Below are 288,358 nucleotides of genomic sequence, written 5' to 3'. Positions count from 1 at the left end.
AGTAGGCTAGTTCTAAAAATGTTATACATGGCTTTCATTCACATCTCATTGATTCACACTATGGCATGTGGCTGCACTTGACTTCAAAGGAGAGTTAGGAATCATGGTTTAGATGTCGCTCAAAGAAGAGATCAAAGATGCCGATGAATACTGGAAGCTCCAGTGCAATGAGTACATATAGACTAGGACTTTTGATAAAGGGTTTTAAGCTCATTCTTTTAATACAGGATTTATTAACTTTCACAGTTTTGATATTAGGGGCTAAAAATTGTTTGTTCAGGGCAATCTGCTGTGCTGTAGAATCTTCACGAGTATTTCTGACTTCTGCCTTCCTATGCCTTTAGCATTACCCATTCCTCCAGGCGTTTTAACCCAAAATAGCTTCCAAATAGTTCCATACTTGATGGTGGAGAAAATATTTCTGGTTTGATTTAATATTTCTTTATTGAGTATTTTATGACTTTCATAAAAATATCTTTTTATTGCAATGGTGTAATTACAGAATTATAAAGATGAAGACATCAGAAGTTTTGTTTTCCTTCATTATTTTTCCAGGTTTTTAATATGGTAATATTTTAAATAACACATCAGGGGAAACAAAATGCAGATAACAGATCTTATCTCAATTTTCAGAGGTTTATAATGTTTTCATAGGATCCACTCCTGGCAATGATCAAATACAGGGTTGTACACTCATTGCTTGTGCTCCATTACTTTTAAGTATCTCTCCTGTGCCCTGAATATATTTTTATCTCTACCTTCATGCTCCATCTTCTTTTTTCAAAGTCTATCCTTCACCAATGTGCCATCTTGTTAGCTCTTCTATCTGTGATTGCTATTTTGTCACCTTGTTTTAGAATACTGAATCCACCATCCCATCTCTCTAGAATATCTGTGCTAAATTCAAGGTATGAATTTTTTCTTCATTCCAAACAGGGATTAGAATTCACACCAAGATTAAAAGTGTCATATACTGAGAATGCCAAAAATGGTTTCTAGTACTCTCAGGCTCCTATTTTGTACCCTTGGTAGACATCACTCATTAATAATTTTTTTCTCCCAAATTTTGGTGTTCAGATTAGAATTCAGATAGTTCTGAAGAAACTAACTTGATTTACAAAATTATAACAAGAAATTAATAGATCAATGCCCTTTGATTCAATGCCCTCATTTTGTAGATAGGAAATTTGAGATTCAGATGATGAGATGGATTGTCTCGGCCACACCATATTCTGATTTTCTGACTTTATTTTATTTTATTTTATTTTGCTCAATAGAATGACTGAATGAAACAGGCTGACCGAAATCTATGAGATTTATTTAGTAGTAGAGTTTCAGAAACAATTGCTACAGACAGGAATATTGATGGAAATTATGGCTGATTTGAAATAAACCATATTTAGTAAAAAACTTGAAGTGAAAATTTACCCTTGCAATCATGATTTTGACAAGTCCAAAGAAAAGAGATTTGGAATACTACCTAAATGCAAAGTTTTAAAATTCAAGTTAAATAAGTAGCAAAAATACGAGTAACTGCAACAGAATGCAACCCAGTAGATACAGCATGTATATTTTAAAGATATGATTTGAGATTCAGTGTTAGCCATAGCCCTTTTAGAAATAAAATCATCAGAGTCTAAAGGGAAATCAGAGGCTGTTTATATTTTATCGTTTGTATATAATAAAATACATTGGGAAGGGAAATTGATCTGGGCTTATTTTATCATCTGCATTTTATCTCTGGACCATCAGATTTTCTGGCTGAGGCTCATAGAGTCCACATTTATGTGAACTGGACTGATGTCCTCATCTTGCTTTTCGATAATTATAGGTCTCCCCAGGAAAATGACTTTACAGAGAAATTTTATAAAGGTATTAAAGATTTTATTATGAAGGATTCAGCCTTTCCACAATTATTAGTTTTAAAAGTGCTTTGTAGCCATTGCTAGTAGAATAGTTATTGATCCTTTTACAAAGCGAAGACTGACCCGTGTGAGGGCTGTGCCTTGGCATCTTTTAAACTGATATAATAATGTGATAAAAATAAAATGATCATTTTTTTTTGTCTGAGGACCTCTCATCTCCTCTATTGGGTACAGAATAGCTGTTAGGCTGATGGGCAATAGTAACCACAAATTTCACTTTGCTTTTAACAGTTATATTGGAAGGAGCAATGAACTTCCCGTGGTTGCATGAAGTTAGCTCAAGAAACAACTGTCAAACATTAAATATACAGCTATCTAAATATGTCCTGACTCAATCACTATTTCTCCATCATTTCTGCTTGGCCACCATCTGGTGATGAAATCATTTTCCAATCAGCATCAAACGTGTGACCTGTCTCTTTATTATCTATTGGAGCAAGTCCAAGTGATAGCATCTGCATACAGATGACCTAATGACCTTGTTCCTAAATTCTTTGTCTTTTAACTTTCCCCTACGTGAGCCTCGTAATAAAGTCTCTAAATTTAATCATGAAAATATTGTTTTTTAATTTTTGAGAAGCATCTTATTTTTTCATAAAGACTACAAAATATAATAAATTTCACAAAAAGTTAATGATAGACCCCTTTTTACCATATAGCCATGAACAATGGTTGTTTAGTTTTTTATATATGCCATTCTTACTGGTGGGAGTTAATATTTCATTGCCTTTTTTACTTGAGTTTTACTGATAACAAGTAATAAAGAACACTCTTTCATATGTCCATTTCCCCATTTGTATATCTTTTTTGGGGGCAGTGACAATCTCCCCTTGATGTAGTCATGTTTGTTGTGGTTGTTGGGTTTTGTGAAAATTGAAAATAGAACCCAATGATTCCATTCTTCAGAACCTACACTAAGAACTCAAAAACAAGAACTTAAAGAACTCTATGCACAATCCTATCATTGCAGTATTATGCATAATCATGGAGAATATAGAATCAAGCTAATTTAAAAAATGTAAGATCTGGGGCCGGGCGGTGGCGCTAGAGGTAAGGTGCCTGCCTTACCTACGCTAGCCTTGCACGAACCGCGGTTCGATCCCCCGGCATCCCATATGGTCCCCCAAGCCAGGAGCGATTTCTGAGCACATAGCCAGGAGTAACCCCTGAGCGTCACCGGGTGTGGCCCAAAAACCAAAAAAAAAAAAAAAAAGTAAGATCTGTCTTTATCATTTTAATCACACCTGTAAACTATATAACTACCTTGAAATACATGCCATACCTATTTAGTCTACAAAATAAGGACATAATATGACAAATTTATTATATTTTTTATTTTATTTTATTGAAATAATTGTGATCTACAGAGTCCTTCATAGTTGAATTTTAGATATACAGTGAGTCAGGGCCATTCCCACTACCAAAATAAACCTCCCTCTACCAATGAACCTAGAGTGCATCCTACACTACTAACTTTGACCCCTGGCCTGCCATAACAGGCCCATTTAAGTTCAGATTGTTAAACTTTAGGTTTCTTGATTTTATTGTCATTGAATTTGGCTAGGATATTTAGTTCTGTTCTTATTTTTCCCCACCAATGCGTCTAAAACCACTTGGCCCCTGGCCCCCAGATTTTCTTTATTCCTTTCTTTTAGTTTTATAGAAAAATGCAGAAATATGTGCTAAAACAAAGCAATCTATGTCCCAAGTTTCTATGCAAAAGGCAGCCCCTATTTAGAAGATAATAAATAAAAAATAAAATTAAATTTAAAAAGATTGTGTGGCATGTTTTTGTTGTTCTTGTTTTGCATAGGTACAGCAAAATATGTTGAAAATAGAAAGGAAAAAATGTTGGCCTAACAACAGTGAGTCCCTGCCCATGAAGCATCCTGCTATAAGACCAACTACAGTCTAACCCCTATGTTTATGTTTGTGGTCCCAGTAAAATTTCTTTTCAGTCACGATTATTATAGTCAGGTTTCTGTAGTTAAATATCCTGGTTTTTTGTATAGATCATATGTTGAAGTCAGGGTGACATGGAGCATCTTCTGGTTTCATCTCAGTGTTAGGTAGCAATGCAGAGAAACCTGCCCTGAAAGCAAGTGTTTGCTGCTACCAAGTCATTAAGTGTCACATGAATCCACTCTGGAGCAAGTTGTGCCAGGGCAGCATCAGAGCCTTCCCTGGTAGAAGTTCAGTTCCTAGTGCTGGTGCAGAAAACCATGTTGGTTCAATAGATGAAATCCAAAGTTCAGAGGTGAACAACCAATGTCTGATCTTCTGGAGCCTAAGCCAAGTCAAATGTTCTTAAACCAAATAAATGTTCAGGGTGTAAGGTCTCACTGCAATATAAAATATGTGTTTTCCTTCCCCCTATTAGATAAGAACTCGTTTGCACATACATATAAGATTTCCCCATTTTAATGAGCCTATGCAGTAAGGAATAATGCCACGTGATACTACTAGTGCATATGGGGGTAAAAATAACTAGCTAAATAACCCCAAAAACATGAACTAAGAACCAAAGAGAAACTTATCTACTAGAATTTTCTACTAAATAAATCCATAAAAAGGAATGTGGAAAACTGCCTCTACATAAGGAAATAGACAATAAAAATTACACCTATGAAGGAAATGTATTTAAAGAAATACACAAAGGAGATATACATAGCCCCTTTAAGTCTTTTAAAATAGTCTAGGGGCAATAATATCTGGAGCACAGCTTCAGCCTGTGTCATGAGCTTGTGGAGTCTGAAAACTGGCTCCTACTAGGCACATATCAGACCCCTCATATTAAACCCCTCAAACTGGGGGTTTCTCAAAAACCAAATCTGGTAGCAAGCAACAGTCCACAGTGAGAGGAGGTGGAGGAATGACGGCCTCTAAGAGCAAATTAGCAAGAGCAATGGTGGCAGCTTATTGTTGGGTTGAGGCAAGGAGGGCTGAAAAATCACTTTTCATTTTGGGAGCTGGTTGGCAGCTGGTTGGAGTGAGGGGAACGTTCTGTTTTTTGAGGGTAAAATGTGTTAAATAAGGAGAAATAACAGATCAGGAGTGATAGAGTGAAGGGCAATAAAAGGATTTTTTTAATGGTAAGCAGGAGGAATGGGTCAGAATGTTTAAAAAAAGTAAAGCCAACAAGTCAGATGAAAAGTTTTTCCATTTTCTAGGCAAATCATCATTGGTTACTTGTTTTTAATGTAGTATTGGGGAACAGCCTATCCAGTAATGATGGAGACTGCCAGACTGTGAACAAGAGCACAAATATACGTTTCCATAAATATAAATATTGTGTTTGGATCAACCCCAGGATCTCACACAAATAAGGCATGTGTTATGCCACTCAGCATCCTCATCCACATTCTTATGATTTTTTGTGTTTATTTAATATTTTTGTAGCTGATGTAAAAAGATCACAATAGTGCTCGTGTTTATGTTTTGTTATACAAGTTACTGAATCTTTTCAGCCAAGAAAGTGCTAAAGACCCTCTACCACTATTTTCACACTACTTCTAATCATCCTCTTCCTGTTTAGCATAAAAATATAAAAACTTGAATCAAAGAAAGCTTCATACAGTATACACAAAATGAATCATTTCCAAAAGGGAATGATTAGGGTAAAGCCATGCAGGAATCAGTAGAAAGTTAATCAGTGAGACAGGGGCATGGAAGTAGGTAAATGTAAATATTATAGCTCATAGGGCACTTGCTTTACTTGTGGATTCAATCTCCAGCACCTCAACATGGTCCCTGGAGCATCACATCACCAAGAGTAACTCTAAAATGCAGAAATAGGAGTCACCATGAGTGTTGCAGGGTGTGGCTCCAAAACAAAAAAGAAACACTCCCATATAAATAAAAATGTAAATATATATATTCACAAGAAATGAGAGCTTGTAATGGGAGATCATCGAAGATTTTTGTACTGCAGAATAACATAGAAATCCATAGAAAGTTAAATCTAAAAAAGCACAGGGGAAGGGAACCAATTGAGATTTGAAAACCTGTTAGAAAGCTGTTGGAATATTTCAGGTAAGAATTTTAAAAAAGGAACTGATGTGATCATTGTGGAAATAAAAATAAAAGTCCAGATGTGAGAAAGACTACAGCTGTTCTAGGGGAAAACACATTTAGTAAATTATTACTATGTGGGGAACACTGTACTTTGTGCTAATTATTGCTGGGTTCTTTCTGGCTTTCAAAACCAATAATTAAATTGATGTTTAAACAAGAAAAGTTTGTCTCACAAAAGCAAATTTTAATCACAAATAAGGTCAAGTGAGTTTCTTCTGGCCATTCTCCAGTAGATGTTTGATGCAAGATTAGAACACAAATCTGCCTGAATCCAGTGTTTTCATATTTTTCCTCTCTATGTTTTTTATATCTATAACTACGTTCTTCTGAAAAGGCGTGTGTTTGACTGTTCTGCTCTGCTTGGAAAATTGTGGCAAGACCACAAAGATTGTGGAGAAGAGTGGTGGGAGATCAAGATGGTGTGCTAAATGAAAACTAATCATACAAATTTTTATGTGCCATGTAATGAAGTCAAACCTTGTGAGTCGAAGAATTGTGTGATGTTAAGAAACATAAACTTGGGGCTGGAGCAGTGGTGCAAGCAGTAGGGCATTTGCCTTGCATGCGCTGACCTAGGACAGACCACAGTTTGATTCCCCGGCATCCCATATGGTCCCCCAAGACAGGAGCGATTTCTGAGTGCATAGCCAGATGTAACCCCTGAGTGTCACCAAATATGGCCAAAAAAAAAAAACAAACAAAAAATGAACTTGAACCTGAGAGAAGATGCCTTTCTATTGAAGGAACACAGGCTTTTTTAGAGACACAAAATCAGCAGGAACCTTTGCTCAGTCCAAGGCTGGCAGAAGCCCTAATAAATAGAGGGGTGAGTGTTCACCCCCCAAAGGACAAATTTTACCTGAGAGGTGACATCTCTCGTCTGCTAGGGGAACATGGGCTGTTCCTGTCCAGAGACACAAAAGCATAGGAACACAGCTGCTCAAATTGCTCCATGGCTGCACTTATCCCCTAATCATTGTACACCAGCACAACACCACACTACAAATGACACTATAGGAATGCATCACAGGACACCACTCTACTTAGAGAGTGAAGAGGGTGGTCTGAAGACTCAACAAGTACCAGCCACCTACATAGCCCCTCTAAGAAAGAATTTAGAGGTTGTTCAAGGAATTCAAAGAATCCATCAAACAAACCAAATGAACCATTTCTACATGAAAATGGAAATAAGAAAATTCCAAACAAAAATATCAGGACAAAATACTTGGTAGCCAAAATAAAAATCTCACTAGAAAGCCTCACCAACGAAATAATAGATGAAGACAAAATCAGTGAGCTGGAAGATGAGATGCATAACCACTCCCTACAACAGCAGAAGCTGGAAAAGAGCCTTAAAACAAACTATCAGATGACGAAAAATGTCCTCAAAGAATGTGACCAGATAAAAATAGAGGTCTACATTAAACTTAATAGAAAGAAAATAATAATTAGTCGAATCCCAGAAGCGCTGGAAAAAAATCTCCATAAAAAATGTACAGTCAAGGACATCATTGAATAAAAAATTCCCAAAGCTAAATAGTCCATGAAACCAAATACTATATGCCCAAAGATTACCAGCTAAAAGAGATCCAAATGAAAACACCCAAGACACATTCTAATCACAATGATGATTCCTACCAATAGTGATGGAATACTGATGGCAGCAAGATAAAAGAGGACATTATGTACAAAGGAGCATGTTAATTGTTTGCAGCAGATTTGTCAAAAGCCTAAAGGCAGTGGTAAAATATAATGACAAAACTCAATGAAATGAATGCTTCACCAATTATATTTCATCCAGACAGACATATTCAGGTTTGAAGGAAAGATACATAGGTTCACAGATAGAAAACAGCTGAACTTTACAGACTCAAAACAAACCTTAAAAGAACTCACAGGTCTACTTTAAGGCAATGATGACCCAACAAACACATGAAACTCTTACAAAAAGATGACAGTAAATCTCATGACAATCCTCCTCCTCAATGTCAAGGGACTAAATTCACAAGGTAAAAGATGAAGAAAAATGTATAAAATAGAAAAATGTTTTAAAATGGATAATAATATCAAACTCAATGTTTTGCTGCCTCCAAAAACATATTTAAATAGTCTGAGCAAATATGACTCAACGTCAAAGATTGGAGAACAAACATTCAATCAAACAAATCTCTTAAAAATGGAGGAACGGGTCTTTTCACCCCCAAATGCACCGGCAATATAACGAAGCACCACTTCTTCAGGCAAAGGCACACTAAAAAGAGGAAATCCCACATATATAAACAAGCTCTTATCTAATAGGGAGAAGAACTCATACTTATTTACAACACAGGGGAATCTCCCACCTTGAAAATATGTCATGTGGATCCATCTTAGATGCCAGAAGATTATACACCGACCATCCAGACTTGAATCCTGAACCCCAGACATAGAATTGACACAGTTCTTCACAACAGCTACAGGAACCAAAGCCCACCTGGGACATCCTGAATACTACTCGATCTCCCACATGTGCCAGTTCTAATATGATATCCTGACAATGAGGAAATTGGGAACAAATGGACATAAGAACACGTTATCCTACCTTACCAACTAATGATAAAACAAAATCGGAAGACCTACCACACTATGGGCTGTGCAAAAGCCAAGAACGTGATCTACAGATGACCAGCAGATAGAACCATGACCGGGCAGTATGTATTCTGGGACCAACAAGAAAGCCCTAGTCTAGGGTTTGGTCTACGTCTTGCATAACAATCATGACCTCCAATTCCAGAATCCTGACTGAGGCAATTGCAACTGAATGGGTCTTCTGGAAACATAATTAAAGGCTCCATCCGAGCTTCAGTGCAAGGGCCAAGACTACTAACCACAGAAGACAGATTAAAATGACATCGAGGAAACAGAACTTCTAAAATCACAAAGAAAGTCTTCATCTGAGACCTCTAGATTTAGAGGTCTGTCTTTATCATCCAGATCAGAGCAGAAGTCTTCCATATGGCACAAAAACACCAAGGGGAGAGTAAATGAACGTGAACGGAGTCTATAGATAATCCCATGACAATATATTCCAAGGGTAGAGAAACCCTGTATCTCTTAGGCCAAGGGGATGCCCAATATTTACTGTGCCTATGCGGGGGGGGGGGGAGGAGACAAAAACACTAAATAATCCCTCCTTTTTATTTTATTTTTTATTTTTTATTATTTTATATCTAGTTTTTGTCGATTTCTTTGTTTTGGGGTAGATATTGAAGTAGGTGTCCATTTTTTAATTATATATTTACTTTTCCTTTTTTCTTTTCTCTTCTTCCTCTTTGTGCCTTGTCATATTTTCTATCTCAAGACCATGGCAACTGTGTGGTGCATATTTTTAGTGCTGCAATGCTCACTGGATATCTTATTTGATTTCTCTTTTTGAACTGTTGTGGTGTCTCACCTTCTTTTCCCCATCAGGATGAGAGCCTCTAGAATGATACTGCTTATAGTCGGCGTAGTTGATTTTTACCCCATTATATTACCTTTCTCTTCCTCAAACAAAACCACATAACTTGAACTTTCTAGTCCCGCCTCCCAACTGGAGGGGGCAATAATGGAGGCACCAAGACCAAACAGTTAAGTAATAAACTAAGTAATAAACTAGACACAGAAGGGACCACGCATTCTAGCAGCCCCTGGTGGGGAGAGTAGAGGATATGGAAGGCAGGATGGGAGTGGTTGTGGAAGGACAATTCGGTGGTGAAAATCCCCCTGATTCAATGTAACTATGTACCTGGAATATTACTGTGAATGATATGTAAACCACTATAACTAAAATAAAAATTATATTAAAAAATGGAGGAACAGCCACACTTATATCAGATGACAAAGACTTTAGACTTAAAACTGAAAGACATCGACACTTCTTGATAATAAAGGGGTTACTCCTGGTTATACACTCAAAAATGGCTCCTGGCTTAGGGGATCATATGGGAAACTAGAGAATTGAATTGCGGTCCATCCTGGGTGAGCTGTATGCAAAGCAAACCCCCTCCCTACCTCTGAGTCATCCTGGATACACATTTTTTTCAATGTAAATGGATCATTTTTCAAGATATACCACATACTGGGCCATAAACATAACTCCATAAAATCAAGAGAAGAGAAATTGTAAAAACTACTTTCTCAGATCATGATGAATAAAAATTAGAGGTGAAGCAAGAAATACAGAGGAAAAAACGTTAACAACTGTAAATTAAACAACTTAAACTGAACAATCAGTGGTTCATAGAGAAAATCAAAAGATTTCTAAAAACAAATGAGAACGAAGACACGAATTATCAAACTTTGTAGGATACAACAAAAGCTATACTAAGAGAAAAATATATATATTTTCAACATTCACTGGGAAGAATGAAAGGGTCTACAGAAATAATTTAATGGAACAGCTTAAAAATTTGTAGAAGTAACAAAAAAGCAGATGGAAGAAAATAATAAAGCTTAGAGAAGAAATTAATAAACTGAAAATAAAAATAGAAAAATGTAAGGTCAAAAAATGCAATGATTTTTCTTTGAAAAAACAAACAAGATTGACAAACCGTTAGACAAATTCACAAAGAAAGGGAGATAGATAAAAACTTAAACCAAATTAGAAATGAAAAGTAAAAGATTAATACAGGCACAACAGAAATTCACAGGGTAATCAGAGATTACTTTAAGAAACTATGCCACAAAACATGATTACCTGGAAGAAATTGATAAATTTTTGGACTCCTATAACTTGTTAAGGTTAAACCAAAATGATTTAACATATTTGAACAGACATAGGTCTATTGAGAAAATCAAAATGGAAATCAAAAATCTTTCCAAAATATAAAAGCTCAGGAATTCTTTCAAAACTTTTAAAAGATCCCACTGCCAATATTTTTAGGCTCTTTCTGGAAACTGAATAAACACAAATAGTCTCAAATATTTTTATGAAGCTAACATCACCCTAATACCAAAGGCAGACAGAGATGACACCAAAAGAGAACTACAGACCTATATCCTTAATGAACAGAGATTAAAAAAAAAAATCCTCAACAAAATCCTAGCAAACAGGATCCAATGTCTCATTAAGAAGGACATAGATCGTGACCAAATATGATTCATCCCAGAGATGCAAGGATAGTTTACAATAAGCAAGTCAATTAATGTAACACACCATATCAAAAATGAATAAATAAAAAACATATGATCATACTAATAGATGCAGATAAAGCATTTGATAAGGTCCAAAACTTGTTCATGGTAAAAACTCTCAACAAGATGGAAATGAAAGGAACTTTTCTCAATATCGTCAAGGCCATTTACCTCAAGCCATTGGCAAATATTATACTCAATGAGGAAAAATGTCTGAAAGCCTTTTCTCTAAAATCTGGCACAAGACAGAATGCTTACCTTTGTTCACTCCTATTCAACATAGTAATGGAAATATATGCCATATAAAAGTATATACCACAGCAATTAGGCCAGAAAAAGATATCAAAGGCATCCAGATGGGAAGGGAAGATTCAAACTCTCATTGCTTGCAGATGACATAGGACTGTATTTAGAAAACCCTAAATACTCTACCAAAAAGCTTCTAGAAACAATAAAAATTTAGAGCAAAGTGGCAGGCTACAAAATTAACACACTAAAATCATTCTTATAATAATAAAAACTCTTATAATTACATAAATATAGAAAATATAAAGATAAAAATATACCGTTCATATAGTCAAACAGAAACTAAACTTAACTAAAGAAGAAACTATACAATGATAACTACAAAACATTGCCTAAATAAATAAGAGGACATAATGAAATGGAGGCATATACTGTGCTCCTGGATTGAGGGCATCACATTATTAAAATGTCAATACTCCCCAAAGCATTGTATAGACTTAATGCAATTCCTCTAAGGATACCCATGACATGGGTGGATCAATCACTCCTAAAATACATTTGGGAGAACATCACCCACGATATTATTTTTTACCTTCTTTTTTTTTTTTGTTTGTTTGTTTGTTTTTGGGTCACATCTGGCAGCGCTCAGGGGTTCCTCCTGGCTCTATGCTCAGAAATCGCTCCTGGCAGGCTCGGGGGACCATATGGGATGCCGGGATTTGAACCACTGATCTTTTGCATGCAAGGCAAATGCCTTACCTTCATGCTATCTCTCCGGCCCTCACACACAATATTCTAAAGCAAACCTTAGAAAAAAGAAGATGAGGGAACTCACATTCCCCAACTTTAAATTGTATTACAAAGCAAGGGTAATCAAAACAGCAAGGCATTGGAATAAGACAAACCTTCAGATCAAAGGAATAGACTTTAGTATTCATAAAATGAATGCCACATATACAATCAATTAATCTTTGATAAATGCAAAAACACACAAAATATAACAGAAAAGCATCTGCAACAAGTAGTGTTGTAACAACTGGTCAACCACATGCAAAGAGGCAAACAAATTGCTATCTAACACCATGCACAAAGATCAAATCCAAATGTATTAAAGACCTTGAGTTCAGACCTGAAACTATAATATATATAGAAGAAAGCACAAGCAAAAGACTTTATGATATTGATACTAAAGGCATCTTCAAAGAGAAGTCACACTGTCCAAATGAGTGCAAGCAGAGATAAGCAAATGGGATTACATTAAATTGAGAACTTCTGTACTTCAGAATAAATAGTGACTAGGGTCCAAAGGCCAACCACGGATGGGAGAAGCTATTCACCCAAAACCCATTTGATAAGGGGCTAATATATAAGGTATACAAGACATTAATAGAATTTAACAAGAAAAAACAGTCTAACCCATGTAAGATGTGTAAGGTACGAACCAAACTTAGCTAGAAAAAAAATCTAACCCCATCAAAAATGTGGAGAAGAAATGAACAAACATTTTCTCAAAGAAAAATGCAGATGGCCAAAAGGCACATGAAAAAGTGTTTTACATCACTATCATCAGAGAAATGCAAATCAAAACAAAATGAGGCAACACCTCATGCCATGGAGACTGACACACATCACTCACACACACACACGCACACACACACACCAAGAACAACCAGTGCTGGCAGGGGTGCAAAGAGAAAGGAATTCTCATTCACTGCTTGTGGGAATAACATCTCGTTCAACCTTTTTGAAAAACAATATGTATATACCTCAAAAAGCTAGAAATTGATCTCCCATTTAATCCAGCAATAACTCTCCTAGGGATATAACCTACGAACACATGAACGAAATATAAAATGCCCTCTGCATTCCTCTTTTTATCACAGCACTATGTACAGTACCCAGAATTTGGAAACAACTCAGGTGTCCAACAACAGATAGGTTGCTAAGAAATAGTGACACAACTGAAAAACTATGCAGCTATTGGGAAAAATGAAGTCTTACAATTTGTTTAGGCATGGGTGGACATGGAGACTATTATGCTGGATAAATCAAGACAGAAGAAAATGAATAGATATAGAATAGTCTCCCTCATCTGTGGGATATAAGAGAAATAAAGAGATATAAGAGAAATAAAATAAAGTACAGCAATACTGTTGAGACAATAGAGCTGAATACCAGGAGGACCAACTCACGACATGGAGCTTGCCAAAATATTGGTGAGTGCAACTAGAGTACTGACCACAGTGACAAATATCATGTCAATGATAGTGAGGGAGAGAGGCAGAATGCCTGTCTGAGAGAAAGTCAGAGGTGAGTGGGTGGGGGAGAGAAGCGGGGGATATTGGTGTGGGAAGATCACACTGGTAAAAGTTGGTGTACAATCTATGACTGAAACCAAAGTAGGAAAACTTTTGTAAATATGGTGATTAAATTAAAAAATGACTATATCCCTAAAGCTGACTCTAAACCTCACTCTAACCCTAACTCTAACCATAATCCCTTAGCTTCACTCTAAGAAAACCCTAATGCTAAGCATAAACATAAGCCTATTCCTAGAACTAAACCTGACCCTAAGCCTAACACTAACCCTAACCCAAACGCTAACATTACCCTTACTTAACTCTATCCTATCCCTTAAACTAACCCTACTAAGCCCTAAATCTAACCCTAACCTATCCCTAACTTTTACCTATCTTTAAACATAAGAAAAATAAAAGAAACATGAACATGGAAAAGTTCAGAAGCAGGAAGAAAGGTAGAACTTAGCAGAAGCCTCATGTCCCAAACATGGGGCATTGGAGAGACATAGTCTGGAAGGAAACTTCGCTGATGCAAATAATAATGCACACATTGTTAAGGAGATAAAAACAAGTTAAAGAACTGCCACATGCAAGACTTCCACTCCTCCAAAGCAGATAGCTCAGTGGTCAAAACCCCGAAACCACAAGTATTTTTTTTTACGTGAGACCCAGGGTCTTTATTAGCAAGTGCCAAACCACACCCTGGGGGTGGAGAACCAGGTGATTTAAGACACCTATCATAAGGATGCTTTCATCCAAAGTTGCTTCCAACCAATGAGTAACAAGCATATCCTAAATAAGATGAAACCTGGTTAATCTCATAGAAACAGTTGTTGCAAAGATTCAGTAGGGAAGATATGAAGGCATAATCATTATTTTCATCTTAATATAAAACTGAGGCTCCTAGAAAGTAAGTAATATAATTAGGCCACAGCTATTTAATCAAATAAATAAATTTGATGGTGTTTATTGAGAAAGTGTGAACATGCCAACTAATGCTTTCATTTCTCTATCAAACTTTTAGCCCCATGTTACTGAAGAAATAAAATAGAGGGCAGGGTTCTTGTCTTGCACACACCATGTTCAATTCTGAGCATCACATATGGTCCCCCATATCCTGCTAGGAGTAAACCCTGAGTGCAGAGCCAGGATTAAACCCTGGCTGATTATATGCTGGGCATGACCCCAAAACTTAAATAAATGAAAAAATTTTCACAACTCTATCATTATTTTTGTAGCTCATCTATTAGTTTCTTCTATTAAGGATTAAATATTTATTGATTCAAATTGATACATACATATTATAAAACAATCTTTATAAATAATATTATCCCCTACATCTAGGTTTTTTATTGTTAGTGGTTTAGAGAAAACTGTTTAGTCTTTTTTTTTTTTTGGGCCACACCTGGGTTTGTAATCAGGGATCATTTATGGTAGTGCTCTGAGGACCATATGGGGTACTGAGATTGAATTTGCGTGGCCATTTGCAAGACAAAGCCCTACTCTCTAAACTCTTACTCTGTCTCATCCATTTTGTCTCTTTCAACACTTTTATTGTAGAAGAACATATAGTGTAGATAGAGGTTACAGGGATTGCATTGATTGCAGCAAAACCTCATTCAATCCTCTTTACTCCAAATGTGGCTAAGGAATGATTCATGAGCAAAGAACAGGAAGAAAGCCTGATCATAGCTGGGTATGTGGTCCACTTCCCCCAAAACACCACATTTATTATAAAAAAAAAAAACACAAAATGTATGTAGGGAATTTAAATTATAATATAATAAAATGAACAAATCTGTTTGAAAAGTCATCCTAACTTTCACACTCCTCTAATACTATTGTGAAATTCGCCATTATTTTGGTGAATCTTTTCAGAAATGTTGAAAGTAGACTTTATGATCTTTTTCTAAATGGTAAATAAAAACAGAAAGCAGTAATGTTGATAGGCTTGCTTTAATTATAAACCATTGGATTTCATTATAATGCATTGGTTTAAATAATTATAACTTATATAATTAAAAATCATATAATTATAATCCTTTGGTTTAATTATAAATCATTGAATCCTCTTTCTATTGTACATGATGCTGACTTTGTATGTTTGTTAATATGTCCATCTATCTACAAACTCAATTATCTGTATTTTGGTCGTATGTGATTTTTAGATCATTATATAAAAACTGATTAAATAGTTAGGTTTCAAAAATGTATTATTGACTTACAAGGTTACAGAATTTCAGAGACTTAGCTTCTTTACACAGCAATATGTATATAATATTCACCACCTCCTCACCCAAATCTCTCTACTATTTGTCCCCCTATCCTTTCACTCTGATGACCACTTTTGTTCTCACTGAGTCTAAGAATTGTGTGGAACGTTATCATTTGCTTAACTATTTATAGTCTATATATGACAAACCATAATGGTCTTTCGTGTCTTTGCTTATTTCACTTAATACCTTTACCTCAAGTTCTGTCCATTCTTCCTTTATGCTGTCCAAGAAAACCTATTTATTTAACTAGGCTTCTCTCTTATATTTGAAACTTCATAATAATAAATGTGATTCATGCACATTGAACCTATGTAGGGAACTTTTGCCATGTTTGATTAGTATATTCTGGTTATAGTAACACATAATTTTAATCACTCTATCTTTGCAATGTATTTAAATATCAGAAACTGTTGTTTTCCATGTATCTTGCTCAAAATAGCCATGTATATATGTTCATTTTCCTGTTGTATTTTAATAAATTATTTTAACATCACTGTTTACATCTTTCTCACAATATATTAGTTTCTACTATTCCATGTTCCACTCCAATCCCACCATCAGTGTAAAATTCTCTCCACAATTTTTCCCAGATTCCCACCCATCCTAAACCTGCCTGTTTGGAAGGCTAGAAATAATTTACTTTATATTACTTTTTTTTTGAAGCTTCATTTAGCTGGACTTTAGTGACATTATTTTTGTAAATTACAGCAAGAGAAAATATGTGAAAAGTATCGTATCTAGCAATAGAGTTATTAAACCATTGTCTGAAGGTTTAGGAAGCTATTGCTAGTTGATCGTTCTGTTAAGTTTGTCCTTTGGGGGGCCAGAGAGACAGCACAGCGGTAGGGTATTTGCCTTGCATCCAAAAGGATGGTGGTTTGAATCCCAGCATCCCATATGGTCCCCCGAGCCTGCGGGGGGTGATTTCTAAGCAGGAGGAACCCCTGAGCACTGCCGGGTGTGACCCCCCTCCAAAGAAAAAGAAAGAAAAAAGTTTGTCCTTTGGTTTTATTTGTTAAGCTTGGGTGACTTTTATGCTACTTTAACACCTTTATTTGCCATGCTTCATTAAGGTCACAATAGTGTAAGATTTGGGGGTGTTATGGGGCAACATATGGAGCCTCACATTTCAAGAATTCTAAAGACTGTGGTTGTGGATATGGCTACTAGGCCTTCCAGAAATATGAAAATGCACAGGAACAGTGTCTGCACTCATTCTGGCCAAGTCCTGGTGGTACCAGCCACAAATCCAGCATAACTGGAGTTTTGGTCAATTAGGATCTCTGCAGAAATCAGTGGTAAAAGTGGTGAAGTCAAGCTACTCACAAGGCAGTGGTTGTGGATTGTGAATGCAACTTCAGGATGGCGGAGACTGGGTCTTCCCCTCCCAGCCCAGAGTGGCCAGTTTTCATCTGTGAGGCCATAATTTTTTTTACCCATAATATTTTACAGCTTAATTTATAAATCTTTTCGTTGGTTTTTGTTTATTTGTTTATTTTTGGGCCACAGCCGATGACGCTCAGGGGTTACTCCTGGTTATGTGCTCAGAAATCATTCCTGGCTTGAGGGGACCATATATGATGCCCAGGATCAAACTGAGGCCCGTCCTGGGTCAGCCATGGGCAAGGCAAATGCCCTACCGTTGCACCACCTCTCCAGCCTCTGGTTTATATATCTTTTAAGAATGAAAGTTTGTCTATGAAGCTGGCCTCTGAGCAGATATGGACTCAGTTCTCTGCCATGGTTCCTGATATATTTTTGTTATATGGTGTCAGAATATTTGGGAGCACTGCATTGAATACTGAAATTTTATACTTGATTTTATTTTTATTTTATTTTATTTATTTATTTTGGGGGGTCTTTGGTCCACACCCAACAGCTCTCAGGGGTTACTTCTGAGCGTAGAGGCAGGAGTAACCGCTGAGCATCACAGAGTATGGACCAAAAAGCAAAAAAAAAAAAAAAAAAAAAAAAAAAGAAAAAAAAGAAAAAAGAAAGAAAGAAAAGAAAAGAAAAGAAAAGAAAAGAAAAGAAAAGAAAGAAAAGAAAAGAAAATAAAAGAAAAGAAAAGAAAAGAAAAGAAAAGAAAAGAAAAGAAAAGAAAAGAAAAGAAAAGAAAAGAAAAGAAAAGAAAAGAAAAGAAATTGCTCCTGGCTCGGGGGATCCTATGGAATTCAGGGGATCTAATCCAGGTCCATCCTGGGTCAGCCTCGTCGTGCAGTGCAAATGCCCTACTGCTATGCTATTGCTTTGGTCCCTATACTTGATCTTAAATCACTTAAATATAGTTTTTGGAGGTGTTGAGGGGTAACTCCTGGCCCTAGGCTCAGGAAATACTCCTGCAGTGCATCGTGGACCATATTTGGTGCCTGGGCTGAATCAAAAACTTTAGTCCCTGTATTATCTCTTTTTCCTCTGGACTTTTTATATCATTTTTATTTCACATTTACTCAAGTTAACAACAGTTTTACAATTGGGGAGGCCTTTTTAAGTATAGATCTTATACTTCATATTATGTTTATTTCTAGAAAATTAATCTTTATCATTACTTTTATAAATAAAATATATTCTTTCATTAAACATATTAATGTAATAGAGTGTAATAGAATTAATTTTAATTGTTATTGGATTTTATAATTATAGGTAATTATCTTATAAATTATTTTCCAATAATTAAAGTCATTTTTCTAAGTGCTTTCAATTATAAGTTGTTTGATGTGTTGATGTTAATTTTCCACTATTTCCTCTTTGATACATCTTGTTTTCTTCTCTTCTTAAATGCATTGTTAAATAAAAGTAAACACAGTACTTCCCTTGCCTGGTTCTTTAGAGAAATGCTTCAACTGTTGAAAATTAAGAAAAGTTTAGTTTGACAAAGGATAAAGGTAGAAATCATCCATTGTGTACCTTAGATTTTGTATTAAAATCAATTACAGGTATGTTTTATTACTTTTTGTTTTAACCATTTACTGGACAACTACATATAAATCTTTCTCCCTTCTATTTAAGTTAATGAATATTAAAATTTAGCAGTACATCTCTTCCTAAAGGAAAAAAAATTACTAATAGCATGTCAATCTATTATTTCATAGGAACACTGATTTTACATCATTAGAATTGAGGAGATTTTTGTTTAGTTTTGGGGTCACACCCTGTGGTCTTAGGGCTAACTTCTGGCTCTATGCTAGAATTAATCCTGAGGGGACTATCTATGGTGCAGTGGTTCATACCTGGGGCAACCACCTGCAGCTGAGTGGGGCAAACACCCCACTCATTTATGTCAATATCCAGAAATGAGCTCTATTAATATTTTTCTCTTTTGAACTAGTTATATACTTTTGGAACAAATAGTGTTTATTCTCCATCATTCACATCCCATCACAAATATGCACATTATTTACACTAATCTAAGTGTGCTTATGTATGTATGTATGTATGTATGTATGTATGTATGTATAATGTCAGGATTTCATACATGCAAGGCAGGACATTTATTACTATACCTCACTTTTTTTTTCTTTTTTTGGATTTTGGACCACACCCAGCTGTGCTCAGGGGTTACTCCTGGCTCTGTACTTAGAAATCTCTCCTGGTGGGCCCGGAGAGATAGCACAGCGGTGTTTGCCTTGCAAGCAGCCGATTCAGGACCAAAGGTGGTTGGTTCGAATCCCGGTGTCCCATATGGTCCCCCGTGCCTGCCAGGAGCTATTTCTGAGCAGACAGCCAGGAGTAACCCTGAGCAACGCTGGGTGTGGCCAAAAAAAAAAAAAAAGAAATCTCTCCTGGAAGGAACGGGGGACCATATGGGAAGCAGGGATAAAACCTCAGTCCATTCTGGGTTGACTGTGCAAAGCAAATGCCGTACTGCTGTTATCACTCGCCCACTATACTTTACTTTTAAAGTAAGTCATCTCATTTTCTGCCAATTTCACCATTTTCAAAGTAATTCATTTGGTTTTTCCTTATTATAAAACCCACACTTAGCCTTACTTTTTTTCTTTTTCCAAAATTTTAGTTGAATAGCAGCTAATGTACTTAGTTTCATGATCTTTAGTGTAGTGGTATGTATACAACTTTGAAGTGTTCTAGGAACATAATTAAAACAGCTATACAAGGCCCAGTAAGATATTTTTGTTATTGTTATATTTTAAATATTTACCATTTTAACTGTGCTTTTATTTTTGGTTTCTAGGGGCTGCTGAAAAGAAAGGGACAAAATATATGAGGTTTCATAAATCCCACTCTGATCATATTGTGATCAAATAATACAATCTTTCAAGTTCTACTTGAGATCAGTTACTAAAGTTTATTTGGTAAATATAAAATCCAAAATTTAAGTCAAATGTATTTAAATAAAATAAATGTAAGTAAAATTAATACAATGCTTATAGCCACAGGGTAAAAGGTCTCCCCTGCTAATTGTATTATTTAGGTAACAGTTTGTATTTTTCATTTACTTGATATGTCAACATTTAAACATTTTCTTATTCTTTCTTTTTTTGGGGGGAATAGGGAGGATTAATTTGAGCCACACCCAGCAGTACTCAGAGGTCACAACTTGCAGGCTTCTCATATAGGGTGCTGGGAATCAAACCCAAGTTGACTATAGGCAATCCTACCACTCTGGTCCCTACTTAATTTTTCTTAAGCTGAGAATTCATTTGAAAAACACATTAATGATATATCTTTGCACTAATTTAAATTTCCCTAACATCAAAACTGTGTAATCAGCACACAAAAGTACATAGCAGGGACCCAAATAACATAGCAGATAAAGTATTTGCCTTGCATGCAATAGTTTAGTCCTCAACACCCCCACCCCCACCCCCAAGCCTGCCAGGAGTGATTTTTAAGCACAGAGCCAGGAATAGCTCATGAGAGATGGCAGGTATGGTCCCAAAACAAAAACACAACAAAAAAACAAAAATAATATTGCATTGAGATCTTTACTGTTGGATCTCCAGAACATTCTTTTGTCTCATGGAATTTTTTTGGGGGGGGACCACACCCAGCAGCGCTCAGGGTTTATTCCTGGGTCTCTGCTCAGAAATCCCTCCTGGCAGGCTTGGGGAACCATATGGGATGTCGGGATTGGAACCACGGTCCTCCTGCATGCAAGGCAAATGACTTACCTCCATGCTATCTCTCCGGCCCCGTCTCATGGAATTTTTAACTTTTTTATTTTTCTTTCATGGTCGCAAGTTAATCACGTGTATATTTTCTTTAATTATATGACTAGTATTTTATCATCTTTCAAAGGCACTTGTTTTCATTGTTTCTATTTTGTTTTCTAATTCATATAATGATTTTTATAATAATTTATGGATTTTGCGTAGGTGATTAAGTCATAAGTGAGATTTTGGGGTGATTCACCCTTGCTTTGTGCTGATTTCTGACGTGTGTGCTCATTTGATTTGCTATTTTGCTTTTGGACATGTGATTCCATGAGTAGCTATAATTTACTTCTGAGAAGCTGAGAATGTTTTGACATATTTTCTGTTGTCTTCTAATTAGCAATATCGCCAATGATCCTCAAACTCTCACCAAAGTGAAAAAAGAAAAATAGAAATCAGCAAATGTGCCCCTACACACTTATATTCTTCCCTACTCCATGTTTTCTTCTTCTATTTTTCTTAGTTTCAGCTAAGAAATATATATATTTCATATATATAGGTATATATATTCATGCTTTTTAGCAGTAGTACTTTATAGAGAGACAACATTTCTCACCGTTCTTTAACTTAAGTTCTACCATAAAATAAAGTTAGTCCAGAACAACTTCACTTCTGTTTCCTCCTATTCTAGATTCTATTCTGCTTAACTTTTTATTTTATGTCTATTTTTTTTATTTCTAAGAAAATAACTCACAAGTGACATTTCCTGGTTTGTTTTTACTGTTATTATTGTTGTTTGTTTTACTACATAGAAAAGTAGCTTTAGTTACCTTTATAATTAAACACCAATTGGGCATACTATGAAGTTCTTAGGTCAAATTTCTCTCACCTTGGACCAAGGTAGTAATGGCTTGTACACTCTATTTCACTGTCTGAGAGTATCGAATATTGTGTCAAACAGAACATATTCACATTCCACTCTGTATAAGGGGATATGATCATAACAATTTCTTTAGGAGTCTTTTATGTTTAAATGTAATAATTTACATTTTAATTAAAATGTACCTATCACAGCTATCATATGCCTTTACATGACAAATTTGATGGTTTTATTTGTATGCCTATTAACTCCACTTCATGGGATTTTTGATATCCCTTCACTCTGTAATTTAGACATTTATTCACTCATTAAATTAATACTCAGTAAGCATAAGCGACATGCAGGCATTGTTCGACTTTCTGGTATATAGAAACAACTGAGTCTTTCCTACAGAGAATTTACTCTCATTTTTATAAAATGGGGCATGTTTGGGTTATCTGGCCAAGCATCCGGCATTCTGCTTTCACAATGCCTTTTTGAGGTAAATATTTCCATGCCTATTTCTCCCATCTCTAGATTTTTTTTATTATATCATTACTAATTAAAGAAAATAGAAGGTCCCCAAGAGAAACTAGGTAGCTCACTTTCAATTATGATATCAAATTAATATTTTATGTCACTAAGAGATGGAGATTTATAATCCACCAAGATGATCAAGCTTCCTAAGTTCATTAAATCCTTATTTGATCAATGATAAATATCTAACCTCATGAACCAGATAGTACTGAAAGACAAGCACTTGAAAGACAAGCACTGCCAAACAAGGTTCAATTTCTGGTACTAAATATGATCCCCCCAAATTCCTCCGGTTTTCCCCGATCATAGAACCAGGAATAAAGAGCTCCGAGTTTATAACTCTATATGAAAGTCTTTCTATTCACAAAAAGCTGGGTATGAAGTTCCATATAAACTATTTTTTTAATCTTTACTTAAGCACCATAATTGCAAACATGATTGTACTGGGGTTTCAGTCTTACACAGAATACCCCCTTCACCAGTGCAACCTATCCACCATCGATTCCCCCTTCATATAAACTATTTCTTTTTTTTCTTTTTTGAATTTTTGGGCCACACCCAGCTGTGCTCAGGGGTTACTTCTGGCTGTCTGCTCAGAAATAGCTCCTGGCAGGCACGGGGGACCATATGGGACACCAGGATTCGAACCAACCACCTTTGGTCCTGGATCGGCTGCTTACAAGGCAAATGCCACTGTGCTATCTCTCCGGGCCCCTCATATAAACTATTTCTTGAGGAAAAAAAACTGTTATATAGAAAATATTAACAATAATATAACGTTTTATTAAATTTTACTACAGATAAGGCTTTTGCTAAGAGTTTATTACAAAAATATCTTCAAATATGAGATGGAAATAGAAATTATATTTAATCTTTCCAACTATAAACATGCCAGTTCAAGATGTTCTTATTGTTTTTATGCATACACACATATATTCTATAGACACATTATACCCATAACATAATTAGCATATAAAAAGGAGAGGATTTGTTAACTATGTTTCATTGTTTTCAACGCGATGGATTAGCAAACAGGAGGGACTCTTTGCCAAAGAGAAAATTATTCTTTGAGAACAATTAGTTAGCTTTAATGAACTAATACCAAGGAAATTGTTTACATGTTAATGGCTCTTCTGAAATCCCTGAATATGTTCCCTAGAACTCTGCTTATTATTATACAGGTGAAACCTTCTCTTTTCTTGCAGTTGTATTTTCCAACATTCATTTATTTAGAAAATCTTTTTACTTCTAGATAAGACAAAGTTGCATTTATGTCCAGCCTGAATTAAAGGAGTCTGAATTAAGATGATATCCTGTATTTAATTCTGCTTCTTCAAGCATATGTTCCTCCTGATAAAATCACCTGGGGATGCAAAAACAAAACAGCAACAATTAAAATATGCAACCACAGAGCTCTGGTTCTAAAGCATACCTCTCGAAATCGATGAGAAACCATTAAGGTTTTAAATCTGGTCCCACAACTAGGAGATGAGTGGATCCTATTTCAGCTAGAATAAGCAATTCCAGGGCACAGGTTTGCTAGAGAAGACTCTAGAGTGCAATCTGGGGTTGTCAGCAAGAACCCTGCAGCCCTAGATGCTAAAACAGTGGGCTAGCCCCACCCCGGATGAGAATATGGCACTTTATTCCATACAAATGGAACATCTGAAATAAGCTTTCATTGTTGGTAAGAGCTTGACATGATGCTAGAGCAACAGGACCATAGTCAAATAATAAGTAGTTATTGGAAATAAGATAGTCAATTCCGGTGGACTTTGGGTGACTTATGGGAAGTGGGAAGGAGAGAGGCAGCAGCCTCAAGAAGGGAAGGAAATTTGCCCCTATCTCTCTCTTAATCTCTAGTCACCCAATAATGGCTGGAGAGATTGATGACTGGAAGGAAGCAAGGAAAGCAAAGTCAGTCCTAGACCTTGCCTTTCAGGTTCTTTGACTTCCCTCACTAAAAAAATGTCAAAAGGTGAGAAGCAGTGAAGTAAAAACAGGTTTTTTACTCATAAATATGGAAAGGGAGAGGATAAGAAAATAAGAGTAATATACTGGAGAGAACTTGGCTTGGTTTCTCCAAAGGCCATAGTATACAACCCAGCATCAAAGTAGGAAACAACCCAGCATCAAAGTAGGAAAGCCCGTACATATCTCAAGAGGGAAGATGCAGGAATCATGTGTGCAGCAGCAACAGATGGATCCAGGGAGCACTTGTGCACGTCTCCTTTGCTCTTCTTCTTTGCTCCAAGTGGGTTAATTTGTTTGTTGGTTGGTTGATTGGTTGGTTTGTTGGTTTTTGGCCACACCTGGCGGCGCTCAGGGGTTACTCTGGCCTCTGTGCTCAAAAATCACTCCTGGCAGACACAGGGGAACATATGGGATGCCGGGATTCGAACCAACTTCATTCCTGGGTTGGACGCTTGCAAGGCAAAGGCCCAACTGCTGTGCTATCTCTCTAGCCCCTCTACGTGGGTTTAGATAGTTTCTTCCAATAAAGCTCCACCTTTGTTAGGGTGATTTCTAAGAGGAGGGGTTGGGATCAGCTGGTCTTTGACCTTTCTTTCCTGACTTTAGTTCCTGCTACAGCTTATTTTACTAGGCATTAGTTCTAGTACCCAGTGTCTTTTCCTTGTTAACCTTAGGGCTAGTGACAAGAGTTACTTCTTCAAATTCCATCTCTTAGTTTTATTCTGTTCCAATAATTTTTATTATATTCCTAGAACTCTTTGCCATGGGGAGTCCTTCCTTAACAGCCTACTTCATAGTGGGAAAAAAAAAGTCTAGTTTGATACGATTGAGGAGCTCATAGAAATTTTGGGGTCAAAGATGATTAATTCAGAACGGAGCTCTTTGTTGTCCGCAATTTGTCTTCCTCTTGCAAATTCTTCCTTCATTGTTTCTTTGTTTTTGTTGCAGACAGGTATGTGGTGGTGGCAGGGGGCTGGTAAAGTCCTTTTGTGAAATAATAAAACACAAAAAGGACTTCATAGTTCTGAATTCATTCAAAGGCATGACGACCACATCCCTTTGACTTGCAAATGCTGAGTCTATGGGGAGGAGAAACTGAGGCACCATCTGGAAGCAGAAAATCAAGATCTCACCCAGAGAAGGGCAGACCCTTCAGGAAAAGAAAAACTACAGAAGAACCTAAAGAAAAGAAGATCAACAGTGCAAGGTTTTTCCTGTAACAATGCCTGTATTAATTTTTATGAATACAGAGAACTCCAGGAAAAACCCAGAGGAGCAACTATATATAACCTCCTAATGGGACATCTTTGTTTGTTTTTTTCCACTCTGAAGAAATCTATTTCTCTCTTGAACACAAATTTCGCCCCCATCTTTATAAACATAATAAAAACTATCTTGCTTTCCTATTTCTCCTCCTCCTGAACTTCTTTTCTGTGAGGGAAAGGCTTCAGATCCAGCATGCCTGAACTGAGGTTAGGATTGACTTTCTTTTCTTGCAAAAAAGTGATTCCTTACTGAGCCTAAGTCTAAGGCTTCCCTAAAAATTGTGTGGTGAGGGGCGGGCGTGATGGCGATAAAGATAAGGTGTCTGCCTTGCCAGCGCTAGCCTAGGACGGACAGCGGTTCGATCCCCCGGTGTCCCATATGGTTCCCCAAGCCAGGAGCGACTTCTGAGCGCATAGCCAGGAGTAACCCCTGAGCGTCAAAGGGTGTGGCCCAAAAACCAAAAAAAAACAAAAAAAAAAAATTGGGTGGTGAAATGGTTGGGATTGTCTGCTACTACAATGCAAAGCATGTGGATGGACTTCATGGATAGTTTGAGGGCTGTTTCTTGGGGATGTTGGATCATGAGCATCAGTCTTCTAAATATTCCAATAGTTGACTTTTCCCAGTCTTGATATAAGCCAGGCATCCCCCCCCCAAATGCAGAGAGATAGAAGCCTTCTTTTCTCTTATGCTTCCTACTTTAGTGAGCCATAGACAATAATTTTGGAGAAATTATTGCATTATTTTTGAGTATACCCAATTTTAAAACTAATGACAAACTCTCTGAGCTAAAAACAAAATTGCATCTGTATCTTCATAAAACATAAAAATATCTGACATATAGATAGTACTTCCTTTGAAAACATTTAATGAATAAATGAAGGAAGTGTCAGTGTCCAGAATTGAAGGACAAGATCACAAAATTTGAGTAAAATGAATATTTAAATCCATCATCCAATAACCACCAAAGTCACAGTTCAGAAGGGATGAACCCTGCCCAAGGTCATGAAGAAGATTATCTAGGGAAGGGATACAGGGAGGTTCTATATTTATGATAATCTTTAACATGATTGGCTTTTGTCAAGAGTTTCCTTCCTACAGCTCCCTTGTGTCCTTCCCTGTTAAGGATATACCTGGTATGGCCATGTAGCTTAGGGCAGTATTAATAGAAATAGGCTTGAGGAAACCTAGCATGTGGCTTACATCATGTGGCCTTTACAAAATGGTGTCCCTCCTTGTTCAGAACCCAGGACCCTACAGAAGAAACCTAAAACTCAGAATACCAGTGTCCCAGAATTGCTTTATTAATTCAGTAATGAAAGAAAGATGAAACAGAGCTAGAAAAAAGTTGACATCTTCAGGTCTAAATACCTGCTTGCATTCTGATAAAATGTGAAACAATATGAACATAATTCAAGTTCTATGCTTAAGAATTAGGTCTGGACTAAGTAGTAAGATAGGCACAGAGGGGACCACTTATTCTAGAAGCCCCTGGTGTAAGGGAAGAGGATAAGGGAAGAAGGACGGGAACGGAGGTGGAGGGAGGACAATTCGGTGATGGGAATTCCCCTGATTTTATGTTAACATGTACCTAAAACATTATTGTCAATGATATGTAAGCCACTATGATTAAAATAAAAATTATATTTAATAAAAAAAAGAATTAGGTCTGGGCTTTGGGAAATAGCTATATGCCTACGGGGAGGGGAGATGTTTTCCTTAAATAGGTGGTGTTAATTAAGTTCATGGAAGGTTACTTAGGGTTCTTTGCATTTTAAACATTTACACTACCTTCTAACATTGAGTCCCTGGGAATTGGAAATCTGCAGTAATAAGAAAATGTTTACCAATGTATAATAAGTCAGAGGGCATATTGTGGTCTTGGGTCTATTGAGAATTCGAGTTCTGGTAGCATCACTTTTGAAAATTGCATGAAAATTTTTTCTGGTTCAAATTCTAAATATAAAGACTCTCTTCAATTAAATATTCCAAACCATACCCTACATGGCCATTTGTTCCACATCCCCCCAAATGAGTATTTTAATAGTAGTGTTTAGAATAGTGAGATATTTTTGTTGTATTGATCTTTGTTGCACACAGAATAGGTAGGAGGTAAGAAGTTTTTCAGGAAGTTCTAAAACAAAATTTGTCTTCTTACTGATGTATCCCAAAATTATGAAGATTTTGAAATAAAAATACTGAGTTCCTTGAAGGTGAAAAATATGAGGCATCACTTAGAGAAGGGTGGAGCTCCTCAGAAAAGGAAATCCTTCAAGAGAATCTGAAGATCTTGATAAAAATCTAAAGGGACTATGTAGAGGACAAGACTTTCCCCTGCAACAATATACACAATAAACTTTCCATATGCTGTTAACTCTAGATCAAGGCAATTTGGAGAATTCTATGTAAAAAAAAAAAAAAACCTTGCAATTTAGTATAGAGTTCATATTTCACTTGGAGATCAGCCCACTTTCTCAACCTGAGATATCAATTCTTCTTCTTTGGAGAAACCATGTTCTTTTCCTCTCTCCATCTTATTCTCTTACTTCCTCTCTCTTTTCCTCACTCCCCCTCCTCTCTCTTACTTTTTCTCTCTTCCTCTCTATCTTTATTTTTTTCCATGTTCTCTCTTGTACAGCATCTCTTTCTCTTCTCTCACATTTCTCTTAAGTGAAATTCTTTAAATAAAACTATTTTACTTTGCTATTTTGTCTTCTCCTGAAATTCCTTTCTATGAGGGAGGACACAGTTCCTGGAAAACCTATGTAGAGTGTAGGACTGACTTTGCCTTACCTGCAAAGAGCAATTTCTCACTCCATTTTAAATTTTTCCCCTCAAGAACTTGATAGTGGTAAAGACCAGTTCCTACACCAAATAGACTAAGTGGGATTCAGAGACAGATTGACAGCTGATTCATATGTAGGTGGAATGTTATTATCCAGACAACGTGGGTGCTCATAGCAGACTTCACCACCTACTTCACCCAAGTTTAACCTGCAACATCTGGTGATGAGCGTTAGGCAACTTTAGTCATAATTTTCAAGTCATACAAGTCACTACAACTCTACTCTACGTACTCTATATACAACTCTACTCTTTCAAGGGAAAGTCACATATCCCAACTACAACGTCTTGAAAATGGTTTCAAAACAACTGTTGAGGCACATTCTGGCAAGAGACAGAGGTAGCAGGCCTTTCTCAGTTTAATTAATTTAAATTTTATCAAATGGAGGATTGATATGCAGACTGAGCACTAAAACTTATATCTTTATCCTTTTCTGTTAACAAACATGGTTCCAGAAGCAGGAAGCAGGATTATACTAGAAAAGGCTGTTCCTTTCTTATTGACTGGCTAACAGAACTCTTTCCAAGGAAACTGGTAGATTTTTGATGTACAGATATCTCTTTCTCTAAAGCACTATTTACCCTCCCTCTCTCACTGTAGTGCCTGATATTCTCGTATTGCACATTCTTTCAATTCCTGCCATGAATTCATACTAAACTTCCAAAAAAATGCCTATTTTTTTACGGTAAAGCTCTTTAACATTCATCTTGCCTCCTGCTGATATATAGTGGCACTGGAATTCAATCTTCAAGGTGACATTCTTTTCCACATACCACATATCTAGAAGAGAAAGGCTATATTCATTGGACGGTTGGGGGCTACTCTTCATCTAACCTATGATGTCTGTTATCAGGTGAGTGTATCTATAATTCAAGGAGCCTACGGAAGTTCTTCTTGGAAACAAAATTAGATCCAATTAGCAGGATAAAAACATCACAAATGTCTGCATATATAAAAAACATTCTTATGGCTATAAACTCTGTAGTAAATGAGAAAGAGTAACAGTTCATATTTTAAATGAAAGAATAAAATAGAACATACAAAAGAGTAGAGGGAGAGAAGTCTCCTGTGATACAAAGAGGTAATATATATATATAATATATACATATATATACATATATATATTGGTTTATTTGAGATATACCTGGCAGTGCTCAGATACTCCCGGCTCTATGCTAAGAAATTGCTCCTAGCAGGCTCAGGGGACCATATGGGATGCCGGGGACTGAACCCATGTTCGCCTTTGGTCAGCCATGTGCAAGGCAAATGCCCTACTGCTGTGCTACCACTCCAGCCCAAGGTAATTTATATTTTAAAAAACAGATAAATAAGCTCTCTTTCCTGCCCTAAAACAAATTTCTTTAGTAAAATGAGTTGTTCTAGAGATCATCCTGTTTGAGTGATTTAAACTTTATACTTTTTAAGAATTTATATATATACATACATATATATTAAGATAGTATGCAGTAGTATCTCAATGGGGTGCCATATGCCAAGGTGATATGTTAATAGAAAAGTCTATTTTGAGCATTTTGATAAAATCTGGCTGGGACACTTAGGGGTGGCCTACCAATGGTGCATGATTGAACCATCTCTCTCTTTTTTTGAGTATGACAGGTGATGTTTATATTTTAACCACTTAATCACTCTATATCTCAGTTGTTAAGAATGTACAAGACAGTGGATTCCTTAAAACATCAAGAGACTTGAAGAGAAGTCACTTGACCTCAGGGATCTTATAACCCTCCTCTGTACAATAAATATGACAATGTATGTACTCTAGGAAGTATGATAAACAATAGTTATTTCAGGGTTGTCCGAGCCCATCTTGAGGCTCATGATTTTTATGTTGTCCTTGAAAAAATAGGAACAATGAATATAAAAGGGACTTTATTGTCAATTTAAATACTTATGTTGGAAAGGAGATCCAGTAGCACAGGTAGAGAATAGCTTGAAGAGTAGGAATAAGAGAGAGGTCTTATTTTGTGACCTATAGAGATGAATGAAGTCATAGCTCATACATATTTGAATAGATTTTTTAGAAAATGTATACATATTCATGATGAATAACAGTGAGCTTGTGTATATACAATGAAATACATGGCATGTATAGAAAATGAATGATGGAACAACTTCACTCTGACTTTGCTGATTGTGTTTTAAGGGTGAGTTCTATAATATAGTGATATAGAGCAAGGAACCTAGACGTTGATAAAGGTTCTATTGCAGAAGAGAGCCTTACCGTTGCATTAAAGCTCCACTTTGGCCCCATCAGAGATAATAGAATACAACATATTCTCCAAGAGAGAGCTTGTCACATCACACCCTCCAAACTGCAAGTTTTAGGCCAGTCTATTTTTGCTTCTCTTACCAATATAGAGCCCTATCAAAATTTTCCGTGAGACTGGGAGCTGCAGAGGTAGGGAGGGAGGAGAAGGGCCATAGTTGAAAGAGATTTGACAATTAGAAGAATTACTACAGTACTCCACAGTTATGTTCACTGTTATAAATTATTACAGCAGAAAGACAGATTAATATTAGCAAAGGGGGAGAGGGAGATACAATGAAATCAAAGACAAAGCAAGTGAAAGCTTTCAAGTGTCTGCTCCCTATGGTTTTGCACTGACATCCTTAATTCTTCCAGTATCTGTGTGTGACAACACAAAGGTATTGTTGTCACACAGGCAGGCTCATACAGATCTTCTTTGTACCTAGTGTTTTATTGGGGACAATTATATAAACATGCGGCATTCATGTAACTAACCTTGGTTGCTTCGACTTTGGCTTCTCAGAGTAAACACAGATGCTCATCATGACTCACATCTAACATAATCAGCTGGTTAAATGGATAGAGCAAAGATCACAACCATCTATGTACAAAAAGTACTTGTTTCTTGACTCAAAAATCATTTACTAGGTGCTGGTTAAGAGTAAATGCGAAGATAGGCCATTTAGGGAAAAGTGCATGACTTAAGCAACCCAGGTACCCTCAGTTTATCTTTTCCTGAAAAAACGTTCAACATTAAATATTGATCTCGTTTATAAGTTAGGCTACTTAATGGGATCACACAGATTTTTAGAATGAGGTTGGACTTTGCAGTTAGAGAAATCACTACACTCAGAAAGATCATGACAATGGTAGTGAGTGAAAGAAGTAGAAGGCTTGTACGGAAGACAGGCAGGGGTGGTAGAGAAGGGAGTTGGGGGACATTGTTGGTGGGAAGGTTGAACTGGTGAAAGGGGGTGTTCTTTCTTTTTATAACTGAAACCCAACTACAAACATGTTTGTAACCATGGCACTTAAAGGTATTATTAAAAATGAAAAGTTAAAATGTAAGAATGAGGTTGTATTTCAACTAGAGAGCTGCTACATTGAAGAGTTTTGAGAGAACTTTCTGATAAGAAGAATTAATTTTTTTCCTTTTGAGGTATGTAAGTATAAATGGCAAGACATAGTAGATATTCAAAGTTTCTAGATGAAGAAAAGTAGCAGTTTCAATGCCTATGAAGCTTACTCTTCTGAAATCACAAACCAAAGACACTTTTTTTGAGACTTAACTTTCCTCTTCTGTATAATGAAGATGACTACATCTCTATTTGTATCGCTTTTCAATTTCAATACTTTTAATTGAGTTATCATGAAATACAGTTCCAAAGTTGTTCATGATTAAGTTTCAGTCATATAATGTTTCAACACCCGTCCCTTCACCAGGGCACATTTCCAGCCATGAGTGTCCACAAATTCTCTCATTCCCTCCTCACATCTCTCTTTATCTCTGTCTCTCTCTTCCTTTTTTTCCTTTTAGTCTCTGTGGTTTATAATATTGTTGCAGAAGGAGTATCATCCAATATCCCTTTATCTCCCTTTAGCAAACTGTTTTATTCCAGAGTGATCATTTCTTTGTTTGTTTTTTTTTGATGTTTGATCTTTTTTTTTTCTTATTTTATTTTAATCAAAGTGGATTGCAAATCTTTCACAGTAATATTTTAGGTACATAGTGATATTGAATCAGGGGCATTCCCACCACTATTGTTGTCCTCCCTCCAACCTTGTTCCCAGCATGCATCCCATGTCCCTCTCTTTTACCCCTTCGGGCTGCTCTCTGTGTCTAATATGTTATAAATTGGGTAATGATTGGCTTTGGATTTGGTGTTTAAGTCTGATCGTTTTTTATTTCTACTCAATGTTCATATGACTGTTTGGTCTTGGTGCCCTCCATTATTTCCCCCTCCATTTGAAGCGGAACAAGATGGTTCAATTTGTGTGGTTCTGTTTGAAGAAAAGAAAAATAATAATAATAATAATAAAATAAAATGGGGCAAAAATCAAACAAGCAAAAAAGTGGGAGGAGTTCTTCTAGGGGCTATATCTATCAATTTAAGAGAAGAAAACAAAGAGAAGAAAAAAACAACAATACAAAAAAAGGATAAAAAAATTAAACAAAAAACTCGAAAAGCACCACAGCAATATAGACAACAGCCACACAATAACCAGAGTGATCATTTCTAACACTCCTTTAAACTTCTTTATTTTTTTATGGATTTTTTTTTGAGGGAAGGGAGTTGAGATATAAACTGAAAGTTCTGTGCTAGGCATAGAATTAAGCATTGCATTTTATTGATGAATGAGGGCTGAGTGATAGTACAGTGGTAAGGCGTTTGCCTTGTACATGACAGACCCCGGATGGACCCAGGTTTCATCCCTAGCATTCCATATGGTCCCCTGAGCTTGCCAGGAAAGATTTCAGAGTGCCGAGCCAGGAGTAACCCCTAAGAGCCACAGGGTATGGCCCAAAACGAATAAATAAATAAATAAATAAATAAAATTTGTTGATGCATTTAAGGGAACTAGTCAATGTACCTTTAAGGGGTGATGATGACCCCCTCTTATAATGGCAGTTGAATTGGATCATGCCTCCTGTAAATGTCCGCCCCCCCCCCCCCCCGTAACTTACACACACCCTGATGTATAAAAAGGAGAGCCTGGCAGTTATTGAGGGGGCCAGGGTAAAGACAGAAACAGTCTGTCAGCTGCAGGAGGGGGGGGGGCTGAGACAAAGCAGAGGCAAGTTGCTGCTTGCCCCCCCTTCCGTGTCCCTTTCTCTGTCTCTCTTTCAAACCTTGAGCTATATAGGCCTCCTCCTCCTGGCTCTCCAGCTGGTGATCTCTCTCCCTCTCTCTGTCTCTCCCGCCCTCCCCACCCCAGCTGTTGATGCGGAAGGTCACTACAAAAATTGACCTGCTTCATAAAGGACAGGCAGAAACCAATCTAGGATTGAGTAGACTGCTTCTTACCCACAAATTTCCTCCTTGGCTACTTACCTTGTATCAAAACAAATAAAACATTTTTGAATAAAGATATCATCAGGCCATATCCTTGTTGTCTCAGCTATTATAAATGTTCCAACAACCACCTATGTGTATCTTCGACTAGAACAGGATTCCTGTTTTCTATACTCAGCATGACTCTCCCACTCGCTCTGCTTCTTATCAGATGTCTGAAAAGCACATATAAAATTTTCAAAAAACTATTTTTAATCAGCTTACCAGAAAACTACATACAATAAGTCATTACATGGCAGCAAATCCCAGATGCTGCAAAGGATTCCTTGAGACATGACACATTTAGGTCAGTGTCATTTAGGAATATCCAGATTGACGTTGCCAGCTTGGTCACAGGAGTTAGAAAATGTCCTTTTCATAGAAAAGGAAGGGAGAAGGCTTTGTTATTTTAGATCATTTTTCCCATTCATTGGCATAGCCAAAGTAGAATTCTGATTGAGATGATTTTGAGAAAGGACGATAATATCTACAAAGACTTTGAGCAGAGTCCTAGGACATAAGTCAAATGCTTTTATTTTAGTCTTGGGTTGTAGTCTAAATGTTTACAATCCCCTAAAAGTCCTCCTTAGACCATCTCTAACTCAATGTAATAGTTTTCAGATATAAGTTTTTGAAAAGCAATATTACTTCTATGTGGCCACAGGTAAAACCTCCTACATGGAATTCACACTGAAGGAGTTTCCCTAAATGGTGGTTAGGCTTTCCCAAAATTATAAAAGCCATCTACCCAAAAGATGCCACACTGACATAAGATTATTTAAAACTAATATTAACCGAGGTCCTCCAGGTTACAAGAGAAAATTTTACATTATCCTGACATCTCAGAAAATTGAAATTAGGGGAATGATCCATTTTTAGAGCTATCCCCAGAAATAACTTTTAAAGCTGAGAAGCCTGTCTTTATGGTTGGGAAAACACTGACAGAACACCCAGTGCATAGTCATAAGAATAATTTTTCTCTCTCATTGAAAGCCTAGAACCCATTCCATTCCTTAAAATAGGAAAAGTTCTAGGCTAGTTGAATTTACCCTAAACTCATAGTTATGTAGATTTTTCATATATAAAATATATATGTAATTAAATTTGTACTTTATATACTAGTACTATTTGCTTACATTTGATTTTATAACTAGAAAGAGGAGAACTAGAAGTCTTGATGATGGGACATTTGTAAACTTCTTCTACAGACTTCCAATCAGAAGAAAAGTCTGTCCTCATCAGGATCTGATCACAAGGTAATTTAAGTTCATTTGGTATTTGAACTTCTCAGATCTAGAATTGTGAAGGGAAGAAATTATTGTTACTGATAAAGGGTATTTTTTTTACAGAAGTCCAAACTGACTTAAGCACTATTCTGGCACTGACCCAAGGTTTTAGTATAACCTTGCTTTAGTATCTTGTACCACACTGGGTCTTTGTGCATGGCTTAGATAAAGAAAAAAAAATACATGGGTACTCTTGTTTTCCTCCCATTAAATAGATGAGCACATACTTGATGCCAAGCACTTTGCCAGTTCCCAAGATGCAACAGAAATCCAAACAGATATTCCTTTTTCTAATATGGTGGCTTCCTGAATAATATGCAGATAGAACTGACTAGCTAGCTACCTATACAACTATAAAATATTAGTTTTTTCATAGTAGAAAAGATATTATTTTTTTTGTTTAAATTCCATTACTTGTTTCTTGTTACTAGCCTGCTTAGCTGAATAATGGTAATAATGAAGTTTCCTCCAATGTTCTTTTTGAGACTAAATTAATCCTATACACAGACTGCATGGTTCCAGGAAAATGAAGCAAAGGCTTGGTCTTTGGACCCTCCTGACCATTGTATTACAAGTCTGATCTGATGGTGCGTTAGAGAAATTCTGTGTGCTTTTCAGCAAGTCATATTAAAGTCATCAGAAGGCTTCGAGTTCATCTGAAAGGACTTGGATTCTTCCCCTGACGGTCAGTATCACATGCCCACATTCTAAAAGCAGAGTTCAGTCACAATTTAAATTCCTACATAATCTCCCAGAGTCAATTCTGTCTTCTAACTTGAAGCCTCTGATCCTGTCCACTCAGATCTATAGGACTGCAGTCTAATTTTACCATGCCTATATTATTAGTTTACTAGAGATTTCATAATTAAATACCACACACTGGATGACAATAGCTATGGAAATAAGTTTCATGAAATATCCAAAGGCTACAAGTGCAAGACCAAGAAACCAGTGGATTAATTTTTCTCTGGAACCTCTTTTCTTTCTAACAGATGTCTAACCTTTTCCTGAATATTTCTTCTCTGTGTGCATGCCTTGTGCTGTTTAATTTTCTCCCTATATGTCCAAACTTATTTTCATATGGGCACCTCTCAGACTGGATCCTAAAACTTTCTACTTAAGGATTTCAATTTAACTTTATCATCCTCTTAGAAGTCGTAACTTCAAAGGTTGAAGTGATAGCACAGCGGTAGGGCATTTGCCTGCCATGCTTCTGACCCAAGACAGATCCAGGTTCTATCCCCAGCATCCCTTATGGTCTCCTGAACCTGCCAGGAATAATTTCTGAGCCCAGAGCCAGGAGTAAACTCTGAGTGCTGCTAGGTGTGGCCCAAAAGCAAACAAACAAACAAACAAAATAACAATTATAATTTCAAATATATTCTGAAACTTTTTCTGGGGGGGTGGGGTCACACCTGGCAGCACTCAGGGGTTCCTCCTGGCTCTACACTAAGAAATAGCTCCTGGCAGGCTTGGGGGACCATATGGGATGTTGGGATTCGAATCACCGACCTTCTGCATGAAAGGCAAATGCCTTACCTCCATGCTATCTCTCTGGCCCCACATTCTGAAACTTTAAATACACAGGTTTTAGGGCACAAAGTTCATCATATAAAACTTGTAGAATTACAGCCCTTAGCATGGGCTTGGATGGTGGTGGACACATGGAGGGACCTTTCTCTGCCATCCCAGGCCACGTGACTCTGCAACCCCCTTCAGCTGGTGGGTCTGAAGGTTCATGAGAGCGGCAGGAATCAAACTCTCAGACAGGCTTCAGGAAGTATCCGCTTTATTCATGCCCTAGCCACCACATGTGTGGTCAATCTTAACCATTTACGCATGCTATCCTTAGCTTGCCTGCGTCTTAGCTTTTCCAGTCATGTCTCCTCCTGTTACTTCTCCATGCTGGCAAAGTCCCTAATCCCTTCTGTCAAAGGCCTTATCTAACCTTCCCAAGACCCCTTCCAGGAATGGGCGGGTCTTGCAGAGTGGAGTCACAAAACTATAAACAACTGAAGTTTTTTCTGCTAATTTCTCTAGGTGGACCTTCACAGTGCAACCTCTGAGATCAAGGAGACCCTGGGTCTTTACCAAGAATTGGGAGGAAACCTTTTGAGTGTGAAATGTGTGACTATACAAAGAAGAGAGTAATGGCAGATAATTATTTCTTGTTCTTTGTGATTCAAGAATGTAAAAAGTAATCTCTCAACAAGAATGGATTCAGAGACAGAATACAATGGGTAGGACACATACATTGTATGCAACTGGTCTGGGTTCAATTCCCTGGCAGTCCATATGGTCCCCTTAGCCAGCCAAGAGTAATTCCTGAAAGCAGAGTCAGGAATATCCCTTGAGCAACACCACGGGAGGCCTAAAAATAAAAACAAAAGTGGATAGGACAGGAGCGGTGGCACAAGTGGTAAGGCATCTGCCTTGCTGGTGCTAGCCTAGGAAGGACTGCAGTTTGATCCCTGGGTATCCCATATGGTTCCCCAAGCCAGGAGCTATTTCTGAGCGCACAGCCAGGAGTAACCCTTGAATGTCACAGGGTGTGACCCAAAAACCAATGAAACAAAAACAAAAATGGATGATACCATTAATAATGATAATAACAATTTCTGTATTATAACTGGTGCTTCTAACTATAGTTTCTTCTAGTTCTTCAATTTCATGAAGTTGTTGCAAGGATTTTTTTTTTTTTTTTTTTTAGTTTTTGGGTCACACCTGGCAGTGCTCAGAGGTTATTCATGGCCCTGTGCTCAGAAATCACTCTGGGCAGGCACAGGGGACCATATGGGATGCCAAGATTTGAACCACCGTCTGTCCTGGATTGGCTGCATGCAAGACAAACACCCTACTGCTGTGCTATCCCTCTGGCCCCTAATGTAAGAATCTAAACCAGAAATTAAAGCAGATCATTTACATTCATAGGAAGATTCAATATTTAGCTTTACTCTACTATGTGAAAAGTTTACTATAATATAATTACTCCACATACTCTGTTAAACATTTATCTAGTTGTATCAAATGGGTGTTGTTATCTTTACTAAGAATCTGACCAGGACAACCAGATATATTCACTCACAAGGTTAAGTAGCTGTTAGGTTACACCTTATTTTACCGAAAACAAAGATCATCCTTGGTTCCTTTGTATGTTAGTTTATAACTTGGATTTACCCCAAGACAGAGATTGTCTTTCTTGAAAACCTGGGTGGGACTGGCTCAGGATATCCTGAGCTATCTGTCTTTACTCTGTCCTTACTGCCTCACCCAGGGGAGACCTCTGGACTCAATAAAAATGGCAGTTCTGGCAGGCAGCTGGCTCTCCATACAAGGTAGAAGACTGCCAGTCTACACATATACCACTCCCAGCCTGGTTTGGATTCTTTCTTGTGTGACCTGGATTCAGACTTGTTCACCTGGGCTTGGAGATTTGAAGCATGGGTTGGTTTTACATATAGCAAAATCTTGCTATTAAGTTAGGGTTAATCCCCAAGAAAGGGAATTTGACTTCAGAGTTTGTGGTCCTAATCAGGATTCTAAAGGCACAGGTGGTCCAGAATTCATCTTTCATTGTGACTATGTCAACTTGAAATTGAAAATAAGAATTTTGAAAAGAAGTTGAAGCTAAAGTAAGAGGATAATACTTGGTGATGGAGAAGTAACAGCATCAGTTGCTGTCCTAAAAATAAGTAGATAGTAGAATGTCTAGGTAAGGTAAATGAAGACAAGTAAAGAGCACAACTATATATATATATTAAGTGAAGGGCTGATTATCTCACAAAATAGAAGGAACATCTTAATTTGAGAAATGAGGCTAAAGACCAAGCAACTAATTAAAGAGACTAGACAGAAGACCCAATTTCTTACAGCTGTTGGCATGCAATAGCAGAATGGCTACATGCGATCATGGGTTGCTATACTAGAAATTCGGCAATGGCTGCCAGATGCTTTTAGGATAAAATCCAGAATCCTCATGAGATGAAAAACCCTTCGTTATATGATTATATATTACAATTAGGTATGTAATTATGTTATTATACACTATATTATGTAATTAATACTCATATTCTCTTCCTCCTCCTGTTTGTATGTTTAATCACTCTTTTTTCTCTTCTTCCCCTTTTCTCTCCCTTCTCTTTTCTTTCTCTGAACCTTTTTCTTCTTCTCCTTTCTTATATTTGCAGCTGAATTGGACTATCACATGAACTGTTTGCTCCTTAGGGTCCATTTTTCATTTCTCAATTTATACAACAGACTTATTATTCAAAACCTATATCAAACATTAGCTCTTCTGAAACCTTCCATGTTATTCCTCCTTCCCAATCAATCTAAGTTAAGCCTAGATCGAAACCTCCCCTAGCATCTTATATATCCCTCTCCTTAACATGTAATACACTTAAAAACTAATGTGTCTTCCTCTCTAAATTGTACCAGGTTCAAAAATCATCTGTTCCAAGAATGGATAGAGCATTGAACTCTTCACACCTTCAATTTCTATCAACAGGACATTATTTTCTCCCGATCTTACTCTGAGATTGAATTTATAGATGGTAAGTCGCTGCAGCCAATGGATGAAATAGTTTGCATGAGCTGGAAAAATGGGTGTGCCCTGCTGTCCTCAAGAGTTATTTCAAGCCTTTGACTTGGGGAGAAACCTCAGCAGATAAAATCTAGAAGTATTTGACTTTCAGCTCAATTGAACTTTCTACAGGACTCTGCTCCCAGATACTTCCAATTTGCAGGTATGCAGTGCACTGCTGGCGAGGTTTTACGCAAAAGTCTGGTCCTATTCAAAACTCTGCAGTCTCACCCCTAGTGCACCAGCATCGTGTTCTCTCTGCTCTGCCTTGCTCGGTTGCTAAGCAACCTGTCTGCTTGCCTGGAAATGAGGTGAGACTGTACCAGACTTTGACAGAGTGGACATCGGGACAACATCAATAGGAGTTTCTTCATTACTGGTCTTGCAAACTCGCCCCTTCATTCGACTCCTTCCATTTTTTATCAGCTGAAAATGCCATGGTCTCTAAATGTACCTTGACCTTATTTGGTTTTAAATGCCTGTTTTGCCACTTATGAACTTTTGGAAGGCAGGATTTGTTCAACGCCTCCACACCCTCTCTCTGCTTTAAATGATTCCCAAGGGGTCACACAGATAACCAGGAAGAGAAGGGATCTAGCAGCATGTCATGATTTCAAGTGCTTGTCTTGCTTGAGTCATGCCTGGCACAAAGGAATAAAAATAACTCACTTTTGTTGAGTACTTACTGTGTACAAGAGCCTCCTTACCCATAATAACTCAAAAGAAAGGACAAGATTGTGGCAAAAGAGACCTCTCCTAATCATGCAGGAGGGAGTATGTTTCTCATTTTGATAGATGGAAGAGCTGATGTATGTAGAGGTTAATTAACTTTTTCAGTTCACAGAGTTTGTCAAGGAAACCAGGAATTGAAACTCTTTGAGCCCTAGATCGCATCCTACTTAGCACCATTTTACAGTTAAAAGATTTGGGGGGAGGGGGATGCAATCTATGTTGCTAAGGACTTACTCCTGGCTCTGCACTCAGGATCACTTCTGGCAGACTCATGGGACCATAAGAAGTGCTTGAGGAACCCAAGCTCTACCCACTATACTATGATTCTAGCCCTATAGCTTAATTTTGTTCTCAGTCAATAAATCACAAAACTGAAACAACTTATCTGATTTCTTAGATGTCCTTGTTTCCTCACCTGTACTATGTAAATAAGAACTCAAGATTTGTGAGGACTGAATTACAGAGGAGGTAAATATCTGGTACATCAAAGGGCCTCTTTTTGTTTCTTCTTTTTCTCCATTGGAAATATGTATAGGATCCATTTCCTAAGACCTAGCTGATATTACAAGGCAGAAAGGTGAATCATGTGTCTCAGCCCCTTTTCATAGATAATAGCTTGAGAATATTATGTAAAAATAATAGCAATTTTTTTTGTTTTAGTAACTGTTTAATATACATTTTTAAAACTTTAATTTATTGATTGATTGGTTTGGGGGCCACATTCAGTGGCGCTCAGGGGTTACTCCTGGCTCTGCCTTCAGAAATCACCCTGGCAGGCTGGGGGATCATATGGAATGCTGTGAATTGAACCAGGTTGCATGCAAGGCCCTACTGCTGTGCTAGTTCTCTGGCACCTGTTTAATATATTTTAATCTCAATTTTATTCTTATGTTATGCCTTTCTGTCAATGCAATTTTCTTGCTACTTTAAAAATAATAAAATTCTTGTACCTGTTAGAGCTAAGAACTGGCGGTAGTAGGGTGGAGAACTTGCAAACCCTTAAAGAAGTAGGGTCACAAAAGAAAACTGAAGAAACAAAGAAGGGGGATCCTCACAGAATTCCCCTTATCTATAAAAGTCCCTTTCCTTCTTCTCTTCATTTCAAAGATCTTCCACTAATGAAGGTCGACTTTGAATGGGCTTGAAATGAGATTTTGGGAATCTTGGATCAGACCACACTCTCCAATTCCATCTCCTTTGTAGAAATATGAGAACCAGCCTATTGGAAGAGGAAAACCTTCCTCTTTGCATAATTACCAAAGAAACAAACTCTGATTTTCTTGCCCTGCTCACCTCTTGCTCCTTTCTTGCAGACTGCTCTTTTTGAGGCAAGAACAGTTTTCTTCAGTCGTACTTTGCCCTCGAGCAACAACAGCTCTATCTGGAGCCAGATGGAATCCTTGAAATACAGGAAGCGTAAAATACATGTCTAGGCTGTGGTCTAGACCCTCTGTCCCACATGAAAAAAAAAAAAAAAAATCTGTTCTAAGCAGCCAATTCCTCTTGGATTCCTGCAGAGGTTCTGGAATTCCAGAACATTTAATATTCTGAATTTATTTGGCTCTGATTCATAGAAGAAAATGGTGCATCTGGAACTGCAGGAATGGGACCAGATTTCCTTTATGGTCTGGGTTTTCTTAAAGCTTTAAAAGAGATTTTATTCACAGTCACTGGGGAAGCAATGTCTGTGTGTGTGGCAGAGTCCTAGACCTGCTTTTTTGGGAGACAAACAGATGAAAATTCCATTATTTTCTTGTGATCAAAGGGAGGCTAATTTATCTTCATAACTTTCAGACTCATAATTAGACCCATCTCATTTGGTTGTGGATTTTTATTTGTTTGTTTTTGGTTTTGGGTGCTCAGGGGTTACTCTACTCTGTGCTCAGAAATAGTTCCTAGCAGGTTCTGGGGACCATATGGGATGCCAAAAATCGAACCCAGGTCCATCCTGAGTCAGCCACATGCAAAGCAAACACTCTTCTGCTGTGCTTTCACTCCAGCCCCTGGTTGTGGATTCTAATGAGGAACTGTGCACCAAATTCTTACTGTAAAGGGATCTGCTGATTTTTAGCTATTCTTATGAAAATTGTTAATTTACCTATCTAAATTGTGTTTTACTTTTGTAGCTAATTTTATACTAAGCAGACTTCTTTTATGTCAGGCACTGTTCTAGACTTCTTATATGTACTGCTCAACAGCAACATTAAAGCAGAACTTTTTTTTGGTATGAAATGGAAAAACAATGTTTTCATTCTCAGGAAAACATGGGTACACAAAGAGGTTAAATTATTTCAAGCCACACCTACCTTAGAAAATTCTAAGAACCAGAATTTGAGTTTAAAATTTTGTTTCCTCAAATGACAATAAAGACACAAACTATCAGAACTTATGGGACACAGCAAAAGCAGTACTGAGAGGAAAATTTATAGCTTTGCAAGCACACATCAGGAAGGAAGAAGGAGCTTACCTGAGTAGCTTAATGACACAGCTAATAGAACTAGAAAGTGCTCAACAAAAGGACCCAAAAATAGGGAGACAGAAGGAAATAACAAAGCTGAGAGCAGAAATCAACGAAGTGGAAACCCAAAAAACAATCCGAAAGATCAACGAAAGCAGAAGTTGGTTCTTTGAAAAAATAAACAAGATTGATAGACCATTGGCAAAACTCACAAAGCAAAAGAAAGAGAGAAACTTGATAACGCGTATTAGAAATGAGAAGGGGGAGATCACTACAGATACTGCAGAGATTCAAAGGGTATTCAGAGAATACTTTGAGAAACTCTATGCCACTAAATATGAGAACCTGGAAGAAATGGATAAATTTCTGAACTCATATAACCTTCCACGGTTGAATAAAGAAGAGGTAGCATATCTAAACACCCCCATCACTATTGAGGAAATTAAAACTGTAATCAAAAATTTACCCAAAAACAAAAGCCCAGGCCCTGATGGATTCACGAATGAATTCTTTCAAACCTTTCAAGAGGAACTACTACCAATTCTGGCCAGGCTCTTTTATGAAATCGAAAAAACAGGAATACTTCCAAATAGCTTTTATGAAGCCAACATCACCTTAATACCAAAACCTGATAGAGATGCTGCCAAAAAAGAAAATTACAGACCAATATCCCTGATGAACACAGATGCAAAGATCCTCAACAAAATCCTGGCGAACAGGATCCAGTGCCTCATCAAGAAGATCATTCACTTTGATCAAGTAGGTTTCATCCCAGGAATGCAAGGATGGTTTAACATCCGTAAATCTATTAATATAATACACAACATAAACAACAACAAAAATAAAAATCACATGGTCATATCAATAGATGCAGAAAAAGCATTTGATAAGGTTCAACACCCATTCTTGATTAAAACTCTCAGCAAGATAGGAATAAAAGGAACCTTTCTCAATATAGTCAAAGCCATCTACCAGAAGCCAGTGGCAAATATTATCCTCAATGGAGAAAAACTAAAATCCTTTCCTCTAAATTCTGGTACAAGACAAGGCTGTCCTCTCTCACCACTCCTATTCAACATAGCACTGGAAGTACTTGCTATAGCGATTAGGCAAGAAAAAGATATCAAGGGAATTCAGATAGGAAAGGAAGAAGTCAAGCTCTCACTGTTTGCAGATGACATGATACTCTACTTAGAAAACCCTAAAGACTCTACCAAAAAGCTTCTAGAAATAATAGATTTGTATAGCAAAGTGGCAGGATACAAAATTAACACACAAAAATCAATGGCCTTTTTATACACGAATAATGATAGGGAAGAAATGGACATTAAGAGAACAATCCCATTCACATTAGTTCCACACAAACTCAAATATCTTGGAGTCAACCTGACTAAAGATGTGAAGGATCTATACAAAGAAAACTACAAAACACTGCTCCAAGAAATAAGAGAGGACACGCGGAAATGGAAACACATACCATGCTCATGGATTGGCAGGATCAACATCATTAAAATGGCAATACTTCCAAAAGCATTGTACAGATTTAACGCGATTCCTCTAAAGATACCCATGACATTTTTCAAAGAAGTGGATCAAATACTTCTGAAATTCATCTGGAACAACAAACAACCTCGAATAGCTAAAGCACTCCTTGGGAAAAGGAATATGGGAGGCATTACTTTCCCCAATTTTAAGTTGTATTACAAAGCAACAGTTATAAAAACAGCATGGTATTGGAATAAAAACAGACCCTCAGATCAGTGGAATAGGCTTGAGTACTCAGAGAAGGTTCCTCAGACATATAACCACCTTGTTTTTGATAAAGGAGCAAAAAATCCTAAATGGAGCAGGGAAAGCCTATTCAACAAGTGGTGTTGGCACAACTGGTTAACCACTTGCAAAAAAGCGAACTCAGACCCCCAGCTAACACCATATACAAAGGTAAAATCCAAATGGATTAAAGACCTTGATATCAGAACTGAAACTATAAGGTATATAGAACAACATGTAGGTGAAACACTCCAGGACATTGAGACTAAAGGCATCTTTAAGGAGGAGACAGCACTTTCCAAGCAAGTGGAAGCAGAGATAAACAGATGGGACTATATTAAGCTGAAAAGCTTCTGCATCTCAAAGGAAATAGCGCCCAGAATACAAAGGCCACCCACTGAGTGGGAGAAATTATTCACCCAATACACATCAGATAAAGGGCTAATATCCAAAATTTACAAGGTACTGACAGAACTATACAAGAAAAAAACAACTAACCCCATCAAAAAATGGGGAGAAGAAATGAACAGACACTTTGAAAAAGAAGAAAGGCAAATGGCCAAAAGGCACATGAAAAGATGTTCAACATCACTAATCGTCAGGGAGATGCAAATCAAAACTACTATGAGGTACCACCTCACGCCACTGAGATTGGCACACATCACAAGAAAGGAAAACAAGCAGTGCTGGCGGGGATGTGGAGAGAAAGGAACTCTTTTTTCACTGCTGGTGGGAATGCCGTCTAGTACAACCTTTATGGAAAGCGATATGGAGATTCCTTCACAAACTGGAAATTGAGCTTCCATACGATCCAGCTATACCACTCCTAGGAATATACCCAAGAAACACAAAAATACAATACAAAAAACCCTTCCTTACTCCTATATTCATTGCAGCGCTATTTACAATAGCCAGACTCTGGAAACAACCAAGATGCCCTTCAACAGATGAGTGGCTGAAGAAACTGTGGTACATATACACAATGGAATACTATGCAGCCATCAGGAGAGATGAAGTCATGAAATTTTCCAATACATGGATGTACATGGAATCTATTATGCTGAGTGAAGTAAGTCAGAGGGAGAGAGAAAGACGCAGAATGGTTTCACTCATCTATGGGCTTTAAGAAAAATGAAGGACATTTTTAACAATATCTCAGAGACAAGAGAGATGAGGGCTGGTAGGTGCAGCTCAGGACATGCAGCTCATCACATAGAGTGATGAGTGCAGTTGCAGAGATGACTACACTGAAAACTATCATAAAATGTGAATGAATGAGGGAAGTAGAAAGCCTGTCTCGAGTACAGGTGTAGGGGGGTGGGGAGGAGGGAGATCTGGGAAATTGGTGGTGGGAATGTTACACCGGTGAAGGGGGGGTGCTCTTTACATGACTGTAATCATACAACTATAATCATGTTTGTAATCACGGTGTTTAAATAAAGATAAAAAATAAAAAAAAAAAAAAAAAAAAAAAATAGTATACAGGAGCCGGAGTGGTGGCGTAGGCTGTGAGGCGTCTGCCTTGTGTGTTCTAGCCTAGGACGGACTGTGGTTCGAAACCCCAGCATCCCATATTATCCCCACCCAAGCCAGGAGCGATTTCTAAGCACATAGCCAGGAGTGGCCCTTGAGCGTCACCAGGTGTGGCCAAAAAAAAAATAGTATACAGAGGCCTTCTGCTCCCTTTATTCCATTCTCTCTAATGGTTATACCTTAATGTAACTTCATTATAGTACAATATTCAAATAAAAAATTTGACACAGTGCTCTTAAAAAAAAAAAAAAAAAAAAAAAAAATTTTGTTTCCTTTGTTTATTTCAAACCCATACCTACACTTTCTATGAATCAGGATTGAGTCTAAAAATGTTTGCTGTGCTTATTTTAAATTTTTTTAAAATACATACCTACACTTTCTAAGAACCAGGATTGATTTAAAAAAATTTTTTTTTTGCTTTGTTTATTTCTAATTTATTTCAGACCCATACCTACACTTTCTAAGAATCAGGACTGAATGTACAGATTTACCAGGCAGTTTCCCTGGAGGAGAAGCCACATCCATTAATCCACTAGGTGTAGATAAAATAAATAAATAAATAAATATCTGAGTCAAATTATGTAGGTAGTTGTAGCAGGGTTCAATCACTATCTCCTATTTATGCAGTTGTGCTTTCAGACACAATCTTTTTTTTGGGGGGGGGCACACCCAGTGATGCTCAGGGGTTACTTCTGAATATGCGCTCAGAAATTGCTCCTGGCTTGGGGGACCATAAGGGATGCTGGGCAATTGAACTGCAGTCTGTCCTAGGCTAGCGCATGCAAGGCAAATGCCCTACCGCTTGCAACACAGCTCCAGTCTCAAAGTAGCAGTATTGTTATATACTACCTAGAACTTATTTAATAAATGTCTATCATAGAGGCAGGCTCATGGATGTGAGGGGAAACTGAGAACATTGGAAGAGGGAAGTGGGCAATGGTGAAGAGATTAGTGCTGGAACACTTTATGCTTGAAATGCAGGCATGACTACCTTCAAAATTCAAGGGAAAGAAAAAAGAAAGAAAAAGAAAAAAGAAAGAAAAAGAAGAAAGAAAGAAAGAAAGAAAGAAAGAAAGAAAGAAAGAGAGAGAGAAAGAAAGAAAGAGAAAGAAAGAGAGAGAGAGAAAGAAAGAAAGAGAGAAAGCGAAAGAAAGAAAGAAAGAAAAGAAAGAGAAAAAGAAAAAAAAGAAAAAGAAAGAAAAAGAAAAAAAGAAAGAAAAGAGAGAGAAAGAAAGAAAGAGGAAGTAAGAAAGGAAGAAAAAGAAAGAAGGAAGAAAAAAAGAAAAAGAAAGAAAGAAAGGAAGAAAACGATAAAGAAAAAAGCTAAAGAAAGAAAAGAAAAAAGAAGAGATAAGAAAAAATGTTAGATCTGCATTTTGGTCACCCTTTTTTTCTCCTTATAATTAGTTCTGAGGTCTTATTCTAAAAATACATCATTGTCCTAGAGATAGCACGGGGTGTGGGGCATTAGCTTCATATGAAGAGTTGACCCAGGTTTGATCCCCTGCATCCTATAAGGTCCCCAATCTTGGAAGGATAAACTTCTGAGTACAGAGCCAGGAGTAACCCCTGAGTACCACAAACTGTGGCTCCAAACCAGCTAACCAACCAACCAAATATATAAATAAATAAGTAAAAATACAGAAACATAATTTTCTTCTTGGGTAAGACTTCATATAAAATTTTTGCTGAGGGCCGAGCGACAGCATGGAGGTAAGGCGTATGTTTGCCTTGCATGCAGAAGGATGGTGGCTTGAATCCTGGCATCCCATCTGCCCCACCCCCCCACCCCCCCAAGAGCGATTTCTGAGTGTAGAGCCAGGAATAACCCCTGAGGGCTGCTGGGTGTAACCCAAAAACCAAAAAAAAAAATTTTTTTTTTTTTTTTGCTGAAACTGTACAATTCTTTTTTTTTTAATTTGTTTTTTGTTTTCTTTTTTGAAACTGTACAATTCTAATGTAGAAAGGACCTTGTTCATTCAGGGATAAACATTGCTTTTGGTGCAGGCAAAAGTATGTATGTGTGTGTGTCTGTGTGTGGGTTGTTGACATGGATTAGTGGAAGTATACACTTAACAAATAAGGAACTTTGTATTATTTTATTGGCCTTTTTACCACACTTGACGATGTTCAGGGATTATTCCTTGATATGTACTCAGAAATCACTCATGACAGTGTTTCAGGGAACCATAGGGAATGCCAAGAATTGACCCCAGGCTGGCCATATAAAAGGTAAACACCCTACTATCTGTCTAACCCTGGAAGTTTGGCACTTATTCAAATGGAAAGCAACTCACTTTGGGATTCATGTCCACTTATTTATTTCAAGTGATTTAACAGGTTTCATTTTTACTGATGTAACTGTCATAAATTAAATTTTTGTATCTTTCCCAGATTCCTTTGTTGAAACCATATCCCTCACGATGATGACATTGGGAAGCAGGAAAATGTTTGTCAATGGTTTAAACCCTTAGAGATGATATTAACGTCCTTTGATTCTAACTGCTCATTTCTGAAATTGGAAAATTTCTATTTTGTAGAATCAAAGATTTACTCCAGATCAGAAGTTCTTAACTGAACTACTTTAACATTCTAGAATGCTAAGAGAATTCCATTAAATGATCTGTAAATATTATCCAATAATATATGTAAAGATCCATTTTCATTGTGACAATCCAGAGCTTTTACATTTCTTAGAGATGTGTGACTCCCCTCAAATTAAGGGGAGTACTTTTAAGGCAATTTCCTCATCATTTATTAGAATGTGTCTCTTTTCATTCCCTGCATTTCTCTTCATTTGTAAGTTTGTTGAGATGGAAGAAGGTTTATAAACCATCAGTGAGAAAAAAGTCCCTTATACCTTGTTTCAGGATACTTAGGATTAAATCCAAGTTGAGGAGGAATTATTCACTAATATATATATATATGACCTATAGTTTACTATAGGACCTATAGTTATGGCTGGGAGATAATAAATATCAATGAACAAGAATTCTCTCAAGGAGATCCTCCTTTGAGGGGTTTTGGGTTGACAAGTCTGAATTCACTCAGATGATTAGGTTCTCAGAGTGATCTGAGTCCAAGATAATTATAACCACCCAAAGTTTGGTCTTGATATTTAAATGGAAAAATGGCTATAGAAAAAATTTTGGTGACATAAGAAATTGAAAGGTAGAGAGGCAAGAATATGTATATATAATAAATTATCCTATATTGAATATATAAAATTAATATGTTTATAAATTATATACTTATATATTCTATATATAGAGAGCATATGTATGCTCACATAAACTAGCAGTTTAAATGTCACAGCACTGATTCTTGTCTTGGCTAATTGGCTAGATTACATTTCCCTTTTGAATTCGAAAAGTGAAATAAGATCACGGCCACTGTTCAAACCAGTAGAATGATTTTAGGCCGACTTCTCATTTATAAAGGTTAAAATGTTCTTTAATGTTCTTTTGTGCCTAAAAGTCTATGTTTATACCCCTACACTTTCCATTTTTCTTGCTGAATTGATCGTTTTTAATCTTAATGCATTTTTCTTTCAATAAAGTTGACTGCCTAATTGTAGCTAAGAAAGCTACCTCAGTTTTCCTGAATGTTTGGGTTAAGGATTCTAAACCTATCTTTCTCTTTACTTTTTAACTATACTTTATTTTTTAAAAATATCTTTATTTAAGCACCATGACTGCAACTGTTTGTAGTTGGGTTTCAGTTATAAAAATAACTATACTTTGTAATCTTAACCACATCAATCTTCTTCCTCATAGTATTATTCAGTTGTGTTTATTGGGACTATACTTGGAGTGACTTCTATTATGTCTGTTTCTATGTAAGGCTTCTTTAATCATTACTTTTCTTCTTTTCATATCTTGTAGTTTGCCAAGTTCCCCTATTAATTTTGAAGTAATCTGATTCGACTTTTCTAGGGGATATTCATTTCTCCCCTCTTTGATCTCTTCCCTTGATCATTTATCACCATCTAGTGGATTCATCTTATTCTCCTTACTTTATGCCCATCCACCAGGAGAAATGTTAACTGCTGAAATTTCATCAGCATGGACAACTATGCAACATACTCCACATTCTAAAATACACACATGAGCATGGATGGTCCCACAGCCTATTTCCTTCTGCTGAGTGCATTTGCTCTTTCTCAATCTTCCACTTTGTGACATAGGGATGTAGTACAACTAGGCATCTAATCACTGAAGAGGGCTTGCTGTGCCAGCGACCTCCTCATGCTCTCCTCTTTTGAGGGGGCCAACTATGCCAGGGTCCAGAATTTTCCAATGATTCCATCTGATAGCTAATTAATGGCCTTCTGTGGTCTCCATGGCAATACCACGCTTTGCTGCCAGGCCTTATCCAAATGGGCATTCTGTTCACTCTTTTGCCTAAGCATCAGCATATTAATCAGGCACTACAGGTCCTTGGTTGCTGCATAAGTTGGTAAGACACTAATTGAATTAAAATATCACTCGAAGGTTTCAGGTTTCTCTTCCTCCTGCTGGATGGAATCCATGTTAGCTCAAAGGGCCTCCTCCAAGTAAGAAACATTTGGAAATCCTTACAACTTTGTATTCATTTATAAAAAAGAATTACTTTTCTTTCACCATTGAATAAATATTTTGATGTCTGTTTTTTTTTCTCCTTGAACATTGCTCTATATGCTGAACTCTTTAGTTATTAGATTGGTTTGCATATTCTAGAATATGATAATATGAAATAATAGATTTAGTACTTTCAATGTGGACAAGCTTCCCTTTTTTTTGGGGGGGGGGCATACCCGGCAGCGTTCAGAGTTTATTCTTAGCTCTGTGAGGCTCAAGAGACCATATGGGATGCCAGGAAATGACCTAGGGTCTGACCCAGGTTGGCTGCATGCAAGGTAAATGTCCTATGGCTGTGCTATCGCTTCAGCACCCCAAGGAAAGCTTCTTTAGCAGCAACACAGGTGAGGTTTGAGAAAACAGGTTGAACGTCTTAACTGACTTAGAAAAATATTTGGGCATCACAGTTTATATGAAGATTGCACAGGCATCTACATAGAGTGTGGTGCTAACACAAGGATTTATTATATAATGAATCTTTGAAAGTGTTTGAGAATTAGAGATGCAAGGGAAAAAGAAGCAATTGAGAAAGGGAACCTCTTAGGTTCATTTTCTAGGCTATGATTATCCATACGTATTTCAACTTCTCTTAAGAGCCATAAGTCTTACTACCCTTGGTGGGCTTACCACTTACTTATGTACTTAGGGTAGTAATATGACTCAGAGGTAGAACACACGCCTTACTCACCTCAGATGTGACCCCATGTTCACAATAAATTGTTAAATAAGATAATAAATGTTTTTTAAATTGTTATTTGAAAATCACCCACAAATTGACAATGCAAATTTTTTTTCGGTGATCCTTTTACTCCTTGTTCAAGTCCTATTTGTCTTTGAACACTCAGAATGAATTTGCTGTTTAGACATTACACACCCTACAAATGGATTTCTTTAAATCCTTCAGGGTTTCTTTGTGTGCCTAAACTATAATAACAGGCATCACATGCACACGATGAGATGCCATTATTGTCTAATTTTGAATTGGTTTAATATGTTTTTTTTTTTTCCTTTTCATTAGCTTGTGAGTGGTAGAAATACAGGGACCATTTCTTTATAAACCTTTATTTTTCTGACTAGACCCATTCATCTAGAAGTTGGTGCAGAGAATGTTGGACAATTTACTGTCCTTCTGCAAAATTCTTGATGCTGACATGTAATTTCTAGCATAAAGAATTTCTAACTTAAATGAACACAGCAATTCATTCAACACTGAACTCCAAAAATTATGTGTGAGTCATTGTGCCACATGTTAAAATCTATATCCAAATGTTTTCTGATTCATGAAAAACTAGAAATCAAGATGGACTTTATCATTATGGAAATAATTTCCCCACCACATTTAGATTTAATTGGTGTCTTATCCCTGTCATGGTCCTTTCAGCAGACAAGTAATATTTCTCACAAGGTCAAGAGGAAGTTTGAAATAGGCAGAATTCTAGACCAGAAGAGTGTTATTTTCTCTTTTGGCCATAATATCTGTGGTCCAGTTTTCCTGCCAGTATATTAATAACTATCTGCTGACTCTGATTTACCTTCAGCAAGCACTACCTTAGGAAAAAGATAAATGCAGATATTCTGAAGACTGGGAAGAGCTATATGCCCAAATCCTCTAGAAAAGTGCATGAAAATGAGTTTTCTTTCCTGAGTCTCTCTTTTCAGTTAACCCCTAGAATCTACACAAGGCTTCCATTTTCGCAAATAACAAAGAAAATAGTTGATTGTGTGTGTGTGTGTGTGTGTGTGTGTGTGTGTGCGTGCGTGTGCACACACACGAGTTAATTAAAGAATAATTGTTTAGATATTTGGGGAATTCTCTCAGGCAGACGAATGCAATATTTAAGCCTACCATATTTCATTTTGTTTTTGTTATTGATTTTCATTCAAATGAAAATGCCACCATTGCTTTCTGGGAAAAATGGGTGAAAGGAGTTCTTTAAAAAGGAAAAAAAAAAAAGCTAAAACTGAACCCAACTTCCAGGACAAAGAACAAGAAAAAAACTTCAGTTTGGCAGTTGAAGTGGGTGGAGAATGCATACAAATGGCTAGAGGGATTTAGAAGGAGCACAGCCAATGATTTGGAAGGTGGGACCCTAGTACTTTATCAGACAGTCATTGTGTATAGCGAGGGAAATGCTTTTCGGGAAGCCATTTCCTAAACCAAATCATGGATTTTGCTGAGCTGATAGTGAAAGATCCTTATTATCTTTAATACCTTGCAATGGTATGAATGCCTCTTCCCTGCAAGTCTACCTATTATCCAGATCAAATTAACAGCAGTTGTTTTAGAATGAAAGAGGCATCTGGGTATCAAAGCTCTGTCACTGTGTGTCCCCACCATTGTGTAAAAACGAGACGGAAGAAGCACAAAGAATTAATCATAGAGGGAAGAAATCATAACCGAAGAAATATCTTCTTTATCTATGTCCATTTCCTCCCACAAGGAAAAATGGCAGTGTCAGTGGAACATTACATATATCTCTCTTTCTCTTTTAGTGTTTAATCTTAGCACCTGCACAGCAGAGATCTTTACAATTCATTGCATATGCTCTCCCCATCTCCCCCCCTCAATACAGCACCTGAGGCCTAAGAAGCAATTCCCCCCAAGCTCCTTAAGAGGCTGAGACCCTTCTTCATGACAGAGTATAGAAATAACAAACATGCCCAACAGTTGAATACAGTTGCTAGAACGTGGTCGTTCCCCACAAATGAAGATTTTTCCTTCTTTTCTTTGAATAGTAATTACATTTTACAAAGTGGCATTGGTTTTTTTTTTTTTGTGTTTGTTTCACATTGTTTTGTTCTGTTATGTTTGTACAACAAAAAAGGGAAAAGTCTATGGCAAGGGGTCCCATGTTAACAGAGTTTGGCTGTCATCTGGTCCGACTGTTTGAGGATCTCTGTGTTGTAGAGGTCCAAGGCATGATTCACCCGGATGATCTCACTGTTAGTCAGCTTCAGGCGATGTTTCAGCATACAGGAGAATAAATCCAGCTGGGGTTTCCCTGGGGCCACCGGTGGGGCCAGGCGGTTGATTCGGTCCCGAATATCCAACATGAGCAGCATGACCGATGAAGAGGAGTAGAACTGGCCACCTTGGGTGTAGGACTGGTTGACCTGCTGCACCGCGCTGCGGAGGAGGTCAGCATTGAACCTCAGGCTGTAGCCAAAGACCTGCACATCCGAGATCTTGATGTAGAACTGCCTCTTGGAGGGATCCGACAGGTCCACGGGGCCTTGGCCGGTTTCGTTACGCAGCAGGGTAGGTAGCCGAGTCCGACTACGTAGGTAGATGTGGACTGTCTCGAAAAAGGTTTTCCACCGATTGCCCAGCAGGAGAGTCCAGTTGTAGCACTGGCTGTTTTGGAGACGGACCTTCTCCCAGCGTGGGTAGCCAAATTCTCCAAAGGGCATATTCCAGCCCTCGGAGTGACTGCCACTGAAGGGGTTGACGTAGACGAAGAACATTGGGTCCAGGCTGCTGTTGCGCATCTGGCAGATGCGCATGGACATGCCGATCACCATGTGGATGAAGTCCATGCGGTTCTTGTTGCTCTTGAGAGTCAGGGACATGCGTTTGCGCCACCGCGGGTCGAAGAAGGTGTCCAGGCGGATCTCGTTGCTGATGAATGTGGTGTGGACGTAGAGACGCGAGTCCATCTTCTGCAGCAGGTACTTGAGCTCCAGGTCTTGAAAGTCGAGGTCGGTCTCGAAGCTGATGAACTGCTCACTGCGCTCCGAGTCCACATTTTGGGGTTCGCAGCGACCTCGGTAGAGCTTGTAGCCCTTGTTGCAGGAGCCGCAGAGGGAGATGTTGGCCAGGCTACACATGGCACAACTGTTGTTGCCTCCTATGATGCAGGGGATGGGGCGCTGACAGAGTGTGGTGCTTCCGTGGCACACACAGCTTCGCTGGCTCTCCAGGAAGGTGCCCCAGAAGCCATTCTCGTTGCAGTAGAGGAGGGACTGGACCCTCGCGAGCCACTGCTGAATTGTCCTGGGGACAAAAGAGAGAAGGGGGAAATGTTAAAACCAACACAGGTGATTTCTGGTTATGCAGCTAATACTGCAAATGGAAGCTGCTGAAAGAAAGGACTCTGTAGTAGACAGATGGGGTCAGGGTCATTTATAAGTATGATATTGTGGGGAAGTTGGGGAGACAGGACAGCAAGTTAGGTGTTTGCCATGCACTCTCCTTAATCGGATTCGACCTCTGACACTGTATATGGTTCCCAGAACCTTACCAGGATATATTTACTAATGATTTCTTACATGAGCCTCACAATTGTACGCAGAAAATAGTTTGAAACTCAAGGTTGTGTTTTTAAGCACAGAGCCAGGAGTACGTCCCCAGCATTGCTGAGTATGGCTCCATACCAAATAAACTAAAATATGGTGATTGCTGCAAAGTCACAAATCAGTTTTATGATCATCCGTTTTTGCACTCCAATTTTCATTGCTCTTATCTATAAATTAAAGGGAGTTTTGTTCGTTGAGACCCCATGTCCTTCGGAATCCTTCTAGATCTATGATTTTGTTCATTATGCCCAAATAGGTTTGTTCAAGGAATAAAAAATGTCTAAACCAAACTATTCATGCTGCACTATAAAATACTGTGAAAAATCAGCAATAAAAAAAAAGAAGAACACATACAAAAATTCCTTAGGTTATTTATTTCTTTTAAACTGAATCTGATATTTTAGTCCACTTCAGAGACTCTCCCATGAAGGTATAAAAATTCACAAGTTCAACAAAAACAAATTATATTTTCTATTACTCTGGAGATCATGTTATGATCTTACATGGCTCTCACTGTGGCATTTCAAAACATGAAGAAAGATGCCATTTCTTCTATTTTTCCAGTATATATGGCTTTCATGTCAGTGGAATTTCCATCACAGCACGGATTTCTGGATCCCATTCCCACTACCCCTTCACGGTTAAAGAAACGATACCCATGCCTGATCCCAGATTCCAGCTACTGAACATTCCAATGAAGATAGATATCCTATCAGATAAAGAGCAACAGAAAAATAGGTAAAAAATATATAAAGCATTCAGCTCAGAGGTCCGTCATCTTTCCTCATTTCTGTGCAAGTCACCTCTTGGCCGTCTTCCATAATACCAGTAATCACTTACACATACCTAGCACTCCCAACCTTCTCCCATTCCGCTGGACAGGAAATATTTACTAATGATTTCTTACATGAGCCTCACAATTGTACCCATAAAATAGTTTGAAACTCAAGGTTGCACAGAAATTGCTTAAAACTCCGGTTCTTCTATGTTGGGAACTGAAGGAATGCATGCCGGGCATTTCCTCTACTAGTTCCCTCTTCCAAAGAAAATTGTTGAAGATTGTAGAAACCTGTGTGCATGTTTAGGTGAAAACATAGTCCCAAACTTGGTAACTATTTTATTGAAGTCTTGATAAGATTTGGCTCTTATTATCTCAGCAAAGGAACTCAGCTCCATATTTGTAGATGTGGCATTAGGTTAGTCACAGAACCAATGAGCAGATAGATAAGTCATCTGGTTCCCAGCCACAGTACATTCCATTACATGTTAAGTGGGAGTTAAGAAGGCCTTCCTCTCTGCAGGCTTTAATGTGTGGTAGTGATGTGGAGGGCGATGCTGTTGATGGGGATGGTGGTACCCCATAATCTGCCTTTTAGGAAATCAGCCTGTTTATCTGTTCCTATACTGCCAGTAGAAGATCTTACGCCTACTAGCCCATCTAGTCTTCCATATTCACTACTGACTACACATTCCAAGCTCAGTAATGAGCTTATCCTACAAAGTACAGGATAATATCCTATAAAAATAGGATAATGATGAAAGGCTGTACATCGATGCAAGTAGAATTAGGGCCCAGGAAAAACAACAACAACAACAACAAACCTCATTTTGTCCTTTTGAAACCCAGGTTCTGTATCTAAAATATGACTAATAAGGCCCCAAGAAGGTTGGCTAGATAGTTCAAATATCTAGAAGCAAGTACATGTTGAAAGCCCATGTTAGAAGGCCTATGGTTTCCCATACACCATCTGAGGTGATCTCCCAGTACCAAGTCAGGGCTTGGTAGGTGTGATCCCCAACAAAACAAAACAAACAAATGCATAAATAAAGTTTAATATTTTTTTACTGGTGAGAGAACTGAATGAGCTAATGATTTTTAAAGCACTTATCAAAGAACTTGGCAGACTAATTATTCAAAAGGTAATACTCTTATTAAATATACTTATTAAGTACTCTTATTAAAAAGGTAATATTCTTATCCCAGAGAATATAAGCTATTCCTTTGAAGATTTTGAGACACTCTCAGGGATTTCACTATCTCTCTGGAGTTGGAGGAAAAGCAATTTTTTTTCTCTATGGGATATTTGAAAGTGGATACTGTTGAACTGGCTTCTCAGAATGTGTTTCTTATTAGCTGCTGAGAGAAAATAAAAGGAGGAATAATTAGCAAACTCCTTGAAACTGCTCTGCATTTAAGTTTGTAGTACCCTCAGCCCTTGTCAATGAAACCTTCTCACAAAATTAAAATCACTATATTGAGACCTTGGGATTCCTGATTATTATCCCTTTCAGGCTCTGAGACTTGGGAAAGTCCTTCTTCCTCCCTTTAGCATCAAGTCTGGAGCCCAGCTTTGCATATAAGTTTGCTGAATGACAGGTGGAGCAATTTTACTATTCCTTCTTATTTTTCATGAAACACACATCACATATGTGCGTGGCAAACACACACACAAACACACACACTCAAGAAGAGTCTGAAGAGCTAGCTTGCAGGGCTCAAGTGCAGGCTTTTGCATGCAGGAGGACCAGCTTTGATCTTTAGCATCAGAAGGTCAGTCCCTCAAGCACTGCCAGGAGTGATCCTTGAGTAGAGAGCTTGGAGGAGTCTTTAAGCAACATAGGGTGTGGCCTAAATCCAACACACACACACACACACACACACACACACACACACACACACACACACACACACAAAACACACACACCACCTTCTCATATTGCCTCTAGACTGCAGTATCAGTTTTTGAGACGGTCCACCCACACAGCTCCAGGCCTCCCCAAGTCTCTGCGTGGTGAGATCAATCCTATTACAGCCTGGAGAACAGCAGCAAGCCCGGCCTTCAGCAAACAGAGCAGGAATGATAATGAGCTCTGCGGCTCCCACCTTCCAAACCAGAACATTGACTGAATATTGGCTATGAGTCATCTGATATTTTTTTCCGTGGGCTGCCGGAGCCCGGCCACATGTCTCCGATTGCGTGGTTCCATCTGACGAGAGCCTCGCTGCAAAAATGCCCCTTTCAAATGGCCCACACTTGCCCCTGTCACGCCCTCTCCAAGTGACAGGACAGTACCCCCCTTTAGAGCGCCTCTGTTCTCATCTGCCAGGCATTCTATGAGCCCCGTTTCTCGTGTCTCATCTTTGGGACCCTTTGTGGAGGAACGCAGCCTCCTTCTCCTGGCATCAATGCTTCATTGTGGCCCAACTCTCAGAATCGTCAGTGGGGGGGATGAAAAGATGAAAGTTCCTGGGGGAGCAAAAGGGCTAGAGGCCGATTAGGATTCCAGCCCTGTCAGGCAGGAGGGATTGGGGACAGAGGCCCTCTGAGGAGCATCAGCGAGCTGCATGGCACCTGCAACTCCTGACCTCAGAATAATCAGGAGGTTGTGGGCTGTATCAAAGAAGGCATTAATGACACAGCAAGAAGACTTAAGACCAGGCAGTGACACAGAGGGGTGGCTGGGGGCGGGGCGACAGAGCAAGGAGCCTGAGGCCTAGGGAAAAGGGAAGAGGGAAGGAAGAGGGAAGGAATGGGGAGATTTGGAAAAGGGCTTAACCCAGAAGGACTTCAGGTGGAGTCGGAAGAGGTGAGGCGGGCTTGAAAAGCCTTACCTCAAGGACAAGATGATTGGCTGTAGGGGGAGACAATTCTGTGGGATGGCACACGATGCAAGAACTTTAGAGTGGGGAGCAGAGAAGTGAAATGCAGTCCAACTTGCATTTCTCATAACTCAGACATTTGGAGAAAGAGAATGTCGCATGAGCCAGCTAAGAGAAAATTTTCTTTTTGGAGGTGTTTGTGTAGGTGTGGTTTGGTGGAAGCCAGTACAGATTCCCAAAATGAGTGAATTTTTTTTTCTTTGTCTTTTGCTATTTCATTATGAAGAGAAGCATCGAGTTCTTTCCAGTTTGTTTCTAGATTTTATTAACACAAGCTACTTCCGGCAAAGAGGACTCCACCTCCCTGATTCCTTCTCCATCACCTTCTCTATCTCTAGCTAGTCCTGTGCAGTCCTGAGCCTCAGGTATCAGCTAAGGCCATGGATGGTTTAGAACTCTTGAGCCCTGGTAATATACAGAAAACTCTCCCTGGCACCATATCTAAACCAATTGTATTGAAGATCCATCTAGTGAAGCCTAGAGAAAGGGACAATAGGTCTGAGGTCAAAAGTAGCTCCTGAAATATCAGCTAATCTGCTTCTAATACCGTGTGACCCTCGGGTGCAGCATGACAGAACAAGCAAGAAGGATGCAGCCCCCGAGAAGAGAGATTCAGTGAACTCATGGAAAAACACTGGAAATTTGAGCATGCGAAAGGCCTATTATCACATTCCTTGCTTCCTCTGGACCTGCCAGGATCCCTTTCCTCCATTCACAGATAATTGGGGCTCACGACAAGTGCACAGGGAGAGGCTGGGGACCAAGGGTAGGAGGGACTGTGAGCTATAAATACCATTTCCCAGGCTAGCTGGTGACAGCCTGCCTCAACCCTGGCAACAGAGGAGGAACCCGATTGGCTGGCTCCAGAGGGGAGGGTCTTGGGGAGGGCTGACACAGCCCCACAGCAGGCCCTCGGTGTACAGAAGTGACGACCAAGTGCTCAGATGCTTTTCTGGGTCCCTGGGGATCCCAAGCATCTTCTGATTGCAGCTAAAGCTCAATTCCAACCTATTCGCATCAGCATCCTGAAGTTGGTTGAGGCTTCAATTGTTGTGAGTGGATTGGATGGGAAGAAGTAGGCTGACACAAGGAAAGAAAGAAGGAAGAAGAGGGCAGGGAGCTGCAGCAGTTTTATTTCTAAAGTTGGAAAACCCTGCTACCTGATGGGTTGGCTCCCAATGAGACTGTACCAGAGGTCTCCCCTCAAAGCGAAAGCCCCCTCCCAAATAAATAAAACAAAATCAAATTGGGGCTGGATAGCACAGTGGTAGGGTGCCGGCTGACGCAGGATAGAACTGGTTTGATCACCAGCATTTCATATGATTCCCTGAGCCTATCAGGAGTAATTTCTGAACGCAGAGCCAGAAGTAACTTCTGAGCACCATGGAGTGTGGCCAAAAAACAAAACAAAAGAAAAGCAGAAAACCTTCAAGAAGAACCTGGAGATGGTTGGTTGGCTCATTTCTCAGTTTTGTCTCCTGATTGAAATTATTTGAAGCTTATTAACCTTTATTTTTTTTTTACATTTAATTGAGATTCTGTGGTTGACAACATTATTAGTAACGGTTTCTCTTAACATGATTCCAACACCATACCCATCACCAGTGTACCATTTCTCTGTTTTAGACTTGAGTAAGACTTAGCTGCCTATCTATAATCTATATGTTATAACCTAGAATCTATAATCTGCAGGATGTTTTCTACATGAAAGCTGGTATCATTTTGTCTTTTGATTCACTGGCTTAGATATGGTGCCTGGATGATTTTCCTTGTGTAGACAAGACCATGGGCTGTCAGAGAGAGACATAACTTCACCCTGGCCACACAGCATGGATATAGCTAACCATCACAGTTTGGGATCTAAACCCAGTGGTCCTTTATCTGAGACACGGAGAAGCTTGACCCAAGTCCTCTGAGACAACCCTAATGCTCCCTCCTGTGGGTTCTGTCTCTGCCTCTGCTGAGAATTTCTGGTTCCTTGACAATTCTGCAGTGGCACAGCTGGAGTCACTCTTCGTGTGGAGGATGGAGGCACCGCCACCCAGGGCTTTCAAAGTCATATGCTCCCCTTTTGGCACCACCCGGGTGGGGAACCCAGGCTGGGATTCCTAATGCAAGTCAACTCCCTGCTGATTTTAATTGGAGGTTTTGCCTAAGACAGGACTGTAGTGCCAGTCCGGTGGCATTTTGGGGGAAGATCATGCACATAAGATGCCAAAGAGAGAAGGGGAGAAAAACCAGACAGAGGCTAAAATAGGAGATTACAATACATAATTCCCATTTGCCGACCAGGAGGGTTTATTTAGAAGCGGAGAGGAAATGAACCAAAATGCAACCAGGCTTTTGAATTAGTCTTGCATTTATTTATGCTTTGTGCTTCTTCCAGCATGTTTCTGTGACATTATAATAGGTATCTGAGTAATTCCCAGAGCCTCCCTCAAATGTATACGCCATGTTCCATAGGCTAGATCAGGGAGACAAACAACTGCTTTTGGGTATCTGAGGATACCCTGTTATTTGCTTGTGGGATGTCCATGATCTCTGTGTGCGAGCGAGAGTGAGAGAGATAGAGAGACAGAGCGAGAAAGAGAGAAGAGATGGCACTGATTATAAATAGGGGCATCAAGGGAGTCAAAATGTGTGGTTGTAAATGCTTTATGAATGCATTCATATGAAGTATAACTGGCCATCAGCCCCTATCTGTGTTCATAACCCCCCACCCCAGATAAATACTTAGCTTTTGATCATTCCCTTCTTTGAATTTCTGCCACTGTCTTAATAAGACATTTCCCTTTCTCCCAGTCCTTCTCATGAAGGCAAGGCATCACTGAATGGCTCTTAGCAAGAAGAAAAACATCAGGGAAGAATGTTCAACTCTTATGGTGCCATATGATGATGCTTTCTAGTTGTGAAGGTCATAGATCTAATTTGTAGAGGGCAGAGGGAAGGTACAGAAAGGTAGAAAGTAGGAAGGAGGAACTAACAGAGTAGCAAAATAAGAACCCAACAGTCTCTTTAAAATCAGTTTTCCCAGGATCTTCACTGGGGAGGCTGTGATAGTTCTATGTCTGGAGACAGGTGGCAGGCAACATCAACTGTGGATTCTTATTTTTGCATTTTCCTCTGGGCAGGAACTTGCTAGTGAAGAGTGAAGGAAAGATACAGAGCTTCTAGAGGGCTATCAAGAAAGCTCAGAACAGCAGGGAGCTCCTAGACTAGAGGGAAGTCTGTATAGTGGTTTAGTCCTCCAAGGAAGTAGAAGAGCAGGAAAAATGAGAGAACTACACCCACAGACTAATTTAAAAAAAAAGTGATAACGGGGCCTAAAGGACTAAACTCTCAAGAGTGGCCACTAAATGGATGACCTTGGTAGTGATGGCAAGGCGGCCCGAGAGTGAGATAAGCAGGTGCTGATCCCTCCTCTCCCACTATTTGACCTTGTAATTGACCTTGGATCAGGACATTGTCTCTTTAATTCTCAGTTTTCTTACCTGACAGATAATACCTACCCACACTTTTTTCTTTAGCACTGGAATCAGACACACGGAGCTGGTGGGAGGTTTTGTGTGAAAAGAAGTTATGATTGACCATTAACCATCATTGTTACTGAGGGCAAAGAATAACTGTGTTTTATAAATGTTCCAGGTAAAAATATTCCTCTCAGTTACTAGAACAGCCCAGTTGATTACAGCTTAATATTCGAGTCTCGCTGGTTACTCACCCTCCACCCTTCTAATGAATGCTGTCATCCTGATGCCTGAAGAAAGAGCTAGATATGGGGTGTTTGGAGTCAGAAAAGATTGGCTATTGAATCATAGCTCTGCTACACATTATTTAACCTTGAGCTAATTGCTTGTCCTTTTTAAGCTTCAGTTTTCGCAACTACAGAATGGAATAATAATATGTTATTTGTGGAGTTGTTTGGAGGATCGGGGAAGAGAATGCATTAAAAACTTCTGGCACGCAGTAGGTGCCAGCTATCTCTCCTTAAAACAAACTGTTCCTCTTGAGCCTATAGGCAAAATGGTACCTTTGAAACCTGTCATTCTAGATTTTTGAAAATCCAAGAAAAGAATTCCATATTGTGACTATGTCAGTTGAATATTGATATTAAAACAATAACAACAGCAACAACAACAAATCTCCTCTCAAAACACTTCCAAAATCAAGAACAGATGTACTGCAGTTCTCAATGTGAAAAGTAAAAGAATAATAACAACATCAACAAAAATAGCTTCGAAGAAAACATAGGGTACACCATTAGGATATTAGAGCAAGAAAAGGTTCCTAAGACAAAACAAAGAAAAGAGCCATTCACAGAATATGTTAAGATTAAAATATAGCCATCAATAGATATGACACAGAGTGGAAAAACAACTCTTAGTGAGATATATAATTGCAATATCTTCAGCCAATCAAACATTTTATTTATAAATTATAAACTGCTTTAAGACTGGTCAATGACATTGCATGTTGCCTGAGTTTGCTCTTCCCCCCTCGGTCTATTTATTTATATATTTGGGGGGGCTCTAGGTAGGTCTCCCTAGTAGTGTTTGGGAGCATTGGGGGCACGCCTAGTCATCCACAGACTACCAGTGTGAAATAAGGGCTGGGGTTCTATGAAACAGTGGTGCTTGGGTTCAGTGATTTAGGGGTCAACAGGGCCATGCACAGTGATGCTTGAAGGATGTCAGGACTATATCCTGTTTAAGGGGGTATCATCTGGATAGGACTGAAGGGCAAGCAAGTGCCAGGCATAGTCTAACCCCTTAAACTGCCTTCCAGCAACTTTAAGCCAGAGGGTGCAATTATCACAAGCCTTACATATTCTAAAAGGCAGTTATCACTAAACTATTCAGTAAGTGTGATTTTCCCCCTAGGGTAAACCAAAACAAACAAAACACACTCCCACAACTCAGTAAGAAAAGAAATTAGATATTTTAGGAATTACACAAATAATGCAAATATAGGCACCTCAAGAAGTATGTTTAAAGAGCCCCAAATTCCATTTAATAGCATGGCTGCTGGGACTTTTCAAACTAAAAGGGCAATGAGATGCTAGAGCAGTTAAAATAATTCAAAATGTCTGACACAGAGGCAGACAGGGGAGAAGCAAGAGGGGAGGGTGGAAGGGAAACGACATCGGAGATGCAAAATGTTCGTTGTTCAGGGATGGTGTTGGACACTCTGACACTTAAAACTCAATCATAAGCAACTTTTAAACTATGTATCTCATGGTGTTTTGATTAGAGAATTTATTTATTAAAATAATTAAAAGCAAACATTTCAAAGAAATGGGAACCCTAAATATTAGCATGCAGAAGGAATCCTTTAAATTCACTTCAACTTCTATGAAAGTTAGCCTGGAATATTTGGAAAAGTGGAAGTTTCAATCAAAGATATTTTTGTTTTTGTTTTAGGGTCACACTGGGCGACCCTCATGGGTTACTCCTGGCTATGCATTCAGAAATAACTCCTGGCTTGGGGGGCCACATGGGACGTCTGGGATTAAACCGAAGTCTGTCCTGGGTTGGCCGCGTGCAAAGCCCTATTGCTGTGCCATCACTCCGGCCCCTCAATCAAAGTTTTTTTTTTTTTTTGGTTTTTGGGCCACACCGGGCATTGCTCAGGGGTTACTCCTGGCTGTCTGCTCATAAATAGCTCCTGGCAGGCACGGGGGACCATATGGGACACCAGGATTCGAACCAACCACCTTTGGTTTTGGATCGGCTGCTTGCAAGGCAAACGCTGCTGTGCTATCTCTCCAGGACCCAATCAAAGTATTTTTAAAAATGAATGTATGGTTATTCTATGTTCCAAATTCTCTGTCTAGTATATTCCCTCCAGAAAATGTATTTGGGGGCTGAAGTGATAGCACAGCGGTACGGCCTTTGCCTTGCACACAGTCAACCTGGAATTGGCCTGCGTTTGATTCTTGGCATCCCATAGGGTACACCGAGCTTGCCAGGAGTGATTTCTTAGTGCAGAACCAGGAGTAACTCCTCAGCACCAGAAAGTGTAGCTGAAAAAAAAACAAGAAAAAACAAGCAAAAAAAAAAAAAGTTTTTGGAAGTTCACCCATACATATGCAAGAAAACAACCCCAAATTATAGAAAACACAATTAGCCAACAGTCCTAGAATACACACAACACACTACTCTTGAGAATCAGTGAATGGATGCTACATAAAACAATACAGAAAAATCAAAGTGAAGAATGAAAAGGTGAAAGAAGTCAGACACCAGAGTCCATACAGGCCAAAAAAGATGAGCTATCATGGGTTAAATAAGGAAAATCTTAATTCCCTGGGACCAGAAAAAGTTTGAGAGTGCCTAAAAAAACATTCAGGGACAGTTCTGTGGTGCTGCTAATAATGTGTTAAACCACTTTGGGCACAGTGACTTAGATGTGCTTTTTTAAGCCCACAAATTTCCATACAATATTTTCTCTCACATTTGCCTTTTAAAAAGAACCACAATGAGCCTTTCAGACAATACTAATTTACACTTTTCATACTCCAAAGCTTCTGTGTTTTGTTCTTTAACTTTGAGCATCACAACTTCATTGTGTAACAATGGGCTGAAGTCAAGAGGGTCTTAGTATATTGTCCCAAGGAAAAAAAGTCAGATGGGAGCCGGGGTATGAGTTAGTGAAAGTTTCCAGGAGGTGGCTGCAGTCCTGGAATTAGAAGTCCCATAGACATGAGGGGGCTGATGGATGCGTAGGCTGCAGGCGAAAATTGGGTAGTGGCTCTGAAGGAGGATAAGAAAAAGTTATCTGCAGAAATTTTAAGAACTTAGTTCTATTTCTGACTCAATCCTCTGAGCTTCTAGATTCTATTCTGAACAGGAAGTCACTTCTGAGCACCGAGGAAGGAAAAATAGAATCTAAAAACAACAGAAAAAAGGTCCAGAGATGCTTATTTTCTTGCCTTACATCAGCCGAGTGAGTCAATTGCCCTACTTGCTACTGATGTAAAATGACAAGCAGGGAAGGGCATGAAGTTTGCTTGGTCCTTTATGGCTTGGCTGGTCTGCACAAACCCTGGCTAATCTCAGCTGCTGGTAAGCAACTTCCTGCCTCTCACCCTGATTGTTTACCCTTGGGGTGCTGCATGGTTCAGTCTCTTGGCTTAATTTTTACCTCCACATAGAGAAAAGGCAAGTCAGTAAGAATGTAGAGGAGAAACTCACTGCCTCCAGGGGAAAGAAGACAATGTTTCTGTATCTGAAAGTTGTCCCCGGTTAACCTGAATTTATTTGTGGGCTCAAGCCTCCTATTTAATAGAACTATTTAAAACACTCAGTGTAAGTCTTTGTCACCAAATTGCTACCTTCTGCCCCAATGCACACATACCCGACAATAAAAAAATCAGGTGGCAGAGGACAAGCAAACACACAACAGGTCCAGAGAACCTGTCTATGATTTTAGCTTGGCGATTTATTCTGACTCCTAGAACTGAATCATGGTTAGACAAGGCCTAGGCCTGGAAAACTGAGCCCAAAGAGGTTATGGGTCTGAGTGAAATTACACCAGTATCTTGAAACCCAACACCAGAATTTCCTTCTTGAAGAATAAACTAAATATTAACGAAGGGTATACTGCTTACTTTTAACCCAAATGGCCAAACCTGATTTTACCTGAAGATCTATATATGGAAGAAAAGCATTACAGGATATTGTCTCTGATACTAATTTCAGGAAATAAAAATGTTATAGTGTTCTATGAATTAGAATAGGCTTTTGTGGAGGGTTGGCCAATAGCAGGGTTTTACTTCAAGACTGTCTAAATTATGGGATCAATTGTTATTTCCTATGGCTATTTCTCTGATCTTAGCCATCCTTCAATTATTTCATTATCAGAGTATTCAGCCATTGGTAGAATCCCCTTGTTTTCTATATCTGGTGCACACAGTAAAAATATACCTACCCAAATAAAAAAAATAGTGGTGATAAACATTTCCATTCTTTTAACCATTTTTGGAGGAAAAAGAAACAACAAGGGGTTACAGTTTAGTGGGAAAATATATGCCTTGCATATGTGAGGCCCTGGGTTCAACCACTGGCACTATAAAAATAAAAATTAAAAATCTAAGCGTAACTAAAATTAAGCACTTAGGGTGAAACATGTAGCAAGAATATACACCTGGATAAAACCATTCAATTCCAATCTTGAGTGACCAAGGTTCTCAAAGGCAATTTCATGTCACAAACCATTTCCTTTTCAATCCCTAAAGAGTACAGTCACCACTATACTAAAAAGAAATATACTGAAAAAATAATAAATGAAAAACCCACTCGATGTGACAGGTAGTCACAGGCTCAATGACATTCCTCCCAAAGACGGAAGGCCTGTGTTTCCTGCTGTGGATCTGGGCAGACTGCACCACTGTTTTAACCAATAGAATAAGGCAGAATTAGTATCACAATTTCTTGTTTCAGCTTTCAGGTAACGCCTCTTGTTACTTGAAAAATTCTCTCTTGGAATTCTAAGAACATTTCACAAGAAACCTAATCTCTCAGCTCTGTGATCACATGGATAGAGGTAGAGGAAGAGAAGTCGAGTTGAACTCAACCTTTTGCCCAAAGATTCCAGGCATGTAAGTGAAGTTTTCTTGAACTCTTCAACACAACTCTTTTGCCTGCTAAATACCAATGAGTCATACACATCATGGGAAACTGAAAAATTTCTCAGCTGACCCAGCACAAATTCTTAACCCAAATATCATCAGCATAATATAATGATTATTTCTGTCAGCCTCTCAGTTCAGGTCAATACAGCAGTAGTTATACTAACCATTATTCAGTATGGGTCCCAAAGAGAACCCAGGATATCTGTCTTGTCATTTGATGACTACACCAATCTATGATACTGTACTAGCTAGCCAGCATTTACTAATGTCTTCTCCTTCCCCAAGATTCTCGATGAAAAGTCACTCTTAGAGAGGAATTCTGTTACTTAAAGATAGGGAGATTGTGTTTCTAGACAAAGAACAGCTCATAGAGTGTTTGCCTTACACATAGCCAACACAGGTTTCATCCCTGGCATCCCAAAAGAACTCCTGAGCACTGCGAGGAAAAAAATCCCTGAACACATAATAAATAAATAAATAAATAAATAAATAAATAAATAAATTCATATACTGCTAAAATAAACCCTGAGCACAAACAGAAAAACAAATACACAGTGGGGAGATTTTTTTGTATGGATTAGTTTGATCAGAACTATTTATTTAAAGGAAAGGCTGTTGGCACAGAACTAAAATTTGTGAAGGACTTTATTGTCTTATATCCTTTGAAAATAGGAGGATCCTTGTTCAAATCTGCAGGGTGATGTTTAGGACTTAAGAGTGAACAGTGGCCAATGACAGCTAGGAAAATATGCCCTTAGTCCTACAATCTCACACACACACACACACACACACACACACGCACGCACGTGCGCGCGTACACACACACACACACACACACACACACACACGCACGCACGTGCGCGCGTACACACACACACACACACACACACACACAACAAAGAATCTAAGAATTTCTGTCAACTGGAAGGCTTAAAAGTAGATCAGATGTTTAGCACTTCATTTTGATATCAGCCTATAAAATGAAAACAGTGCCAGACCCAAACTCCCGACTCATGGAAACAGCAAGATAATGAATGTGCGTTGCTTTAAGTCTATAAATTTGTGGTAATTTGTTGCACAGTAATACAAAACTAATACAGTTTCCCTGGCCAAGACACTTCTGCGCTCAATTTCATTTACTCTTTAATAAAACGATGGCAATAGATTAGATGATATTTTAGGCTATCTGACAGCTATGACATTTTATGATTTCGTAATTTTAGGTCATTTAACCTTTCCAAGCCTCAGATTTCTAAGGCACAAGATGGCTGCAAACCAGTGCTTGGCCAGTTTCACTTTATCTGCTGAATTCTAAGCTCTTCTGAACAATGATATCCTTTCTTTTGTGTGTGTTATTTTGTTTTTGGGCCCACACCTGGCAGAGTTCAGGACTTTCTCCTGGGTCTATCCTCAGGAGACTGTATGGAATGCTGGGGATCTAACCTATGCTTTACATTATTATTATATTACATTACATTACATTATTATATTATCCCTCCAACTAAATCCTTCTCTTATTTATCACTCTACCCTTGCACCATGCCTGCATGTAGTAAGTATGCACCAAGTTCTTGTTGAATTCAGGAATAAGTGGATGAATAATGATTGATGTTGTATAATGTATTCATGATGTAATGCATATTTGACAAAAAACAGGGGCTATGACTGCAGAAGAAAGAGGATTGTTTTATAATACTGGGGAAAGACATGCCTCTGAACCCTGCTCATCTCACCTGAAAATGGGGAAAATAATCCTGGAACCTGCACTCACAGAACTAGAAGGATTTGATAAAGTGAAAGCCCTTTGCAAAGTACTAACCCGATATATATGATATTTGTCTTAGTAATGATTTACTTTTGAAGATCAGAAATGTCCCACAACCAAATGGGGTAGATTTATTCTCTAATTATGCCAGAACCTGAATGTCTTCCTGCTGTGTCTTTGGCGGCTGCTGGTTAGCAGACATACCACCTCTTCACAGGAGAGCTACTTGCTGAGAAACAAAGTCATTAGCATCTGTTGAAGCAGAAGGTGTTTGAAGCTCGACTCCGAGAAGTCTGGCTAAAGGATAGATGAGGATTACTATTTATAAGACAGGATCACAACTTTGCTATCACACCAAATAAACAGGATCAATGCCTTTTATTCTGGGACAAAACACTTTTTCTAAGGAACTCAATGTCCCCAAAACTTCAAGAAGGTTCTTAGAGTCAAGTAAATTTGACACTGTCAACTATCTACCATTAAGTAATCTAATAGATTTACCAAAAGCAATAAGAAATTTTTTTTTTTTTTTTTTTTTTTTTTTTTTTTTGTGGTTTTTGGGTCACACCCGGCAGTGCTCAGAGGTTATTCCTGGCTCCAGGCTCAGAAATTGCTCCTGGCAGGCACGGGGGACCATATGGGGCGCCGGGATTCAAACCGATGACCTCCTGCATGAAAGGCAAACGCCTTACCTCCATGCTATCTCTCCGGCCCCAGCAATAAGAAATTTTAAAACAACAACACACATTTCACCTAGTCTATAACATTTTACAAATAATGCAGCATTTCTAAATATTTACAATGACAGACACGACTTACTTCCTCTCTTGGCATAGAGTTCATTTATAGGAACTCTTTTTTTTATTTGGGTTCAATCAGTGTAGAGCAGTGCTTCTCAAATAGTGAGGCGCACCCCCCGGGGGGTGCGAGGCTCCATAAAGGGGGGCACATTTGACCTCGGCAAACACTGTTATAACAAGCTAAGCCCCGTGTTTATGTCTCTGGAGCTGAGAGTTGCTGTGTTTGCTTCAAACCCTGCTTCGAAAAGCTGCACATTGCAAAACATGTTCATTGTAGCTATTAACTCAGACATCACCTCTGATTAAAAAATCAGCTCGGGGCCCAGAGAGATAGCACAGCGGTGTTTGCCTTGCAAGCAGCCGATCCAGGACCAAAGGTGGTTGGTTCGAATCCCCGTGTCCCATATGGTCCCCCGTGCCTGCCAGGAGCTATTTCTGAGCAGACAGCCAGGAGTAACCCCTGAGTACCGCTGGGTGTGACCCCAAAACAAAAACAAACAAACAAAATCAGCTCAAATTATTTTATATATTTTTGTTTTGCAGGTTAAAGTATTTTTTGCATAAAGTTATTTACAGTCATGTGGGAGGGCACAAAAAATGTTTTCTTTTTCCTAGGGGGGCATGACAGAAAATAATTGAGAAGCACTGGTGTAGAGTAATGTCAGACCATATTTATGGCTGTAAAGGGCCATAATCTTCTAATCCAAGTTTAGACTCAAATTCTCCGACCTGAAACTTTAGCATCTTCTAAGACTTCAAACCCATTCCATCAACCATGGGTGATTTGGGGTTCTGTGTCTCAAAACCTTCTAAGTGATTAGGATGCTTGCTCTTTTTGAGAAAAAAAATGCTACTACCCATGCATCCATGGTGCATCTGTGGTAAAGTTCATGTCAACATACAAATCCTTTTACACCCAGGAGAGAAATTCCATTGATATTTTTTTTAGTATATCTTCCAAATGACTGTTAGAAAACACTTAAATTATAGCCTTCTGATAGCTACTCACTAGCAAAATAGTAATATATTGAACCCCTACACAGCTATATATTCAGTTTTCCCCCAATTTCATCTCACACACCGGACAAATTTTATTCAACAGCAATAAAGGCAATTAATTTGATATAAGCTAACAGTACTGTATATACATCTGAGAAAATTTTCCTAATAACTCTGAAAAATATATTATTGTAGAACTAATTTTATAGATGATCTCATATAAGAGACTTAGGGACAGGTGATACTGAGCATTCAGCTTATCTTACCGTATTTTCCGGCATATGAGACAACTGGGTGTATAAGACGACCCCCTAATTTTGCAGTTAAAACATAGGTTTAGGCCTCTATTCGCTGTATCAGACAGAACATTCCTGTGCTGCAACTGTATGTACCACAGTGAGCCAATCACAACAAGCAAAGGTCCAAAGGTTCTACTGTCATAGACTTCCTCTCTGACTCTGGCCAATCTGAGCAGGCTTTTGACAGTGTAGATTCGGGTCCAGAACACTGTATAATTTGCATGCATAAAAGCCTGCTTGGACTGGCTGAGTTAAGAGAGGCGGTCCAAGCAGCCTGGCAGTGATTGGTGCAGGATCGAGTTGGAAAATTCGTTTTGTGGCAATATTCAGACAATTTTCGTTTAGTGGCATATTGAAACGTTTTTCGGGATATACTCGGCGTATAAGACGACCTCTGATTTTCGGTTGATTTTTTTTTTGTTTGTTTCAAAAGTCGTCTTATACGCTGGAAAATACAGTATTTTAACTATCAGGTCCTAAAGTTCAAGTTCAATCTAGATTTATAAATTCTCCCAGTTTTTTTTATTTCTAATTTTTGGATGAGCTTTTTCTGTTATCTACTTCTTCATAACAGGATACTGTATTCTTGAATAAAAAAATCATCCCCTTTATCCCATGTTCAAAACACTGTCATCCTTAACTCCCATCTCAAATGTCCTCACTGCAGTTCAGCAGATGCTGTGTCATGATGTGTCTGGCACTTTGCTTGTCACTTGGTGAAATTTGTTGTAGAATAACACTTTCTGAATCCATGGAGTTTGTGGCCAAGAAGGGAAAATTGCAAATGAAACAAAAATAAATAAATAACAAGAGGAATTTGTGCCCATGCTTAAAAAAAGAGTCACACAGAAAGTAAAAGAAACAGAAAGTAAGCAAATGCAAAATTAAACTTGCTTAGAACATTCAGTCTTCCTAGCATGGGTGCATTTCTCTCTTTGCACCTTTACTGCTAGTCAAATTATATGTTTATAAATTAGGAACCTACTGAACCTGCTTTATAGGGTTGTTGTAAAGATTGAATGAGGAAGCATGTGTGAGGCATTTAGAACTTTTCCTGCTACCTAATAAATGGTCAATATATGTTGAGTACCACCATCACCATTTTTCTTTCTTACAACAGCATCTCGGACAAGTTACTATATGCAAAGCTTGTTAATAAGAATGAGAGCTGTTCAGAATCAGTTCTAAATAAATGAGTCCCACGTAGATGATATATATTTGACACTCTTCATTCTCTCGGGTCAATGTGGTGGTTGAGACTCACATCATGTTCCATGTTTGTGGCTGGTTGCCTATTTCTCTGCAAATCTCTCATGCTAGATTCTTCCAAGTTAAATTTAACTTAACGAGGGATCAATTTTGCTTATTCCTGAACTACTTATGTATGATATTATATTTGTTGATGTAAGTTTGTGATTCTTGATATTGATTTATAACATAGTCTTATAAGTATAGAATTAAAATGAACGCCAAATGTGGGTTTTCTCTTGTATGGAAACTCGTTTAATTTCTATGGAAAATTTCATTCCTATACATGGATGGACATGAAAACTATTATGCTGAGTGAAATGACTCAGAGGGAGAGAGATAGACACAGAATAGTCTCACTCATCTGTGGGATTTAAGAAAAATAAAAGATAGTATAGTAATAATACTAAGAGACACTAGAGATGAGGTTTGAAAGGACTTTCCACAAAGATTGGAATGCAGTTAGAAATAATAACTACACCAACAACTATTCTAATGGTAATGACTGAGAGAAATAGAATGCCTGTCTCAAAGATAGTTAGGAGCATGGGGGAAGAGGCAGATAGGGGGGCTCTGGTGGTGGAAAGATTGTACTGGTGAAAGGGATACACTATGTTATGACTGAAATCCAATTACAAACATGTTTGTAATTGTGGTGCTTAAAGAAATATTTTAATTATAAGAAAATTTCTAAAAAAACCCAGTAAGTTTGAAAATTGCTCTTAATGTTTGGCTGTCAAAGTAGCCTAAAGGACTGTTGTGCATATCTTGCATGCAGAGTCCCCCAGATTCTATTTTCAGTGATGTACGTGTCTTTCTACCTCACTTATTTCCCCTCACCATTCCAGCATTGTGCTGATAGCTCCCAGCACGAGAGGTCCAAGCACTGAACTATTAGGCCATCAAAAAAGGGCTGAGCAATGCCAGAGATTGTCCCTAAGGTTCTCCAAGTACTGCCTGAGAGCCTAGCTAGTCCTACAAAACACACACACACACACACACACACACACACACACACACACACACACATTAATTTTAACTCAGGAAAATCCTGTAAAGGTTGGATGGGCTCATAAAACTCTAGAAACATCTAGGTTACTTCTTATGAGTCTTTAAACTGTAGCTCCATTTTGAATAAATCAAAGGAGGACCTATAAATACCTACACCTGAAAACTCCTGAATTTAAAACAAAGACAACAACCTTAGAAAGAGTCTAGCCCTTTCCAAAAGGTCAAGGGATATATACTTTTATGTTTTATGCTAAAACTAGGTGTTTTTATATTATTGCATGACATAGGTGTTTTAAGATTCCCAACTTAAGCCTAATTTTGTCAACTAACAAATCAAAATTGGAGACTTTTGACTGAAAAGAGGCCTGGATTTTGACTTTTTATAATACATTAAAAGTGGCACATAGATACTTTTCCTGATTTTTCACTATTAGGTATCACTGTATCTCTACTGGAACAATTAGAAACTCAATGTCAGATATATGACTACTGGGGAAACTTTATATTGTTATTAAGAGAATAGTCATAGGAGTTGGTCTATCAGACTTTATTGTCAGAAACTTACATATTTTAAGTTCTGCTATTTTTCTTTAAACTACTGTTACATGTTGCTAGAATAATGATTTATTTTCTCTGATGAAAACCTCTATTGGAAGCTGGAACATTTTTAACAAACAGGTTTATGGCTCTGGGCTCTATGAATATTGTCTGTGTACATCTATACAGGTCATGGAAAGTTTTTTACTTATATCCTATCACTTTGTAGGATGTTACCTCTGCAGGATGGCTGTCCTTATTAACTTGATGATCCTCACAAGGAAAGGGATGGCTCAGGTAGGGTTAGACAATTTTGAAGGTCACACATCTAATAAATGATGGAGCAGGCCAGGACTGTCAGTCTAATAAACTGAAACCGACTACAGTTCAATAAAATGTAAGATCATGTCCCTTTGCCCCACTGCAGGAGTCTATGAAGATTAAATTTGGAGGAAAGTAAGGAGAGGGTTCAGAGATAAGAATCAAACCAATGGGGCTGGGCGGTGGCGCTGGAGGTAAGGTGCCTGCCTTGCCTGCGCTAGCCTAGGACGGACCGCGGTTCGATCCCCCGGCGTCCCATATGGTCCCCCAAGAAGCCAGGAGCAACTGAGCGCATAGCCAGGAGTAACCCCTGAGCGTCACAGGGTGTGGCCCAAAAACCAAAAAAAAAAAAAAAAAAAAGAATCAAACCAATATGGACAGGGAGGGTCATCCTATAGAGATGATGATTATCTTGGTTGCAGGAATCTTCCCATAGACACTAATTAAACACTATATAAAGTAGAAAGTATATTCAAAGCTGTCATGGGTTCAGAAGCTCCCCAAGACTGGAGCCAGAGGGGACTGTCCCTGAGAGTTTTCCATCTCAACAATGCCTAATTGTATTATGTATAACTATGGCATGAAAGGTCTGAGCATGTGAACAGAAGTAAAAATAAACCCAAAACCAAGAGTCATGGGAAATTGCCAATAATCATATTGTCTGCCATTCCATTAAAATGCCCTGAATGCTTCTCCCCTCACAATGCTATATATAACCTCTAAGAAGGGAAACCAAACGTTTTTTGGTTTGGAAGGAGGATATAAAATATTACATCACATCGACATGAACCACCTTCTCAGTGCTGCATTTTCTTAGATCTCATTTTAATAGATACTGAGAAGCGACTGGTTTTCTCTCCCTTTCCTTTTCCTCCAGATTTTAAGAGGCACATTTCTTAAAGTTTCAGGATTTGAATTCAAGTGGGAGGGTGACTATTATCTGTGATCTCTTCTTTTTCACAGTGAGTGGCTTCACAAAGTCTCTAGACCTGAGTCTGAGTCCTGATCCATTCAAAATAACTTCGGTGACTATCACCAACACACTGAACTCCCTCTGACCTTAGTTTCTTCTGAATGAGAAGGATAAACTACAAATATACAAAACATGTGAACAACCCAGTGGTTCTTTTTATGGTAACGGGACCCAGTGATAAAATAACTATGTCCACATGCCTTTGGAACCACCCCATACCAAGCAGAAAATAGTTTATTTGTGTATCAGTTGCTGCTACTGTGTGCCAATTACTATGTTGGAAAGTTAACAGGGGAAAGGGCATGGAGACAGATAAAATGGGGATCCCCTGGTCTCCTGGGGGTAGTAGGGAGATTCTTTAAGGAGAGATGAACACAGGGTTAATGGCAAACAGAGATGTACTTCCTGTGGAAAATCAGAACACTGGAAAAACACATGAAACAGGTCTTAATTCAGTTTTTGTATTGTTTTGCTTTAGATTTTACTTTTTGATGTCAGAAAAAGATTCTTGCACTGAGATCTTAAGTAAACTACTTGAGATAAACTTGAGGATAAAACTACTGTAGAGAGAAACAAATACAACAGTAATTCAAAAGAACATCTTGGGTGAATTCTAGAGCAGGAGGGAATGCTGCACATTTACTGAAGAAGAAGAGAGTTAGCATGGCCACAGTTGACAAAGCCCAAGAAGGTATGAAACCCAACAGCTGCATAAGAGACAGGCAGTGACCAAATCATGGCTGAGCTCAAAACCATCTTAAGATTGTGTTTTTTTTTCCCCCTCTGAAGAGCAGTGCTAAGGCACTAAATAGGTTTATGAAAAGCTGTGACAAGACTGAATTTGCTTGTTAAGTAGTAATTCTGAATGCCTGTGAAACATAGGTTGGAAAATCATTAAAATATATGATGGGAGACATAGTTAAAGGCCATTGTAATTTAGGGCAAAAGGAGATCTTAATTTGAATTATTGGCCACTCATTAAAATAGACTAATTAGTACCATTTGAAAGAAATACTGCTCTAAGATTTTATGATTGACCTTTTACCAATATTTTGGAGTTGAACTATTACTCTTAGATTCTGTGAGTGATGTTTTTCCTGCATTAGGACCTCAAAGTAATTGAGCCAAGATGTTTTCAAATGGTTTTAGGTAAATGAAAGTTCACAGGGTAGAGGAAAGGTGAGATATAGATCATTTAATATTTTTCCCAGATATGTTAATACAAAATTCTCATAAGGTAAGAAAATGAAGAGCTGTGCTAAAAAATGTAGTGTGATTTTTTATCACTTACCATGTTTTTGATAGTATCTTATTGTCTCTGGATATCTAATACAGACAAGTGGTAAATTTAGTCTGGCCCATGATGCTTAACTTGAACCAGGATTAAACAATATTTTTCACATGAGGCTACATAGTAATATTTTTGTTTGCATCTTTAAATGCCTCCTAGTATCTGGCAGAGGGCTGAAAGCTAAGCAAGCATCTATGGAATTCCATGTGATCAAATACATATCCGTGTTTACCTGAAAAGTGACTCAATTCAATATCACTAAAGGTAATTTTGTGCTTCTCTTCTTCCTCCCTGTCTACCATCTCTTGCTTTCGCCCTCCCTCTCTCCCTCCCTCCTATTTCCTCTCCTTTTTCTTTTCATAGGTGCTTTCCAGAACATTTATCTTGTGTCTAAGCAGATAATCTTGGATGGCCATAGACTATCTAAACACTTCAGGGACAAATAGAATATCCTAAAGATTACAGAGGACTCTGCCTGGATCTGAATTCTGCTATATTACCTCTATATTTAATATTTCCTAACATATACTCTCCAGAAAATTGTGAAAAAATCTATGTGCCTTAATGGCCATATTCATAAAATATGACATAATCAATACCTGGAGGCTTTGATTATGAAATATTCCATTGGGCCCAAATTCATCTCTATCCTATTTTATCTATATTTGGTTTCATGTTTCCTCTGATGCACATGACACCTATGCATACCATGCAGAGTTAACAAACAGTTTACAGATATACCATCTCTCAGATGATATAGACAGAAACCCTCTGAGATCAGTGTTAGAAATTATGATGCTCATTTTACAGAGGAATATGAGAAAATCTCATGGGAAAAAACAATGACCAAGTTCAAAGTCTAGCACCCAACTCTCTACAGAGTAAATATCTCTTGGTAGTTACCCATCTATAGGATCTTCTTTGAGGATACTTCCGAAAGATGATTGCAGTAGCAAAGGTCTGAATACTAGCATGAGTTCCAACATATACTAATAGAAATCCACCAGGTACCTCTGGAGACACCCCCCCCCCCCCAAAAAGAAGCCAAACATGATGGATAGGCATCAAAACAAATATTTGACAAATATTTTGTTTGGTCTTGAATTTCTCATCAACATATGTTTCTTGCAATATTATTACTGCCATCATCTCAACAAGTACGGGATGGATTTTATCTTATTGCTTTCAGAATTCAGCACAAAATCTATCACTCAGGAATTACCATATCTATCTTACCATAAGACTCAACCCCCCCAAAATTGTGTCTTATGGAGCAATCTTCAGCATGGAGCTTGAAGCCTGAGTGCAAGGGAGGTGAGCATCTAAAAAACTATGGCATCTTATGGTCAGGTGCATCTTAGTAAAAAATATGGTTCTTGCTGAGTTGACCGTCATCAAATGTGGATGCTTCTTTTTACCTATAGGAATTATATCTACTTGTGGTTTTATTTATATTTATTTATCTTGTTTATTTATTTTGTTTTGTTTTTGGGTCACACCCAGTAATGCTCAGGAGTTACTCCTGGCTATGCGCCCAGGAATCACTCCTGGCTTGGGGGACCATATGGAATGCAGGGGGATTGAACTATAGGTCGTCCTAGGTCAGCTATGTGCAAGGCAAACTCCCTACTGCTTGCACCACTGCTCTGGCCCCTGTGACTTTATGTTTATATTTCAGATTTACTCAGAGTAATAACTATGCCCTATGGCGAATCTGAACACTTTAGATAATAGACTATGCAACTCGAATCCTTCTGGGCTGTTAGATAGTATAGTAGGAGAGGGTTTTTCCTTACCCAGAGCCAACTCAGTTTTATCCCCAACATTGCATATAACCCTCAGAGCATTTTTAGAAGTGATCATTGAGCATAGCCCTGAACACTGCTGAGTGGGCTCACCTCCTCAAAATTTTTCTGTCTCATATTTTTATGTCTTTCTACAAATAGAGAAAATAAAAGCGGATGGTACCAGGGGCAAAATAATCTCTTGAGCATTGTGTGGAAATAAAAAATATCAGACCTAAATACCCAACCCAAAGTAAATGAAAATAGAATCAAGAGACCCAAACTACGACCAGCTATACTCAAAAGGGGACTGTTACACTAGCAATCCAGGGGGCTAAGGGTGGAGCTATGGGATGCATGCTGGGAAGAGTGGTTGAGGGAGGTCAACACTGGTGGTAGGAATTTCCCTAATTCACTGTCACTTATCTTAAATAAAACTACGAAAGACTTGTAATTCACATTAGTCTCAATACAAATTATAAAATATATTCTTGAATTAAATAATATTTGAACTCTGGCCTTCCATGACATCCATCAGCTTCCTTAGCTAACGCTATTTTTGACATCAGCATGTGCATAATAAGCAGAGTACCCCCATATGTACAGTGCCCTCTCCTTGTTGTTGCATATAGCCAAGAATCTCATAGGACTCTTGTCGAGCTAGTCCACCAGTGGAATCAACCATATAATTCCTTTCTGCCACCTATTTACTGGATGACCTTGAGTAAATTAATTGCTTCTCTGTCTCATCAGTTCCATTATCTAACATACAAATCCAATGGCAAGAAAGGGACAAAGTGAGCATTCGACAAACAACATTATCAAAACTCAGATCTGTTGATTTTACTATGGTCTAAATAATGTGTAAGTAAAATACCAGTTTTGGTAAAGATAACAAGAAAACACCATCAGCTATTTGTTGAATATATTTAGGATGCCAAATACCATTCTAACCACTCGAAGCATATGAAAGCACTTAATTCCCAAGGCAACATTGAGTGAGGTATGATTTAGAGATATGGACACAATTTTAAAGATGGTACCAAATTTTTCAGAATTCAAACAGATGACAAAACTAAAAATTAAACATAGGGAGTCTGACTGTAGGTTCTTTATACTACGCACTACCGTGTCTTACATATTGTACTGAGATTATTATCATTCTTATTACTAATCTATTCACCTTACATAAAGGATAATAACTGAAACTTCAATTATATTAAATGTGTCTGGTGAATCTAATCTCCAAAAAATAATTTTCTCTGTTACCCAGGGATCCCTAATATCTACTATTCTCATCCTCCAGGCTTGATTGGGCTTTGGTTAATAAAGTATAGTAGAAGTGATACATTCAAACCTCCAAAATTAGATTCACTTAGTTTCAGGAGGCTGCACTGCTATAAGAAACACAGGTCACATAAAGAGGGCACAGGTAGGCACCATAATAGGCAGTGCAAGTCAAGCTCTCAACTAACTGCCAGCATCAACTATCAGGACAGTTCAATGTTGAGGCCACTGAGGCCCCAAGGTAGCTTCAGTCTCAGTCAAGTGAAAGACCTCCAGCTATATTCAACCAACCTACACAACCTTGAGAGATAAATTCAATGATACTTTGAGCCAATAGGTCTTGGGGTAAACTCTCTCAGAACAAGACACAACTAGATTCTAATCTCCAGCCCAAAAAGGAGTGGATGCCTTGAAAAACAAACTCCTCAGATCTATAATTGACTTTTCTTTTCTAATTTATTAAAAATACTTTTATTAAAGCACTGTAGTTACAGACATATTTATAGTTGGGTTTCACTTATATAAATAAACAAAAAAACACCCCCCTTCACTAGTGCAACATTCCCACCACCAAGGCCTATCTCCCTCCTGCCCCACCCCTTGTCTACATTCAAGACAGGCATTCAATTTCTCTTGCTCACTACCATTGTCATGATAGTTGTCAGTGTAGTTATTTCCCTAATAACTTTGTAGTAAGCTTCATAGCATGGGCCAGTCCTTCCAGCCCTCATCTCTAATGTTTCTGTGTATTATTATTACCATACTGTCTTTTATTTTTCTTAAATCCCACAGATGAGTGAGATTATTCTGCATCTCTCTCTCCCTCAGACTCATTTACTCAGCATAATAGTCTCTATGTCCATCCATGTATAGGAAAATTTCATGATTTCCTTTTTTCTGAGACTGCATAGTATTCTCTATCATTATTTGTGTATAAGAAGGCCATTGATTTTTGCATGCTAATTTTGTATAGCCTGCCATGTTGCTATGTGAATCTATTGTTTCTAGCAGCTTTTGATGTTCTTTAGGGTTATCTAAATATAGTATCATGGCATCTGCAAACAGTGAGAGCTTGACTTCTTCCTTTCCTATCTGGATGCATTGGATATCTTTTTCATGCCTGATTTCTAGGGCACGTACTTTCCATTACTATGCTAAATAGGAATAGTGACAGGGGAAGTCTTGTCTTGTACCAGATTTTAGAGGAAAGGCTTTAGGCTCGTCTCCATTCAATATTTATCATGGGCTTGTGGCAAATGGTCTTTACTATATTGAGAAAAGTCCTTTCCATTCCCATCTAGTTGAGAGTTTTATTTTTTAATTATGAATGGGTGTAGGACCTTATAAAAACTTTGTTTGCATCTATTTCTATGATCATATATTTTTTATTTTGTTGATAACGTTAAAGCTTCCTTTCATCTCTGGAACGAAACCTACTTGGTCATGGTATATGACTTCTTGATGAGGCATTGTATCCTATTTGCTAGGATTTTGTTAAGATCTTTGTATTTGTGTTCATCAGAATATTGGTATGTAGTTTCTTTTTTGCAGCATCTTTGTCTGCTTTTGGTATCAGGGTACAATTAGCTTCATAAAAACTATGTGGGAGTGATTCTGTTTCTAGAAATTCCTGGAAGAGCCTGAGAAAGATTGGTAATAGGTCCTCTTGAAAGGTTTGAAAGAATTCATTATGAATCCATCTGGGCCTGTACTTTTGTTTTGGAGAAGACTTTTGATTGCCATTTTAATTTTCTAAATAGTTATTGGTCTGTTTAGATATGCTAGATCATCCTGGCTCAACAGTGGAAGATTAAAAATGTTTTAAGAATTTATCCATTCTCGTTTTGTGGAGTAGAGTTTCTCAAAGAAGTCTCTGATTATGCTTTGAATCTTTGTAATTTTTGTAATGATCTCCTTTTTATTACTAATCCAGTTTACTAAATTTCTCTTCCTTTCTTTATGAGTTTTGCTAGTGGTATATCAATCTTGTTATTTATTTAAGTATTTATGTATTTTTGCTTTTGAACCACACCTTGTTACATTCAGGGTTTGGCTCTGTGCTCAAAAATCACTCCTGGCTTGGGTAACCATCTAGGATGCTGGGGATCAAACCAAGGTCTGTCCTGGGTCAGCTGCATACAAGGCAAATACCCTACCACTGTGCTATAGCTCAAAGAACAAACTTTTTTTTCATTGATTTTTTTAATTCTTCTTTGAATTTACATTTCATTAATTTCTAATCTAAGCTTTGTTATTTCCTTCTGCCTGCCTACTTTCGGTTTATTTTGTTAATCACATTATGTCATTATGTTATTTATATAGGCCCTCTTTCTTCCTGATATGTGCTTGAAAAACTATAATTTTTCCTTAGTACTGCTTTTTTGTGTCTCACAAATTCTCATAATTTGTGTCTTTATTTGCATTTGTTTTCAGAAATCTTTTGATTTCCTCTTTGGCTTTATCTTTGACCCACTGGTTGTTCATAAGTGAGCTGTTTAATTTCCAGGTGTTAAAGTTTTTCCTCTGCATCTCCTCGTAGTTCACTTATAATTTCAGTGTATTATAATCTGAGAAGGTAGTTTGTACAATTTCTATATATATACTTTCTTCTATTTCTCCTTTCAGAGATAGTATATTCTTGTATGTTTCAGTCTTCTTGTCCTATCAAGGGGTATGTTGACACTGATATGGCAATGTTGAGGTTTCCCATTATTATTGTGTTGTTACTGATGTCTTCCTTCAAATTTGTTAATGACTGCATTAAATAGTTTGCTGGTTCTTCATTGGGTACACATATGTTTAGGATTGTGATTTCTTCCTGTTGTATTTATCCCATGATTATTATAAAATTTCCATCTTTGTCCAAAGTTTGTGTCATCTGATATTTGTATGGCCACTCCAACATTTTTGAGGGAATTGTTTGCTTGGACTGTCCTCCAATCTTCGACTTTGAGTTTATGCTTGTTCTGATTATTCAGAAGTATTTCTTGTAGGCAGCAGAATGTTAGAGTCAGCTTTTTGATCCATTTTGCCACTCTATGTCTCTTAAATGGTGCATTTAGTCCATTGACGTTGAAAGAGAAAACTGTCATGGGATTTAGTGTCATCTTTATGTAGGAGTTTGGTGTGTCTTTTGGTCTGTCTTGTCTTAACTTAGATCTTTCAGCTTGTTTTTCAAAGCTTATCTGGTTTTGAATCTGTAGACTTGTTAAGCTCTGGTTTATCTGTGAAGGTATGTATGCTTTCTTCAAACCTAAATGTGAGTTTGCTGGGTAAAGTATTCTAGGTGAAGTATTTATTTTGCTTTTTTTTTTTATCACTATATCCCACCCACTGCTTTTGGGCCTTGAGGGTTTCTTGTGACAGGTTTGCTGTAAATCTTCAGGATGCTCCTTTGAATATAATTTCCATTTTTGAACTTACTGCTTTCAATATTCTATCCCTATCTCTTGGATTTATCATTGTAACTAGGATGTGTCCTAGAGTACTTTATTTTGGATCTCTTTTAGCTGGTACTCTTCAGCCATAAAGGATTTGGTTGCAAGTACTCTTTAGTTCTGGTAGTTTATCTACAATGATACCCTTGGCTATTTATTCTTCATGGGAATTTTCTTCTTGGGTCTTTGGGACTGCAGTGATTCTTAAGTTGTTTCTGTCAAGTTTATCAAAGATTTTTATTTTCATTTATTCATTCTTTGAGGATTTTTTTCCAATGTCTGATAATTAGTTTGAAGGCTCTTTTCCAATATTTACTGTTATATGGAGTTGTTGTGCATCTTTTCTTCCTGCTCACTGATTCTGTCCTCAGCTGCTGTTACTCTGTTTGAGAGGCTTTCCAGTGAGGTTTTCATTTTGTCTAGCAAGTTTTCAGTTATGTTATTTCAGTTTGGAGTTTTCTTATTTAAATTTTCATATCATCTTGATTCTTATTTGTCATTCATTCAGTTTGTTCCATGCTTTCTTTTAGTTATGAGGATCCTTCATATTGTTTCTCTAAGCTCCTTATCTGAGAGGCTAACTATGTGGTTGGCATTTTTTGGTGCATCAGAGCTGCCATCTTCATTTTCTACACATGATGAAGGCATGTGTTTTTGTCCCTAATGTCACACTTGTTGTGTGGTGTATTCTATGTGTTGTGCTGGGGTTCATTGATTAGGAGATTTCTGTGGCTGCAAAGCAGAGTGGAGTGGCCAGGATCTTCTGACTCTGCCCTTCTTGGGCAGGGACAGCTCATCTCTGTTAACATGCAGTCAGCAAGCTCTTCTGGGTGAGGTGGTTCCTGGCAGCACCAGTAGCGGGTCAAGATTGCACCCACGTTGAAATGCGCATGGAGGGGCTATATTTTACTTTTCACTTAAGGCAACAAATACCTTTTAGAGATAACAATTAAAATATTGCCATTTATTGATCTTGGGTGCATTATTAAACTTCCATTAACTCAGTTCCTTTTTCCATTAATCAGACAGAGTAAGACAGTAAGAAAAGTTCTTAATTTATAAGGTTGCAGTGATGAGGAAATGAATTTATTTAAGAAGCTTACATTCCAGCTGTGTCTATCCTTTAGAATTAAGTGTCAACTTTCTCTCCTCCTCCCTTCATATCTCTCTGTACAAACACACACACACTTCATTTGCATCTCTCAACTGAGTCAGAAACCTTACTTTGCCTTTTAATTTTAAGATCTTAATCCTTATACTTAACCTCAAGGCTAGTGTTTATAATCCCTTGTTTCAAATGAGGTGCAGGAAATTACAAAAAGCTTTCCAACTCATACGTGCTGGAACCTGAGCTGTGTACCCTGATTCTGTCTATCTGGGGCTCCAAGTTCTTTCCTGTTCTTTTCTTCTATGTCACCTCAGCTGGGCCATCCCTTTGTGACTCTAAGTCATTGACTGTCAGTGTTCATGAGAACATCTGCTTGGAGAATTCATCCTTACAGTCTAGTACACATTAAAAATCACAGCTCCAAAATCAGTTCATTTGCAAATTCTAGCTTTCTTGGCTTAGGTGTTCCAAGAATCCCTATATTAGCATTTCTGTATGGCAGTGCCTGAGAAACACCTTGGTTGGGATGTAAGAAAGTCATTAAAGCATCAGATCAGTAGTCAGGAAACTGCCCAGAGTCACACTTAAAAAGCTCAGTTCTCTCTTGAGCATGTTTCAGAAAAAGTTGAATGGTGACAAGTTTCTGGGGCCCCATTCCTTAGTATCCAGCACATTAAATGAATGAGACTGAAAGACGTTCCATGGGGTAGCTTGAGAGATTCCTTAGGCATGAATGGAAGAAGGATCGAATGAATACATTTCTTTTCTTAGGAAGAAAAGACAATATCATGTGTCCTTATTTTGAAGGTCCTGGTGATAACAAGTCATCAGTACTTGGCTACATCTGGAAGCTCTACAGGAAGAGTCCATAGATGTGGACATTTTGTTCAGAATAGTGAAGCAATTGTCCCAAGGTCAATTTCCCTGAGGAGGGAACATGACCCCTAATCCACTTCCCTGGTATTGATGTAATTGCTGCTGCTAGATTTAGCCTGCCTCCATCTAAAGTTATCTCAAGCTTGTCCCTAGATGTAATGCATTAGACTGCTTTGTGCTCTGCACCCTGGGCAATTTTTTCTCACCTTTAATAAAGTTTTTTTTCTCTAGTGTTGTTGGATCCTTGGACCTTCTTCAACATTCTCTGGAAAATTTGACAGATTTGTGAAAATTCTGGTAAAGTTAAAATGCTACCCTTCTCCACAATGTCTAAGTGAAAAGTTTAGGGATCTTCAATTTCTTTACCTAAAGACTGGGAAAAAACTACCTCTTGTTATCTAGTTTGAAATATATCTACCACATCCTCTACCCTAGTAGAGTTCTTTATCCTTAATACTTCAAATTTTCTTATTTGTATATTTGGATTTTACTACTACTACTACTACTACTACTACCATCACCACCACAACAACAACCACTACCACAAATAACTACAACAACAAAAATACTATTTTTATTGTTATTTTGGTGGTGCTTATGGTTTACTCCTGGCTTTGCCCTTAGGCATCACTCATTTAGGGAGGCTCAGGAGACCATAAGAGGTTCCAGGAATCCAGGGGTTCAAGAGTTAGTTCTAGGCTGGCCATGTGTCAGGCAAGCACTCTACCTGCTGTGTTAGCTCCCTGACTCCATGTCTTTGTTTTTTGTTTTTTTGTTTTGTTTTTAGGCCACACCCGTTTGACACTCAGGGGTTACTCCTGGCTATGCGCTCAGAAATCGCCCCTGGCTTGGGGGGACCATATGGAATGCTGTCCGTCCTACGCTAGCACTTGCAAGGCAGACACCTTACCTCTAGCGCCACCTTCCCAGCCCCCTGACTCCATGTCTTTAAAGAGACAATTACATTAATAAGAGGACACTGATGTGAGAGATAACCCAACATGATTAGTGTTCTTATAAAAAAGTGATCAGGACCCAGGCACAGAAAAAATAAAGGACTAACCCAGGCACTTAGCATAGAGAAGAAGGCTGATTACAGAGAAGACAGAGAAGCAAATTCTGTTGATACTAATGAACTTAACTTTCCAGTTTCCAGAACTGCAAGGAAATTTCTCTTGTTTAAAAACTCTGTGACAGTCCTATATGTGGGGTGTGTTTCATAATTGTCAATAGAACATCCTGCTTCTCACTAATGGATGTATTGCAGAGCAAGTTACTGTATTCATTGCCAAATCTCCCATGATACCCAAATGCAGGTCTTGTGATAGATGTGTAGAAGAATTTAAATGGAAGCTACTTTAGAAATTTCTGACAGTAGTTTGAGCAACTGCCACAGATGACAAGGGTGTCACTGGTGATTAGATCTTTTCTCTAACCATGCCTTCTTCAGCACTGTGATATTTAAGCCACTGCCAGAAGAGATATTATTTGCTTTAAAAAAATCATCACAAACTAGGTCAAAAGGATTGAGCTCAAAGCTGGAAGAAGTGGGGAAACAAATATGAGCGTGGACCAGAGTCTCAGCAGGAATCATAAAGTTTCATCTTCGTGAAAAGGATGAAAACCTGCTGACTCAGGTAGGGATTTTGAGATGAATGAGAAAGGAAAATGAGGGGGCCTTGCACTGGCAGATACAATCAGGAAAGAAGTCATCAAAGGATTTCAGTAAAGGAGAGAAAATTGAATGTGTATGCTTCAGGAGCAGGTTGGGTTGGGGAAGGATTGCATTGACAGGGTGGTGGTTTACATTCTCAGTGCTGGTAGAATTGATGATTAAGAACCAACGTATCTAGATTTCATAGTTTCTGGGGGCATAAGGTTCCCTTGAAACAGGGTTTCTAAACCTTTGCTACTTTGACTCAGAGAGCCAGAAAATTCATTGTTGGATCCTGTGTCTTTGTGACACTCAAAAGCATCTTCAGACATTTCTAAAAGTTTTATCAGAACATAATAAGCTCCAATTGAGAATAATTTATTTCTATACTACATTCTTGATCCATCTAGACTTCTATTTTCTGATCTATGGTGTGGGGGTAGACAATTATACCCACACCACAATGGTTGACATGGAATCCAGTAAGTGAATGTGATAACCTTGGTGTGTTCTGGTTGAAGACCTTCATAAAATTTAATGGATAAATTGTCACCAATGTGATCATTATTATGATGGAGATATTAAAAATCTGCTTTTACAATTAACCTTTTTGATTCTTTTTTAGAATACCTTAGTACTGATTCTGTGTTAAGAGATCATTCCTGGTAGAGCTTAGGGAATGCTGGAAATCAAACCTAGGTTAGCTGGATGCAAGGCAAGTGTATAACCTGCTGTATTATCTCTCTAGCCATTTTGGTTATCTTAAAATTAAATAGATAATGGGTTAGAATGATAACACAGAAGTCAAGGCACATGCCTGGCATATGCCCAATCCAAGTTAGATTCTACCACGTGGTCCTACCATGTGGCTGTGACTTTAGAGGTCCCCAACACTATTGGGTAGCTTGGCTGTTTCTGGCACTGCCCAAGACCCAAGTAGCATTGCATCCTCTGACTCCTAAGCTAAACTAAAAGACATGCTGGTCAAGGATTACCAATGGGGACTCAGATATCCTAAGCACTGCTTGGAAAGCCTTCCTCAAATTTGGTATATAAGACATTTGAAGCAATTAAAAAATTGCAGTGAGGGCTACTCATAATCTGGGACTCAGAGAGAAATAGCTTGTAAATTTGGATTCCAAAAAGAAAACCAAGATGGAGCCAGAAAGAAAAAGTCAGTCAACTGTTTCAAGATCTGGATCATGGCTAGCCTACACAAGAAGTATCTAAACATGTTTAACCTTCCACTTCTTTTCCAAAGAAATAAAAGATTTAGTGCTGTCCTGAAAATATACCTGTCTTACTGGAGCCAACAGAAAAAACCCTCCACCCCCGTTTCGAATTGCACCCGAGAATACTACTGTTATCTCCATCATGCCAGCGGCCTTGGGGAATGGAGATAGTACTGCCTAATTTGGGAACCCCAAACCTAGAGTTTAAAGTTTAATTCTCAGTGCCACCCTTTTCCCCAAAGCATGATTTGGATTGCATTTCCCTGTGAATCTCATAAGTGCAATATGTCCCAGGTCTGGCACTGCAGAGTTAAAGTTTAATGCAGCACTTACCTCTCTCTGGGCAGCTGGTGGTTGGGATTATGGCGACAGCGAACACTGAGGCCAAAGAGCTTTCGGGCAGTGCGTTGAATCTTCTGCCTCTGAGCCTCAGTGGCACTCTGCAGAAGTTTGTAGCGGTTCTGTAGGTCCCAGTCATTGCCCCAGTGCTGATGGATGCTCCCAATGGTCAAGAAGTGGTTGCTGGGAAGACGCTTCATAAAGGATTTAAACTCATCTGGCAAGAGAGAAAGGCCGAGAGAAGGGCTGAGCATGATAGGATCTTGATTTAATGTTGTCACCATGACTTACTTCTATCCTTAATATAGAAAATTTGTAAATAACAGAAGCCCCTCTGAGGGCGGAAACTTTTCACTGGACTGCTCTAATCCTAGTATGTGGTGAAAGGGTCTTGATGCTTTCCACGTGGTTTCTTTTACATTGCTACTGCAGGAGTGAACCTGCAACTCGCATCCCCCGAAACTTCTGATTGGAACATCAACATGCTCATGATATTCACAAGTCACTTGGACTTGTATTTAGTCAACATTTTCTTGCAATCTATTAAGCAGACATGCTATCTAATTCTACAATGAAAATCACTATCAGGGGCTTCCAGTAGAAAGGAAGTATAAAAATAAAGCTATGGGATGAGGGCTGAAAAGACCAGCCATGATATGAAGTTTACCACAAAAATTAGTGAGTGCAGTTAAAGAAATAACTACATTGACAACTAGCATGACCGTGGTAGTGAGTTAGAGAAAAAGAATGCCTGTTTTGAAGATAGAGTGTGGGAGAAGAGGGAAATGGGAGGCATTGGTGGTGAGAAGGTTGCACAGGTGAACAGAAAACCAACTGTGACTGAAATCCAACTACAAACATGTTTGTAATCATGGTGCTTAAATAAAGATATTATTAAAAATAATGCATGATGAGGGGCTGGAGCAGTGGCATAAGTGGTAGGGGCATATGCCTTGCATGTGTATGACCTAGGACAAACTGAGGCTCGATCCCCAGGTGTCCCATATGGTCCCCAAGCCAGGAGCAATTTCTGAGCACATAGGCAGGAGTAACCCTTGAGCATCACTGGTGTGACCAAAAAACCAAAATAAATATATATGCATAATGGACACAATATTAATAATGCTAGTCACATGTTGTTGCCTGGTAAGTGCTCACCCCCTGTGCAATGCTCTCATTTTAAAATGTAGAGAAGTATCATGTGGAAGATGTGTTAGAAGCAATTTACCAGAAACAGAAATCTTCCTCTTGATGTAATCTTCAGGTCAACAGATAATTGGAATTAATCCACTTAGTTCCTGTGTGACCAGAAATATTTGATGTTGTGGAACTATATGTGTTGTTTGACCTTTTACATCTGGTCACATTTCTTTTTTGTTTGGTATTTTGAGCCATACCTGGTGACTCTCAGGGGTTACTCCTGGCTATGGGCTCATAAATCGCACCTAGCTAGGAGGACTTTATGGGACACTGGGGGATCGAACCACTGTCCGTTCTAAGCAAGCATGCAAGGCAGATGCCTTACCACTTGTGCTACTGCTCCGGTTCCAACATCTGGTCACATTTTATGAAACTTCAGCTATAAAAACAGGGATAAAATTTGGATGATGGCTTTCTTTCTTCCTTTCATTTTTCTTTGCCACACCCGGGTCTCTTAGGGCTTACTGATGGCTCTGTGCTCAGGGATCACTCTTAGTGGGCTCAGGGTATCATATGGGGTGTTCAGGATCAAAATACGGGTCTTCCATCCGTAAGGCAAATTTCCTATCCAGAGTACTATTTACTCTGGTCCTGGATGCCTTTTTCTTTCTTTTTTTAATCTCAGCTTATGCTGCTGAGTTGTAATATCAGCATGTGCAATAATTTAATGCAAACTTACATCTGACCTGGGTGAACATTTTGTACCATATATAGAAAAATATATAAAAGTCCAAAGTGGGAAATTATTTTATGAAGTTAGAATAGCCTGTGAATAACAAGAGTTGGGATAAAAACAAAATTCAGTTATTTTCTGGCCTCAACTCAACTTTGGAAAAGTCAAAGAGTTAAGGAGTTAAAATTATTTTCTCAGGAAAACACCCAAATGTTTGGATTAAATATAGAAAAGTCTAATACTTTTCACTCATTTTATAAAACCTATAAGAAATATAAAAATTCTGATTAAATTGGGCACTCACTTACATTTTTACAAATTGCTGGGTATAAGACTTAATGTTAAAGTATATTCCTTATATGCATGAGAGCTAAATTCTATTCCTAGAATCATAAACATCACATCATCATCAACAAAGATGCATATATATATTATATTTTTGAAGGGGCACACCTGGTGACACTCAGAGGATACTCCTACCTAGGCACTCAAAAATTGCTCCTGGCTTGGGGGACCATATGGGATGCTGGGAGATCAAATTTCGGTCCATCTGGGGTCAGCTATATGCAAGACACGTGTCCTACCATTGCACCATTGCTCCAGCCCCAACAACAATATTAAAAACAAAACAGAAAAGAAAACCAAAAATCCAAACAAGTTCAATAATCATCTTCCATAACTTATTTTATAAAACTTATGACAGATACTTTAACTGTCTACAATTCATAAAAATAAGGACACAGAAAAGTTAAGTAACTTGCCAAGGTCACATAGCAAATAACTAATAACATTAGATCTTCAGACTAACTTCAAATTCTTTTTTTTTTTTTTTTTTTTGGTTTTTGGGCCACACCCGCTTGACGCTCAGGGGTTACTCCTGGCTATGTGCTCAGAAATCGCCCCTGGCTTGGGGGGACCATATGGGACGCCGGGGGATCGAACCGCGGTCCTTCCTTGGCTAGCGCTTGCAAGGCAGACACCTTACCTCCAGCGCCACCTATCCGGCCCCTAACTTCAAATTCTTGGACTTACTTAGCTTATTACATTTTCTTTTGACACATAAAGAAAATAAGTGGATTGGGAGAGAAAAATAAACATAAATAGTACTAAAACTAGAGTCTCTAGAAGTCAGTACCTCGTTACAGGCAGTCATCCATACTTGTTGTGTACAAGTTGCACCTCGACTATGGAACATTTGTGTTCCCCTAACACCTAAACTTTTTCCATCTGTTAAATAGTTTTAATAATATCCAGTGTAAATATAGGAAAGTGATGTAGGATCTGTCTGCCTCGATACTCCTGGTATATAAAAATGCTCAGTGGATTTTGTGTTCTATCTCCAGCCCTGATTCCCCGCCATACTGTGACCCATATTAAGTCTGTGTTTGTGCAGAGAGAGACCCTCCAGTCCCTCTCATCGATCCTCCTCTTCCCAAATGGCATGAACACTAGTGTGGATGTGTGAAGACATTTAAATTTATATCATATTTCCAGGCAGATTGGACCTACCATTTCTTTCTCCTAATAATTACACAGAACAATACTCATTTGAACAAACCAGTGAATTAGTTAGCAATAGTTTTTACATACTTACATAACCTCGCATATTTAGGAAAATGACCTCTAAAGCTGAAATACCTCTAACCACATTTTATACAATTAGTTCAATAGATCACTTTCTTAAACACCCTAAAATCCCAATATTCCAACCCAACAAATGCAAAGGACAATGGGGGAAATTAAGGAAGACAATTTCAGTTGGGGATATTGAGAGAAATCCTGGCAATTTTCAAGTCCCCTAAAACATCTGAGCCTTAGAGATGAGGACCTAAAATCAATACTTAATGTTCTAGCAACAGAAATCAAGTCACCAACCTGTGAAACTAAGCAATATATAGATGAAAAATTCAACCAATTCAAAGAACTCTTCAGAAGATAAGACAATACATACAAATGGAAATGAAGGAACTAAAAACATGTTAGCAAGACGTAGAAGCAGAATTACACAGCTAGAGATTACATAGAAGAACTTGAAGACAAATCACAGGACAGCAGTGATAAAGAAGTCAAAAAATAAAGAAGAGACAAAACATTGGAAGAAAATGTAAGGTACTTAATAAACAAAGACAAAATAATAATAATCTCCAAATTATAGGAATACCAGAAGGGAAGAAAAAGAGAAAAAGAAAAGAACATGTAGTGAGTGAGATAATAGCAGAGCACTTTTCCACCTTCAGGAAAAATCCAAGAGGTACAAATCCAAGAGGTAAAAAAGTGCCTAACAAAACAGACCCTAACAGAACAACACCAATCATACAGTAGTCCAAATGAAAAAAACAAAAACAAAAACAAAACAAAACAAAACAGAGAGATGGACTCCTTAAAGCAGTTAGAGAGAGGTAAAGCCTCAATATATGGAAAGAACATAACAATCAAACCAGATCTTCCATTTGAAACAATCCAGGCAAGAGAAGAGTTGAATGACATATTTAAATTACTGAACCCTGAATGAGAACTTTTCCTGGGACCATGAAAAAAGACTTCAGTGTTAGACAATTTAGTATGACCAGAGCTTGTAGTTGGTCTTATGGCAGGATGCTAGAGTTGGTCATATGGCAGGTAGGGATACCCTGTTTTTAGGCCAAAGGTTTTTTCTTTTCATTTCCCCAACATTTTCTGCACCTATGCAAAAAAAAAAAAAGCTGTCACCCCTTTGTCTTTTAGACTAGGGGTCCCGCCTTTTTCATAGAACCTTGTGACACAACTACTTTGTTTTATTTCATATTTCTGCATAAAATTAAAAAGGGTGAAAGGTCACAGGTGCATTGGTGGAGATAAAAACGGACAGAACTACATATCCAAGACAAAGTCAACAACAATAGAATCGAAGGAACCAAACTATAACAAGCTAAACTTAAAAATGAGGCTGATATACTAGCAGGCCAGGTAGAAAAATGTTGTGATATAGGATGTACTCTGGAAACATTATTAGAGGATAGATTGACATTGGTGATGGAATTGGCCCTGATTCTTTCTATGTCTGAAATCCAACTTCATAAATCACAATGGTTTTAATAAAATAAAATGAAAAAAAAAAAAGCGGCGCAGTGAATGACAAGGCATGATTGGAAACACAACATAGATGTCATGGGTTGATTTATCTATAGAGCTTGCTGGAGGTAGATTCAAGTCCCATTCTTCCCCCACAAAGAAGATACATAGTTCTCTTCTGGAGGGCTTGGTTGGCCTCCAAGGAGATAGCAGTCCTTTCAATAAAGCCAAATTTGGGTCATAAAAATACAATTTAAATATTAAAATGACTTGACTGACTTACTAAAATTAGATACCCACTTGTGAGTGCTAACTAGGTCTGATTTGATCACTAACATTAGGGGTCATCAAGAAATCAATAACTTTTTTTCTTTGACCAGCCAATAATTCCTCCATCATTACAGATTAAAATTAGAGATGTAATAAAAGCAGCAAACACAAACGCACGTCACTTTTCCATGTCTGAGTGGATTTGTTTGAAGGGGTAAAATCATTTTTAGATGCCTAACCATGAAAATCTGGAGTAACTGGGACCAGAGATAGCATGAAGGTAGGGCGTTTGCCTTGCATGCAGAAGGACTGTGGTTTAAATCCCGACATCCCATATGGTCCTCTGAGCCTGCCAGGAGCAATTTCTGAGGGAAGAGCCAGGAGTAGCCCCTGAGCGCTGCCAGATGTGACCCCTCCCCCCAAAAAAAGAAAATCTAGAGTAACTGGATGCACTGTGAGGCAGAATGTGTGACTTTCTACGTGTCCTACTCAGCTTACTCTGCAGCATCTCACCTACCACCAACCAGCCCACTCAAAGTGATTTCTCTTCTATGGGGACGAGGAATATAGCTAAAGATTCCCACTTGTTTCTATACATGATCACCTTTCCATTTTACTTTTTAGCACTCTGCAAAATATCTTTGCATCAAAAGCTTTTTATGTTGGCAACCTAATACTCTCCACAATACAATACGATCTCTTACATGAATTCCTGGGATTTTAAGTGGCCTAATGGGTGCAGGATCAGAGACATCTACAGTTTCATCCAAGCTGCATGACCCTGACAGAGCAGGATTGTGGTTGTACAAGGTGCTCTCAGAGCTGAGGGGGCTTCGAGTTCATGGAAACCGGTATTTTCAAATAGCACTCAACAGAGGCTGGCTTTTATCTGTGGTAAACAGTGGCTGCAAGGTATGATTTCATTCGATCAAAGGGTTCTTTGGCTAAAGATGCAAAAACATCCTAATATTAAAATCACAAACATGTCACTTCATTTATCCCAGGAGGAAACTGAAGCTTGGGGGAGAAATAAAATTAAATGATTGAAAACTGCTTTGAGCATAAGAGTTCCAATACGGAATTTCATGACTACTGACCATTGTTTACTAACTATAATTATTAAAAAGACCCTGAATTTTGGCACCCTTTCCTCTTTATAATAAAGAAATTTCACTAATTTCACTCGAGGGTGGTAATATGTTTAAAGACTGCAAAGTCCTTTTAAGAAATAGCAATATGAGGCCAGAGCAATATAACTGGGTGGGGCATGTGCCTTGAATGCTGTTGACCTGGGTTTGATCCCCAGCATTCTATATGGCCCCTCAAGCTTGCCAGGAGTAATTTCTGAGTTCAGATCCAGGAATAACCCTCAAGGATGGCAGGAGTACCACCCCCCCAAAAAGAAATAGCAATGTTCTATATAACTATGCATTTAAGTCACAGATATCAAGCTCATAATATCACAAAGGAGCCACTTGGCATTCATTTTGGAAGGTTCCAGATTTCTCAAATCTTTAAAAAGATCCCCAAATTTGGGAAACATCCTTTTTTTCCAAGCATCCCAGGGCACTGCAGCTCAGAGAATAAAATCCACACAACTAATGGTTTAATACACATTTAACACACTAATGGTTTAATGTTTAATACTATCCCTAGATGGAATTCCTGGCTCTTACTTCAATACCCTTCTTCTGGAAAACACGTCTAGTTTAATATCAAGTCCTATCATTTCCTTCTAAATTCCTCAGCATAAAGTAAAATGATAGTACAGTGGGGAGAGAGCTTGCCTTGCATCCAGCTGACCTGGGTTCCATCCCTGGCATCATCCCATACGATACTCTGAGGTGGCCAGGAGTGATCTGAGTGCAAAGTCAGGCATAATCCCTGAGCACTGCTGGGTGTGGCTTCAGACAAACTCAAATCTTAGCATTAATTCCGTTTCCATTTGGACAACCTTCACCATGTTCCCGATCCACAAAAATGATCTCTCTTAACAATCCTTGTGATGATTTGCCATTGGTGCATCTGAATTCCCTTTCTGATCTCTGTGTTTCCCATGGAAACTCCGATGATGTGCACGCAGATGAACTTCTGACATTCTTGACCACATCAATCCTTGATACCACATCGCTTATCCCTAGGAGCTTCTATTTCATTCCATGCACAAAATTTAACACGCATGCTTCTTTTCATTATTATATAATTATACACCCTAGTCTTCTCAGAAATACATAGTTATAAGAAAGTAGAGATTCAATTTTGCTTCTGATCTACTTTATGGCTTATTGTGACCATCTTTCTCCTTGAGACCATAATCTTTTAATCATGGAAATCAAGGAGTTGCTTAATTAATTAAAAAGTGACTTATAGCTTTGATGGTATGTGAATTATTTGTCTATGTAATTTTATATCTGAGTCTATCCATTAACACGTGTGTAGACGCTTAGTTGAACACATACAAATATGGAACCCATATTGTCGACATGCTCTTTATAGATGTGATATTTTAGATAGAACATAAATATAATAATAATTAATATTAATAAATAATAAAATATATAATATATTATATTTTATATATGTGATATTCATGTACGTGATATGTCATATATATGCATATATATGATGTGGTATTGCTCTCTTCTCCGGGACTGAGAGAGATAATACATCATAAAACCACAACTTGATCATGCTATTTGTATTGCATTCCGTGGAGATTTATTGAATGCTAAATTTATGATAGCTACCAGTACCAGACCTGCCTTTGGGCTGACACCAGGGGAGAGTCACAGAATCTTCCACCAGAGCAGTCATCGTTTCATTGAGACAGTTCCCTTTTCTGGACCTGGCAGAGCGCCACGCATGCAGCAATACTCCGTAAGCTCTCTACCTGAACTCTCCAGCTCCTTGTAAGCTTCGGCCCAGGACTTGGCCATGTTGGCGAGCGTGTACTCCATGATCTGGATGTCGGTGATGGGGCAGTTGCATTGTGGGAACTCCTCGGCACATTGGCATCTACACTGGCTGTTCTGGCACACGTATTCCCCCTCACCGTTGCACATGATGTAGCTCAAGGCTGACTGGACGAACTTCTCTTGCAGATACTGAGGGAAGATGATCTGAAGGCCTGTTGGAGAATAACAAGCGGGGGAGAAATAGAAAGGTTAAAATAGGTGTTTCATTTACAGCTGCAAAAGGTGATGAATAGGATTCTAAAACTGCTAGTCCCTTTTTTTTTTTTTTTTTACTTTTTATCCCCTCTGTGTATGTAGACCAAAATATTTTTGGGGTTTGCCAAGATCCAAATAAGTTCCAACTGATGAGGCTTTAGCTGCACTGCTTTTACTTAAATTTGAAGGGCATGACCTTGACAAATTCTGAAGTGTTTTTCCACTTGGAGAGAAACTCCTTATTGAAAATACAGAATTATTATTTCATTTTCTTTACTTCCTTCATCTCTTCCTTTCTTCCAATATTTATGAACTCTGCTTATGAACACAAGTCCTGAGCTAGATTCTAGGTAATAGAATCTCTAAAATCTTGATTCTTTCCCCTGGAGCATAGAGATGACAATATGAAGTTACTTGCTAGCAGAAAACCTCTAATCACATTGCTTAAAAAGCTGGAAAAGCTTTCTAGAGGAGAATGCATTTGGACTGGTTGAAAAGTAGGCAAAAGACCATGAGATAGAGAGAAGACACATTTTAAAGAGAACATCAAAAGCAAAAACACAATGTGTTAGTAATTAAAAGAATACCAAAGATGTGGTGGTTGCAATACTATGGTTTTAACAGGATGGTGGGAGGGAGACAGATAATGAAATAAAAGGCTATCTTATATATGCTAAGAGATTTTGACTTTGTCCTGTGGACAAAGGGAGTCGTAGTCAGGTATTTCAAGGGTAAGTATGATATAAGTAGAATGATATAATTTAAATGAATCACTTTATCATTAATTCAGTGGAGAATTACATCAGAGAGAATTTTTGCCCTGAAAATTAAAGAAACAAAGGTCCACCAAACAGAAATGAGTAGCTCACAGTTTGAGACTGAAACCCTTGACCACATTACGGGATCTATTCTCTCAACTTTATCTATCAAAATCTTTATTTTATATATATATATATATATATATATATATATATATATAATCCTTATTTAAGCATGATTACTAGCATGATTGTAAATAGGTTTCAGTCATAAATAGAATACTCAATGGTGGAGAAAAATTATGTGGACATGCACATTACTCTGACATCCTAAAATTTCAGTAGAACAGGTATTGCTTGTTCTACCAGAGAGAACCTAACTTCTGAGCTAAATAAATTCATTAAATCACTTTGAATAGGGATAATGTCTTCTACAGCATTTACAACTACCAATAGCTTTCGTCTCTACTGCACCAAAAGGTGATGGATATTACTATTACTGTGTAAGTTATACCTACAGGGGTCTCAAACTCAATTTACCTGGGGGCCGCAGGAGGCAAAGTTGGGGTGAGGCAGGGCCGCATAAGGGATTTCGCTTACCGAATATTCGCAATAAAAAATCGCATTAGTAAGAAAAAAAATTGCAAAAAAAGTCGCATTAAACATTTGCATACCCCGAACGGAACTGCTCGGGGTATGCAAATGTTCAATGCGATGTTTTTCTTACTAATGAGATTTTTATTGCGATTATTCAGTAAGCGAATAATCGCGAATACAGTGATATTTGAAGGCCGGCTGCAGGCCACAAAATGTTGTATGGAGGGCTGCAAACGGCCCGCGGGTCGCGAGTTTGAGATCCCTGCTCTACTGCACCAAAAGGTGACGGATATTACTATTACTGTGTAAGTTATACCTAAGTTCTTATTTGGCAGGCACCCTTTTGTCCTCACTCTTGTTCCAGGGACACACTTAACTCAAGAAAATTCTGAGCAAGCATAGTAGATTTTTTTTTCACTCTCCTTTATAGTGAGTTTGGGATTTATTTACTTATTTTTGTTGCAGGGATAGGGGGTTTGCACATTGGGCCAGACCTAAATGTGTTCAAGGAATAGTTCTGGGTCTATGCTCAGGAGATATGTCCCCACTTTTTTTTTTTTTTAAGTTTTTGGGCCACACCCACCCAGTGGTGCTCAGTGGTTACTCCTGGCTCTGCACTCAGAAATCGCTCCTGGCAGGCTCAGGGGAACATATTAAAATGCTGGGGATCGAACCCGAGTCTGTTGCAAGTTGTGGTTGTGCAAGGAAAATGCCCTACCGCTGTGCTATTACTCCAGTCCCAGGAATTATTCTTTGAGAGTGCTCAAGGACCAATGCTTTAAGTGGCAGGAATCAAAACTGGGTCAGCTGCATGCTTTACCCCATAGAATCTCTTTGGCCCCAGAGATTTTTGTATTTCCTTTGACTTAATCAAATTAGATCATTTCATTCATTACCACCTGTCCTCATATGACAATGACAAAAAGACTATTTTTCAGGGTTGACTTGTAGGGAAAGAAGTTTATGCCCCTCATATGCCTTATAGAGTTAAGCAAGAACATACTCACTAAGATGGGCACTGCTAAAATAGTCTGCCACTCTGTTAGATGGCACCTTATTTTACAATGGTCATCCCTGGTTCCTTTCTATCTATTCGTTTACAACTTGGTTGAAAACAGAGATTGTCTTACATGTAAACCTATATAGGACTGGCTCAGGATAGCCAAAGCTGTCTCTCCTTACTCTCTTCTTTCTCCTCTACCTAGGGATGGTCTCTGTATTAAATAAAAATGAAAGTGCTGGCAGGAAGCTTGCTATCCATATGAGATAGAAGATCACTGACTACACATGTTTCACCCTCAGCTTGGTTTGGATTATTTCATGCGCAACCTTGCTTCAGACTTATTCAGCTGGGGTTGGAAATATGGTGCTTAGGGTGATTTTATATCACTTAATACCTAATAAACCAACCTACATTCTTCCCTCCCTCCCTTCTTCCCTCACATTCTTCCTTCCTTCCTTCCTTCCTTCCTTCCTTCCTTCCTTCCTTCCTTCCTTCCTTCCTTCCTTCCTTCCTTCCTTCCTTCCTTCCTTCCTTCCTTCCTTCCTTCTTCTTTCCTCCCTTTCTTCCTTCCTCCCTTCCTTTCCCTCCCTCCCTCCCTCCCTCCCTCCCTCCCTCCCTCCCTCTCTTCCTTTGTCTTTTCAGTTTCTGGATCTCACCCATCACCTATGTTTCTTGTTGGGGAGGAGGTGCTCCAAGTCAGTGGTGTGCAGGCCTCCATGTGATCCTGAATATGAGACCAGACCTTCCACATGCAATGCATGAGTTCCAGCTCTCTGATCTATATCCCCGTTGGCAGCCCTTCAGTGCCCTATATGGCTCCATTTTGTCTTTTCTCAATTGGAGCTATTTCAGTACACATGGTTTGCGAGAACATAAAGTGAGCAAATTCTTTGGCACTTTGATAACAGTTCTTGGTACACAATAAGCTAACAATTGATATTACATATGGTGTTCAACCATATGATTCCATGTTAGGGTCCAAGGAAGCAGGACCTTTCTGGCCCTGTGGGTCCCACCAAGTCACACCCAGCAGTGGTTCTATAGTGTCATAGGGTGCTGGGGACTGAAATAAGGTTTCTCACATACCAAATATATGTATTTGGTATATACATATACATATATATATATATATATATATATATATATATATATATATATATATATATCCAAAGCACAGGGACTACATCTCCAGCTGATATTGCTTCCTATCTATAAGGATGGCAGCAAACGATAACAGGGTCACCTTTCTGAAATTTTTGAAATCACAAAGGCTCAGCATATATGAAGGAACAATAGCATCAAGTGTTTAATTAAAATAAGCAAAGTACTTAGTGTTCAGCTATTAGAGCTTTCCACAAAGTCAGATTTAGCATTCTACTCATGTTTTTTTTTGCACTCACATTGGTGGGAAGATTATTCAGAGAGGTGAATCTTCTGTCATATTCAAAGAAAGTGTTCTTGCAGATACAGATGTACAGCTGCAAGACTGTATTTCCTGAAAGTCTGGGTAAGCTCCTCAAAGATGTGCCAAGGGAGAGGTTGAATGACTGCTGGGAAGGGCTACCACGCAGAATACAATACTAATATCAAAAGGCTGAGCAGAACTAATCTGGGGCACAAGTCTTCTCTAAATCCAGCCCACAATTCTTTCCCAGTATGCATTATTGAGTCATTTTATCTGCATCACCATTTTCCCTTCCAAAGCAAAATTTATTTTTAGCTGATCCCAATCCCCTGTAGACATCCGAGTCTATGGATTGGGGTTAAGTTTCTGTTGCTTAAAGGAACTCTATAGACTATCATCTCGGGCCTATTTTTCTTGCTTGCTCATCATTTTCTTTCTCCCTTTTGTAGGGGATAAAATATTCTATTCTTGGTCCCAGCCCAAGAGGAATTTGGGGAGAGCATTTTTAGAAAACTGCATCAAATCCTTCCTCTGGCAAGGATACAAAAGGCAATATTACCTACCCCACTTAATGCAAGTGAAAAAAAAAAGATGAAATTTGGGGTTGGGTGTTTCTGGGAGCAGCTGAAACTCAAAACTGACTGACTGCTCTTTTAAAAACAGAAAGTCAGAACTGTCTCTGAGGCAGAATCTCCTGGGCAATTTTGAAAGAGAATAATGAAGACATAGCAATTAAAAAGCACTTTTCTGCAAAATGACATTACTGTTTCGAGTCGCAGAACCATTTCTACGGCAGCGGAGGTTCACGTCGCAGTCACAAGTTTGTCTTCTTCTGATGACCTGCCACCAACAAAGAGGCCCATTGCTGACCTCCTACGTTGGCGCCTAAATCCTGCCTGCATCAATGGGAGTCATAAATAATTTGGAGGGGGATTTGGCCAGGGTAACCACCGTTTGAAAGATATACAGCCGCCGGCTGGGGTGGAATATTCTGTCTCCAAGGTTCCCAAAGACACATACACACAGAGCAAAAATGAGAGAATGCAAGAGAAAGAGAAAGACCAACGTTACTGCCAAGCATATAAATTTTGCTTCACAAAATCCAGGAAAGGAAGAATGGAGAGTTTCATTTGAACACCAAGTCACCCACACAGAACATATGAACTATCCCTTCACCCTCAAAAGCATTATACTCAAAGCAAAATCATGTTATATTTTACAATAAAATGTTTCACTGCCCTGTGGAGTGAGTGGTCAGGCTATATAAGAGAATACTCTGATAATCTCTTTTTCTGATTTTTGTCCTAGCTGCCACCATCTTTATTTCTTCCCCTCAAAATGGCTTCTCAATTCCCTGTCTTTGTGGGCTTAAAGAGTATTCTTTCTTTTTCTGTCACCTGGTAGGCGATAGCTCCCAGCTTGCTTCCTTCCATTTTGTGATCTCTTCATCTCTTTATTATTTCTTTTCACAACATGCCAAACACTCTGCCATTTTTTCAGTCACTCTTCTGTTCTACAAATATTTTGTGCTTCACGTTTTCTAAACCTAGAATATTCTTTCTAGGTCTCTGTATGACTCCCTTGTCATGAATTCCAGAATGTATAAGACCTACCAACTTAAAATACAACTATACATATTTAATGCGAATTGGTATTATTTCGTCAATTTGTTTTAATGTCAATTTGTGTGTTTTAATTTTAAAGTAAACTCAATGGGGTGGGTGTGCAGGTTTTTTCCCCATTCACTACAGATCCCCAAAGTGTTAAAGAACTATTTTCTGTCTCATCTCAACTGAAAAGACAGTAGTTCTAAAAATCCTGAGGTTGTGAGAATTCAAAATGAGATGACCTACCCAAACTTCTACAATGAAGAGTAACATACTTAGGACTAAATTCCATGAATTCTCACTCATATCTGAGACACTTTAGAGTTCTTTGATATTTTTTTTTCCATTTGGAAGATGTGGAAACTGAGACCTACTAGTTCTGTCTTGAATCCAGTGCAGCAACTCTGAGCAGATTTTCCCACGAGTTAAAAAACTTGAAGCACCTTGAAGGAGTGTTGTGTGAAGAAATGAGGGGAGAAAGTATTGAAAGAGCACTTAAACCTGAGTCTAGTTGATTTGGACTGAAGGTTATGTGTGTCCCTGAAGCAAATACTATGAAATTCAGTGATTATGTCATGAGGTAGGTCCTTCATGATAAGATTCATTTCTTATTAGATAGAATTAGTGCTATAGTCTTTCTCTCCCCCTTGTACCCCATATAGCTTTATGCTCTCTGTACCTTACTTTCCAGCCATCATACTTCTCTGTCTGATCCTATTTCACCTAAAACACCCATCAAAAAACCCAGTAAATGCCACAGAGCACATTGAGTAAAGACAGGACCCTCCCAAGAGAAGGCCATAAATCTTCACTAAATACATGGCCACCAGATTCTGATGGCACCATTGTCTTGGACTTCTCAACCTCTGGGAGTATAAGTAATAAATGAATCTCTTATTTCAACCACCCAGTCTGCAATATCTTGCCATAGTTGACTGCATAGGCTAAAATATGTATTGGTTCTTATAGCATCATCTTGGGTACATCCTGGTCAACAAATTCAAATTGTACAGATTATTTACACACTTATTGTTTTTGGTCTAAAACGCTTCACACTGTGAGTTTAGAGGTTGTCATGTGTTAGTCTCTCGAAAGAAGGAAACTGCAAAGAGGTTCAGTAAATGCATTCTAATGAAAAACCCTACCACTTGCCTTCGGTCCTTAGGATAAAAGACCCACTAGAAAGTGGAATAGTACATGCAAAGGCGACAGTGCTCCCTTCAGTCAAGAACCAAGCTGCTATTCCCTTCTTCTCTGGTTAAGGCGCATGCTTGCTTGTTTACTTCCAAGCCCCCAAGAAAAGTGCTTCAGAGAAGATCAAATTTTAAGTGGAAGAATTAGTCAGAGCAGAGATATCTGAGTTCATTAGAAAATTAACATTTTTTTTTTTTTTTACAAAAAGGGATCATGGATCTTTGTCCATTAGTAGCAGAGTGTTTGCCGAGAGGCTGAAAAAGAAATGAGAACTCAATGTATTGTGGAATTACAACCAGTGAGGGCACAAATATAATAGGAAACCACTTAGGGAATTCTGTATTGGGGCCACGGTGACCTTAAATGCCATGGTCAAAACTGTTATTGGGAGCAAATACCTGCTCAAATGACTGTACCCTGTGAGACAGAAAAGCATTGACTATCTGCAGTAGAATAAGCCATCTAACTAAAAGAAGATAGTATAATGGATAAGTTGCTTGTCTTGAATGGAAACAAATCAGGTTTGATCTTCAGCACCCTGTCAGAATTGATCCCGAAACATGATCAGATGTAGTCCAAAAGTCAAAAACAAAAGGAAGAAAGAAAGAAAGGGCAGAATGAAGGTTCATCTTCATTAAAACTACAGTTAAAACTGCAGTGACTTGGGGCCAGAGAGATAGCATAATGGTAGGGCATTTGCCTTGTATGCAGCCGAGCCAGGACAGATGGTGGTTCGAATCCAGGCATCCCATATGGTCCTCTGAAACTGCCAGTAGTGATTTCTGAGCACAGAGCCAGGATGACACCTGACCACCACTGGGTGTGACCCCAAAACAAACAAACAAACAAACAAAAAACTCTCCCCCCAAAACAAAAAGAAATGCAGTGTCTTTAAGAGCTAGAGACCAATATCTTCAAGTCTTTGATGTCAACTCTTAGTTTCTCTCACCATGCTTCAGTAAGTAATACATGAAGAATTGTTGGAGTAGAGAGGAGATAAAAGGGTTAATTAAAGCCATATGTCTCAGTTCTGAGGAAATACATGGACTACTTCAACATTGATAGATAAGTCATTAAAACCCAAGAGGAAAAAGCTAAGATCTTAACTGACTTTCAAAAATAGGTGCCACCATGCCTAGCACACTGTAGGTGCTGAGTATATTTCAAATATTGAATAGGTGAATCCATTGTCAAGATGAAAATAAAAGTAAGCTCAATGATTATGAAAGATTTTGCAATATATATGGGATGCAAGTTGAGTCTTGAAACATAAGCATGGTTTGAATAACGATGGTCACAGTGTTGAAAAGAGCATTCCTGGATATAGTTTGAGCAAAGATGGAACATTGCATGAATATCATAGATGGATCTAAGTGCTGCTCAAGGCAAGATACATTTACTTAGGCATGTTTTATTTTATTCTATATTTGAAATGTCTGTTGTTTGTTAAAAAATGGATTTGTTCCTTTTTCAACCTATTTCATTAGCTATTGAATCTGCTGTATCTTAGAGTGCCAAGAGGAAGAGATTCTATTTTGGTTTAGTATAGATATTCTTTTTATTCTGTTGTTGCATCAACACATGCCCCCCTGTAGATATCTCTGAGCCCTATCGTAGTCCCAGCTGTTGCCTTGTATCTGCAAAGTTCTGCTTGTCAAATTCTGTCCTCTGAAAAGCATGAGATGAGGGGAACAACAAAAAGACTCCACCTTTTGCAGAAAAGTCAATCTGATCCCCTTCCTGGTGAAAGCCCAGGGATTTCAGACTGGCAGATAAAGGACTTTATGGCTCCAAAAGCCATTCTGAACTCCAGTGTAATGAAGGCATGCAGGTCAATTACCCATCTGTTTGTGTTTCTATTGCTGTGAATTACAGTATCCATCGCTGACAGCTCATTGGAGTGGAATGAAAATAAGACGATAATTCACTGGTTGAAACTGTGCAGAAAGGGCAAAAAGGCTATGATCTCATTCAGAAGTTCAGCCCTGTCTTCGTGATGGGTCATTTGCACTCTGGGAAATGAGGGAAGGCAGATATCCAGATAAAATGGGTGGGTCCTGCCTACCTCAATATAAGAATTTGGAAATGCCCTATCCTCTGCAGATTGAATGACATTGTATATTCGCAAGTATCATCATCTATTTTTAGGACTAGCCATGGAAGTTTTGTGTGATACAGGATGATAGAATTCACCACTGAAAATTAAACGACTTTCTTTCCACCAAAAGATGTGAATTGTAAAACAGGTTGCCTTAGATAGAAGATATGTCATCATTGAAAATAAATATGCGAAACAAAAACACAATACAAAAATACCTTCTGCACACCTATATTCATTGCAGCACTAGTTACAATTGCTAGAATCTGGAAACAACCCAGATGCCCAACAACAGATGAGTGGCTAAAGAAACTGTGGTACATATATACAATGGAATACTATGCAGCTATCAGGAAAAATGGAAGTCATGAAATTTTTCTATACATGGAAACTATTATGCTGAGTGAAATAAGTCAGAGGGAGAGAGACAGACACAAAATAGTTTCACTCATCTGTGGGGTTTAAGAAAATTAAAAGACAGCATGGTAATAATACACAGAGACAATAAAGATGAAGGCTGGAAGGACCAGCACACGATATGAAGCTTATCACAATGAATAGTTGAGTTCAGTTAGAGAAGTAATTACACTGACAACTATCATGACAACATTAACAAGTGAGAAAAATAGAATGCCTGTCTCAAATATAGGCAAGGGGTGGGGGAGGAGGGAGTTGTGGGTCATTGGTGGTGAAAATGTTGCACTGGTGAAGGGGGGGGTGTTCTTTTTTTATAACTAAAATCCAAACACAAACATGTTTGTAATCATGGTACTTAAAGATATTAAAAGAATAATAAAATGAATGAAGGGAAAACAAAAAGGAAGAAAATATGTAAATTTGAAAGCAGCCATAGCATGAACACTGTAGAGAGCCCAAATTACAAAGGCAAGCGGTGTATGGGGTGATGATTATCCCATACTTAGTGACCTGTATTTTTCTCCTTTTGCGAGAATATGCATTGCTCTTTGTATCTGGATGGGTTTATATGAGGTGTTTCAGAGAATAAAGCATGAGTCTAAATGAGGCATGCAATTTGAATGTGCAGCACATGTGTGTGTCCAAAATGAAGTTATAAGAATCAATATACAGGTTCATTGATTTCTTTCTTTCCCCTCAGCAACGTAAGAATAATGCCATTATGGGCCTGGAGAGATAGCACAGCGGTGTTTGCCTTGCAAGCAGCCGATCCAGGACCAAAGGTGGTTGGTTCGAATCCCGGTGTCCCATATGGTCCCCCGTGCCTGCCAGGAGCTATTTCTGAGCAGAGAACCAGGAGTAACCCCTGAGCACCGCCGGGTGTGACCCCAAAAACCAAAAAAAAAAAAAAAAAAAGAATAATGCCATTATGCCTGGTACGCAGTAGGCACTGAACAAGTATATTTCAAGTATTGAATATATTGATGATTGTACATAGATATTCCATTGTTCTACATAGTTACTATAAGAGGCATGAGATCACAGTTGTAGGCAAAATGTCTTATCAGAACTGAGCATTCGATTTTTATCAAATCAATAGACTTAGGGATTGTTTATTTGTAGATAGAACGTAGGGATACATGAGCTGACAAACTATGTATGACTCAGGAACCACACCTCCTCTTTTTAGTTTTCAAATTTAATTTTATGAAAAGAGTTACTTAGATTTCTTGAAGTAATATTTCAAGTTGTGACACAGTATAGAGGAAAAGTTGGGTAATGCCCACAGAGATTTGGTGTCTAAACATTTACCATAGGTAGATATCCCCCCCATGCTAACAGATCTTAGACCACTAATATTCTTTGCATTTTGATTTTCTTTCTTTTTTCTTTCTTTTTTTTTTTTGGTTTTTGGGCCACACCTGGCATTGCTCAGGGTTACTCCTGGCTGTCTGCTCAGAAATAGCTCCTGGCAGGCACGGGGGACCATATGGGACATCTGGATTCGAACCAACCACCTTTGGTCCTGGATCGGCTGCTTGCGAGGCAAATGCCGCTGTGCTATCTCTCCAGGCCCGCATTTTGGTTTTCTATACAATTTCATTGGTGCTATTGTTTATTTAGTCACTAAATAAAGATCAAATAGGCATCTCTCAGGTGTTAAGCACTTTTGCAAGGCTCTGGGAAAGAGTAATGACTAGAATCAAAATATTTGATTCAAATATAGAGTCAAAATACAAATACATTCTTGGACTCATATAATCTTTCATGCTTGAACCAGGGTGACCTAGCATATCTAAACAGAAAAAACATCTTTCTCTTGTGGAACTGACTTTTCACAAGGAGGTCTGGATGGAAAAATTATTTTTTAAAAAGGCATTTATATATATTCTGTAAAAAATGTGAGCATGGAGAATATGAAAGTAAATTTTTAACTTTTTAAAACAAAATGTGGTCTAAAGTATAAAATTAGCAGATTAAGAAGACCAATTTAATTCTAAAAATTCAATGTCTAGGGCGAGGGTTATAGTATAGTGAATAGGGCTTGCATGAAGCCCCCTAAGGTTTCATTCCAAACCATGGCCCCCTAAACGTCATGAGGAGTAGTCCTTATACACAGAAAAAGGAATAAACCCTGAGCAACAATGCATGTGGCCACAAAATTAAGTAGTTATTTTCTTAACATTTCAACACAAAGATTCTTGGGATGTTTTAAGAAAGTAAACATGAGCTTCTACATAGAATTTAACATCAAAGTAAAATTTGATGCCATTAACACCTGTGTTCTCTGATACCTAGATTAGGAAATTCCCCTAATATTTCTCCCTTTCTTGTCAAATTCTGTAAGAGCACTGCCTCTTTCTTCCAAATGTGCTTGTTTCTTTCCTATCTTTGTCTTCAGTTTCTCTAACTACATGGCCTTGGTAAGTTCTAAGAATTTCTGCTTAGATTCCCAGTTTCCTCATTAAAACTCCCACTGTAGAGATGATTTGAAATTAAAGAAACAATATTACAGTGTCAGTTTTGTTATCTTAATATAGATAGAGTTGGCTGTAAGTTTACCACATTTATTGAACTATTCACCTCAAAAGAGAAGGTTTTTTTCCCACTTTCCCTAGGGGCAAATTTTTTGTCTATAATTATGCTTCAAGGAATAAGCATACAAAGACAATTTTAACACATGCAAGCCATTAATAGCTGATAATTCCTCAACTAATGTAATTTTTTCTGGTCCTCCCCTGACTTTTTCTGATTTCCCTGGAGATATCTGGTAGTCTCAAACATATGCTCTTTGGTTATTTACACACCCCGTATAATTTTCAAATTTTAAAAGAACATTTAGTCTATCATAGCTATGTGCTTACGTTCATGTCCCTCCCCCAATCTATGAGCTTCTAGACACATACAACATGTTCCTCCACCTTCTATTTCCCTATCATCCATGCACATTGGTGACTCCTGGTAAATTGTTCTCATGTTGGTGATTGCAACAAAATGTATTATAGAGTAGATGATCATGGTAATTCTTTGCTCATGCTGCCTCTTTAAGACATCATTCATAAGGTTCATGAGCAGAACCTACATCTTCTCTTCCAATATCATACCTCAAAACCTGAAACTATTTTAACACCGGTTCAGTAAAGAGACAGGAAGTCAGAAACATCTGAGCCAAGTACCATAATAGATGCTAGAGATGTGAGAGAAATTCAAGACAAAATCTCTGGACTGGGGAGATAGTTCAAAGGGCTAAAGTTCATAGCTTCCATGTGTTAGGTTCTTTCATAAAATCATAAAATTCAACTGCCCCATCCAAAATGTCTTCCTGGAAACCTGAGTAAAACTTGAATGGTCCCTGTACACTACTGGTGTGAACTGAGTGTATCTTGGGACTTCCTCCTTTAAAATATCAACAGTGACCGAATGTACTGACCAGAATGTCAGTACCACAAAAAGGATGCTTGCCTTGTATGTTGCTGAGCTAGGTTTGATCACCAACATCACTTATGGTTCCATGAGCTCTGCCAGAAGTTATTTCTGAACAAGGTGTCAGGAATATACTCTGAGCAGCAATGGTTGTGGCCCAAAACAAAAACATGTAAAATTTAAACTGAAGCAAAGTTTAAGGAGTTCCAAAAAATAGAAGAGGAAGATTCATGAACATACAATATGATAAAAGATATATGTAAACATATACAAGTATCAGTAGGAAATAAAGGTTCCCTAATTTTGTAAGAGCAGGAAACTTCAGAAAAGATATTTTACATAATGTCAAACACAAATATTTAGTTTGGCATTTTCCAGATTTATCAGACATGCTTTAAAACAAAAGCTTGTAAATATATAAGACTATATTATTGGTCATCACCAATATGACCAAGCTTGTCATAATTTATGGCTACTATCAATATTCAAAAGATAAAGGTTATCTATGTTTCTCAACTTATGAACTGATGAAAAAGTGCCATATTTATTCAGAGAATGAATATAGCATGAAAAGTATGACCTATTAATATATAGATCAACATGAACATTGAAAACAATTTTTTTAAATGCAAGAAACTAAGGCTGGAGAGATAATACAGAGGGTAAGACCTTTGCTTTGCATGTGGCTGACCTGGGTTCAAATTCCAGCATCCCAGATAATCTACTGAGTCAGCCTAGAGTGACCCTTGAGCAGAGAGCCAGGAGCAAGCCCTGAGCACCATTGGGTATGGCCCCCCAAAACAGAAAAGCAAAGAAACAAACAAAATCCCAAGAAGCTAGGCACAGAAGATGGGAAATTTTATTATCCATTTATGAAAAGGTAAGAAATAAAGTATAAAGAGTAAGCAATAATGGCATAATAGAGAAAGTAAATTGAGACTGAAAACAGATTTGTAATTGAAAGAACTGAAAGGAGAAGAAAATGAAAAACGACTATTTACAGGATATAAAATTTCTATTTGGAGTAGTGAAAATTTTGGAACTAGATAGTGCAGATGGTCAAAAGCATTATAAATAGCGTTGATAGCACTGAATTGTGTGTTTTTAAATGTTTAAATAAAACTTTATGTTGTGTATATTTTATGACAACAAAAACCTATAATCCCAAACAAATTGATGGCTCAATACATTTATATGAATAGGTATATTTTAACTATTAACCAAGAATTAACTGATGAGCAAATGTCAAAGTACATGATTTCAAGCTTCCTCTTCAAGCTCATTTTTTGCTTTGAGAACATGTATGTTGCTCGCTTGTCTCTGTGTTCTCTCTTTTGAATATATTGCCCATATTTCTTTCCCCTCACATCTTTCTGTATAAGTCTCAAAAAAACTATATTGATTTGTTAGATTACACCTTATTTTACCTAAAACAAAGATCATCCCTCATTCCTCTGTATGTTTGTTTACAATTTGAATTCACACCCAAAGACTGACTTACTTGTCAACCTGGGTGGGACTGGCTCAGGATAGCCTGAACTATCTGTCCTTACTCTGTCCTTATGCCCCACCCAGGGGTGGTCTCTGTACTCAATAAAAATGGCATGGGACAGAAAGATAGCACAGCTGTAGGGCATTTGCCTTGCACACAGCCAAGCCAAGATGAAAGGTGATTCAAATCCCGGCATTCCATATGGTTCCCTGAGCCTGTCAGGATTGATTTCTGAGTGCAAAAGCTAGGAGTAGCCCCTGAGCACCTCCAGGTGTGACCCAAAAACAAAACAAACAAAAAGGGCAGTTCTGGCAGGCGGCTGGTGTTCCATATGAGGTAGAAGACTGCCAGACTATGTGTGTTTCACCCTCAGCCTGGTTTGATTCTTTCTTTTCTTTTTCTTTTTTCTCAAAATTTATAAAAATTTATTTGTTTGGATTATTTCATGCATGAACCTGATTCAGACTCGTTTACCTAGGTTTAGAGATACAGGGCATGGGGTGATTTTACATTGTCTCATTAAAACACAAACAAACAAAACCCAAATGCCATGGTTTCAGGGTAAAAGAGATAACTCAAATGGCTGAAGCACATACCTTGCATATGATGGGCTCTGAATCTGGTCATTATATAGTATGGCTCACTGAGAACATAAACTCAACTTAGCAGGAGACATTCAAAAAATATATATATATGTGTGTGTGTGTATATATATAACTGTATAATACATGGCTTCTATTGTGTAGAATATTCACTACTATTTAGTAGCAATTATGTAAACTGCACAGAAGACAGGGAGAAACAATAAAATAAAGACATATCTTTATGGGGCCACAGGAGATCTTAATTCTGACCAATATGAATTGTGAATAAAAAAAGGGTAGACTTAATACTATAGAAATGAAGCATATACGATACTTACAATGAATCAATAAATGAATATTTATGGGCGGTTTATTTGGATTTTGGCCAACCTGATGCCAGACTACTGCATAATCATCAGATCGATAGGAAATAAATCATATAGCTCACAGTTGCAAAAGGAGCTCAAATAACCATACATTATTCACTCAGGATTTCCATGCTGTATGCTCAGCCACAATTTATTAGGAAGGTTTAACTCCACATGCCCACATACCAAGAAATAAGTTCTCTGGTAAACCCTGAATATCAGAATTTCCACTTTTTTTGTACAAATATGAGTTTTAAGTCACCAAATGATTTCAGAATTTCCCAGATCAGAAGTGGAACTATTTTGTTAACAGTCTTTACATCTGGAATGTTACAAGATTCTAGTCAATCCTTATCTGTGTTCTATCAGTATTTGAATTTTTCTATCTATGGCTTCTTGTACAGAATTTCAGAATAACTATATTGAAATGACACGCTTGTACAGATTGGCAAGTGATTTGAAGAAAATCACAGATTTAAAAAATATGAATAGCAGAACTATGTAAAAACTGTGATTCTAGGACCTGAGAGACAGTATGGGTTAAGAGGTTTGCCTTGCATATGGCTGTTTCTGATTTAGTTATTGGCTTCGTAGATGGTCTCTTGAGCGTCTCTTGAGCAAGGAGTTACCCCTGAATAAAGGGCCAAGAGTAATCCATGCTGGGGTTGCGTCCACTGAAAATAGCCCCCAAAGCAAAAAGAAATGGTTATTATTTAAGAGCACTTGCATGGAGTGAATCTGGGTTTAAATCAGGGGTATCAAACTCAATTTACCTGGGGCCTCAGGAGGCAAAGTTGGGGTGATCCTTGAGTGCAAAGTCAGTAGTAAGCCTTGAACATTGGGGGGTGTGACACAAACAACTAAAACAAAACAAAACAAAAAAAGGTTCCTCTAGGGCAGGGCCACAAAATGTTGTATGGAGGGCCGCAAATGGCCCGCAGGCTGCGAGTTTGAGACCCCTGGTTTAAATTCTGGTCTTGCTTCCTACAAGATTTTTGTGAGTCTTAATTTTAATTTAATTTTATTGTATTTTATTATGGTTTTTTTTTTTGGGGGGGGGAGCTGAATCCAGAAGTGCTCAGAGATTACTCCTTGCTCTGTGCTCAAAACTTGCTCCTGGCAGGCTGGGAGGACCATATGGGATGCCAGAAATTTAACTCATGTCTGTCCTGGGTTTGCATGCAATGCAAATGGCCCTACCTCTGTGCTATCTTTCTGGACCTGAGTCTTAATTTTTAAATCTGAAAAAATGGATGTGTACCCAGTTATAGATGAAGCATTATACAAGGAAATGGGTAGTAAACTTAATCCATAGAATTTCTCAGTAAATTGTAACAATGAACATCAACCTATACTTGTTTTTGAAGTGTTTTCCAATTAAGACAATGGCTCTGCACCTTTAAAGGTATCAAAATAGCACGGGGAAATTCATTCCCCTGTAAATATTTATTCATTCAAAACAACTCAATAAAATTCAATTGTTTTTAGATGAAAATATCTAGATAATACTTGGATAATTTCTTAGTCAAAGAAATTCTAGTCCAAGGTTTTATCACTATCCGTTATGCACTCCTGAATCTTCCTCATTCTACCTGTTTATTTAGTTTTTTTTAATTTTAGGGCCATACCTATCTCTGCACTCAGGAATTACTTCAGGTGGTGCTCAGGGGAATTTATGGGAGCAGGGAATCAAACTTGGGTTGGCCATGTACAAGGCAAACAACCTAGCTACCATAGTATCACCTGGGTTCCTACATGTTTTCTTATTAAAACTTTAATTGATATCCTTAATTCTATTTGTGATACGACTCTTACTTCTCACAGGTAGAAAACAGAGATCCTCTTGGCTCATAAAAGATAAAACAATATATAGCAGCACCATCTGGATGGAAGTCAGCAGTCCCATTTGTCACAAAAACAGGGATCATTTATTCAATATAGATTGTCTTACATATCTTATAGACTAAGCTACGAGAAAGCAGAAACATAGATTGCCACCAATGGCCCCCAATACTTTTGATAAATGGATTTTTCCTTCCTTCCTTCCTTCCTTCCTTCCTTCCTTCCTTCCTTCCTTCCTTCCTTCCTTCCTTCCTTCCTTCCTTCCTTCCTTCCTTCCTTCCTTCCTTCCTTCCTTCCTCCCTCCCTCCCTCCCTCCCTCCCTCCCTCCCTCCCTTCCTTCCTTCCTTCCTTAGGCCACACCTGGCAGCAACGCTCTTTACTCTTGACTCTGTGCTCAGAAATCGCTCCTGGAAGACTCAGGGACCATATGGGATGCAGGAAATCAAACCCAGGTCTGTCGTGATTCAGGTTGGCAGAGTGCAAGGCAAATACCTGACCACTGTGCTATCTCTCCAGCCCATCAAGGCTCATTCTTAATGAGGATTCACCCCAAGCTCCTCTCTAGAGCAGACCTTGGCAAGAATGTGTCCCCATCCACTTTGAGATCATAAAGTTCTATCAGGAGACAGGGTCAACCATGTCCTGTCCCCTCTTTCTCTATTATTAAAATTAAGCGGGGACTGATTTTTCAGTTCCAGATTGTGTTGTACACACAGAAAGCTCCCAGAGAGAACTGAAGCAACCTTGATGCTTACTTAGGTCATTAGACTTTCTGAGTCTCTCTTTCTTCATCTATGGATAAAGGAGAAGTCTTAGTTGGTGGGAGGAAATAGGCTAGAAGAGCAATGCCTCAGAAAATAGTAGCTAAGAGACAACCATTTCCACGTACTTCCATGCACTCTTTCTACTTTTGGTTGCAAGGTAATCTGAAAAATGGTCACGTTCACTTCACTTATGATGCCTATTTATTGTTAAAGCAATTTTTGGTATTTCTTCTCCATTTCCTCTTCTTGCTCTTCCTTCTCTCACCCTTTTATCTTTTAATATTTTCTGGGGGGGGTATACCTAATGGTGCTCAGGATTTACTCCTGTCTCTGTGCTCAGAGATTACTCCTGGGCTTGGTGAACAACATGGTTTTTTCAAGGATTGGATTCTGTTGGTTGATTGTAAAGGCAAGCACCTTTCCTGTCTCCAGTACCAAATTCTTTTTTCTAAAAAGTTCTCTATCTCTTATTCTCCTCTTTCCTTTAGCCTCCCCCTCCTCTAACTTTTCTCACACCTCTTTCCCACATTCTTTTTTTTTTTTTTTCCTTTTTTGGTTTTTGGGCCACACCTGGTGATGCTCAGGAGTTACTCCTGGCTATGTTCTCAGAATTCGCTCCTGGCAGGCACAGGGGACCATACAGGACATGAGGGATTGAACCAAGGTCTTCCCTAGGTCAGCCATGTGCGAGACAAAGGCCCTACCACTGGACCACTGCTCCAGCCCCTCTTTCCTGCATTTTATTCTCACTCCAATTTTACTTCTCAGATGGTCACTGTAGAAGTAATTATATAGTATATTCAATCCAGCCAAAATGTACTAAGTTCTTATCTTGGTGACAGTATGGAAGAGGTTTCTAAGAAAAGATGCTATTTGAAGAATGTGATTTTTGGCTGAAAGAGCCAATGTAGTAGGCAATGCCACCAAAGTTGAATAGGGAGTAACAGACATAGGCCTTGAGAGAATTGCTAGGGTTGAACATGATCCAGTATAAATAGAATAAAGTGTGTAAGAGTTAGAGAAAAGCAGAAATCTTGATGAGGCTGTGTGATTCACTCTTTTAGCTATTTAATTGTTAATTTATAGATTCACTTAGTCCATATCTTTGTGAGCAGAACTTGAGTTAACTCATTTTATGAATTGTGCAAAGGACAGATGAGTCATGCTAATAATTAATTAGTGACTCCAAACAATTTTATATTTATTCAAGGATGACTATATTTTTGCATGATGATTATATAATTTTGTATAATAGTTCTAGGGAAGAAGGTAGTGAGAAAACCTAATGGAGCAAGCAAGCAAGTTTTCCTGGGAGAGATAGAAATCTGGGACTCTAAATGATAATGTACAGGTACAAATTAATAGAAAACAAAAATGAAAATGTCAGCACTGAAATGAAAGTCATAGGCCTATTCATTATAAAGGGAAATGTGTGATGAAAGACTTGGATGAAAGACAAAGAAGAAAAACAAAGGTTCAACGACAGTTGAACATACTTTAAATCAAAATTTCTGCTGATACCGAGAAGGATTTTTATTATTAATTGAGATAATTTGTTTGTTTGTTTTTGGTCCACATTCGACCGCACAAAGGACATTTTCCTGGTACTGCATTCAGGTCTTGGGGATCAAACCCAGTTGGTCTGAGTGCAAGGCAATTGCCCTACCCACTGTATATCTCTCCAGCCACTATGCTTGATTTCACTTTAATAAGACTTACAACCAGCTATTATAATAAAGATGGATGGAAAAAGTAGAGAGAATCAAGAAGTTAACTGAGATAGAAATCATTTAAATTATCCACAGGAGGGAGAAATGATAAGTAGAGATACTCAACCAAGATAGAGGAGAAGACTAAAGCACTCTGCTTAGGATGCTGTGTTGGGCATTGCAGGATGGGACAATGTTCATCGAAGGGGGGAGGGATGTCAATGAAGACATGGGTCATTCTGGATACAGGCAGGTATGACAGAGTTAGCAAATGCAGTTGAGGTTTAAAGAATAAGACACAGAAAAAGCAGAGAAGAGGCAGGAGAGAAAAAAGATGGAAAAAGACATCTATCCTTTGAAATAATAAAAGGCTTTATTAAATAACTTTGAATTTTGAGTTTCTGAATGTGGAACTACAAGGTTTGCAAAACACAACCTGGGGTGGGGGTGTGTAAGACTTTTTTAAAAATGAAACAAGACCTTTTATTTAATACAAATTTATGTATAATAAATAATCTCAGAGGAGAGGAAGAGGACATACATGTTCAAGAAGGAAAATAGACTTCTCTAGAATGAGAATAAGCAAAAATGCATAGAGACAAACAAACGAACAACAACAAAAAAAAAACCACATAGATATATGTGTTCATATATCTTGAACTTTAAGAGCTGTCCAGGATGGCTCTTTTAAGCAAAGAACTCAACTTTTCCCATTTTTAGTCCCCATTCAATCACTAACTGACTTGCCTCTAATTTTTAAAATAATTTCACATTCTTCTCATCCATCTTTGTCTTTGGGGAACTGAGATTAGGATAGTGAGCTCACTCCTTTTCGGTAAGAAAATGTATCCCATACCGTTAAATCCAAGATGCCATTCGTTGCAAAACATATCATAGATTTTTGTACAACAAAAATAAACTTGTAATGTAATTGCAATAAAGGTGTAAAAAATTTTAGTACTAAGGGAAAAAAGCCACACTGCCAATTAAACTGTGACACACCATCTGTTATAAGAAAATTCTAATTTCAGAGACATTACAATTTGAAAAATCCTGCAACTTAAATCAATGAAAAGTAATTAGAAAAAGTTCAAAATAATGCCCCATTACCATCTTTGGGCCCATGTGTTTTGTTTCCCTATGCTCACTATAATGATCTGACAGCTGCTCTGATCCAAGGCTAGTAATTCTAGTCATTCTCAGGATACTTTTTACTCTGGCCTGCACAACTCTGACCCTCAGATAATGCTTCTATCTTACAAACTGATGTTTTCTTCTCTGAAGAATAATTTTCTAACAGCATATAAAATTTTTATTGCTCCTATATTAAAAACAGAAAGACCTCCCTGACTCCATATCACCTTCTGTTAGATCATTTGTAGCAATTTGGGAAAGCTTTATTCCCTGCATTCACTTTCTCTCTATTTTAATTTTTTCCTTTTCGAATTTATTCTTTTTAGGCTTTTCTTCCTATTTAAACATTTCCTGTTTAAAGAGGCCATCAAAACCTTTCACATTGCTAAATCCACTCAGATCTCAGTTCTCATTTTAATCTCTTTATCAACACTCACTGGGCAGAGTTGACTATTACCACTGTTTGGCAAAAATAATCTACTTGATTTTCATGACTTCATACTCCCTTGGTTCTTTTTCTCATTTTCCTTGTCATTTCATAAATTTCCTTTTTACTTTTCTTTCTACCTATCCTCATATCACTCCAATCCCAATTCAACATTATATTTCCTATAGTTCAACGACTGGATGTCTCCTTTTTCACTACTAATACTCTCTTTCATTACATTGGATGTCAACTTCAGACTAATATATACCTCTGGTTGTTTTCCCTCATTTTATGAATTTCCTCTCAATATAAGCATCTATGTGACTTCCCAAACATAAGTTTAAATCCAAATACTCAAGTCCACTCAGAAGGCTCTTCTTTTAATGTCTTCCCCTTATGGATGTAGTAATTCCATCTAAGAAGTTGTTTAGATGGAATCTATGTTGGAGTCTTCCTTTCTATTTTTTTCTCACACACATTTCCAATCTATTGATAAATAAGGTCATGACTCCTTAAAAATTGAAATTGTCCCCAATCATACTTATATTTTCTCTTCCTTTCTTTTCTTTCATTATGTGCTATGCCATGTTTCTCATTTCAAGACCATGGCGTGTTTTGTTTGTTTGTTTGTTTTTGTTTGGTTTTTGTTTGTTTTGCTTTTTGTTGTTTGTTTGTTTGCCTGTTTTTTTGTTTTTGTTTTTTTTTTTTTTTTGTGGTGCTTATCGATATAGCTCAAGCCCTCACTGGATATTTGACACTTCTTTTGGTACTGGTGGAGTGTTTCACCTTCTTTTTCTCCATCTCTCAAATCGATGATGAGAGCCTCTGGAAGGATTCCACCCAGTTTCGGGGTATTAGACCCTTACCCCAGTTTATTACTTTTCTCTTTTTCAAACAAAACCACGCAACTTGAACTAGCTAGTCCTGCCTCCAGTTAGAGGGGGAACTAAGGGAGGCATCAAGACCAAACAGGTGCAAGACTACTAAGTTGTGGGTTAGATACAGAGGGGACCACATATTCTAGCCGACCTGGGGTGAGGGAAGAGGAAATGGGAGGTAGGACAGAAACGGAGGTGTAGGGAGGACAATTTGGTGATGGGAATCCCCCCTGATTTTATGTAAATATGTACCTAAAATATTATTGTCAACACTATGTAAACCACTATGATCAAAATAAAAATTAAAAAAAAAATTCAATAATTCAATCATTTCTCACAACCATAATTGCTACTAGCAAGACTAAGCCACTACTTTCTTTCACCTTAATACAGTATTAATAGCCTTAATACTGGATTCCTTATATGTATTACTGCATTTTTATAGTCTTCTATTTATAGAAGGGATTCATTTAAAATGAACGTCAGATTACTTCATTCCCAAAATTTGTGATGGATTCTCACAAAATATTTCCCAGGGTCTACCAGTTCTATATTTTCTGTCCCCTTCTCATTTCTTTGATTGTATAAAAAATGTACCTTCGTTTACAAGTCTGTCTACCTCTTAACATCATACGCTAAAATGCACTCTAAAATGATTGAGAATTAAATTATTCACGCTTGCATTTCCAGATCTTTAAACATCATCGGATATACAGTTGGTGCTCAGTAAATATTGCTAAATAAATTAGTGACTGTATGAATGGATACATTTCTGGATCATTCCTAGATTTCAACAAAATGTTCTTTCTACACCCCTTTCCACATCAGTAAGTCACTGACACAGAACTCTGATCTCTACATACCTCGCCAGATGGATATTAGATGAAATTGCATGACAATGCCAGTAAAGCACTCAATGGCCTTCTTGCAGAGAGAAGGGTAAAAATAAGAAGTTATCATTATGCCATTAGCATTATTACTACTAGTTCAGCTGTTGCTGCTTTGACTACTAATAGCTCTCATTATTTCTCTGATTCGTTATTTCTCCTTTCCAGTCTCATTCTTCAATCGTATATTTTATTTTTTCCCATTTCCTTCCACTTTTGCCACATTATGTGGACATTTTATGAGAAAACAGAATGAATTTCATTAGAGTCCCATTCATAGAATGCTTCATCAAATACCAAAATAAACTCAGCAGAATCTCCCCCTTCCAGTCCAGTCAGAGGAATTAGAAAAGGAACAGGAAACAACTCTATTTTGAGAAAGAGATGCTCCCAAACCAGAGTGACTAGATGAAAATTCTAGCTCAATAAGAGACCATGCAAAAACCATCTCAGTTAGTTTCCTCACTGAGAGTTGTTCATTCGATTCTCAAAGGAATCAGGTAAGGACTAAGACGGTAATAAGGAAAACTAAATAAGAAAAAATAAGCCTAGATTTTACCATAAAGCAATGAAAACATGAAACTAAATTAACACAGTCCCTGAGACATAAGGAAGCAATAAATAAGTGGCGTTACTGACATCCGTGGTACATTCACCTGTAGTTTGTACCATTTGTATAGTCAGGCTAGGTCATGTCCTCCATTTTTGCGTATCTGCATTACGCATATGATTTCTCTATATGGCAGATGTCAAAATGGAACACTTTTATTAAGAGTTTTAATAGATGCATATGGTGTTCACTTAAGTGTTGCATAGAAATCAAGTGGTTATATAAATCCGTGAGTTTCACTAACTAAACACAACCGTGTTCTGACATTCTGAGAAGGAACAGGAATCACTTATAATCCCAGAAACCTCTGTCATCTGTCTTTGGATACTGTCCTTAGTCTTCTTGCTCAAAGTTTTACGCTCTTTGAAATGCCTTTTTTTTTTTTTTTAATTGGGACAATTGTGATCAACAGAGTCCTTCATAGTTGAATTTCAGATATGCAATGAGTCAGGGCCCTTCCCACCACCAATGGCCCCAGGGTGCATCCTATCCCACCACTCTTTGTCCCTGACCTGCCTGTGTAATAGGCCTCTTTGAGTTAAGATGGTTCAAGTTTAGGTCCCTTGCTTCTATTGTCAATGACTTTGGCTTAGATATTTAGTTCTGTCCTTATTTATTTCCCTGCCAATGCATCCAAGACCACTTGGTCCCTGGCCCCCCTGCCTTTCTTGAATCCTTTCTTCTTAGTTTTCTAGAAAAATGTGGGAATACGTGGTAAAATAAAGTAATCCATGTCCCAAGGTTCTGTGAAAAAGACGGGAGCCCTGATTTAAAAGATATGAAATTTAAAAAATCCAATTAAGGGGCCGGGAAGGTGGTGCTAGAGGTAAGGTGTCTGCCTTGCAAGCTCTAGCCAAGGAAGGACCGCGGTTCGATCCCCCCGCATCCCATATGGTCCCCCCAAGCCAGGGGCGATTTCTGAGCACATAGCCAGGAGTAACCCTTGAGCGTCAAATGGGTGTGGCCCAAAAACCAAAAAAAAAAAAAAAATTTCAAATAAAAAAGGTGTGTGTGGCAGGGTATATTTTGCTTGTTTGTTTTTGCATAAGCATGGCAAAATATAGGGGAAATAGAAAGGAAAAACCTTTGGCCTAAAGGATCTCTGAAATTCTAAAGCAATGAGTTTGATTTTTTTTCTAATTGTATAGGAAGAAAATGCAGTGACATAGAAACATTTCTGGTCAGTTCCCTTTACTCAGTGTTTAAGAGCTACTTCCATATCATTGTATGAAAGGGTCATTTATTTTTTATATTTACTTATTTTTATAGAGGTTTATTCATTTTATTTATTTATTTATTTACTTATTTTGTGGGTTCCACCTGGCTGCCCTCAGGGGTTACTCCTGGCTCTGTACTCAGAAATCACTCCTGACAGGTTTGGGGAGGGACCATATGGGATGCCGGGATTCAAACACAGTCCTTCTGCATGCAAGGCAATTGCCCTGTCTCTATGCTATCTTTCTGACCCCTATTTATTCTTTTTAATATCTGTAGTGCAGTTCAATGTGTAAATGTAAAACACTTTGTGTTTTTGTTGGTAAGTATTTGGAACTATTTTTCATCTATTTTTCATGGCTATGAGAATATGCCATGTATGGACATTAATATGTTCTAATAAATTTAAGACATTTCTGCTTAAATTCCTAGACATTGTCTTTTAACAATGACAGTATAGGGATCAATTGAGTTTTTAGTAGATATTGTGCCATAATTTCCTAGACTAGCTGTACTTAGAACTGATATCCTCGCCCCAATAAATAATGATTCTAAGTTCCCAATGCTTCCCAGCAACATTCCTTGATGCTGTCAGTCTTTTTCATGTGAATCAGGCTTGCTACTACTTGATAATATTTAACTGTGGTGGGGCCAAAGTGATAGCACAGTGGTAGGGTGTTTGCCTCGCACAAGATTGATCCAGGATAGACCACTGTTAGATCCCCTGGCACCCCATATAGTCCCCCAAGCCAGGAACGATTTCTGAGTGCATAGCAGGAGGAACCCCTGACCGTTACTGAGTGTGGCCCAACCCCCCCCCCAAAATTAACTGTGGCTTTGAATTTATATTTTTGAGTATTAAAACAGTTATTTCAAATGATGATAATTTTTGTGTTTTTACTTGTGAATCTTCTATTAATGTCTTTTACTCATTTTCATTTTTTTTACAGGAATGACCAGTATCAAAAATACTTCCGTTCTGGGCCCGGAGAGATAGCACAGCAGCATTTGCCTTGCAAGCAGCTGATCCAGGACCTAATGTGGTTGGTTTGAATCCCGGTGTCCCATATGGTCCCCCATGCCCCATATGGTCCCCCGTGCCTGCCAGGAGCTATTTCTGAGCAGACAGCCGGGAGTAGCCCCTGAGCACCACCGGGTGTGGCCCAAAAAACCTAAACAAAAAAAAAAAACAAAAAAAACCCACTTCCGTTCTGTAGCAAGCATTTCCATTCTAAGCCTATGAAGAATAGATGGCATCATTTTCTAAATCTCCAAAATAATACATATCATTTTTGCTTTCTCAAATATAGTGTCCATTATCTAGAATCATATGTTTTTGCATGTCTACTTGCATGTCTCATCCCCAGAAACCTTCATACAATTAGAAATTCTTTAGAATTTTCACTAAATCCTGGTCATGATGCTCCTGAAAGTGACTGGCTTCTCTCCATTGTAACTGCTACCTCCATGGTCTTAATCTGTGACTTCTTCAGTTTTTTAAGTCTCTAACTGGTTGCCAGCCCAAAAGTACCCCTCTCTAACTCACTGAATAAAACAGTCAGAGCAATCTTGTAAAACATCCATCTTTTCATGCTAGTTTCTTTTTAAAACCTTTCCATGGTGCCCAATTTTCTAAAATTAAATTCAGTTCATTAATGTGCTGAAGAAGCCTTCCAGGATTTGAAAGAGTTTTTGTCTTTCTCATTATTGATGCCTGCATTAAACTCTTAAGATTTCCCCAAATTACCTTCATAAACTGCTTCTATCTGTCTTCTTCATGTTTCATGTCTATATTTATTTAGTGATGAGTTTAATTTTATTATTATTATTATTATTTTATTTTGGGGGTCTCCCAACCAGTTCTCATCAGATTCAGGGACCCCTCCAGTCATTCTCAGCCAACTCATCCATCAGAGTCAACAGTTCAATCTGAGAGATGGAGGATGCAGTTTTACTTGTGTTTGGTGGTGTCAGGACTTATCTGGAACACTCTAGTGGTGCTCAGAGATCTCTTGGGTCACATTTAGAGGTACCTAGAGAGTGTCCAGGGCTATACTTGGTGGTGCTCAGGGTCCTAAAAATTGAACAGGGGTTGGCCAAATAAAAGGCAAGTGCCATATGTACTTTCTCATCAACCTTTCATTTATCATTTAATATAAAACTTCCAAGGTGCCTTAGTAATTTTGGCTTCCATACTATCTGGTAGAATGAAGTCTCAGACATTGTCTCCATTAAAATTTCTCTTATTTCTGGGATCACAGAGCCCACAGGGCTGAATGTTTTCGCTATCTCAGCACCTTCCAGTGTTCCACACATCACTAGGAGTAAGTGCTTAGTCCAGAGCAAGGAGTAGCTCTAAAGCCTTCTCAGGCATGGACCAAAAATAAACAAAGAGTATTATTCATTTTTAAGTGGATCTTTGATTGATTAGTGATCACTTGGGGTAACAAATCAAGTCTGTCTTCTTCAATACATATCCTTGGGCAGAGTTCAATGCCAACATGGGTTCTCAGAAATAGTTTAAATGGATGGGAACTGTTTTGTGCTCAAGTGCACAGAATCTAGCATTACATTTTGGGGGCTATCAATCTCATTAAATGACTTGTAATATTCAGGAAATCCTGAATCAGAATCAGGACAGTTTAGAAGAACATCCATTTTAATCATGCAATTGCTCAACTAAATTATGCTTAAATTGTGTGTGTGTGTGTGTGTGTGTGTGTGTGTGTGTGTGTGTGTGTGTGTGTGCATGCTCAGGTTACCTTATGAGTTGCTGGGAATAAAATTCAAGTAAGTCATTTGCAATGAGAGAGTCCTATTAGCTGGACCATTTCTCTGATCCTGGCTGTGAACAGTTTTCTGAGAATGTAAGTCTGTCCCTCTTTCTGCTGGCCAATTTAGGTTTGGGCATCAGTATACATTAGGAAGATGAGAAAGATTTATTTTATACCAAGCTAAGGCTGATGTCCTTACCATCCCCTTCCAAAACTAGATTTAGGTAGTTTTAGTATATTAATGAAGGTTAGTATTTTTCTGCAAGACATTTTAAGTATGTGCAGGTAAGTTATTTTTTCTCCAGCCATTGTTCTTATTTTCTTAACCATTCTATCATAAGACAACCTCCTTCAGACATACAACAGTTTCTCAGTGTCTCTCTTGAACTATGTTGTCCAAACATGGGCTGAAGCATACAGGTATATACTAGCCAATCTACAGTATGGTGAGATTAACATTTTTGAGTGTGTGTGAATGAGTTATTTCTAATAACATAAAAATCAGAAGATATGGGGCCAGAGAGATAGCATAAAGGTAGTGCGTTTGCCTTGCATGCAGAAAGACAGTGGTTCGAATCCCAGCATTCCATATGGTCCCCCAAGCCTGCCTGAAGTTTCTGAGCATAGAGCCAGGAATAACTAACCCCTGAGCGCTGCCGGGTCTGACCCAAAAACCAAAAAAAATAAATAAATAAATAAATAAATAAATAAATTAAAAATCAGAAGATACAGAGTTTTGAAGGACTGACCCTTATACTAGAGTTGTTTACTGAGAAAAGAAATTAAAATTTAGATATGAATAAATACTTAAAACAAGAAAAGTTGAGTATTAGGATCTGAGAGCCCTCTACCTAAACCTCATTTGCTTCATGGTCAATCAGCCTCTACGTATTCTTAAAATCTTAATAACTTTCTCTTAGCAACTTGCACATATTTTTCTCAATTTACTACAGTTTCAACATAAAAGTCTGCTTCTCACAAGCATGGCTGGGAAATCACAAACACATAGTGAGTTCGCATCTCCCTGGGTTCAACTTCTCCTCTTCCTTCATACTCCATAGTAATAAATATATTGCTAATCCTGCTACACTCAAAGATGTGTCTTTTAAAATTTGTGTTCTTGGGCTGGAGCGATATCACGTGGTAGGGTGTTTGCCTTGCATGAAACTAATCCAGGACACACCCAAGCTCGATGTTCAGCATCCCATATGGTTCCCTGAGACTGCCAAGAGTGATTTCTGAGTGCAGAGCCAGAAGTAACCCCAGAATGCCATCAGGTGTGCCTTCAAAACAAATAAATAAATAAAATAAAATCCTCATTCTCATCAAGCAAGCCCATCTGTTATTCCCTATTAAAGGGGCAATGTGGTTATTGTTCATGAAATGGAGGTTTTAGTTTATTGTTTTTTTTTTTTTTTAAAACTGAACCACTATGTTGGCCTGAATTTCCAGAAGAAATTTTCTCTCATTGTTCCCAGAGACAAGATGAGGCTTCTCCTGTAGCATTTCCTTTTTTCTTTTTGTTTTTGTTGTTGTTTTTGTTTTGGGGCCACATCCGGTGACGCTCAGAGGTTCCTCCTGGCTCTACACTCAGAAATTGCTCCAGGCAGGCTCGGGGACCATATGGAATGCTGGGGATTAAACCATGGTCCATCCTAAATTGGCTGCATGCAAGGCAAACAGTTAACCCTACCGCTTTGCCATCACTCTATAAGAGGACCATGATTCCAAGAGTTGCCGAGAAACAGAAATATAAAAGTCTTATTAGGCTCTGCTTAGATTTTCCTGCCAATCTCAGCTCAACTTTCCACCCGCTGGCATTCAGAATCAGTTTTATCAGATACTTTTCTAGAAGGTCACATTTTTATTCCGTTCAAAGTTAAAGCATGTCATGTATATTTTCCCTCTGACTTTATAGGTAATGCACGATCACCATAGAAATGTTAGAATTTTTTTTAGGAAGGAGGAGCCTAAAATAAATCATCTCTAACCTTATTATCCAGAAGTAACCTCCTTTAACATCTCAGAATATATCCTTGAAATATTATTTTTGCTTGTCCTCTTCCATTGCAAAGATGATGCCAGTCAATCAGAAACCATCCATTTTTTAATTAACATTATAAGAAATCATACTCACACAGCCTTGATATTGTTCACTAAGCCACATGTTAGCACCTGCCTATTAGTTTGTTGTATGCGTGCCACACAATTCACTCAGTCTTCTCATGTGGAAAATTGAGATCTCTACATGTTTCTTGCTCTTATAAATTATGCTTTTGAAAACAGCACGTTTTGCACTTCAAGCCTTGTCATTTCCCCCTGCTATCTCCCTTTCGTGATATAAGGAACTAATAAGGGTGAAATTACTATTTCATAGGTTTCATTTTACTTAAGCTCATAAGTATATAGGGAGCATAAAGCATGGGCCTACCACAGACTAGACATTAAGCAAATAGAAATATATATGTGCGTAAGAAAATGAATTCCTATCGTTGCCGTGTTCTCGCCAATAATGTCAGAGTCTATCTGTCTCTCTAGAATACAGCTAGAATTTTAAGTTCTCATTGCAAATTCTACTTGTCCTCCCATATACATATCCATAAACCCACATGTGTCTGTATACACTGAAGATCACAATATGAAACAATATGGAGAAAGATGATTATATAGAGTCAAAAATTCTATAAAACGCCTCATCATTCCTAGGTTTCTAATAACACCTGCCAAAATACATAGAAAATCAAACACAATAATGCAGGAGATTCAGATGACACCATATGAAACTTTAATCTATATGATATCTGGAACATCTATAAATAACACGGTTTGGACATTTTCATCAAAATAATCAGATAAAATTCATATTTCAATAATTCAGAGATGAGAATTAATTAATAACCATGAATTTAATGTCCTGTGGAAGAGAGAAAAATCCCATAGCTGTCTTAATTTCCATATCTGTAAGTTTCACTGGTTTCCCAACTTTTCATCTTTGTTTTCCTGATAAACCCAAGTCTCCCTTTTCTGTTCTGTTTCCCCCCCCCCATTTCTTTTTTTTTTTTTTTTTTTTTTTTGGTTTTTGGGTCACACCCGGCTGTGCTCAGGGGTTACTCCTGGCTGTCTGCTCAGAAATAGCTCCTGGCAGGCACGGGGGACCATATGGGACACCGGGATTCGAACCAACCACCTTTGGTCCTGGATCGGCTGCTTGCAAGGCAAACACCGCTGTGCTATCTCTCCGGGCCCCCATTTCTGTTTCTATACCCTCTGATCCCCCTGTCTTCTGATACACACACTGTCTTCTTATTTATTTATTTTTGGTTTCTGGGCCACACCTAGAGGCACTCAGGGGTTACTCCTAGCTCTGTACTTAGAAACCACACCTGGCAAGCTAGGAGGGATCATATGGGATACTGGTGATTAAACTTGGTCTGCCATATGCAAAGCAAATATCTTACCCACTGTTCTATCCCTCCATCCCCACACACTGTCTTCTGATAAACTCACGTCTCCCTCACCTCTTCTATTTCCCCTGTGCCCTCTGATCTCACCATGTCCAAGGGCATCCTACCTTGAAGATGAAGTTTGCTCTCAGTGCTCTGCAGAAGGACAGAACTCACAGAGTCCAGATTGTCATAGCTGTTACAGCCCAGAGGCCCAGTACGTGTCTCTGTAACCTGGAGGGGACATTAAAGGTGACAGGTGTGAGAACAGTGCCCTTGTCTAGAACAGAATCAATAGAGTTGGTCTCTGGAAAAGAAAGATGGCAGAGAAGGTCTTCTGACCTCCTGAGTCAATGGCTACTTCCTTATCTGCCAAGAATCATATTCAGCTATAGCTAAACAGATGTCAGGATAGCACATGGAGTAAAACCATTCTTTATAGATATCATTTTACTGGCTGCTTTCACTATTCTTTGAATGTATACATTGAAGGACTATTCTTTGAATATATAGGTTGTATATTATGTGTGTACATATGTGTATAGTGTAGACATGTATACATCATATATATGTAGTGTACATGCATGCATGTATATAGCGTGTATAAGACTTTAGAACCAGGAGAATCAATGACAAATCCTGGTTGGGACATTCCTTTGTTGTGTGACCAAAGCAAATCACTTCTTCAAGCTTCTGCAGTGACCTAATTCTAGTCAAGCCTTTCTGGGGAGGGAAACTACAAAGGAAGGGTAGATCCGCCAGCTCCATGGCGTATGTTCAGCACTAGGCATCTTGATCCCCAAAGTCTCTATAAATTGTTATGAGTGCATGTGCATTATTATTAGACAATAACTATGAAATGGTCTTCATTTCCCAAAAGAAGTCCCTGCAATGGATCTAATCAATCACGGCAGAACAAAGGGACCCGACCTTATGGCGATGCGTTTCCGGCATATTCTCTGAGAATTCTTGAGTGGGTGTGCAAGAGGGGGGCACATTTTCAAAAGCAGCCTTGCCATGCGAGTATATTTAGTCAAAAAGAAATGTATTTATCCTTCCAGAATTCCTTCCGCATAACTTAATAAAAAAGTACTTAGGAGGCTGCCTTGATGTTTACATCCAACTATAAAGACACAGCGTTAATTGGCACAAGAAAGGATACATTTCTAAATGTCAGTTGTTGTTTTCAGTGGTGAAAGTTTTGGATCACTAATTTCCAATGCTTCATGTTCCCCATATATCAAATTCTATTAACATTCTCATTCCACCGAAAAAGGTAGTGATGATATTTTTGATGCATTTGGTACTTAATGGACAAACTTCTTAGCATATGGCACCGGGTAAGGCAACATCTGGTTGCCCTCTATTAAATTAAGAAAAATATATTTACTCATTGGGGCAGGAGCAATAGCACGGCAGGGAGGGTGTTTTCCTTGCAAAAGGCCAACCTAGGTTCGACGCTTGGTGTCCTCTGTGGTTTCCTGAGCCTGCCAGGAGGAATTTCTGAGTGCAAAGTCAAGAGTAAGCCCTAAGCACTGTAGGGTGTAGCTCATAAACAAAATAAAACAAAACAGAATAAAAAATAGAAAAATATATTTACTTCTAGCTTACAAGCAGATTTTTGTATATATTCAAGAACAAATTAACATCTCATTCGTAGTGAACATTCTATATCTGATTAGTTATTTTTAGTTTTATAACCAAAGAGGTATTTATTGTGATCTTTACTTACTAATGCAGATTTAAGCAGTATCTATAGTATAATATTTTCTAATATCAATCCACTATTTCCTTTCTTGTGATAAAACACACTAAGTATTTTATAGCCCTATTCATATTTTTAAATTTACGTTGTCTTCATTTTCTTCATTCTTACTAAATTTTGCATTTGTAGAATTTACCTATTTCAGATAATTCTAAAATATAGTAGCAAGTATTATTTATACTATACACTTCTATACCTCGAAACAAATGATTTAGTTTTTAAGAAATAATTCTTTTGCTTTATAATTTTGTGCAATTTCAGGAAGATTAGCTCTATTAATCGATATGAAATGATCATTCATATGAGTTGTACCACCGCCACCCTTCAAAATCACCTATTGAGGAGAGGAAATAATAGAAACAGAGAGATTAGAACAAATGGCCAAACTGATTGAAATGAAAGATTTTGTTATGGAGCTATGTTCACATTGGATTGGGGGTTTGAAAGAGGATATTGGAACACTGATGGGAGAAAGTCAGCTCTTTGTTGATGGATGTGATGTTGTAATGTTGTATGCATAAAAATGTGATTAACAGTATTGTAAATTCTAATTGCTTAATAAAATGGTTTAAAAGAGCATAAAATAGAATTTTTTTTATATTTTCCCTAGTGCTTTATTCTTTTATTTTGCTACAAGATAATAACACCTTTTTAAATGAATGAAACTCAAATCTCCCAATTCATTTTGCTACATTTATTCCAGGAAAGAAAACCACAGGCAAAATCTGCCCACCTGGCTTAACTGCTTATTTGAAAGCTGGCAGCAAGAGATATTCTACTCATATAAGTCTTGGGTAGATCAAACAACAGCAAGAAAAGTCTTAGTCACCAGAAGACATTGCTACTACCAGGATGCTTTTTCAAGCAGCAATTTCTCAGAGAAATTCCACTAACAGAGGGAGTCTGCCCTTCCCGGAGGCACAAAAAGAGGATTATCTTCTGACAGACTTTCCAGTATCTCAATTCTGCATCTCTTCCAAGGAGGAGCCAACCATTGGGTGAGAATGAAAAGCCAGCCTTTGCTTCCTCTGACTCTGATGACTTCATAAAGATCTGTCTCTCTGTGCTGACTTCTCTAACAACATAATCCCTCTAAAATAGGTGACTCTTCCAGGATAAGCTGGCTTGTTTGTTGATCTGATTTATTTCCCTTTCCTGCCTCTGTTCTACCTGGCATTTCTCTCCTCTACTGGTCAATTTCTTACTCGTCGGATTGTTCCCCAGATTCCAACACACACTCTCCCCCCACTCAGAAATATCTTTGAAAGCCTAAATACAGGGCTAGATCTGCATTTTATGCAATAAAATAAAAGGAAGATGGAAAAGTACAATATAATGTAGGTTTATTCTGGTTTGAGAAAATTTGAGATGCAAAAAGCATATACTTTTGAAACTTATAAAATTCCGGAGAGATAGCACAGTGGCGTTTGCCTTGCAAGCAGCCGATCCAGGACCTAAGGTGGTTGGTTCGAATCCCGGTGTTCCATATGGTCCCCCGTGCCTGCCAGGAGCTATTTCTGAGCAGACAGCCAGGAATAACCCCTGAGCACCGCCGGGTGTGGCCCCAAAAAACAAAAAAAAATTCCTAGTTTAGGGAGGAAGAGATAGCATAGCTGTAGCCATTTGCCTTGCATGACGCCGACCTAGGGAGAGACCCAGTTCAATTCCTGGCATCCCATAGGGTCCACCAATATTTCAGAGTTGATTATTGAGCGTAGGACCAGATGCAACCCCTGAGCACCACTGGATGTGGCCCAAAAACCAATCAATCAGTCAATAAATAAAGTTTAAAAAAAAACTCCAAGTTTAGATGAAAAGATCTCCTCCCTTACTCCTCTAGGGCTCAGAGAGATAGTACAGTGGTAAGGCTCTTGCTTGACCCTGTTTCAATTTCCTCTTAGGGTCATTGCCAGGAGCAAACCCTGAGCTCAGAGCCAGAAATGAGGCCTGAGCACAGATGGGTGTGGCCCTCAAACCAAAAACAAATAAGTAAATAAATAAGAACATTCTTTAAAATTATTCATTGCACTTAAAATGGACTCTGATGCATTTTTCCCTCAGTGTCTGTGCTTTAACAGTCTATAACTTGTTTTTTCCAATATGGTTATTTGAATTTAAATTTAACTACAATTAAGTTGACTTTTGAAGTTAATTACTCAGTAGCCACATATTACATGTTCTAAACACCATTTGTGGTAGCCATTTCCTTGATCAGCATAAATAAACAAAATACATCACCTGAAGATTCTATTGGCTAAAGCTGGTGTAGATGATGATGGTATAGCACATGGCATGGTTTTATAAATAAAGTCTGCTGAGGCACAGCTATACCCATTTTTTTACTTATTGCATATGGCTCATTTTTGTGCTACTGCTGCCAAACTATATTGTAGCAAGGGAAATCATCTGGGTTACAATAGAAATATGTACTATGATTACTTCACAGAAGATACTTACTGATCTCTGGTCTGGAGAGAAGAATTATAGCCCACCTTTTGTTTTTTTGTTTGTTTGATTTTTAAACTTGACTGGTTTATTGGTTTTTGAGCAACACCCAACAGTGCTCAGGGGTTACTCTCAGCTTCTGCACTGAGATATCGCCCCTGGAAGGCTGGGGGACCATATGGGTTGCCTGGAATTGGACCGGCTCCCTCTGGCGTCAGCCATATGCAAGGCAAATGCCCTACCACTGTGCTGTCACTCTGGCCCCATCCAGCTCTTTTATGCCACGCTCTGGCAGTGGGTGGTTGGGCAAAATATTTATATCTCAGTCTACCATCTTTAAAGGTGGGTGAGGTAAAAATATAAACAAAATAGAACTCAACCAGATGTTAAAAGAATGACTGGCCTAGGCATTAGGAACTGACTCCTACTAGCTCTGTTATCTTATGAAATCATTAACCACTTAGGAAGAGAATTTGAACATCAACCATACAGGGAAACTCTGAGACTTAATGAAAGGACTGTTAATAATTCTGCCACAAGCATAGAAAGCTGTTCCCACAAATCCATAAGTATTGCCAAGCTAATAAAAATGTTCATAATAGGGGCCGGAGATATAGCGAGTGGTGTGGCATTTGCCTTGCATGCAGCTGACCCGGGAGAGACCTGGTTCAATTCCTGGCATCCATCTGGTCCCCCTGCCTGCCAGGGGAGATTTCTGAGTGAGGAGCCAGGAGTAACTCCTGAGCACTACTGGGTGTGGCCCAACAACCAAACAATCAATGTTGAAAAAAATGTTCACACTATTGACAAATCAATGTCTGACAGGAGGAATTTGAAACCTGGACTGAATATAAATTTGAATATGAAGCCTATCAGCTCTCAGGATTCTTATGGTACAGCTTAACATCTCTGGAACTACCCAATCTTTGCTCATCATACCTTGATCGCTCCAGTTGATATCTGGATTTCATGGAGCCTCCTCATGGTGCCATCGCGGTCAACAAAGTAGGACGATGCGAGCTGGTGCAAAGCTTCAACACTTTGAGTGGCATTCCCTGACTTCCGGTCGAGATGACTTTTGTCCATGTACATGGTCAAGGCCTCCTCCCCTGAGAGGAAAAAGTGAGAAACTCAGGCAATCTGTATAGATTTTTGACCAAAAACTATAGTTTCTGGAATGTGAAAGTAATCTCAAGTCACCCACTAATTTAGCCTAAATTTCCTTCTACCTTCTGCAAATCAAAAGTACAATGGAGGGTCTGGAGTGGTACCACAGTGGTAGGGTGTTTGCCTTTCACGCAGCTGACCCAAGATAGTCCTGGGTTCAATCCTCGGTGTCCCATATAGTCCCCTGAGCCAGGAGTGATTTCTGAGCACAGAACCAGGAGTAACCCTTGAGTACTGCCTGGTGTGGCCCAGTGCCCTCCTCCACCCCAGCCAAAAAAAAAGTACAATGGGTGAGAAACAGCTCAGATTTGTAAATGCCTAGTTTTATTAGATCAGGTTGAAAAAACATCTCTAACAGAGTTCACCTCCTCTCTTTGAGTCTCTTTTGTAAAATTATGGATTTTGCCTCCCACTTTTTTATTCTCCTCTTTTTAAAATCCTGGCTTTTTTTTTTTTCATTTAGTTGATTTTGTTGTTGTTTCAGTTGGAAGAATCAAACCAAATTCTTTATGCACTTAAAATATGTACTCCAGGAGCGGAGCAGTGGCGAAAGCGGTAGGGCATTTGCCTTGCACATGCTAATTTAGGACAAGCCACTAGGGTTCGATCCCCCAGCATCCCATATGGTCCCCCAAGCCAGGAATGATTTCTGAGCACATAGCCAGGGATAGTAACCCCTGAGCATCACTGGGTGTGGCCCCTCAAAAAATGTACTCTAGCATCAAGCTATCTCCAAGATCTCTCCCTTTTCCTTATCACCTAGTTGTCCTTTATATCTTTTCATTTCTGACATTTCCTTTTTCTTTTTTCCTTAATTCATTTCTATCTCCGTCTGCAAATTTTTCCTAGGCAGACAGATGAGCATATGGATGAATATATGGGCTGGATAGATGGACTTAAAAAATAGATATAGAGATAATAACAATTGAACAGGATACAAACAGACATAAGGAAAAAAAAACCTATGTACATTTATAAAAATGAAAATCTAAATATTGATCTCTGTCATGTATGAAATTGTCTGTATTAGACACTATTTTATAGCTCATACAAAGTCCAGTGTTTGATATCTAGGAGATAGCAAATATTTTAGCTATACTTTTTTCTTACTCAGTCAAGACATATTTCTTAAATATCTACATATTCCAGATGTTGGGCTTTTTTTTTTTTGAGAGTGCAGTGAAAAGGTCGTATCTGAGGCATCAAAAAAAAAAAAAAACAAGAAAAGAAAGTCAATATAAGGATGAGAAAGATAAGATGAAAATAAATATTTCGTTTCATACAAGTTTCCCTTGAAATACATTTTTAGATTATTAACAGAAGTGACTTGGATGCCTTTTATTTTGACTAACATTAAATATCAGCACTGATTTCAAAGGGAAAGCTCCAGATCTTACTGTAAATAAATATGCCCTTCTGGTTTCTTCCTTTATAGACGACTTTGAACTTGAGGATGTTTCTTAACCTCTCCGTCTAAATTAGGTTTCTAGACTATTCGTTAACAATTAGGAAAGACAGGTCAGCTAATGTACAGAGATATTGAGAATTAGTAAATGAATATTTATTTCAAGTCCTTGTCCAAGTGTCGGGTTCAAGGTAGCAGCCAAAACTCTTCTGTAGAAGTCTTCAAAAGCAGATTGTGAACCAATACTTGACTCTCTGTCGATGCCCTTGTGTTTCAGCTTCTTCTATGTAAAAGCAGGGATAAAACTGTATTTACCTCAGATTGCTGGCATAAGAGTAAACTGGCACATTACATAATGCATCTGAATCCTGTCTGTCTCTTGTAGAGCACCAAGAAAGTGTTAAGCATCACTTGATAATGGCAAGACACCAAATGCACAAAATTTATCCTCCTATCTAATCCACTCAACATGATAGGATATTCAGAGCACAAACACTGCCAGTACTTTCTGAGGACAAAAGCTTGATATCTAAGACAACTGAAGTTTCTTCAGAATGCTGATGAATTTTTAAATTGAAGATTAAAAAAATAACTCTCAGGAAGAAAATGATTATCCTCTGAAGTGGGCATAGTGCTGATGCACAAGTTCTTTCTTTGCCTCAGGTCTCTCCACGAGAGCTTCTGGAACATAATTCCACCATCATTCAGTTTTCCCCATGACACCTCCATTTTGTCTCTTACCTTTGACTCCATGGTTCTAGCCAAACCATTCCTTTTGCTGCAAGCTTCCTTATTGCCAAATTTCCTGTCAGACTTTTCTCGAACTCTATTTTTGCTTAGAATGCCATTTGTCTATTTCTCCCTAAATGCTTGACTTAAAAAATCCTATCTGGCTTTCTGATTTTCTCAATGTACACCATCTTTGTACCCTACTGGGCATACTCCATTTACCATCCAAAACTTGATCTGGAAAAGGTGCAGCAATTCTCTTGACCAATCCTCAACAATACTATTAACTCTAAAATGCAATCACCTGCCCTCTATTATTCTCTAGCTCTTAAATCACTCATTGGTTTAGTTCAGAAATATTTTATGGAGTCTTTGGATAGCACTTGGAGGAGAAATGAGTAAGACATTGTCTTCATATAAAGTCATATGAGCAACTTTATGCAAATGGTCGAATGTGGAACCAACTGGCCAACAGGGGCAGGGCACCCCGGAAAAATGACTAGTCCAAATAAAGATGCACTGTAGGCATAGAACACATAGCAGATACCCAAGTTCAAGAAGAGAATCTTCAATAAAATGTAAATTTTATTGATTACAGTTTAAATAATTTTCATATAGCATGCAAAATTAAAAAAGTTTTAACTTGAGTTCTCCTTTAGTATTTTTTCTTATTTCCTTTTTTATTTCTTGAAGCAGTACTTTGTAGTTTTCTATGTGTAGGTCCTTCACCTCTTTAGTTAAGTTGATCCAAGGTATTTGAGTTTGTGTGGCACTAATGTGAATGGGATTGTTTTTCTTAATGTCCATTTCTTCTCCATCATTATTTGTGTATAAGAAGGCCATTGATTTTTGTGTGTTAATTTTGTAGCCTGCCACTTTGCTATATGAATCTATTATTTCTTTTTTATTAAATAATACCTTTATTTAAGTGTTATCACACCCCCCACTCTTGGTGTAACCTTACCTACAAGAAAGACCCTCCCATTTCTGGGAGGGTCGTGGGGAGGTTACAAAAGGTTTAACCTCAGGGGCAAAGGGGATTTGCATGGATGGAGGATGGAGAAGGAAGCAGGAGGAGATCTCTGAGAGACAAGGTACAATGCAGGGCTGAATAGGAATCCAGTGTAAAATATTATGAGAGAAGCCACACATGATGGCTAGGGCATGAATAAAGCTGATATTTCCTGGAACCTGTCTGGATGATTTCCTTGCCTCTACCTGAAGCTGCTGACCCGCTGGCTGGAGGGGTCGCAGATACACATGGTCCTGGGCTGGAGGAGAAAGGCCTCCATCACCATCCACCACCATCCAAGCCCATCCAAAAGGCTTATTTATTATTTAATTCTACATTTAAGCACCATGATTACAAACATTTAGTTGGGTTTCAATTACAAAAATGAACATCCACATTCACTGGTGCAATCTTCCCACCACCAATGTCCCCATCTCCCTCCTTCCTCACCCCCTGCCTGTATTAGAGCCAGAAAAATAAAAATCAATATTGTAATAATACCTAGAGACAATAGAGATGAGGGCTGGAAGACCAGCCCACGATATGAAGCTTACAACAGAGAATGGTGAGTTCAGTTAGAGAAATAACTACACTGACAGCTATCACGACAATGGTAGTAAGTGAGAGATTTCCTTGGTCTTATTTAAAAAATTTAATTATATAAAATATATAAATACATACAGAATTCAAACTTGTGATTCATGGTAAATTTTTGGTTTGGAAATGCTGGTTTAGGGACACAGGCATAAGGGGAATATTTCCATAAGGCAGATGGATAGTAGGGCAAGAGTTCCACAGAGTGGAATCTGTTTATCTTCCTGGGGATACAGTGGAACATAGACACAAATGTGATCTACTCTAGTAAGTTGCATCCCTTAATATTCTCAAGTTCCTGTCTTCATCTCTTTCAAATTTGCCCTAAGTTCTCTCATTGCTAGGCCACTGTTTAACCAGGGGTCCTCAAACTTTTTTAAACAGGGGGCCAGTTCACTGTCCCTCAGACCATTGGAGGGTCTGACTATAGTAAAAACAAAACTTATGAACGAATTCTTATGCACACTGCATATATCTTATTTTGCAATGAAGAAACAAAACAGATACAAATACAATATGTGGCCCGCGGGCCATAGTTTGAGGACCACTGGAACAGTTTTTGAATTAACTTCTTCTCATTCCTCAGGTGTCATCTAACCCTCTAAGAAGACACCACTGAAAAGACTTGTCTGAATTCCTCAAACTTAAACTCAGTTAATTAAGGTCTCTCCCCAAAGGTTCTCTTATTCTTAGTCTCTTGTATATTTCCAAAAGAACACCCGGTGATCTAATTCATTGACAGGCTTCTCTCCTTCTGTCGTGATAAAGCACTGTGAGATCAGGTGGTATGTAGGTATCTTTCCTCTTTTTATTGTCAATACCCAGCATGATACGTCTGCACTATGTGCTTAGCAAATTATTAAGAGATTTGTAGGAAGCAGATACTTATGAAAGTTGGTCATCACTACTATGACAATGGTAGTGAGAGAAATAAAATACCTGTCTGTAATACAGGCAGCGGGTGGGGGAGGAGGAAGATGGAGGGCACTGGTGGTGGGAAGGTTGCACTGGTGAAGGGGGGTGTTCTTTTTTATAACTGAAACCCAACTACAAACATGTTTGTAATCATAGTGCTTAAATAAAGATATTAAAAAAAGAAAGTTGGTCATCTCTACATTATTTACTAATTGACACATCTACCTTAACAACTAGGATGAGTGGGAATGTTGCACTGGTGAAGAGGGGTGTTCATTACATGACTGAAACTCAAACATGACTGAAACCCAACTACAATAATATTTGTAATCAAGATGTTTAAATGAATATATTAATATTGAAAAAACAACTAGGATGAAATATTCCAGCAGGAAGAATCATCATCATGATTAATACCTGGGTTCAATAAGCAGAAATGGAAGTGACAAGTAAGTCTCTCATGGTGCCACTTTTTCATAAACTATTCACTGGTTATGCAGGACGATATAATACTCCAGCCTATGGAATCTATTGCAACTTAAATTAATTTGGATTAAAAATATCTTTATTAGAGCCAGAGCAATAGTACAGCAGGTAGGGCATTTGCTTTGCACTTGACCAACATAGTTTCAATCCTGGCATCCATATGTCATCTCCCAAGACCACCAAAGGTAATTCTTGAGTGCAGAACCAGGAATAACCCTAAGTACTTCTGAGTTATTGGGTGTGGCCCAAAGGTTTTAAATAAAGATCTTAATAAAAAATTAAGAGTTTGAGTCCTTGAGGAGCTGGCTGGCCTGTGGGATAAGGGCTCTTGTCTAATTTTTTTTCCCTTATAATACTCTCAATGCTTCTAACAGGTCAGACAAAGAACAGATGGTTAGTTATCGCTTGATAGATGAATGTGTGGTAGATGAATGAATGAGCAGAAAATTCGTTGAATAAATAAACAGCTGAGGAAGGTAAATTATGAAGGAAGTGAATGTGCTAAAAGTTAGAACCAGGAGGCAGAGAAAATAAATATTCTAAGTGTCAACTCAGACCCTCCAAGGACCCTGTGAAAAAGAAGGTGAAGGAAAGACCAGTTCCCTCTAGACTGAAAACTGGAAGAAGCAAACCTTAGATCAAGAGGGGTTAATGGGCTTCTTACTGCATTATTAAGACTTAATTTCTTGTTTATTAAGAGAATGTTCTGTGTAAAGTTGCTTTCCCATTTGGGCATTCCTGCAAATTGCCTCTTCACCCTACTTGGGCCTTTCTTCAATCCCTGTATTCTCCAGAGGCCTCTGCCTCTCTCTGAGCTGCACATTTCTCTGAGGGCAACAAAATGGGACTGAGACCTGCAGGAGATGAAGGTTGAGCTGGGAGCTGATTGCTTTATGTTTTCAGTCAACAGGGGATCCTACTACCAGGTGGGGAGGCAGGGACATGCGGTCTTTTAGTTTCTGGAACATTCCTTGACTATTTCTTCTGAGTCCCTCTCACTTTGTTCTCAACCTTCCTCTTACTATAAGAGAGATTAATTTACAAATAATAATAATAATAATAATAATACAAATACACGCGAACATACATACAATACCAAAGAACGTATAAGAAACATGTAAGGCATCGTGCATAAAGACATCCATGATATATGTACATATTTATATGCATTCACAAGCTCTCACAGGCACATTTCTATGTGTATTGCATCTAGATGAATCTATCTACATGCTTACACATGTATATTTCATATGCACATGCATCCCTATATACACTAAACAACATAGGTAGGCATTTGTGCTCACGGTATTATGTTGACACACATGTATTCTCATGTACACAGGCAAGTTTAATATCACATAGACACCCAGCCAGTGTTTATTGGGATTCCAAATACTATCAAAGGGAATAAAGGAAATCACTACCTGTAATTTATTGGTATCATTTCTATTTTCAGTCTTTACCTTCACCTCCCATATAAAAAAATCACTTAAACTGAGTATTTTAATATTGTTAGTGTTTTATTTTTCACATGAAGACCCTTTTGTAGGTGACTTGGTGAAACAGAGAGAGAGTGAGGTAGGCTTGAGAAAACCACGACTCACTTTAGTCACCAGAGAAAATGACTGGCATAGGTTGGGACTGGCAAGTTGCTTTGAGCATCTATGTAGCAAGCATGATGCTGCAACGACCAGCCCTACAAGGCCACTCTCAAGCTACCCCTGAAAATCATTTGTTTAGAGGTGCTGCAACAGCATCCCAATGCCCAACTTATTGGAGAGCTATGGACTCAGGCTGGGAAGAGGGGAGAAATCACTGCAGGAAAAGGAAGGTCAGTCCTTACATCCACATAGGCATTCCAGGACTGCCATCTTCTCTTGCAGAAAAGAATATCAGAAGGAGGTAAAAAAAAAAGTGAATCAAAATAGTTTAATTTTAAACATTTTAAGAAATAGGAGGGGAGACAAAGGGAGATCTGTGTTCAAGAGAGAACAGGAGCTATTTCAGAAATAAATAAGCAGAGCCTTGCTTTTGGGACAAAGTTAGAACTTCTCCAAATTGTCTTGGCCTGGAGTTCTCTGCATGCATAAAAGTTAATCTAGGTGTTGTCATGGGAAAAGCCTTGGATTCTAATTTTTTTTTTTCAGATTCTTCTTCTTTTTTTTTTTTAATTCTCAGAAGTCCCCTTGCTGATATATTAACTTTGAAATTTCAGCCAAAGAACATTAAGATAAATAAGACAGAATCCATGTACAATTACTTTGTCCCTCAAGTCCCCAGATTGTAACACATTATAATATTTCTTAACAGTACACAAGGCAATCTAAAGCCATAAAACTTATGTAACTCCTTAAACATTACAGGCATAGTATTTTCTTACATTTCCATATACATGCATATTAGCTTAAGTTAACCTCAAATTTTAAGTGAGTTCTTTTTAAGGATTAGAGTCAAAGGAGCACAGTAAGAATGGTGTTAGAGTGGCAATTGTTGTTTGCATAGGCCCACCAAAATATGAGGGACATGGAAAGAAATAACCTTGGCCTAAGTACAAAGAGACCAGACCCCTGAAGTTTCCTGGCACAAGACCAAGTCTAGGCTCCAAGCAAGCTAGATCGTCCAATCCAATACATTGTCTGTAGTGCCAACACACTTTTATTTTTCACACAGTCTCTGTTGTTGGTATCATGTTTCTGTATTAAAGATCCTGGAATCTGCATATCTTACATTGAAGTCAGGACGTGGAGCATCCTCTCCTTTCACCTCACAATCAAAGGGCAATGCAGGGAGCCCTGTCCTGTAAGCAGGTCGTTGTTGTTAAGTCTTCTCAGTGTTAAGGGAAGTCTCTTTTGAGCAGGTCGAAGTCTGAGCAGTGTAGGTCTTCCGTGGTAGAGGATTGCTTCCAGGTGATGTTATAGACCAGCCTGGATGTTTCGTGGATGGCTTTCCTGGTTCAGGGGAGAATGGAATATGCCCTTTCTTCTGAGGTCTGTGCCAGGTCGTTATGTCAATGTTCAGGGTGTAAGGTCCCTTTGCACTACAAGGTTTGTGTGTTCCAATCTCTATTAGATAGGATTTTATTTGTATTTATACTATTTTCCCATTTTAATGTGCCTATGCAAATAAGAAGCAATGCCACATGGTGTTATTGGCACATATGGGGGCCATAAGAACAATTACAATGATTCCATTGACATGATTCAATCATAAGCATTAAACTGGGGGACTCTTCCACCAAAATTCCTTGTTAAACAGCTCAAAAAGAGAAGATAAAAAGTGGTTAGAATCATCACTGTATAAGACAACATTTAGTAAGAATTATAGCTGTCAGAGAAAAAACACAAAATATTCTAAAGAAATACGTGTCCATTTTATGTATCTTGAAACAGTTTGGGGTTGTCACACACAATGCACAGCTTTGGACTGTGATTACGATTCTACACTACTGAAGTTAAAAAGAGTAAACTAGGTTAGTGATGTTTGAGAAGGGGTTAGAGAGTTAAAGAGTAAAAAAGAGCTTTGTAGGGGTGTGGGAAAGGGGAGAATACAAAATAAACATTCTGTATACGGAAAACATAACATAAGAGTAAGGAATATTCTGAATACATGAAATACATGAAGTACGCGCGGGGGCCTAAGCCCCCGCGCGGTTCTGTAGTTTTTGGATGCCTAGGGAGGAATTTCTCACCCCCTCCCCCCAAGGCCCGATTAACCAGGCGTGGCCCTGAAGACCCGCCTGGTGTGGGGGGAATCATGCTCTCCTGGACAAAGTGGTCAGCCCAGGGTCCTATGGCTAGCTGTCCTGCCCAGAGCCCCCATCATACCAGTCAAAAGCCCACGAAATCCTGGCATGTGAAGTGTTCTGGGGCCAGCTGAGCCTCTGTAGTTTTTGGCTGCCTAGGGAGGAATTTCTCACCCCCTCCCCCCAGGGCCCGATTAACTAGGCGTGGCCCTGAAGACCCGCCTGGTGTGGGGGGAATCTTGTTCCCCTGGACTAAGTGGTCAGCCCAGGGGTCCTATGGCTAGCTGTCCTGCCCAGAGCCCCCAACATACCAGGCAAACACACCAAGAAATCCTGGCATTCGGAGTGTTCTGGGCCCAGCCGAGCCTCTGTAGTTTTTGGATGCCTAGGAAGGAATTTCTCACCCCCTCCCCCCAAGGCCCGATTAACCAGGCGTGGCCCTGAAGACCCGCCTGGTGTGGGGGAAATCACGCTCTCCTGGACAAAGTGGTCAGCCCAGGGTCCTATGGCTAGCTGTCCTGCCCAGAGCCCCCATCATACCAGTCAAAAGCCCACGAAATCCTGGCATGTGGAGTGTTCTGGGCCCAGCCGAGCCTCTGTAGTTTTTGGCTGCCTCTTTTTTCAGATTCTTATCAAAACTTTTAGATTCTCTCTTTTTTTTTTTGATTCTCCTGTTCTGTGGGGGTGCATTCTTATCAGAGTAGCACCTCCATTCTTCCATATCCAAAGAATTCATGATTTATATCTCAGTATTAGTTCTTTCACTGCTAGCTCCACTTCTTTTTCATTCTCCTTTATATCCTCTTCTCTCTTGCTCAAGAGTTAAACAAAATGCACTTATTTGCCCAGAATGTGACAGTTTAGAATCATCTTTTGGTGGCTGAATATTCTCCAAGAAACCCACCTGACACCTCAGACAGCTTATCACAATATTTCTTCTAAATAAATATGGTGCACTCCTTAGGAAAAAAATCTTTTTTCCTAAATACAATTTTTACACTTTCTTATATTTAGACAGAAAAACTAATATCAAGATACTAAAAGACATTTCTTGTTTTTTTTTTTTGTTTTTTTTTTTGTTTTGTTTTTGGGCCACACCCTGTGACGCTCAGGGGTTACTCCTGGCTATGAGCTCAGAAGTTGCTCCTGGCTTCTTGGGGGACCATATGGGACGCTGGGGGATCGAACCGCGGTCCGTCCTAGGCTAGCGCAGGCAAGGCAGGCACCTTACCTCCAGCGCCACCGCCCGGCCCCTAAAAGACATTTCTTAAAGTTTCCCTTTCTTATAGAGAAAGCTTTTTTTCTTTCTTTATTTAATTCCTAGTCTTTTAGTTTCTCAGCTCCATTATATAAAAACAAGAATAAGAATAAGGTTAATGAGAAAGCTACATCACTGAGCATGGCCTCAAAATCAAAGACAAAAGCAAAAAGAGAAAAATGAAAAGAATAATTTTGACAAAAAATATTACCCAAGCACATTGTAAAGATGTAATTTATTACTTAGTTTTAACAATATAGATTAAGGAAGTATTAATATTTATCTTATGTATAAAAAGAAAAACTTTAAATATATAAACCCTTAGTTTTCTTTATATATATATAACTAAGGTTATATATGTATATATATATATATATATATATATATATATACTAACTTGCCAAGGGACAAGAAACTGGTGAACATCAAAAAGCAGTATTGGACCCAGCAATCAAGTCCCAATTTGTCTTCCACCCTCTACAAGTTACTATCTCCCATTGCGTGGTGGACTTAAGAACTTTAATAAAATGATGGTGCAAAAAAGACCTGGCATAGTTATTGTACACTGTATTGAATAAAGTTAATTTCTTTCCTTGTGGGCCCTCGTCCACTCACTCCACTCCTTCACGTGGAAGAGTAAAGGAACATTTAGGGTCTGTAGTCCAAGACTGAAACTCAATCCAGAGCTTTGCATATTTTAAAATGATGTGCTATAACAACAGTAGAGGAACAAGGCTCTGTGAATAATTCACAACCTTGTCTTAGAGAAATTAAAAATATATTTCACTGCAAAGAAGAAAACCTTTGCTATTTGGGATTTCCAGGGACTCGGACAGAACTTTCTAATGAAAGAACTGAATTGTTTTCAGTGAATTTTTTTCCAAGCAAAATAGGAGGTAGAAAAAGTTCAGACAGGAAATACAGATTAATGCTACACACAGTGTTGACATGTTTTCATTTTCATTTTACAACAGAAGACAATTTATACTTCATGTGCTAGCATTCAAAGGCCTCTTAGATATTTTGTTATTAAGAGGCAATAAAGACATACAGGTAGTTGCTTATTTAAGTAGGAGGGTTTATTAAAGAGATGACTTTAGCTTGTAGATAAGAAAAGCAAACACTGTAGACGAAGCATGCTGATTTAATAAAGATTTAGCAAGGCACTAGTTATACCTCTTAGCTAACTTGCTTTTACTATGAAATCTTATGAGACAACTTATTTTTGAGAAGTAAACAAGCTATGACCAATTCCTCTAATGGGAAGGTACTAAACAGTGTCAATTATTATTACAAGACTAAATGAATTTATTCAGTCTGTTTATTTCACTCATTGCCTCTACACAATCTATTCACTAAGGACTTTCCTTAGAAGAACGTGTGTGCTAGCCCCTAGAAAGCTTTTTGGTCTTCCTTCTACTTGGCCAATTCCTACTGATCTCAAGGACCACTTCTTTCCTTTTTTTATTAATCAGTTCAGTTCAAAGTGCCTACTCCTCTAAAGAAGGAAAATTATTATAATCATACTTTAGTCTACACACCATGCCTCCATCAATACACAGATATTTTTCGGATAGCCAGGACCATATCCAAGTGCACTTTAGAAGTTCTCTATATAGTTTGCATAACTAACAGGGGGACTTACTTAAGTTCCAGTGACCCTAAATAGATTCTGTAATTTCTTATTATGTTTGCATTAATTCTTTCTATTTGATATTCTCCAGTTGCCATTATTCCTTAAAAGACATGAATGGATTTGATAGAAAGGGATGAGGAAAGCTGAACATTTAGTCTGTTTCCGTATTAACTACTCCATCTTCATATATGATAAATGGTAACCTATTTGTAAAATGCTAATCCCCAGAGAAATCTTAAACAAAGACTATTCTTTAAACGATATCTAAAATTTAATTATTTTCCCCACATTAGACTACACTGAGGAGAATTAAACAAATAATCAGATGTAGCATTCTTAAAGAGTTGAGGTAATTGCGGATTCTTCTGAGGAAACAGGACCTGAAGGGAGCTCTGTCCTATGCTTTTCTGTCTTTCCTGAATTCTTAAAGCTCTCCTCAGAGGCCTGGGAAGCAAACCCCAAAAAACTGCATTCTGAAGCTGCCCAGCAAGCGAGTGAGCATGAGCGAGTAAGAATTGGCTGGCTGTGGGGGTTGCCAGGTGGAGTGCTGATTGCTCTACCTGTGGAGACTCCACCCTGCTGTGTGTGCTTCTTCTGAGGAAACTGAGGACCTGAAGGAAGCTCTGTCCTGTGCTTCTCTGTCTTTTCTGAATTCTTGAAGGTCTCCTCAGAGCCCTGGGAAGTGAACCCCCAAAAACTGTCACCTAGAGGCCCCAGAAGAGCGCAGCCACTCTGCTTCGCTTCATGGCTGCACACTCTTTTTAACCAATAAACCCCACTACAACACACAGGAAAAACTACACTACTAGAGTGACAATGGGGAAAACTTGCAGGCAAACACCATGCACAGAGAATGAATATGATAGCTTGGATGACCTAAAAAATTCCAACCATCTGATGAACCTCTCGAATAAAGAACTTAAAATAGAAATATGGAAGATGTTTGCAGAACTCAAACAAAGCATAGATAGATCTGAACAGAACACAAAGACAGAAATCAGAAAACTCCAAACTGAAATAGCAGATCTGAAAAACACGGTACCTCAACTGAAAACCTCAGTGGATGGCCTCGACAGCAGGGTAACAGCCACTGAGGACAAAAATGGAGAACTGGAAGATGAGATGCAGAAAAACTCAACACAGCAGAAGAAATTGGAAAAAAAAACCTTAGGACAAACTATCAGGCAATGGAAAAAGTACTCAAGGAATGCGAAAAGATGAAAATGGAAGTCTTTGATAAACTCAACAGAAACAACTTAAGAATCATTGGAGTCCTGGAGGTCCAGGTAAGCGATCTCCAAGAAGAATCAACTGTCAAAGACATCATCAAAGAGATACTCCCAGAGTTAAAGACTACATAAAATCAAATCCTGCATGCCCGAAGAGTACCAGTTAAAGGAGACCCAAAGAAAAACACCCAAGACACATCCTCATTACAATGACAAATTCCACAGATAGAGATAGAATAATGAAAGCAGCAAGATCAAAAAGGAAAATTACATTCAAAACAGCATCCCTAAGACTTAAAGCAGACATGTCACAAGAAACTCTCAAGGCCAGAAGACAGTGGTGGGATATTGTGGCAAGACTGAATGAAATGAATGTCTCACCGACAATACTGCACCCATCACGACTCATGCTCAGGTTTGAAGGAAGAATACACAGCTTCATGGACAAACAACAGCTCAGAAATTTCACAGATGATAAATCAGCCTTAATGGAAAAACTGACAGGTCTACTCTAAGACAAGAGAGACCAACAAACACAGCAAACTTATCTACAAAGATGACATTAAATCCTATGACAATCATCTCCCTCAATGTCAATGGACTAAATTCACCAATTAAAAGACAGAGAGTGGCAAAATGGGTCAAAAAGATGAATCCAACCTTCTGCTGCCTACAAGAAACACACCTGAATAGTCAGAACAAATATAGACTCAAAATCAAAGGATGGAGGAAATTCATCCAAGCAAACAACACCCATAAAAAGCTGGGGTGGCCATATTAATATCTGATGACACCAACTTTATACTCAAAAAAGTGGTAAGGGACAAAGATGGACACTATGTACTAATCAAGAGATATGTGCAACAGAAAGAAATCAGACTATTAAACGTATATGCACGCAATGAGAGACCAGAAAATTATCTAATACAGTTACTGACAAGTCTGAAAGAAGACATCAATAATAACACAATAATTGTGGGAGACCTCAACATGGCCCTATTAACACTTGATAGGTCAACCAGACTGAAACCCAACAAAAACATACTAGCCCTGAAAAGAGAAATGGAAGAAAGAGGACTAGTAGATATATATAGGACACTCCATCCAAAAAAACCTAGATACATATTCTTTTCCAATGTACATGGGTCATCCAGGATAGACTACATGCTGACACATAAAACATACGTCCATAAAATCAAGAGGATAGAAATCTTGCAGGCTACCTTTGCTGACCACAAGGCTCTGAAATTAAATGTGAACTACAAAGCCACACAGAAGAAAAACTTTAACAACTGAAATTATATCCTGCTACTGAACAACCAGTGGGTCCGAGATAAAATCAAAGTGGAAATCAAAACTTTCCTGGAAACAAATGACAATGAAGACACAAACTGCCAGAATCTATGGGACACAGCAAAAGCGGTACTGAGAGAAAATTTTATAGCTTTGCAAGCACACATCAGGAAGGAAGAAGGGGCATACCTGAATAGCTTAATGATGCAGCTCATAAAAATAGAAAATGACCAACAAAAGGAACCAAAAATAGGGATACAGAAGAAAATAACAAAGCTAAAAGCAGAAATCAATGAAGTGGAAAACCAAAAAACAATCCAAAAGATCAATGAAAGCAGAAGTTGGTTCTTTTAAAAAACAAGATTGATAGACCATTGGCAAAACTCACAAAAAAAGAGAGAGAGAAACCTGATAACCCATATTAGAAATGAAAAGGGGGAGATCATGACAGATATTGCAGAGATCCAAAGGGTAATTAGAGACTACTTTGAGAAACTTTATGCTACTAAACATGAGAATATAGAAGAAATAGATAAATTTTTGGACACTTATAACCGTCCATGGTTAAGTAAGAAGGATGTAGCATATCTAAACACCCCCATCACTACTGAGGAAATTGAAACTGTAATCAAACATCTGCCCAAAAAGAAAAACACAGGCCCAGATGGATTGTCTAATGAATTCTTTCAAATCTTTCAAGAGGAGCTTACTACCAATCCTGGACAGGCTCTTCCATAAAATTGAAAAAACTGGGGGCCGGGAAGGTGGCGCTAGATGTAAGGTGTCTGCCTTGCAAGCGCTAGCGTAGGACGGACCAGACCGTGGTTCGATCCCCCGGCATCCCATATGGTCCCCCCAATCCAGGGCCGATTTCTGAGCGCATAGCCAGGAGTAACCCCTGAGCGTCAAATGGGTGTGGCCCAAAAACAAAAACAAAAAAAAAAAAAAAAAAAGAAAAAACTGGAACACTCCCAAACAGCTTTTATGAAGCCAACCTTGATACCAAACCCAGACAGAGATGTTGCCCCAAAAGAAAATTACAGACCAATATCCCTGATGAATACAGATGCAAAGATCTTCAACAAAATCCTGGTAAATAGGATCCAATCCATCATCAAGAAGATCTTACACTACGACCAAGTAGGTTTCATCCCAAGAATGCACGGATGGTTTAACATCCGTAAATCTATCAACATCATACACAACATCAACAACAAGAAAAATAAAAATCACATGATCATATCAATAGACACAGAAAAAGCATTTGATGAGGTCCAACACCCATTCTTGATCAAAACTCTCAGCAAGATGGGAATGAAAGGAATCTTTCCTAATCTAGTCGAAGCCATCTACCACAAGCCAATGACAAATATTATCCTCAATAGAGAAAAACTAAAAGCCTTTCCTCTAAATTCTGGTACAAGACAAGGCTGTCCGCTCTCACCACTCCTCTTCAACATAGTACTGAAAGTGCTTGCTATAGCGATCAAGCAAGAAAAAGATATCAAGGGAATCCAGATAGGAAAGGAAGAAGTCAAGCTCTCATTTTTTTCAGATGACATGATATGCTACTTAGAAAACCCTAAAGACTCTACCAAAAAGCTTCTAGAAACAATAGACTCATATAGCAAGGAGGCAGGCTACAAAACTAACACACAGAAATCAATGGCCTTTTTATACACCAATAATGATAGGGAAGAGATGGACATCAAGAAGGAAATCCCATTCACATTAGTGCCACACAAACTCAAATACCTCGGAGTCAACTTGACCAAAGATGTGAAGGACCTATACAAAGAAAACTATAAAGTCCTGCTCCAAGAAATAAGAGAGGACACATGAAAATGGAAACACATACCCTGCTCATGGATTGGCAGGATTAACATCATTAAAATGGTAATAATCCCCAAAGCATTATACAGATTTAATGCGATCCCCTTAAAAATACCCATGACATTCTTCAAAGAAGTGGATCAAATGCTTATGAAGTTCATCTGGAACAATAAACACCCTTGAATAGCTAAAGCACTCCTAGGGAAAAGGAAAATGGGAGGCATTACTTTTCCCAACTTTAAACTGTACTACAAAGCAATAGTTATCAAAACAGCATAGTATTGGAATAAAGACAGACCCTCAGATCAGTGGAATAGGCTTGAATTCTCAGATAATGTTCCCCAGACATACAATTACCTAATTTTTGACAAAGGAGCAAGAAATCCTAAGTGAAGCAGGGAAATCCTCTTCAACAAGTGGTGCTGGCAGAACTGGTTAGCCACTTGCAAATAAGCGAACATAGACCCCCAGTTAACATCATGTACGAAGGTAAAATCCAAATGGATTTAAGACCTTGATATCAGACCTGATACCATAAGGTATATAGAACAACACGTCAGTAAAACACTCCATGACATTGAGACTAAAGGCATCTTCAAGGAGGAAACTGCACTTTCCAAACAAGTGGAAGCAGAGATAAACAGATTGGAATACATGAAGCTGAGAAGCTTCTGCACCTCAAAAGAAATAGTGCCCAGGATACAAGAGCCACCCACCGTTTGGGAGAAACTATTCACCCAACACCCATCAGGTAAGGGGCTAACATCCAAAATATACAGGGCACTGGCAGAACTTTATAAGAAAAAAACATCTAATCCCATCAAAAAATGGAGAGAAAAATGAATAGACACTTTGATAAAAAAGAAATACAAATGACCAAAAGGCACATGAAAAAAATCCTCCTCATCACTAATCATCAGGGAGATGCAAATCAAAACAAGGATGAGATACCATCTCACACCACAGAGATTGGCATACATCACAAAGAACGAGAACAATCAGTACTGGCGGGGATGTGGAGAGAAAGGAACTCTTATCCACTTCTGGTGGGAATGCTGTCTAGTCCAATCTCTATGGAAAGAGATATGGAGATTCCACTCCTAGGGATATACCCTAAGAACACAAGAATACAACACAAAAACCTCTTCCTCACACCTATATTTATTGCAGCACTATTCACAATAGCCAGGCTCTGGAAACAATCAAGATGCCCTTCAACAGACGAATGGCTAAAGAAACTGTGGTCTATATACACAATGGAATATTATGCAGCTGTCAGGAGAGATGAAGTCATGAAATTTTCCTATACATGTATGTACATGGAATCTATCATGCTGAGTGAAACAAGTCAGAGGGAGAGAGAGAGACACACACACAGAATAGTCTCACTCATCTATAGGTTTTTAAGAAAAATAAAAGTCATTTTTGCAACAATCCTCAGAGACTATGAGAGAAGGGCTGGAACTTTCAGCTCACTTCATGAAGCTCACCACAAAGAGTGGTGAGTGCCATTATAGAAATAACTACACAGAGAACTACCATAATCATATGAATGAATGAGGGAACTGGAAAGCCTGTCTGGAGTACAGGTGGGGGTAGGGTTGGATGGAGGGAGATTTGGGACATTGGTGGTGGGAATGTTGCACTGGTGAAGGGGGGTGTTTTTTACATGACTTAAAACTAATGACAATCATATTTGTAATCAAGATATTTAAATAAAGAAAAAAAAGTGTTGAGGTAATTGCGAAATAAAGCAGTAATCCTATAAAAGTTCAAACTCAGTAAAATTAGATGACTATAAATAAAACCAACTATTCTAATATGGCCACAAAACTGAGACCATTTGTGTGATCTGGCAATGTATGCCTCCCAGTGATACATGATGGAAAACACGTCAAGGTTGGTTTGATTCTCAGGCATCCATCCCACACACTTCTCTAGTCCAGATAATGCCATGACAAGGTGATGGTCTGGTAAGTGCTAACATACCTCCTAAGGTGGCAGAGATGAGGAGGTGAGTGCCGTATTTTTTGATGATGGTTTCGATGAATTGTTGAGTGGTGGGTCGCCTGCCAAGCAGGCGGATGCTTCTTTGAAATTCCGGCATGAGGGGCACTGGATGACGGACGAGGTCTCTCCTCTCGATGGCTGTGTTCCTCACCTTCCAACGGGCAAACTCCCTGGGCAGGAGACATGAACATGACAGTTCTACTTGCCACCGATGTGCCTCCACCCCACAAACCACAGTCCACCCAACCATCCCATCCTGGTATTTCTCAGTAGGTGAGAGAGTGAAAATGATGACTTGTCATATTCTTTAATTGATGATTAGACCTAAAGCTATTTCTTCTCTTATAAGCAAAAATACTGATTGTTGTTTTCAGCACCAGATATTATATTTACTATACACTAGTTTTGCCAGAATGTCAGATGCATATACTGATGTTCTCATGTGAATTGCAAATCATTAACGACATTAATTTATGAGGTGTATTTATTACATCTGGGCATCTAGTTCCTCAGCCTTATCTAGTTCTTCATTACATTGGAAAAAATACCTTATATAGGTTCTTCTTTGCTATATAATAAATGATAAATACTAGCATTCACAGAACTGCTCAATAGATAACAAAGGAATTGAAGGAAAGAATAAAGGAAGGGAAGCCATATAGTTTTGTAAAGTCTTAAATATCTTAACAACATAATAACTTGAGACCTACTGTATGGCAAATCTAACTCACAAAAATTTCTCCCAGAGCTCAGTTTAATTCAAAATATAACAATAATTCACTGGGCAACTAACTACTATTTGGGAGAAATTACACTATGTTCTGAAGACTATAATGATGAAATTTTCATTATTTTCTTCACTAATAATAAGATTAGATCAAGAAGAAAAGAGCACTGAACTAGGAACCCCAGCTCAGAATTTCATTCTACTTCCTGCCAAATGTGCTATTTGGCCAAGAATATGTCAGATCTTCTCACCTATATATTCTTATCTATAAAATCCAATTAATACTATCTATAACTTATTGCAGTTATACAGGTTAAAACACAGTGTGAAATACAAGTGTAAAAATACCTTTGAAAGTTGCCTGGTACTAATCCAAGGTGAAAGATAGTTTTATGACTTCAATTCCTCACAAATTCTGAAACATGTGAATAATGAAAATTCAAGAGTAGTGAGCAAGAAACACACTATCTAAATGCAAGAAGGAACATAAGGGCCTTAATTTCTTTCTGTTTAAATCATGACGTTTGTTCCTACCATAGGTGAAGCTTCCAATCTGTAACAACCAACTAGTAGATACAAGTTACAAGGTCCAGGACCCTTGAGAAAAACAGATCAGATAAAAGGACTGTAAGGTTAACTTAGATAAATGATAAGAACCAAAGTTTAATAAAAAGGTCTCTCCTGCCACAAGGTGGGAGAGATAAATGAAAAGACAAGGCACTTTGTAAGAAAAAGCAGGATAGGATGGGATTGAGGCCAAGATATGCCTGGTAATTCCCTGGTGGAGATTGACCTTGATGCAAAGGAAACTACGTCTGTAAAAAAAATCAGAATGGAATGCATATTAACCTTCAAAGTTAAAATAATCTGCTAAATCTGTCTCTCTCCATAACTTATCATAGAGTCAACATTTTAAGCAAGATGTCTTCTATCTTGTAGGTGCTTACTAAGTCAACTAGCTGCACTCTGAATAGGACATCTACTAAGAGCAAAGAATAAGTCTTCAAGAAGTGCATAGATTTAGCTCAGTCCCATGTCCTTAAGAAGTTAATAGCCTGGAAAGTAAAAGGTCATTTTCAGTTGATTGTAAGTCAAAAATTATAGGATGCAGAAGGAGGAGCCCAGAATTGTCAGGTCTGTAGCTTCACAGAGCAGGTCATGTCTGAGCTATCATTTTGAAGTTTTCATGGGATTTCAAAATGTGGTTTAAAAAAGGATCTATCGACATAAAAAAAGGAGCAGGAGCAGGATAAATGTGAGAGGAACACAGCCTCTGTAAAGGGAGGAGCTGAAGAGAAGTAAGTAGCATACGAAAAGAAAAATCAAGTAAGTGGGACAGCCAGACACAGGAAAGGGGGAGAAGACTTAAGAGAATTTTATAGGATTTTTGTGGTACTTGATGACATGATCCATTAAGCATCCTCTCCTCTCATTTGAGTGCAGACTCAGCCAAAACAAAAATTAATTCTAATAAACAAACTGTTAGAGAGGGCAGAGAATGGATTTCAAAACACTGGCATGCAGTTTGTGCATGCATGAAGCCTTGAGTTTAGTTTATAGTATCTCATTGGCCTATAGCAAAAACAGGTATCATCCAGGAGATCCACTAGTACTGCTAGGTCCAAACAGTATCACATCACTGGGTCTGAGCATTGACACAGGCAGCCTGATTACCCAAGAATCACTGGGCATGGTCCTATGGCTTCCTGAACATTGCTTAGAACAATAAAAACAATAGGAAGGTGATTGGAGGGTTACTTATATAATTTGTTTACCAGATACTGTGAATTTTGTTCTGAACTCCTCCTTTTCACAACTTCCTGTTTTTCATTATCTTTCGCCCTTCCTCTCTTTGACATCTTCACTTTTTTTCTTTCAGTGTTCTGTTCAGAAATACATTATGAAGAGATTCCCAGAGTGGAGAACTGAAGGAAGCCTCCAGTTAAGAGTTTCTGGGAAATTGAGACCTTACAAGGAGCTTAATCCTATCATGTATTATGTGCATGAACAGGGGAACAGAGCCCTCTCAGATGAACCAAATATGGTTAGAAAACAATAAAAGCAAGGACACCAACTGTGTCATGCCTAGAGTTCAAACCTCCAGAAATTGGGAGATAATTATGTTAAAGTAAGTTCTTAGGCAGAAGTAATTTGTTATTAAAAATGATGACCAGGGGCTGGAGAGATAGCATGAAGGTAAGGCGTTTGCCTTCCATGCAGAAGGATGGTGGTTTGAATCCCAACATCCCATATGATCCCGAGCCTGTCAGGATTGATTTCTGAGCGTAGAGTCAGGAGTAACCCCTGAATGCTGCTGGGTGTGACCCAAAAAACCAAAAAAAAAAATGATGACCAATGGAGAACAGTAAGAATCATCTTATATTTATGAAGAATAAAATTTTTTCCTCATCAATTTATCCTGAATTTATATTTATGCATATAAATTAAATATGCATGTAATTTGAAATAATGTATGCATAGAAACATACACATTTTTTAGGCCAACACATATAGTTAAATAGATATAAATGCATGTGCGATTTATAAGTTAAAATTTTGAATTGCTATTCTTTTCATTTGCATATTTTTATTGCTGACATATTATGCATTTATATACAGAGAGGGGTTAAGCTACATTTAAAAACTCACGCCATTATGAAATTGTACAGCTGGGAGGAGAAAACTGGGTTTCTATTTCTTAAATCAGTTTTAATGTATATACTCAAAATGGCAACATACATAAACCAAATAACTCTAGTAAAATCAGAATTGCTCAAAAGGAATTAGACCATTTCATGGCTAAATTAAAAGCCAATGGTTCAATTCCTTTCAAGAAAGAAAACCAAATAAACAACAACAAAAATAGCCTACACATTTCTTCTGATGACAGGAATTTGGGAAAAGTGGCTAAGTCAGAGTTGTTCCCGTGATGCGCTCTCTGTTCTATGCCAGGCCTTGCATTTCAGCACCACGGACAGTGTTCGAAGCCCTGAAGGAGCCACTTGAGGGGAAAAAAAAAACTATGGATATTCAGTAAAGCTATTAAGCTATATAATGTGCCACATACAATAATAATTTTAGTCATTAAATAAAGGCTAATACAAGAAGATACATGAGAGGAGATATATAAAGGAGAGTCTGGAGTTGCAGAAGGGATATCAAAGAATTCTCCTGGGCAAGTTGACTCTTGAAGGGAATCTAAGATTTGGCTAGACAAAGAGAGAAAAAATGTTTGAAACAGAAATAGCTCTGAATAAAAAATGGTGAATGAAGTTGTATGAGTTATTTGAAAAGAAGGGGCTGAATGGATTTGTATCCATGATCACACATGATATGTAAATTAGAAAGGTAAAGTCAGAGTTGACAGGGACTGCATGGTGAAGGGTCTTTGGTGCCAAATTATGTTATTAGATTTTATTCTGTATACTCTGTCCTTATTGTCCAGACCAACAATGCAGGTAAGAAATCTTCAAAGATTCAAAATCTTCAAAGTCTCTGTGACCTTCATATGGATATTGGTGCCATGACTGTAGTAGTCTTATTATTATACAATTTCGGGTTCTTTACTAAAATATACTTCAGTACAAAAGCTTCATAGACAGCCTATTCAGAAATATATTTAAACAAGATTAGATATTAAAATGGCTTATCTATGTATTCAAAACTTGAGCACCTGCTATGTTTCCAGCTCTGAGGATATGGCAGCAAACAAATTAGATAAAAGGCTGCTATCAAACTTACAATTCTGGTGAGAGTAGACAGGTAATAAAGAGGCAAATGTGTAAAATGTCACGGAGATAAGCATTATGAAGACAAAGTGGGGGAGGGAGGTCTGGGTGCCTAGGGGTGAGGTGAAGTTAGAAAGGACTTTCTGGTATAATGACATTTAGGAGAGATATGAAGAAGACTTAGAGAACATAGGGCCACCTGGTGGAAGAGTGATCTGGAAAAAAAAGAAGAACATGGAACAGTTCCAGGGAAGGAATATATTTGCTGTGTTTGGGGAATAACAGAAAGACAGACCTAGACAGAAAACCGAATAGAGGACATGAGATTAAAGAAATTGTGATAGGGACTGAAGCAATAGCACAGTGGTTAAAGTTTGCCTTGCATGTAGGTGGCCCAGGTTTGATCCCTGGCATCCCTTATATCTGCCAGGAGTAACTTTTTGTAATGCAGAGTCAGGAGTAATTCCTGAGCACTACTGTGTGTAGCCCTCCAAAAAATGGAAGTTAAAAAAAAAAGGAGTAGTGATAGAGGGCTAAAATAATAGTACAGTAGGTAAGGCATTGGCCTTACATGCAGTTGATAAGGGTTCATTCTCATAATGACACTTGAGGTCAGAATTCCAGTGGCAGTTATCCGTAAGATCAGAGTAAGTTATAAGCCATAATCACCATTTGGTGTGGATTCAAAAGAAAACCAACCAAACCAAAAGGAATGGTGATTAAAATATTAATATAAAATACTGAATTCTGTAGGTATAGATTTTAGAAAACTATGCAAGTTTTGGTAAAGATTTTATTTTTTGTACTATCACTCTAGTCTCCTATAGATTTTTTTCAATTCTAAGAAATATTAAAGAAGATTTAAAAGAAAATTTTAAAGAAGGTTTTGAATAATGATATACTATGACTTATGTTCTTAAAAAAAAAGAAAACAATATGCTTTCCTGTAAATGAGTGCAGTGACAATACATCTTTTCCAGTGATCCAGTTGCTTATGTAGTGTGAATATCCATACGCAACTCATACATAAGTGAGCAAGTCTGTTCTCTAATAAAACATTATTGGCAATGCTGGAGGCATGCTGGATGCCCATGAATAATATGAACTTATTTTACAGTTATCACTAGGACAGAAGGTTCTTTCATATTAGTGATCATATTTAACTCATTCAATCCATATACAGAAAGCTAATTTTCAAAGATGGCAACTAATAAGCCCAAGACCTCACGGGAAATGAATGCCAACGTTGGAATCAAAGCCTACCGACTCCAGTAATATATTTTTTTCTTTTCTTTTCTTTTTTTTTTTTTATGTCACACCAGATGGTGCCCAGGAGTTACTCCTGATTCTGCACTCAGAAATTGCTCCTGGCAGACACTGGGGGATGATATGGGATGCTGGGATTTAAACCACCATCCATCTTGGATTTGCTGTGTGCAAGGCCAACACCCTAAAGCTGTGCTAACTTCTCTGGCCCTTCAGTGATATTTTGACTATGACAAACCATTTTTCAAAAAAAAAAAAAAAGTAAAATAGGATTAGAGAGATTGCACATGGCTGATTCGGGATAGTCAGTCCTCTATACAGCACCCTTTATGGTCCCCAAGCCTGCCAGGAATAATCCTTATTCACAGTGCCAGTAGTAAGCCCTTACGACTTCTAACTGTGGATCAAAATCAAGCAAAAAAAAAAAAAAAGAGGGCAAGATAAAACAGATTAAGAAAGTCTTTACCATCACGTTGTCTAACTGTTCCACAGATGCAGGAACAATTTTATGTGGGTTCTTAGTGAAGTGAGCACAACAAAATCTATCCTTCCTTTTGAACCCATGGAGCAAGCAAATTCCCTCTGGAGAAAGCATAACTCACAATGACACAGGATCCCTGGAATATGCTTATGCCCAATTAAGCATCCCAGCAGGGTGGGCAAACCAATTAGACTGAGATTACAAAAGGACCCGAGTTGGAAGGCCTGGGGTGGTTGAAGAAAAGCCCGTCCCACTGGGGGAGCAGAAGGTGGGAGAGGGTGATGAGAGAGGTAAAAGCATGGTTCGTAACAGGAGCCAAGTATGTGTGATCTTGGAGGAAGCTGGAGAGAAAAATGGGAGGATAAAGTTCTCTTTTTAGAAGTAAAAATTGTCTTCGCGGGGCCGGGTAGGTGGCGCTGGAGGTAAGGTGTCTGCCTTGCAAGCGCTAGCCAAGGAAGGACCGCGGTTCGATCCCCCGGCGTCCCATAGGGTCCCCCCAAGCCAGGGGCGATTTCTGAGCGCATAGCCAGGAGTAACCCCTGAGCGTCAAATGGGTGTGGCCCAAAAACCAAAAAAAAAAAAAAATTGTCTTTGCTCTGTGTCCTTTATTCTTCCATATACAATGCCACCTTGAGAATAGGATGATACTGATGCAGGAGAAAAGAGTTGGGGTACAGCAGGACAGAGAGCTAGCACTCTGATCTTTAGAAAAGGGTTACTCTCCTGCAAAAGAAGAGATGAGGACCTTCAGCTCTCCATCTCTCAATCTGTGCTTTGAAAAAAAAAATCTAGGTTCAAAACCCTATTCTGCCACCAATTAGTTTGAAATTATGTAGGAGTTTGCTGGCACTTTATAAAATAAAAATGCAATCTAGGGGAATCACATGTAATTTAGGGATGAATTTAGGATTATGTTAAAGGTCAAAGTACAGTACCTAGATCATAATTAGATCCTCAATAAAATATTAGCATTAAGTCATTATTATTAGTTTGTTGTGATAGTAGTAGTTCCAAAGAGAAATTGGGTGCTGGGGTAGGAGAGAAAGGAAAAGCAAGCTATTTTAAGTAGTGAAACTTTGGGGATAGGTAAGATTTGCTTCTTAGGTCTTATAATAAATGTAGTGAGAGTGAACTTAAGAAGTAGGCCATCTGTTTATAGACTCTCTTCAAGTCTATTTCTTCACACATGCGATAAGAGCAAAATCCATACAATTCCTTAGATGTACTGAAGGAGCAATGAAATAATGGTTAAAATGCTTCTTTGTAAATACCAACAGAAAAATGCACAATTGCAAGATGTTGTTGGTATTTTTGAATTATTATTTAAATCGAGCAGTCTTAAAGGATTCTTCTATGGTGTTTCAAAAAAGATCTTTTTTGGTTTTCCATGTATAAGGCAGGAACATTAATTTCAAATTTGAAGGGTGATTGGGAGGGGTATCATCTGGGCTGGATATACAGTAGATTTGAAGTAATATGGTAAATATAATGAAGGTAAATCCCTTCATTGTTTCTGGACTGACTGGGACACAAATGCCTCTTTGTATAATTTTAATCTTCCTCTGTAGGAAAAAGTCAGAGGGTGTTTTTAAAGCCACACAAATTTTACAAACTCATAAAGATAAAAAACAGAGGAAAAGGTATCACAATCAGAAATTAATCATAATCAAAAAGCATGCATAATTCTATGATGTCTGGGAAAATGAACAGTAATTGATTACAAATGTCTCAAATTCTCCTTGCAGTCAAGGGAATGGAATCAGAATTTTAAAAAAGACTATATATACAGCCAAGAAAATTTCAGATCAGCTGCTTAAAGATGCGAAAGAAACACAGATTAGCTGTAAGACACAAACATCCATTATCATTTTTCAAAATGAAAGAACATTGCATCTGATACTAGAAACAACCCCAAGGTTTGGCCAACTTAATTTTTCTTTGTGCACATGATTAAAGCACTACTCAGCAAAGGAATACCATGAGTCAAATGCCATATAATCTCAATACAAAACACTTTGGCCATGTGAATGAATCTAAGGATACATTTTTAGAATATTTCATAGATACTATATATCCAATAACAAATATCTGGTAAGAGTATACCTGATTAAGCCATAGGATGTTTGCATTTGTAAGTGGAACAAAACAAGCTTATATGTGGGATGGGTAATCTCAGTGAAAGTAGCGTATTATCACCAGAACAGCAAGATGAAAAAAGAAAAATATTAGGAAAAGATGTAAAGAAAAAGGAATCATGAAAAATGGCAAGGGAGGTATGAGAGGTATAGAAAAAGAAAAAGAGATTTTTTTTCCTCTTGTCTGTGATTCTTTCTCTCTCCACCTCCCACTCCCTTCAGTTCAGAGCAAGGTGAATTCAAGGACATAGGTGAAGTTAAAAAGCACATAAGCTCATATATCTGAACAGGTTGGGAATCTTTTGATTTTGCCAGAAGTGAAGAGAAGGGATGGCTAGAAAATTCAACATCCAAAAGAATGTTTTTGCCCTGGAGGGGCGAGGAGAGAAAAAAAACATAAAAAGCAAAGGCACTGTCTCTGAAACGTGATTATAAATAGTTTTAGTTTAATTACCAGTGAAGACAATGACTTAACTTTGGCGAACAAAATAATCCTCCTTGCTTACTACTTGTACATAAGCCTTCCAATTTCCAAAGTGTGTTCACTTAAGCAATGTCATTTATATTCTTACACCAATTCCAGCAATTCCAAAGGCTTTTATGAGAATGAGATTCTGAGGAATGGGGCGCCCAATTTGGAAGGTGCATCTTGTACTAGACATACGTGTCTCACTGAATAGAAACTTGAGGAGGGGAAAAAAGAAAAAAAAAAAACAAGTATACCTGAAATGACTCAACTTTGCATAAAAAGACCATTTGCCAAAGAATTATCTTCATGAAGCAATGTTTCTGAGGATAGAGGACATCATGAGGGGCTATAGGAGATCAACATAAGCTAATCAGCATACTATATACTTGCTTTATTTTATTCTAAGCTCCAGTATCCTGAGACAGATATAGTCGCTAAGCTGCTTACCTGCCTTGTTCTAGAGAACCCTCCATATAAGAATGGAAAGGCTTTCAGAGCAAGCACGCAAGGGCACTGCTCTTATTTCACAGCTAGGGAAGGTAAGTTCTAGAAAGAGATTTGCTGAAAACCGGAATTGCATGATAAAACCTAGATTCCAGGATCCTGATGTTAGATTCAGTGTCCTTCCAGATTCAACATCTTATCCCATATTTCCATTGTGCAGTTTCTATAGACTCTTTGCTGCTCTATTAACAAATACATTATCGGGGCCGGAGAGAGAGCATGGAGGTAGGGCGTTTGCCTTACATCCAGAAGGAAGTGGTTCAAATCCCGGCATCCCGTATGGTCCCCCATGCCTGCCAGGGGTGATTTCTGAGCCCAGAGCCAGGAGTAACCCCTGAGTGCTGCTGGGTGTGACCCAAAAAACAAACAACAACAAAAAAAACCAAAAACCAAAAACCAAAAAACAAAAATAAACAAATACATTATCAGGGCTGGAGAGATAGCACAGTGATAGGGTGTTTGTTTAGCACGGGACAGATACAGGTTCAATCCCTGGCATCCCATTTGGTCCATTGAGCCTGCCAGGAGCAATTTCTGAACTCAGAGTCAGGAGTAATCCTGAGGACCGCTGGATCTGGCTCCCCAAAAAACAAAAAATAGCAACAAACAGACAACAACAAAAAATCCCAAATGCATTATCTTCCTAATGACCTGGAAGAGAAGAAGTATTGCCATAGAGAAACAAATGCAGAAACTGAGGACCACGAGAGTAAGACTACACAGGGCACGTAAAACAGTATAAAAATCAAGGCAGAAACCAAGAGGCAATAAGTCTTCTGCTTGAAGACTTTCCTGTTTCTTCCTGCTACCTTCTTCTCTGCCCACTTTCTTGTCCCACAGCAGTGGACAGCAGGCATTACTAAATCTCTCACATTGCACTCTAGGGGCACCTGAAATTCTCTTCAGAAAATATGAAAAATAGAGTATCAAAGAGAAATGTGGGTATTAAGCAAATGCTTATTCCACTGAGCACTGGCAAATGAGACACTAACTGTACCTTCTCTTAAAGACCTTGGGCAAAGCTCTGACTCTACAATCAGAAAAATTTGAGCATAAGGGCATTCATTAGAAGAGTGACTGCCTACAGGTTCCTTAGCCTCTCTGGGCTTATCACTGCAATAAGGTACTAGTATTTACCTTGCACTATTGCTGGAAGGACTAAACATAATAAATGCAATTAATCTGGCAGTAATAGCTACTCAATAAATGTTAGCTATTTATCCTTTGGCAAAGCATTCTAAAAAGGAGAGTTTGTCTTATCACACATAACTTTTAATGGATATTTTAAATGATCTTAATATGCCCATGGGCTCAGGGGATTACACAAACTGCATATAAATAAAATATTTAAAATTCTGTTTACTTGACTTGTCTCTGCTTATTTCCAAAGCATCTATTGTGAAAGTATGACTCATAACTAAATATAGATTAATAAAAGTTTGGAGCAGCAATTATTTTCCAATTATCACAAATCCCATTAAACATTGCAATTACGTAAATTTGCTCTTTCAGATCGCAGAATCTGAGAGCTCCAAGAGACCACAGTGAAGGCCTTCGTATTGTCGTCCATCTTCAGATGGAAATGAGGCAACTCAGACAGGAAAAAAAAAAATTGTTCCTTGGAACATACAACTGTCTGTTGAAGAGCTGCTTTTACAACCAAAGTTTTATATGCCCTTTGCTACTGCACGTATTTTTAGGAGAAAAATGAGCAACTTCTTCCCCAGAAATACCGTATTTTCTGGTGTATAAGACGACTGGGAGTATAAGATGACCCCTTACTTTTCCTGTTAAAACAAAGGGTTTGAGCACCTGAAAGCCGCATACCATCGTAGACACCCGGAGGCTGGATGGGATGCAACATGCGGTAACTCAGATCCTCTGTGTGCCTTGAAAGATGAATCAGGACAAGCAGAGGACTGAGTGATGATGCCTGGCCGCTGGATGGGATGTGGTAGTAAGAGGGGGGCGGATCTCTCGACCCTGAAGCTGGAGTAAGTTTCAGCATGCTGTATACCAGCGTATAAGACGACCCAACTTTTAAGAAGATTTTCATGGGTTAAAAAGGCGTCTTATATGCCAAAATATATGGTAACATCACCTCTGTCAATTTCTTGCTAATATTTCAGGATTAATAAGTGTAGAGCTATTCCAGAACTTCCTATTAATACCCATTCCTTTTTCATCCCCCAATTTAGAATACTGTTATTTATTTTAAGCAACTTAAGAAAATCCCATTTGATCGCATGCAACATATTTGTACTTAATGTCTATCCATAGGGCTGTCGTTGGTGGGTCTATTGCCATTCCTAACTTAAATGTGGGAAATGCTTAAAAATTACTTCGCCCTTGAATTTACCACCAAAAGCTCACAGACTATTTTATAAAGTTTTATTGGAAGATAATCATACCCTATTGCTTATATATCCACTATGATAGCATTTGTACTATGATAGTACAATGTATTACTGGCAACAAACACAAGAGGCTCTGCCAAATTTAAGACATTTACTATCCGGCCATCTTTACAAAAATTCCTTTGACCCTATTTTAGCCCATTGGCCTTTTCAACAAATACTGTAGTTTAAGGAAGTAACAAGTATCAGAGATTTATAGATTGAGCTTCTCAAAGACAGGGAGGTCAGTGAGAATTACTTGGACAAAACAAATTAGGAAAAAACCGTGTTCTCTCACAGAGTATGCTTCGTGCATCTTTAAGTCTAAACAACAAGGTTGTTATTTAAATACAAATTAGAAGGAACTGATTTAAAAAATATACCGAGAATGCACCTGAACTAAGAAAGTAAACATGCTTCCTGGAAAATTTATGATTTGATGATTAAACAAGATAATTGACTTAATATGTAATGATGAAACACACAAATGCACACATACCATCAGGGGTCTAAGGCATTTTGGGCATTTTATTACCCAAACACCACAAGAAATAGGAGGTAACATCCATTTTCTTAGCTGGTAGGGAAGGGAGAAAGAGTAGGTGTGTAGTATGACATTCTGGCTTATGGATTATTTTGAATGAAAGTTATTTAAGAGAGAGTTGGTGCAAAGCTGGATCTTCAGTCTTTCTTCACCCACCTAAAAGTATGAAAGTCTCTTGAGAAAAGTATATTCCTTCCCTTTCCCAGTAAGTACAAAGATATTATCATCAGGAATTTAGAAAGACTGAATAGATTACAAAACTAATCTTTTGTTTGTTTTGTTTTGGGCCACACCTGGAGGTGTTCAGGAGTTACTCCTGGCTCTGTGCTCAGAAATCACTCCTGGTAGGCTCGGGTCTCTCCCAGGTTGGTCACATGCAAGGCAAACTCCCTTCCACCATGCTATCTCTCCAGTCCTCCACAAATCTTAATTCTTTTGTGTTTGTTTTTGGGCAACACTGATGGTGCTCAGGGCTTACTACTCCTGGCTGACTCAAGGAGTGCTGTGGAGTGCCAAGAATTGAATAGGTTAGCTACATTCAAGCCAAATGCCCTACCTGCTGTACTACCAGTCTGGACCCTAATCTTGTCATTTTTTCATTGTTTTTTTTTTAACCCCAGCCACACAACTTTGTCTTAAAAGCTCTTTAAAAATGTATATTTTTTGTTTGCTTGTTTTTTGTAATAAAGGTATAAAAGCTGCCTGATTTGGCCACTGATTTTAGCCTTGCATCTTGTCTCTAAGACACGTATACTTGAAATGAATGTATGCATGAAATTAATTAATTACAGTTTCTTTTGTTAATCTGTCCTGTGTCAATTTAATTATTAGATTGACCAAAGAGGTTAGAATAGAGGAAAAAAAAAAAGATTGCTTCTCTCTGACAGAGAAATCTGATGAATTAAAATGCTATGAAAATGCCGCTCAAACAGAAATACTTTGTAGGAACATTTAGCAAAGGAAAGTCCCATTCAATAAGGCAAGCTCTTTCTGACTATGAGGGATCATCAGAAAGGGACAGGAAACCCTAGGAAAGAAGGACACCCCTGTTTGAAGATACTGAAGCAGAGAGTGAGCAAGTGATTGGCAGAGATGCCTATGGGAGGAATTCAGAACACATTAGGTGTCAGAAAGTGGTGTTGGAGCTGTCTTCATTGATCAGGGTATGTTCTGGCTTTCAAGAAGGAAAAAAAATCTATGAAATATTAAGAAGTCTCTGAGTGCCCAAGTAAACAGGAAATGTTTCAGTATGAAACTAGTACTTACTTCAGTCTCCAACAGGTCTATGGGAGTATATATACCAGGATAATAGATGAAGAGTTAGAAATGAGATCAGCTATTTAGCTTTCTAATCTGAGTTAATTGGTTGACACTCTACACATACATACATACATACATACATACATACATACATACATACATACATACATAAAGATGTCAGTCTTCCAGTTACCTCCGGAATCTGAACTTTAATTTTCTATTCCAAAACTCACAAAATGGTCCCTCTCTAATATTGTCTTTTATATCTTCACAGATTACTAGAAAATATTATTCTCCTTTAGTATAAAGGACATGTCCTCTGGAGTATGAGTTTTCTTTTGGGGGGGAGGGGTTTGGGCCACACTTGGTGACTCTCAAGGGTTCCTCCTGGCTATGCGCTCAGAAATCGCTCCTGGCTCGGGGGACCATATGGGACACTAGGGATCAAACCGAGTCTATCCTGAATTAGCTGTGTGAAAGGCAAATGCCCTACTGCTCCAGCCTCATGAGCAACCATTTCTCTGCAAGCTCACTTAGATGTTTTCAGAAGATTTCTTCCCTCTCTTTCTCTGGTATGCAAATGGTCACCCACCTAATTCCAAATACTCAAATATATTTTCCCACACTGGATTTAGCTCTTCCTTCTCAAATGCATAAGCACAAATATTTATTTGTCACCTAATAGAAACTATACTTTGCACTAGTATTCATGAGCACTCTGGGAGGTGGTTATGAACAACCCCTTTTTTTAGAAGGTAAATTAAGGTAAAAATATTCAAATCCAGGGCTGAAGTGATAATGCAACGGGCAGTGCCGTGACCTTGAATTCAATCACCTCAAGTCAATTCCTGGTACCACATTTGATTGTGTGGAACCCACCAGGAGTGTTCACCGAACACAAACTAGAAGTAAACCCTGGATGTGGTTCTAAAGCTGAAACCCTCCAAAAATTTTCCATTCAGATTTAATTCTTTGTTATACAGTGTAGACAGCAGAGCTGACAGAGCAGATTTCCAATTTAAGATGTTGTCTACTAAGCTAACTGCCCATTATAAACCTTAATTCTATGAATTTACATGAAATGTTCTTTAAACTATCTTGTATGTCTTGATTACCTTGTTTCGTGAGGTGATGTCATGACTATGGCCCTTCTAAAGGCTGACAGTGGGACAAAAAAGAACAATCATTGAACACTGAGTAAGAAATTGGAAACTGCTATTTATGCAACTAGAAAATTGGATTTTTTTAGATAAGTAAGAATTTATTTTTCTATCTGTAAAAATGGACATTAAGACAGAATGGAGGGTGTATGCCTTGCAAAGGACAGACCTACGTTTAATCCCAGGAACTGCATATAGTCATCTGAACTTTGACAGAGTGGTCCCTAAGCTCAGAAACAAGAGTAAGTCCTGAGCACTATTGGGAATGAACTCTCATTTATCTGGTTCATTTTTGAGGGTCACACCTGGTGATGCTGAGGAGTTACTCCTGGTTCTGCACTCAGCAATTACTTGTGGAATGCTTGGGGGACCATATGGGATACCAGGTTATCGAGCTCAGACAGTTGCATAAAAGGCAAGCTCTCTACCCACTGTAATTTATTTCTGGCCTGGCCCTGCCCAATTTTTAAAAAATCGACAATTGGTTTATATTAGTATTATAAAGTGTTCAGAATCGAAACTCTGAATTCATTCTTTCACAGCAGTAATTTTGGTTTTTTGTTTGTACTGTTTTCATTTTTGTTTTGAGCTTCTATCATGGGCTAGTAGCTCGATCTATATGTGTAAACAATGGAGACAAAAGACCTGCATACCGTGGGAAAGTACAAAGGATAACATTTTGATAAATTATTCATCAAATAGGAAAGGTAAATGTGAGTAGAGCTTTTTGAGGTCTGAGAACAGTAAAAGAACTCTGCCACCCTCACTACCTTACTTCCTCATGCCAAGAAACACAGTGTGAAAACCATCTGACTCAAGTTTATAGCAGTGAAGAGTGAGACAATTTCCAAAGGCCTCTGCACCATAATGTAAGAATTCATATAAACACACAGAAACATGAGCTCTCTCAAAAACTTAGCAGATTGGAACCACTGATTTTAAACAAGTTCCCAAATGACACTCTTTTGGGGTAAATTCAAAAACCTCAGGACTTGAAGGGTCATAGTGACCCTTCATCTCCTTTGGAGAAGTTTCTATCTCATTCACTCCTAAGGAACTTCTTCCAAATCCAGTGGGGCTTGGGGCTGGAGTGATAGCACAGAAGTAGGGCATTTGCTTTGCACATGGCTGCCCAGGATGAACCTAGGTTCGATCTCCAGTGTCCCATATGGTCCCCGAGTCAAAAGCGATTTCTGAGCACAGAGCCAAGAGTAATCCCTGAGTGTGGCCCCAAAACCAAATCCAATGGGTCTCAACCAGAACAATTCTAGAATCAACTCTCCACAGCATTTCTCCGGCCTGGTGATCACTGAACACAACTGGAAATTGAATAGTTGTGTGATCATTTTTTTTTTTTTTTGGTCATTCCCCCTTCCACTGGATAATAACCTCCAGTCAGGGGCTGTGTCTACATTAAATGCATAAAGAGAGCCTCCAATAATTTAAGCAATAGAAAATAGGCTTAGAAATAGACCTTCCCAGGTCTAAGAAACTCATATGTGGGCACTTCCCACCATCAGACTGGCATCTCTGCCAATGTTCAGCCCCTGGAGTCTGGCACGGTACTTCAGAATGCTCCAAATTGCCCAAGTCTTCAGTGACTTCTTGCTTCTATTTATGACTCCATCCTGCTTCACATGTAGGCAAAGGTGGCAATTTCAGCTTAAGAAGTGATGAATTTTGGAATTAATCCTTAAGACCTTAGTGCTTTCACTTCTCCCTCTTCTAATCAGTAGCACATCTAATAAGACCAAAGATCAGCAGGAAAAGGACTCTTATGGGATTAAATCAAACAAGATTCTTAGCCAAGGCACATGGAGGTGTAAATGCCGCCCACCTGGCTCCCAGTTGCCACCTCGACAGTCTCACAATTCTCAATATCACTGCCGGAGTTATCTTTTCCATGTGCAGATTTCTCATGCCACGTCCCCCACCAGGTAGGGAAGTGGTCAAGGCCTCTCCACTGCCTACAAAATTAATTGGAAACCCTGGTTCCTGATTGAAGAGTCCCTATGACCTGAATTAAACTTAAAATTTCTAGCTCCTTCTACCTTAGCCTTATTTCAAATGCAATAAACTGCTCTGTGGAAATATTTACACGTTCTATCATCTGATTTCCCTTACCCCAACATTGCTTTGTCTTTTGCCTGGAACTGATCTAATCTTCTCTATATAATGGATGTCTCTATATAATGGTCAAAAAATACCCCCCACACATAAAATGAACCTTCTCCTTATTCTGCCACTGTTCTCTGTATTCTGACCCATATTTTATTTTGGACAAGTCTTATTATTTTCTAATATTTAATTAGATAGATAGTGGTTAGTTTTTTGACTGAATCTTTCAGAATGTAAGGTTGACAGCAGGAACAGCTTGCCTTTCCATTGCTGCTTTCCTATACGTACATGAGTTCCTTGAACACACAGCAGGAGCTCAAAAAATGTAGGTTGAATGAATGAACAGATGGGAACGTAGGATCACAGAAGGAGATGCTGACAGACCATGGTGAGGACTTCATATTAAGTATCATGAACATTTACTGGAGGAGTCTGAGAATGATGTCAGAATTTGAGGTAGGCTTCTAGAGCATGACCCTGGATGCTCTGTGGAAAAGACCTGAAGGGGTAGCAGATGCAATTAGAAACAGGGATGCCTCCAGGAGATCATTGCAGAAGACTAGAGAGAAATTGGTAGTGGCTTGGGCAAGAGTGACAACAGAAAAGAGAACAATAATTCTGGAGATCAAGTGAAATCTATGGAATGTTCTGATATGAGACATGACAAAAAGCCATGAGTAGCAGTATCTTGAACAATATTGAGACGATTAATTGAAAATGGAAATATTGCTACAGAACAGAATTGAATGGAGAAACCAACAACTCAGACTTAAACATAAAATATTGCAGACGTGATAAAAAAAAGTTGGATATATGACTCCAGAGCAAAGAAGCAGATCTAGACAGGGAATATAAAGGATTCTTGGGGAGATTCTATAAGACCATAGGAGAACAAATAAGATTATCAAAATATGGATACAGATACCCATGAACAGAGACCACAAACTGAGACCTGTGATTCTTAAGTATCCAGATCGAAAAAAAAGAAGGATCTAGCAAAGGTTCTGAGAAGGTGATATCTGTACAAGAAAGATCAATGAGAGAGAAGTTGAGTTTAAAAAAATGTTTTAATTAACAACAAAGCAAAACTCTATCAGAGCTGCCCTCTGCTTATCTCTCAGACTTCATCTTCAGCTGTGTTTCTCTCTTAATTAGAATCCAATCACAATCACTTTTTAATTTTCAGATACTCTGGGATACCATGACTTTGTAACCTATATGTCTTCCTTCTAATCTGTCAGGGTACATGTTAATCCTTCAAAACTCAAAGTTAACAGCCTGGAAAAGCAACTCTGAACATGAATGCTCAACCACTCTCTATCCTTTTACCCACTAACTGCAAGAAATTTATCCATATATTTTACACTGTATCTTCCCCCAAATCCTTTCCAGGCCTTTCGCCGAAACAAAGTAAACTCCAGGAGTAAACTCATGTATTGTTTCAAGGAATAAGGCCATTAACTGTACCCAGAACTTAGTAAGTGCTCAGTTAGAATTTGTGAATGTATGAAAGCACCTACTTATCCAAACTCCATCCATCAAACCCAAAATAATATTCCACCCAATTTAAAAGTTTCCCTATACCTCCATTTCAAAGGAAAGGATGAGAGTCACTACAATGTGGTAGTTGCATATTTGTTTCTGAAATGTAGCATAGCAAAGGTAATATCAAACAACAAAACAAAAAAAGAATCAAGCCTAAAATCTCAACTCTGCTAGTACCCATGTGTTGAATTAAATAATTAACGATGGAGCTGGATAGCAATGAATGGAGGTGGATTTCTTTCTACCATCCCAGGCCACGTGGCTCCACAACCCCCATCAACCGGCGGGTCTGGGGTCCAGGAAAGCAACGGGTATTGAACTCACTCACAGGCAGGCATTGGGAAGCATCAACTTTATTCATGCCCTATTCACCACATGTGTGTGGCCTATCTCATAACCTTTCAAGCACAGCCATACTTCGCTAGCCCTGTGTCTTAACCCTTTCAGCCATCTTCCCTTTGACCTCCATGCTGGTCAAAGATCAGAACGCAAAGACCCAAAAGCCAGAGAGCTCAGCAGGGCAGTAAGGGCCTTACTCCCCTGGCTCAAAGGCTTATATACCTATTCCAAGACCCCTCCCAGGAATGGGTGGGGTCTAGCAGGTAAGGTCACACCTAATATTCAGTTTCCAAGACCCCTCCCAGAAATGGATGGGTCTCAGGTAGCTACACCTAAATCCAGGGTCTCAGATAGGTACACTACACCCATGTGGCTCTAAACTAATCATCTACATTCTCTGGGTTTGCTTCCTCCACGCTGGGGAAAATAAAAGTCCTCTCTCGACAATAGTTCTGCTTGATAGAACACACTAAAAGGAATGACCACATAGTAGTACTTATAAATGTGAGTCCTCTTTTATAATGTTTGATGTCTCTCCTCTGTATTCCCAGAAGATGTACCCAAATCCATCCCCATAAACAATGTGGAATTATTAGTATCAGTTCCAACTCTCCTTGGCACTGTGCAATTTCTAGATTCCTTATAAATACTTGTGGGATGATTCACTCTCCCCTTCCCAGAGATGTGAAGCTTTTGTAGTTTGTGTTCTTACTCTTCATATATATTAGTGAGTTATCTCCTCTAGTGCTTGTTAGAAGGATTGTGGAAGCTGGAGCATATATTTTCTTGATAGTCCCTCTCACTTCATGCTTTCTATACTTTCCTCTTCCCTTTTTTCTTCCTTGCCCCCTTTACCTCATCTAGGATTATTAATATTCTTCTACTTTGCAACATGCAAATACCTTCATTTAATCCTCAAAGATGCCCGTTGTATAAAGATTTTATTTTTCATTAACTGTATTTTATGTTAGGTACCACAATTTATAATACTAGTAAGGGAAGGGTTTCATGCATTAAAATATCTCATTACTAACTCTCTACCAGAAGTTCTACTTCCGTGTCCCATTATCTCAGAATCCCTTCCAACCCCAATATACCCCCTTCAATTCCCTGTCATGGTAAGCTTCTTATTAAAGATCAGTTCTCAGTTCTTACTGCCTTTGGGCATTGATTATTTTATTACTATGTTTTTTCTATCACATATATGTCATTGAGATTTTTATATATTCCATTTATAAACATAGAAGCCAACGTTGTTGGACAAAATTAACAAACCCAAAAGAAACAGAAAATTCCAGGAAGGGATTTTAGAATCTCTGTTTCATCCACTTTGTCAAATTATGCATAATTTGACATAATCATTCATCCATCCACTCAGCCATCCATCTACTCATCCCATTCTTCACAAATCCATTCATCAGTTTTCTTTTCTTTTTCCCCCATTCATCTAATCATTAATTCAACTATTAATTCAGGCATTTATTCATTTATTCATTTATTATACATTTATTCAGCTCATCTTTATTAAGAATTTGGGGGGCTGGGAAGGTGGCGCTAGAGATAAGGTGTCTGCCTTGTAAGCTCTACCAAGGAACGGACCGCGGTTCGATCCCCTGGCGTCCCATATGGTCCCCCCAAGCCAGGGGCGATTTCTGAGTACATAGCCAGGAGTAACCCCTGAGCGTCAAATGGGTGTGGCCCAAAAACCAAAAAAAAAAAAAAAAAAAAAAGAATTTGGTGGTAGTGTTTGCTCTTTATTTTGAGGGCTATACATAATGGTGCTCAAGAGTCCCTCCTGGTAAGGGTCAGGGGATCATAGGCAGTGCCAGGGATTTAAGCAGATTTGGCCATGGGCAAGGCAAGCACCTCCTCACTCTAACCATCAAGAGACCAATGAATCAACATTAACGGATCCTCCCTTGTAAAACTCCTTACTAGCAGAAGGAAACACAAAAAGGAATCAGTGTCTCAAACAAGTAAAAAAAACATGGTGAAGAAAAGAAAAGGAAAAGTGGAACAGAGTAGGAAAACTGTAAAGTGTCAGCAGAAATGGAAGATTCTGGCTCTTCAACAAGAAAAGATCTGAAGGAGTGATATAGGAGTGAATGTGCATACTGACAGCAGGTACAAGAGCTTTCTACTCAGAGAACAGAAGAGAAAAGACCTACTGACCAGACAGTATAGAATGAAGAAGCATAGAAGACAGAGGAAATGGGGCTTCACCAAGAAAACCTTGCTAAACATTGTGATGATGTTAGTTTGTATCATTAAGTAAATGAGGGAAATATTGCAGGAAATTTAAGTAAGTGAACGACAAGATCTAACACGGTTTACCAAGATCACTAGCTGTTGAGAGTGGACAGGGCATGTGAAAAAAAAGTACAAAGGGCAAGCCACTGCTAAAATGTAGGGGAGAGACACACAGAAAGTAGTAGGTAAGAACTGCATGGACTGGTCAGGCCGACAGTCATCTGACTTACCTAGCAAACACTTTGCTGGAAGCTAAGGCACAGAAAAAAAAGTGGATGGGACCCAGGGGCAAAGCAGTCTCAGGAGCATTGATTGGAAATACAAAAGAAAAAAAAAAAAAAAAAAAAAAAGGTCACACCTAAATACCCAAACTAAAGTTAATGATAATAGAATAAAGAGACCCAAACTACAAGCCATACACAAAAGGGCCCTGTTACACTAGCAGTCCAGGGGCTACGGGTGGGGACAGACAGAGGCATGCTGGGAACAGTGGCGGAGGGAGGTCAACAATGGTGGTGGGAATGGCCCTAATTTACTGTCACTATATATTTTCAACACAGCCATGAAAGACTTGTAATTTGCATTGGTCTCAATAAAAATTCTTTAAAGGAAAAGACTACTCCACCTCTCAAAGAGCTCCACCCAGTACAGAAAATAAAATCCAAAGCTTCATAACATTAACCCAGGAATACCAGAATAACAATAATTACTGTATTATCCCTAAAGTTTCCTTAGTAGGGCCTGGAGAGATAGCACAGTGGGTTTGCCTTGCAAGCAGCTGATCCAGGACCTAAGGTGGTTGGTTCGAATCCCGGTGTCCCATATGGTCCCACGTGCCTGCCAGGAGCTATTTCTGAGCAGACAGCCAGGAGTAACCCCTGAGCACCGCCGGGTGTGACCCAAAGACCAAAAAAAAAAAAAGTTTCGTTAGTGGAAGGCCCCCACTATACACATTTATGAAAAATGGGGCATTCTAAGTTGGCAAGAAAGGTTAGTAGGAATTTATAGGGTACTGAAAGATATCCTTTTGAAGGTAGTGACAAATGCTATTTGTTTGATGGTCAGTAAATAGGAACATCGAGTAGTACTTAGTGAGTAAAATGAACGTAGAGGTGATCTGGGTCATAAATTATTTGTGATTTGTGTTCTCCAGTACCACATCATGGACACTCATATACCTAGAAGGTCCACATACAATAGTAAAGGTCATGTTGTGAGAGGAAATGAAGAAACCCTGGCCACACAGGCTAGCTCTCTCATATTACTAGAGACAAATTCTGGCTAGAAAGATTTAAGAGTCTAATCAAGAGTCTAGACTTATTGCCCAGTTTTCCAGGAAGCACAGGGCACAAAGTGGACAGTTAATCACCATCACGAAGCCACTAACAGAAAATCCAGAATGGAGATTCTCAAATAGCATTCTAGGTGTTCCATAAAATCCATTTCATAAAGGTGGATTTGGGTAAATTTATAATAAAAGCAAATTGAGAAGAGATGCAGAAAGAATTAAAAATGTGTGAATATTCGGGCCCGGAGAGATAGCACACCAGCGTTTGCCTTGCAAGCAGCCAATCCAGGACCAAAGGTGGCTGGTTCGAATCCCGGTGTCCCATATGGTCCCCCGTGCCTGCCAGGAGCTATTTCTGAGCAGACAGCCAGGAGTAACCCCTGAGCACTGCCGGGTGTGGCCCAAAAACCAAAAAAAAAAAAAAAAAAAAAATGTGTGAATATTGGATTTGGACCCTAGAGAGAAAGCAATGAAAATGTTTTAAGAAACTATTGAGGATATTGAATCATTATATACATGCAAGTAGGCTAAATTATGGAACTACTGTTAATTTTGTTGGTGGTTTTAATGGTACAATTATTTATTATAAAGTTTATCTATTTATTATTTATAGGAGGATATATTATTTATTTTAATATGTTTATTTATTATTTATGCATGCCCTCATTCCTAGAAGTGTGCTGAAATAGTAAAATATAGGAGGTGGGCATGTTTGTCTTTCTATTGTTTAAGAGAGAGAGCACAAATGTAATAATACATTAGTAATTCTCAACTCTAAGTAGAGTTGCTGAATTTGTTTCTCCACTATAAAAATATCAGTTTTGGGAGTTGGGAAAAATATTAAATATATGTATACATATTTAGTGGAGAGTTGGTTGGACTGGAGAGACAGGGGTTAAGACATTTGCCTTCCTCCAGTTCAATCTTTGATACCAGAGATATACCCTGAGCACTTCTGGATTGTTATCTGAGTACAAATATCAGACTAAGTCTTGATCACTGCTGAATATGGTACAAAACAAAACAAACAAAAAAGATGAGGGCCACCATTTTAAAGAAGAAAATTAAAATACATACTATACTGCAACGTGGCATATTGAGAGGTCTAAAGTATAAATTCACATATAGTAATGAGTATTAAAAAAGCCAATGGTGAACGTATATGGTAGACATAAATTAAAAAAAATAAAAGTCAGCAAAACCATTATCTTCCAGAAAACTATGAAAGATACCTCCAGACCCTGCTGTAAGATCTAATAAGTTGGCTCAAAGAAGGATCATCAACTACTGAAACACAATGCACATGGGTGGGACATAGGCCTGCTGAGCTTCAGTCATTTTCTTCCCACATCATTTTCTGCACCAGCAGGAAATAGAAATAGGCCAGTCTCCCTAATGGCTAAGGCTATATTGGCCCTAGCAAACACCCAAAGAGGTTTGTTCCTTGTAAGATTCTCCTGTACAGTACTGGTTCTCACTATTCATTTAATAAGTCTAGTATAATAAACAAAATTAAAAGTAATTGGAATTAAGTCCAATAGCAAGGTAGGTACTTTGCTGTTTAAGACCCACCTTGTTGGGTCACAGAGATAGCTGAGGATAAAAGTATATGCACAGTCCTCTGTCCCCTCCAAGGAAGGCTGGAATCATACTAGCAACTACGCTCTATGGTTTCCTGGGTGTCAATCTAGGAGCTGTCACCACACCCTGTACAGAAATAAAGAATAATAGTTCAAAAATCTAGAAATTTCAAATCTGCATAAAGAGGGACAACTGGGAGAAAAAAAAATCTCAGAATGTATTTTTGGTTCATCATCAGCTAAGTATTCTGTTGAAAACTGAACAAGCTGGTTCTCCAATTTGGTCCTCAATTTTCATATCTATACAGTGAAAGGTTTGAATAAGATTTCCTAGAAGCCCTTGTAAATACATGCTAGGATGCTTGGAATCAACTGAATATGAATCATAGATGGTTCTTCTTAAAGCTAAAATGAGATAGATACATTTATATGAGCAAATGGAAGGAGAAGATTTTGCTGGGCTTGGGTATGGTGGTGATTAATGAGTGCGCAAAGAAAAGAAATAAGAGAAAGGAACACTTTGGGATTTTTGTTTGGTTGGGGCCACATCCAGTTGTGTGCTGGGGCCCCTCCTAGCTCTGTGCTCAGGGATCACTCCTACTATGATGTAGGAATCCATAGCAGATGTTGGAAATTGAGCCTGGGTTGGTGCAATGAGTGTCCTATTTGCCCTACTCTCAGACCCAGCTGGAAGAAATTCTAAAGGTGAGAAGCATGTGAATAAAACATGAATGAGGCATAGAAGCTGTGCTGAAAATATCATGGATGTGGGAATGAGAGGGAAGAACTGCTCCATGGAATCCCAATCATTCTGCAAAAGCTCAGTACCATGCTCTTTCATTAAAGGAAGGAGTGACTTCTCTAATGCTTCAAGTCTCTTATTTTCTTTCTATCCTGAAATAGTCTTTTATGATGATGTCCTTCTTACTCATTATTCAGTAATGCACCTACTCTGGTCATGTTTTTAAAATAGTACTGTATGCAGTTACAGCAATCAACAGGCCAGAATGAATAAAGGCATCCATCAGGCTCAGAGAGGTTATGTAATTCATCCAAGATCACCCAACCATGCCAACTCTGCAAATATTTCATTGAATTCTTATCTTCCTTCCTTTCTGCATGGCAAGCTTCCCAAAGTACCAAATGTAGCTTGGAGGTACAGAGCAAGCATCCAAGGATGCTTCCAAAAGGTATAGACTGTGGAACTCAAAGCAGTGATTGGCACTCATACCTGAGTTGGTTACAATCTTTTGGATATATACCCTGACTCATTCCTCAGATTACCCTGCCAAGGGAACTTTTGCCCTATTCTCTCTTCCTACCCCCCCTCTCACCCACCAGCTGTGTTTCTAAGTAGCAGGTGTTTCCCAATTCAGAGAAACTGGAGAGCCAATCCAAGGCAATGAGGATTCAGGAAGACATCAATTCCCCCTCTGTAAGCCTTGAGAGATTCAGTTCTATAAAGTAGGATCTTAGATGTGAGCGTACATGAAGTAGAAACAAAGTTTAGCAAGAAATATAAAAGAATCGAATAGAATTAACTGGTTCTACCATATGGCTTATAGGTAGATTTTGGTTGAAAAAATAAAAAATCTTGAGGAATCACATGCTCTGGCCAAAAGACAGAGTTAGAAGGCTCTGAACCCATTTTGCTGGACTGATTCTCAGCTGGCTCTATATGAGAGATCAAAGGACAGAGCTAAAGGAATATGCATTCTTTTTGCTAGGCAATGCTGAAAATGCTCCTCTAATTTGCTACCAACCAGTACCCTTATAAAATGTGGGTTGCCTTCCAGCTCAGCTCTCATCTTATCCCTAGGGCCAATCATTGTATGGTTGTATGGCTTGGGTGACAGAAATGGCCATCAATTGCATAACTATTCTGAGAATGAGAAAACTGGGCTGTGAAGAGTGTTTCTTTAAGGATCCTAAAATGTCAAAAAATGACTTCAAGAAAATGGGGGACAGTACCGTGTTTAGGTTGCCTGGCTAGCCCACATCAGATATAAGCTTATCCCCCAGCAGTATATATGACTTCCCCATCATCACTAGGTATAGTCCTAGAGGTCTCCTAGAGATCTCAGAGCATTGGTGCTGAGACTGGTGCACCAGAGCACCATAGAACCTAAGCAGCACTGTGCCACTAGCTAAGTTGACTGATTATGGATCCAAGTGGCCCTTGGCTTTCCTTTCTTCCACACCAATAGGGAGGTCCTTCTCCAAAATAAAAAAATAAATAAATAAATAAGTAAGTAAGTGACTTCAAGTAACAGACTAAATTTAGCACTAATCCTGAAAGACAGTCTAATACAGGGTCTGAATAGAACCACAGGACGTACTCTTTTTGCTTTTCTCAGCTTTTTCAGAAGTTCTGGTCACACCACTTTATTTTTCCCGAAAGAAAGACCTACTTTTAGTACTTGTTTTGCTAACCAAAATAAATTCATAGAGGATTTTAACTTTCACAACAAAAGGTGAAAAGAAAAAGGCATGAAAAGGTGGAAATGAAAAGTTGCTCAGCATCTGTTTTGCAGTAGTTTTTCTAGCGGCAGCGACAACTCAAGCAGTGAGATCAACACCTGGTTCCTTCTCCAGAAAACTTTGTATATGGATTATGATTTATTATATCCATATCAACTTTTCTCTGTATTAGTGCTATTTTAGGTTTGGTGTGGTTTGGGGCACAACTTGGCTGTCTATGATTTTGGTCCTAGAATGCTTAATTTGTACTAATGAATAGAAATTGCTTCCTTGCTTTATACCATTTTGGCTTTTGAGATTTCAAGGCCATTCTGCTTTCAAATAACAGGAAACCTAATGTGTATGTTTTTTTACACAATATATACACTATATAGATAGACATAATGGCCATACAACATATCTGAGTATATATACACACAAGTTTGTGTCATGAAGATTCATATATACAAATTTGGACACTGCATTGCATATGTAGCTTAGTTTCATTGTTTAATGCTTGCAGCTAGCTTGTGGGCTAATTTATATTGTATACATAAATATATATGTCATTTACACATAAATATATATGTATTTTCTTATGCATAAGCAAAGGGAAACTTAGCAATGTGGCTTGCTCAAGGGCACTTATAAGTAAAACCTAAATTAAAAGTTGAATTTAGGTTTGCCTGACTCCAGACCCTGAGGAAATGATTTCATTAATTGATTCCTGCATTAGAACTACATGTACATCTCAAATAATTTTTTATAAATAATTTACATATACAAAGTCCAAACCGAGAGAAGGGAGCCATAGCTTCTTCTGCCTCCCAACTGAACTCTCTTTAACATGTTCTTTGTTCTATCCCTTAAGTATCTTCTTTTCCAACTTCTGTTCTGTTCACTTTCCCTTTATTTCTTTATTTTTATTTCTTTATCTTTTCTTGTTCACCAACTCCTTTCTTTTTCTTTCATGTCTTCCCCATATTACAGTAAGACAAAAAAAATCAGACAGATAAACACACACATGCAGAATGCATGCCAGAAACAAACAAACAAAAACCCTGAAAGGGATGGGTGGAAATAACACCCCGCAAAAAAGCATCTTTATTTGAAGATTCATATCTTGAAGAGTAATCTTAATTGGGTTCTTTCCCACACATATCCAAAACAAGGTCCAGAAGTTTCTAAAAAATATTTCAGGATGACAGTTCAATTATGTTTAATTACCCAAGAATATGAGTATATGGTTCATTTGTTGTTTTTTAAGCAGTTTTTCATTATAGACAATTGTCATGGTCATGGTAAAATCTTCCTTGTTTAACTTCTATGTTCAATTGTGCATGAATAGTACTTCAAACAAAATAAACTATTGCTTTGTGGAGGTATGTATATAATATGTGGAGATTAGTACTATCTAGATAGTTCTAAAACTTTTTTTTACTTTTATATTTTTATTTTGGGCAACACCTGGTGGCGCTCAGGGGTTAATCCTGGCTATGCAATCAGAAATCACTCCTAGCTTGGGGGAACCATATGGCATGCCAGTGGATTGAACTGCAGTCTGTCCTGGGTCAGCGAGGTGCAAGGCAAATGCCCTTGAGACTTTTCTCTTTTATTTTTCTTTTTTTTTTTTTTACTAGTAACTACCTTTGAAACACTTAAGTGTCAATAAAAATAGCATTTTTAATAAAAAATACTTCAAAATATTCCAAAATATAGATAAACTAAGCATTTTTGCCTTGATATTGAATCAGTGCTCAGGGTTTACTCCTGGATCTGAGCTCAGAGATCATTCCTAGTGGTACTCAGAAACTCAAATGGAGTGCCTGGGATTGAATTTACATTGGCTACATGCAAGGCAAGCTTCCTACCCACTGTAATTTTGCTCTGGCCCAAGTCACAAGTGTTTAATACATTAATTTATTTATGTATTCCATGTCTAAAATTTTATTGAGTTATAAATCATGGATCATAATCCCTGACCACACATACACACCCTGAAAAGAAGCACTTATAAATGAAAAGATCTAATTTTAAAATATATAAGTATGTATAACAATATATTATATTTACATATGTATATTTACTATATCTATAAGTATACATATTAATATATATTTATAAATAATGATATATTTATATGTATTTATTTAAATTATATATAATATATTAGTGGCTTGTTCTGCAAATAGCTGTACCATTATTTTTAAATTTTAATTTCCCTTATGATTATCTGTAGATGGACCTGAATTTATTTATTAATTTACCTGTTGATGAACTTCAAATTGTGTCTTGTCTTTCCATTTCCATTATTTTTGCCTTTCCTTCTATTTTCTTTCCACTGTTCTAGTCATTGACATAAATGAATTACTGGTTTCTGAAAGTTGCTTTATGCCCCTCTTCCTAAGTCCATACTTAGTGATACTGGGTAGGTAGTTTGAGTATGGGAATATTAGTACCATGTAAACAAAGTACTCAAACATCAGAGCTTTCAGCAGCAGAAAATATATATTATGGGTAAGCCTATAACAAACTTACCACTAATTTTATTTAGTGAGGAGCTACCAAACAGCACTCAATGGTCCAAGGGCTACTCTACTGATTTTCACTACCTATTCTATGATTCTGCCAGGCACTGTAGTGCTGCCTGAGTCTGATGGAGTTGTAGGTCTACACCCAGTATTGCATAGGAGAGACAAGGCAGTGCTAGTGATGGGACCTAGGAGCTTTTTAGGCGAGGCGGGCATCACAGTGTTTTGGGCAATCTCTAATCTCTGGTATATACTAATGTGTCAAGAGACTAGTAGCAAGATAGCATGAATGAACTAGTGAAAAAAAAGGGGCCCAGAGAGATAGCACAGCGGCGTTTGCCTTGCAAGCAGCTGATCCAGGACCAAAGGTGGTTGGTTCAAATCCCGGTGTCCCATATGGTCCCCCGTGCCTGCCAGGAGCTATTTCTGAGTAGACAGCCAGAAGTAACCCCTGAGCATCGCCGGGTGTGGCCCAAAAACCAAAACCAAAACAAAAAAAAAAAAACAAAACAATTTAAATGATTGTGAATAAATGCTATATTTTGATTGCAGATGAACACAGACCAAAACATGGACCAGGTGTAGGACTAGGTGCCTTATATCTTGAGTTTGTCTTTTCAGAAAAGGGAGGTGGGGGAGAGAAAGAAAGTTCTTGAGAGTTAAGGATATTAGGGACTTTAAGGTTGAACATTTGATAAATATGACAAGGGACTTGAAGCCCAGCCCATCTTGATTATATAATCATTTCACCAAGTATATATAAAATTACTGATCTCACCCTAATCAATATTCCTACTCCCCCCTAGGGTTTGATCTGGTGATAGCATTATCTGTTTATTCCCTGGTGATAGGATTATGGGTAATCCACTCCCACCCTAGGGTGTGGCCTGATTCTTGTTAATAAAGCAGGGATTTGAGGAAGGCAGAGGCTCATTCTTGGGTTTTCCTACACTGAGCTGCTTTCATTCTTAAAAGCAGAAGTCTTGTGTGGTGGGATTCCTAGCTTGAGTGCTAGATTTCCTAATCTCACACACACACACTCTCTCTCTCTCTCTCTCTCTCTCTCTCTCTCTCTCTCTCTCTCTCTCTCTCTCTCTCTCTCTCTCAACATTTCGTATAAACATGTCTAAATGTAGATCTATGTATACCGCTTGTCATATTGAGTTTATATTTGTCGATTTTGTACCAATCTATCGATCTGCAGAGGGGGAAAGAGGAATAAAGAACCTGCAGAAGTTGGAAAAAACTTACAACTGCCCACAAATTGGATCCTGACCTCACAGAATCACCCACACCCTCGCTTTCTGGCCACTCTTCTGCTTCCCAGAGCCAAGTAGACCAATCTTTTCCCTCATCTGTTTCTTTTCTCTGGGGACTGCTGATTTCATAATTCAAGATTGGTACTAAAGGCCGCCATCCATCCTTTCCAGGTCTCCTTTATTCCCCTGTGCCTCCAGTCTGGTCCTCCTCCTGAGCCCATCTCTACCTCCTAGCATCTAGCCAGAGCCATCTATTGCATGAGGACACTGGCTGCATTTTTGAGCCTAATTTTCCTGAGCAGTGAACCATTTCCTACACAGTTAGAAGCAGAGCTGCCTCCCTGACTGATTGTTTGCTGATTTTATTTGGTACTATTTTTTCTGGCCTCTCATAGAGCTTATTAGGGAGCCATTTTCACGTTCCATGGATGATATTTGCAGGTCTGCTCCAATGGGGAGATTCAAACTAAAGTGATGGATGAGGGATTGACTCCCAAAGAGCTAAGGGAAGTTCTGTAGAAATCAGGTATAGTAGATACCTTTGTACCTGGCATTTTCAAACTTTGTCAAATCTTTTGTTCTGTCAATCAACATTTTAGAGCTCAGCATACCTTAAAACTAAGGAGGTGGGTTGAAGAATGCTTTGTTTCTATTTTATTGTTCAGAACACTGAGGTCAAAGACTGATTTGGCTGAACTCAGAGTAAATCAATGACAGAACTGGGCTTAGATCTCTCTGATTTCTGTCCTTTAGGTCCTCTCTAACTTTCATTGCAGAGGAGAGAAATGAAATCAACAAGAATTCCAGCTGTTTGGGAGAAAATTCAGTCTCAAGTAATGAATTTGCTGAGAAATTTAATATTTGCAAAATAACAATGCTTGATGCAGTAGCTGACACATGTAGTCATTTATGCTTTGTACTGGTAGACTCCCACTTTCTTAGATCTCACCCAATGCTACACCTAACCATGACCACTCATTCCTTATTGTCATTATTGTCTGATAGCCCATGCTACACTTCATCATCTATTCAACTTCCTCATCCTTGAGCTCCTAGAAAGAAGGGGCCTCAACTAACTCATCAGTATCTTCAGCATGAGAGCTGTACACGGCCAGACAAAAAATGTGCCCAATATATGTATTTCTCGCTCTATGAGATGCATCTGCCATAGACGCATAGTTTTCAGATGAGGAAACCAAAAAAAAATATACTAAAGCAAATGCTATGCTAAAATATTTAATAAACACTAACAGAATAATATTTCAACCATGTTAAGTCAACATGACAATTTGAATCATTATGACTGTTTCTCCTCCCCTGCACTCAGATTTCAGCTCCATGTGACATTTGCTCGACAGACACATCTTTTGGGGAAAAAGTGTGTCTTATGATATAAAAAATAAGGTATGTTTCTCAAATGGAACCAGCAGGAGTTTGTTCACAGGCAGCCAATGTCTTATTCACCTCAATTGCATAGAAAAAGGGTGGAAATTAGTTAAACAAGTGTTGATCATCGAAGGCCTTCGCTAATGAACTGAAGTGCATAAATTACAATTAACAGATCCATCCTGTATGCAAGTCAAAGATGCCTACCAAAATGTTCTACATGTTTGCAACCAAACTATCGAAAGCACAGTGGAAATTTGTGTTCACATCGATTTATTATTTAGCATTTTCCCTTCAAAGAAAAAAGGTGTAACAGAAATTCCACTCCCTGTCCAAGTCAGTGCAAACTCTATATTAGTGGGGTCAATGCTAATGAGACTTATGAGAATGCCTTGACCTTCCTTTCCCCCGGGAATCTATCCAGAGGAAATCATTTAAAAGAAGAAAAATGCCATGGGCATAAAGAGAATTACAGCCACTGTGGTGATTATTTTAGAAATAAAATAAAATGACAAATAGTAGATGATTTCTTAATAGCCATTTTAGGCACCAGGCAAGTGTTGAGAAAATTAATATCAATGTGCTGGATATATAATAATATACTAAGAAGGAGAAAAAAGCCACAGGAACAAAGGTCCAGGACAGGGGGCAATGTGGGAAGAAGTGTGGTTTGTGGAATGATGGTGGTGGACCTTGGATGCTAGACTAGAAGCTGAGACTACATGGTTCCCTGAGTCTAAAAATGAGACAGGCTCCGGGTAAGGAAGGAATTACACATATTCTCCCTGCTGACTGCTTTTCATGCCTGGCCTGGCAGAGATGCTTCTCCTCATTGAGGGTATTTTATTCTGCTTTTAAGAGCTCTTCATTTGTCACTTGGGACAGAAAGTTGGAGCTGGTTGCAATCCGCAATACATCAGCTATCCTTTTCAGAAGAGCTAACAAGAGAGCAGGCTCTTCTTTGGTGGGAGTCTTTTAGCATTGACAGAGGCAGGCAAAAAGCACTAATGCGGTGTGCATAAGGTAAAGGGGAGGTCGGGGAGGAGCCATGAAAAGAAACTGAGAATGTGCAAGAGAGAAAGTCAGTATGTTTTTCTGTAATTTCGTGTAAGGTAATTTAGGGTAAGTGGAATAAATCAGTATTGCCATGAAGTGGAAAGTCATGGAAAAGGGAATTATATTTTTTATTTTGGGTGGGGGAACAGAAAGACAAACACTTATCCTTCTACTAATATATCATATATATTCAGCATTTTAATTATTTTAGGTATGTTCATAAAACTATAGCATCATGTCTGTAGACAATTTTAATTCTTGGTGGGATGTTCAGAAACATCTTTGTTCAGAAATGGCTCTGTGTTCAGAAATCACTCCTGGTAGGTTCAGGGGACCATATGAGATGCTGGAGATAGAACCTAGCTGACCACATGTAAAGGAAACACTCTACCCATTTTGCAATCACTCTGACCCCCTGTTGACAATGTTTTTTGGGGGAAGATTTTGAGCTACATCCGGTGAAGCTCAGGGGTTGCTCTTGGCTACGCGCTCAAAAATCACTCCTGGCTTGGGGAAACCACATGGGACGCCAGGGGATCGAACCTCAGTCCCTCCTGGGTCAGCCACCTGCTAGGGAAACACCCTACCACTCCAGCCCCTCTTCCTAGTACTTTTACAGAATTATGGGAGCACACCCTATTTTACTGATCCTTATTTACAGGCATCAGTTATTTGATTTCAGGGAAATATGAAAAAAAATTTAGTACTGTGGCTAGTGCATCATGCAGGAAATCTTAATAAAGTGTACCTCTGGATACACACTTCTATTTAATTCTATTTTGTTGCTCAGGTATTTATTGATTAACATTGTATTATGACATAGTAAACTTCAGGTATGCATCGCTGCAAATTAACAAGTGCATCTACTGGATTAAGTTCATCTTTAATGTGGCTTGATTAATAGTACAGTGGGTATAGCACTTGTCTTGCATGCTGCTGACCCGAATTCGAGCCTTGTCATCCTGTATTATGCTCCAAGTCCTGCAGAACTGATTCCTGAGTAAGTAAACCCTGAACACTGCTCGCTCAACCACATTCCCAATTCATCCTTAATGTCCTATATTTCATGCATGTATACTTAAGTTAACAAAGTAAAATTCACATATGATTATTTTTATTTGTATTTATATTATTCATTTATATTTTACTATAGAAGTTCCTTAATTGCATATTAGGTTCACGCTGGTCAGGGGCTGGAGTGATAGCACAGTGATTTTGCATTTGCCATTCACATGGACTGGCCTGGGTTCAATCCTCGGCATCCCATATGATCCCCCAAGTCTGCCAGGAGCAATTTCTGAGTGCATAGCTGAGGAGTAACCCCTGAGTGCTGCCAGGTATGACACACACACACACCCCAAAAAGAAACAAAACAAACAAACAAAAAATAGATTCATACTGTTCCATCTTAACGGGACACATGTTTCATATACATTTAACACATTATAATGTTATAATATGCATTGTGCTCGCACTACATTAAGTTCACATTTGAGTCCTATCCTGTACTATACATGTGCCCCCTTTAGCCCAATTTGAGCAAAACCTCAATTCCTTTCCCTATTAACTACTAACTTGATTTAGTCTAAAATTTCATATCTGTTTCATTTTGCTCATCAATTTGTTTTATCTCTGTATGTCACATGGTGGTGAAAAATGGTATTACTTTCTCTCAGTGTGGTGCATTAATTAATGTTTGTCTTTCTTTGCCTGACTTATTTCACCAAGCATGATACCCTCTAGGTCTATTTGTACAATTAGAACTAGCAGAATTTAATTTTTCTTATAGTGAGAAATATTCCATCGGTGTATCCAACATTTTCTTTAGCCATTTATCAGCTAACTGACAGGTTGTTGTAAATAACCAACACTTGGTTGTTGTAAATAATGTTGCATTAAACACTGGGAGTACATATATCTTTTCAAATGAACGATTTCATGGTTTATGGGTAGGAATGGAATCACTGAATCATACGGAATTTACTTTTCAGATATCCATATTGTCTTTATTTTGGGGAGGTAATTCCTTTAGAACCCAAGCATACACTGCAGTTTATATACATTAGCCTTTTCACGTCCTGCAATGGTTTGAATAGCTTTGCCAAGATTTTATGTCCCTTTTTTTTTATCACTGCACGCCTATCAATTGTCAGTGACTAGGTAAAGGATGTCAGTATTAGGATGTCACTATTAATGCTGAACATGAAAAGGGACTGCTATCCATAGATGCAGACCACAGTTGCAAAAAGCCAAGATCCCGAGCCGATCAGAATTCCAGACACATCCCTTCAATAAGAAACAAAAACTTGGGAGTCACATCTGGTAATGCTCCGGAGTCAATCAATCCTGGCTCTGCACTTAGCAATTCCTCCCAGCAGATGCTGGGGATCAAACCCAGGTTTGCCTCATTACAAGGCAAGTGCCCTCATACTTGCTGTACTATTTTCCCAGTCCCAGATATAGGAGAATTTAAAAGGTGACATTACTACAAACAATATAAATTTAAAAGAATCCAGGAACACAAAGAAAAAAAAAACACAGCAATATGGAGATAAGCTTTCGGGAACCTTTTTCTCCACCCTGAAGACAAGGAAGTTGAACTTTATAAATAAAGATCTCTTTATTTTTATGCAGCAACCAAGATCTTTTTGTTGGTTTGGGGTCCACACTCAGATGTGCTCGGGACCTATGCTTGGTTCTACTCCTGTTGAGCTCTGGGGACCTTAAGGACAGCAGGCAAGGCAGGTGCCCTACCCACTGTACTGTCACTACTGCCAATATTCAAAGGCTTTAAAGAAGAAGAGATGAGGGGCCAGACTGGTGGTGCAGTGGTAGGGCATTTGCCTTGCATGCACTAACCTAAGATTGATCATGGTTTGATCTCCTGGCATCCCACATGGTCCCCCAAGCCAGGAGCGATTTCTGAGTGCATAGCCAGAAGTAACCCCTGAATGTCACTGGGTGTGGCCTAAAAAAAAAAGAAGAAGATGGCAAGGAGAGAGAGGAAAAAAGAATACAAATAGTAGGAGTAATGTAGAGGAGGATACAACTTGGGCAAGAAAAATGAGAGAAACTACAGCAAGATGGCAATGAAGAATAAGGCGAGCTCCACAAGCATTCATTACAGAACAGCCTTTTAAAAAATTCAATATGCAGTAACATCAGAAGTCAGAAGCTTTAGGGAGGAAAATATATATATATAAAGAGGAGAATGGAATACTGCAAGGGGAATAAGGAACAAGAGTGTTGGTCTTTGATTTTCCAAAAACCTCACATTTAATTTTGCCTAAAAATGTTTGTTCATGTTGAGTGAAACCAAAAGGAGTTGCAGGCGGTCACAGAGAAAAGAGCGAGGTGATAAATTGCTTTTTTCAGTCGCATGTTTGTTTCTGTTTCTGTGTGTACCAAGAGCTGAAATGCTAGTTGCCTCTGGGGAGAGGGACGGTTTGTTTTCTTCAATGTTCTATTAATCACAACAGGCTAAATCATCCTCTTCACTGACCATCACTGCTTAGATTCATCTCCAGCCATCTCAGGACACACATGTCCACAGGCCTGACTTAAATATGCAGCTGGGGCATCCTCAACATCACCTGGGAAATTGCTGGAAATGCAGAACCCTTACTTCTTTCCTACTGTCATAAGAAACTGTGAGTTGGGGTCCAGAAATAGGTCTTAATGATCCCCTAAGAGATGATGTAGATGAAACTTACTTTGAGTTTATTTTGATTTGGGGGTAATATCCAGTGATATTCAAATTTACTCCTGGGGCCAGCGAGATAGCACAGCAGTAGGGCATTTGCCTTGCACATAGCCTACCTAGGATGTACCTGGGTTTGATCCCCGGCATCAAATATAGTCCCTGAGCCTGCCAGGAGAGATTTCTGAGCACAGAGCCAAGGAATAACCCCTGAACACCACCAGGTGTGGCCCAAAACCAACCAACTAAAGAAACAAACAAATAAAAAAAAAATTTATTCCTGGCTCGGTGCTCAGGGATCACTTTTGGCAGGAGTAATTATGTGTTGCTAGGACTACATACAAGAAAAGAGCCCTACCAACTGTATGGACTATCTGCCTTGCTCTTATAGGCAAAATTAGATAATTACTGAACCTAAAGATCACCAAAATACCTCATATTTTTAGGGCACACAAAATTAATCCTAAAATCATCATCATTATTATTGTTGTTGTTGTTGTTGTTGTTGCTGCTGTTTTATATTGGGCTTTGTTCAGGACTTACTCCTGTACCTGCACGTAGTACCAGAATAATGTCTCAGAATAGAGCCAGATGTAACCCCTGAGGGGTTATTTTGGCCCCAAAAATAAAATAAAAATATACAACAAAAGAAGAAAAAGAAAGCAAACAGGGGCTGGATAGCAAAGTGGGTAGGCTGTTTGCCTTGCACTTGGTCAACCTGGCTTCAATCTCCAGTATCCCATATAGTCCCCAGAGCCTAAGAAGAGTAATTTTTGATCACAGAGACAGGAGTAACTCACCAAGTATCCCTGTGTTTGGCCTCAAAACAAAACAAACAAACAAAAAACCAAAACAAAACAAAGCAAAGAAAACAGAGTAACTTTTACCAAAGAAATACTTGCTCTCATCAAGCCTTGTTTTTTCCTGACCACTTGCTGCTGAAAAGGGGAACCAATGTCCACATTCCAGGTTGTCCCTGGGGCTCTGTATTAGGGAAGCAAACACCAGATTGCCTCACCCCCTCTTCTCAATAAATGTGTTTATCACCCTGTAAATCCCAACATATCAGTAGTTTGTTACAGAAAGAAAAGGTCACCGCCAAGAAAGATGTGTCATTCCACAGGAAATTTGGAGTTAATCTATACAAGGGAGCTGGCACATGGAAATCTCTTTAGAAATGATAAAGTCCCCTAATGAAAATACCGCTACAATACCGGACTCATTTCAGCAGATAAATATTTAATATAGATCATCCAAGATTAAATGCCTCCCAAAACACGTCAGTCCTCTTGCTGGTGAGGAAAAAGAAAAAAAAAAGAGCATCTTTACATTAATTTAAGACCCCCCCCCCTTTTTTTTTTTTTAGAAATACGCAAAGCTTAGCTTGTTTGGGATTTGTTTTGCCTTTCGTTGAGAAATGCAAGGCGTAGTTCCCCAGGCCTTCTGCTCTGCTCTGGGCTCCTGCTGCAGTGTGGAGAGCTTGAGCCACTCCTTTGCATTCTAATTAAGTTCTTGCCCACATGAAAAAGAGAGAAAAAAAGTTCTACAGAACCAACAGAAATCAGAACACGGAACAAACCAATGAAAAACATCCTCTCAGTTCACAGGGGGCTGTGCAGATTTCAAGGCCACATTCTAAATGGAACAAGGGAGACAGACAGAGGGAATCAAGAATAAAAAAAAAAGGGGGGGTGGGCATGTAGAGGTCAATCACCAAAAGCTATGATTTAAGTATGTTCCTATTCAGCTTTCTACACAGGAACATGACACTGGAATGTACCTATAATATAGACAGGCAGCCCTGAAATTCAGAGTAGTGAACAGAGCCGTACATAGAAAAAAAAAATCACCTAGATACAAATTCAATGAACAACTTTCTGATTCTAGAAGACAGTACTATAAAGCTTAATCGAATTGCTTGTAAAATTACACAAGCTTTATACTTTTTAATATTCAGGAACCTGAGCTCTAGGATTTTTAATATGTACCCATGATGACTTGTTTTGTTTATGTATTTTTATATCTCCCCAGCAGTGCTAAGGAACCCTGGGGTTCCCTCTCTGCAATCCGTGGTAAACATGTTCAAAGCAAGAGCCAGAGGATATGGTGCTGCGGGCCCACAGGGTGTCTGGGATTACGCAGGTCATATCTGTTGGGTGCTCACGGGTTTCCAAAGCTACATCCATGAATGCTTGGGGACTATGTAGTGATGGGAATCAAACTAGGATCAGCCCCATGTAAAACATGTACCTTGACTCCTGTACTATAATTGTAGCCTCTCTACGTCTCCAATATTTTAATGTAGCCACTCTTTTTCTCTTTCTATGTCTTTATATTGGTTTTTCTTGGGTCTCCAATGGGTCTTTGGATGCCTCAATCATGGTGTTTTCTTCTATTCAGGAAGAAAGACACCTTCACCTGAGACCCCAGCAGTGTCCTGGTTTCAGCTGCAGTATGCTGACTCATTATAGAAGGAGCACTGGGGTCCAGTTCTTGCTAGAAAGGAAATGAAATGGCTGCAACATGCCTTGGTCAAAAGTGGGATGACTTGGAAATATAGTAATATTTATCCTGTGTCCACTTATCACTACTCTCATCTTAATCATCATTAATATACACATAAACACCAGAAATAATTAGATATGTTATTATTTGTGTCACCACCAGACTTTTTGTGATGTCTTTGCCATCATTGTCATTACTCTTCCTACTAAACTGTTTCCACCATAAACAATAGGTCCTCAGCAATGCTAAGGCATCAGGGGTTACGAGCACTTTAAACCAAAGCAACTAAGTGAATACATGGTGGCTAAGACCTGAAATATGAAGAATATAGCATACAGCTGCTTCATACAAATTTTTACTATACCGTAGGATACAAAAATCAACAAAATGTATGGTTTTCATTGTGCATGCGCAGAAGGGTACTGTTTGATATTTGGAAGAACAGAGATACTCATACCCGATATAAAAGACCATATACAGGGGACAGAGAAATTACTAGGCACAGACTTCTGATTTGTGTTTTTCCCTAATAAATAATAGCTTTGAATCAAGTTATTGTCTCCACTTTGACATCATTTTATCCCAATGGTAAATGAGATGTTTTAATAGAATTTAAACACATTTCCAGACCTAAAGATTATTTTAAACAGCTGAAGTGCTCTAACATATGATTGGTTGATGCTATAATTTTACTTCTTTTATTTATTTATTTATTTTTTATTTACTTATTTATTTATTTATTTTTGATCAAATACTCAAAATAGTTGATTTTATCTTGTGAAAATCAAAGGTAGAAAGAAATTTGAGATGGGCGAGGTAGAAAACACACCTTGCCAAGCACATCTGATTTATCTCCTTCTCTCTGGGGATCCAATTTTGGATTATTCCAAATGCTCAGTTTAAAGGGTACAGAGCACTTTAGTTTTAAATTATTCACAGAGAGCTTTAAGTTATCCCTTCAGAGAGTATTCCATCATAAACGAGATCTGCTTCCAAGGAACAGTTCCTGAATAACATCATAAATATATTATTGCAAGATGAAATCTCCTAATTTTTCCTTTCAAATATGTTTCATAATTCCTTCCTCCCTCACTTTCTTCCTTCCATTTTCCCTTCCTCCCTCCTTCCCTCTCTCCCTTCCTCTCTTCTTTCCTTCTCTCTTTCCTTCCCTCTATTTCTCATAGAATATTGTAAGAGTAGTAATCATTCTTAATGATGTTCAAGTATAAGTGATCAACAGGAGAAAATATGGGTCTTAAGAGATGGCACAGCTGGTAGAGCGCTTGTATCCCCAGCATCCCATATGGTCCCCCCAGCACTGCCAAGAGTAATTCCTGAATGCATAGCCAAGGATAACTCTGAACTGAAAATTACAATGTATAGCCCAAAGACAAACAAACAAATAAAAATAAGAGAGAAGAATTTCCCCTAATTTCTTGGGTCTTCATCTTGTTCAGTTATTTTCATTGAGGTATTATGATTAGCACAAGTATTGATTTTATTGTTTTTATTGTCATTTATTTACTGATTTTATTGTAATTAATACAATAAGTGGGCATTAGAAAGTCTTGGTAAGGTCTTATTTTTCTTGCAATATCCTGGGTCTTAATTGACCTCTGCTCTGCAAACCAAGGGGACAGTTGGTAAAAATCTGCAGGAGCATTTTTACAAAACACCACCCAGTCTTTGAGGAGGGGGAGACTTTTACCATAATTCTAAGGAAATTAAAAATTAATGGCTTTTAGGACCATCCAAAAAATGGTCCAGTGCTTCTGTTTCCAATGCATAATTTTAGTAGTCAAGTCTAAGCACTATATTTATGATTGAAAAGTGCAACAGTGTTACAGTTCAACCCACTCTTGAGGTGTATGAGTAAGGAGAGAGGTATATGAGATAGGAGATGAAGAAAGAAAAACGAACCCCAAAAAGCTCTGAGTTATTTTTCTGAAATATTTAAAAACTCAAATGCCTATTGTTATTTTTTGAAACTCAGATGAGTCACACAAAAGCATGTCTTGTCATTGGGCCAAGGTTTCAAGAGAACATTGCAGGATCCAAACAGATGGGTGGGTGGGTGCTTACTGCCTAGTTTATTTGCATGCAAGGATTTTCCTCCAATGTCCCTTTTTCTTCTCATCTCACCTCAACAGATTAATCTGAAGGCAAATAATATCAACCTTGCAATTGTCTTTTATATATATTCAGAAGTATGTACCATATTTTCAGTACCATAAGACTCACTCCCCCCCAAAAAAGTGTATCTTATGAAGCAAATACCATTTGGATCTGAAGTTTGAGTGCAGGGGAGGAGAGCATCTGAAAACTGTGTGCATCTTATTGCGTGAAAAATGCAGTATATATTCACGAGGAACAATGTTGTCAGTACTTAAGTCCCGATACTTAAGCCATATACATAAGAGGCAAATATACTGAATATATGTCCAACCTTCCCCCTTTTCATAACTTTTCCATTCCTCAGATACAAATTTATGTCCTTATATATACAAACAATATATAATGCTAAATTGTTTGAGATAAGAATGAATACCTATAATCTATGTCATGATATTTTTAATATACATCTTTATTTAAGCACCATGATTACAAGCATGCTTGTAGTTGGGTTTCAGTTATAAACAGAAGACGGGACTCCCCTTCACCAGTGCAACATTCCCACCACCAATGTCCCCCTCCTCACCCACTCCTGCCTGTGTCCGTAACAGGCATTCTACTTTTCTCATTCTTTAACATTGTCATGCTAGTTGTTAGTGTAGTTATTTCCCGAACAGTGTTCACCATTCTTTGTGATGAGCTTCAAATTGTGAGCCAGTCCTTTCAGCCCTTAACTCTATTGTCTCTGGGCCTTATTACAGTAATGTCTTTCATTTTTCTTCAAACCCATAGATGAGTGAGATTATTCTGTGTCTATCTACCTCCCTTTGACTTATTTCACTCAGCATAATAGATTCCATGTATAGGAAAATTTCATGACTTGATCTCTCCCGAGAGCTGCATAATATTTCATTGTGTATATGTACCACAGTTTCTTTTTTTTATTTTTATTAAAAAAAAAAAAACTTCACCAGTGCAACATTACCATCACCAACGTCCCAAGTGTCCTCCTTCCCACCCCACACCAGCCTGTATTCGAGACAGGCTTTCTACTTTCCTCATCACATTTTGTTATGATGGTTCTCAGTGTAATTATTTCTTTAACTGCAACCATCACTCTCTGTGGTGGGCTTCAAGTAGTGAGCTGGACTTAAGTCAGACAATGGAGATATTTTTCACCCTTGCTCAGTCCTCCTCTCTTTTGTCTCTGAGAATCATTGCACAAATGTCTTTTTTCTCAAAACCCATAGATGAGTGAGACCATTCTGTGTCTATCTCTCTATCTCTCTCCTTCTGACTTATTTCACTCAGCATAATAGATTCCATATACACCCATGTATAGGAAAATTTCTTTCTTTTTTTTTTTTTTTTTTGGTTTTTGGGCCACACCCGGTAACACTCAGGAGTTGCTCCTGGCTATGTGCTCAGAAGTTGCTCCTGGCTTGGGGGACCATATGGGACACCGGGGGATCGAACCGCGGTCCGTCCAAGGCTAGCGCAGGCAAGGCAGGCACCTTACCTTTAGCGCCACCGCCCGGCCCCAGGAAAATTTCTTTATAAATTTCTTCTAAAGTTTCTTTAGCCATTCATCTGATGAAGGGCATCTTGGTTGTTTCTAGAGTCTGGCTATTGTAAATAGTGCTGCAATGGATAAAGGTGTGAGGAAGAGATTTTTGTGTTCCTAGTATGTCATGATTTTTATCAACAGCCCCCTTGAAGAGTCTTGGGAATGCAGAACAAAAATACCCTAATTACATTTCAAAAAAAGTGTTTTTGTCCATCTTTTCATTAGAAATTGCAAATGAATGCATGCTATATAGTATGTGTTAAAGGTAAAACAAAGGTTGGGATTAATAGACTATGGAGGGTATCATCTCATTTTTGATGAAGTTTTTACTAAAGATATATTTATTACAGTATGAAATCTAATGCTCAGTAAATATATTTAACTCAAATAATAAAATGAGAATGCACAAAGGGGAGTGTCATTTATACCACTTAATGAGCTTTAAACATAGTTTAAGAATGCAAATAATAGAATTTTTGTTGGTAGCTAGGAAGGAGAAATAGGCAAATGAACAAGATAAAAAAAAAAAAGCCAAAACCCACTGTGGATGAAATCCAGGCAAGCAAAAGTCACTGGTTATTATATATGGCCTTGTTTTTGAAAGAAATCAATGCAATGGAAAAGAAATGTTTTAAGGTGTTGCAAAACCCTTTGAATTGGTAATCTTTAAGTACTCACACTGAAGAAAATAAAGAAGGGAAATGTTCCTCTACATACAATCTCAGGGCTGAAGCACATATAGTAGAATGTTTGCCTTGCAATTGTCTGACCTGGGCTTGAATCCCGGTATCTCATATGGTCCCCCAAACCTGCCAGGAGTAATTTCTGATTGCAGATGCAGGAGTATCCCCTTAGCACAGGTGTGGCCCAAAACAAACAACAAATGAAAATATAAAGTATAATTTCTACACAAATTAGTTAAGTATGGCAGTTTTGTGCAATGTGAAGATGTAATTGTGGAACTAAAAGAAATTGTGTTATCTTAAAAGTTTTAGGGAAGGGAATTCAGAGTAAGTTGAACCAGTTTGGTATGTAGAAGTAAGAAAGAGACACCTCTATAACCCTCCATTAATCTAGCTCATAAGATGCATTAAGAACTGTTGAGACCTGAGTTCTGAACAAGGAGGGGCGCCATTTTGTAAAGGCCACATGGCAGACTTCTTCTCAGGTTCTGAGCAGAAGAAATGTTATTTTGTAAGACCCATCTGGTGTAAGCCACATGCTAGGTCTCAAAAGTTTATTTCCATTAGCACCACCCAAGCTGCCTGGCCATACCAGTTAGCCTATCAGGAAAAGCCAAGGAAGCAGTAGGAAGGTATTCCTAGACAATAGCCGATCATTTTAAGGATCATCAGAAAGCTGGAACCTCCATATATCCTTTCCCTATATAATCTTCCTCATAAGCTTGGGTGGGGCTCATCTCCTGTGAGAGGTGGCCCTGGCCGGCCAGTGTGGGGGGCCTTTTGGCAGACAGATTAAAATATTAGACTTTATTCCACTTGAGTGGTCTTGTCCTTCTACTCCAACCTGAGCAGAACCTAATCTCTGAGTTTCTCAACAACTCTATGACCTAGGTTCAAAAACCTAGAAGAATTGAAGAATCAACCAAAACTCCACTGACTTAAAGTCAGACAATGGTGATATTTTTCACCCTTGTCCAGCCATATAGCTTGACATTTTTTTTTATATGTAACCTTGAGGATGTGATGATTTGTTCACAAATTCCACTATATTCAGCAAGTGCAAGTCATTACTATCACTTGCCTTGTCAATTCTGATAGGTTTTTTAATGCCCCCAGTTTGACACTCTCTAGTTTCCCCTGCAGATTAATTCACCTACAAGAATCCTGCAGTAACTCATGGCAAAGGCCTCAGAAAGTGGTGAAGCAAAACCCATGAAAAACGCTGATAAAAATTGCTAAATGTTTAAAGCAAAGATTCAACAAAAACAGTAATGATAAAACACACACACAAACCAAAACACATAAACCAAAAAAAAAAAAAAAACCAAAAAACATAAACATATATACATAAACCAAAAAAAAGCAAAAACTATTTAAAAGCTATTTAACAGATAATGTAAAAAAAAAGGGGGGGGATATTTTAATATATCCCAAGCAGGCACAAAAACAAGAAAAACAAAACTATTTCTTTCAGGCAGGAGGGTTTCCCCAATTCCAAGGCAATAAACAGTGGGAGAAATCAGCATCTTCAAAGCCTCAGAACAGAAGAGAACAGAGGTCAAGAATAACGAAGTGGGTGGAAATTATAAGGGAGGACTTTAGCAGTATGCGAACCACAAAAGGACCAGTAATCAAACTCGGGGTTAAAAATGGCCCAAATCCTGCTGATGACTAAACTACACATCTGTAGGAGGGACCCAAAGTGATATGATGAAAAGGAGGGCAGAGAACTAGAGAGAATCTGTCTGTGGACTGCACTAAGAGCTGTGTGTTTGTGACTTCTGAACAACAGAGAGCGTGTCCCGAATGCTCACAGTTGGGTGACAAAGATTTGATCATTTGGATGTGAATTTTCAGATGACAAAACTAAAGGAAAGCAGAATAACTGAAAATTAAAGGGTTAGAGAAAATTCTTAGAACAGAGAAAGAGAGACAGCAAATGAGTGCGTTGAGTGAGTGACTGAGTGACTGAGAGAGAGAGATCGATGGACTATATGTCCAAATTGGACTTTAGGTTGACCAAGAAATTGGATAGACACAAGAAAGAAATGCAAAGGAACAAACTTAAAAGCTAATCTTCAATGACAGTTAAGCATAGACTCCATTGGAAAAGTTGGAAATTCTCAGACTAATTTCTGGAAATTCTAATTACAAGAAAAAATTTGAAAATGTTTAAAAGTTTATAATATAGTCTACTTCACTGAGACTAATGGCACTAACAAATGAGTAACTTCAAAGATAGATCACAAGAAGCATACATACAACATTGCAAAACAAAAAAGGGAAAGTGAACTGTACCACAGATATGTGATAAAACTTAATACTCTCTCTCTCTCTCTCTCTCTCTATATATATATATATATATGTATATATATATATCAATTCTAGAATATAGAAAGGAGAAAAACCTACAGAAATATTAGCTGAAGGGTCTGGCAAGATAGTATAGTGGATAGGGTGCTTATTTTGCAAGTGGCGGACCAAATTTGATTCTTGGTACCACATATGGTTTCCCATGCCTGTCAGTAGGCATCCCTGAGCACATAGTCAGGAATAAGCCCTGAGCACCACCAGGTTGTAGCCCCCAACTCCCAAGAGACTGAAAACTTTCAATTTCAGTCAATTAAATCATCAGATAAATCATCAGTTAAACCATCAACACAAATACAGTAGATAAAAATCAATCAGGATAAACATAAAAGTATACATGGAAGAAAGTGTTCAAAGATAAAGATGGATAGGGCCGGAGCAGTGGCACAAAGCCAAGGCATCTGCCTTGACGGCGCTAACCTAGGATGGACCGTGGTTCGATCTCCAGGCATCCTGTATGGTCCCCCAAGCCAGGAGCGATTTCTGAGTGTATAGCCAAGAGTAACCCCTGAGCGTCACGGGTGTGGCCCCCAAAAAACAAACAAACAAAAAATAAGGATAAAGGTGAAAATACGTTAAAAAGTGGTAAAAGTATTATCCATATTATGCATGAAATGCTATCAGTAACAGTAAACCACAGTGTAAAGTTTGTTAAAAACAACGACAACATCATTACAACAAAGTGTCTCTTATAGAGACAGACTGATGCATAGAAGGTGAAGGTAGAGAAGGGTAGAGTAGGAAAGTGGGTTTCGTTCAAAGGAAGTGGACACTCGTAAAGGGAGTGATGGGGAATCTGTATGCCTGAAACCCAATCATAAATAACTTTGTCATCTCACAAATTTTTTTTGTTTTGTTTTTGGACCACACCGGTGGTGCTCAGGGATTACTCCTGGCTCTGTGCTCAGAAATCGCTCCTGGCAGGCATGGGGACCATATGGGATGCTGGGATTCCAACCAATGTAGGTCTTTCATCAGTCGCTTGCAAGGCAAATGCCCTTCCGCTGTGCTATCTCTCTGACCCCCACAAATATATTTTTTTTAATTTTAAAAAATGATACAGGAAAAGTGGGCTCATGCTGACATCATATTTAGCATTAAAAGCATGAATGTTGGGCCCGGAGAGATAGCACAGCGGCGTTTGCCTTGCAAGCAGCCGATCCAGGACCAAAGGTGGTTGGTTCGAATCCCGGTGTCCCATATGGTCCCCCGTGCCTGCCAGGAGCTATTTCTGAGCAGACAGCCAGGAGTAACCCCTGAGCACCGCCAGGTGTGGCCCAAAAACCAAAAAAAAAAAAAAAGCATGAATGTTTTTCCTTCTAAATGGTAGCAAGGTAAGGATTTAAACTTTCAGCACATCCATTCAACATGTCATATGAAGTTCTTACCAGAGCAATAAGAGAAAACAAATTACTAAAAAGGAAACAAATTGGAAAACAAGAAGTAAAACTTTTAACGCAATGTAATTCTATGTGTAAAAAATCCTAACGAGTCTACATGAAAGTCACTAGAAATAATTAGCAGTAATATTATGGTGGGAGAATGCAATATATAAAATTCAAATCTATTTATGTACTCATAATGAAATATTTCTAAATAAAACATAATTTGATTATAATGCCATTAAAGAAGAAGTACTAAGAATGTGAAACTTAGTATGGTATGTACAAGACATACACACTGGTAGCTGAAAATACTATTAATAAAATATCTAAATGAAGTACTAAGTGCTACCTGCAAATCAAAAGTGCTATCTGCAAATCAAAAATCTGATGCTACTAAAATGCTAGTTACCTTTAAGTAGATTCTGCAAAATCCCAAACAAATACCCAACAGAAATCAAGAAGGTTTATTAATGGTTTAATATTTTATAATATCCACACATAAATTTTCAAATAATTTTAGGACATCATTTAAATTATATATTTTCAATAATGGGATTAGAAAAAGGGCACTCATATTGAGTAAAAATTAAATACTCTTAAAGATACTCATACTGGGTAAAAATGCAACATTCACTCCTCCCTCATACTGTACACAATATTTAATTTGAAATAAGTCATTCCCATTACCTACAAATGATCTACAAATAGTCACTTGACTATTAGAACAGAGAGATGTCAAAAACAATAATCACATATCTGACCTAGAGGCCTGGACTGAGGTGCTGTGACTTATTTTTGTTTATAAATCAGTGCAACCAATTGGAGTTTACTTGTGTGCTGTAAATTTCAACTTGAGAATACCTTATCTAGATTTGTCCAATTCATCACCTACCCCAAATGAATAAATAGCTTTGAATGTTTACTGCAGAGTAAATACCTATTGAAAATAAGACTAAGAATATAAACAAAAGCAAATGACTAATCTGACAATGCTCTAATCCCTAGAGTAGTCATAGGTAGAAAGTTAAAAGAAATCATTATAAATCAAACATTTTAGAAATATCTTCCCTCAAATATGTAATTATGATATGTTTATGTTAAAATTTTGATTTATTTTCTACCAAATATTATATTTAAAAAGAATTAGCTGGTCATATTTCTCCAAATCTGAAAAATATGTCTTTTGTTCTTGCATAACAATAAACATTCCTCGCACATATTTATATGTTAAGACATTTATTTCATGCCTATGTAAATTTGCCTAAGTGAATGGAAAGGTGGACTTATTTTTAAATAAGCATGCTCAATCATTAGACCACTGACTGAGGAATAAAGTAAGGAGGAAATAAAATATAGAAAAGGAGGTTCGACACATAACTTGAACTACCAACTCCTGCCTCCCAATTAGAGGGGGAAATAAAGGAGGCATCAGGACCAAACAGGTGTAAGACTACGAAGTAATAGGATAGGTACAGAGGGGACCACATATTCTAGCAGCCCTGGGGGTGAGGGAAGAGGATATGGGAAGTAGGACAAAAACGGAGGAGTAGGGAAGGCAAACTGGTGATGGGAATCTCCCCTGATTTTATGTAAATATGTACCTAAAATATTATTGTCAACAATATGTAAGCCACTATGATCAAAATAAAAATTATGTAAAAAAAAAAAGAAAAGAAAAGGAGGTTCGAATAGGAAAAAGCACATAAATTGGAAGATCTATAAAAGAAAAAGAAAATGTGAGGCAATGATGCCAATTGGAATCAGTTTGTTAAGAGAAGAGGGACAGTTCCCTAATTTCTAGCAAGATACTCTTGTCCTATGTCGGGACACTGATCATTAAAAAAAACAAAACAAAAAACTTCTCATCTAGAAGATGGTATTTCTGTTACCATTATGAATCTCTTCCATTAAGCTAATTTTCTGATCCCAATTGCACGTTTTATATGTCAAAATTCACAAGGTCACTTCCCAATGATGTTGATCCAGTTCCATGGACAGCTTCCTCAAGTTCTCTTTCAAAGAAAAGACTTTCCAACTTACTACTGCACATCTAGCAAGCACCCAGCAAAGAGCAGAAGAAAAAACAACAGAGACATCTAAGGATGTCACTTACCTAGTCTTTTCTCCCACAAGTGAACGGTCAGAGAAATAGTACAGTGGCAAAATTGCTCGCCTTGCACTCTAGCTAACCCATGTTTGATTCCTGCCACCCTATCAAGCCCCCCACGCCCGACCAGAAGTGATCTTTAGAAACAGAGTCAGGAATTAAAACCTGAGTATAGCTGGATGTGGCCCAAAGAACCCCTCACTAAAAGGTAGACAGGCATTACGCTGCAACAAACAGACCCTCCCCAAAAGAATGAAAATTATAGAGAAGGCTAAAATAGAATGAAATCAAAGGCATAGATATGCAATACCACTCCCTTTACTAACTTCCATCAGCAAGAGACAAAAGAATCTCTATCCTTAAGTGTGATGAGTTGTTGCTTCTAAGGATATCACATAAATATGCTAATTGTTTAAACTATCTTAGAAAAACTATTTGTTCCCAGAGTCAAGGGATGACACTTAATGAGTGTTAATTTTCTGGTATTTTCAAGAAGCCAAGGGACCTGTGAAATTATACCATAGAAGACCTGTATATGGCTTGCTCTCCGCTTTCAAATGTCACCTCTGGATTTCTTATGCATATGCAAGGCAAAAATACTACATGGTTATAAATCTCATCTAATTCTCCTCTTAAAGGCACTAGAACAAGAGTTCAGACATAGCTCAGCACTAGAGAGCTCTTGCCTTGCAGGCCTAAGGCAATAAGTGAGAGCTTTGCAGCAAACCAATTCTATCTTCTCTGAAACATGGCTACCTGTTATGTGCAAGTACCACAAGTCACATGTATTATCTGTACAACAGAAACAAAAATGTGTGTGGAAAAGAGAAATAAAGAATTTCCTCTGAAGGAATAACAACAACAACAACAAAAAGAAAGTAACGCAAATAAAGGAAACTGTTATAATCATGAATGAACCACCTAAACTGAGAAGCAGTGATAAAGAAGGTTCTCCACAAACAAGAAAGCAACTGTGGAACTGTTAAAGAACGTGTTGGAAAAGTAATAAAAATTCAAGTCAACGTATCGGATACAATCACATTGGACAAATCCTTTTAGAATTGGTTGTTTGACCTGCCTAGTGGAATAGGGGACAACCTAGGTCATAGGTATAGAAAGTATCTTGTGACTTTTCAAGCACTTGATGTCGAATTTATATTTGCAGATGAGAACACTCAGGAAGGAAAAGAGTTGGAAGAGTATCATTAAGCACTGAAAGGTGTGCTTTAATCACCTGGTCTTGTTCCTTCCCACAGCTGTTCTCCCTTTTACTTCTAGTACTTTATAGATCCCCTGTTCAAAATACAGAGTGTAGAGCCAGAAGACCTGGGTTCAAACCAGTTTTGTGCTCTCTCAGCTCTGTGAACGTGGGTAAAACACTCATCTGGGTCCCCATTTATTTATTCATCTGCAAAAGAGTGCTCAGAACTGCCACATGATTTTTTTTTTTGTGTGTGTGGAATCTAATGGCCTAAAAAGGGCCTAAAAAGGGCATTAGTTTATTTAATTACATTATCCTCTCAAACCACTGGTTATGTTTCCTTTGTTTTGTGCTTTCTTTCTTTCTTTCTTTCTTTCTTTCTTTCTTTCTTTCTTTCTTTCTTTCTTTCTTTCTTTCTTTCTTTCTTTCTTTCTTTCTTTCTTTCTTCTTTCTTTCTTTCTTTCTTTCTTTCTTTTTTTCTTTCCCTTCCTTCCTTCCTTCCTTCCTTCCTTCCTTCCTTCCTTCCTTCCTTCCTTCCTTCCTTCCTTCCTTTCTTTCTTTCTTTCTTTCTTTCTTTCTTTCTTTCTTTCTTTCTTTCTTTCTTTCTTTCTTTCTCTGTCCTTCCTTTCCCTTCCTTCCTTCCTTCCTTCCTTCCTTCCTTCCTTCCTTCCTTCCTTCCTTCCTTCCTTCCTTTTCTTTTCTTTTATTATTTTAATTTTATTGAGACCATTGTGAATTACAAATCTTTCACAGTTGTAGTTCAGGCATATAGTGATAGTTAGGGCCATTCCCACCACTAGTGTTGACCTTTCTCCACCACAGTTCCCAGCATGCATGTGGAGTGAATTCTAACTGGATTCTGTTTTGAGTCTCCCTCACTGTTTTCTCTCCCATGCATGTCAGCTCAATTAGTAACACTGAGTGGGAAAATTACAGGATAAGAAGGCTTCCCCTCTTAACCATTCCTCTTTTGGTAACCCCTGCTTGCTAGTGTCACTTCCATCACCTCTCTTCATAAAGGTAAAAAAATATAAAAAAAATGTAGATTGAGCTGAATCCCATGCTCTCCGCAGGATATACCATGCAATCTATAGTTCCCTTTTTGCTGACAAGCATCTAAGTCCCAGTTATCTCGGAGATTTTTTTTTTTCATAAATGAAAAGAATATTGAACTCGTTATGTTGAGGTACAAGTTATCCTTGCAATGGTCAATTTATCTGGGTCAACTGTTTCAAACCTTTGTTTGGACATCTAAAAGATAGAATTTCTTCAATAATACACTATCCTAAAATGGCATGCTCAAAATCAGGCCATTCAAATGCATTATTAAGTACCAAAGCACTATTTTCCATCAGAGTAGTGGAAGGAATCCAAAGTGAGTCCCTGAGTGCCAGTAAATAGGAACAATAGGACCCATATTTACATGAAGATGTGGATTTACCAAGCACATTTCCTTCCACTTTCTCTTTTGAGCATCTCACTCTTTGGCTCTGTAGGGGAGGAAAAGATTATAAGTTCTGCTTTAAGAAGAAGGAAATTGAGGCTCTGAGAGGATAGATTACTATTCAAAGAGATAATGGCGAAGAGAAAGAGATGCCAATGCAAATCGGTTGCATATTGAGTTCATTTCCACCCCATACTCTTGTCTGCTTTCTGCATTTCTGCCCTGTGTTCAATAACTAGCTTTTAAAGTATTCTTTCATGTCAATGAAATATTTCAGCACCTTACTATCAGACTGTCTTTAAGCCACCTCTTGACTTCATTCCTAATGTTGCATCTAGCAGTTAATACTCAATCCTTTGACCTATCCCAGCTCCGTTACCTTCTTTCACTCCATTTCCAGTTTCTTATTTCCTCCCAAATTGCTCCTATCATTGATTGTTTCCCAAAGACCTCACTATAATATTTTAAATCAAAGCATCTCAGGCCTGCTCACCACCTATTTAATAAACCCAAGCTCATAGCAGTGGCCCTTCCTTCCCTTCATCTACTTGATGCTGTCTTTCCTTTGTTTCCTTTGAATTTGACCTAGTGACCCATCTTCACGTTAGTTTGCTCAGTGCTCATGATTTCTTTATGCAATTGCTCTTCCAGTTCATTTACTTTGCAAACCCACCACCCTGTTAAAATAATGTGGGGCCCAGGGTTCTGAACAAGGAGAGATGGCATTTTGTAAAGGACCACATGTTAGGCTTCTCTTTCTCACGCCCAAGTTTCCATTAACACTGCCTAAAGCTACTTGGCCATACTGGGTAGCTTATCTGCAATGGGCATGAGGGAGTAGTTGGAAGGTACCCTAGACAACAGCCAATCATTTTAAAGATTATCAGAAGCTAGATCTCCTCAGCCCCTCCATATATAAATGGGCTTGTGACCATGGTGGGTTTTTTCAACTGCCAGAGAGAACCCTGACCAAGAAACAACCTTGCCTGGTCACTTTGGAGCTGTTGGATGATGGATTAACATTTTGTTTAGTTTACTCCAATTGTGTGGTCTTGTCCTTCAACTGTGGACTCTAATAATAGCAGTCACCTCTCAAATTTTTATTTCTTTCATAGACTAATATATCAGTAACAGATTTCAAGTGTTACAAATTGAAGGTTGCCAAGATTATCAAAATCCTAACTGTTTCCTGGTGACCTTTTACATTTCCTAATCAATCCTTCTTCCATTCTAATGACAATTGTAAAATTATCCAAGCCCTATAAATAGATTTGGCACATTTCCTTTCTCAACAATTATTTCCATATTCAAAGAACAGAAGTCATAAGATCCCACAAGTAAAACAAGCAGATTAATTTATATCTATGCCTATTATTTCTAGTTCAATAGGAAGATGGTTCAATTTTCACCTATGCTTTTGTCCTTTCTTTTCTTTTTCTTTTCTTTTTTTTTTTTTTTTTTTTGTGGGTAGGGTGAAAATATCCAAGAGTTTTCAAAAATTAATGCTGGCTCTGTGCTCTGGGATCACTCGTGGCAGATGTTCTGAACCATGTGGAATACTGAGGATGTATTCAGGGTTGGCCATGAGCAAGGCAAGCACCCTAGCTGCTATAATATCTCTCCAGCCCTGCTCTTCTTTCCCAGGTTATGGAATTACATCACCAAAATTAACTCCATGCTATCCAGGAGTATCAGTCTTTACTTCTATAAAAACCAAAAGCAATTTCTTTTTGATTCACATCTGTTCTCTTTCACATCTATGTTTCTTAAAATAAAAATGTCTGGGGTCAGGGCTGTTGTATGTCTTCCAAGAATACAAAACAACAAAACTGAAAGACATATGCATGTCTACAGTCATTGTCATGCTATTCATAACACCAAGACACAGAAAACACAAGTTTCACAGAAATGAACAAAGAAAGATATGGGACCTGGGCCAGGAAATAAAGTTCTTGCCTTGCATGCAGCTGATCCCAATTTCATCCCCAGGCACGGGGCCAGAAAATGCCCAAAAGAACTGGCTGGTGTGTGCCAACTCCCTCCAAAAGAAAAACAAGAACAAAACAAAAAATTCCAACCCAAAGTGAGGTATAAACACACAAAAGAATACTACTCAGGTATAGGGAAAAAGGAAATCTTAACTGCTGCCTTAACCTGGTTGGAACTGGAGGAAAACATGAAAAGAGAAATGAGTCAGAAGGAAAAAGACAAATATTAGATGGATTCACTCATCAGTGAAATATAAAGAAATAAATCCAGGGCCCGGAGAGATAGCACAGCGGTGTTTGCCTTGCAAGCAACCGATCCAGGACCTAAGGTGGTTGGTTCGAATCCCGGTGTCCCATATGGTCCCCCATGCCTGCCAGGAGTTATTTCTGAGCAGACATCCAGGAGTAACCCCTGAGCACCGCCGGGTGTGGCCCAAAAATTAAAAAAAAAAAAAAACAGAAATAAATCCAATGAGAAGACAATGTCTAGTTAAAACACATACATACACACATATACAAACTTATATTCAGGCAGAAGAACTTAGACTACTGGGTTGGGCAGCTGAAAGGTAACTGAAAGAGTAGAGTAGGAACAAAAGACTCTTTGGCACTGGGATGGGGTAGTAACGTTCTACTAAAACATATAAATGCAAACAATGAACAATAAAGGATGAAGAGAATTTTCTATTGCAGGCAAGGTGCCTCCTGTTTGACACTGGAGTAAGCTCTGAGAGTCACCAACTGTTTTCTAAAACTCAACTACATAGAACAATACATTTTAAAATTAAAATGATTATCTTGAATCCACATTGATACTTCTTTAATCCAACATGTTCTTTTCTCCCTTGGGCCACTTCTATAATGCTCTCTTTTCCTGCCAAACCTTTTGCCCTCTCTCCGAACTTTACCATTTTAACAGAAGTTACCTTTCTTAGCCGGCGATCTTAACAAGTCCTGCCTCCAAAGACCTTGCTATTGTCCAATTGTTCCATATTGTTCCTATTATGGTTCCCAAATCATGTGCCTGGATGCTGCAGAGCAGTACAGCAAACACACAGGTACACAGCAGGACATATTAAATGTTCAAGGAAAATGATGGCTCCTTGACATTTACAGAACATCACAAAAAAAACCCACTAACCTTACAGAGTTCACAGTTTTAACATTAAAATACACTCCATTCCTTACAAAGCTGCTATTTCTTTCTGAAGCTGAGCTTTGGGCGGATATAAAATCCTAGAGAAAAACAATTGAATGGATGACAGGAACTGGTCGTACCTCAACTGCAGGACCTGAGGCAGTCACAATGGTTTTTAAAACATAAAAAGAAAACACACTGTGTTTTCTTCAATTTGCATAGATCATTTTGCAAATGGCTACTAAGCTTGTTGGGATACAAATACTTCATTAAGTTATTTGGAGCTAACTAACGACCTAGTAAGCAGAAATATTAGTTGTTCTCTGGCCTACAGGAACCATAACTACAACAAAAAATAACACTGAGATATTAAGAGCTTCTTGAAAGGAAATGTTTTGGGAGCAAGCACCTTCAGATCAAAATTCAAATCCTTTTATAGAACATAGAATGAGCTCCATGAGCTGACTCCCTGCTGACTCCTCGGGCCTAGAGACTCTTACCTCCTTCACACTAGCTCAAGGCCCTGAATAAGACCAGAGGAGCTCAGGGCTACTCCTGACTGTACATATGATCATGGATCACTCCTGTTAGGCTCAGTGGAACTGATGATTGAACCTGCATTGACATGGCAAGTGCTAGACTCGGTTGTACTACCACACTACCCAGGATAACTTTTTCTTGACACACACCCCAAACACACACCCCAACTACTCCTTTTTCTAAGTCCTACCATGTCAATTGAAGAAAAGCAAACCAGCTGCACATTTTGCAAGTTGCTTTAATCTTGCAAGTGGTAATTTTAGACTGTAGTTCCTGTTATTCTTATTCTCCCTATAGTAAAGTGGTACCACTACCCCATGGTTTTTTTTTTTTGTTTGTTTGTTTTTTGGCTTTTGGGTCACAGCCAGGAGTGCTCAGGGTTTACTCCTGGCTCTACACTCAGAAATCGCTCCTGGAAGGCTCGAGGTACCATATAGGATGCCAGGATTTGAACCACCATCCTTCTGCATGCAAGGCAAACACCCTACCTCAACGCTATCTCTCCGTGCTATATCTCCCTACACCAGGGCATTTTGATTCCCCACACTCATCCTTGGGAACAACCTATCTCTCCTCAGCAACACTATAGGCTCCTGAAGGCCCAAATCAGTAACACTTTGATATTAAGAGGTCCTGATACAGTGCCTGCATGGGACAGGGACACTGCAATCCATTTACTGAATTATCGCATGGGGAGCAATTCCTTCCATCTAGCCAGGCATTCCCAACCCCACAGCAGTCTTCCACTGCATTTGTATTCAAGTCCTTTTTTTTTTCTCACCCCACAGACTTTCCATTAAGGTGATGTAACACTAGGTGTCATATTTGAGTCACAGAGAGCCAGTCACAAGAATTTTCACACAGCAGTTGGACTTTGCTGGACTTCTCTAAGCCCATAATGTAGAGAAAAGCAGATATTTTTGTTTTGTTTTGTTTTTCTCCAATCACACCCATCCTGAAATACTCTGAAAGTGCTTAGGTGTAAAACCTTTCCCCAAGGAACCAGAGTTCTCCATGCATTGCACACCTCAAAGACAACCTGGTAGGAACTAAATAGATGATACGTGGCAGAATGCTTCCATCACCTAGAGGATTAATAAATTAGATGCTTGCAAATCATGAGATGTGTGCTGTTTATAAGAATCCGTGCACACTGGAAGCGTATGGATGCCTTGCCTGTGTGTAGTGCGGGTCTCTGGGGTCTCATCTCATGTGCCTCTGAGCATCAAAGATATTCTTTCTCTCTCATCCTTTTCCCCCTATCTTCCTTCTCGAGCTGCCTTTTCACTTCAAGAAATGGGACATCAAAGCTACAGTGTACAAGCATCCTCAGCTGTGGTTGAAGATTCCCCCCACGTGCCTTCTCAGAGCACCTGGAGCTGAATTTCTAGGAATGGGGCTTCAGATATTTGAGTCGCCCTCTTGAATCTCTTGGCTAAAATGTGATATGCCATTTTCCCTAATTCTTACCAATTAATGATGCCTAGCACCCTTCATTTACAGATTGGATACATGAAGGTTCAAAAACCGAGATCCGTCTGAGTTTAGAGATGATCTTTATCACTAAGCCATGGTCCAAAATGAAACAAAATAAAAAAAAAAAAAAGATGAACAGAAATGGAGCCAAAACTAAACTACAGTGGGTAGGGTGCTTACTTTGAACATGGCTGATCTGGGTTGGTTGGATGACCGGGCATCCCCTTTGCCCCAAGAGTGAGCTCAGAGCCAGGAGTAACCTAGAAGCACCACTGGGTGTGGCCCCCAAACCAAAACCAAAACCAGCTCTAAACCATGGAGCTTGTTTTAAGGATTATATAAGCTTCCAGACTGATTTGCAGTTGGCAGATTCCATTAAGGTTAGGAAGGCTAGTTAGAGGTTCATAAGAATCTAATACAAAGCCTACTTCCAAACTAGTCAGGGAATGCAGTGCTAATGATCCCCATTAATGCTGATGCCCAGAAGGAAGGTCTTGAAAGATAAAGAAACTGCCTGAAGGCAGTAGCTGAAGCACTCCAATTCTTTTCACAAGGAATGCAAAGGCACCTAGCAGCTGTAGGACTTGACATAAAAGAATGGCTGGACACAGAAGCTATAGGGTAGAACAGGGGCAGGTAAACCTGGAAGGATTCAAGCCAAGAGCTGCCTAATAGATAGGTCCCATGCAGCTCTATAGGTGATACAGTTAGGACCTGGGTTCTGAACAAGGTAGCAAGGAAGGAAGAAAGAAAGGGAGAAAGGAAGAAAGAAAGGGAGGAAGGAAGGAAGGAAGGAAGGAAGGAAGGAAGGAAGGAAGGAAGGAAGGAAGGAAGGAAGGAAGGAAGGAAGGAAGGAAGGAAGGAAGGAAGGAAGGAAGGAAGGAAGGAAGGAAGGAAGGAAGGAAGGAAGGAAGGAAGGACGGACGCCATTTTGTAAAGGCTACATGGTGAAAACCACATGCTAGGTCTCCACAAGCCTATTTCCAATAGTTCTGCCCCATGCTACTTGGCTATATCAAGGAAGGACAAGAGAGCAGTAGGCAGGTACCCATACCAGTGGTTCTCAAACTATGGCCCGCGGGCCACATATTGTATTTGTATCTGTTTTGTTTCTTCGTTGCAAAATAACATATATGCAGTGTGCAAAAGAATTCGTTCATAAGTTTTGTTTTTACTATAGTCAGACCCTCCAATGGTCTTGAGGGACAGTGAACTGGCCCCCTGTTGAAAAAGTTTGAGGACCCCTGCTAGACAATAGCCAATCATTTTAAAGAGAATCAGAAAGCTGGAGCCTCCCTATACCCTTTCCCTATATAATCTTCTTCATGACCTTGGACGGGGCTCAGGAGATGACCCTGGTTGGCCAATGTGAGGGTCTTTTAGGGAAGACAAATTTAAGTATTGAACTTTATTCCAGTTATGTGTCCTCATCCTTCAAGTCTGAACTCTAGCAATACTTAGTGGTGGTTGGCAGGAAAGAACTCTGGCTCTCTCACCTTCACCAAGCCTCTTGCAAGCCCTTCCTTTCATTCTAATGGCTGTCACAGCTCTCAGACCCTGCTCTCAAACTCTCTTTGATGCATTCTTCAGCCTGTAGCCAGAATGAAAATTCAAGTGTTTCTTAGCCAATTACTCCTCGGATTCAAAAGTTGCTGAGCTAAAGTCAAGGCGAATCTGGCCACATGGCATGATTTTACTCTGAGCCTAAATATAACCAGAAAGTGATTGACTCAAACTCGATATAACTCAGACTGTCAGGACCACCCCAGTAGCAGACATGGAAACTAATGTATTTGGTAGGTACTAGGATTTTTGAAAAAGAAATGAATCAAAAAGTAACAGAATGGACTCAACCAAGATATCAACATCCATCAAGTATTACTTGTATATGACTAGATTCTTTTAAGAATTTTTACTTCAAAGATGCATCTTAATATCTCTCGTTTATTGAGTGTGAACACAAAATTATATTTAAAGTGTGAGTTCCAGTTAAAAAAGCACAATAAACTAAACAGCAAAATATTACTCTAAATCGGTAGCTAGAAATAAACAGCAGACCATTAACTAGAAGTTGACAGTTGCTCGAAATTCATTTGTTATCCCAAATACATTCCACTGTTGGCTCCAGGCTACTTATGCTGCAATGTCCTAACATTTCTATGAGTTAAAATAATAGATACATGAAGAATTTAGAGTTTCAGACTTGCTCCTGTCCTTCCACCTTCATAAGTACTATTCCCTTTCATGTTGTTGCATTTTACCCCACCATTCTCTCAGAATACCATATTCCTCCCTAAAGTCTGAATTGAATGTTCTTCTCTGTAGGTACCCTCTCTTCCTCACCCTTCTTTACCTTCATGATCCCAATGCTGAAAGGAATTTTCCTCTCCCACACAAAACTGTTGCCCAGAGTTTAACTAGGGGAGGTCAACATAACACATTGTCATTATTTGCCATTAGTCAGTTTGTTTTTTTTTTATAAGATATCAAGAGTTCCCAGGATACAGAATTCAAGATTTTTCTGTCCTCCCAGGAGATATTGCAGAGCTTGGTAAAAAGAATCTGGAAAGCATTAAACAGTTTTCACATGCACATGTAAAGACAGATGTCCAGCTCCCTAATTCTGTGTTCTTTATTCCTTTGACCAAAATCTGGAACAGAGGGCCAGAGTGATAGTGGATAGGGAAGGCCCTAGCCATTCGCAAAGTCAGTTCAGGTTTGATCCTGGGGACCTCATATAGTTCCTTAAGTCCTGCTAGGCATAATCCCTTAGCACAGAACCAGGAGAAAGGCCTGAATACTGCTGGATGTATCCAAACAAGCCTCCAAAAAAGAAAAAAAAAAATCTTACACAAAATCAGAAAACTTCAGGGTTTATCTCCATTGTATTCAATGTATTTCCCAGTCAGAGCAATGGCTACATTTGGTGTAAGTTTAAAGATACTGTGGGTCTATGAGAGGGAGATGGATGAGCAAATCCATTTTCAGACATTTCTCCTGATAAATGCTTGGCAATTGCTTGGTGGAGATTGCTGCAAACTGGTTTGTAGCTCACAGAATTCAGTGCAGTAATGGTATAGGAGCAAAAAAAGAAAGAAAAAAAAAGATAAAAATACTGCAAAGGTACCAATTTGGTAGAAATAAAGCTATCGTTCTTGGAAGTAGAGATCAATTTTAAATAATCAACATGGAAGATTACCTTTGAATTGACAGCCAGTGGCCCAGAAGATGTTTGCTAGATATCACTCCTTATCCTTTTCTATTCTGGAAGACATTAGTCCAAAATTAAGATTAAAGGAGGGATAAGAAAGAGGACTGGCATGGGGCACTGGCACTCCTCAGTGATGTCAAACTCCAAATGGCAGAAAATGACAAAACTACCAATTCGAGATGTCACCCCATTCTCATCTTTTTTTGCACCCACTGAGCAAACTACAGAAATAAAAGGCCTCTGTTAATGCATGTAGTTCAAACTCATTTTTAAGAGCTTGGGTCATGAGTATTGGAACGAAGAGGAATTTAAATGTATGACTGTCTAAGAAATGCTATAAAGTCAATGGAAACTCACCAGGTCTTCTAGATTTAGAGAAATGATGACTGGTGGTTATTGTTGTTTAGGGGGTGGGGGTTTTAAAAAAAATGAGTAGAAGACTAGGGTCCCTCCAAGCACTTTAACACCTATAGTATCCTCTCTAGCCCCTTTTTATTACTTTATTTTTTTCAGGGATTGAAAATCCAGTTTCTTTTAGATATTCCTTAACTGTGGCAACAAGCAAAATGAATTTGCTTTCTTTATTGAGGCTTTCTTTATTTCTGATCTGAGGTTTACAAATGCTGACGTAGGGCCAAGAGATAGCACACAAGTTAAAGCACAAGCCCCACTCTGACTTGGAGATTGCGTATGCTCTCCTGAGCATCACAGGGTGCAGCTCTAGAGGTCTGGCCCACCCCCCACCCATCATTGCAGCACTTCAAGTGGAGAGGAATGGGATGATCAACTAAAGCTTTTTTTCTAGGACATCTTTAGGCTGGTGTTTAGATGCAAGACAATAGGCATGTTGATCCGCAAAGCAGGTTCTCACAGAGAACCTTGTGAGGATCAACATTTTTTTTTCTCTTAAATATGCAGAATTATTACCCTTTGATTGTCTAGTCAAACTCTCTGGGAAACTTGTTACTAATCTGGTGATTATATTTCAACCATTCTAGCCTGAACATAAAGACCAAAAGCTACAGTAATTTGGGGCTGGAGCAATGACGCAAATGGCAAGGCGTTTGATTTGCATGCGCTAACCTAGAACAGACCGCGGTTTGATTCCCCTGACATCCCATATGGTCCAAAAGTCAGGAGTGATTTCTGAGCACATAACCAGGAGTGACCCCTCAGCATCATCAGGTGTGGCCCAAAAAACAAAAGAAAAAAGAAAACACAACAAAAACCACAGTAACTTATTCTTAATATTTTAATATCTGTCTTGCCACTTTTTAAATTGTTTTTCTAAAAATACTTGCTCTATTTTTTTTTTTTTTGCTTTGTTTTTGGGCCACACCTGATGGTGCTGAGGGGTTCCTCCTGGCTCTGCACTCAAAATTCGCTCCTGGCAGGCTCAGGGAACCATATGGGGTGCTGAGGATTGAATTGGGTCCATCCCAAGTCGGCCTCATGTTAGGCAAACGCCCTACCGCTGCATTATTTCTCTGGCCCCCAAAATACTTGCTCTATACTAGGATTTCTTCATCTTACTCTGTATCATTTTGAGTCAGGTCACTGTTGGCTGCATTACAAAGGTCTGTCTGTGCACTATAAGGAATGTAGCAGCATCCCTGATCCCATGTCTCAACCCTCTAGATAACACAGCACCACTCCTTGTGGGGAGCCTAGCTGATAAAACCTAGAACATAAGACACCTCAGTAATTCCTAATCTGGTCACCCACGTGACCAAAGGCGCCCATGCCTTGAGAACAAAGGAAATAGACAAATAGACAAATAGACAAATACTGAAATAATTCAAAGCAGCCCAATACATCCAGCCAGAAAGAATAATATAGAGCAACTTGCCTTTGTGTTAGCAAAAGGTTATTAGGATTATAGCTGATGTTCTATTTATGCTTGTTGAATATAATTTATAGAACTCTGTTTGAATCTTATGCTTTCTAGTAAAACGTGCTCAGGTCTACCTCTTTGCCCCTCCCTATTACCTGCCCCAGTTTATGCTAATGAATGCTGGTAATTGTAATTGGTGGAAAAACCTGTAACACCCTCTGATGTAATTCAGCCCTTAAAAGCTGATCACTGGACAATAAACTTCCCTTTTGAACAGCATGTGCAGTCTTGAGGGCTTCTCTTACTAACTTCTCTAGTTCTTCTTTACAGGTCGGTTCTGCTCGGGTGAACCCACTAATAACTAGCAACCTTCATGTCTACACCCCCGCGGGTCGGGGGCCTCCCACGGGAGGTTGCAACTCCTGGACTATTGTGACAAACAAAAGTGTTTCCAGGCATCTCAAAATGGCCTTCGAGAAATAAAATCATGGCCAATTAATACTCTAGATCCTCTGTTGTCATTAATCACACACAAATGAAATCATAATATCTGAGGTAGCTCTTCAGTATCATAGTTCTCAAACAAAGCTTCATATTGCAATATATATGACTATACTTCACCCAAGTGCCACCAAGTGCCAATGTCATTGCACCACTGAATTTTCCATCCTACCCATCACTCACTCCGAACCCCACCAAACTCCCCTTTGTCAAATGCCAGATCTTTTAGAGACTAAGAGAAATTTTTTTGTTTTGCCAGTTGATTTCTTCTGGTTATTTATATTCCATGAATGAGTGAAAACATATCCATATCTTTCACTTCTAACTTATTTTATTTAGTAAATTCAGACAGCAGTCCTATCTATGTTATCAACAAAAAAAAACTAAGATTGTTGTCTACTTTAATAACTCAATAGTGTTTTATTAAATATGTCCCACAGCTTTATCAACTCAATGGGCATTTAAATGCTTCGGCTCATGTGAAAAAATAATATATGTACTCTGAGATGTTGGCATTTTAAATTTGTTTTGGGGGGCACTCTGAGGGTGACTTTTGATAATATTCAGACACCATCCAGGTGGTCTTTGAAGAGGCACCAGCGAGTGCATGGGGGGGGGGCTTTCTGTATACAGTATAGGTTTGAATCCTTGGGGTACTGGGTTAAAACCCCTGTAGTATCTTTCCGGAGAAGCATTGGTATTTTTCAAAAGGTTTTATGGGAGATTATTGTAAGGTATCCCTCCCCCCAACTTCCTAGGTGTCCTAAACTTTCTTTTGAGATGCTAATCACACCTGGATTACAGGTGTGCCCCCCACCCCACCCTGCTGGGTGGGGTTCTAGAAGACAAAGAAAAGAGTCTGGATGGCAAAGAGGAGCAAGAAAGCCTGGAGAGCAGCAGGAAGGGAGAAAGACAGAGATCCTGAGAAAAAGAGATGAGTTAGCAGACATGGCGCAGAGACAGAGCCATAGAATAAAAGCAAGCTGATGCCAATGGAACTTTAACTGCTTGTGAATTAATTTCTCCGCCATTACTTTGCAATCTTCAGACCCGCCAATGGAGGTGCTACAGGTTCCATGCAGGGGAAGGCCTCACCCAACACGAGGACTTTCAACTTTATATTTTATAATTAAATCAACAACAAATGATATGCAGTCATGTATTTGCATGTACTTGAATAAAGCTACACCCTACTTCTCAAGTGGCTCTAGATTCCATTAAAGTCATATTCCAATAATGCATATAACAAAGAAAGCCACCTTTAGAAATAAAAAAGGGGGGGCGGAGCATTAGCACAGCTGTGGGCTGTTTGCCTTGCACACGGCTGACCCAGGATGGACCTGGTTCGATCCTCAGCATCCCATATGGTCCCCCAAGCCAGGGGCGATGTCTGAGCCCAGAGCCAGTAGTAACCCCTGAGCATCACCGGGTGTGGCCCAAAAACCAAACAAAAAAGAAAACAAAAAAAAGAAAGAAAGAAAAAATTACAGATGTTGAAGTACGGCAAAGAAAAGGGCCAAAACATGACTATTTGTGACAGGAAAATGGAATCTGTTAATTCTGCTCCTTTTCATCAGAAACCAGGATGTACCTTAGCCCAAAGTCTGCATAGTAAAAGCTCAGCAAGTGGCGTGATTTTAGCCAGGTACCAGCTTCAAAGTGAGATGTTCCTTAAAAATGCTTTAACATGGGCTGCTACTCAAATAAGTCTATTCAGGCTGCCAAAGTCAGGGAGAGGCAGAAAGACTCTGAGCCTGCTCACCAGAACACCAGTCCTCTGAGGAAAGAAAGAGGTTACACAGGCGAAGAGATTTAATCAAATAGTATCAGAGAAAGTCCAGCAGAGAATCTTGTCAGAAGTCTAGAGTCAGAGGTCCTTATAGCTTTGGTTTCAAAAATAAAAAAATGTTTTTATGCTATGTTGGAAGCAATACCGCATAAGGTTAATCACATAGCTGCTGTTATCTGCCTGTGATAGTTTCTACTCTGTCTAGTTATTTCTCATAGGCTGAAGAAGCTGCACACATGAAGATAATACCACTGAGGGACACATAAGATTCTTAAAAGAATCCACTGGTTTGAAAACGTATAACCACTGTGTCCAGACAAGTCATTGCTAACCTTTCACATAAGTATTTTGTGTGCATCATCATTGACTTTAGTATCACCATCACCATTATAGTTATTGATTTGACTGCAGAATAAAAATTAAAAAAATAAAGTCCACAAGTTGGATGAGATTGCCCCAGGCACCTTGTTTCTAATCCCTTAGGCTGACAGGTCTGATGATGCAGGGTAGTAACAGTGGAAAAATAATACACAGCAGTCAAAAAAGATATTCATCGGAGTCAGCCTGCTTTATTCCTCATGGCCTTTCTCTGCCATGAGTTTCTCTGCAATTTGGTCATTCTGTTATGTTCTGCCTATGCGCCATGTGTTTTCTCTCCCTCTCATGTGATTTTTTTCTCTCCTGCCCAAAGCTAGCATTTTTTTTTTATTCTCGAGAACCTCAACCACTAGGGTGGGGCAAGGCCCAGTAATCCTGGTGGACTTTTACATACCAAAAGAAGAGTTATGGGAAAAAATAAGTTATGGGAAGGGTTACATTTGACCACATGGTCATTCTCTTCTCCCCCAAACACTTTTTTTTACATTAAACTACAGTTTGACAGAATAGATTTTTTAAGCATAGACTATTTTCACCATATCCTTGGTGGTACTTAGGTAAGCTTCATTTCATGACCATTTTTCAGAACATTCCCAGGAAATAGAAGCCTATCTCCTTTACACAGCTTCATCTAGGTTGTTACACCTAGGTGTAATATCTAGGTTGTACATGTAGGTTGGACACCTAGGTGCCTAATATATAGGCCTGAAGGATTTTTAGATTAAAGAGTACATCTTACTCTTCTCAAAGGAAATATTCACCCAAGGAGGCCTGTTCATTTAGCTAAGTGGTTTTTCCACCAAAAAAATTTTTTTTAAATATGAGCATGTCATTCTTGTGCACAGGGGCCATGTCAATCTTCTCTGTATCGTTCCAATTTTAGTATATGTGCTGCCGAAGTGAGCACCACAAATATTTTTTAAATAATTAAAAAAAAAAAAACAGAAGAAGCACCAAGAAAGAAAATCAGAATTAAAAATTACTCAACTATGAAAAAACATGGAGGACAAAAAGGCCACTAGACTTGGTTTATGAAATTTTACTTTACACTCAAAATATAAATAATGATTTAAGACAAAGAAGTACACCATTAGCCACAAATCACTTGTTCCATGACAACAGGAAAAAAATACTCATTATGTATCCACCTTTAGTGGAATCATCCTAATGTATGATCCAAATCTCTGCCCTGACCAAAACCAAAGCCTACAGATATCATGATTTTCCTAATATATCCAATTTTAACATTTTATAATTTTAACATATATTTAAACTTTCTTTAAGCACTGAGGTATACAAGGTTTCTAATATTAGTTATTCCTGGCATTTAATATTTCAACACCAATCCTACCTCCATTCCCACCACCATTGTCTACAGTTTCTCACCTCCTCCCAAGCCTGCTCCTTAGCAGGTATGAATATTTTACTTATGATTACTTAATATTATAGGGTAATAGAATAATTGGAAAAAAGTCATTAAAAATTTGTGAAATTGTCAAATATAAAAATGGGAACATTATGTCACTTCTAAAATTATGTGTGCTTATGCTCTTCTAGCAAAAGTCCAAGTCCGGTAGGCTTGATTATTTAAAAGTGGTTCATCCTTGCCACAACCGCATAAAGCTCTTATTTATCTCCATTTATACGTGTAAAACATGAGTCTCAGTGAGTCTCTAAAATCTCCTGTTTTATTGTCAATTTCTTAGTCATGTCTATTTCACCAAATCATAACACAGTTCTAGTGTTCAGCTAGAAGAGAAACTCAGCTACAGAGAGCTAGTGTAACATAGTGAAGAACTGATGCTCGTGGTAACACAGAGTGAAGGGCTGATGTGGCCTTGCAGAGGCCTAAGCTGGACTTCCAGTTCTGCCACTGTCCAGATATCTCATGTGGAAAATGTACTTAGCCTCAGATTTTCTCATTTATAAGAAGATAAACAATAGCATTTCACTTTCAGAATGACTGTGCGGATGCATATTTAACAAAAAGTGGGAAAAATTATTTTATTAGAGCTATATAGAGAAGCTTAATAAGAAGAAGGGATATGAGGAAATGTCTATTTTACAAGGATTCCTCAGACAAACTTTCTTTCATTTGACCTACTAGGTAGGACAGCCATTATTATCTCTATTTACAGAAGAGACCATTGTGTAGCTCAGTAGTTAATTGTCCATTCCTATCACCAAGATGATAATTAAAATGTAGGTGCTCTTTTTTCCTATTTTCCTGGTGGAGGAAGGGGTAGATATGGCATATTTTTGATGTGTTTTATTGTCAATTTTTTAGTCATGTCTTTTTCACCAAATCGTAACACAGCTATAGTGTTCACTCTAAAGAGAAATATGGCTAAGAAAGTGAATGATAGTGGATGAATTCTTCAAGGATGAGAAGCTAGAAAGTGAATGCAAAATAAATAAAGGAGAATCTGAGCTTCCAGACTATAAGTTCAGACAGTTTTGCTCCATTGAAACATGTTTTTGAATAGCAACTTTATGAGGTATCATTAAATTTCAAGAGTTGGAGAAAAGATGTGACAGATAACTATAACCAGTTTTACCACTTAACAGATGAGGACACAGAGGTTCAGAGATATTCCGTTATTTTTGTGTTTGGGCCACATCTGGAGATGCTAATATTTGGGTCACATCTGGAGATGTACAGGAATTACTTCTAGTAGTGTTCAGGGAACCAGATAAGATGCCAGGGACTGAACTCAGCTCAGCCACTTGAAAGGAAAATGCCTTATCCACTGACTATCTCTCCAGCTCCAGAGCTCCATTACTTGGCCAAAATAAAGAGCTGTGAAGGGAGGCAAATTGGGCCAGTTTCCTCGTTCTCTGAGTCCATAATCATGATGCCATTAGTGTAGCCTAGCAGACCCAAGAGCAGAAAGCTGCCTTGGCCTCCAGATGTCACCCAAGGGTTACAAGAGACAGAGAGAGCATGGAACTACTGCACTGAACCCATCTCTGTGCATATTTTCACATTTTATGGCTTGATTTATGAAGTATCAAGGAAGGTGCTTCTTTCCACTGAGGTTCAGTTAGAAAGGTTTTCATCAGTGCCAAAGACATGGACTCCCCACAAGCATTCTTTGACCTGAAGCCAGCCTTTGTATGCATATGCATGAGACCTGAGATGTCTCTCACTCATTTACTTAATTGAGAAGAGACTTCCAATTTCTTTCAGAAACTCCCAGTTCACTCTGGAATCCAGTCTGGATTCTAAGTGTTGGGGACAAAGAAGGTAAAAAAAAAAAATCTGAGATCTAGGATTTCAAAAAGCCTGGCTTTCTAGTGTAAAGTTATGGCTTTCCAAGAACGAAACCTTTCATGATACAAATGTTAACTTTCCTATATGCTTTATTTGTGTGAAAGATATTGAAAGATATCCTGCATAAGAATGGTCTCATTCATCTATGGGTTTTAAGAAAAATGAAGACATTTTTGTAATAATTTTTAAGAGACAAAAGAGAGGAGGGCTGGAAGTTCCAGCTCACCTCATGAAGCTCACCACAAAGGGTGATGAGCCTAGTTAGAGAAATAACTACATTGAGAACTATCCTAGCAATGAGAATGTATGAGGAAAATAGAAAGCCTGTGTAGAGTACAGGCAGGGGTGGGGTAGGGAGGAGGGAGATTTCGGACATTGGTGATGGGAATGTTGCACTGGTGATGGGGGGTGTTCTTTACATGACAGAAACCCAAACGCAATCATGTTTGTAATCAAGGTGTTTAAATAAAATATTATTAAAAAAGATATCCTGCATATTGAAAGATATGCAGGAACTGACTGGTGAAAATGAATCAATCAAATACTTAAGTATTTGAAGAAAACGCCACGGAGTGAGGAGAAATGATAAACTGACAAGCAGTCCCATAGAACATGGCTCAGTTGACTTCCGATCTGCTCTGAATCTAGGCCGGATGGAAAGTATATCTCTGGGTATTTATTGGCAAGTATAATAATACAAAAATGATAGAGCCCTTTTCTACAGAGTGGGCATCTTTGTATATCATAGGTACCCAAAAATCCCTGTTTATGCAGTTAATAATTTCCCAGCTCAGCCTCACCAGTGCTATTTTCCTTTGTTCCACCTTTTATTTTGGTGCCTGAGCCTGTGTGTGTACATTATGTCTATTTAATTAAGGTCAGTCTCCCTTCTGAGAGCAAGGACCATGTTTGTTTTACTCATTATTGTATTGTCTGCCCCAAACACAGTACTGGGCCTGTAACCGGTGCTTAATAATTATTTGAGGATTAAATAAAGGAAGGAAGAAATAACTAGATGACCAGGGGCCTGACTTTTGGGATGAACTTCATCATTTAATTAAGCACATGTCCTTAGTTAAAGCTTATACATAATTTTAGAGACAGAAAGGAGCTCAAATCAGTGAGCTTGAAGATTGCCTGCATTGGTTTAGCAGGAGAATCAAAGAATACAAAATATAGAATGGAACCAAAACAAAGATGCTAACCATCTTTTGTAGAAGGATGCTATAAGGAAGAAACTCTATAAGGAAGAAATTCTGCCTGCCCCGATCTCCACACTAATAAATTCTATGGCTACTTTAATCCATTCCCAGGATTTCAAAGAGCAGAGGCTGAAATCCACTGATCAATGTTGTTGGTAAAGAATATAAGGTCTGAGAGAGAAGGACGGTTGCTTGTTGCCAAAAGACCAATACATGGAGATCCAGAATTAATCTCTGTATCCCTATTTCCAACCCCTGAGCAACCTATTATATCACAGCACCTCTAAAACAATGCTGGAAACTTTACAAAGTGATTTGTGAGGAATAACATTTGGAAGAGCCCATAAGAGCTCAAAATCATTCTAAAGTTGTTACATTATAAAGGATCTGGGTCAAATCATGGTTACATGAAAGGTTTGGGGGGCAGATGGAACAAAGGGACAGCTCCACTCTAAACCAGAAGACACTTAATGCTGAGGTGCTGGTCACTTCATAGAGACAAATGGCAAAGAAATGCCCTTTCAGCCTGGCATGGTGTATACTACATTTTGGGAACTCTTATACAAATAACAGAATTGCAAGACTTTAATCATTAGTGTACCCATTGGGTACCTGTTGTTCCCACTCACATATCCATTTGAGGATAGATTGTTTTAGGGCCAAAGTGTTGATACAGAAGATAGAGCAATTGCCTTGCATGTGGACAACCTGGGTTCGATCCCCAGCATCACATACATTCCCCAAGCCCTACCAATAGTACTTCCTAAGTACAGAGCCCAGGAGTAACTACTGAGTAAGAGCCCATTCAAAAACTTAAGAAAAAAAGGTATTTATGGAGTATCCCTATGTGTGTCCAAATGTATGAATAAGTTTGGGCAGAATAATGACCACAAAAGAAGCATTTAAAAGAATGATTATGAATGATGTATTTGACTAAAAGGTCTTATGACTATAGAGTCAGAGGAAAGAGAATCTAAATCCTAAACTTTGGCCTTACTGATTGTTCCAATATAAATCAATTTCGTTTCCTAGTTGAGGATCAATTATTTCAACTATCCAGTGAAGAGAAAAGTCAAACTAGCTTCTATACTATGCACAAGGTCTAACTGGTGTTGAGTATAGACATTAAACCCCATGACAGAACATAGTAAATAATCACTCTTTGTCCTTTGCCTTGACAATGATAATGTCTTATTACAGTAAAATAAATAAACAAAAAGTCTGCTGAAGGATCATGGTACCTTGGTTCTAAGACTCTTCCATATAGAAAGAGCTGCTTCAATCACTAACCAATCCCACACCCCCAACCCCCAATTAAATAACAAATAAGTAAATACTAAATACATAACGAGATCACACTAGCGATGAAAGAGAAGCAAGAATTGGAGTAGCTTACCTGTATATTTTATATCTGGTTGTAAATCCTTGACGGTGTCTTTCCACAAAGGATAGGTAGCTCCTGGAGTGGTGGAAAGGCCCCCTGTCTGAAATAAGCCAATCAAATTCCTTGGAGACATGTTGGTCTGTCCCAGCTGGTTCCTGGTGGGAGGGCTGCACTGAGATATGGCCCCATATAAACAGGAAGTAGAGGAGCTCAACAAACCTCCAGTTCATGCTTTTCTGCCTGCCTTTTTCCTCTCATTCTTGCTCCATTCTGTGGAGTCCTGTGAAGAAAATAAGACAGGAAGAAGGGGAAAAAAAGAAACAAAGAAGGAAGAGAGGAAAAGAGGAAGGAAAACAACACAAAAAGAGAGGGAGAGAAAAGAAAAATGCTATTAACACTTCATCATCATAACACCTGGAGTCAGCTGAATGTGTGAAGATTCATGACATCAATACAGTTTCTAGATAAGAACATGGCAGGTATGGAGATTGGGGTTTACACTCCTACTTTGCCACTGATGAGTCATGTGATCAGGTACAAACTGCTTAGAGTCTGAAAAATGCTAGTTTTTGCATCTCTGATACAAAAAAAAATGGGCTCAATTACCTGTACTTTAAAACCCAACACACCAAAGGTGTTCAAGATCTAAGGTGCTGAAAAGGGAATGAAATGGATAAAGGAAGCTAGAAAGAAATCTGAAGGTAGACCCAAATGGACTGACCTGTGAACATTCTTAGCAAACAACCTGTACCCCCACCCCCCATAACAAGAACTCCATTAATGAGGGCACCTGAGTTGGAAACCTTTCAGATGAAGAGTTCCTGGAGCTCTGAAAACAAAATTCGGCCTTGCTCAGTGCAATATCTCCTTCATCATAGGGACTATGACTGAGTTCATCTGGAGAAAACTGAGTTTCAAGGTTCCCTGGTTTTCAGAAGGGACACTAAAAGTGAAGGAGCTTGACCTTCCTCTATTTTTTAAGGTGATAGCAATGGCACAGTGGTAGCATGTTGGAAACATGCTAAAGAATAAGGAATCAGGCAGGAGATAAGTAGATGAGTAAGGCACTTGCCTTGCCTGTGGCTTCAGAAGCCATGACCTTAGTTTGAATTCCCTATCATCACATATGGTGCCCAAGCACCCCCAGGGGAGAATAGGGGAGCACAGAGCTTTCTTCTTCCTCTCTCTCTCTCTCTCTCTCTTTCTATTTCTTCTATTTCTTCTCTCTCTCACAGACACACACACACACACACAATTCATGCATGCACAAATTAGAGTGTTTCTTGAGGAAAGAAGAACAAAAACACAAGTCCATGCTTTTTCTTTGGGAAGAGTTGTCATCATTTCATCATTATTTAACTTACTGACCAACTGGTCTACCTGTATGATCTCATGTCCACTATCCTAAAAGAACTTGACTGATTCTATATTTAAAAAAAACAGCTTTGACACCACACTCCATCAGTCATCAACAGCATTATTTCAGGCACATCATTCTAGCATCTGAGTCTCAAATTCTCATCTGTTTAAATTGGGTGAACAATGACACCTTCCTTCACCAACGACTAAAAACTAGTCAGGGGGGCTAGCGCAATAGCACAGTGGTAGGGCATTTGCCTTATACATGACTGACCCAGGACGAACCTTGGTTCTACAACCCAGCATCCCATATGGTCCCCCCAGCCAGGAGCAATTTCTGAGCACATAACTAGGAGTAACCCCTGAATGCCACTGAGTCCAAAAACCAAAATAAATAAATAAACTAGTCAGAGAACCAAATTACATCTTTCACATACAATGTTCCCACTCAGTGTCTGCCATTAAGTCAGTGATCAGTACATGCCAACAATGATGAGAAGCATGATGCTAGTGATGTGTTACAAGTCAGCCCCTGGAGAGGTTGACTGATGGAGGGATGGAGGATGAGGTCTTTCCCCTCCAGCTGGGAGCACGCGTCTGCCACTCTGTCCAGCCGACGGTTCTGAGGTGAAATGGCAGGTAAACAGCTCGCAGACAGTCAGGCTTGTGGAAATATTAGCTTTATTCGGTGGACAAGACTGAAGTCCAAAGTCTCAGCCTCAGTTCCAGCAAAAAGCCCCTCGCCTTCCACAGACCCTTGTTTTTATCCCCCAGAATCAGGTACTACCCAATGGTGGGATCAGATACCACCCAATAGTGGAAGAAGAATCAGGTACCACCCTAGGGTGGGGGCAGAATGCCAGGTCACACCCTAGGGTAAAGTAAATCACCGATCAGGGTAGGGTGAGTAACATAATAGTCCCATAAAATATTTATATACACAACAGTGATAAATGTTGATCCTGCTGATGCCCATGTTTTCCTCCTGGCTGTGCCTTTCTTTCTTCTACCAACCTGCTACAACCTGATGATTTCTCAGTAACCCTCAATGGCCATTTTCTTTTTTTCTATTCCTCTCCAGAAAATGTTGGTTGTTCCCTTCTCCCATCTCCATTTGCTCACTTTTGGCTGCATGTTAACACTTGGGTCTTTATATGTGTTTGTGTCAGTCTTATTCATTGGGCCCTTAACTGGCAAGAACCTTTAAAAGATTGTCTCTACACAGGATAAGCTGCATGCTTGCAGTCACGTCCTTCCCCTAAATCTCTGAGTTTTATGTCTCTAATTTCCATGCCAGGTTTTTATTTAAAAAATGTGGCAAGGGCAGAAAAATTTCATTGCGAGTAAAATCATGTATAAACATGAAGAAATACGATCTTATTTGTCTGCTCTTCCAGCTGAAAGGGGTGGGTGGGGGAGAACGTCCTGTAGGAAAGAGAAAAATCAAAGAGTAAGAGGTGAATTTTCTCTCCAATTGGATATTTTTCCTCTGTTGTCCAATGCACTCTTTTATTCTGAGCAGTTTCGCCAATCTCCTTGGCATTGCAAGTACCAGCTGTTGGGGCAAAGGTGAGAAGATTGTGCACAGAGGCTGGCAGAAGCTGAGGTCTCAGGTCTCAGATTTTGTTCAGAGCTTGAAACAAAGCTGTATATGTTGAGGGCAGAACAGTTGCAGCTCCAGCTGCCAGAACTGTCTATTGGAGCCCACCTGAGTGGCAAGCAGCGGGGGAAGGCGATTATTCAGAGAATCCCAGTGGGGAGCTGCAATCTACTGGAATCTCAGCAGGCCGCCCATGCCCTGCTACATGGCTGTGAGTGGGTGCAGGCTGGGAACCTTGGAGGGAGTGCTTGATGGTTAGACTGTTTGCAAGGAAGTAGGTGTCAGAGGAACACTACAGCTTGCAAAATTGAGAAGGAGGTGTTCCATGGAGCTGCAGGGTGGTCATGAATGGGTGAACAGGATGTGAGTTCCTGGAGTGAGTTTGTGTGTCTGTCTGAGCATGTGGAAAAGTAAAACCCTAAACAGCTAAAATTAGATGAAATCTGAAAGACCTATAGCAATGCATGTTACATGGAAGGCAGCCTCTTACTTATTAGTACTAGCATCCTGTCTATTGTGACAACTAAGAGAGAATCACTGGTATCAAAAGGATACAGGCCAAGGATGCTGCTGCCATGTACCCACAATGCTCAGAATTAAAGCCCTCCTTGACAAAAAATACGAAACCCACAACATCAATAACAAAAGTTAACCACCATTTTAACCCTACTCCATTTCCCAAATCATGATATGGGTGACCCACAGAGCTACACAGAGCTACACCCTTATCTTCCTGCTCCTGGTTTCTTTCTGTCCTGTTGTTTAGACAGGACAATAGCTGGAGTTTGAACTGGTTGTTGTTGTGATTTTTGTTGCTATAAGCTTTTTCATCTAAGTGTTTTCATGAAATTTCATGATTATGTCTCTGTTCGTATGGAAAAATAATAATGAGTTTTAAGGTGCCGGAGCAATGGCACAGCAGTAGGGCATTTGCCTCGTACACGGCTAACTCAGGATGAGCCTCGTTTTGATCCCCAACATCCCATATGGTCCCCCAAGCCAGGAGCAATTTCTGAGCACATAGCCAGGAGTAACCTCTGAGCGTTACTGGATGTGGGGCCACCCAAAAAATGAGTTTTAAAAAGTACCTTTTAATAGAAACTGCTATCTTTTGAGGGGAACACCAATATGTCACCTAACTGTTGTCAAAGGTAGACACTCTGATTCCCATTTCAGAAATATGTGTGCAGCAGTACAAGCTGTGCTCGAGATTTGAGATTACACAAGGGTATGTGGCTGATCCAAAGCCAGCACCTGAACTGTGCTTAGCTCTAAAAACAACAAAGGTCGGTGATCTGTCCCCTTGCTAGTCTCTGAAGCACCTTGCACAAAGAAAATGTTAATAAAAGTTGGTTGGTTCCATAAGTCGGTACATCTTTTCCATTCCAGGTGCACCCTGGCACCTGAGACATTAACTTTCCCAGCTTCAAGGTCCTAAAAGTTGTAGGAGCCTAGACTGTGTTTGTTAGTGTTTTCTCAAAGTACAGTTGCTGCTGCTTCATGGACCTAAGCCCATACCTGTTGGACCCACCAGAGGTCCGACATTTAGGTGGGAGTTGGGTTAACCATTCAAATGTGCTGGAATTAGAATAGGGGCCGGTATAATAGTACAGTGGGTAGAGCATTTGCCTTGCATGCTGCTGACCTGGGGTTTAATCCTTGGCACCCCACATAAGCCCTCAAGCCCAATTAGGTATGACCACAAGGGTTAGTTATTTTCTTTGCATGAAGCTGCTTCTTAGTGTGATCCCTGGCACTACATAGGGTAGTACGTGCACTCTTGTGGATTCCAGTAGTGCCTGGAATGACCCCTGAGTACAGAGACAGGAGAAAGCCCGAGTACACAGGTATGTCTTTCCACCCACCCCCCAAAATAAAGAACAGTGCTGCTACAAAAGCTGTGGTAAAAAAAAACAAGATAAATAGACAAAAGAGATATATATTTTTTATCCAAGAAAAGATCAGTAAAGGCTATACCCAAGACGTGGAATCTGAGCAGATTTAAAGAGCATGCGAACTTGTCTAGAACAGGGAAGGAAAAAGAATTCTAGCACAGGGAGTATTATAATGAAGCTGGGGTGAAAGAGGAAAGTTGTGGGGAGTTTTGTTGTTGTTGCTGTTATTGTTGAGAACAGCACAAATGAGTAAGAATCAGTGTCTGTGATGCTCTCATTCTCTGTCCTTCCTTTCAAGCAAGGATGATATATTTCATTTCTTCACCATGTTACTAAAGCCTTGCAGATGTTTCATGCATTCATTCATTCATCCATCCATCCATGAAACGAATTTTACAGCTATTACATGTCAGGCACCATTTTAGAAGCTGCCAGTTCATTAGTGAATGGAGCATCCAGAGTCCTTGGGGAACTTATTTTCTGTGGGGTTGAGAGGAGTGAAGAAATGAGCAGTAGCTCTACTTGTGATGAAGTATCCTGAAGGAAATCTGAGTAGGTAAGAGGGCACTGAGCAAGGGGGTGCCTGATACAGGATGCCTTCAGGAAGAGCTTCTCTGATAAAGTGGTTTGAGCAGGGACCTTAAGAATCGAGTGAGTGCTGGGCCCGGAGATATAGCACAGCGGTGTTTGCCTTGCAAGCAGCCAGTCCAGGACCAAAGGTGGTTGGTTCGAATCCCGGTGTCCCGTATGGTCCCCCGTGCCTGCCAGGAGCTATTTCTGAGCACACAGCCAGGAGTAACCCCTGAGCACCGCCGGGTGTGGCCCAAAAACCAAATATATATATGGTTTCCATTTCACAGTGAAAGGAAATTGAGGTTGGAACATGTGCAGTAAATGGTCCAAGATTTTAAAAAGCCACCAAGGGACTTGAGAGAGAGAGAGCACAACAGTAGGGTGTTTGCCTTGCACACAGCTGACCCAGGACGAACCTGGGTTTGATTCCTGGCATCTCATATGGCTCCCCTGAGCCAGGAGCAATTTCTGAGAGCTTAGACAGGAGTAAACCCTGAGCATCATAGGGTGTGGCCCAAAAAAAACAACAGGGCCCGGTGTCCCGCAGCCCAGAGAGATAGCACAGTGGTATTTGCCTTGCAAGCAGCCGATCCAGGACCAAAGGTGGTTGGTTCGAATCCCAGTGTCCCATATGGTCCCCCGTGCCTGCCAGGAGCTATTTCTGAGCAGACAGCCAGGAGTCACCCCTGAGCACCGCCAGGTGGGACCCAAAAACCAACAACAACAACAACAACAACAACAACAACAACAAAAAGATTTGAAAGGAATAATAGAATTCAAATATCTCACTAGTATTTAAATTGGTTACCCATAAAACATTAGTCTGGGATGCATTGATTTAAATATATAAGTAAACGCCATTGCTTTTGTTCCCATATACATAAATACTAAGGGTCTAATTATTTCCAGCAATACTTAGGTATCATATGTAATGCTGAGAACCAAAATTAGTGTCAATTGTCCAAGGTACAAGACAAGTATCTTCCTTCCTTCCTTGCTTGCCTATCTCTTTACCCCTCCCTCTGAGTTACTCAAAGCAGTATTTTCTTCACTTTGGTACTTCCTAGTATGGCCACTCACCCACCCTTTTCTGAGGTTTCATCAACATTTGCAGAACCCAATACTCTTTTTGATAATATGGAAGTCATATCATGGTTTGTTTCAGCTACTTAACCTTGTCTCCCATTATCAAAATTAATCAACCCACACACAGATTAAATTAAGTGGATTACTTTTAGATTACTGGTCCCACCCTAATCAACATACTTACTCCAGCCTAGGGTGTGATCTGGTGATGAGATTATTGGATTGTTTCCTACTTGATATTCGTCTCCCACCCTAGGTTGTGGCCTGGTTCTCATCAATAAAAACAGGGGCCTGAGGAAGGCAGGACTCATTCTTCGGTCTTCCTCCACTAAACTGTTTTCCTTCTTAGGAGCTGAATGTGCGGTGGGATTCCTGGTTTGAGTCCTGGATTTCCTGAACCCCTTCTTGAACATTTTCACTGTGTGTATTATTTCCTCTGTCAACGTTTGCTTCCAGACCCATGTCTCCCCAGTGTTCTGGTGTTTGAACCAGAGGACTTCATTCAATACATTCCAAGTCCAAATTCCCATGTTCCAGACCTCATCAAAAACCCTCACCTCCTGTCCTAGATAATTATCATGTACTTCACAACTGTGGTTTTTCTATCATAAGATCCATAAGGAGCAGTTCCTGCCACAGGGCTCTGGAGACTATGGAGAAAAGGCTGCTTCTATTCCAAGATCTGTTCTTGAACCCTGTGACCTTGTGTGAGTCATAGACCCACTGCTGTGAGACGCTTGTTTCAGTGTGGAGCAGAAGACATGCAGTGGCATGTAGAACGCATAGGCTCATGGCTCAACTGTGCTATACATGAACAGTGTAATTAAGAGAGAGACTCAAAAAAAAAAAAGAGAGAGAGAGACTCATCCCACATCAACACATTCTCTCATTGTTGCCAGTGTAAATTATTTACCAAATTTTTGATACCAAAAAACACACTTTTTCCTCCCCAAAAGATGGGGAAATTTTCTCTGCATCTTAGAGAGCGAATGCTGCCTGAAATTAAAGCTTGAGTGCAGGAGAGGAGAGCAGAGGACCCTTTATTACACAGACATGCCACATAGAACGAGCAATCAAGTCAAGGCACTTTTACCAGCACATAGACAGCTTTCCTTTAAGGCTATTTGATCGCTGCTGAAACTTTTTTTATATTAACAAAAAAGTATTTTTTTTACTTTCTGATGTTAAAAAAATAAGTTTGCTAAATGTGTTTAACCAGCTGTGGACCAGTGTATTGTAAAGATACTTTGGCCTCACACCTTGCACCCTTTGCTTCAGAATATTTTTTTCCTTGTTTTCCTCGTGTAGAAGCTAAGTGCTTCTTATAGTCAGATGTGTCTTATAGAACTAAATGTACAGTACTTCCCAGGAACTCTCAAGGGAGAGAAATCAGAGACAGGGGCCTTCTAGCCTCACGGTCATCAAGCTGTACCTCTGGAGTTTTCGCCCTGGATGAAAATTTTCAGCCTGAAGGTATGGGCCACATACAAGGATAGAGGGTAGAATGAAAAACTGCCCAAGCCATACCCTGGGAATTCCCAGCGACTTATAATGGGGTTGAATCTGAAATCACCCACAGGACCTGTCTCCTGAGATTAGGTCACCTAATCCAAACCTCAACATCTAAACCCGACGCTGCAGAGCAAAGTCATCTAGGAAAGACACAGATATGAGTAAGAATAGTAATGAAGTGATCTTTGGACTGGGACTCAATTACCTGAGATGTAAAACCTAGGCAAGAACAGGAAATGAGCACTTCTGAGATGCCAATAGGGTCAAATAGGATTTCAAAAGAGATGGCTTGAGTCTTGTCAGTTTCAGGCCGAGAAAAGGCATGCTACGTATCTCTAAAGAGAGGTGCATTTTTTAGGAATTATAATGCCTTTTTAGTTGAATCACTGTAAGATGCAAAGCTAAAATGTGTTGAGTGTTAACTCTCAGTCATACAATGTCCCAATACCCATCCCTTCACCAGTGCACATTTCCTACCACGGATGTTCTCAGTTTCCTTCTCCTCTACTAGGATGCCTCTAAGACAGACATTTCTTCTCTCTTTCCTCTTCCTCCCTCTCTCCTTCCTTCTCTCTCCTCTCCCTCTCTCTCTACCCTCTCCATCTCTCCTTCTCTCCCTCCTTCTCTTTCTCTCTCTCCTCTCCTTCCCTCTCCCTCCCTCCTCCTCTCCTTCCTTCCCTTTCCCCTCTTTCCTTCCTCTCTCCTCTCCCTCCCTCACTATTCCTCCTTTTCTCTCCTCTCCCTTCTCTTTCCTGCTTCTCTTCTCCCCCTCCTTTTCTCTCTCTTCTCCTCTCCCCCTCCTTCACTCTCTCTCCTCCTCTCTCTCCTTTTTCTTCCCTCCCTCTTCTATCTCCCTCCTTCTCTTTCTCTCAGCTCTGTCTCCCTCTCTCCCACTCTTTCTCTCTTGTCTCTTTCTCTCACTCCTCTCTCACCTATTTTTCTTTCTTTTAAGCACCATTTTTTGTATTACTGTTTCTGAAAGGATACAGTGATACCAGTTTAGCACATTTTAAAAAAGAATTGCTAAAATCTCGGGGCATAAAAAGTCAGACATTTTATGAGCATAAGTGAAGAATGAGTGAAAACTAACTGAATTTTCAAGGCCAATCCCCGAACAACTCGAGGGGGGGGGGGCAGTTGGGAATAGAAGCACCTCATTTCGAGCTCCAACAAGACCACTCAAAGAACACGATAATTGTCCCCAGGAGTTTCAGGGAACAAGGTGGATTACAGTCTGACTCACATCACCAGGGAAATCTAAAAAAAGAATTCTAAAGAGACAAGCCTAAAAAGGAGCAGATTGAAACCTGGTGGCAGAGAAGAGCTGTAATTTGGGAAGTTACTGCTTAGTTCTTATGTGAAAGGAACATGCCTCACACAGATCAGAGATGCAAGAAAAAATGAGAAGAGGGAGTCCTAGATCTTGACCTAAAGCAAAAGGAGAACCCAGCTAAAAAGAAAGCGGAATGGTTCTGATATTTGCCAAAGCCCCCAGAAATAAGTGTCTGGTAAAGAGCTGAAAAGTGATGCATTTTTCTCACATCAAGGAGTCACAGAGAAGAGATCTCAGAAAAGCAGCTCCAGAAAAACAGACAGAATACTCAATGTGAAAAACCTGAGCACCGAACTCCCATCAAATCCAGAGTGCTGATGCTAAGACATACAAAGATCGGGCAAGAAATATTTTTACCTCCCCATCCTTGATCGAATTCCCACCCTGAAGAAGTAAAGACTGGAGCTAAATAAATGGATGAGGTATGACAAAATCATGCTTTGCTTATACATGGATGAATATGGAGAGTACTATGCTGAGTAACATGAGTCAGAGGGAAAGGGATAAACATAGAATGACCATCCTGACAGGTGGGATATAAAAGAGATAATATGGTAATGATTTCCAGAGACAATAGAGAGAGGAAGAGAGAGAGACAACGAGAGAGAGAAAAGAAAAATGGTTGGCAACAGAGGCAGGCAGGGGTTAGAGTGGGAAGGGAATGGGGACATTATTGGTGGGAAATGTGCAGTAGTGAAAGTGAAAGGAGTTGTACATTGTATGAAGAAAACTCAACCATGAACAACGTTTTAACTGTAAAAAAAAAACCTGCTTTATGAAGAACCTAGAAAATCATTGTGTTTAAATAAAGAAAGTTTAAAAAAAAATCTAAAAATAAATCACTACATAGGGCAAGAGAGAACAATCTGGAAAATGAATGAAGTTTCCAAATCCAATAAAATTTGATTTATTGTTGGCAATATACTGTATGGAACACATTACTCACATAAATGAGGCTGTATATGAAGAATACAGGAGAAAGAAAAAAATACTTGTGGCCAAAGAGAGAGCACAATCGTAGGGCATTTGCCTTGTATGCGGTTGACATAGGACAGATGGTGATTTGATTCCTGGCATCCCATATGGTCTCCCACGCCTGCCAGGAGTGATTTCTAAGCAAAGAGCCATGAGTAACCCCTGAGTGCCACTGGATATGACCCAAAAGACAAAACAACAACAACAACAAAAACTAAAGTACAACTTGAAATAACAGGGATTTAACATTGATTTAAATAAAGGGAAATTGGGTTGAAGATTATTCTTAAACTATCAGACAAGAATCAAGTGAGTTTGTGACCATTTGTTTTTGCTTTCCTTACATTACTCTGTGAAACTTATTTGATTAAAGTAAATGTTATATTCATTGAAACATTTTACTCAGGGCTGGAGTGATAGTACAGTGAACATGGAACTTGCCTTGCAACCAGAGTTTGATCTCTGACATCCCATATGGTCACCCAAGCACAGGCAGGAGTGATTCCAGAGTACAGAGGAAAGAGTCAATGGTGAGCATTGCCATGTGTGATCAAACAAACAAACAAACAAACAAAAACAAAAACTTAGTGTCCTCTTAAAGTAAAAATCAATAGAAATCCGCAGAATTCATTTTTCAGGACACAGAAAGCTAGAAAAACAGACTAGGGTTTATAGTATGTGTGTTTTACATTCAACACAACTCAAATATGGAAATGTCACAAGTTACAAAATACCAAAAGTCCATGAGCCCTAAAACAAGAAGAGCTAAGTTCCATTTTCCTTCATTTTCTCTGTATTATAATTCCTTAGTGTTTATTTCAATATATATAGCAATAGTAGAGTTCAGTACTATTTAATCAGATTTTATTTCTTTTTTCTGGGTTTAGAGGCACATCTGGGGATATTCAGGAATTACTCCTAGGTTTTGCACTCAGGAATCTTTTTCCTAGTTGGTCATGAAATCTATATGAGATTTATAATCGGTGCCCCAGACTCCAAAACAATGATCTAGTGAAAGACGGGTCTGGAATCACACGTTGATGCAGGAAATAATCCACACAGTGAAACGGTAAAAGAAGGGGTTCAGGAAATCCAGGACTCAAGCCAGAAATCCTCCCCCCCCCCACACACACACACACAAGCCTTCTATTCCTAAGAAGGAAAGCAGCTCAGTGTAGAAAAACCCAAGAATGAGCGCCTGCCTTCCCCGGACCACTGCTTTTATTGGCAAGAACCGGGCCACAGCCTAGAATGGGAGAGGCATACCAAGTAGGGAAGAACCCAATAACCCCATCACCACATCACACCCTAAAATGGAATATCAATATTGATTAGGGTGGGACCAGTCATCCAACATGAGTTGACAGGGTCTGAACTCTGGTTGGTTGTGTGGTTGTGGATGCAACACGTCTACTGCACTACAAGGTGATAATAATAATCCTAGTAATGTAAAAAAGAAAACGACAAAGTACTGGCCACACTCAATGCTAAATCAAAACAAAGAGGATCTATTCTAATTTTGAAAAAAAAAATCATTCAAAACAACTCAGGATGATCAAAAAGACTAATTGAAAATATGGAGTTATGAGTATAATTACGCATAATTATGTCACTCCTTATTATAAGGGACACTTTGATAATTGTAGGAAACTATGATAATAGCCATTGAAGGTAATAATTGCACATAATTAATGCAGATATATTAATAATGATTGATAATAATTAACATCGATATGTACATTCCTCGGGAAACATAAAATCAAAAAATTTTAACGAACGTCCAGAATCCATAGAAATGAGTGTTAATCATAATTTTCATGTTTCATATTAATATTTTCAATCATAAAGTCAATGACTCTAGGAAATTCCACAGGCTTATCAATCAAACTCTATCTACAAAAATCAAAACTATTACAAGTTCCTCAAGCTTTATTTTTCTCCTAGTATTTTCCAAAATCATGTTGGCAAGAAGCCTGAAACTTGTTTTTTTAATTAAGTGAGATTCTGTGGTCTAACTTAATAAAGGTTTCTCATGCACATAATTTCTACACACACCCATCACTAGTTAGAAGCTGGGAACTTTTCTTAAATTCTTCCTCTATCCTATTTAGTTATCTCTATTATTACCACCAGCTCCTTTTCCTATAAAGTTTATTGGCTTTCCTCTTAATCCACTTTTTTTTTTGTTATTTGTCCTTCCCCATCTTCTCTGTAAATTTCATTCAACCCACCCTTTTCTTCTATTCATCCTTCTTGTATACTTGCTTTTTTTGTTTCTTTGTTTGTTTGTTTTGGGGGGCCACACTGGCTGCGCTCAGGAGTTACTCCTGGCTCTCTGCTCAGAAATGGCTCCTGGCAGGCTTGGGAGACCATGTCGGATGCCGAGATTTGAACCACTGTTGGGTCCTGGGTCGGCGCATGCAAGGCAAACAGCCAACCACTGTGCTATACTTGATTTTTGAAAATTGCATGTAATAGTTCATATGCTCTTGACACCTGCTATCTGATACATAACATTCTCATTTGAACTTTCAGGACCAACTTCCAACTAGATTTCTTGTATTTTTTTTTCCTTCTGGATTTCCTTTGCCATCTCCATTCTAAAAAATAGTCAACTTTTAAGAAGGATCTGTCTAAATATAGACATGACTACAACATCCTACTAGTTAGAAACTCAACATTTCCTCATTAAATGATTTTCCTCAGTTTTGAATCTTGTATTCAAAACAATTATGAGACAGACCTTTCATTGTCTTCCACTCTTCCACGTCTCACCTTGAATTTCTCCTGTTTTTATTTACTAACTTTTTGATTACTAATTGAACACATAAATTTTCTTTGTTTTCTACACATAAACTTTCATTCTTCATTACAGTTGTTTATGTAGCTCCCTCTTCGTTCAATATCCATCAACATTTTCTATATTTACAGAAGGTTATTCATGATTGCTATTCTAATGTAAACCCATTAAAGTGGATAGGTGAAAGGTTACTGTGCGTCTTTTGTACTTTAAATACCAGGTTGCATTTATTCCCTCCCAAACAGTGCTCAGGAGATACTTGGTCAACTGAGCTGTATGCTTCAATGCCAAAGTCTGGAGAAGCTGTATAGATTAGGTGTTAGCAGTCCTGGAAGCTACGTTGATTCCACCCTCTGGAGTTGTGGCGGCATGCGGTGCCAGGACCAAACTTAGATATATGCAAGTGCAAGACATATACCCCTAAATCCTAAGTCTCTCCATTCCAAATACACAAAGCTTAACATGGTAGACTACTACATCAACTCCTTGAGAAAAAGAGGGTATTTTGTGTGCAGAAAATAAACAAAAAATATTTTTCATCAAATCTTTAGCTTATTTTCCCTATTCCATATTATTGAACAATGACTGAATCCAAGACAACCCAAGCCAATCCAAAATCCTATGATTCAATGTTTTAGAAGACAACCATATCTCTTTGTTATGGCTTTTTTGTTTTGACAATAATGAACACACACAAACTAGCTGTCACATGTTAATGAAGGGTCTACTTGATATGTCAACTTAAGGTGTAAAATGCCCTGAAATACTACAACTAAGAGAGCCATGGCAACCTTCAAGACAAAAGACAAATCAGGTACCCAATCTAAAACAAGCTAGACATGGAGGGGACCACTTATACTAGCAGCCCACGGAGCAAAGGAGGAGGATATGGGATGCATGCTGGGGAGGGGGTGGTGGGTGGAAGGGAGAGAGGGAGGACAACACTGGTGGTGGAAATGCCCCTGATTCAATGTCACCATCTACCTAAAATTTTACGTGAATGATTTATAATCCACTTTGGTCAAAATAAAAATTATATATATATATATATATATATATATATATATATATATACACACACACATATATATATAAGACAAATCAGAATCACTAATATTTTAAATGAGGTATCAAAAATAGAATATTTTAATAAAAATATTAGCATAAATTATAGAGCTTCTAAATATAAATATGACATTTGAAATTATATCCAGGAATGTGGATGTCTGAAAACTGCCTTTTATGGTTTTCCTCAGAAGAAGCAGGCAGTTCTCTATTTAGGGGAGCTTTCCAAAGGGAAAGGGAATATAACATTTTAAATATCTTTCTTTTCTGGGTCAGTCTGGAGAATTTAACCAACATTTGTTGAGCCCCATTTTAATTAGCTCTCACAGTCCAAAGCAGTAGGAAGAGAGAGAAATAGGCAATTTAAATAATGCAGATAATATCCCAGTGAGTGTTAGCAAAGAAAGAGGCTTTTGTCAGGTTAACAAATATGGATTCTGACTTTCAGGAGAAAGGCATATGGAGAGAAAGAAATATGGTGTAAGAATAAGATTTACAAACCTTCCAAATTTAAGGAAGCATTTTGAAGCAGAGAGTATCAGGAGATAAAACACAAGAGTTAATTGGGGTCATTTGTTTCACAATCATCTTTACACACAATTTAGTAGTTTTCGAAAGACTTGGATCCTCACCTGTGTCCAGGATCTGGAAGCAATAACAAGGTAGACGTTAAATCGGTATTTATTGAATGAATAAATGAAAAAAGTAAAGAGTTGGGATTAGCCCTGTGAAATCGCAGGAAACCATAGAAGGCTTTTTGACAGAGGAGGTCTGTATTAAACTTTCATTTTAGATGGATTACTCCATCGGCAAGGGATAGTGACAGATTTCAGAAGAGAAAGGAATAGAATTGAGGAGTTCATTACAATAGCGAAGGATGATAGGGTGTGAAGAAGATGCAGTTAACAGAAAAAATGTTAAAAAGAAGACAATATTAAAAAGAATTGATGCCTATGTTGGTAAGGAAATATATTATGATGATTCCTAGATCTAGTGGGTTCAATGACAATTGTTAGATAACAGATTAATGATAATAAACAATATAAAAGGATTGGATTTGTAATAAAGACTGACAAATTTTCTCTTGGGCATGCTGAGTTTGAGACGTCTGTTGAGCACGCAGGTCAGAAATTTCAGTATGTTACAGAAGCCTCGAGTAGAAATGAAAAGAGAGACCAAAACTAGACAAATGTAAATCAATATGAACTTGGGCATAGAGCTCTGGAAATGGCTGAGAACAAAGAGAAACAGTAAGGGAATGAATACAAAACAATGCTCCATGTAGACAAATAAAGAGGAAAGAATCTCATTAAGTACAATAAGACAGGACTGCAAGCAACTGGGGGACACAGAGGAGGAGAGGAATCATGAGAGAAGAATCCAACTAATATTGCTGAAATATTTAGGTTGAGAAGATATTCAATAAAATAAAAGCTACAGGACAGTTCAACAAGATAAGAATTAAGGAGACAGAGAGAGAGAGGGAGGGAGGGAGAGAGAGAGAGAGAGAGAGAGAGAGAGAGTAAGGTGGTCAAAGTGCTTGCTAGTCTTACGTGTAGCCCTCTTGGGTTCCATCCCCTGCACCCCAAAAGGCCCTCTGAGCCCAGAACCTGGAGTAAGCCCTGAGCACTGCAGGGTGTGTCCCCCTTCCCCCGCAAAAAAAGAAAATTCAAAATGCTTATTGAACTTAAGAATACAAAGGTAGATAATATTTTTGAGTAGCTTGATAAGAATTGAAAATTCATTAAAATAATTGGGCATGAATAGGATGTGTGTAAAGGAAGATTACAGGATAGTTAACTATGAAAAAAATCAAAAGAACTGTAATCAATAATTGCTTCTCTCCATTCAAAAAGGTAGACACCTCAAGGCATGTTCATTTTCCTGATAGAAACATGAACATATTTATGAATTTAGAGATTGAAGGGTTAGAAAGATGAAAGTTAAAACTAAAGAAAATAACAGATACAGAGAGGGAAATTAGTATTAAATGAAAGAATAGTACAACTCTTATCTGGGATGGGATGGAATGTTAAAGTTTTTATCAGCCAATGATAAATCAATGGAAAATAAGAAAGTGTTATTGACTTTAACAGTAGAGATAAGAGGAGATAAATCCATAGATCTGGAACAAACAGGGAGAAAAGTGACACCTACAAAGAACCTTGCTTAGGGGCTCTGAAATTTGACTTGAGTTTTGATAGTTCAAGTAGTATGTTCTGATAATAAGGAAGAAAAACAGACTTAATTCAAGGTATTTCAAATCATGGACCAAATCAGACAAAACTATCTATTATGTACAAGTCACTAAATTAGATACTGACCATTTGTATACTCAATTATTACATTGGCCTGCATTCTTGTTTTCTATAGTTGTCCTGAATGGACAAATAAATGTTTATTGTTTAAGTTCATTGTTTAAACAGTTTTCTAAGGCAACTGTACTATTGCTCTAGAACTATACATGAGAGACCCAAAAACTTCTAATTAAAATGATCCAGCAGGAAACCTCTCAGTTGTTTTTGTCAGTGACCTCTTGGAAATATTAACTCAAAAGGTCAAAGATGTGGATGAGTAAAAGCTAAACTTTAGGTTCACAAGAAGACTTAAGGACTTTACTTACTGGTACTACTAAACAGTAAAAGTAGATTAACAAGGGGCTGGCAAGGTGGCGCTAGAGGTAAGGTGTCTGCCTTGCAAGCGCTAGCCAAGGAAGGACCGCTGTTAGACACCCCCCCCCCCCCCGGCGTCCCATATGGTCCCTCCAAGCCAGGGGCAATTTCTGAGCGCTTAGCCAGGAATAACCCCTGAGCATCAAAAGGGTGTGGCCCAAAAAAACAACAAAAAAATGTACATTAACCATAGGGATGAATTCCAAATCAGTGACCAACCAAAGTTGTTTATCAATTATACAATTGATCTGGAGTATCTCTGTGGTGCCAGTTCCCATCTTTGATCTCTCTTTAACTCCAGTGTCTTCAGTTTTTCTCTGCAATGGAAACACTTCATTATTCTTCTGTTTCCTGGGCAGTATGGGATTAACTGGACCAACAAAGCCGGACTTCACTGGCAGATAAGATGTTAAAAGAATGACGAGGTAGTTGGTTACAGTCACCCAATCACTGAACAGTTTGGGAAAGGCAATAGTACTAAGCTTTGATTTATTCTGGGGCGCTTTAGAGACACCCTTACATATCTTAAAGAGCTTGTTCCAAGAACTTTTATTGCATTCACTGACCCAAATCTTTGATTCTTCTTTTGTTTTCATCATCTTAATTAGATGAGTTGAGTGCTTTACTGCTAAGTATATACAAAATTATATAATACACATAACAAGTACACATATTACAATATGCGTCAACCAAAGTAAATCAAATTTGCTTGACTAATGTAACTTCATTTAACTCTCCAGCACTTCAGATTTTGGGGTGTTCCTGTTACCTCGTATTCTATGGTAAACATATCCCCCATCAAGTATGTCTATCATTTCATCAGTCTTTGCTTAGCACCTACAAAGTTGCCATGATATGAAAACTCATTCTTCCCCAGCTGTCCAGCCATATACACATTGAATTCAACCTGTACGAAATGCAAAGGAGACAATATTCCCTTTCTTTGGTACTCCCTCACATTCCGAAAAAAGTAGTCTGCTGTCTAATGGGGTCTAAATCACTGGAAATGATTAATATTCATCCTCTGAAACCCCTTTCCAAAACTACTGAATCACAATCTCTGGTAAAGCAACATACAGGGATTTGTATTTTTTTTTAAACAAATAGTCCTGGTCAATTTTATGGAGACTAAAGTGTACTCTCTTGGCAAGCTAAGGAGAAAGAAGCAGGAATTCCTGAACAGTTTGCTCCTAACTTCAGAAATATGAAGTATTTCTTTTTAGTGTGTGTGTGCCACACCCAGTAACGCTCAAGGGTTACTCCTGGTTATGCACTCAGAAGTCACTCCTGGCTTGGGGGACCATATGGGACGCTGGGGATCAAACCGCAGTCCATCCTAGACTAGCGCTGGCAAGGCAGACACCTTACCTCTAGCACCACTGTGCTGGCCCCTAAAGTATTTCTTGATATGAGTATGAGTGAAGTAAAATGGCTGCCCCAGAAGCAGGCAGGGGAGGATGGGTGGGAGGGAATAGGGCTTTCGGAAAACTGTTGGCATTGGTGACAGGAAATGCACACTGGTAAAGGTTGTTAGAATTGTATGGCTGGTACTCAGTCATGAACAACTTTATCTGGTCAAAAGATCCTGCAGTATAAATAACTATATAACCCTGGTGTTTAAATTAAAAAAAATAAATGTGTTAGAATTTCTGAAATCCTAATTATAAAGAGAAACTAGAAAGAGAGTCCTTCCTATGGTCCTTCAATTCCTAAATTTAAAAAAACAATCCTATTACATTGAGTTTTAAGAATTCACCCAGTCCAGCCTATAGGATTTTGAGAAAGCATCCTCACATCGCTAAGGATGTTTCCTCCTAGCTGTGCCTTTATGATTGGGAATTCTGGATTTAATCATTCTTGCCACCATTTCTGTGTCCTTCTCAGAGTAATGAGGACTGCAAGAGGAAACTTTTGAACAATTTTTTCACTGGATCCTCACAATTTCTCGTAATCTGGGTATGGTAAATGCCTGGCCTCAAATCATCTTTCCCTCTAATCAGACATTTCATCATGCAATTTCCCAGCTTTTTTTTTTCTTTTTAATTAATGAGACAGATTTCCTTGAATTTCGGTTCTTGCGTGCAACTCCCTTTGGTCATTAGAAAGGAGCAGAAGTGATGGTGCGCTAATTCTGAGTCGACACATCTCAAGAGACCTTGTGGTTTTCTGTGTGTATTCTTATCAACACGGGAAGGATGTGACTGGCATTTCAGAAGGAAGATGAGAGACATGTAGAGTCATTTGTCCTACTAACATGGTTTGGCCAAGCAAAGATGAGAAGAGTTGCCATTTGCATGGAAAAGGAAGGTCAATCCACTTGGATTCCAGAGACTGGGTTAAATCCACAAAGGCATAAACTCTGTAAATAAATGTCACTCTTTTAAAGCCATAGGAGAGATGGGTGTGAGGTGGCAGCAGGAGAGAAGTAAACAAGTATGTAAAATGCTCATTCCCCTTCTGTGGATAAGAAAACTGGGGAACAGTGATATCAAGTCATTTGTTCAAGGTTACAGCCATGGAGTAAGAATGAGAGTCAAGATGGATTTGGGTGTACTGGAAGCCCAGGATGCTTCACTGGCCTCTGGAACTGTGGATTCAAATCCCTTTATTGGGTGACTTTAAGGTAGTTTAGACAGTGGTTCCCAAGCAGTGTCTGCTTTTAAAATGCACATTTTTCCTATAGATTTTTTCAGGATCTCTGAAGTCCACAATCTTAGCACACTCCCAGATGATTTTAAAGCATTTTGGGGGAACCTGATCAGCTACTATCTGCAGCAGCACCAGAGCTGATTGTGGCTGAACTCAGGATAGGAAGAAGAGGGGCATTAGCTGGTCTCAGAGATTCTTTCTTTTTTTCAGGATGCTAAAGTGAGTGTAACCAAATCCATCTATACATAAGAAAGAAACCTTGCAGGTTTTAAACCGGAAAGAAATAAGGTGTTTCATTGGGAGCTTGGAAAAAAAAAAGAAAGAAAAGAAAAACTTGCATCTTTGTGATGAAAAGGCCCTTAATCTTCAAAACACAAACCATTTTTTTTTTTTTATATATACCAAAGCCCCTTCAAGCCTAAGAAGTCTGCCTAGGCCTCAAGTCAGGCAAACAGCTTGTGTTTTGCAGATTAAGGAGCCTTTGACCCAAAAGATTCATTTTTGTGAAACTCCAAAGGAATGGCCTGGTCTATTTCTAGCCTGCACACTCTCTGGCGGAGGTGGCTTTAAATGGCTTCCAAGGAGAAGGCAGCTTCCCTGCTGGCCTTGGGGCCTAGCACACAGTAGGCGGCTGGATGAATGTGAGTGGGCCTAAAAGGCATTCTTCTCCCCCAAATATCACCCCTACTTCCTTGCCAGAATGCCCTGATGCTCATTGTAGAATCAACACAATTTTGAACAAATTGAAAGGTCCTGTTCAAGGAAGGAGGCTATAATTCTAAGCAGCAAATGGAGGCAAGAGCTAGACTCTTAGAACTCAGGACATAAATGATCTCATTCCATCTACACAACATTGTGTCTCCGTAACATGGCAAAAACAGAGACTATATTCCATCAGTAAGAAAACTCAGTTCCAGGGGCTAGAGCCATAAAACAGTGGGCAGATCCTTTGACTTACATTGAATTTGATTCAATCCCTGGTACCCTATATGGTCCCCTGGACACTGTCAGAAGTAATTCTTGAGCACAGAACCAGGGGTTACCCTGAGCACCACCAGGTATGGTCAAAAACAAAAAGCCAAACAAACAAAAACCCACAAAGAAACAAAACATAATTAAAAAAATAAAAAACAACTAAGTACTAGAAAGATGATGTACTCAGCCTAAGATTATCTAACCATGGCCTCAGACTCATTTAGATCTAACTCCAGACTCAGAGCAATTCGAAATGACAAAGTCTGAGGTCAAGTTTCCAAGGGAAGACAAGTGAGAAGTTGCTATTGAATTGAATTCACAGGAGCTATGCAGGCAACAAGCCCCACTTCTAACCCCACTCTTAATATCATGGCAGAAGCAAGATAGGGCAACTAATACTCACATCTCCAGAACTTGGTCTCTTGCATATAAAAAATCAGGGAAGGATGACTTAAAATTTATTGGAGGGTACTATCTAATTTTAACATTGCCTCAGAATTATAATTTATACAATTCTATACTCATGTAACAAAAAAGAAAAGAGAGGCCAAAGTGGTGGCACAAGTGGTAGGGCATTTGCTTTGCATGGACCTTGCATGGTGTTTGCCTAGGATGGACTGCAGTTTGATCTCCGCCCTCCCCCTGACATCTTATATGGTCCCCCAAGCCAGGAAGATTTCTGAGCGCACAGCCAGGAGTAATCTTTGAGTGTCACTAAGTGTGGCCCCAAAACAAACAAACAAACAAAAAAGGAGAGGGAGGAGGGGAAGAGGAGAAAATGAAGGAGGAAGAAAAGGAAGATAAACAAAGGAGGAGGAAGAGAAGACAAAATAGAGAAAGAAGATGGAGGGAGGGAGGGAAGGAAGGAAGGAAGGAGGGAAGGAAGGAAGGAAGGAAGGAAGGAAGGAAGGAAGGAAGGAAGGAAGGAAGGAAGGAAGGAAGGAAGGAAGGAAGGAAGGAAGGAAGGAAGGAAGGAAGGAAGGAAGGAAGGAAGGAAAGGAGGGAGGGAGGGAGGGAGGGAGGGAGGGAGGGAGAGGGAGGGAGGGAGGGAGGGAGGGAGAGGGAGGGAGGGAGGAAGGAAGGAAGGAAGACTAGAAGGAAGGAAGATACAAGGAGGGAAAGAAAGAACTCAGCTCCATCTTGGCTGTCTTGAATGAGGGAAAACCACGCCAAGTAAGAGGAACAGAGTCTGAGGAGTTGAATGAACTTGATTTGTCTAAGCCTCAGGAAAGCAAATATTACTGAGATGTTGGCTGACCGCCACCAACTTCCAAACAGAAAATGGCTTCCAGATATACTGTGGGTGCTCAGCAGGATCTGTTAGAGTGAGTGATGGGGAGGCTGTGCACTGCTGGAAAGCCGAGAGAAAATGATAATGTTCTCCTGACAGAGACTCACAAAAAGAGCCAACCAAAGAGTAGAAAGAAGGCACCAGCTGGGCCTCCCCAGAAGGCTCAGATAATTTACACAAAACCCAGAAGGGTCTCTGCAAATGGATAACCCAAGATTGTTTGAGCCAAGTTATATTGTTGGGTGCAAATGGGAATTGGTCAGTGCAAAAAGCTCTGGTTCGGGTGTTAGAAGGTCCGGGCTCTTGGCCCAGCTCAGTTGCTAATTTACGGTGTGATCCAAGGCAAGGCTCATCCTGTCCAGGGACCTCAGTTTGTTCATATAAAAAATAGTTGGAGGTTTTAAGTGATTGCAAAGGTGTATCTAACTCAAGCAAACATTCAATAATATACTATGGCCAAAAATCAATAAATTGCACTCATTCAACAGGCAATTTTAGACATGGTTGCTATGCCAAGAGTCATGCAGTGAAGTAGCTAACACTTAGAAACTCAGGATCAGCTCCTTGAGAAGGTAACATCAGTCTCCTAAGTGGGAAAATGGTTCAATGGTGCCAAAGGTCTAGCCTTCTAACTACATAAAGTATAGAATGGCCGCTTGACATAGTTGCAAATTTGTCTCATTCCTGATGATCTCTAGTCAGGTCAAAATTTTCCTTAAGAATTACTAGATATCAAAAATAAATAAAATAAAAATAATTACTAGATCTCAGGGCTGGAGAGATATCACAGCAGTAGGGCATTTGCCTTACATGTGGCCAACCCAGGAGGGACCTGGTTCAATTCCTGGTATTCCATATGGTCCCCCAGCCTGCCAGGGGTGATTTCTGAGTGCAGAGCTAGGAGTAAACCCTAAGCATCATTGGGTGTGGCCCAACAACTAAACAATTAATCAATAAATAAACTTTTTAAAAAATTACTAGATCTCATGTCATCAGGAATTGTTTTTTCTGAGTCTCAGGGCTCTCCGAGAAAGGTGTTCCAAGATTGAAATGTATAAAAGACATTTTCAGATTTGCAAATTCATATAACTTATCACCATCACTATATACATGTCATATATACACTGATTAGAAAACCCATTAGACACGACTTCCTCCCACTCGCAACTCTTTTTGACTGAACAGCATAGAAAGAAAACCAAGCCTTGATGCTTCATTTTATAAAAAGGGGAATCAGAGTTTACCCCACGTCTGTAGCTAGGTAATGGCCTGAAGGAAAAGTAAAGAGAGTCTCCATGTCCCTCAGATGTATTGTCCTTTACCCTTCTGAGCATCTTTGACAGTTTGAACAGGCAGTGATTTTTTGGTGAGTATTTGTATTGCTTTGCTTTATTTTGCATTTGTTTCACATTGCCAGTAAAGCCAACTCAGTTTCTCATCTACTCTGAGGACAATCATTCTATGATGTGATCTATGTTTGAAATATGTGATCTCTGATAAATATACACCAGACCTTTTGGAAGGACACTAAAGTGGGGGTTGGGGGAATGAGCTGAGAGGGTGGGAGTGAAATGCATTTGAGATGTTTACTGAAAGCAGAGGAAAAGGAAATGCTGCAGTGAGATGCAGAGGTGGAAAAACAAAGCAGTTTATTGATTGGGAAAAGCAGCTCACAGGGATTGAGGCTGTCAGTCCGGCTCTTCCTGGGCTGCTCAGCAGGTCTGCACAGCCAGTGGCACATCCTGGAAGGTTCAGGAGCATCTACAGTGTATGGGGATAGGAGGAGGGTGAACAGTGGGTAAGGGGACTCAATGGGCCATATTTGTCTGACAAAATGAGTGAGAGAAAAATATGACAAATTGGCTCAGATGAACATGATGTAATATTTTACATTCAGGTGAAAACATCTAAAAAGGACAGAGATCTGATTCTAGTAAAACGCTACTTTAATGGAACTGTAGGGATGTAGAGGGAAAGAGCACAATGGACTAAATATGTGACTGGAATGTGGGAGGCCAAACAATGTGAACAGCTCAGGAATAATCTCTAAAAAAAGAGCTGGGAGTAGATACTAAGCACTGCAGGGTTTGACCCCAGAACAAACTGGGAATAGATGGAGAAGGATCCGTCTTCTCCACTTAACTAATTTGGTGATCTCTGGTCTGGATCTCTGGTCCAGTCTCCCAGTTCATCTTCTGAACTCAGTCTTTCCCTGTGAATACTTTATAGGAAATAGTTGCTTGATAAATGCTTGCTAAACCAATAAACAGCCTCTCAAATCAATTTCTTTCGTGTCCAGGAAGAGTAGTTTTAATGCACCACCAGGTGTCCAGGGATTTTAAACACCAAAGGCTGCAGAGTTCAGACCATTAGCATAAAGAAACGTGCCTAGTTTCTGAAAGATGGTGGCCACAAATGGCCACAAATAGTCACCACATGACCTCATCAAGAATGAATGTATGCTTCCTTGTGGAAATGTCATCCCCTAACTGTGGAGTTAGTCCCTTGACTTCTCAGAAGCACAAGAAAATACATTTACTTTATGTAAAATCTCTTCACTATTAAGTATGGACAAATATACGAACCCACAACCCCCCAACTCACTCTAGTCTAGCGAGGGTCAAAAACAACATATGTATGTGACAACAGGTACATCTGTTGTGACTCTGGGCTTAGACAACCAACTCTAAACATCTTAATCACTCCCTCAACTAAAGCTAAAGGAATATCCTAACCTGCTTTTGTAATTGCTACGGCAATTGTGTTTGTTGAAGCCACCATTAAATGCAGTTTCCTGACATGCTGGAACAGGTCTTCTAACTTCATAGGTACAAAATAATGTTTCTGTCTGCTTCACCACCTTGGGTTTAAAAGTTCACTTCTCACCACAACCCTGCCTCCTTTAAAAATGTCTGCTCTCATTACTGCATTCTTTTCTTCACTACTCTTAACTTTGAGGTGATGCTATCTTTCCCATTTAAAACACAAAGCTTCATTTCATGTACTCAAAATAACCCAGCAGTAGAAAAAGTATTTGATGGGAATTTAGAATGTACACACATAAACACACACCTCACTCTGCGACCTTAATCAAGTTAATTCTTCATTATACCATTCAATTTGTACTATTTTGCCTCTGATACCCAGTTTTCTACCCATCCACCCTAGGTTACCCCCTTTCAGTCACAAACAAATTTACTTCAAAGGCAAATGGAATTACTAAAACTTAGATCGGTAAACGTCAAGTTGTGATCATTGTGATCTATCTCAATGGTTTGACTAAAGTCACAGTCTAAGGATTTATTGGTCTGTTTGGTGCTTGTTAAGTTTTCTGTATTATTGCTTCAGCACACTAAGCTTGGTGGACTTCCATGCAACTTTCTCAGAAGAATTGCTATGATCCTATTGGACAGAGATAAAAAGCAGTGAGCTTCTTTTCCCAGTCAATATTCTGTCCAATAATCTGCTTTTAAGCTACTAAAATTTGGAGGTATCACTGTTGCCATAGAGTCCAGGAGCTACAGAACTGGAATGATTTGGTGGGTTTGTAGTTTGATAAGGTTCAGTTGAGGAGCTAGGACAAAACTGAACCTCTTCTAGTTTTATTGGTGGTTTCTTTGTAAGTAGAGTGTCAAGTATGACTGCAGACTGCTGTGTCTTCAGGCAGAAAGGGAAATCTGACTGTGCCCATTTAGAGATAACCCCAGAATTGTCAGTATGGACCAGTTTACCTAGGATGATTCAGAGACAACAATATTCTTTTCACTATTAGTTGTGGAACTGGGCTGTTTCTTTATGGGCAAGATGGCGAATGTGGGCATGAGTTCCCAATATTTTGTCTTTTTTTAATTTATCATTATTTAAGCATCATGATTACAAAAAATGTTTGTAGTGGGTTTTAGTCATAAAAAAGACCACCCCCCTCATAGGTGCTACATTCCTATCACCAATGCCCTTCATCTCCCTCCTCCCCTACCCCTTACTTATTTTCGAGACAGACATTCTATTTCTCTCACTTATTGAATCTGGTACCTCAGACCACTTGGCCACCCTGACATCCCCATCATTTTCTCTTATGGTTGCTGTTTTCAAAATGAGTTCTGAGGTACCAATTGTGTCAACAGGAGAGCTAAAAACAGGGGAGACTTTTTCAGGCCCAGTTGTTGCTGCCTTGAAAAACACAAACCCTGACTAGTTTCTGGATTTCAGGGATAGGTTTGTCTTTTGAACTCAGATATTTCAATGATCATTTAATATGAATCTTGCACTGTGCTAAACGATTATCCTTTATTTTTAGATCTCTTGCTTCTTCATAGTTTTAAAAATGGTCTGTTTGCACAAAGAATGGCAAATGTATAAACAAATGAACACACAAGAAAACAACTCATGCTTCAGGCCAATACTTGATCACCAGATCCTTACAGTCAGTTGCAGTTTCGGCGGTTCAGTGTCTTCTTCATGAGTGAAAAAGAGTAGACTAGAGGAATCTTTCAGTTCAAAATGTAAGAAAAAAGAAAAATGAGGGAAGAATGGAGGAAAGCAGGAAAAAAATGGAAAGAAATAAAGGACAGATGAAAGGAAGAGGAGAAAGGGGAGGGAAGGGTGGCAAATAATAGAGAAATAAAAATATAAGTAAAATATGGAAAATATTAAAGAAAATGAAAGGAGTTTTGACTTTTTAAAACTCAGACTATTTTCTCTAGACAGGAATAGGATGTTTTTCTGCAAATACTTAGGTTTTATGAACTCTCTCATCCATGTCTCAATCACTCAAATCTGCCGTTGTAGTATGAAAGCAGTCACAGGTATTACATAAATACATGATTATAACTGTGTTCCAGTAAAGCTTTATAAAAAAAAGAGGTGTTGGGTCAGACTTAGCCCATGAACCATCGTTTGCAGACTCCTGAACTAGTTAATTCCTTAAAAGATATTTTTACTAAATATAATAGTATAGTGGATAGGGCACTTGACTTTCAAGCAGCTGACTTGCATTTAATACCCGGCACCCAATATGGTTCCTGGAGATCCACAGGGATGATTCCTAAGTGCAGAGCCAAGAATAATCCCCGAGAACTACTATGTCGGTCCTCTGTCAAAAATATTTTTTCTACATGAATTATCCATTCCACATACAGATAAGGATACCAGCTGAGAAAAGTAAAGCGACAGAGTTAGCTAAAGTGGAAGGATTCCAATCTAAGATTGTCACAGCAAAGATAACTTGTTCAGCCACAGCTGCCTTCAAGATGGCATCCTGCATGGTCCCACATCCTGGGTGGGTTCTGCTTCTCAGAGTTCTTGCTTATGACTTGATCTGCTTTTAAGCTACACTCACCATGTAGGTGTGGTTTCTCTGTCCAGATACTCCACAATATTCCTAAACCCCATTTCCCCATGTGCCCTGGTGTGAGAACCAAAGCCCCCTAGACCTAGGGCCAAGGTGATTCCAAGACTCTAGTAAAGGAGTTCTTGAGAAAGCTTAAAAGTTTAGGTACTTTTCCACCCTGAGCCAAGGCAGAGAGAGTTAAATCAGAAATAAAACCATAGAATGTACCAAAGGAATGTAGAAATGTCAGGACCCTCTTTATTCTGTTTAGCTAGAGGAACTAGGTGGGTCCAGAATGTTCCACCAGATAAGGCCTCCTTGACAATCAAAGTTGACTCAGATGAGTCAGAAATATATTGAGACATTTTATTCTATAAAATAAGGTGCTTTGTGTGCAAAATGGCAGAGGCCATTCATGTATGCAATGAAAGATATATACCAGTTATTTATGCTGTGAAGGTTGAATTATTTGTATTAACCAACGAAATGATGTGCTGTTCATGCTTGTGATATCTATATAAACTAGCTAAGAATTTGCTCCAGGGTCCTTGTCAAGACTCCCCTGGTTGGATGAGACTTGGACGTTGGCAAGCTGAAATAACTCCCTTTTGCAGATTTCATTATCAGAGGTGGTCTCTCTCAGTGCCAATTAATTCAGGTGTCAACTCGAACCCTGGTATTCCTGAAAGGATTCAGCTCTCCTAGAGGTGACCCACCATCACAGGAACCACCTGGTTTTCAAAGCCAGAAGAGGACCCCTGAGTTGCTTTCCCTCTCCAGAGATTACAATAAGATGATTTTTCTGATTTATTTAGAATTTATGTACACACACCAGCCACCTTCAGACACAGCTAATGTGATAACACAAATTTAAATAAGATATAAATCAGGAGAATTAAGAATAAAAATGGAACAAAGAATAGTTAAATGGAGCGAAGGAAGAGATGCTCCTAGACACCTGGGAAGAGCTAATTGATCTGGATTTAGTTCTGAGGTTCCTGGCAGCTGAAGTGAAGTAAAGTTAATTGGCCCCCAAGGGGCTAAAATCCATGAGTAGGGTCTCATTAGCGTTACACATATACCAGTGAACAAAGGAAGATTGAGTGGAGAAAGTGATGAGAGTGACACTGGGTCCCACCCACAACCCCAGGAGTGGAAGGACTGGTCCAAGAATTGTCCACGATCCAAGAGCCTCCTTTACCCCACACATCAAAAACACAGAATAAAGTACAGTGTGAAGACCTCAGTCTTTCTAGACTTCCGAGTCCGAGGAACTTGAGTTACTGATATTATCCATGTCTCATATTATGGGAAAATGAGACCCCAATCTTCGCTTACTTAATGGAGCTGCTGCTAACTGTGGCATTAAATGTGCAAGATACCCTGCCAAGGATGGGAAGAAAGTAAACTCATGATTCTGGCTAATTCCTCCTGTAGAATTCTTCAAAGGCAAATTCCTATCAGACAATGAAGAAGTTCTTTAAATTGCTACAGGCATTTCTATTCTCTAGTAAACAAGGGAAAGACAAAAGAAAAAAAAAAGAGAGAGAGACAAAGAAAATGTCATAGAAAGATAATGGGTGTGAAGAGGTAATAAAAGAGGGAAAGGTTAGAATGGAAGAAGGGGGCTCTGAACACAATTTTCCAATGCTGGAATATTTGATACTCATACCCCTGATCCCTTCTGGAAATCTTAAGCTATTACAATATCACAATTCGTCATCTTTGAAGATTGAGACTTCTAAACTCTTGTCTCAACTCACTTTTGGTTCTTCAGTCTGACAAGTCTCCTTTCCAACATAATCTGAGGATGTAGGGCCTTCAAAGATGCTTCAGGATTGTAAGAGCTGGGAAGATGCTAGACTTCCTCAAGCTCATGATTTTACAAGATGAGTGTGTCTACACTAGCTGAAAAAATAAAAGAAGGTTTTAAGGAGAGATTTAATTTTTCACAGAGCAACTTTAGTTCAGGTAGCAGAAAAAAAATATTCCCCTACTTTCTTTCTCAAATCTGAGGAAAAGAAACAAGAAGAGGAGAAGGAGGAAGAAGAGGAGATTCATTTCAGTGTTGCAATCAATCTCCTTGGTTTTCTTCTGGTATTTAAAAATCATGAATTTTATGCAAAATATAAAAAAGTTCTAATAACAATAAATGGGAAGCTAGAGTCACTTAACACATAAGGTATGCCCCTCGTTAATATCAGTTCCTCCCTCCCTATCACATTATTATAATTGTTGAAATTATTTACTGCAATCATAGCTTTCCAAAAGAAATTAGTAGTAGTGATACAAAGTTCCCTAAGTAAAGCATGCGTTTACTATAATAAAATTGTATTGGTATAAAGTATTATAAACAGGATAAAAAGATAGCACGCTGATTTAGGTAGAATGTGAAAAGCTGATATTTTCAGGATATGTGATCTAATCTAATCCCTTCATTTTCTTCACAAAGAAACAGAAGACGGGAGATAAATGGCCTGCATAAAATCCCAAGCAAAATTAAGGATGCTGGAGTCATATCAGCCTCAGTTTGAACCCCAAATCTGCCAGCTTCCACAAATACCTTAGAACTATTACATCACCACTATAAATCTCTAATGGATCTCCCTAAAAATGGACACTTACTTGTATTTGAATCAAAGCAAGTGATTCAAATGGACATAGACATGCTAAATTCAACACAAAAGAAACACCCAGACGTAAGACAACTAAGAATCACCCTATGGGTCATATGATCTGTGGCAATTGTATCTGCACATACCTGATTATATTCCTGTTCCAAAGTATAGAATACTGTTCCATTACACCAGTGCCCTAATCTTGTGCTTATGTTGGACCATGAATCTAAATCAACATCAAGCAAACAGTGACCACCGGAAGTTAAGAATAAGGTTCTATAGCTAACACATCTCTCAGTTCCAATCCTAGCTGGCTATTAATTATGTGAATCTGTCAAGTCCTTTAGTTCTCTTTGCCTCCATGTACACAGCTACAAATTAAGGATTTATATAGAATGTGATATGATAATATATAACAGCCCAAATTAAATGATAATGTCAGTCCAGTGGTTTACAGTGTGCCTGGAACATAGGCAGTGTGTATTATGGAAACATTATTTCTTATTATTTGTGAGCAGTGTCAAGACAAGCTGCCTCTGGGTCATTTAGAGCTAAAGCACTTTGGCTATTGTGCTAGGTCCAAGACGTGACCTGCCAGGTGTAAAGGGAGAAGGACCCAGAGCTGTATAAAGAGCAAATGCAAACAGATTGCTCCACGCTGCCTCTGGGAAAGAAGAGATGGAGTCAGTGAAGGGTGAATTTTAAAAGAACATCCGATTAAAAACATATCAAGAAGAGAAAGCTGGCTATATGGGTCACGTTCTTCAAGACATAAATGCTGAACTTAACGCTTTTCCACACTCCCCACTCGGCACCATGGCACTCCCTACACTGACCCACTAGCATTTTCCACCCTCCCTGCTTTGTTCTGAACTTTAGGTACATGGATTTTTTTCAAAAAGTGCTTCCTTTTCTGCCTTCACAGAGATTCCTGCCTCTTAAAGGAGTTCCTCAACCTGGAAGCCCACCTTTCTCTATTTAATACTGCCTAAATCTGTGCTGGGTATAAGGATTGGAGTGTTCATCCTTTGTATAGACATCCTGAGAGTCTCAAACCTATGCACTCTTCCTCAATAAAAACCTACAATTGTTCAGTCCTCTATCTGAAGTTCAGAAATTTGTATTTTTTTCTCCTAATGAAGCCATACTAGACCTCTGTTTTCTTTTTTTTTTTTTTTTTTTGGTTTTTGGGCCACACCCTGTGACGCTCAGGGGTTACTCCTGGCTATGCGCTCAGAAGTTGCTCCTGGCTTCTTGGGGGACCATATGGGACGCCGGGGGATCGAACCGCGGTCCGTCCTAGGCTAGCGCAGGCAAGGCAGGCACCTTACCTCCAGCGCCACCGCCCGGCCCCATAGACCTCTGTTTTCTACTTGGAGCACCTTCTTATTCTTTAGGAGCATACAATTACATTTGAGAAGACTGAGCAGATAACAACAAACTAAAAGTAAGATGATAGATAGCAAAAGGCAAGATCTACAATAACCCAACTACCCAAAGAGGAATAAATGGATCAAGAAGTTGGGTTATATATGGAATACTATATAGTTCAAAGAAAGAACAAATTCAGCCACCTACAGCAACATGGATGGAATTAGAGATTTTAATGTGGGTTGACGTCGGAAGAAAAGGGAAGAAGACAGAATAAACTTTTTCATATATGGAACTATGGCAAGGTAGAAACAAAGGTGAAAAAGCAATGTAATGGGAAAACTAAACCACACAATTGAATTGAGAGAAGAGGATTGAAAGAGACAGGCTTTGAGGTGACTGGGGAAAAAAGAGAAGTCAGGAAGAAGTTAGAATGATGTAAATTCAGGGTCATGGTTTGTTATCAAGTAAAGTTAAAGTGAGATCAATCTGGAAGAGTAACTGAGGGAGGTTGGGAGGGACACAGATGTTGGGTCTGGTATTTAAATTATGTGCATGAGAAACCTTTACTGTAAACCACATAATTTCTACAAATAAAATATTAATAATTTTAAGTAAGATGCTAAGATTAGAAGACCTTGGTTTATTTTCCTACTTTGTTGCTGTACAACTGTGTCCTATGAGAAGCTTTTACTTAACAGTCTCTGATTCTGTTAAATTTGTATAATATTTTATGTCACTTATTTTAGAGTATAACGGGAAATATTTGAGAGTACTCTAAAATAGTCTAGTATAATGACTTTCACATAGTAGCTAATAGTAAATATAAATTATCATTATTTTTCAGATACTTATACACACATGTATATATTAACATACTTTAAAAATAGCTTTATTTTGCTTTGTTTTTTGGGGGGGCACTCTAGGCTCACTTACTCCTGGTTTAAATCCTGCATTTAAGGATCACACAGAGAGAGGTTTGGGGGACCATATACAAGGTCGGGGATTGAACCCTAGTTTGGTCATATGTAAGGCAAGCAATTTACTTGCACTTTCTCTATGACCCAACTATACACGTGTTATACTCTTTTGCTTCATTTAAAATTTAGTCACAAAGCCTAGCACAGTATTTCTTAAAGTGGGGAATTCCAATCTACTCTGAGGTGGTGCTGAAATGATCCGAGATAGTAGTAACAGCCTCCAGCATAATTGTAAATTGAAAAGTGTTTTCTGTTTAGTTAAAATGGTAGAATTACATAGTACTGCTGTGTAATTTTTTTCTGAGTAAGGGCTGTATCAAATAAGTACCAAATAAGCACAAAGTTTTTCCACACTAGTTATATGAATAAATGTGCGCAGATGTGTAGATTTGCAAGATTTTCTAATGAAAATGCTTATCAGATGTGAATACCAATTAGCTGAGGTTATCAACTGTCTTGTTTTTGGTCAAGAGTCTAAACTCAAATGGCATAGCCAACATCCAACTGTGCAAATACTGTTCCTTTTTTCTAAGCAGGGCATGCAATCAGACTCTCCATTCATCATTCTAAGCTCATGCCTGTTCTTTTTTTCCTTTTTAAAGTTTAACTGTGGATTACTATGATCCCCAAACAAATTAAAACACAGACCTTCCTGTAACTGGATCACATGACCAACTTTTTCTTATAACTTTGGTGTTTCAGAGCATATTTCTTCTCTGCATGCAACTATACAAAGAACATTGTTGACCAACTTTTGAAAATCAACTAGAATGACACAACATCTTGAATACAAGTATTAGCCAGATGCCAACCTAAGAACAAGTAACAAGCAAAACCCACAGAATTGGCAGCACAGGCAACCTCTGTCTTAATGAAACACAAACACACATACACACACACACAAGTGCACACACAGAGCTGACTACATATCATGCAAAAACTCTTCCAGATTGACCCCACCTTAAGTTTACTTGATAAAAATCCAGTATCCTGAAGTCACAACTTTCTAAGCATCCGACTTCTCTTATTCCCATTGGCAATGTAAGTTTCATCTTTATATCAAAGCTATCAAAGCCCTTTAGATAAAAGTGATCTACATCATGGGAGTAAATTTCTAGAAACAGAAATTTTATTCCATGGAATCTCTATGAAAGCAATGTCCTGGAAAGAAAAGAAGATGTGGAGGCTCAGTAATAAGCACAGCGGGTAGGGTGGTTGACTTGCATGTGGCCAACCAAGGACAGACCTTGGTTTGATCCCCAGCATCCCATGTGGTCCCTGGAGCCTGCTAGGAGCGACTTCTGAGAGCAGAGCCAGGAGTAACCCCTGAGCACAGCTGGGTGTGCCCCCCCCCAAAAAAAAAGAAGCAAAGGAATATTATGAGAAAAGGAAAAGTAATGGTGGAATGAGGATTAGGCCTTTCCTTATACTGGTGATGTGGAGAAGTGGTATAACTATACAGCCAAAACACCGACTCAACAATACTGAAAACATGAGGTAGATCTAAGTTGCAACCATTGAATTTTGTAATGTGTCTGCCAAGATGCAGGCAGGAGTGCTGAAGGTAGGATGGAAAGTAGGGTGATGGAATATGGGAGCATTGGTGAAGGCAGTTGACACTGGTGGTGAAATTGGTGTTGAAATATGGTATGTTTAAATATCAACTATCAATACCTTTTTGTAAATTGTTATTCATTAAATAACAACAGTTTTAAAAACATAATGCCCCTCACTTGCAATAGTTTTAATATTTACCACTCTAAAAGAAAAATAATCTTACTAATTCTTCAAACAACTTTCCAACTGTGAAAATAAAGTCATTTCAATATTCATTTATAATCTAGATCAGGGGAGGGTTCTCGAACTTTTTAATCAGAGGGTCATTTTACTGTCCCCCAGACTGTTGGTAGGCCATAAAAACAAAATTATGAACAAATTCCTATGCATACTGCACATATCTTAATATGAAGTTAAAAATAAAACAAGAAAAAATACAATATTTAAAATAAAGAACAAATAAAGTTAAATCAACAAATTTACCAGTATTTCAATGAGAACTATGTGCCTGGCCTGCTTTTGGAGGGCTTTGATTTGAGGACCCTACCTAAGACTAGGAAATTGAGAGACAGAGAGGATGGGAGTCAGAGATTGTGGTGCACATCCCACATATGTTCACTCTGGGCCAGGGACAAGATGGCTGCTAAGCAGGACAGGCAGAGGTGGCAACTACACCCAGCGGGAAAGATAAATGTAGTTGGAGGGTCACAGGTTTGAGGACCCCTGATCTAGATTATCTTTATATTTTGTTTTGGGGCCATATCAGTGGTACTCTGTGCTTATTCCTGGCTCTGAGTTTAGGGATCATGCCTGGCAGGGATTAAAGGACATACAGGACATTGGGTATTAAACTCAGCTAAGCTGTGTGCAAGGTAGACATTCTGCCCACTGTAATATCTCAGGCCCTAAGTCACCTTTTCAGCCTCACATGTCACTACTTCCTTCATAGAAATATCCTGTCCACTCTCTAAAATTCCCTATTCATAGAGGTGTCTTCAACTTCCACATCCGGTGTACATAAACTTAATCTAAAGTTTTACTCAGGTTTGAGTTTGCGTTTATACAATGAACATTAAAATTTTCTGTATGTTTCTTCATGTGAATCTTCTAACACATGTCAGTAGGATCACCCTATCCCTTCATTTCTGATATATAAAGTCTCTAACAAAAAATTAACAAATAATGACCCTTCTCAATGTATTAAATTGTGTTTTAAAAAATTCACACCTGGAAACTGAAGAGATAGCATGGAGGTAAGGCGTTTGCCTTTCATACAGAAGGACGGTGGTTCGAATCCCGGCATCTTATATGGTCTCCCGTGCCTGCCAGGGGCGATTTCTAAGCATAGAGCCAGGAGTAACCCCTGAGCGCTGCTGGGTGTGACCCAAAAACCAAAAAAACAAACAAGCTGCTGGGTGTGACCCAAAAACCAAAAAAACAAACAAAACAAAACAAAACAAAACAAAACAAACCTCACACCTGGATCAAATTATATAATTTTTTTTTTTTTTTTGGTTTTTGGGCCACACCCGGTAACCCTCAGGGGTTACTCCTGGCTATGCGCTCAGAAGTTGCTCCTGGCTCGGGGGACCATATGGGACGCCGGGGGATAGAACTGTGGTCTGTCCAAGGCTAGTGCAGGCAAGGCAGGCACCTTACCTCTTGCACCACTGCCAGGCCCCAAATTATATAATTTTAAATAGAGCTCTAAGTGCCTTTTATTATACCCACTTTTCAGACAAAGTGAGTGAAGTAATGTTTTTGTTTTTATTCTCTTTGTGAGGGAGCACACCAGCTGTGCTCATCAGGACTTTTCTCCTGTTTCTTGTGCAGCTCCTAGTGGGCTCTAGGGTCCATATAGAATACCAGGAATTGAACCTGGGAGAGTCTCATGCAAGACATGCCTTCTACATGTTATACTATTGCTCTGACTCCAAGAAATTCTCACAATCATGCAGTAAGGTTCCAGAACATGAGTCCTAACTAGTAAGCTTATTCAACTCTGAAACTTTATGGTAAGCTTCCAAGTGGCATGTTGTTCCTATTACTGTGCCTATTTGGCCACATCAAGCAGACATGAACATCTACAATATAATCTCAATGATTTTTGAATTATCTAGAGATTTACTTACCACATATTTAATGAATTGCAATGCAAGATACTGCCAGGAAATTGCAGGAGTAAATGAAATACCCAAAGTTACCAGAATAATTCTGAAATCAAATATGGAATGAGAAACAGAATGGTTAAGAGGAGCCTATAATATCAACATCAGCCTTTCAGGTTCCATGGTCAAGTCATGTTTATACAATAATTTTTTTAACCAAAAGAGGCTTATTATTGTAGGAATGGATGTTTAACCAAACACAACCTGCAGTGACTATAACCAGCATTCTATACATCAGAAGTTACTTTTAACCAGACTATGAAATAGAGGATGTGATCAGAAAATCAAAGATTGCCTCCACATTTGGACTCCAATTTTTAGTCCAGCTTATAAGAGCCATGAAGACTTGGTCAAAGAGGAACAACAAAGAAAAATACATACATAAAAAAAATTGCAGCCAGTCGACTGCATTACTACAAGAGGGATAAAATTGAAGTGTGAGCTCGGTATTCATAAAGGCTAAGCAAGTCAGGCCACAGAACCTGTGATTATGTGAGTCTTCTCTCTGGAGAATGTAAAAAATGTTATAAAAATGTAATTATAGAGGCCCAAAACATAAAGTTTATATGGGTTGTGTTATAGCCTTTGCACTTTTGGGTTCTATCCCTGGTGGATTGTCAAGAAAGGCATCTTCTATGGCATTCCATAGAAAAGTTAGTGTTCTCTAAAGACTCTAACCAGAGTCTATATGAAGAAGGTTAAATAACAAAAGCCAAGGACCTGACCTCCTCCAAATTTTTATCTATTCCCCGAGGTGCACCAGGAAGCTTCCCACAGAGCTCTCCTTATTTACCTCAAAATATTTCCATAGAGAATCTGGGAATGATGCCCAGAATCCCACCACCACATTGTAAAAATATAATTCCAAGGGAGTTTCTTATCCTCAGGAGTCACCACAATCTGTTACTTGCTCAGAGGGAAACATTTTACCAGCCAGCTCTTTTCCTGAGCTAAACAGTCTTTGAAAAATTTCATCTGGATAGTGAGGATGAAGAGCAGAGACCACCGGCAGGCAGACCTAGTGCAGTAGGCCAGGCAGGGTGGAAAACTGCTATAAGCAATGAAGAGAACTATCTTCTGAGTAAATATAATAAAATGCCTTGGGACCCTACATCTGACATCTTTGAGTTTATAAACTTCCTACTAAAAAGAGGGCCCAGAAAACCAATTCTAGACAGATACCAGAGCATGTAGAGAGCAGAACCATAACCCTGATTTAACATTCCATCGGGTTCTAAATACATATTAAGTCGAGCACATCTCTAATAGTATAATGTGATGCTAATGATACATATGACAAATGGCCAAGTATGTAGTTCTTGCCTGAATGAACAGCCTTAATACCCCCAAATCCTTCTATTCACGCCCAATTCTCTATGCACCTCAATCGATGTGTCAGGACTTTGTCTCAGGCTGTGAATGATCTCATAGAGATCTTTTAGACTCCTCCTACTCCTCTGTTTCTGATCTCTCATAAGCTCTTCTATGGGAAGCATCAGTTTGGGTTAAGGCTTCTCTCCTATCTCTTTCTAGACCTGAAAGAGTAAATCTTACCACAACCTAGGTTCTGCTGCTTCCCTGAAACTTAGGTCGGCAAAAGTTAGTTCACACACCTTGCAGATCAAGTGGACTTCGTTAGGACTAAGGGTCATATTTTTGGTAGGGAAATTGCCTAACTCGTAGAACCTTACCTAAGACCTTTCCTTATCTCTGTGGTCTCCCCACATATGATATCCAACAAACCTAACTTTGGCTTGTGCTTCTGGACTCATAATATGGGGAAATTTTGCTAGTGCTTTGACCTCTTATTTCCATACTACTCAAATTGTCAATGATATTTCGAAAGAAAACCAACACAATGTTCAACAAGTGGCAGCTATCACTATCATTGGACAACTTTCTTGATTACACCTAACAATGTTTTCTTCCCACCTCTAGCAGCCAATTCTTATCTATAGCTACTTGATCCCATGATTCCTCTTGTCTTGTATCTCTTTCCTAAAAGAATTCTGAGCATGCTTCAATCTATTTTCCCCTCCATTCTCTGTTACCCAAATTATTCCTTCTAACAAAAATACTCCCTCTGTAACCTGATCTGGAATATGAAAAAAACATTATTTTTTAAAGATTTCATTTGAAGTCAAGTCCTCTTGACAGAAGTCTCTCATTCCCCAAGAAGAGTTTTTAAAAGCAGAGATAACCCATGATTCAATCATTTGTGAGGAATGTTGGTTTCTCATCATTTTCTACACTTCCTGAAGTGTTAGACAACTGTTCCAGGCCTTATAATATAATCCTTATTATAAATATATAGCTTTATTATAAGACTTATTATAAATATATATTAAATAAATAACATGGTCCTTATTAAAAAATAACTAGTCATAGCTATTAAAGAATAGCTAGTTAACAGAGAGCATGCAGGAATGGGATAGAATTGATGGTTTCTTTTAAAGAATGTGAGTAAACCTAAATAAAGAATGCCCAGTATTTCTAGAGTCACAAAGGAGAAGAGAGAGTCACTGACTAGGCATAAAGGAGACCCCTTATTTTGGAGAAATGATCATCAAAAAGATACAGGAAACACATTTTTGTCTAGCTCCTCATTTCACTACTGGCTAACTCTATTTCTTTCATGGCATTCCTTGCTACAAATGCAGTTTTAGCTCTTGGAGAGAAGCCGAGAGATTTCTGCAAATGTTTTTTCTTCAACAGATGGAGCAGAAACCAAAAAAGCATTACAAGGAAGATGGATTGGTGCGTCACATTTGCAACCATCAAAAAAAATAAAACACAGCAACAGTTAAAAGCAGTCTCAGTTAAATAGAAGTGGGAACCCGGGGTTGGCCTAAATCATTTTTTAATTAAAAGTGAAGTTGAATTGCAAAGTTCTCTCTCAGCCCTGGGTGTCCCAGTGCTGTGAATTTGGAATGTTGATGTGGCTTGGCTGAGTGTCAGGCTACATGAGATTTATGTGGGTCCAGGTCTTTGCCCAAGGGGGGAAAATAACATAGGATATTGGAGTGTGAGAAAGAAGAGGAGAGAGAGAAAGCAAGGGGCAGGGAAATCTGGGTTCAAATCACAGTGTATTCCCTTGTGATTTCAAGGAAATCACTTCACCCTGTGTCTATCATGTCATCTCTAAAACAGAAAAATGAGGCTTCCAGCCTAGAGGAGTTCTTGCAAGCTCTTGGTGAAAGACCATGAGTGGAATGTGGATAAAATAAGCCTTATGGGCTTTGACTCCTCAGGACCCCACCCCCCAAGACACTGCATAGAGATCCATCCAGTCACCTTCTTCTTCCTCCTCCATCTTCCTTTCCATTTGATTCCTTCTGCCATCTGACATTTGTGCAATGAAAACCCCTGGGTTTGCTTCCCTTTCTTTACTCTCTCTTCTTTCATCTATGGAAAGCTACTGGATATCTAGTTAACTTACAGACAGACATACTGGGATGCTTCTAGAAGATCATGATCCCTGACTGCAGACATAGTAAGATTCTAGCACCATGGAAGAAGGAATCCTGATGGACACCAATGTCTCTAGAACATGAGGACACACAGGCAATTGGGAATCAATGCTGATTAGAGGAAATCATAAACAAGCATTTTACTTATTCTTAGAATTGGCCAAGAGAATTTGTTTTGAAACATTCAAATCAAAATCCTATCAAGGAAACATGATCAGCAGGTATAGATTGGGTGAGAGTAAAAATACTTATTTTTTTGGATTTGTAGCATCTGTACAAAGCAACTAGTTTTGTATGCACATCCATATGTCCATGAGCATGTATGTGAGTACACATGAACACATTCAAAAGCAATATATATACACATATACATGTATATAAAGAAACGTCTTTTATATAGAGAATGTCAGGGCTAATCACTGCAAGTCTAAGAGATGTACTCGGTGTATCTTCAAAATGCAACGTAATAATTAAAAAATAATTCATTCTTTTGTAGTAGCAAAATCAATGATTAGCATCTATAAAAGCCCTAACTTCATTATTAGAAGCACAATCGATGCTCAACCAATGTATAAAGTAGAAAACAATCATCTATACGTTTCACTATAAGCATAGATAACTATATTGCAATATAATTAAAAAAATCACCTACATACAACCTTACATTTTATGTGAGCAGCAAGCACACACACATACACAGCTTCTATAGTATAAAGAAATAATTTTATTACACACATCTTTAAGCTAGGTTCTTCCGTCATCTGTCAAAATATGCCACTGGATTTCAGGTCCTGTGAGAAATATGGAGGAAACAAGTGCCGCATAAAATGGATGCCAGGTTCTTTTTAATAACAGCAACAAAAAAGGCGGAAAGGAGCCTTGGCAATACAAGCTAATTCTTTGGAGGAAACATATACAAGGTTATAGATCAGTAGTGATTTGCTTTGTGTACCCAAGAGAAAATTTTGAGGGAAAAGACAGTACAGCTGGCATGAAAACTCCAGTTACACAAAGTCCTTTTCTAGAAATCTAACAGATCTTATAGAAAACCATACATCACTTTTTCCCTCATAGAACTTATAGTCAAATGGAGGTAGAACAATATTTGAGGGTCGGTTTTCTAAAATAAAAAATGTAAAAAAGTTTGACCAAAATAATAAAATAGAGCAGGGATGGTGAGTGAGAAAACTCGTTCACTCCTGTTATGCTTCAAGGTTGTTGTTTTTTGGGGTGTTTGGGGTGTTTTGGGGTGTTTTTGTTTTATTTTATTTTATTTGTACTTTAAGGGTGAGTTTACATCATCAGAAACTCTCTTTTAAAACGCTGGAGCCAGAAACCCCAATATTTCCACCATCTCAAATCCTTGGTCAATATATAGGTCATTAGCATTTTTTTGGGTTTTGGGGCCACACCCTTTTGATGCTCAGGGGTTATTCCTGGCTAAGTGCTCAGAAATTGCCCCTGGCTTGGGGGGACCATATGGGACGCCTGGGGATCGAACTGTGGTCCTTCCTTGGCTAGCGCTTGCAAGGCAGACACCTTACCTCTAGCGCCACCTCGCCGGCCCCAGTCATTAGCATTTTTGTCTGTTTTTGCTTTCTTGGTTTCTGTTCTTTTTAACCTTAAAATGATTCTCAAGGGTCAGAGCTATTATAGCACAGCAGTAGGACATTTGCCCTGCATGCAACCCAAGGTGCATGCGACCCAGGACAGACCCAGGTTCGATCCCCGGCCATCCAAAATGGTCCCCCAAGCCTGCCAGGAGCTATTTCTGAATGCAGAGCCAGGAGTACCCCTGAGCACTGCTGAATATAACCCAAAAACTGAAAGAAAAATAAAGATTCTTAAGGATATTTAAAATTCAGGCTAAGAAGCCTCTCTGATTTCAGAAGAACAGTAGATAAGATAATCATAAAATGTAATTATTTCTATAAGATTGCCGTATTATTATGTGATTTTAAAGATTTGGTGGTATGAAGAACAGACTTTTATCTTTCAGGAATAGAATGTTCTATGAGTGAAGGTGATCTGACTCTTAGATTTTATTATTCAAAACTTTTCTGATTTTAAGTTCTGATAGATCTAAGATTCTACCATTAAAATCCTAAGATGTTAATAATATCTGAATACATGGCACTTAAAGCTTACAGTTCTGAATTGCCATCATGTGAAAGAGAATTTGGTTATCCAAATGTTCCACAGTCCAAGGCCCAAAATCTCTGGCCTTGAACAAGGGGAGGTAGAAAGATTGTGAAGTGAGGAGAGCAGACCTAATCAAGCGAAGGCTCTGAAAACACACAATATGTTGATGATTTGACTCGTGACCTACAGTCTCAGAACACACATCATTGGAGAATCACTGCAGCTAAGACAAGGCCCAGCTGTTTCTTGTCATTTCATCTCAAGCATGTAGCACAAGATCTAAACTAAGAGGACCTCAATGAATGTTGTGTGACTGAATAAGTGTGTTGAACTCATTGTTGTCTTTTTTCTCTTCCTTCTCTTTCACTGCCTCCTTCTCACCTCACTCCACATTCTCCTGCTTTTCCTCTTTTTTCTCAATCATTTCTTTTTTTTTTAAAATTTATTTAAACACCTTAATTACATACATGATTGTGTTTGGGTTTCAGTCATGTAAAGAACACCACCCATCACCAGTGCTCAATCATTTCTTAATGGGACAATAGAATTTCCTGTGGATCAATCTGTTGATTCCTTATAGGAATTCAGTGATGTCTGAATCATCATTTTCATTTTCCAGACTGGAGCCCAAGCTTAAGAACTAAAACAAACTTATGGAAGATAGCAATTTCAAAGTGTTTTTAAAGAAGGATAATGAGCAGACCCAAATTGTTTGACTGTAAGTCTAACCAGCCCTTAATCATTTGTTCTACAATTATCTTTGAATAATAATGATAAAATAAATAATATTAAAGCTGATGACCTCATAAGACCTTCAGGAAACTGACATCTACAGACAAGAATAAGAGAATGAGTCTTTTCATTCCCAAATTCAGCCCAATTGAACAGAGCTGCTTTATTCAATCAATAACCATTTTCATTTCAAGATTTCCAATAATTTACGGGACTATCACACCTAATTGTTTATTTCGTTCTCTAGTCTTTTCTCTTCCTCGGGAGAGTGCTGTATACAGAATGTATTTATTTTTCAATTAAACCAAATTAAACTTAATTTTGTTTTGAGAACTTCTTTTTTAGAATTTCACAGCCCACGGTGAGATAATTGAGACCCTGCTGTTTCTAGAAGCACTGTTTAGAGAGAGTAGGCCTCAATATGGCACCACCTCGGAAGAAGTCTTTGTTAACCCCTCCACCTCCCCACTGCCATTATATCATGCTTCATGCCTATCATGGCTTTGTCACCTGATACTGTCCTGGTCTAGAAAAACACCCTTTAGTGCAAGCATGACCTGCTAATGGGCTAGTGCTAGGTTTCCTCTCTGTTCTTCACCCCATCCTCCTCATCTTTCTCAATTCCATATCTGAACAAGTCAATTCATTCTGTAAAAATTACCAATCAATTTACTTTTTTTTTTTTGGTGTTTTGGGTCATACCTCACAGCGCTCAGGGGTTACTCCTGGCTCTATGCTCAGAAATCACTCGTGACAGGCTCAGGGGACCATATGGGATGCCGCGATTCAAACCACCATCATTCTGCGTCTAAGGCAAACGCCTTACCGCTGTGCTATCTCTCCAGCCCCACCAAGTATTTTAATATATGGAAATACTTCATTTACGTTGCAAGGCAAATGTACTACCCCAGATTATATTTCTAGCATCCTCTCTCAGAGAGTGAATGTTGTCCTCTCGTTCTCTCCCTCCCTCTACTGTCCTGGCTCTTCAACCTTCTTGGCTCTGAAACCATGACTTTCTGACTTTCCCTCTGCTCTCTAACATACTATGTCTGCTCAATGTCAGCACCAGCTACTTCAGATTGTACATTGGTTTCCTAATCATACTGGCAGAGTATCAAATCAGAAAAGTATTCTATTCCTCAGATTATCCAGAATCCAGAACATTGTGGATCCTCCTGCGCAGCATGTAGTTTGTTTTTAAGTTAGAAAGAAATCAGAAGTGAAGTAAAATTGATAGAGGAGGGGTATAGGAATTGGACACCTAACAAAGCAATGAATGAAATAGCAAAAGCAAAAAGAAGGGGGGTAACAAAAGAGGTATGAATGGAAAAATTTACATCAACTAGGGGAAAGTTCTTATGATTCTTTGATAATGATTTTCGTACTATGATCATCACTTCTGAAAAAAGCCATTGGAATTGCTTTTATAAAAATGTTGTGAATGTGCTATTCTGGTTTTCCTATGGAAGATAAGTTTGTCTTACTTAAAGTATATCATAAAGAATATTAGAAAGAACTTTTAAATATAAAAACATTAAAATTCCAGGACCAGAGTGATAGCACAGCAGTAGAGCATTTGCTTTGCACGCGGCTGACCCAGGACAGACCTCAGTTAATCTCCATTGTCCCATATGGCCCCTGAGCCAGGAGCAAGTTTTCTGAGCACATAGCCAGGAGTAACCCCTAAGCATCACCGGGTTTAGCCCAAAAACAAAACAAAACAAAAAAAATTTGGGGGCTGGAGCAATGGCACAGCGGTAGGGTGTTTGCCATGCACATGGAGGAACCATGACTGACCTGGGTTCTATGCCCCGGCATTCGATATGGTCCCCCAAGCCAGGACTGATTTCTTAGTGCTATAGCCAGGAGTAACCCCTGAGTGTCACCAGGTGTTTCCCCCCCACCAAAAAAAAAAAGAATCAGAGAGAGTAAAGGAGTAAAGGTGCTTGCCTTCCCTTATATGTGTCCTCTCCTGACTTGAACCATGATACCATATATGGTGTCCTGAGCACGCCAGGAGCTATCTCTGAGCCCAGAGCCAGAAAAAAGCCCTGAGCACAACTGGGTCTGACAAAGCAAAACCAACACCCCTGTCCCCAATATTCTCCCAAAAGAATATTTTGGCATTAGGAGTTAGATTTTTGGTGTCAGAAATACTACTAACTGATAGTGGCATTGATGAAGTCACTCCTTGTAAGAATATTCATTTCTTCGATGGAAAAAAATAATTATAAGGATTCTGGGGCCGGAGAGATAGCATGGAGGTAAGGCGTTTGCCTTTCATGCAGGAGGTCATTGGTTCGAATCCCAGCGTCCCATATGGTCCCCCGTGCCTGCCAGGAGCAATTTCTGAGCCTGGAGCCAGGAATAACCCCTGAGCACTGCCGGGTGTGACCCAAAAACCACACACACACACAGACACACAAAATAATTATAAGGATTCTAATCCTTCTACCTCTGCTCTTCTAGCTGGGAGCTCAGTGATTAAATCAGATGAGCTAGGGCCATGTTTTTGTCAACAACTGTTTCTTTATTTTCCTTTTTGTTTCGTTTTTGTACCACACCCGGTGATACTTATGGGTTCTCCTGGCTATGCACTCAGAATTCCCTCCTGGCTTGGGGGACCATAAGGGACACCAGGGGATCAAATTGAGGTCCATCCTAGGTCAGCCAATGCAAGGCAAATGCCCTACCGCTGCGCCACAACTCTGGCCCCTCAACTACTGTTTCTTCTAGTTGGAACGTGACGTGTTCAGGTCGACCCTTCCTTCCCATTAATATGATCACTTAACCCAGACTTTGAAGGGTGACTTTGAATTTGCATGCATCCACTTCTGAGACTTTTCTCTGAAAACATGATCCACAATGGGCCCCCTTGAATACAAATTCCTACTTTCTTGAATCCATTTATTTGGTATTGGGAAATTAAACACCATGAGTTGTTATCACACACCAAGACAATCTCATCTCTGCCTCTCTGTCCACTAATACCTTAGAAGTTGTGCCATACTCATTTACAATTACCCAAAGAACTAAATACAATGATTTAATTGGGGGGGGGGAATCTGTCATTTGTAAACCCATGATGAACTCTGTTTAGAGTTTAAACCAATAGCTTTTATTTTTAAGCCCAGGAAATCTTTATTTAAATCTTATGCAAAATAATAACAATGCAAAGATGTTACAGTGGATCTGTTCTGCTCTAGATACCATGATGGAATGAGCTTCAATACAATCACCTGCTCAATCCTTCTTTACATCAATTGAAAGGCCTTATGGGATCCTTACAATGTCCATTGAATCTCAATCTTCTATTTTATTAATGAAGAAACTGAAGTCCAAACAATACATACTGTTGTTGTTTTGGGTCCACACTCAGAGGTGCTCAGGGCTTACTCCTGACTCTGCATTCATGGATCATTTCTGATGGTCTCATCTCAGTTAAAGCTATAGCTTTCACCCCCATACAACCTCTCAGATACGAGACCCATCATCCTTTCGTCCAGCCCCAACCATTTTCTGACAGTGAGGATGAAAGCAGAGTTAAAGATTTCTGATTCTCAAGTGTTCACTAATGTTAAACTTTCCAAATCTTAGTACACAATTTTTTCTTTTCAAGAATGTGAAATGACTTCAAATGATATAAAAGCAATGATAGTTCTTTGAAGGGTGTGCTAATCACTTTGGGCTGTATTGGAAAGCATGACTTAAGAAAATTTTGGATTTTTATAAGTATTATTGTTCAGGGTCAAGTAAACTAAAAAAAAAAAAAAAGAAAAAGATAAAAGAAAACATAAAAAGGAAAACAAGCAGTGCTGGCGGGGATGTGGAGAGAAAGGAACTCTTTTTCACTGCTGGTGGGAATGCCGTCTAGTACAACCTTTATGGAAAGCGATATGGAGATTCCTTCACAAACTGGAAATTGAGCTTCCATACGATCCAGCTATACCACTCCTAGGAATATACCCAAGAAACACAAAAATACAATACAAAAATCCCTTCCTTACTCCTATATTCATTGCAGGGCTATTTACAATAGCCAGACTCTGGAAACAACCAAGATGCCCTTCAACAGATGAGTGGCTGAAGAAACTGTGGTACATATACACAATGGAATACTATGCAGCCATCAGGAGAGATGAAGTCATGAAATTTTCCAATACATGGATGTACATGGAATCTATTATGCTGAGTGAAGTAAGTCAGAGGGACAGAGAAAGACGCAGAATGGTTTCACTCATCTATGGGCTTTAAGAAAAATGAAGGACATTTTTAACAGTATCTCAGAGACAAGAGAGATGAGGGCTGGTAGGTGCAGCTCAGGACATGCAGCTCATCACATAGAGTGATGAGTGCAGTTGCAGAGATGACTACACTGAAAACTACACTGAAAATTCATAAAATGTGAATGAATGAGGGAAGTAGAAAGCCTGTCTCGAGTACAGGTGTAGGGGGGTGGGGAGGAGGGAGATCTGGGAAATTGGTGGTGGGAATGTTGCACCGGTGAAGGGGGGTGCTCTTTACATGACTGTAATCATACAACTATAATCATGTTTGTAATCACGGTGTTTAAATAAAGATAAAAAAAAAAGAAAGAAAGAAAACATCTGGGTTCATTTAAACTTCATTTAGCGCAAGGGACTCAAAAATTTAGTCACTCCATTGAAGCATTAACCTATTTTGGATCTTTTTACCTACCAAGAACTTCATACTGATCCCTCACATGCTACTATTAAATTATTCATTATTCAAATAACATAACTTCATTAGAGAAATTGCAGAAAGTATATGTAAAATAAAAGAGAATGACTCTCAGCCAAAATCCAAAGAAAAATATTCAAGTATTAAGAGACATTTTGTATAAAGTTATGCCATGGGGCCGGAGCAGTGGCACAGCGGTAGGGCAGAGCCAAGAGTAACCCTTGAGTGTCACCAGGTGTGCCCCCCCCCCAAATAAAGTAGTTATGCCTTATACAATTATTTTTGCCTTCATTTTTTAATAGTTTGCTTCAGGGGCTCAGGCATCTGACAGATGGTATTGGTGTTAGGGTTCTAGCCTTAACTTAGAAAGAACTGATACCAGTTCAATCCCCTGCAATGCATTTGGTACTTTAAATGTAGAGTCTGGAGTAAGTCCTGAGGACTAGTAGATGTGATCCCAAAACATAACAAAATAAAATATTCATGCCAAGGTTTCAATGGGTTCCATTTCTTAAGCACATAAAATATCTGTGGTGTACTATTAAGTGCTTCCTCATCATGATATTCATTCTTATAGAAAACAATCAGAACCTTATTTTTTACAGGTGATGTTCACTATTTTCATTCCTTCTAATATTTAAATGGATGCCATGAAGGTTATTCCAAATCACTGCTGATACTCCATAATATACTTGGTTCTATTGTCTTTTCCCTCATTTTCCCTAAATATCCTGATAAAAAAAAGTCTTTATTTATTACCTATCTGTGCACATGCAATTGATTTGTTCCTTAGGGCGAAGAATTTATTGGGGCTGAAGCAGGTACAGAAGAGAATGCCTTGCATGTGGCCAACCTGGAATCAATTGCCTGTACCCCAGATGGTCCCCCACACCTGCCAGGAATGATCCTTAAGTGCACAGCCCCATGAACCACTAATACTGGTCATACTCCAAACAGGGGTCCTCAAACTTTTTAAACAGGGGGCCAGTTCACTGTCCCTCAGACCATTGGAGGGTCTGACTATAGTAAAAACAAAACTTATGAACGAATTCTTATGCACACTGCATAGATCTTATTTTGCAATGAAGAAACAAAACAGATACAAATACAATATGTGGACTGTGGGCCATAGTTTGAGGACCACTGCTCCAAAACAAAACAAACAAAAAAAGCATTTAAAATTTTTAAATATGGAGGGGCTTGTACCATCTTTTAAATGATAAGACAGTGACAGAGATAATGAGTGACAAAAGAAGATATTAGGTCCCTGGCATTTCTTCTCCCCGACTGCCCAGCTGTTTAATCACTGTGGATCCCCTATGTCCTCACTGTTCCTAGAATGCACTCAGACTTTCTCACCTCAATTTCTTGACCCCTGCTACTCTATTTTTGCTGGCATGTCCATGTGATCCCCATTCTCCCCCATTCTCTTTCATGCTGCCGCCAGATTGGTCTCAATGCTGAAACTTGAGGGAAGATATTTTTGTTCACTTGTCCAAAACAACTAGACCCCTCCCACGAATACCACCCACCATCACTACTATACTCATTTCCACCTAAAATGCCGGCTATTTACTTTCTTGTATTTATTATCTTCTCTTTCACATAATACCAGCTCAAAGAAGGCAAAGACGTAGTTTTGTTCACCCTTCTATTTACCGCTTTGAGAACAATGCTGTACACAATAGAAGGGCCTGTGAGCAATGTTTGTTTGCTTTTGAAATGGAAGAATAAAAGCTGCATTTCACAAAGGCTGTGTGCAACTTTTGTGTCCACCAATGCCACAGACAGTGTCTTTTTCTCTGTGTTCTTGCCAAGAACTAAATGCTGCGATTAGGGAAAACAAAACTTGGAAGATGCTGTGAACTATCTAGGGATCCTGGATGCTTAGATTTCTTATTTATTTATCTATTTATTTTGGAATTACACGTCTTTCACAGTTGTGTTTCAGGCACATAGTGACAGTGAATTAGGGCCATTCCCACCACCAGTGTTGACCTCCTTTCTCCATAGTTCCCAGCATATCTCCCATATCTCCACCCTTAGCCCTCAGACTGCTAGTGTGATAGGTCCCTTTAGAGTATAACTTGTCGTAGTTTGGGTCTCTTGCTTCTATTGTCATTGATTTTGGTTTTGGTATTTAGGTCTGGTCATTTTTTATTTCCACTCAATGCTCATGAGACTGCTGTGCCCCTGGTACCTTTCATGGATGCTTAGTTTTCCATAGGCTTGTGCTATTAGTTAGAATCCCCATTCCTATATAGTATATACCATTCTAATTTTAGATGTCTTGTCTCATCTCTGGGCTCATTTCATTAAGAGAGAAGAGTTCTAACTCAGAACCTTTAGGCTTATGCCCAGTCTCTGTTGTCCTTTTTCTTCTTCATTTAATTTCAGTAATGTTAAACAGTCCTTTTTCAATATGTATATGTGTGTATGCCTATGTATGGAGAGAAAGAGATTGTGTGATGTTTCTATATCTATCTATCCATAAATAGATTGAGACATATTCTTGTAACATCTGGCTGTTTTCATTCCTACCACCTCCGCCCTGTTATTTCCTGAGCTGCTTCTAAGAGTGATGCTGTTATCAGTCATAACTTTGATTTTTTCCTTTCTCAAGAAAAGGAAAAACTTTTTGGCTCTGGATTCTGGCCCTGGAGCAAGTTCTCCGACTACTGGTCTTGCTCACGGCAACACTTGAACTTCCACCACTTCAGGGTGCAAATAAACAAATTCCTGTCAAAAACGTTGTAAGGTTAAATAACTATTCTAAGAGGCTATGAAACTGGCAGCCAGAAAACACTGATGAGTGGAAGAGATTCATGGGAGTGAGAGATAAAGAGGAAAAGAAGAAAATGCAAATTAACTATATATTTCACCCTGGTGCTGCCCTATTATCTCCTGGAACATACAAAATGAATTCACTTTTCAATTAGACATGGTAGATCCAGGCCAGAAGGAATGAAGGAAGATTTGCAACAAAGGTTTTGACCTAAGAGAAGAGAGAGAAAGCAATGATAATCAGCCTTGACTTAGGAGAAGGACACCCAGCTGCTATGGGCTGTAGAAAGCTCTAGAAGGATGCAGAGCTAGAAGAACAGAATACTCAGAGAGAACTTGGGCCATTTGGTGAATCATGTGAACAGTCTGAGGCCTGATACTATTGTTTTGTTTTGGTTTGATTTGGTTTGGTTTGTTTGAGGCATGAGGGGATGCTCAGGGGTTACTTCTGACTTTGTGCTCAGGAATCATTCCTGGCAGTGCTCAGAGGACTGAATATAAGGTGCCAGGGATCAAACCAGGCTTGAACACATGCATGCCAAGTGTCTTCACCCCTGTACTACCTCTCTGGCCCCTGCTTTGTTGTTGATCTTGGGGGAAATTCTCATAACTCTAAAGCTACAAAATCTTTCATCTGGAAAATGCAGAAAATTATGGCAGGTAAAGAGTAACACTGAAGGTTCGATGAAATACAGTGTTTAGATACATAAACACTTCATTAGGAATACTATTTTATTTTATTTTACTTTGAGGGCCACACCCAGTAAAGCTCAGGGATTATGCTTGGCTTTGCACTCAGAAATTATTCCTGGTAGGCTCAGGAAACCATATGGGATGCTGGGAATCAAACCTGGGTACATCCCAGGTCAGCTGTATGCAAGGCAAATGCCCTACTACTGTGCTATCTCTCTAGCCAAGGAATTCTTTTTTAAAAATGAGGAAGGGGGGCCGGACTGGTGGCATGAGTGGTAAGACATCTGCCTTGCAGGCACTACCTAGGACAGACTGTGGTTAGATTCCCTGCTGTCCCATATGGGCCTCCAAGCCAGGAGCTATTTCTGAACACATAGGCAGGAGTAACCCCTGAGTGTCACCTGGTGTGCCCCTCCCAAAAAAAATGAGAAAGGGGATGCTGAGAATTCTGGTCCACAGGGGCATACTGCATGTCACTGGGCTCCCATAATCACCTGCTAAATACCATGATCATGGAAATGGGAAAATCAAATCAAGAGTGCACTGACATGAGCCATATGCTGGGGAGCTAACTCCTACTCAAATATGTCTTGATTTGAAAGAAAAACTGCTTCTACAAAGTCTGAGAAGGGCTAGAGATATAATGGGATGGGTAAGACACTTGCGTAAAGCTGACCTGTGTTTAATCCCTGTACCCCATATGGTCTTCCAAGTCCATTGGGAGTGATTCCTGACTTCAGAGCCAGGAATAAGCCATAAGTAGCCCTGGGCATGCTCCCCCCCCACCAAAAATAAAAAAGAGAGAGAGAGAAAATATGCAAAAGGCTGTTCAAACTATGTTAACTATGACTTTCAATTTAGATAGGTAATAACTATATCTAATAAGACCATTTCTGACCATGGTTAATAGCTTGTTTTGAAATTTTCTCTGCCCCTTTCTCTTCTTTCAATCTCTTCTTCATTGCTCATCTCACATTGCCACATGGAAGGACAGGAAAGATTGTGAAATGAGCACACTTGTTTGTGAGTATGCCTCAAGCTGATTAATGATCTTTTTTGCTAGAGGCCTTTTTCACTTGAAGAACATACTTGGAGGCATGAGCTGTATAATCTGACATATCTGGGGAAAATCATAACACAAGTCATTGTAGGTGTGTGCAAGTTAGAGGTATAGCCCTTGAATTCCACAATAATGTGAGCTAAGAATAAACCTATTTTTGAAGAATTCTCCTCAAAAAAAATTAATAATAGATAGTGCTTTAGAGGATGTGTACTGTTGGAAGTACCTATCCTAAAAATTCATTAATTTACAACAATAGCTTATTATGAGGAGTTAGTCTTGTTTCCTTTTCACACTGAGGTAATGATGCAGGAGTGTTTGGTAATCTGGCCAAGAACAGAGTTGAGCTATCACTCCAATCCCAGCAGCTAAGCTCTAAGTATATTTTCTTTTTATTTTATTTATTTAATTTGGGGTTTTTGGCCATACCTAGTGGCACTCAGGGGTTACTCCTGGCAGCCTCAGGGGACCTATGGGATTCTGGGAATCAAACCCAGGTCTGTCCTGGATCTGCCACATGCAAGGCAAACACCCTACTGTTGTGCTATCTTTCTGGCCCCTTTAAGTATATTTTCAGATCAGACAAAAAGAATCCAAATCCTTGATTCAACAAAGAGTCATTGTGTGACTCTGGGTAAGTGCCAAGATACTGCACCTCAATTCCTTCATCCTGAGAATGAGGTCTGGCAGTCATCTTCATGAGCCCCTTGAGAAAATCCAAGGAGAGTTCTCCATCGAGGACCCATGGCAGTATAAGGATGATGTGACATGCCTGGCACATCCTCTCTTCAAACCCAAGAAAGAATTTATAATGGTGACATTTCAGCCATCTCGAAGTGCTGCAGTTGAAAGATTGTTCCAGAACAGCCACAAATGCTGCCCTAGACTCTGCCTAAGTGAGTAAGTAATTCTCCCTGTCAGGAAAGAGAGTTCAGTAGAACTGTGGCTGCTCTGGTCACTTTTTTCTGGAATCAGTCGTGAGGCTTCTGTTGCCTTTAAATAATTCTGCCCATATTCTATAATTCAGAATTAAAAAAAAATCAGCTTGAGACCTGTCCACTTGTCTTGTCTTGACTGCATAGGATAGTGACATCTTTAAATTGACATCTCATACATCTGAAAAAATGCCCCAACAACCAATCCCATTCCCCTACCTAGTAATCGTTTTTTTTTTTGTTTTTTTTTTTTTTTTTTCAATTGCACCTCTCAATATATCAGACACTGGTTTTCTTTTAAGGGTCCCCATATTGTGGGCAGATTTTTTATAGTGTTAGCCAAAACCCCATATAAGACCCCCAGTGGTAACTCAGAACCCATCATATATCATGAGAAATCATGTTTATGCAGATGGAAATGTACTTACTGAAGGGAAATGGCATGGCTGACCCATACTTCTCAGCATGCTCCTCCAGGTTTATCTCACCTGTGTTTCTGGAGTTTCTCAGAATCCTACAGCTCACCCATATTTTCTATTCTTTTGCAGACTGCAAATTATTAGAATGGGGACATAAGAATTGACCACTTGGAAGCTTGGGGTCTTCCAAAAGCCAGAATCTCATAGATAGATGTCTGTCTTTCACCCGTCTGACTTGGTTTATAACCTGATCACATCACCCTCACATCACATCACTCCCCAGGAACTATTCTATCTCCCAGAAGTTCCTATTGGCTACTTTTCAGGACTTCTGAAAAGCTGGATAAATTATATGTCAGAAACCCCTTGGGGACAGTAGTGGGTTAACTATTACAAAGGTTTCGAGCTGTTCAGATGAATCATTTACGCGAAGCCCTGCTGTTCTGACCTTTTCGGTGTACACAAAAATGACTGAATCTTGCTTTGCTTAATTGCCTTATGAATCTCCTTCCTCACCCTTGGGAACGGTTTCCTAGCTGTTCCCAAGATGGCTCCAACATGGTCCAAGCCAGCTCTGCCCCTCTGAGAAAAGTATTCGTGATCCCAGAACAAGATTTCCTCACAATGATGTCACCAAGCTTTCCCACCCTCTGTATTGTTTGTCCCCCCCCCCACCACTAAAGACCATAGAGGCTGACAATTGACCAGTCACAACTTTCTCAACTTAGGATCTTATTCTGTCCTTTGCTAAAGCTACTTGAAACCTCAAAATTTTTTTTTCCTTTGAGAGATAGATTCCCCCCTCACCCTCCTATGTTAAAAAAAAAAAGGAAAATTAATTTCACTTTTCCTCAGCCTCATTATCTTCCTAATTGTCTTCTTTGCCCCCTCAGCAGCAAGTTCTGTCTATGGATTTAGAGGCAGCCTTTTTAGGCTGCTGCATTCCAGGAGGAGAGTGAGTTTCATGTCACCCTGAATCTCTCAGATATTAAGAGATAACTATTGTGGCTTCGCTAGCCCACTCAGCTAGCTGGTCTCCCAGTCACAGTCGGTGCTCAGAGGCAGGACTTCATTTCATGTTGTGTTATTTCATTTTTGTTTGGGAGTCAATTCCCAATGGTGCTCAGAGTTTACTCCTACCTCTGAGCTCAGGGATCCTTCCTAGGAGGGCTCCAGGGATCATTGTTGGGATACAAAGGCCAGAATCCAGGTGAGTTGCATGCCAGGCAAGTGCCTTACACATGCAGCATCTTTGGCCCTAGAGGTATTCATTTTTTTTAGAAGACATGTAAACTTGAAGAGAATCAGAAAGTCCAATCTGTGGGTGTCACTGTCTACTTGAATCAGAATGTCAACAGGCAACATTCACAGAGCTGGAGAAATCACATTGGTGAGGCAGGACAGTGTTTCGCTTCTCAATTTGAAAAGGCCAGACTGGAGAGAATCCAATATATTCTCTCTCTCTCTCTCTCTCTCTCTCTCTCTCTCTCTCTCTCTCTCTCTCTCTCTCTCTCTCTCTCTCTCTCTCTCTCACTAGAGTGAGACGCATGCAAAGCAAGTATCTTAACATCTGTAGTAGTATATTCACAAGTAGTGTGTATACACACACAAATGCATATATATTTGTTTTGGGGTCACACCCATTGGTGCTCATGAGTTACTCCTGACTCTGTGCTAAGACATTGCTCCTGGCTAGGGGGGACCCTATGGGATGCCGGGGATCAAACCTGGGTCCATCCTGTGCTGGCTGTGTGCAAGGTAAACACCCTGCCACTGGGCTATCACGCCAGCCCTAAGCAGTATATTCTTAAAGTGGTTCAAATAGACAGAAGTTAAGAGTCAGGACTAGAATCAAGAGCCCCCAAGTCCCTGTGTTCTTATGAAAAAAAAAAAAAACTGCAATAAATAGTGATGTGAAATTAAAAGATATAATCTCTGTTTTCTAAGACATTACTATCATGGCCCCCCACTCCCCCATCGCCTCTTCGGCATGTTCCTCTATTCTTTCTTTCCCCCAAACTCTCAGTGAACTTCTGAAATGACAACTATCAGTCAACTGAGCATAATTATGTATGGATCCGCAGAGCTTCTCTATTAAGACTGCCAGCACCTAGCAGGATTCATCACCAGACCCCGCGTCATTTTGTTCAAGGCCTTTGCCAGGCAAGATAAGCAATAAATATGTGCTGATCCAAACTGATTCTAGCTTTCATCCTTTTTTACTAGACTTCATTTCAATTACCTTCACCCCAGGAATTCATTCCTTTTCTTCTTTCCATCCATATCCCATCTCCAGCCACCACTGTCCCCCTTAAGATTTGGGTTCTTCCAGTGTGTGGCACTGACAGCATGACTAGCTGGTAAAAGAAGAATTTATTGCACTCGCTGATTAAAAATGGACAAGATGAAATTCCATCAAGATTCCTTACTGATGAGTTTCTGTCTGTCAGATCAGTCCTTAGACTATCTGCATTCCAACCAGGAAGATTTTCAAGGAGATGTTTAAAAATCTCAACCTTCTTCAACTAAGCTTTGCTTGTATCCTGACCCCTGCCCCATTTCCAATTTTCATCACTTGGGTCTTCTGATTCCAAATCTCAGTCCCACGCCCTTATATTTCCTGAACTTTCCACTGTTTGATGAATACATAGTCCTTTTCTTTCTCTCTGCTTCTAACACCTTCTCTGCTTTCCTCCACTCCATCATATGCATGGTTCCTGCATGTACATCTCACATACATGTTACATGCTTTTCATATGTTACATTGCAGCATCACCTGCATGTAAGTCTCTCTTATTAAATACATGTTAATGCACTGTCAGTCTCAGTTCTTATATCATCCCCAGAGAAGATTTTTCCTTACTCCCTTATATAGTTATAACATCTCTATGCCTATCCACTCTGTATCCCTAAGCAATACATTTCAGAAAATTTGCCACTTAAACTTTTTTTTTTTTTGGGGGGGGGGGGCGCACGGCAGCACTCAGGGCTTACTCCTGACTCTGCACTCAGAAATCGCTCCAGGCAGGCTCGGAGGACCCTATGAGATGCCAGGGATCAAACACAGTCTGTTCCGGGTCAGCCACGTGCAAGGCAAATGCCCTACCACTGTGCTTTCATTCCAACAGTGCCCTACTCTATCTATACTTTTTTAATTATCATTTTCATTCTTTATCCAGTTTTTATACATAAATAGTTTAGTGGGAACTAAACTCTGAACTATGTGAAGATTTCATGCTGCGCTTCAAGTGTCTAGATCTGTGTCATTCTACAAAATGGTCACTATCAACAGGTAATGATAGAAATTAGAAGAGATTAATTTTTTTTAGAAAACCTAAAGCCCAAGCTAAGCACTCACACAAATCCTATTTCAAGCACTCAAGAGACATATATGGCTAGAGACCATATTATTGGACACTCAGAGAACATACCTATCATCAGAGTCCAGTTGAGAAACTGGCGTAGAACAATGTTTGCAAACTAGCAGGCACCCAACCTATGTTAAATGAATGTTAAATAATGAATGTTATATAAATGTTAAATGAATGGCTGAATAGTTGAATAAATGCTTGCTTCGATAGTTTGTTCAATTTCACGTTGAACTTTCCTTCTGTGGCAACTCAACGAAGGGAGATGAACTGGAGGCCACACATAAGGTAACCTCAATTGTGGAGAAGGGCCCAACAAACTTACAGGAGTTAGGACTAAAAACAATAAATAGGCCATGGTCATCTGAAAAAGAATGCTTGCAGTGATCTTATTATGCTTTATAATATGTGAAGAATTGATCATTGGAAGAGACTCATACTTCTATTTTAGAATTCCAGAGGCTTATATTTAGAAGACTTATTTAGGGCCAAGATAAGAAAAGTATCTTTCAGAGTTCTCCATGTTTGTCATAGATTGGTTTATGTGACAATAGGTTTATGGTTGCAAAAAGTACTAAAAATGAGACTGAGTAACAATATTTTATGAAGAGAAACAAAAGAACTCTTGGTTCTAGAATAAGAAGAAAGGGCTTATGTACTGCAAAGGTTTAGAATAGATCATTTTTAAATCAAACCTCATAATATCAGTTTTAATGAGTGAAGAGTATGATCCCAGCAACAACCAGAATCTACTACATAAGCCCATTCTGTTGGCTGTCCATAACTGTTACCAATAACTCAGGTATCCACTGAAAAGAGCAGAGATGCTAAACCATAGAGGGCCTCCTTCAGCTGACATCCTCGTTTCCATGTTCTGAAACCTTGGGTGAGGGGCCTAACAAGAAAATATTCTACTTTCTTCTTCCATAAAAATAGACTACATCTCCCTCTTTGGATGGGAAGCTACGTTAAATGAGAGAAGAATATGAAAGATCTTGAAACATAGTAAGGAATGTTTACTCCCAAGCAGGACACAATTCTGCTTGTCTTTATCCTCATGGATGTCCCTACATTGTTGAATAGATAGCATGCTTTTTGGTGACCATGAAATGATGATGAGAGAAAGAGGAGAGGGACACCGAGAGAGTTATGGGGACCATCTCAAACAGCAGACAACCATATGGAAACAATATTTGTCATTCCTGAGTGATAGACACTTTTACAGTATCCAAAAGGGCGAGTCAGACCAAAACTCAAGAAACTATAAAAGGGAGCAAACAGAGGCTTAAATTACAACAATTCCATAACATTCTATCAGACTAAATGTTATGAAAGAACAGAGGAGAGGGGCCGGGCGGTGGCGCTAAAGGTAAGGTGCCTGCCTTGCCTGCGCTAGCCTTGGACGGACCGAGGTTCGATCCCCTGGTGTCCCATATGGTCCCCCAAGCCAGGAGCGACTTCTGAGCACATAGCCAGGAGTAACCCCTGAGCGTTACTGGGTGTGGCCCAAAAACAAAAACAAAAACAAAACAAAACAAAACAAAAAAAAAGAACAGAGGAGAAAGATATTTCATTCCAAAATAAGATTATGAAAGAAATCTTGGGCATAAATTTGAGCTAAATGTTGGCATATAGTAGGAAATTTTTTTTTAATTTGAAGTTGAGTTATGGAGGGTGGAAACATTAAGGCATTGCTTAAATAAAAATAAATAAATAAATAAAAGAGGACCACCTATACTAGCAGCCTGGTGGGGGAGTAAAAGTGGGGGTATGGGATATATGCTGGGAACAGGGGTGGAGGGAGGACAACATTGTTGGTGGGAATGCCCCTGATTCAATATCACTATGTACCTAAAATATTACTGTGAAAGACTTGTAATCCACTTTGATTAAAATGAAAAAATTTTTTTAACCATGTCAAAAAAAAAGTGTTAAGATTACAAAAGACTAATTAAGTCATTTGAGAAATGATATTTGAAAATCTCTCCTTGTCACACTTCCCTTGACCCCAGTTGACTTTAATATGATTTCTATGAGTTTATGGCGAAGTTGGGTGACATATGGTAGGAAACGTCTCCCATTAGTGGTCTACTCAGATTATATGAACCAAGGATTACATGCAAGAAATTAGAACCGGACAAGATAGAAGCTGCAAATGAGAAAAAAAAAGTCCATTCTCTCAACTGAAATCCTCTTAGGCAGAGAAACCTTTGCAAAGAAATGGTTGACTTTGTGTTCAACAGCAAAAAAAAAAAACAAAAACAAAAACAAAAACAAAACAAAAATGGGTCAGTACTAGGTAAGGTGTTTCACTTGAACTGACCAGGGTGGAATGCTTTTAAGGTCCCCACTTGCTTTTCTAATATTTTCATTTCAGCCTGCGCTGGGCCTTCAAAACTCAACAGGGGGCCAACAGCTGATTTGGAATCTCATGCCTGCTTCTCCTTGGTTGAAATGGAGTCACAGCTCCCTCTTCTGGGAGCTGGCATGATTTCCAGCCCCGAAAAAAAATTGAAAAAAAAAAAAAAAAAAAACCAGCGTGGAAAAAACTCCAATGCAGATGGAGCCAAAAGCTCCGTGTTCTTTTCCTGTGCTCCCAAACACACATCTAGAAGTCAGGGACCACGGTTCTTTGTGGCTCTCATTCTGGCTTCTCAAAGTCCTATCTTTCAGGGAGGTATGTTTCCCCCATTTCTAGGCTATGAAGCCTCACGCTAGGGTAGCTGATTCCTTGAGAAAGAGGTATACAATTAAGTGCAAAGAGTGCAATTCTTTATTAGGATCTAGAGCCAGAGAAAGAAATTCCTGGAGCCACAGTACAGAGGTGTGTAAGAGCGCATGCATGTCTCTCTGTGTGACTGTGAAGGTACTTGGCACTGCCATATAGCTTTTTGTTCAGGAGCGAGAATATTCTTAATATAAAGAAATTAACTTGCCTGAAATATTTGCAGTGGTAGATGAGTGTATACTCTGCTTTCTGGAAAGCAAAACGTTATCTAATAGAGGTCAGGAACAGTTAAGATATTCGGTTGGTTTCTATCAATCGTGGGCAATATTGAGTTTCTGCTTATATGGAATTCTCTGAAAGTATTAGAAATAGACTATGTTCTCTCTCCCTCCTTCTCTCTCTCTCATGTGTGTGTGTGTGTGTGTGTGTGTGTGTGTACATGTGTTTCTGGAACACTGATTGGTTTTATCTATCTCTGAAATGAGAAGTTGAATGAGAAGACAAGGGATTGTCTTGGAAAGGAATCAGGCTAGATATAGATAGCAATCACTCATAAGCAGTGTGGCAGAGTGGAAAGAACATGGAGGGAGGGAGGTTGCCATCATGTCTTCTAGCCTTGAGCATGCCACCACTTTCACCCAAAAAAAGCTGGGCAATGCTCATCCGCTCCCCAGGTCACAAAATCACAAAATCAAGCCTGTCTGCTGTAGAGTCTGAATTGAAAACCAAATCAAATGAGAGCTGTTCCTACAGTGGGGGTCTCTCCCTTTGCCCTTCTAATCCTTAACCCCCAAATAAGCCAAATGAGTGTCCCCAAAACAGATTCCTGGTGTTCAGTCAGCCGAAAGGCTTCAGCCTCAGGTCTCAGCCTCTGGCCACTGACTGGGGTTTCTGCAAGAGCCTGCAGGTAGCACTGGCACCCACTGCCAAGACAGGTTCCTGCAAAAACATGCTTTTCCTTTTATCTCTCCACAGAAGATAAATATGTGCATATGTAAAAAAAATTTCTCAGAGACAAGTAGATATTAGTACGCCTCCCCAACCCGCCAAGGCCTTTTACAGTGGCCCCGGTCCCAGCCAGCCCAGGTGGATAGGCAGTGAGGATCTGAGCATCTCTGCAAACCTCACTGGCTGCCTGCGAGAAGCACCGAACGGCTGCCTCTTACCTTGGGAAAGTAACAGATGCTGAGTCTGGAAGCCATGCTAAACAGCAGTAAAACTCAGCATTTTTTGCTGAGTAGGACCAGCCTGGGAAGAGGCAGCCAGGAATCGAATCAATGGCTGGCCCCAGAGTCCAAAGCAGCTGGACCGAGGGCTGGGCAAGCCAGGGGGGACTCACCTAAGGAGAATCCGAGGAGAGGGAGGAGCGCGAGCAAGGGGGACTTAAGCAGAACTGTCTTTCTCTCTCCCTGAGGTCCTTCTCCCCCACAGCCCCTGCCTCCTTAGTTATAGGTGGGGGGGGGCAAGCAAGAGATGGCAGGTGCAGAGCCACACAGTTGAAGTCAATGGTTGTCATATTCTGCCATATTTCACACACACACACACACACACACACACACACACACACAACCCATAGCCAAACTGAGATGGGAGATGCAAAGCCACCCAGCTTAAGTCAATGGCTGTCAAGTTCTGCCATGTTTTGCCCCATACACACACACACACACACACACACACACACACACAAAAGAAACTGGAGGACTGCCTCAGTGAACATATGCACAAATACCCTCTGGGTTCCTTCTCTTCTCCAAGCACCCTACCAACTCTAAGGATGGAGGAGAAACAGTTTAGGGGCGAATTCTCTAGGGGGGCTTTCCAGCCAGTCTGAAATGGGGGACAGGGAGGAGGAACGTGACTTAGGGAAGTGGTCCATCCATCTCTTTCACAGAACCCGGAGTAGCCCCCAGATGAAATTTCCTCTGGGATTCAGTGGATGGAAACAGAGGTGGGGATGGATGAGCAAACCTCAAGGACTCTTTTGGCTTTCCCAGAAGGAAGAGAACATGCAAACTTGCCTGGATCCTCCCTAAAAGCACCCCCCCATCCGAAGCAAAGGTGCCTTGAGGATGTCCAGGATCCACACATCTGAGGCCACCCAAAAGTCCTCCTAGAGCCCCAGAGAGAGAGAGACCCCCAACATTGAGTCCCTTTTCTCTTCCCCAGTCACCCACCCATCAAGCACCCTGGAGTCTGCCCAGTGTGGGTTTTCAAGCCACAGTGTCTCAGCCATCAGGCTTTGGCCAATGGCCCCCAACCCTCTCTCTCTTCTCTTGGATTAAAGTGCATTTCTAAGTGCAGCAAGTCTCCATCATTTTGGAGGCTTCGTTTCTCCTTCAAGGAGGGGGGGGAGCCAACATGGGGTGCAATTAGGTCCCGCAATGAGTCCCACAATTTCCTGCAAGCGAAGCCTGATGCCACCCACCCCACAGCTCCCAAAGCAAGTCCACAGCGGGTCTCCCCATGGCTACGTGATGGATCCAGTAGGAAGGACCCCGATGCATGTCAGCGGGAAAGAACCCATGAGAACAGAATTAAAACACACACACACACACACACAGACACACACGCGTGTGCAAACCCATGGCGCCTTAAATAGGGGCTACGATCCCTGATCCCCCTTTTCCGGACCCACACAGACACACACAACACAGCGATGCCACAAACCCACGCATGCACATGACGATGCACACGCCAACCATCAAGTTGCCAACATGCAACACACACACACAGACACACACACACACACACACACAGAGACACACGTCGGGAGCGCGCTCGCTCAGCCAGGCAGGCACTTGCAAAGCAGAAAACCCTAAAAATGCGCATTTCCAAGCTGGGCGCACCCCGGGCATGTCGGGGGGGCCCGCAAGTCGACACGCACTCGCAGCAGCGGGACCCACTCGCTCCCCCCAGGCCTGCCCGCCCTTCCCGGGGTCCGGGAGCACTTTGCGGGGGTCCCCCGCTGGCGGGGGCGCCCCGATGCGGTCCCAGGGTCCAAGGGCAGCTGCGCGGAGCTGCGGCGGAGCCCGAGCGGACCCGGGCCGGCCGGAACCGAGCCGAAGCGGACCGGACCGGCCCGGCCGGGACCGGGAGCGGGCGTGGGCCCGGGCTGCGTACCTGGCGCGCAGGTGGGTCGGGCGCGGGGGGCTGCGGCGGGGGCGCCCCGCGGCCGGCTCGCCTGGTCCCGGGCACGGCGCGGCCGCTGCAGGCGTGGGGCTCGCTGGCGCCCGGCAGCGCGGCTCATGCTCGGCCGTGCCGCTCGCGAGGCCGCCGGGCGACGACGGGGCTGCGGGCGCGGACGCGGGGGCCGCCGCGGCTCGGGACGGGCATGAGCCCGCGGCGCCGGACGGACGGACGGACGGACGGACGGATCCTCCGCTCCCGGGGCTGCCTCCGGGCTCCTGGGCTCGCGTCCGCGCCGCCGCCGGCCCTCGCTCGCCCGCCCGCCCGCCCGATCGCTCCGTGCAGCGGCGCGGGATGCAGCCGGGAGCGCGGCGGCTGGAGACTCACTGGCTGCAGGCGAGCGAGTGAGTCCGAGGGCGCCGCGGTCTCCGGGCGGGAGGCGGCGGGGCGGGGCTAGCGGTGGGCGGGGCCAGTCGTGGAGGCGGGGCTAAGACGGCGACGGCGGAGACGATTGGACAGAGCACTCGGGTGGGCGTGGCCAAGCGGGCCATCTTAGCAAGGGGCGAGTGCAGAGGCGGGACTGTGGGCGTGGTCAAATATAAAGGCGGGGCTTGGGCGGCGACGGCGGAGGTGATTGGGCGGGAGGCCCAGAGTTGCGGAGCCGCTCTGACAGCTGGGGCAGCCCTAGGAAGCGACTGGGGAAAAAAGTCACAAAGCGGGAGTGTGGGCGTGGCTAAACCACGGGCGTGGGTCTGCCCGGGGCGTGGTTCAAGATGGAGGCGGGACTTAGGGGGCGACGACGGAAATGATTGGACGGGGCGGGCGTCTAAGAGTGGAGTGGGCGGAGCCGGCCGGGTCTGCTGGGGCAGCTCTAGGAAAGGAAGTGACTGGAGGGCAGGAGAGAGGGGCGTGGCTAATTCTGGGGGCGGGGCTTTGGCGACGACGGCGAACATGATGGGGGGGAGCGGAGTGGGCGGAGCCTGCTGAGTGCTCAGGGCTGGCTAGAGTGCAGGGGGCGTGGCTAGGTCAGGGGTGTGGCGGGCGAGGCGGCATGGGCGGAGCCTGCTGGGAGTGCGGGAGCCGCTCGAGGCGGGAGGAGAGTGCAGAGCCAATTCCTAGCGCGCCGCGGTCTCCGGGCCAAAGTGGAGGGGGCGGGGCTTAGCTGGGGGCGTGGCCAAGGTGGAAAGCGGGGCTCCGGCGGGAAGATTGGCTAAGACTGGGGGCGGGGGCATGGAGGGCGTGGCTAACTCGGGGCGGGGTCGCGCGGGGCGGGCCTTATTCTGAGACGGCGACGATGATTGGGGGAGAGGGGGGTGTGGGCGGAGCCAGTTGGGAGTGCGGGCGGGGCGGAGGAGGAGGAGGGAGTGCCCGGAGCTGAGCCAGCAGCGCAGCGCCCAGTTGCGCGACTGCACCCGGGGGTGCTGCGAGGCGAGGCGTGTGTTTTGGGGATGGATTTCTGTGCATCTGGGGGCTTCCTTGTGGTCCTTGAGTCTTAGTTTATTTTTATCTAGATTTATAGATACTTCTATTTTATTTGTATTCCTTGAGCATTCGTTTCTTTTTCTTTAGCTTTATAGAATTATATTCTATATTTTATAGATAATAAAATGGGATATAGGTTATTTTTATTCGCATTTTATTTTTATTTAGTTACTTCGTGTTTATTTTTTATCATACATTCCTTTATACTTATATGATTGAATTACAGAATATCTATATTTTACATTTTATATATATTATATTTTATATATATATCTATATTTATATTTTATTTAGCGTTATTGAACATTAGTTTATTTTTATTTAGATGCATATATTTATATTATAATTTTATAGATCATAAAATGTGATACAGGTTTCTTTATTTGCATTTGATTTTTAGTAATTTAGTGACTTCGTGTTACTTTATTTTTATTTTATATATTTATATAGACTTATATGATAGACGATATATCATTTTATTAACTGTCTCTATTTATATTTTATTTATAGTTATTCAGCGTTCGTTTATTTTTATTTGGATTTATATTTTATATTATATATTTATTTATACTTATATTAAATATACAACATATAGGATTTTTATTTATATTGCTGTTTTATTTATAGTTCTTTAATGCTAGTTTATTTTCAGTCCGAGGTGGTCGGTGCCTGTGTGGATCCGTCTGTGTCTGTGCGCCTCTGAGGGCTTCATGCTTGAGAGTGCTGGTTTCCTTCTGCTTTCTGTGTGGAGGGATGAGTTAAGAGTGTGTGTGTGTGTGTGTGTGTGTGTGTGTGTGTGTGTGTGTGTGTGTGTGTGTGTTTGTGTGTGTGTGTGTGTTTAAATTCCCGACATGGGCAGGATGAAAGGGGGAGTGAGAGCTGGAGGGACATAAAGTTTTTTCCATAGCCCCAGAGACAGAGAAGAGGCTGAAATCATTGATTGACAGACTCAAATAATCCAATTTGTACTCCTATGTTGGGCCTCTGGTCCCTTTCTCAAGCAGAAAACTGGGCCTTTACAAGAGCGATTTGTGTTGGCTATTTCTCTCTCTCTCTCTCTCTCTCTCTCTCTCTCTCTCTCTCTCTCTCTCTCTCTCTCTCTCTCTCTCTCTTTTCTTCCTGCCTCCCTTCTCTCCCTTTTTTCCTCTTTATTTTTTCTTATTTCTTTATGTCTTTTTCCCCCCTGCATATCATAAATGTAGCATCCCAGTCCCTGTCAACATAGATACAGATTGGGAGTATGATGCATCTGTCAGAGGTATGGACAAGCGAGAGGAATGAGGACACAGTGACAAGTTGAAAGGGCTCCAAACAAGTTCAGTAAAATTGCAGTTGAGGTGGGTTATAATATTGTTGTGATGTAATATTGTTCAACTCTCAAGCTTCTGTTTTCCTTTTTGTAATCAAGATAACACTACTCAGCCAAGAAAGTGTGGTGAAAGATTTTTAAAAGTATATGTGCTTTTAAAATAAATACTTAGAATATTTCCTGGCTCTTAGTGGAGCCAGGAATACATATTATTTATAACAATTATTGGTATTTTTAAGCATTTACATATCTAAAGAGTCACCAGGAAAATATAACTAGGGAGACATTATATGATCTAGAAGTCAGTGAACAGAAATAAAATAGAAGATAAATGATTGGGGAATCAGGAACATAAAAAATTCAATTAAAAAGGAAGGGGAAAGATAAAAAAAAAAGAGAGAGAGAAATCAAGATAAAACTGGCCAGAATAAGCCTTGATGTCAGAAGTGCACAACTGAGGAGAGTGAAGAGTGAAGTGAGAGGGAAGGAAATGAGAGGGAGACAGGCTCCCCTATTCTGTCTGTAATCAGGGAAGCGGGCAGTCAGCACCATGGACAGTTCCCCCAACCACTGACCAAAACCCTCTACTGGTGGAACCTTCTTTTAGTTTCTAGTCTAGGCTCAGATTCAGGACAATGGTTCCTGGGACTCTTATGACTGATTCTGACCACACACACATACACACAAACATGAACACACACAAAATAGGCTTAACATACACACACATACACAGTCCTTTGAAGTCCTAGATTATCTTTTCTTTTTAAAGAAATTAGATCATCGCGAAATATGATTCAAAGTTGTTGATAGTTGAGTTTTAGTCACACAATGTTCCAACACCCAACCTTTTACCAGTTTTCATTTCTCATCACTAATTTCCCCATTTGCCCTCCTGAAGTTCCCAGATGTACCCCCAACCCTAGCTTGCCCCACGGCAGATACATTTCCTTCTCCTCTCTTCTCCTCTCTTCTCTTCTCTTCTCCTCTCTTCTCTTCTCTTCTCCTCTCTTCTCTTCTCTTCTCTTCTCTTCTCTTCTCTTCTCTTCTCTTCTCTTCTCTTCTCTTCTCTTCTCTTCTCTTCTCTTCTCTTCTCTTCTCTTCTCTCCTCTCCTCTCTTCTTCTCTCTCGGTCTCTTGCTCACTCTCATTCTCTTTCTATAATGCTCACTCTCTCTTCCTCCTAGATTGTGTCTCCCTTAATTTTTCTTCTTTTCTTTTCCCTTTTCTTCTTGTTTCTCTCTACCCTATTCCTCATTTTACACGTCTCCATTTCTCTTGATTTCCCTACCATTCCCTCAGTTCAATAGCCTTCATGTCTGATAGTTCTGAAATCAGTCTGGAAAAAAACAAAGTCAGACAGTCTTGATTCCTATAAAGTCTTCTCTCTTTGTCCATCTCCCAAGATGCACTGGGGTCTAGAAGCTTTAGAGAATTTATGCTTACCATGAAGCATGTACCTATCACTAATTCTTTTACTCCACACAATCAACATTTCCTTCAGAAAACACAGTCTTTCTTGGTTTCAACTGCTGTTAGAGAAAAAGAGGAATTTCTCAATTTTGTAGCCATGTGCTCAATAATATGTATAAGCATATTATCTCTGAAAATTCTTTCCATGCTGTGAAGTATGATAGGCAGTACTACCCCATATTTATCACATACAAAATTAGAGTAGCTTGCCCAGGTAGAGTTAACAGGTGATGGGTGGATTTAGAAATTACACACCCAGAAAAATCTAAGTAAAGTCCTTTTTACAGACCTGAAACTAATGGGGAGGCCTCGAGGTGAATAGAAGAATTTAGGATTTAATGGAATTTGCACATACAAACTTAAATATCAGCCTGAATGGCTGAGACCAGTGAGTCCTCTCTGTGCCAATGCCAATGGAGTATTTATAAGCTATTATCCCTGGAGGAAGAGACGAAGACTTTGCATAGACTGATTTAAAGCTCACCAGAGCCTTATGGCATCTGACTTTTGAATAATACTCCAACCTTTCCAGGTCTTAGTTCATTTGCATTTGGCTCTGGGTAGATTCCCTGTTTTTATGAAGACAGGCTAAGAGGGCCGCTTTCAAAAGTCCCCCAAGACACCTTGGTCATCAGAAAAGTTCTCAGTGCGAAGCTTTTCTAATGACTTATGGAGAAAGCAATCAGAACCATATGGATAACATTTCTGCAGAAATACACATGGGTGGGAAAAGGTTTAGAGGCCAAAAATATATTTCCTTTTTTTCCTTTGCCAAAGAAAGAACATTTAAGGCAGCTTGAGATATGTGAGAAATGTCTTGTTCTTTCTTTGGGGTGGGGGTTGGTGAACAGCTGTTTGCTATTTCCACTAAATTTACCAAAGACATGCATGGGAAGGAGATGCCTAAAAATTAGGGTAGATTTA

General features: G+C 39.1%; 1 protein-coding gene and 1 non-coding gene across 3 annotated transcripts; both read right to left on the bottom strand.

Moving 5' to 3' along the window:
* Window positions 1–53,263: 53,263 nt before the first annotated feature.
* BRINP1 (BMP/retinoic acid inducible neural specific 1) lies at window positions 53,264–283,263 on the bottom strand. Of its 2 annotated transcripts, none has more exons than XM_049773819.1 (8): window positions 283,169–283,263; window positions 221,218–221,485; window positions 150,914–151,104; window positions 132,565–132,734; window positions 127,544–127,649; window positions 96,507–96,743; window positions 88,417–88,639; window positions 53,264–54,866 (listed from the first exon to the last, which is right to left on the bottom strand). In XM_049773819.1, exons 2-8 carry the CDS (start codon window positions 221,433–221,435, stop codon window positions 53,726–53,728), a joined length of 2,286 nt encoding a protein of 761 aa, XP_049629776.1. In that variant the 5' UTR covers window positions 221,436–221,485; window positions 283,169–283,263; the 3' UTR covers window positions 53,264–53,725. The 2 variants fall into 2 exon arrangements, with proteins under 2 accessions (XP_049629776.1, XP_049629777.1); XM_049773820.1 differs by lacking the exon at window positions 283,169–283,263 and adding an exon at window positions 281,388–281,406.
* On the bottom strand, window positions 216,147–216,252 carry LOC126009786 (U6 spliceosomal RNA). Its single transcript, XR_007495989.1, has one exon. It is a non-coding gene; the product is annotated as a U6 spliceosomal RNA (small nuclear RNA).
* Window positions 283,264–288,358: the final 5,095 nt, after the last annotated feature.

This window comes from Suncus etruscus, chromosome 5, assembly GCF_024139225.1.
Source record: "Suncus etruscus isolate mSunEtr1 chromosome 5, mSunEtr1.pri.cur, whole genome shotgun sequence".
NCBI lineage: Eukaryota > Metazoa > Chordata > Mammalia > Eulipotyphla > Soricidae > Suncus > Suncus etruscus.
This window is presented reverse-complemented; position numbering and strand designations above follow the sequence as displayed.

Coding starts and splice junctions, on each gene's coding strand:
- BRINP1 (XM_049773819.1), bottom strand. CDS start 221,435: ATGAACTGGAGGTTTGTTGAGCTCCTCTACTTCCTGTTTATATGGGGC. Junction 96,744..127,543: donor GAGCAAACTTCATCTTCAAG/GTAGGATGCCCT, acceptor ATTCTCCAACAG/GCCTTCAGATCATCTTCCCT. Junction 54,867..88,416: donor CACCAGCTGCCCAGAGAGAG/GTAAGTGCTGCA, acceptor TTTTGTCCCCAG/GACAATTCAGCAGTGGCTCG.